This window comes from Lepus europaeus, chromosome 4 (assembly GCF_033115175.1).
Source record: "Lepus europaeus isolate LE1 chromosome 4, mLepTim1.pri, whole genome shotgun sequence".
Lineage (NCBI taxonomy): Eukaryota > Metazoa > Chordata > Mammalia > Lagomorpha > Leporidae > Lepus > Lepus europaeus.
This window is the reverse complement of record NC_084830.1, coordinates 123,176,530-123,463,904: the sequence shown is the minus strand read 5'-3', so window position 1 is coordinate 123,463,904 and position 287,375 is coordinate 123,176,530. Positions and strand designations below refer to the sequence as shown.

The following is a 287,375-nucleotide window of genomic DNA, read 5'->3' as shown; positions in this document are numbered from 1 at the left end:
AATGAAGGGGTATTGGAGGTTTTCTTAACAGCATCCTCAGACCCTAGACTCTCCGCCAAGGCTTTGCTGCCGTGATGCGGATGGGTCCACATGTTTCTTTTCTGTGATATTTGGCTGCAATAGAGGGCTTACTGTCATAAAAGTGTTATTTTTCTTGAGTGCCCCTTTCTGGATCCTTTTAGTTACAGAATTCAAATTTTTGTTGTGATATTTTTTTCTGGATTGCTAGCTTATCTGGCTCTAGTCTGGTACAGTAGAAGAGTAATTCAAAAAGTTCATGGGAAGTGGAATTAATATTTTGGTGAAAAAAAGTTTCACATCCTTGCACAGTTTTTTTGTAATACACATCTCCATGAACTTTTTGAAGACCTCTTCATGTCAGGCAGAAGAAAAGCCCATGGGATTTACCATCTTAGTTTCTGAGGGTTCCAGTTGGTCTGCCCTCTCTTTGCTTCTCAAAGTCTTCTGATGTTTGTTTCTTATATAATATCCATGATCTTTCAATTGTACTGAGAGGGAGGAATAGAGGAAAACATAGGAGCATAGGTATAACTAGTTCATTTTTAAGTAAGCACTGATCATCAAGGCAATAAATGGGATGTTTGCTTCCTTATTTTAGACCATCTATGTGCCTTAAATTTTCTAAAATAAACACCGTTTTGTAATGAGAAAATGTACTTTATTTTTAAATTATTTAAATTCAAGTTCATATATGCTGCATTATACTTTGGCTTTCACCCACTCTTTTCACCAGGTTAGTAGAGTCAGAAGGAAGTTACTTCAGCATATTCCATTATCACAATGCCATAGGTTATGTTCTAGAAGAAGATTTTGAGATCTGTTTTTGTGATCAGGAAGTGCCCTTAGGACCAGCACCTGTAGAAGAAAGGGGCTGGACGTAGGAAAACACAGATGGAAAGGTCAGTTCTGATGCAGCCACCTCCCCACCCCCACACAGCTCTGGAACAAGAACAGTCCCTTCAGTGTTGCTCTGTCTGAGGCAGACATGCCTGCCATCATTCTCTGTGCTGTTCAGTCCTTGCTGTGGCTCTGGAAAGAGTATCCTCTTGAGTGAGGGCGTCCCCTGCAGCTGAGTCAATTTTCTAACTCACTGTGAGCTGAAGACTGTGCACGGGTGGTGCCTGTGACAACTGAGGTCACAGGTCCTTCAGGTCCTTCCCTGAAGGCATGGCTGGGCGGTGCCTTACCATTTCCCCCCTACATCGACTATTCTAATGGGGAAGTGTCTTTCAGAGCATCCCTTCTGATCTCATTTCGTAGATCCTGTGGCAAAAGACAGGAAGTGACATATGATCACATGTTAAAATTTTCTTCCCAAATACTTCTCACAACAACCACAATGACCTTTACAAAGGGAAAATCTGATCAAGTCACCCCTCAGAGTGAAGTATTTCAGTGGCTTCTCGTTACACCAAGGATAGAAGTAAAAATCCCTAACAGAGACCTCAAACCTTACCTCCTTCTGCTTCTCCAGCATCCCCCTTAGCCATTGTCACCATGTCAGCCGTCGAGGTACCTTATTCCTTCCCACCACAGCACATGTCCTCCCCTTGAACAACCCCATTCCAACACGACAGTCTCATGAATGATCTTAGTTGCTGCTGGCAGAAGGTCCCTTCATCATTTTTGTTATATGTGTTTGCACAATTTTAAGTTTAGAACACTGATTAGTAGTCAGCCACCCATTTCCTCATTGCACCTATGACAGTAAAATCATTACTGTGATGAAAATGTTGCTGTTAAAAAATACTGGCCTCTATTCCATAGGATATTGACTCGATACCCAAATCAATATTTCCTGCTAGAAGAAGAGGATTGTCGCTTTGAAACATGTAGATATTTAAGTATACGTTTCTTAATGAAGTATCAAGATAAAAAAGGAAATGCAGAGAAAGTGCTTGGCACATCACACTGCAGTGGGCAAGCCCCCACCTCCACTTTCCTTCAGTGATGTGTGTAAATAATGAGTCTGCTCAGCTAACACACTGCAAGGTGGATAAGTTATGTTCACGGTAAAGAAGCCTTCCGGAGAGGAGATACATCAAACAAGAGTAGAAGGACATGTGAGAATGTCGCAATCCACAGGATTATGAGATTGGGCTATTTGTAACTAGAATAATCTAGCCTCTGGCACTGATGTAAATTTGGAACTTTGGGTCAAAGACCTTGAAAAGCAGCCTCTATTTCTCTGCACATCACCAGGAAGCTTCCCCAAAGCCTGCTTCCCATCTCTGAATACGTACCTGTCAGTCTTGGTCTCCTGCATCTATTTGCCTTTGTGTATAGAAAATCATAAGGTAGGATTTTCCAGACATCCGCTGAAGCAACTGAGAAGAGCTCATACTATGTAGATACTGTTCTTCCTGGTTCTTCCAAACCTCCGTACACATATTTGCTCTTCAGGAAGGTGCCCAAGTTTTTTTTTTTTTTTTTTTTTTTAAGATTTATTTATTTATTTGAAAGAGTTACACGGAGAGAGGAGGAGAGGCAGAGAGAAAGAGAGGTCTTTCATCTGCTGGTTCACTCCCCAATTGGATTTAATGACCAGAGCTGCACCAATCCAAAGCTAGGAGCCAGGAGCTTCCTCCAGGTCTTCCCATGCAGGTCCAGGGGCCCAAGAGTTTGAGCCATCTACCACTGCTTTCCCAGGCTATAGCAGAGAGCTGGATCAGTAGAGCAGCCAGGTCTCAAACCAGTGCCCATATGGGATACCGACACTGCAGGCGGCGGCTTTACCCACTATGCCACAGCACCAGCCTCTATATATGATTTTTTTTAAAGATTTTATTCATTTATTTGAAAGGCAGAGTTACAGAGAGGCAGAGGCGAGAGAGAGAGACAGACAGAGACAGAGGAAGAGGAAGAGAGAGAGGTCTTCTATCTGCTGGTTCGCTCTCCAGATGGCTGCAATAGCCAGAGCTGCGTGGATCAGAAGCCAGAAGCCAGGATCTTCTTCCAGGTCTCCCACACAGGTGCAGGAGCCCAACGAGTTGGGCCATCCTTTACTGCTTTCCAAGGCCGTAGCAGAGAGCTGGATCAGAAGTGGAGCAGCCAGGATTCGAACCTGTGCCCATATAGGATGCCAGCATTGCAAGCAGTAGTTTACCTGCTATACCACAGCACCAGCAACGGTGCCAGGAACCTAGCTTCTATCCTGGTAGGCACTTTTGTCACAGAGTAGAAACGAGCACTAAATTACAAGGCTATGCAGATGACCCCTACCACCAAGGCTCATATGAACACATGTGATTCCTTGAATAATTTTCTCAAATCCAACTTTTATTGCTGGTTGAGAAAAATTTAATGATTTTCCTAGACTTAAAGATTTATAAATGTTTTTGAACTTAAAAGAATGTGAAACAGGGGTTTAGCTTAGTGGTTAAGGCACCCTCATCCCAAATCAGTTTGTCTGAACCGGCTTCTCACCCCCAGCTCCTGGCCGTGGTTTTCTGCTAATGCAGACCATGGGAACAGAGATGGCTCAGGTAACTGTGTTCCTACCGCCGTGTGGGAGACCCAGGCTGTGTTCCTGGCTCCTAGTTTCTGACCTCTGGCTTCAGCCTGGGCCAACCCCAGCTGTTGTGGGCATCTGCTGAGTGAATCAATGGAAAAGAGCACTGTGTGTGTGTGTGTGCCTGTCAAATGAGTAAATAAATATAAGTCAATCTATTTTTTGTAACAGAGGTTTTCAAAATTTACAGTCTGATTTCCAACATGATTTTTTTATTTGGGAAATAATTTTCCATGTATACACATAATTTATGCAGTGAGTTAGTACACAACACCTGGGTTATCCTATTTTTTAACAACAGATCTAACCATTTTCCACACTCTGCATCTATGTCATTTAGAATGCATATTCTACACTTGTTGAAAAATTCCTTTCAGACATAGATATTTTGTCATAAATCTTTCTCATGCATATATAAGGAGGAAAATTCAAGTGAAACAAATAGGTGCAGGCATTTCCAAGGCAGTGACAGTGATGAACAGCGGCCACCTGGCTGACAGCAGTTTTAAACCATCCTGATTTCATAGATGTTAAAAATAGGGATACGATAATAAGTTCCCATGGATATATCCTCTTGCTTCAAAAATAGAACAATCCCCACTGTGTTGAAATTCCTTATGTGTGACTCCCACGCCACACCTCCCTCCATTTCCTGCATTGACAACCTCCAACCTGAATTTTTATTTTCATTCCCTTGTTTTTCTCTATGTCTACCCCCAAACATTGTTTGATCTTGTTTTTAAACTGTTCTACAAATGGAACATGGGATGTGTTTTTTCTGACTTGTTTTCACTATTCAGTAGGGTGCAAGAGCCACTGCACTGACACAAACAGCTGCTGTCCATGTTCTCTGTTGAGTACCAGGCACTGTGGGCCTGCACCACAATTGATCAGCTCTCTCGTCTGATGAACATTTAAGGTGTTTCCTGGGCTTTGCCATTGCAAATTGTTTCACTCTGAACATTCTCTCAGCTGCCTCCTGACAAGTATGTGTGGGAATTTCTCCAGGAAGGCAAAGTGTTCAGATTAGATAAGGAAGGGCTCAGCAAACTCTCCCAGTGAAGCCTGGTTAGACTTTGTGGGCCATGGGATCCCTACTGCAACTCTTCAGATCTGCTGTTTTCATGTGAAGGCACCCATGGACAATGTGTAAATGAATGGCTGTGACCACGTTCCCATAAAACTTTCACAAATCCGGGCAGTTGGCAAGATTTGATCCTCAGGATGTGTCCTGACCCAGATGCTGGACCTCCCTATTCTGGCTGGGGACCAATGCAGCTTTTCTCCTTCTTGCCCTGAGGGGATGGGAGGTCTGTCTTTGCTTAATCTACAGGCTAGACTAATGTTCACGTCCAGGGACCTTCAGAGAACAAAGGAGGATGGAGACAGGGACATGGTAGTGGTGGTGGCCATATGTCCCAGCCCACAGCCTGCGATCTTCAGACTCTTGGGGAACCAAGGGCAGGAAGAGGGTAGGGAAAGCAGAGCACTCACATTGGCTCTGCTGAACCTAGGTGTGGGGAGGGAAGTCTGGGATCTGGAGTCTGGGATCTCAGGGTGTAGCCTCCTTAACATCACAAAGGCCACTGTGAGGTCACAGCCAGGCTGCCAGACAGGAAAGTGCAAACAAAAGATAGCATTGCTTTTGGAGTTGTAGATTTCCTTTATTTAAACTGCTGTAAAGAAAGCTGGAATTGTCTCTCTAGGCTTATCCCCAAGCACTGGGTCTCCATTGCAGCTTCCTGCCCTGGCTTCTATTTAAATGGATTTGGCTTCAAAGATTATAGTCTCTGTCGTCTCGGATGTCATGGTACCAGTGATCCCTAGCTCCTGGCCGTCCTTGTCCTTCTCCACCTTGGCCTCTATGTTGTGCTTCTCCACTGTCTTAGCCATGATGTCTACTTCTCTGTCGTGCGACGTGTCTGCCATTTTTGAGCCAGGGATGGCTCTGAAGCTCCTCAAGAAAGAGCCGATTTTACTGCTCTTCTTACTTACAGAACTTGATGTGGTTGCAGATCGGCTCTTCCCCAGTTTGTGAGCCGTCCTGGACTCCCTCGTGGTGGGGCTGTGGCTGGCGCTTTTGTGAGAGCCGTGTCCTCTGCTCCTTACGTTGCCCTGCCCTTTTTTGTCATCTCTGGCGCGGCCAGATACAGACCGGTGTGAGGAAGACTTCCGGTTCTTGTCGCCTCCTGTCCTGTGGTGACCTTCACCTGTCCTGCGGTGACGGGAACTTTTCCGGCTGGTATTTCTGTTCTTTTTGTCTCTTTCCTTTCTTTCCTTGCGGACTTCAGCATGGGTCTTGGAAATCTTCTGGCTTCCGTCACGTTCACACATGTAGCCCTCGCTCTGCAAGGTTGATACGAGGGGGGGCAATGGTCCTTCCTTCTTTTCTGCTGTAGGCACGTTGGTCATCACAGTGCTTGCAAACACCACACTCAGACTGCTTTCTGGGGAGACACTGGAAGCCCCTGGGGAATTAACTGCTGAGGAGGTGGTGCTTGCGGCCCCTACAATGACCACATTCATGCCATCAGAGGTTATACTGGCAGCACCTGCCACGGCCTTGCTGGTTCCACCTTCTCCTGGATCACTGTTGGCTGTCCCTGCCAGGGCCGTGGTGACCTGACCTGAGCCTGTGGACTTGGTTGTTGCCAGGCTCACAGCACCTGCTGTAGGACACGCTGCTGCCCCTGCTACTGCTGCACCTGCTGTGCTGCCTGTTGCTGCCCCTGCAGCTGCCAGGCCACCAGCTGTTCCTGCTGCTCCTTCCGCAGCCCCTGAAGTGCTTGTGGTTGCAGACGCTGTAGCAACCTGGATGCCCTCTCCCCCAACATAAGCGGAAGAGGTGGCTGCAGATACCTCCCGAAGCTTGTGAATGCCACCATCCGGGCTCCCTGTTCCACGAAGCTCTGAAGCCTGTGCCAAGGGGAGGAGAAATGGGTGAGACACTAGAGAGGGACCCCGAGACCCGACGTATCTGCTCCTGTCGCATCCTGGAGCTGATTACCTCAAGGGCTTACAACGAGAAGAATCTTTGAAATCATCAAGTTAGATTACCCACTTGTTGTGAGATCCCTTCTACAGTACTGCTGTCAGGACAGTCGCTCAGTTTCCCTTGAGCAAGTCCAGGGTCAGAGAAAGCACTGCTGCAGCTCCCTGGTGTGCAGGTGCACAAACTCATGCAGACATCAGTGCATGGAAGTCACAGGCAGACAGTGATTCTGAGAAAGGCAGGACTTCCTAATTGCTAAATGCGTTCCATACCAAAAAGTTAGTCTGGGAGACATAGAGAGTAGAATAGTGGTGACCACAGGCTGGGGGAGGGGGCTGGAGAGAGGATGGTTAATGGGCACAGCTGTACAGTTGGATAACAGGAATAACTTTAATGTCCTGTAGTACAGTGGAATGGTTGACAACAATTAATTGTATGTAGAGAGGATTTTGAATGTTCCTAATACAAAGAAATGATAAGTGTCTGAGATGAAGGATGTGCCACTTGCATTGTATGCAAGTATGGAAACACTAGATCCCATAAATATGTACAATTACCAAGTGTCAATTAAGAGTTAACAAGCAGAGGTGGACTGTGGCATAGCAGACTCTGCTCTCCACTCCAGGTTACCAGCAACACACATCCTTGGAGGCAGCAGGTAATGAAATGGGTGAAATACTTGGATCCCTGCAACCCACATGGACACCTAAATTGATTATTGGGCTCTGGGCTTTGGCCTGGTCCTGCCCCCTGGCTGTTGCCAGCATCTGGGGAGTGAACCAATGATGAGACCTATGTGGGAAACCTGGACTGAGTTTCTGGCTCCTGGGTTTGACCCATGGCCTGGGGCAATTTGAGGAGTGAATCAGTACAGAGGAGTGCTCTCTCTATAGTTTCTCTCTCATTCTCGCTCCCTCTCTCATTACAAAAATAAAATACTTTTAAATGTTCATAATAAATAAGAGTATCTGGGTTAGGGTAGAAAGTGTTCAAGAAGATATTGGATGATCAGATGCTATTGAAGGAATTGTACGCCTGGCTATGAGAATGGAGTCATTGGTACCTAAGGTTTCTGAAATCCAGCCTAATGGGACATTTTGGAGAAGCAAGTCTACCTCCCAGGGTGGTTATTCCCCTAATGGTGAGACTTTTGGCCCCAGGCCCTTGGATCCAGCATGCATTTCCTAGGTGGGCCCAGAGAACAGCAGCGGCTTTGCAGCTGCCTTGTTCCAAAGCACTGTGTCCCACTCCCTGAGCCTCTACAGATGCTTACCACAAGGCTTTTGTCATCATCTATGGTGGTGGCATCCCCAGTTTGAAGTGTAGGGGTACTGCTGCAGCTCTCCGCTGGTGGCCTCAGCAGGTAGACAAGTTTCTCCCAGTAGCAGAAGAGGTCTTCTCGTGCATCCGAAGAGGGACAGAGTTGTAGATAGAAGGTCCGGCCTGTGGCCAGCTTCAGACGCAGCTGCTGCTTCTCACGATCGTGGATGGAGATCTTGACAAACTTCAAGGGAAGCAGCCTCGTTAGCTCTAGCGTCTTTGCAGGCTTGCGGCCCTTGTTCTTGGTGAACCGGCCCTGTTTGGCATGCTCCTCGCAGACTTTAGTTGGCCGTGCCAGCAGCATGACGTCAGGGAGTGGGAGGATGGGGCTGGTGGAAGCGATGCACACCGTCACCATGCGGACACGGTTGTGGACATCAATCACCTCTCCTTTCTTGCTGATCTGGATGAAGTCGCTCTCAAACATGGGTGCATACTTGAAGATGTCATACTCTCCTCCCTTGTACAGTTGCCGTTGCAGGTCTCCCATGGAGGTATTGAATACACCCATCGAGCGGTAGCTGTGAGCTGTGTAATAGGGTAACAAAGATTCACTGCTCATTGTTCTCTTCATTCTGGACAGCTCCGCCAGCCACAAATCGAGTCCCCAAGAGAGAGAGTGTGTGAAGGCAATTGCCCATCTCCCTGCAGGGCTTCTGCCCAAGTCTCCTTGCACCACCACATTTACCCTCTACTGTCCTTTGTGACCTGTCACCAACATACTCCCCTTTGTCCCAGCCTCCAAGCAGCTACCCCTCAGGGCAGGGTCACCAGCCTTCCCACAAACACACCACGAACAGCCTGACCCTGTCAGGATGTAGGTGTGGGTAGCCTGGATATACTTTTTAATTTTTTTATCCATTGTTTTAAGTCAAACTGTCAGAATACACAATTTATGAAGACATCCTGCTTTTGCAAATGTCTGGGTTGTAAATACCCAGCTTTGTTAGTGATATGGGTAGTCCAGCAAGGGCCATCTTCCTGCAAATGTATTTTTACATCTGCTGAATTCCTTCCTTGGAATAAAATCTTGGAAGTGAACTATGTTATCGCTAAGGGCAGGGATCGTCTTTGGTTTTTAGTCTCCCAGTCCCCAGTGTGCAGGTGACGGAGTGCTGGCTGCCACTCAGTAGCTGCTGAATGAATGCAAGAATTCTTCCACTCCTCAGAATCAGGCCCATTTGGAAGCAATTTGTAGGCTATGGAGGAATTCTCACTCCTTCCCTTGTTGGAAGGAAGTTAATCTTAAAGAACACAAGTGTACAGTGAGGACATTGAGGCGCAGGATTTTCTTGTTCGGTATGAGAGGGCAGAGCTGGATTCCAACCTCAGTCTTAAAACCCAGATCAGGGCTTCCTCTGTGCCCCAAGCTGCATGGCTCATGGTTACAGGCTCATTCTGTGTCAAACACAGAATCAGGATGGATAGCAATCTGCGTGGGCCCTTTCTGGGAACCACAGGAATTCACGGAGGTCTTGAATCACCATAGGATTTCCCACACTGTGATGCCTGCTGTTTCACTCTTGATGTCGACTTGATAAACCATTGACATTTGGTTTCTTTGAAAAGCTTTTCAGAAAAATTGTGGCCACGATGTTTTTCTGGAGATTTTCTTTCTTTCTTTTTTTTTTTTTTTTAAACTTTGCACAAGGTGATGAATCCAAATTCCCCCTCCTCCAGTTAGAAAACTACTTCTGAGATAAACATACATCCTCCAGGCTCAATGATCACTATATTGAGGTCTTGAAATAGTCATGCAGTGCTATTTTTTATGTCCACCTTGTCTACCACAGGCCCTTGCATATGGCAGCTTGTCAACCAATATGGTTTACTTACGTCCATTGAGATTCCTTCTCCCATGCATTTTTTCAACAAAAGTGCCTTGTTTGTGACCAGCAAGAAAATGGAAAAGCAAAGATAAAGTTCTTGTTTTCTAAAGAGCTAAAATATTTTTTTCTAAAGATGTTGAGTGATTTTTCCAAAAGATAAAGGACAGAGTGGCTCATGTTGTGATATATGGAGATAATCAGTAAAAGTCAACACTACTAGGTTTAAAGATAAGAAGTGGGTTCTCTCACTCTCTTTCTTTCTCTCTCTCCTCATATGCAAAGACTTCAAAATGCTTTGCACTAAAATAATCATTTCATTCCAGTTGTTCATAGTACCCTCATATAATACTCATCCATATGTTCCTCTCATAAGTCCATATCTGCTGAATAGGTAATAATGAGGCAAATCATAATCATATTATTGAGAACTTACTATGAGCCAAGCATGCTAGCCACTTTTACTTTCTTTAAAAATTTTAGTCTTCACAACACCCTTATAAAATCTAAGTACAGGAGTCAGTGTTATGGAATAGCAGATAAAGCCACTGCCTGCAATGTCAGCATCCCATGTGTGTGCAGATTCACATCCCAGCTGATCCACTTGCAATCCAGTTCCCTGATAATGGCCTGAGAAAATCAGGGGAGGTGATCTAAGTGCTTGAGCCCCTGCCACCTACATGGGAGACCTGGATGAAGCTCTTGGCTCCTGGCTCAGCCCTGGCTGTTGTAGCTACTTGGGGAGTGAACCAGTGGGTGGACCATCCCCCCTCTTTCTCTATCTCTCCCTCTCTCGGCAACTCTGACTTTCAAGTAAAAAAATAATTTTTTTAAACAATCTAAGTACAGCTACCATCCCTCTTTCTTAAAGGGAAATATCGAGGCTCAGAGAATTTAAGTGACTTCACTGAGGACATATAGTACCAAAAGCATGTTGAAGTCCAATAATGTGGCAGTGGTTAAGCTAAACTAGACTGGGTTACAACAATATAAAACAAATATACAAGGACCATTCAGCATAAATCCATCTATTCATTCAATGATACTAAGTAATTTATTTGTGACAGACTTTGTGCTAGGTGCTGGGAACAAAATAGGTGCAATGAACAAAATAAATGAATATCCTTGTCTCGCAGAACTTGTACACAGGCTGTAAGAAAGTGAAGTACCTGATATGCCAATGCTGGTTAGTGCTATGGAGAAAAATAAGTAGGCAAGCAGGAGGAGAGTGGGTGAAGGAGTGGGCAGAGGGAGTCAAGAAGGCGCCAGTGACCTTGGAGCAAAGATGTAAGGGAGCTCAGAGAGGAAGCCGTGCCAGACTCTGGAGAAGAGCCACGGCCAGAGGGGAGAGCAAGGGCCCAGAGCCTGCTGAGTTTGTGGAACTCCAAGGCAGTGACAAGAGCGGAGTGAGTGAGGGACAAGAGTGGTTGGAGATCAGGCTGAGAGGTATCTGGGGTGATGGCAAAGGGGCAGATCGCCTGAATGTGAGGTCTTCGGCTTTGCTCTGAATGGGTGATGATGTGACCCACTTAGATAAAGTCTCACTGGTGGCTACTATACTGAAAAGAGATTGTGGAAGTCCAGGGGAGATGGGAGTGGAGACTGAGTGGCTCCTGTAAGATGCACTGCTGGCTAAGGCATGTGTGGTAAAAGTGAAAGTAAGAAGGGACCAACCAGTAGACAGCGTCTGATGAAGGGCACTACTGTGAAGACTGCCCCTGACAGATTTGAAGAAAACAAGTTGCAAAATAGCATACATAGTTGGTCATATATTTTTTTATTTGACAGGTAGAGTTATTCAGTGAGAGAGAGAGAGACAGAGAGAAAGGTCTTCCTTCTGTTGGTTCACCCCCCAAATGGCTACTACGGCCGGTGCTGCGCTGATCCGAAGCCAGGAGCCAGGTGCTTTTCCTGGTCTCCCACTTGGGTGCAGGGGCCCAAACACTTGGGCCATCCTCCACTGCCTTCCCGGGCCACAGCAGAGAGCTGGACTGGAAGAGGGGCAAATGGGACTAGAACCCGGCTCCCATATGTAGGCGGAGGATTAGCCAAGTGAGCCACGGCGCCGGCCCCCTGTTCATATATTTTTAATTAATATTTAATATGTGTGTTCTTATGAGTGAGGTGGGAGGGACACACAAAACTGTTAGCAGGAACTACTTTGGAGCAACTCATTCTCAGAAGAATAAAACATTGGGCCAGCATCGGGGCCTAGCAGATGCAGCAGCAGCCAGCAACAGCAGAGTTAGACAGAGTGGGAGAAACAGAGAAAGGGAGAGAGATCTTTCATCCACCAGTTCACTCCCCAGATGACAGTAACAGCTGGGGCTGGGCCAGACTGAAGCCAGGAGCCTGGAATTCCATCCACATCTCCCATGTGGGTGCCAGGGCCCTCAGAACTTAGGCCATCTTCTGCCGCTTTCCTGGGACATTTAGCAGTGAGCCAGATCAGTAGAACAACCAGGACTTGAAACAGCGCTCATTTGGGATGCCAGCATTGCAGGTGGAGACTTAATCTGCTGTGCCACAATGCCAGTCCCAGCATGCCCTTTCATACCTCGAACATTTCACACAATCGCATATACTACCTACACAAAAAATTATACTTTAATTACAGATTTACAAAGATATTATACCAGTAAAATTATATCTTTAGAATATTCTTTGATTCAAACTTTCATGTAGAAAGGATGTAAATAACTCGTTTCATTCAAATTTAACTTCCTTGCACAAAATCTTGTAGATGATAAAGACACAAAATATCATTCCAAGTGCATTTTCTAATTTTTCCTTAACACCTTTAAAAATATATTCTCTCTTCTCAAAGCTGAAAATCTAACAGACGTCTCCTCAGTCGACATATTTTTACTGATTGCCTACTGTGTGTCTATCATTATGCCAAGAGAATTTAGGTTGTCAAAATATATTTTAAAAATTTGAAATGCTGATGCTCATACGAATATAGAATGAATGTATGTTAAAGAACTAACTAACCTGTAATAGGGGAACCTGTAGGGTGGTAAAGATGGCTCAAATAAGAGAATTAGAGGAAAAATACGTTGGCATTGGGGAAAGAATGATAAAATAACATTGTCATCTTATGGTACTGATTAACTGTCTCAAGTGCAATAAAATCATAATTTTGGGGGTTATCTTTTCTACTGGTTGGAAATCCTTTGCAACTCCTAGGAATGAAAATTTACAAGTTATCCTAGGACTTCACAGAGTTGAGACTTGAATTAGTGACAGATAGCCTTCTTAAAGCATTGACAATGGTCTAGAATTAAATTTTGAAGATTTTACGGCTCTGTGAATATATTAAAAACCACCAAACTGTACACTCTCAATAGATGAATTTTGTGGTATATGACTTACATCTCAATGAATCTATTGACAATAATAGATAGTGGCCAGCACTGTGGCGTAGTGAATTAAACCACTATGTGTGTCACTGGCATCTCATATGGGAGTGCCACTTGGAGTCCTGGATGCTCAGCTTCAGGTCCATCTTCCTGCTAATGTGCCTGGGAAGGCAACAGAAGATGATCCAGGTTCTTAAGCCCCTGCCCACCCATTTGGGAGAGCAGGATAGGGCTCCTGGTTCTTGGCTTTGACCTGGACCATACCTGGCTGTTGCAGCCATTTGAGGAGTGAACCAGTGGAGTGAAAATCTCTCTCTCTCTCTCTCTCTCTCTCTCTCTCTCTCCCTGTCTTTCTCTTTCCTCTCCTCTCCCCTCTCCCTTTCTCTTTCTCTCTCTTCCTGTCTACTACATCTCTCCCTCTCTCTCTGTTATTCTGCTTTACAAACAAATTTATGAGTCCTCTTCATTGCTTCTTTTTATTAAAATATAGGTAGTTGTATTTAAATCTTCACTTATTGATTCAATCCCATTGTTCCATTGTTTGCCAAGTTTTTTTTTTTTTTTAGATAATGAAATAATATTCAAGCCAGTATTATGGCACAGTGGGTTAAGCCCTCACCTGTTATGCCAACATCCCATGTGAGTACCCATTCAAGTTCTGGCTGCTCCACTTTCTATCCACCTTCTGCTAATGTGCCTGGGAAAGCAGCAGATGATGGCTAAGTGCTTGGGTCCGTGTCACAATGTGGGAGACCCTAATGGAATTCCATGCTCCTGGCTTTGGCCTGGCTCAACCTTGGCTTTTGCGGCCATTTGGAGAGTGAATCAGTGAATCGAAGATCTCTCTTTTTCTCTCTCTCCCTCTCTGTAATTCTGCCTTTCAAATAAATAAATCTTTTTCAAAAATCCTCGAGAGGCAAAGTTTAATATAATCTTAAAAGAACATGTTGCTTGCTTTACATAGGCACTTTTTTTTTTCTATTTGCAAGTTTAGGTCATTCTTCTTAGCAAAGAGTATGGTGGAGCATGTATAAGCCATGATCTTAACTTTTGAGCACTTAAAAACCAGTCGACAAAAGCACTGAACACAGAGAAGAAGGCAGAAAGACAAACAAATATATGTTGCACTAATAGTGTATGAGCTGAATGAATGATGAGCCTGTATCTGAAACCAGCAATAATTGTTTTCTAAAAAGAAAATCTGCCAAAACCACAATTGTAAAGTTATTTTCCCATTTAATTAATTTATTTTATCCTATTTGAAAAACAGAGAGAGCTCCCAAACACGGGTTCACTCCTTAAATGCCTGCAACATCCAGGGCTGGACCAGGCTAAAGCCAGGAGCCCAGAACTTAATCCAAGTCTCTCCCATGGGCATTAGGACTCAAGTACTCGAGCCATCACCTGCTGCCTCCCAGGGTGAATATTATCAGAAGCGGGATCAGGACTCATACCCGGGCACTCCAAAACGAGATGGGAGCATCCCATGCAGTTTCTTGACCACTAAGCTAAACACTACATTTGAAATGAGCCTATGGTTGAAGAGATGTGGAGTGAAAACACAAAGCAGTGTCTAAAAGGTACTGAGTATCCATACACATGCAAGATTACAAAAGGAAGAAGTTTGAACATTTACCGTGGAAAGAGGTTTCAAATCAATGACTGATTCCTCATCTACTATTTTGAAAAGCAAGGTGAGGAGCCAGCTAAACATAGCCTTTGCAATGAATGTGCACAGTCTGGGGTGCATTGTGAGCTAGGCAGGATGTGAGGGTGGGGAGATTTCCACACTGTACACAACACATACCTGCTGGGTAAATCCCTGGCCTAAAATACATTTCACAGACTTTTATGTTGATGCTGCTAAGCTGAGGTGGCGTGGGATGAGCTGTGGTTTGCCTTGGACACCTAGGACTTCTTGAAACCAGCCTGATTTCTGCTTCACATTCTGGCTGTCAGAGAAGACTACAGACACCTAGATCTTCCTGTATGCAAATCAATTTGCTTCTGCTCCAGGTTTAAAAGGAAAATGAGCTGGTACAAACAAAACAAGCCAGACAGGTGATCAAAATAAATTTCTCAACGTTGTGATCCAAGCACCATCTCCTCTCCTCCTCTCCCTTCCACCCTCCTCGGTATGGCTCTGCTCACCCTTATTTAACTCCACAGCAAACCAATTCTTTATGTATTTGTGTATTTTTTTTTTAACAGGCGGAGTGGACAGTGAGAGAGAGACAGACAGACAGAAAGGTTTTCCTTTGCCGTTGGTTCACCCTCCAATGGCCGCCGCGGCCGGTGCACTGCAGCCGGCACACCGCGCTGATCCCAAGGCAGGAGCCAGGTGCTTCTCCTGGTCTCCCATGCGGGTGCAGGGCCCAAGCACTTGGGCCATCCTCCACTGCACTCCCTGGCCACAGCAGAGAGCTGGGCTGGAAGAGGAGCAACTGGGACAGAATCCGGTGCCCCGATTGGGACTAGAACCCGGTGTGCTGGTGCCGCTAGGTGGAGGATTAGCCTATTGAGCCACGGCGCCGGCTTATTTGTGTATTTTAAATCAAAAGGCACAGAGAGACGCAGAGAGATCTGTCTAGTGGTTCACTCCCCAAATGGCTGCAACAGCTGGAGCTGAGCCAAGCTAAAGCCAGGACACTGAAGCCCAAAGCAGATCTCTCACATGGGTAGCAGGAACCCCAAGTACATGAGCCATCACCTGCTACCTCCCAGGGTGCACATGATCAGGAAGCTGCATCAGAAGCAGAGCTGGGACTCAAACTCAGGTTTTCAGTTATGGAATGCAAGCATCCCAAGCAAACCACATCTTAATGACTATGCAAAATGTCATGCAACCTTCCTAACCAAAATTTTGATCATTGTTGACTTAGGACTATTTCTTGGTCTCTGCTTCCTACTTGATGTCTCACTTCACTTTATGTATTTATTTGTTTATTTGATGTTACACTGAAAAACCTTGTGACCAAATACACAGAGAGATAAAAAGCACAGTTAACATTAAAGACAAAATAGAGTTCGGGAGCTATATAGAGCTAGTGGGAAGGAACTGTTTCAGGAGCTGATACAAAGTGATTGCAAGTAGGTATTAAATTTAACTCTGAAAAAGAAGTAGCAGAATGTAACAAATATTAACATTTTTTCCTTCTGAGGGTTGAGATTAGCAACGATATTTATTTTTGTTTGTCTCTACACCAAAAATATATCTTACTTTTGTTACCAGAAATATATGTGATGTGTATTTCAAAAACTTTAGCCCTGAGTTTCTCAGCCACCTCAGTTATCACTGTCTTCGAATACAGCCAATGATTTCTGACACAAGATACATTTTTATTTTGTTTTCTTTTTAAGGATTTATTTATTTTAACGGCAAATTTATGGAGAGAGATCAATCTTCTCCCCAAACGGCCGTTCTCTGAATGCCTACGTAACTGGACCTGGGCCAGGTTGAAGCCAGGAGCCAGAAACTGTCTGGGTCTCCCACATAGGTGTTAGGGGCACGAGGACTTGGACCATCTTCCACTACTTTCCCAGGTGTATTAGCAGGAAGTTGGATCAGAAGTGAGAAACAGTTGGGACTTGAATGGACACCCAGATGGGATGCCAGCATTGCACATGGTGACTTAACCTGCTATGCCACAATGCCGGCCCCTATTTTTATTTTAAGTCAAAGTAAAACATAATCCAACATCATTTTTTAAAGTATATAAATTAAAAACTGAAAGTTAACTCTCTCCAACCAGTTCTGTTTGCTGGAAGTTCAATTCTAAATTTCCTGAAACTACCCCTGAACATATACATTTTTTTTAAAGATTTATTTGTTTATTTAAAAGTCAGAGTTACACAGAGAGAGAAGAAGAGGGAGGGAGAGAGAGAGGTCTTCCATCCTCTGTTTAACTCCCCAAATGGCTGCAACACCTGGAGCTGTGTCACTCTCGAGCCAGGAGCAAGGAGCTTCCTCCGGGTCTTTCCACACAGGTGCAGGGCCCAAGGCCTTGGGCCATCCTCTACTGCTTTCCAAGGCCATAGCAGAGAGCTCAATCAGAAGTGGAGCAGCCGGGAATCGAACCGGCACCCATATGGGATGCCAGCACTGCAGGCGGCAGCTTTACCCACTATGCCACAGTCCTGGCCACTCAACATATACATTATTATAAACACAAAATGCTTGTAATATAAAAACAAAAATATACCATACATATCATCCTGCACCTTATCTCTATTAGCAATATATCTGATAGGTGTTTAGATTGATACACTGTTGATATACTTTATTCATGTCCATGATCTTGTAACATTACCTTGTCTCCATGTCTCATTGTTAAACATGTAGGTAGCTTCTATTACAAAAATCACTGCTGTGAACATTTTGTACATATGTCTGTTTATACTCATGATATGCTTCTTTTTAAGACTGATAGATCTGGAAAGAAAGAAGCTTTATGTTTTTCCAGCAGAATGAGATCACATAGTTATCACAATACCTTGGGTATTGCTTTTATTCAGATACTAATAAACCTGGTTAAGTTTAGGTAGGAGCTACAGGAAGGTAAGACGTTTCAGAGCCATGTCCTAGGAGGATAATTGAATGATCTCTTTGGCCTGGATACAAGACAACTCTTGCTGTCCCCTGCATTAGGGCAGAGGCTTGGAGGTTCAAGGGATCTGAAATAACAAAGTAATGAGGTAGGCTTTAGGTCTGTGTGAGATTCAATAACTGATGACCAGAGCACTGTCCTGCCCCCATGGTGGTAACCACCTCTCTCCGCTCTCAGTCCAGGTGGTTGGGTAGGGGTGATCTTACCACACCCTCAAATCCAGGAGTGGGTCCAGACCTAGAACAAGACACTATTGTATCGCCTTGGCTGTATTGATTGAGGTACATGTGAGTGCATGTCACTGACACCAGGACAACAATCCACAACTCTGGGCCTCCTGCTGAACTACACAGAAAGAGAATCAGCTGTCCTGGTGAAATGCCAGCCTTTCACTCCTGGAAGCCACTATGCTGCCCTAGATAAGACCCTGTTCAGTGTGAAGCCACACAGAACTAGGGAACTTCTGATATCATCGCGCTGAAGGACTAGACCCAACAGTATGAAGCCAGATTGGTTTTTGCTTTTCTATAGGATGTTAAGTGAGGTTTTCTCAACATCTTCATTTAAGGCTTCATGGCTTAGAAAAAATTGATTTGAAAGTCTCAAGTACTCCCATGGTCTAAAGTGGGGAACTGTATGCACAACTGACTTAATAATGGGCAAACTATGTTCTGCAAGAAATAGTGTTTGCCCACTCCAGTCTTTAAGAAGCAAGGACTGAAAAATCAAATCAAAAGATAGCATGCTTTTGGTGTGCCAAGCATTTCCTGTCATCCCCAACCCATGGTGGAAGGGGAGTGGTGCTTATATCGACCAGAAGACAAGTGACAGGGACTTCACTTGTCCTACTCAGTGAGCTTGGTATGAGCGTCAGAGAGTTGTGGAGATGTAAGGATTGATGCCTGAATCCCACTTGGAGAAATGTAATGGTGAAAGCCTGCTCATTTGGTTCCAGAGGGACAATGCAAGTGACACATTTGGCAATGGCAGAGCGAGGATAACCAAGTCTTCCAGTAGAGCCATGAGATGGATTAAGTCATGTGTGTTTGTTTCAGGGAAATTGCACACCAAGGCACAACCTAGAAAGTAAAGGGACCCCAACAGAGTTGAAGGTCAGTGTTGGAAGAGGGGGTGGACTGAGAGTCAGGCTCGTTGCACAATTAGAGTGGCATCTCACATTAGGGAAACAGCCATCAGAGATATCAACTGGGAAGTCTCTGAAAACAACAAAATACACAACAAAATTCCCAGGAAAAGAAAAGCAGCAATTGTGAGTGCACCACATCCCAAGGGTATCAAGCCCAGATTACTATTATAGCTTCATTGGCTGCTGGACCCTTTCCTTCCCTTCCTCTGTTTCCCCAGCCTGAGCCTAAGGGGTGGCTCAGAAAACTTGGTATCTTGTGGTGCGGAAGTAGAAGGAGTTAAGACATAGTGCGGAAACTAGCTTGCTTCCAATCCTGAAGCATATCAATGCTGACTTGGAGGAAAAGTATTAAACTGAATGAGTCTTTGGAGTTTTGATTATCACACTAAACTGGCCTGACTTCTCTTTTTCTTCCTTAACATTTTTTAAAGATTTATTTATTTATTTAAAAGAATGACAGAGCATGAGAGACAGAGAAAGAGACAGAGACAGTGAAAGATATTCCATCCATTGTTCACTCTCCAATGCCCACAATACCCAGGGCTGGGCAAGGCTGAAGCCAGGACCTGGAACTCCATCCAAGTCTCCCACATGGATGGCAGGGACACAAGGACTTGGACCATCATCTGCTGCTTCACAAGCCCATTAGCAGGAAGCTGGACTGGAAGCATGGAAGTAGAACTCAGTCCTAGGGACTCTGATATGGTATGCGGGCATAGCAAACAGCAGCTTAATCCACTGAGCCAAAACACCTGCTCCTCATCTTTTTATTACAAAAATTTTCAAACATGTGTCAACATAAGGAAAATGGAATAATGATCTGCCATATACCCAATACCCAACTTAAACAACTACCAAACGGTTCCTTACCTGTTTGTCCTCTTCCACTGAATTATACTGAAACAAACATCAGACATTTTGTTATCAATAATTCAGTGTGCTGATGTAGAGTATAAGACTATTTTAACATGACATTGGTGCCATTATCAAACCTTGAAAATGAACAATTTCCTAATGTCATCAGATATCCAGTGTTAAAATGTCCCCAATTGTCTCATATTGTCTTTGAACAATGGCTCTGAGTCAGGGTCCTCATATGCTTGATAACGTCTCTTTCATCTATATTGTCCCTAGAACTTACTTGTTGCAGATGCTGTTGGCCAGTTGTCCTGAGCACTCTGTGTGTTCTGAACTTAACCAATCATGTCTCCATGGTGTCATTTGCCAACATTCTGTTATCTCCTGTATTTCCTGCAAACCTGGATTTTGATCTAGAGGTTTACTTAGATCATGCTTGATACTCTTTTTCAGTTCAGCAAGACTTCTGTGTGGGTGGCTTTGTGTACTTCCTATTGCATCACTGCAGGGGACATATAATGTCGGATTATCTCTCTTTTTATGATGTTCAGATTGATCAGTGTGCTACTGTGCTGTTAGATTCGCATGACAATTGTGCATTTTCCTCTTGGCTTTCCACACAATGATTTTAACAGCCATTGATGATTGTTGGCCAGATCCATCACTTCATTAGGATTGAAAAATGATGATGTTCTATCACTCTTTCATGGATTAGCTTCTCTAAGAAGGACTTTTCCTCCATTACATATTTCATTAGTAAGCTCATAGAGAGAACCTCAGGAAAAGCAAGAAATATATTTTATTCTTTTCCTTTCCTTACAGTTCTTAGAAAGACAAGTTATTTTTGGGGGGATCTTTCAAAAGTGATCAATGGATTGGGAAACATTTTTTAAAATTTTCTTATGAATTTATTATTTTTAGAGGTGTGCAGTTCTCCAATTCATTGCAGTTATAATTTCTTTTGATGCCTAAATTGTTTTCTTTGGCCATGAGGGCTCCTGGAATGTGGATGCTGTTTACTGAACTTTTTGAACCAAAACAAACTAAATGACTGTTTATATTTTCCTTGAGCTGATTGAGCTGATTGGGCCTCCTAAGGTTATATTAGTAGACAAAGACTAATCCTAGTTACTGAGATATAAAGGCTCCAAGAGAAAGAGAATAAAATTATGTATGATTGGATTCTGTGAAGCTTTGACAGACGAAAAATGCCCTAGTAATGATGTTCTGCTTTCCCCGGTGAAGTCTGTGAAGCTTTTACCCTGAACCAGAAAGTATAAATCTACCCTTTCCAATGGGATTTTTAGTCTGGTTGGAGAAGATGGCACAACAGTAGTTAGAATTAGGCTTGTTATTGGTGATAGAAATCTCAAAACAACAAGGGCTTAGAAAACAGTTTATTCCCATTTATTTTTTAAAAAAGCTGACCCAGGGCCACCATGGAAAACCCATGGTCATCAGGCCCCCAGGCTCTTTCTTTCTTATTGTCTATTGTCTTCAGCATGCATAGAAGCTCTGGATCCAACAATCACATCAACATTCAAATCAACAGGAAGAGGAAAAATTAAATGAAAAGAAAATTGAGACTCCTATTAGGAACATTTCCTGAACTTGTGCTAATCGGTTCTGCTATATTCTGCTGGCCAGAAAGGAGTCACATGTCTATAGCTAGTTACAAATGAGGCTAAAAAATAGAGTCTTTATTCTTTCACTGACCAGATACCCAGATAACCTTTAGACAATCAGTTACCCCAGGAAAAAGGGGACAGTAAATATTTGAGAAAATATCAATCCATACCTCAAACCCAAATTCAGGAAAATAAAAACAACAACCAAAAACTACCTCCCCCCAAAACTGCCTCTTTTCTGCATTTTTTAAAAATAATAAATTCCAATGTAAGTAATTTGTAAGTGTTTTGTGCTTGTTGTCTCTTTTAACTCTCGTTTCCATTTAGTGATTATCCATTTAACAAATTTTCTGAAACCACCAGGCACTGTGATGTTTGCTAAGTCTACGAGTGTGCCCGTGAGCAAAGCCACACCTCATAGTCCTTGCCATCATGGAAGCGTCTGGACTACAGGAAGAGACAAACTCGAATCCAAAATCTCCCTCCCAAGTACACAATTAAGACTAACTTAGGGAGTATCAAGAAAAAGGTACACGATGCCATATGTATGTGATTGATAAATTAGACTTAGGAAAAACAGGTAGGCTTCCGTTAAGAAGTGACATGACCACTGAGACTTGTAGCACAGTTTAGAATTAACCTGAAGGGGCTGGTGCTGTGGTGTAGCACGTAAAGCCACCGGCCGAAGTGTTGGCATCTCATGTGGGCGCTGGTTGCATTCTCGGCTACTCCACTTCCGATCCAGCTCTGTGCCTGGGAAAGCAGTAGAAGATGGCCCAAGTCCTTGGGCCCCAGCATGCACTTGGGAGACCCAGAAGAAGCTTCTGGCTCCTGGCTTCGGATCTGCATAGCTCCAGCCATTGTGGCCATCTGGGGAGTGAACCAGCAGATGGAAGACCTCTCTCTCTCTCTCTCTCTCTCTCCCTCTCTTTCTCTCTGTGACTCTTTCAAGTAAATAAATATATCTTTTTTTTTTTTTTTAAAGAATTAACCTGGAGAAGAAGGCAATGGGAGTTGTTTTCTGGTAGAATGACTAACATGTGCAAGGTGGCATGGGGACTGTGCAAGGAGGCAGGGGTAGGGACTGGTATACAGAAATCTGGGGTAAAAGAAACAAGCAGGGTTCAAGAGGAGGCTGGCAATAAAAAAAAAAAAAAAAAAAAAAGACAAGAGCTCTGTGATGCCTTAACATAGGAGCACTGTTATTCCCTTTCACAGATGAAAAAACTCTAAGCCCCAGCACTACTGAGTAATTGGCCTGCAGTCTCACAGCTGGTTAAGTGGTGAAGCTGGAATTCAAATTGTAGTACATGGCATAGTGGCTCTGCCTGAAGAAGTTCATGTCCTAATCCCCAGGACCTGTGAAAATGCTAAATGAGCAGCAAAGGAAAGCTCAGGAAACAGATGAAATCCGTTGACATTAAAATAGAGATCTTATCCTTCACTGGGCAAGCCCAGTGCAATCGCAAGGGCCCTTAGCTATGGAAGAGGAAGACACAAGAGATTACGATGATACACGGTGAGCAGGACTGACCTGCGGCTTTGAAGAGGGAGGAAGAAGGCCAACACCCAAGCAATATGGGGCCGGAGAACAGAAGCTGGAAAGGCCCTGGAAACAGACTGCCCCCTCAAGAGCCTCCAGAAAGGACTACAGGCCCCGGACAGCTTCATTTTAGATCAGGGAGATACATTTTGGACCTCTGAACTGCAGACTTGTAAGATAATACATTTTTTGTTGCATTGAGCCCCTAAGTTTGTGGCAATTTGTTCCAGCAAGCACAGGAAACTAATAGACAAGCTGTGCCCTGTTGGTTTCAGAGTCTATGTTCTTACCTCTTGTGCTATGCACCTCCACTGTTGGATGGGATATGCCAGGAGCTATGAGATTAAATTCTGATCCTTAATAAAATTTTGAGTCTAAATTTTTTTAAATAGCATTTCCAAACCATACAGCAAAGAGTGTATTTTTTTTTTCACATGTGCCTCTTAGTCTTGTGAATTTCTAAAGGATGTGGTTATGGTCTTTGACATCAGAGGAGAAGCTCCACGAGGTTGGCTGAATGTTGATAGAAAGATAATGTTGGAGACATGCTGCTGGTGCGCAGCTCTCTGAAGATCAACCGCCTCCCCATCGCATTCTTTGCCTGAAGCCCTGTGCTCAGGTTGTGCTCCTCTGTGATGCTGAAGACACCTCCCTTTGTAACAACTGAATCATGAACAACTTCATTCTTCTGGAAGAACAGCTAATCAAGAAATCCCAACAAAAGAGGAGAACTTCTCCTTCAAACTTTAAAGTCCGCTTCTTTGTTTTAACCAAAACCAGTCTGGCCTACTTTGAGGATCGTCATGGGGTATGTGAGCACATTCTTTTATCTAATTTTTTTTCCAAATGGTATGTTATATTTGAACTGGGCAGATTGAAAAATATAAATGCTGAATAAAATAGAACACACAGAACAAGAAATTCTGATGATAAAGAAGTACAATGAAAGAAATCAGAGTAGAATATGAAATTACAGTGTATGAAATATACAATGAAAGAAATCAGAGAGGATTCAAGAGGTAAAGTGGTTATATTAGGCAATTTTACTTTTTCTTTTTTTAAAAGATTTATTTATTTATTTGAAAGGCAGAGTTACACAGAGAAGGTGAGGCAGAGAGAGAGAGAGAGTAAGAGGGAGAGGGAGAGGGAGAGAGAGAGAGAGAGAGGTCTTCCATCCACTGGTTCCCTCCCAGATGGTCACAATGGCCAGAGTTGAGTTGATTCGAAGCCAGGATCCAGGAGCTTCTTCTGGGTCTCCCATATGGGTGCAGGGGCCAAAGCACTTGGGTCATCTTCCATTGCTTTCCCAGGTCCGAGTAGAGAGCTAGATCAGAAGTGGAGCAGCTCAGAGTCGAAAAGGTGCCAATATGGGATGCTGGCATTGCTAACAGTGGTTTTACCCGCTATGCCTCAGTTCCAGCCCCAATTTTACTTTTAAAACCTATAAGTTTAACATTCATTAGAATTTTAGTCACCCTGGAAGACTAAGTTTAATTTTTAAGCTATAATAGTATTTTATATAGCAAATACCATGATTGGATAGAACTTGAACTTAATATGAAATATACTAAAATTTATGAGACATCATTAATATAATATTAGAATAAACCTAAGGGACATTTTAATGCAATTTCCTTATTTTTCTATGGAAGAAACGAGTACTTGCAATGGTTAAGTCATCAGTCCAGTGTAAATAGTTATATGAATTCAATTTTATTTCACTAAAAGGTCACTACTCACCTGAAATCTTGTAATAATATTCCCCAGGCATTTAATTGTCTAAAAGTTGGAAGATAGATGACAAAACTCTTCATCCTTGGGGAACTTTCCAGGAGCCTGGAGGGATCAAGCCCAATTGTTGTAGACCAGCAGTTTTTACCCAAGAGATGACAGCTGCTTAGCTAGGTCAGGCTTTTTATACAAATAATGATAATCTCACATTCTGAAACATCAGTAGTAACAAAAGCAAACAGAATAAACATAGCAATGTAGTCTGGTAGAAAAAGCCATGGATAAGGCGTCCTGACTTCTCATTAGAGAAGGCTCTGCTTCTCATTATATGAGTGAATCTGGGCAAACAGCTGTGGCAGGTTCGTTATAGAAGGTGAAAGAAGTAGAAATAATGATCTACAAGATCTATTGCCTTTTGAAATACCTTTTGTTCCTATGCAGTGACATTTGTTTAACCCTTCTTCGCCATTTTTCGAGGCATGTTTGATTTCTTAATGCATCACTGTAGTATTTATATGTCCTTAGAGAACTTGAGTAGGGCTTGGCACTTGTACTTTATGAAGCAGAAGTAGGTGCTTGTTAGTCACTGGGAGACAAAAGTGCTTGGATTCCTTGCTGGACTCCGATGAGCAGATGTAGACGTGAATCCAGAGTTTTCGCAGAGCCAGACTTTGAATGAAATGCAGTTCTGAAGGAGATCAGGCTGGTGCGGAGCCTGTGGATGCCTGGACTTCTTAAGTTGCGTGTGAAATAATACCGTGTCTTCTTGAGAAGTGAAAAGCATTGCTTATCTTCAGCAGACTCTCGCTGATAACAATTTGGCAGTCATTCAGAAGGCACATGGAATTACCTGTGCGCAGAGCCCCTTGGGCAGGTAGTGCAGAGTCAAGTTTGAACTCAGGAGATTTATCATGTAGAACTGATACATCATAGCATTGGTCAATTTTTTGTGTGTGAATAAAACATCTAAAATTCTTGTTCTGTGTTGAAAGAGCAGTCATTTCCCTTTAAATATTTTAAACTCACTCTAGGTCTCCCACATAGATGTCAGCTACCCGACTACTTGAGCCCGTGGCTACTAATCCCAGTGTTTGTATTGGCAGGAATATGGAGTCAGGAATCAGAGCCAGGGATTCCACCCAGGGTCTCTGATGTGGAATGCTAGCATCTTCATGTTAGGTTACATACTCATCTGTTGTTTCCTTTTAATGAGATGGAGGTCACTGTTAACCTAACAACAGTGAAATAGTAACAAACGTTTACTGAGCACTCAGTGTGCATCAGGCCCTGTGATAAGTGAGGATAATATTATTTAATCCTTTTAACCATCTTGTCAATTAGGAACTTTTATTACTCCAGTTGGTAAGGAAATTGAGGCAAAGAGAGTTTAAATAACTTGCCTAGGTCCCATGTGTTTGATTGGGTGCTTATTTTTATTAGCAATTGTTACTCGTGGGTGACTGGAGACTCTGTTGGATTATAAAGGGTGTGATATGTTATTCTTCTGAAGTCTACAGTGCAAAGAGTGGTCCTGGAAATCAGCTCCCCATGCCACATGGGTCTTGTGCAGTGAATTATATTATGAGCACTATCATTTTCACATACCCTTTAGAGAGCCCCACTATGTGTCCAGAAATGGCAAGCTTGGCCAGCTCCTCCTGAAGTTCCTCTGGAATCTTCCCAGACTCCCACAGTCACATTCCTAGTGGAAGCCACCAACCTCTCCTACCTGGGACTGCCATCACCTCCAACAGTCTCCAGCTCCTTGTTTACACCTGCTCTTGACACTCTGCTCTCCTCCACGCTGCAGCCAGCGAGAGCTTTTCACATGGAGACGGTGATCAAGGCCTAGGGCCTTCATCAGAACCTTCTAAGTCTCTTCAGTAGTTCTCTCCCTTGCCCTGAGGATGGACACCAGAACCTGCCACATGATCTCCTCTGTCTCAGCTCACACCCCTCTTTCTCCTGCCTCGCTAGGTTCCAACCATACCACACAAGGTTCAGCTTTGCAGCCTAGGGAAATCCTGTTATGTCCTGCAAGAGCAACATGGGCCCTTCCTTCAGAGCACATGCCAAACTTGTAATTAAACATTTGTTAATATGATTATTGTGTTAATGTCATCTCCCTTTATCCCACTTTTCATGAAACTCGAGCTTTATGACAGCAGGCACTCAGTTTGCTAAAGATGGCATCACCGGTGTCTACAACTACCTGGCACATAATATTCACTCATTCATTGTGGAAGGAATTAAAAGGAGACAGAAAGGAAGGAGGAAGGACATGAGTGTAATTCCAGTTGGAGATGTTAGAATTACACAAAAGAAGAAAAATCCACGCCCAAAGAGTAGAGACAGACAAAAACAGTGACAGAGGCCTTCAAAAGGAGATTCCTGAGTGTAGGAGTAAATAAACAAGACCCCTAGAGGTGGTAGTGCATGGCTTGTCCTTGAACATGGCTAGAGTTTTAAGAGCTGAGAGCAAGGGGCACATGCAGGAAACACAAACAGAGGCAGCTTCTCAGGCTCCAACTCTTTTCTGAAGAGTTAAACAATGCTGTTCTCTGTTTTTCTTCACCTTTCTTTCATCGTCATTCCAGCTAAATTCTCTGTAATGATCATCTTCATACTGCCTGAACATTTTTGCTTGAGATGTTCAGCAGTCCTGGGGTCTTCCCACTTCTTTCTATGTGATTCATTTGCCTTCTATCTAGGTGCCTTCTGACATCAAGGCACTTTTCAATTTTTATCTGTGCAACCCCTAGAATTAACTTTCAAAATTATAAATCAGATATTATGATTTCCCTTAATGTCCTTCATAGCTGTTCAGCATATGTAAATGTAAATGTCAGGCATTTGAGGAGTAAACCATGGATAGATGTGTATGTGTGTATGAGTTCCTCTCTCTCTCTCTCTCTCTCTCTCTCTCTCTTTCTCTATCTCTTTGCCTTTCAATTTAACTTAAAACTTTTCTTAATTTAAATAAATTCTTAACTTTGGCCTACAAGTCCCTTCACCCTGTGGTTCCTGCACAGCTTTCTGAATTCATTTCCCACCACGCTCCCTTTATGTGTTTCTACCACAAGTGCCACTTTCTGAACGCTGAATGCTCCAAGTTCAAGTTCCCCCATAGAATTTTTGTTCAGGACCAAGAATTAGGGTGAATCAAGTGAGACATACCTTAGAGGGGCACTTGTTCTTCAGGTCATCCAAGGGCAGGGTCTTTGCATTAACTGTTCCCGCTGTCTGGAACATCCCAGATGTTTGCAGTTGTGGTCCTTTCTCATCCCCCACAAATTTGGATATTTTTCTAGGACCCATTTGCATGGCTATAAAAATGCATAAACATACTATATTACTTCAGTATCTGCATTTATTTGTTAGGTTTACTGAGTTTCTTCCTTGTTTCCTTTCTGTCTATTAAAAAGGCATCTGTTAAAGGGACAAATCTCTGAGTGCAAAGGTCTTGACTGCTTGTTTATCACTGTATCAACATCCTCTAAGACAGTGCTGGATACATAGTAGGTGCTTAGTAAATATTTGAAACAATGAAGATCACCTAATTCAAACTGAATTCAGAAAAGCACCTGGAAACTAACATGTGGGCCTTGCCTAGCTGGGCAGTAAAATGCAATGATGCAAGGGAATGACTTGGCAATTCAGGTATCTGCATTTTCCATGTCTGTCTTAATGGAGTTTCACCATGAATTGATTTTTTTTTTTAAGATTTGTTTATTTGAGAGGCAGACTTATAGATGGAAAGAGGTCTTCCATCTGCTGGTTCACTCTCCAAATGGCCACAACGACTGGAACTGAACCTATCCAACGCCAGGAGCCTCTTCCGTGTCTCCCATGTGGGTGCAGGGGCCTAAGCACTGTGGCCATCTTGAACTGCAGGGAGCTGGATCAGAAGTGGAGAAGCCAGGATGCAAACCAGTTCCCATATGGGATGCCAGTGCCACAGAGGCCCAACCTACTCTTCCACAGTGCAGGCCCCCATGAATTGATACTTGCCTGTGTGGTATGATGCTGATGTTTTTATGGAGACCACCATTATATATGGAATTTTCATTTTGGAGGTGAATATTCTAATGTTTGTATTAGACTTCATTCCTACTGCTCAGAGACTGGTGCATCTATTCATCATTTTCTGCAGTAAACATGGGCCGCAGAGAAATGCCATAATGGTGAAAACTTAGTTTCTGAGTCAGTCTTGAAGACAGGTTACTCTGGAGAGCACTGGAGCTCAGTTTCTTGAACAATGAGGTCCATGGCAATCAAGACATTTTTATATCAAACTCAGAAATTGAGTCTTCAGAAAACTACTTTAAAGTTTATCCCAAATTTTCATGGGCTAAATGGTAAATCTTTGATGCCACTGCTGTGGCATAGTGGGTCAGCCACTGCCTGCAGCACCAGTATCCTAGCTGGCTGCAGGTTCAAGTCCCAGCTGTTTGGCTTCCAATCCGACTCCCTGCTAATGTAACTGGGAAGGCAGTGGAAGATGGCACCACATGGGAGATGTTGAAGAATCTCCTGGTTCCTGGCTTCAGGCTGGCTCAGACTCCTGGCTCAAATGCAGCCATTTGGGGAGTGGACCAGTGGTTGGAAGATCCCTGTCTCCTTTCTCTTTAACTCTACCTTTCAAACAAACAAATGAATATTTTTCTTAAAATGCTAACTCCTCACCCCCACCCACCCACTATCTTAACCAAACAGTCATAAATGCTTTTATTCATCAATGAGTTCTTAGGCCTACTGGGAAAAGTAGGCTTTGCAACATCTAATCTTCACCCACATTGGGTTTGCCTTCATAACTCTCAGGGATCTCACTAAGAGCAATCCAGAGGAGAAAATGGTTTCTCATATATAAAGAATTTCCCTCTGAGGTCAACTATCTACTTAGTTCCTTGATTTTCAGTAAAAACTTTCAGTATTCAATAGAATAAGAATTATTTTTAAAGATCATTGATTTTATTTGAAAGGCAGAGTTACAGAGAGGAAAAAACAGAAAGAGAGAGAGAGAAAGTCTTCCATCTACTGGTTCACTCCCCAAAATGCCACAAGAGCCAGAGCTGGGCCAATCCAAAGCAAGGAGCCAGGAGTTTCTTCTTGGTCTCCTAGATGGGTGCAAGGCCCCAAGGACTTGAGCCATCTTCTCCTGCATTCCCAGGCCATAGCAGAGAGCTGGATTGGAAGTACAGCAGTCAGGACTCAACTGTGCCCATATGGGAAGGTGGCGCTGCAGGTGGTGGCTTTACTTGCTACACCACAGCACCGGCCCCTGGAATAAGAATTTGATACAAGATCTTACGTTGCCATAAATTCCCATTAACCTAAAGTTACTTATAAGGAAACTTTCCGTAATTTTGCCTTAATTTTTAAAAAGTCATTGAAATTAAATGTTATAAAAATGCAAATAAGACCTTCCCCCTGCTAACTACATAAATTATTCTTTTAGCTAACATTTCAGTAAGGAGATGTTTCTATTTTGTTATGTTTAGACTTATTCATTCATTCACCAAGCGTTTCTTGAACACCTACCATGTGTCAGGCACTGCATGTGAGGAATAGACTGGTAAACAGCAGAGACAGGGTCTCACAAATGTACACTCTGGTGGAGGAGGCAGACAGCAGCAGGTTTCCAATTCCACAGAGCACAGTTAGGAGTGTGGAAGGTGCTACGGCAAGACTCAGCAGCACCTGTCGCTGACTTGGGAGAAAGAGGAGCCAGAGAAGGAATCTGTACAGAGCTTGAGGTTCGGGGAAGGGAAGAGCCAGGCCAGGGTAAAAGCAGGGCGAGCTGCCTGCATAGAAGGAGCTGCAAGTACAAGACCTGTGTAATCTGCTGTCTTCACAGCTAGAACAAATGCTTCTAAATTCAGGTGGGTGGCATCCTGCCCCAGCTTCAGCTCTTCTCATGGAGGTTGGAATAAAATGCCAACTCCTTACCGTGATCCACAAAGGCCTGCATAGCTTAAGAAAATGATGACTGTTGCTTCTCATCTTTCACTCGCTCTCCTAAACTATTAAGGTCATGTCTCTGTTCCTCACAGGTTCATCTTCAGACAGAGAAGCAAACCTTCAGAAATTTACACTATTTTTAAAAAGTGATGAAACAATTACACTCAAAATGTTCATCATAATTCTCCTGTCTAAAGGCTTCCATGTATTACCTCTGGGGGCATTGGTCTTTTTTACATGGATATAACTTTCACATAGTTATTATCATAATGCATAGCAATTTAGTGTTTTACTCTTTCTGTTTATTCTTCTGTGTATTTCCATATATCTACATGGCCTCCAAGGTAATCATTTTCTCATGCAAATGGTTTCTCAATGCTTGAGTCAGTTCATTACAAGATCACACTTTTACATACCTGGACAAACAGATCAACTTATGTACTACCTATGGCTCAGTATTCAGGTCGTTTCCAGATGTAAAGAAAACACTGAAAAAGTAATAGTATCTCTGATACAGGACTATTTGCTTTTTAAAATAAGCTTCTTGAGAAATAGAGCCCCAAGTAAGATGACTGGGTCATAGTATAAAAACATTTTGTGGCCTCAATCATTTGTTGCTACACCATTTTCCAAAGTGCATGAGGCCAGCAAAACTGTTTGTTACTAGAAAAATTGGAGATGATAAACTAAAAATGCTCATTGTTTTAATTCTCAAGTATGCTGGTTTTATAGGTTTTGAATGTTTTGAGAGGGAAAATATGTAATATTTTATGCCTGTTTGAGAGGTTGTGATTTGAAATTTTATAGATGAAGAAAAACCCACTAGCTACATAGTAGGACTTATAGAGTGCCAGAAAGCCTCCTAACTGATCATCTTTGGAGTTCTGAAAGGTTCATAGAAATGAGCTCATTGTTAGGCCATCAAGTGCATTAACAAGGAGGAAATGAAATACCAGAAGTCATTTTCAACTCTTCCATAGAGTACACAGAGCCCAAGGTGCTGGAAGTCTCAGATAGCCTCTAATTCTAGAAAAGTGGAATGAGATAAGGAAGCAGCAATAGGGTAGCTTAATAGTATGGAGACTTGGCACCTGAGTAACCTTGGCCAGTTCCTCATTCTGAGAGTTAGCTTTGTTGCTCATACAATCAAAGGATTGCACTAGGTTTGGGATTTTTCAAAGTTTTTAAAATGTGAAACTCTATTAACACAAAATTACACGTCCCATCCCATCCCTATACACCAGGTGTATAGGGATTTAAATTTAAATAGATGGAGTTGGGAGTGTTCTAGTTAAAGCAGGGGAGGGAAGCTACCCAGAACCCTCCTGTCCTTGTATTGCTTGGATTAGGGGCCCAGAAAGTGAGACTGAAGATACTACACCAAAACTCACCTTTTTCCACAACTCAGACTAAGACAGTTTCATGTGCAATGATGGAATTCAGTGTTCCCCAAGGTTAGGTGCTACTAATAGCACACAGATGGTAGGTGTCCATACAAATTTGGTTTTAGCATGTTTTAAATTTAATAGTTACATGCTTATTACGATTGTCTTAGAAATGAGTGTTTTTAAATTTACAGTGGTGACTTTAAGCTGCCTTTCAGAACAGTTTGTTCACAGGAGACAAAGTGAGTCAAGTCAGTGAACACTATTAGGGATATGATTCCTTTTGAGGAAGCTAGAGTGTGGTGGAAACTGCAAGGGTGAGTTGTGAAGAGAAGCCTGGAAGCACTGGGTCTGTGCGACAGCAACAACAGTCACAATTCCTCATCGTTTGTCTTTCAGTAGCTCAGGGTGTGAAATTTAGTACCAGCCCCGGCACATGTGGAGCTTCAGAGGTGCAGCCTCAGAGTCCGGAGCACCTGGAGATGGAAGCACAGGGGAGCAGGAAGACGGCAGTGAGGTCTTTTCAGGCCGCCACACTCTACCCACGTGGCTCTAACTCAAGGGCACAGCGGACACATGAACCTGCTGCCAAAAACCGATTCCAAATTTCTCTGAATTAAAACAAAAAAAAGTGTTCTAATTTTTTTAACATCTATCAAACATCTCAATGACATTAAATTAGTGTTGTTCACATTGCTTTTCAACCTGTTCCAAATTGCTCTAATTGGTTCATGAAATGAAATTAACTGGTGCAGGGATGAACCCTGCTCCCTTGCCTCAGTGCCAGCACACTGGACATCGCATCGATGCACTAATAGTCATTTTAGTTTGCCAATCTTTGCAAAATGCAGAAAAATTTTAAGAAGACCTGGATAATTCCACTTACATAATTTTTTAACAACTTGCAATATGTTGTGTAGTAATTAATCTCTCGTCCTTGTCTCCAGCCACATTGCTTTCCTGATTGAGAATATCCAATATAATCAATTTCTCATAAATTCTGCCAATGATACTTTATGCATATAATGTAACTGCAAATAAACATTATTTTTTCTTCCCTTTTATGTAGTGGCAGACAGTTGACAGAGTTCTTAACCTCTTTCTTTTCATTGGTTAACAATATTACAGGGAGATCAATCCATCCTGATACACCAGGCTTCTTCATTCATTATATCTGGTTGCATAATGTTTTATAGTATGTATAAAAATTTCTCTTACTGCTGTTAGTCTATTTTCAATGGTTTTGTTATTGCAAATGACAAAGAGTGAATAGCCCTCTACGTATATCACTCGTCATGAGTAAGTCTGCAACAGTGGTCCTGAACCAGAGCTGGCTTTTCCCTTCAAGACATATTTGATGCTATCGGGAAAAATTTTTGTTGTCACAGATGGGCAGGTGGGTGCCACTGGTATCTCGTGGGTAGAGCCCAGGGCTGGTGCTCAGTCTCCTGCAGAGCACAGAACATATCCACAATGAAAAATTATCCAGGCCCAAATTTCAATTGCGCTGAAGCTGAGAAATACCCACTTGTAGAACGCATGTGTAGAAGTGGAATTGCTGAGTCAAAGGATGTTTGCATGTTATTTTGTTGAAAATAACCAAATTATTCTCCATAGAAGTTGTAGCAACTAACTTTCTCCGGGGCCAGGTGTGAGTTGTCTATTTTCTCAAAACTTTTCTTAAGCCATTATCTTATGCTTAGATCTTTGCAAGTCTGACAGATTTTAAACGATGATATCTAAGTAGAACTTATTTTCATCACTGTTATTGTAGTGACTTTGAATATCTTTTCATGGTTTAAAAACATTTGTATTCATTTTGCCCATTTTTCTTAAAGTTAGTATCTTCCATAATAAGTTGTAGAATTTCTTTATTTGCTAAAACTTTTAAGCAGACTAGTTTCAACCTATGTTTACATTGTCAAGAGATTTGCATCTACCTGCCAATCATTCTGGAAATATTAATCCAAGTCATTTACATTAAGAAGGCTTGTCATTGAGCCCACAAATATCCCTTTTTGCTGCATACTTTGTCTTACTTGCTTTTCCTCAGTTAACAAGTATTTCATGATCATCTCTGTTTAAGGAGCTATTTCCAGAAGTGCAATGACTCTTAAGTACTTAAAAGGAAGACTGATAAATATATTTTTTCAAATTCATTAAACATTTCATATTTCCTATTCTGGCAAGAAGGAGAGCTTTAAAATTATAGACCAGAGATGTTGAGAGACACAATGTGTTTACAATGTAACAATTCTTCATTTTCTCATCAATCCTTTACTCTCAGCCCACTTTTTTAAGAAATTCTAAGCAATCATGTCTTTATCATCCTAGGATTAGGATATCTTCCTTTAAGTCAGTGAGGCTTGGGAATTATTCCTTAATTATTATTTCACTTAATAGACAAATATACCCGCATAAAAACACACAAATACTACATTAGAATGTCTTAGGAAAATGCAGTTACTCAAACAGAACATGACAGGAACAGTTATGAACTTGAATCTCATGGACACAGAAGAACAGGTGGCAGGTGCTGCCTGACTGCCAGTTCCTGCTAATGGGGTTCTGAGGTTCTGAGAGCAAAGAGGGACGTCGCTGTGTACACCCAGCATTTGAAGTGTACACCTTTACCTTCTTCCAGAAGCAGCTGCCATAGCTGCATACAGTGCAGTGCTGTTAACATTTTTAACTTCCTTAAAATCTTATTTTCATTTTTCTGCTTTTCATCTTTATTCACTGTAAAAAGCTTAAAATATTTTAGAAATACACAACTTTTACTGTGAAATTCTGCCACAGTGGCACCTATAATGGAACACAAGTATTAGTAACTTGAAATATTTTCATTTGTATATTATTTCTTTAAAAACCATTTATTTATTCATTTGAAAGACAGAGTTACACAGAGCGGGGGGGGGGGGGGGGAGGAGGGAGAGAGAGAGAGAGAGAAAGGGAGAGAGCTCATCCATCTGCTGGTTCACTCCCCAGTGGCCAGGTCTAGGCCAGGCCAAAGTCAGGAACCAGGAACTTCATCTGGGCTTCCCACATGGGTACAGAGGTCCAAATCCTTGGGCTATCTTCTGCTGCTTTCCCAGGTATATTAGCAGGGAGCTGGTTAGGACATGGAGCAGCCAGGACACAAACCAGTGCCTGTATGTCACAATGCCAACCCTCTCATATTATTTCTTTGAATTTTGAATTTGTTAACATATTTTTATTACCTTTTTTTCCAAAACTGAGATGACTTTTCATCTGTACCTTTAAACTTGCTTTGTTATAATTAATATATAATTTTTACCTTCATATAGGCCAGATTTATTCTTTGTTAATAATAAACAACTATGCATAAAATATGAATATGTATTTATATAAATAGCATAAAAGAGTAATCACAGGATGAATGACAGATAACTTATTTAGCCATTTGTCAATTTATGAATATTTTAAGTTTTTCTGTTTTTGTGCAATTAATGCTGCTATGAAGAACAGTTTTCACATGTATTTATACATTTTGAACAAATATTTCTACAGGAAGAATCCTATAGGGAAGCCTATCTATTTATTTGAGTTAATCTTTTGAGTATAATGGAAGAAATACATACTTGTACTAAAACATTCAAGCAATATCGAGGATATGAGGTAGAGAGAATAGCTCTGTTTCTACCTTCTACTCCCAGCCCCTAGGTTGACCCCTACAGGTTTCTGCTCTCAGTAATTCTTGTGATGGGGCAGTTGTTGGAGCATCAGTTAAGATGCTTCAGGGGATGCCCACATCCCATATTGGAGTCTCTGAGTTGAAATCTGTGCTCTTGTTTCCAATTTCAGCTTCTTGCTAATGTGCACCCTGGTGATGGCAAAAGTACTTGGGTCTGTGCTACCTACCTGGGAGAATGCATTGAGTTCAAGGCTCCTGGCTTTAGCCTGGCCCAGCCCTAGCTGTTGCTGGCCTTTGAGCAGTGAACCACAGATTGGGAGATTCTCTCTCTTACTCACTCTTTCTCTCTCTCCCGTCTCACATACACACACTTTTCCAATAAAAATAAACAATTTTTTTTCAGTTTCTTGTGAGAAAATACATCTACAGTTTTAGTAGTGGATCCTAAATTGCCCTCTGAAAACTGTATGCGCGTAAACTCTCCTTTCCTCTTATTTTCATTAGTGTCCTTCTGCTTCTTTTGATAACATTCCCACTTTTTTTCTTTTGAGTAGTTAGGGTGCTACTGTTGAAAAGACAGCAGACTTGCAGAGAAGCTGAAGTGTTTTCCCCCACAGTGCAGCCAGCCTCGTAGCAAACCCCAGTGTGAAAACACCAAGGGGAAGAAAGTCGGGTGGCTGTGGGTTAGCTATGAGTAAGAGGTCTTGTGAAAGAGGAAAAAAAGGCAGGTGTGTGATGGATGATAGTTTCCTGGCTTCAGTTGGTCCAAGGGGACTTGGTATCAGCTGCCATGACCCCAGACCCTCCCAGGGTCAAGACTTAGTGAGGGTTAGGTCCTTTTGAAGAGAGGCTGGAGAAGAGGAGGGAGGAGCAATAGCTGATTGCCAGTTGCATCAGTGTTTTAAAAGATACTACTTTTTCCATGGAGACAGCGATGACCACGTGTTTACTGACTGTCAAGCAACGTGCTGCGTGCCTTCCCATGGCTCAGTCACAGTAACCCTGTGTGGCAGCTGTCAGTGTCCCCATAGCTGCTGAAAACCGGAGAGAACTAAGATCTAAGAGAGCTAAGTTCACAGATCTGAAACAGCTGTCCCAGTGTTCCCTTTCAGACCCTGCCCTTCCTGAGCTCCAAATCCTGGCTTTTCTCCCTCTACCATTTGAGAACCCCTTTGTCATGATATCAAAAATTGAGTTATGAGAATGGAAAAGAATAGGGGGGTCATCTTGAGCAAGTTGGCAGAGGGGATGAAACCAGGCTCCAGGAAGACCCCTACACCAACTTCAGAAATGAAATTCTGCACTGTGCTGTGCTTGGGAGGAACAACCCCCAAATTAGTGACTTAAGCTGCATTTCTGTGACACCATTTTTTTAAAGCTCTTCTGTGTCACTGTGCAATTTCAGTTGGGTTCAATGGTGGAAGCGTTACTCTCTGAGCTGATGCCAGAATTTGTATTGTCAAAGCCCCCTCTTGGCTTAAGTTTCTATCTGGCCTAATCCGACCCCCTCTGAAACAAGGCAAGCTTTAACTGTCAGGTAAGTGTAATCTTAGGTGAATGAGGATTTGGGGAAGGCTTTGTCAGGAGTGAAGGGGGAAGCAGAAGGCTGAAGCCCGTGAGAGCAAATGCATTACACTTGGAAAGGCCAGGAAACAGGCTCCTTTTGTGGTTTTGCCCTGATCCTACAAATAATTGGTAAAATAAATGACTCTGACTGTGAAACTCAGCCATAAGGCCGGTTGAGTGCTAATGTTGGGCTGCCAAAGAGTGGTTCCTGATTACATCCTTTTGCAATAGAAAACCTTCAAAAGAAATATGGAAACATAAAGACAAAAGAATAAGATCTTATTTTATGGGCAGCCACTGGAGGAAAAGAAAGGAAGTAACATTTGAGTGACCAGTTTATCACTGTAATGATTTTAATTCATTGGTAAGTGTCTTAGTCCTTTCAAATCTCCTGAATGAACTTTAGTGACTATGATTTAGTTATTTTTTAAAAACTAAGTGGGTTGGGCATTTGACACAGTAGTAAAGACATCACTTGCGATGCCCACATCCCATATAGGAGTGCTTGGTTTGAGTCTCAGCTTCTTCTCTTCTAATCCGGCTTCTTGCTAATTGCATCATGGGAGGCGGCAGTGATAGGTCAAGTACTTGTGTCCCTGCCACCCATTTGGGAGACCTGGATGGAGCTCCTGGTTCCTGGCCTCAGCCTGGCACAGCCCCAGCTGTTGCAGGCATTTGGGGAGTGAACCCCTGGACAGAAGATCTCTCTCTGTCTCCCTGTGCCTCTCTGCCTTTAAAATAAAGTTATAATAATTAATTAACATTTTTAATTAAGAAAAACAAGACAACTAAGGGGGTAGGACACTTCCCTCGGGTTGGGTAGCTGGTAAGGAATGAGTTGGGGTTCAAACCGGAGACTCTGATCTTAAAGCTCTAATTCTCCCATTCTTCCTTGCCAGAGTTGTCAGCTGAAGTTCTGCTGTTTTCCAGAAAGGTAGAGATGTTCTCACTCCATAGGTATTTCTCATGGATGTATTTGTGGTGTTAGATTTTTTTTTTTGCTTATTTTTTAAGTTTAATTAATTTATTTAAAAGGCAAAACAACATAGAGGGAGGGAAGGAGAGAGAGAGATCTTCCTTCCACTGGTTCCTTGCCCAGATGCTGGCAACAGCAAGGGACAGGTTAGGCCTAATACAGGAGCCCAGAACTCAATCCAGGTCTCCCACATGGGCAGCAGGGGCACAGTAGCTGAAGTAGCAGCCCCTGCCTTCTCAGGCACATCAGCAGGAAGCTGAATTGGAAGCATGAATATCTGCACCTCAGACCAGGTGCTCCAGTATGAGCCACAAGCCAGGGGTTTAACCCACTGCGCCACAATGCCTGCCCCCTGCTGCGTTAATTCAGCAACAAAGGAGCCAAGGTTACCGAGATAGAGTTGTTATTCTGATGATCCCATGAGTGTACTCCCTCTTTGGAATCCAGCACAAGGGGTGCATGACCAGATGAGGTAGAAACAAGGCTCTGATGGGTCATGACTTGGAGAAATTGGCCACACAATTGATTTTTCAGCACTGGATCTGGGAAATGAGCATTTTTTCATGGAAAGTCAGAGAAACTGCAAAGCCATTAGGCATGAAGGTTAGGCACTGAGGCTCTGGAGTCACAAAATCAAGCTGGTGTGCTAGCCTTTCTGAGTCTTAATTTTATCATCTATGAAGTGGGGGAATAATACCTTGTAGAATCACAGTTAAATGAGGTGGAGATGGAGTGTTGAGTGCCTGATGTAGAGGAAGTGCTCAAAATGTTATCTGTTTTCCCCGACTCTCTATCTGAACCTCAAAATCCAAATTCTACTTCATACAAAATATTAACATCAAAAGGAAGCAGACATGAAAGCCTGTTGCCTTTGTGCAAATGTGTAGGCATCAGCACCTTGGATTGTGTTTGACACACACCATATGTCTGGGGTGAAACATTTTAATGTGAGGACTGTATCACTTCAAACATGGCCCAGAAGGGAGACAAGGTTAAGCACAGGCCTATGATTCTCACCCCAAGTGGTGCAGACAGAAAAACAACTAAAAATGAGGGCGGGTTTCACTTGTTCTCTTTTTCTGGGGGCTTTTGTGTGGTTTCCTTGGAAGATTTTACTCTGTCATTTTTCAGAAATAGCACAGTTGTTTGGAATGATTACAGGCAATCACCATTTCCCAGATCCTAAACTGTGATTAGTGCTTTGACCGGCTGCTCCCCAGTGACCACGTAGGGAGTGCACAGCTGGCCCAGCTGTTCACCACATTTCAGACCTTGTAACATCCAAAGAGAGGATCAGCCTCTGGCCATTTGAGAAACTGACTGTAAAAGATGGGTTATGATGGGGGGACCAAGGTCCTCTCTGGGAATGAGAATGAGGTTGATGGTGGAACAGGCAATCCATCCCAACCAAAGACCCAACATAAGAGCAGATTAACCCAACAGACAATTAAGCATAAATGTCTCTTAAAATCCAGACTTAGAACCAGTGGCTATTTAGAAGTCAAAAGAAATTATCGGAATTGAAAGTGGAAGTCTTTCTTGGATATTTTGTGGTCACTGAGCTCTTGAAATGTGAAGAGATGTGCTGTAAAATAGATGCTTTTAAAGACTTAGTACAAAAACAGAATATAACCCTTTAATTTTTTGTATTGATCATAATTTGAAAAAATAAATTTTCAGGCATGTTGGATTAAGTCAAATAGATCATTAAAATTAAATTCAGTTGCTATTATTTTCTCTTCTGAATATGTCTCCTAGAAAATTTCACACAGTGTTCCTATTGGACAGCACTGTTTGGAAGCTTCAGATGGACTTGTTCTCCCTGATTACAACTGCAGTTAATGTTTGCCTCCACTTTATGCCCTGAATAGAATGACCTCAGTTTGTTAGCACTTGATGCCCATCCAGCACTTTTCCACCCAGGAATTTTGCTCTGGCTGTTTGCTCTACCTGGAATGGTCACTCCCCCGACCCTTTTCACAAAGAGCAACTGCTTGTTCTCTGATCTCTTCTCAACTTCACTCTCAAAACAGACCTTCTCTGGCCAAAAATTGGTTGTGTCAACCTCTTCTGTTCTTTTATAGCACTTGTTTGGCTTGTCTGCCTTTCCAATTACAGGTGCCCCTTTGACTTATGCTGGGGTCCATCTGAATCAATGCATCATCAGCTGAAAATATCAGTAGTCTAAAATGTATTCATGCACCTAACCTACGAACATCATAGCTCAGCAACACAGTACCCTGTAGAGCATCAATTACTCCCCTTCATGATCCTCAGACTGACTGTGCGCTTCACGGCCTGCTGCCACCCATCATCACAATGAGTACTGTGCCATACAGGGCAATGAAAGGGAGATGTCAAACATCCAACATTGAAACACAATTTCTGCTGAAAGATTTCACATCACTCTAAAGTCAAAAACATCTTGTTAAACCATTGAAAGTTGGAGGCCATCTGCGTACTGTGAGCTCCATGATAGATTCTACCACGCTCATCACTTTGTTTACTGAGCTCAGAACAGGGCCTTAATCACAACAGGCCCTCAGTAAGTGTTGCCTGAAAGCCTAGACACATTAACCTTAAATCTGGTTATGAAGGTTTCTGCTGTGCTGCAGCTTGGCACCATTTATCGAGCTCTCCCTGAGCACTGCCATGAGTCAGCCACGGCACCAGGCATCAGATGGGACAGATGTCCTTGTTTCTACACTTGGAAGGTGCAGGACCTAGTTTCCATACACAAAATGTTGGTATACATCTTGTTTCATTTCACTATGTATGCTGCTAAGGAAGTAACCCAATGGAGGTCAAAACAAGGTAACCTCAAGGCTGACTCTCCCTGTTTATCAGTTACTGCTGATGGTTGTCAAAAAGGCACCTCCTCTGTTTTGAAAGATAAGTTACTTCTTCCAAAGAACTATGATTATGGACAGTGTGGGCATGTATTTCTAGCTGTGGAAGACTCTAAATGAGATGCTCGTTAGAGTCCAAAGGGTACATCTATTCACAGAGCTCTTTTTTTTTTTTTTTTTTTTTTGGTATGTTTCTGTGTTTTACTTGTTGAGCTTTTGTGTATGTGAAATTTCTAAGTATTTTTGATTGTTTATTTTTTAAAAAGATTTATTTTATTTATTTGAAAGACAGAATTCCTGAGAGAGGGAGAGACAGAGAGAGAGGTCTTCCATCCTCTGGTTCATTCCCCAAATGGCTAGAATGGCCGAAGCTGAGATGATCTGAAGCCAGGAGCCAGGAGCTTCTTCTGGGTCTCCTGTGCAGGTACAGGGGCCTAAGGACTTGAACCACCCTCTGCTGCTTTCTCAGGCACATTAGCAGGGACCTGGATTGGAAGTGAGCAGTCAGGATTCAAACCAGTGCCCAAATGTGATGCCATTGCTGCAGGCTGGGGCTTTAACCTGCTGTGCCACAGCACTGGCCCCTCACAGAGTTTTAAGGGAAGACAGACCTCCTAATTCATCATTATTTTGCAAAAAACAAATTCTAGACCAGTACATAGAGCAGACACACATATCTGTTTAATGCATATTATGAAAAACTATGCCTGAATTTTAAAAAGTTAAGCATGACAATAAAGTCCTCTTTAATTCAATTTTTCCATGAAGTTTTTGAATCCCCCTAATCTATATCCTGTAAACGTGTAGGAAAGACACAAATGACATTCCACTTGGTTAACCTTTGCTACCTCAGAGTTGTAGAGAAGGGTGGGATGATGCAACACTAAATATTTTCTCATATATCCATGTTGTTTTGTTACAGTAAACATGGATAAATCTGTACTTGCAAAAACCAATACAGTAGTTCTTAGAAAGAAAAAATTGTAAATATTTAATTGAGAGGTAGAAGTACAGAGATAGGTTGAGATGGGGGGATAGAGAGAGAGAGAGAGAGAGGGAGAAATAGGTCTTCCATCTTCTGGTTCACTTCCCAAAGGGCCCCAAAGGCCAGGATTGGGCCAGGCAGAAGCCAGGAGGCTGAAACTCCATTTGAGTCTCCCATATGGGTGCAGGGGCCCAAGGACTTGAGCTGTCTTCCACTGCCTTCCCAGGCGCATTAGCAAGGAACCAGATAGGAAGTGGGGCAACCAGGACCCAAACCAGTTCCCATATAGATGCCAGTGTTGCAGGCGGCAGCTTAACCTGCTGCACCACAGTGCCAGCCCCAAGAAAAATTTCTAAGAAGCACCACAAATCTTTCCTGTTTCTGTTGGGGTCTTCTTCTCACCTCTAGACCTTGTCCCTTTCTTTTTTGTGCCTGAGTTACTGAAGCACAAGTCAATCAAAAACCAGGAAGTAAAAATCAAACTTATTTCTAGAGAATTTGGTGATGACATGGTTCCATACCAGCCAAATATTCCTATCTCATGAGTTGCTCAAAATAATTAGGTCTTCCTTAACCTCTGTAACTATGAAGCTAACCTTTATTAAGGATGCCTATCATAAACCTGACAATTTGTTTAGACATTGCATTTTATGATCTAATAAACCCTAAAACTAGTATTATTATCCTCACTTAGCAGACGTAGAAACTGAGACTCAGGAATATTAGATAAATCATCCAAGGTCATAGACATAGTAAAAAGCAGAGTTTTTCCAACCTTGTTCTCATTGCACCAACCTTTTCTCTTTATAGAAGACAAGGTACAATGACAGATTTTCCAACTATTTTCATGATTCAATTAAATACTGATCTAAGGCCAATCTAATTCTAGGCAACTGTGAAAGGCTTCTGCCATCCAAAAGCATTTCCCTAAGTTGCCTTCCTTGGAGCTTACTAGAAAGCTCCAAGAAAATGTCCCAATGGTATGAGCTCACATTCCCTGGGATCTACTATCCTAGCACAGGGCCCCGTATGAGTGGGTAACATGTAGCAACATTGTAAATCACAAACACTGTCATGCTAGTCAGTTATCAGGGATAAAATGAGATACAGGCCAAGATTTGACAGCGGTAGTGGGAGAAGACAAAGAGCATTTGCAGAGCAGAGTCCAGAATGTCCTGCAGAGATGTCTATGTGAGACTGCACAGCTAAGGCACCTGGAGAAGCTGCCAGTAATGGCATCACCATCTAGGTCAGGTCTCAGCTCAGTTACTGTGCTAATTAATTAGGGCAGGGGTAGTATAGAGCAGATGAAACTGGCACATGTGTGACTCACTTCCTGACTTCAGTACCCATCCTGGGTGCAAGGGATAATGCAAACAGGGACGTTTGTCACAAGGGCAGTGGGCTGCAAGTTGTTGTCTATCAGCCGGTGGGCACCCATGCCCTGCCAAGAACATGGCTGAAAGGACAAACGCTCCCAGGAGTCCGCTCAGTGTCTTTCTCCAGCTGAGAGCCAGGCAGCAGCTTCGGCATGTTCGATTGGGAAGGCTGGAGTTGGTTACAAAGATAATGGGTCTTATCAACTAGTCCTGGAAACAATCTGGACAAAAATATAGACTTCTTTGCCTTGAATGAGACCTGCTTGTTTTCCCACAGAAAAAGCGCACGTTGAAGGGCTCTATCGAACTCTCCCGAATCAAATGTGTCGAGATTGTGAAGAGTGACATTAGCATCCCGTGCCACTATAAATACCCATTTCAGGTAAGTCCATCAGGCCTACGGAGAAGAAGTCTCCATTCTCTAGACCATGGTTCAGATTCTCAGTTTTTGTAACAGAAGGTAGGAAAGTGACAATTCTGACCCAGGCATAGAACCTAGACAACCCTATAAGGAAACCTCTCAGTTTGTAATCAATGGCATCCATTCATTCACTCAGCGAACACATACAGGAGGTAGTTGTCATTAAGGATAAGGCACAACATCTTGAAAGAGTTATTCTTCATTCTCCTTCTCTGTTGTCTCAAGAAGAGCCCTCATCCCCCCTGAGAGGGAGGGGAAAAGGTGTTTTCAAGGGCCCACGCCTAATGTACTTTAAGTGCACTTTACTCACGTCAGAGGGCAAAAGATCGCTTCCCTTAGCTATAAATTACTCAGGGGATCTAAGATTAAAAAGATTGATTTTGGGGCCAGAGTTGTGGCACAGCAAATTAAGATGCCACTTACAACACTGGCTTCCCATAACTTGGAGTTCCAGCTGCTCCACTTCCGATCCAACTTCCTGCTAACGTGCCTGGGAAGGCAGCAGATGATGACCCAACTACTTGGATCCCTGCCACCCATGTAGGAGAACAGGATGGAGTTTCTGGCTCCTGGCTTCAGCCTGGCCTAGCCCTGGGTGTTACAGCCATTTGAGGAGTGAACCAGTGAATGGGTGATCGATCTCTCTCTCTCTCTCTCTCTCTCATCTCTCTTGCAGTGCCTTTCAAATAACAAATAATAAATCTTTTTTTAAAGTTCTGATTTTACACCCAGAGAATTATACAGAGATAGATGCACTGTCCAATACAGTAGCCACAAGCCACAAGTGGGTGTTTAACTATAAGGTCATTAAAATTAAATGATATTAAAAATTCAGCTCCTTAGTCATACTGACCACATTTCACATATTCAGTAGCCACACATGGCTGGTGCTTACTGTATTTGAGAGCACAGATTACTGAATGCTTCCATCATTGCAGAAAGTTCTGGACAGAGCTGGGGGGTGGGGAGGTATCTGTAGAATCCTTATCTTCCACTCTTGGCATTTATGGCTCCAAAGGAATGGATGTTTCCTTGCACATTCCAGGGTCTCGTTCTTGTCTGCCAACCTGAGGGTGAATATTCCATTTTTAATGACATATGAAAAATAATTTTCTTTCAATTAGAAAAGGAATCCTTATGAGTCAGAATTTTAGGACTGAAAGTAAGAAGAATGACTTGTATTGCCTAGTTGTTCAACTTCTCAGTTACAAAAGAGTGCATGAAGAAAGTTGGTGAAATTCAAATAAGTCTGTAGTTGAGTTAATAGAATTGTACCCAAGTCGACTTCCTGATTTCGAAAACATGCTCTGCTTATGTAAGATGTTATCATCGGGAGGAGAGGTGGGTGAAAGATGTACAGGAACTCTGTCCTATTTTTGGAGCTTCTGTGAGTCGTAAACTGTTTCAAAATAAGAGGTGTTTTAACATCTCAATTACACGTTTGTTATCTAATAAGTCACACTTGCATTTGGCAGGAGAATTCTAATTAGTGAAAAATTCAGATAAGTGAATGAGCTGTCTCGTGAAGGGGAGAACTTTCTCCTGCTGCTTGAATGTACCGATTGCTCACAGGTGGCTGGACCGTCAGAGGAGCAGCCTACTCTGTGGAGGTTCCACCTGTGCTTGCGCAGCACCCAACATCTGGATAAAAGACACTGGTTTCCTAATCACCCAAGTATTTGCATATAGGGCAACAGACACTTGAGGCCCTGCCCTTTGCCCAGTAAGGCACATGGGCCTGCTGTCATTCATCTGTCTCTGGCACCCTGCTGACCTTGGACTCTGTGTGTGCCTCCAGGTTGTGCATGACAACTACCTCCTGTATGTGTTCGCTCCAGACCGTGAGAGCCGGCAGCGCTGGGTGCTGGCCCTTAAAGAAGGTAAATAAACTCCTGTGCCCTTGAGTCTCTAGGATCGTTGATTCTAGAGGCTTGTGTTCCACAACAGAATAGAGTGTGAGAGCAGCTTACGGCCCAGCATTTCTCCGTCTAAGTGTTGGTGTAAAGTCTCAAGTTTTCATGTAGGCCCAAGAAGCAACACCTGGTTATAGTTCAGATTGACCAAACCTGGCCTGCAACTTATTCTTCTATAGCTCTAAACTAAGACTGCTTTTTGTGTTGATAAATGGTTCATTTTTAAAGACTGCATTGTAATGTCTATACGATAGCCCTGATTTTGCCTCTTGGCCAGCAAAATCTAAAATATTACTGTCTGGCTTTTTAAGAAAAATTGTGGGAACTAGTACAGTGGGTTAAGCCACCTTCTGCAGGGAAAGCATTCCATATGGGGGCGGTTGGAGTCCTGGCTATTCCACTTCCCTGCTGATGGCCTGGGAAAAGCAACAGAAGGTGGCCCAAGTGCTTGGGCCCCTATACCCACATGGGAGACCCAGAATGATCTCCTGACTCCTGGCTTCAGCTTGGCTCTGCCCTGGTTGTTGTAGTCATTTGTGGAGTGAACCAGCAGATGGAAGATCGATCTTTCTTTCTCCCACCCTCCCTCCCTCCCTCTCTTGTAACTCTGAGTTTCAAATAAATAAATAAATCTTTTTTTAAGAATTGCCCACTTTGGTTCTAGTGGGAAGAAGTATGGGTCCTCAAGAGAGATGATCAGGCTTAAATTGTGGCTCTGCCACTTGCTGTGTGCATTTGGACAAGTTCCTTAACCGCCCCGTTTTCCTATCTTTTGAAAAAGGACAGGATGAGCTTATAGTGCCCATTCCCTGAGCTGATGTGAGTCAAGACTAGGGCGCTAGGCTGGCCCCTAGTCAGTGCACAGTAAATGTTAGGTGGCTCTAAAGGTGCTCAGATCATCAGTAAGTGTATTTTTAAACCTCACCTTCCCACAGAATCTGCCCTGTATTCGAGGTGGAGGGATGGGAAGCCAGGCTGCCCAAACAAAAATCCTAGCTCTTAGATTAGTGTGTGACCTCGGGCAAGTCCTTGACCTTTGTGTGTGTCCCTTTCCTCAGCTACAGATGTTCACCAGTTAACAGTCACGGGATTGTGAGAGCCTGATGAGTTAGGACATGCTGGGCACTTAGCACAACACCCATCCCAAAGCACTCTGTTAATGTTACCATGCTGGCTGATGAGCCTGCAGCCTCTAAGGGGTTAGGATAGCAGGCAAGCCGCCTTCAGGTCTCGAGTCATGATTCCTCTATCCGACAAATGAGGATAAAAATGTAATTCACATTTGCTTCCAAGGTTGTTGCAAGTCTCAAATGGGATGTGGACAAGAGCGAGTGGGGGTAAGTGGGGATATGCTCTCTAATGTAACTAGACAAAGTGTGTAATCACTGGACATGAAACAAACAGAGTAAAAAGTGATCAAAAGGACCCCAGCTGAGTCTGCTGGTTCTTCTCCCTCTGAAGGAGTTTGACACATAGGATTTGGATGCTAGAAGGGGCATTAGAGATGAACTGTCTCGTTCTGCAGTGTTTAGACTGTTTTTCAGTAGCACAACTCTTTCTCATACCCAAACCTTACAAATCCACCATGCTGCACATCTAGAAGGGATAAATACCAACTTGTTGTGGTCAAAGGTGGGAGAGGTAGAAGGGCAGGAAACTCTCTCTCTCTTGATTTTCCTGTTTTCCTTAATGGAGCCCACTGATTCGGTCTAACAATCTCATGGTATAGCAGGGGGAAATTGAGGCCCAGAGGAGGATTTGTTCAACCTAAGGACACATAACAACCTGAGGCAGGGCCAGACAAGAACCCAGATCTGCTGATGCCCAAATCTGACAAGAAAGTCACATGCCCAGGTAAAGGCCATTCTATTGACTGTTGGGAATAATGTGCATTCAACATACAGTAAGTAATACCTATCTCAGGAAGGAATCAAGTTGGTGGCAGTTGATAGACTAATCTGGAAATAACTCTTCTGTGGGTGCCCACCCCTTTCAGAAACAAGAAATAATAACAGCTTGGTGTCCAAGTATCACCCTAACTTCTGGATGGATGGGAGGTGGAGATGCTGTTCCCAGCTGGAGAAACTTGCGGTGGGCTGTGCCCAGTATGATCCAACCAAGAATGGTAAGAGCTGGAATTCCCTTCCTTCTCTGTGAAATGTCCATAGCAGAGCATCCCACCATCAGAGTGTGAGTGCAAAGTTCTACATCTTCAGACTTTGCAGAGAGGAATCATGGGCCCTTGCCACAAGTCTCCTGATACTTTTTCGTTTCAAGGCTGACTTCCAGACCGTTCCTGCTTACAAAAAGGGTGGTCCTAGGACAATAGCATCACCATCACCTGGGAGCTAGTTAGATAGGCAAATCCTCTGGCTCCTTCACAGACATATTGGACCAGATTATGTATTTTAGCAGGATGACCAGGAAATGTGTGCACACCGTACAGTGTAAGAAGCCCTGTCGTGTTAAGAAATTTGAATGGCGTGAACTACTTACCTCTTTTTTTTTTTTTTTTTTTTTTTTTTTTTTGACAGGCAGAGTGGACAGTGAGAGAGAGAGAGACAGAGAGAAAGGTCTTACTTTTTGCTGTTGGTTCACCCTCCAATGGTCGCAGCGGCCAGCGCGCTACAGCCAGTGCACCACGCTGATCCGAAGCCAGGAGCCAGGTGCTTCTCCTGGTCTCCCATGCGGGTGCAGGGCCCAAGTCCTTGGACCATCCTCCACTGCACTCCCGGGCCATAGCAGAGGGCTGGCCTGGAAGAGGGGCAACCGGGACAGAATCCAGCGTCCCGACCGGGAGTGGAACCCGGTGTGCCGGCGCCGCAGGCAGAGGATTAGCCTATTGAGCTGCGACACCAGCCTACTTACCTCTTAAGTTGTAGAGAGAGCCTTAAGAGGTTTATGCCTTTATTATTTATTTATTTGTGTATTACAGTGACACCCCATCACACATGTGTTTAATTACATATGGAAGGCTCTATACTTGGGAAGAAAGGAGAGGGAGAAAAGAAACCTTACTCTGTGGCTTTTCCCTGACTCCCATTTAAACTTGCCCTTGACCTCCACAGCTTCAGAGAAAAGGAAGTCATGGTCCAAATGCAAAGTAGAAACAACAAAAAGTTGTTTTGGCCTTAAACATCAAAGCTTATGTCCTGAGGATTAGACAGCTTGTTTTTACCTTTTTGTGAGGACTTAACCATGACCTCCAATAAAGTGAGACTCCTACACTTTCATATGTGTTATGCTGTTGTTCTTCTGGGTTCTCTGGTGATGGTTAAAAAAAAATGGCCTTGGGCAGTTCAGTGTGCTCAAGGCCACAGCAGGAGGTGCTCTGCACACCCAGTAATTGAACCAGGCTGATGGCCACTGTGCATTGCTTTTTATTTTCCTCTGCTCTCAATCTTTCTTACTATAGTAACTTTTCCACCTCTGTCAGTTTCTTTATTGTACTAAAACTGGATACCTCAGATTCACAATCCAGGGCGGATATAACACATGGCTGAGTTTTCTGTGGCTTCCTGAGTCACAGCCTCTCTTTATACCACTTTAAAAGCCACTACTTCTCACCCAGCACCTTGGGTAAGAAAGTCCTTCAAGGTTATCAGCCTGTTGTCCCAGAATAAGGCTCACCATTTCAGAAGACAGTGAGACGCCCCATTAGCCCTGCTGGCCTTATTCCTGAAGGCAAGTATTTAATGAAATGATGTGGAAAGCTTGGCCTGTGTGGATTCCACTACCTCAACAGGGCGGGGAGAGGCCTTTTCTGAAGCCAAAGTTCTCCTCTCCAAATGCCTGCTGGCATCTTGCTATGGCCAGAGCACCTTAACATCCTCATCTCTCAGATGGTATGGCAGGACTTAGGGGGCCTAAAATGAGATCCAAGCCCCTTCCAAGCCTGAATTCTGTGAATCTGTGTTTCCACTGCGCAGTTCTCTCCATGCTAGTCACCGTGCTTGTCACAGCTGTTCGGCAGCAGGGTGCCAAATCTTTCCCCCTTCTGCGTGGTGGATGTGTGACTGAGGCATGGGGAACATCTGAGTGACTCACAAGAACCATGCCAGGATTGGAGCTTCTCCCCTCAAGAACCCAGGACCTGACCACCCTCACTCACTTCCAGGGACGTTCTGTGTAGCCACTCTGCTGATGGTGGGATTTTGTTTCGGAAAACCACTGCTACCTCCCCCTCTGTCTCCTCCCCACTCTACTTTCTTTTGATTAGGCTCAACAACCCCGTGCACCATAGTTTGACACAGTTGAGAGAAGAGTTTACAAGAAACACAAGGTCATCTGCCTGGGGTTAAGGCTTTTTGGATTTTTGACAACACAGGGTCTCTGAGCAGTGAAAAAAAAAAATCTGTGGTGCGTCGCAACTCATCAGTTTCTTGCCTTAATCAGTTGCTGTATTTGTAAAATGGGAATAATGATGATATGTGGGACTGTTGGAAGATTCTTCGGGGACTGTAGAAAGCTCTTAGCATAACTGCTAGAAATTAATGAGTTCTTGGTAAATGGTAACTGTGTCTCCTAACCTGCCTGATTTGTGGAAGGAAGAATCTAATGCTGTACTGTATCTGGGAGTCAGCAGAGGGGTTGGGTAAAAATGGACCCCACTATACCCAACCCACAGCAACACCCATTTCTGCAACTGGAAGTGGCTGTGACCATGTAGCAACTTCATACAAAGGGAGAGGGAGCAAGGGAAGAGCAACGCCAGGAGAAGAAAAGACACAAGTCACAGAATTCCAGACCTGGAGGGACCCAAAGCCACGAGGCTTATATGGGTGCAATGGGGGTGAGCGGTGGGAAGGAGAGTACACCATTCTCTTGGCTCCAAGTTGAGTGCCAAACAGTAACCACATGGGCATCACATGTGTTTTCCCTCTTCTCTATTAATTTTACACCCAAGTCACTAGCCCAGCCTGCCCTGATCAAGGAGCAGCACAGGGCTGGGCTCCATTCTTAAAGTGCGGATCTCTTCTTTGGTGGGCTGCTCAACTTCATGTTAACCACAGACCGAGACAAGGCCCTCACCACCTACCTATGCATCCTGTTCCCTTCCAGTCCCTAATAATTAAAGGATCTTTGCATTGAGCTGCCTTCCATCCACACAAATTCCCCTACACACAAACAGGCCTCTGCCCATTGATTCCAGGCCTGGCCTTTGCAGTGCCCGGAAGGATAGTGAGAAATGAAAAGAGAAGATGAAGGGAAGAGGAGAGAAAAGGGAGAAAGAGCAGAGCAGATAAAGGGGGGAAAGGGAAAGAGACAGACGGGAGATAAAGACGGAGACAAAAAAGCCAAGCCAGGGCCTGGGGGTGGGGGAGCTGTGGGAGTGGCTAATTTGAAGGGAGGCAGCAAGAGTACATCTGCAGATCCCGTCATGCACTCAGGAAGGGGCTCCCGCGACCCCCCACCCTGCCACCCCCTCCTCAACCCCGCAGCAGCTTTAGGATGCCAGTTAGTCACGCCCTCCTGAATCATCAGTTCCCACTGCTGGTATAGCAGGTGCAGATGCATCCATGGAAGCCTCTGTGCCTACACAGAAGGGCCCAGGTCTAATCACCTCCATCAGACATTTCCTGGGAATACAGAGAGAGGGGACCCAGAATACTGACTGCCCGAGATCTCAGGTGTCTTCTAGAAGGGGGGATTGGGAATCAGCCCCTGAAAGAGAGCAGAGGTTCTCATGAGACTGGTCCCGGCTGCCCTGTGTCTCAGCGGCTCCTTGTAGCCTCTTTCTTCTTGGGCCCCTTTCCTCTGAAAGCCCCCACCCTCCGGTGGGGCCCTCTGGGTTTCCTACTCATCTTCTCTCTCTGTTTTTCCTGTTTCAGCTTCAAAGAAGCCTCTTCCTCCTACTCCTGAGGACAACAGGGTGAGTGAAAGCCGGAGCCTCAGGCACATGTGGGCCCATGGCACTGGCAGCCTGTTGGCAAGTTCGCACCTGCATTTTCCTGTCTGCTCAGATCTCCCACGCCCTGTCTGCATACAGCAGCCCACTGTGGTTCAGCTGAGCTTGACACATCAGCTGCCGTGGGCCTGAACGGTCTCGTGGTCTACCCACTTAGAGGACTCTCGTCTGAAAAAGCTGTGCTGCACTGTAACGTTCTTCCACTTGAGAGGCAGAGAGCTCCCATCCACTGTTTGGCTTCCTACATGCCCACAACAGCTGGGTTTGGAACAGGACTGGGCCGGGGCCAAGAGTCAAGAACTTAATCCAGGTCTCCCACCTGGGAGGCGGGGACCCTATACTTGAGATATCCCTGCTGCCTCCCAGGGTATGCATTAGCTGGAAGCTGGAGTCAGGAGCTGGAGCCTGACATTAAACTCCAGCCCGCCAATGTGAGACACAGGTGTCCTAACTCGTGTCTTAACTACTAAGCTGAATACCCATCCTTTACCACACTTTATTCATGCAACAAACACTGGTATCAAACTGTGTGTCCACCCACGGGACCACTTTGGAGTACAGTAACAGCTCACATGTATATCAAATTATACTTATTCTCTATCTTGACATTCAAACACTTCGGAAACACACACTTAGTAATACTATATGTATTTCAAAGTACTTCCATGTTTGTGCTTTCTATTTTAAGACGTACTCTCTGTTCTACCCACTTTACAAGGTTGTAGTTTCATTTTCATTTTGAAGCTAGGAAATTGAGTCCCAGGAGAGGTCTTGGGACTTTCCCAAGGCCATTCATCGACTTAGCAGGATGCAGGGTTTCTGACGCAGTGGACTTTGACTCACAAAGTGGATCTCAAATTATGGTCCATGGGCTAACAGCATCAGCATCACCTGGGAGCATGTTAGAAATGCAGGTTCTCAGGCCCTACCTAGACCTGCTGCATCCAAAATTCAGGGGCAGAGGCCCAGTGATACGCATTCTATTACGGTGCTAGGTGATTCTGGGGTGCACTCAGGTTTGAGAACCACTGGTCTGTAGTGTGCTGACTTAGGAGGCTTGGCTGTCATAGGACCTATGCCAGGGAAGCTCATTCTGTAAAGGAGATGAGAAAAGATAGAGATGAAGAAGAGCAGCCCTCCCCCATCACCATATGAAAGCCAATATCCACATTCAAGTACCTGCCTCTTATTCCAGAACCTACTGAATTGCTTCCTCAGGCTTCTTCCTCAAGAACGAGCTTTGCATTTCTCCCTGCAGCCAACATGGTGACATTTCCAAGCTGGCAGCCTCCCCATAAAGGAATCGCTACACCCGCCAAACCTCTGGCTGGTGTACTTTTATTCTTTTGGGGCCGGATTCTTAGATCTGTCACCAACGCACTCTTTTGCTACAAGAAAGCAATGAATGTACTTGAACTGTCTCGGAAGATGAACTCCCTCTGCTTTGCTTTCGTTGAACTTCCAGACATTATTTCCCCACCTTCCTTGAAGACATGGATCAGAAGCCCACGTGAGCCTCGTGCAGGCAGCTCGCCCTCCACCGCCATCTCATATAAAGTCAGCCTGCCCCGGCCTCACTTTCAGTGTCAGTGACAGTGAACGCCAGTGCACACAGCCAGCTGCTCTTTCCTTGAGCCTTAATCTGCAGGCTTTTCAGACTTCTTGGGGGAGCCCTGTGGATACTGCCTGGGCCATTCTGAGCACAGGAGCTCAGGAATCACTGTTCAGCTTCCATCACACATCTAAATGCATTGCGCACATCTCTTCCTTTGAACCATTTGGATTCATTCTCCTCTTCACCTGGGGAAATGCCACCCTGGCTGGACATGTAGGAAGCTATGTCTTCAGACTTGGTGCTCTCCGTGAAAAACATGGTGGCTACTTTTGTCAAGCTAGAGGAACACCGTGGTCAAAGTCACTGACACCCCCAGGCATCGCTAAACATGCTCATGGTTCATATTGAAGTCCAAATTCCAATTGCTCTTGGTCCCTCTGCACCCAGGAAGCTCAGTTCTTCCTTCCAGGGCCCTCCCAGCCGAGCCAGAGCATCTCCTCAGGGCTCACTCAGGAATGTCTGCCTATACACTCTGCCCCTAGCTCCCTATTAAGGCTCCCTGTCCCTGTGCCTGTGATCCAGGCTCTCTGTGAGTCCCCTCTCAGCCCAGTGGAGCTCTGCCCTGTGGGTCAGGAGAGCTGAGGCCTGCAGCAGAGTGGCCTGGAAACGGGGCCTTCCTCACCCCATGCCCTACCTTATCACCTTGGCCCCCGAGCTACTCTTAAGCCCTCAGACTCTCAGTTTCCCCAAATGCCATCTCCAGCCTGATGCTCCCAGCTTGGTCAGACCAGCACTAGGTTTTTATCATGAATGTCTGATAAACCTCATTTTGTTAACCTGGGAAAAAATTCACAGATTATACAACTTACATTAACAAATATATTTTAAAAGAATTAGTAAGTGCTCTAACTGCAATATTTAAAAAGGAAAAAAAGATAATTTATATGACATGATGTATTTTTTTTTAATTTTTAAAATGTTTATTTATTTTAAAGAGTCCAGAGAGAAAGACAGAGAGATCTTCTGTCTGCTGGTTCAGTCCCTGATTGCACAATGGCCATGGTTGGGCCAGGCTGAAACCAGGAGCCAGGAGCTTCATCTGGGTCTCCCATGTAGGTGCAGTGTCCAAAGGACTTGAGCCATCTTCCGTGCTTTCCCAGGCATATTAGCAGGGATCTGGATAGGCAGTGCAGCATCCAGGACTCAAACCTCCACCCTTATGAGAAGCCAGCATTACAAGCAGTGGCTTACCCCACTACACCCCAATACCAGTCCCCCATGATGTATGTTTTTATACAAAAGATGCTGGGTCATGTCTGCACTGCAAGGCATAGTGAAATGGTCCTCTGCTCACACCGATAGGTAGAATCCCATTGAATTTGGCAATTCAAATTGAGCAACTCAAGTTCAACTAATACATAAATATTGTGTCAATAACTGAAATACCACATTACCACCTGTAATGATCATCCCTATCTTTGTAAAGTTCTGAGCCAAATAGTTTTTAAGCTTACAGTGTGGACAATAGTTGTATTCCTGGGAACCCAGTGCTTTGTAAGGATAGAGGTAGGATCTAGGCTCAATAACCTACTTACTATAATTATAAGCAGCTTATTCCATGACTGTGATACAGGGGCAGGCATTTCAGCCTAGCAGTTAAGATACCCACATCTCCAGGTCAGAATGCCTGGGTTTAATACAATAATACACACCTCTGGCTCCTAACCCCAACTTCCTTTTGATGCACATCCTGGAAGGTAGCAATGTGGCTGAAGTAATTGGGTTCTTGCCACTCCCCTGTGGGACCTGCATTGCATTCCTGGCCTCTGGCTTCAATCTGGCCCAGTCCCAGCAGTTGTAGGCACTTGAAGAATGAACGAGTGAATGCCAATATGCACTCCCTTTCTCTCTCTCTTTCTGCTCTCAAATAAATAAAAAAATTTCAAAAGAGCTGTACAGGATGTGGAACACTGAAGAGCATTTTAGATTCTTAGCTGTTGTCCACTACATGCCTGGAGCACACCTCAAACTTTGCAGCATGCCAAACACTGCCATGGGAGTCCAGCATGCCCCTGTGGGAAGATGACACCATAACTTGAGAACCCTGCTTGGCTCCTCCTCTTCATGGGGACTGATCAGTGGGTTGGACCTATGCTAAGATGAATGCCACACCGCCATGCCATAGCTTTCCTTTATCTCCTGTGGTGTCCTAGAACACAATTGTTCCCTCCTTTAGCTTACAGGGCAAAAGCCTCAGGCCCATTGACTCTTATCTGGGGTACCCAAGACATCATCACCTCTCAAGACATCATCACCTCTCAAGCTCCGCAACTATCTTCACTTTAAATTCCGATCTGGGCCCAAATCAGTATGTCCAGCCTTTTTTTTTTTTTTTTTTTTTTTTTTTTAAGCTTCTAGTGTTCTTATGCCACCAAATGCTTCAGTGTCCTCATGTCTGGGGCCAAGTTAAGCTCAAGGACATGCTTTCCTTGCTTAAAACTGTCCCTCCTTTTTATGTCTTGCTTGCTTTTGTCACCTCTCTTCGCCAGCGGTCACTTCGGGAAGCTGAGGAGAACCTGGTCATCGCCCTGTATGACTACCAAACAGACGATCCTCAGGAACTCACGCTGCAGCGCAACGAGGAGTACTACCTGCTGGACAGTTCTGAGATTCACTGGTGGAGAGTTCAGGACAGGAACGGGTAAGGCGTCTTCGCGATGTCTGTCCCGCCGTCTGAGGTCCACTGGGCACAAAGATTTGCCACATCTTCTTCAGCCTGACTGCATCCTGAGTTAGAACAACAGGACAGAAGCAGTAGGAAGAGGGAGGAAGAGGAAGCAGTTGAGGGTCTCTCTTCTTCCCAGATGTGGCTGCAGGGAAGTCACTGGCGAGATTGGCTCCCTGAATCCCATCTCAAGTGTTCCCAGCACCAAGTGCATCTAAAACCCCCTGGGTTTTCCCACTGACATCTAGAGTTTATGAAATTGGCAGTTAGTCCTATGAAACACTGTTGTTCTTGACTGCTTTAAAAAGTTTGTTTGAAAGACAGAGTGATAGAGAAAGACTAAGAGAAACAGAGAGCTTCCCTTCACTGGTTCACCCCCAAATGCCCACAACAGCCAGGGCTGAGCCAGGCCAAAGCCGAGAGCCAGGAATTCCTTCTGGATCTGTCACAGTGGGCAGGAAGCCAACTATGTGGGTCATGATCTTCTGCCTCCCAGGCACATTAGCACAAAGCTGGATCAGAAGCAGGGAGCAGCCAGGATTGACCAGGCACTCTGACATGAAATCAGGTGTGTTGAGCTACAGCTTAACCTGTCATACCACCAGGCCCACCTCATTCTTAAGTGTTTAAGTGAGGATGAAGAGCAACCCATTATGAAGTGCTTATTTTTAGTGAAAAACAATTGTGTGGAGACAGTGCACATTGGAGGCTATATTAAGAAGCATCAGAAAAAAATGCTAACGTTATCTAATGCTTTAGTTATAACTGCAGTCTTTGAACTAGCCACTCAAATGATTCCTGCATAAAATAAGATTGCACAAGTGTTGACTGTCCACAACAAGATTTTTGACTGAAAAAAATGTTATGAGTCCTTCTCTATTATGTACTGACTTGAGAGTAAACAAAGCTGGTCATATCACCTTTTCTTTGCCTGCTATGGATGGTCCAAATCAGAAACAGGTTAAAGACTTCCAGGTCTACAAACAAAGAGACTGACTGACTCACAAATTCATCAGTTCCTGGACCACCCTTTGGTAGCACTTGGTACACCCGCATCCCATGTCAGAGTGCCTTGTCGAGTCCTGGCTGCTCTGCTTCTGATCCTGCTTCTTGCACACTTGCATGGGAGACTTGCATGGAGTTCCTTTTTCTTAGATTTGGTCTGGCCCCTTAGCCCTGGCTATTGCAGGTATTTGGGGAGTGAACCAGCAGAGGCAAGATCCCTCTCTTTCTCTCTTTCTGTCTATGTATGTTGTTCTGCCTTTGAAGCAGATCAAGATAAATAAACATTTTAAGTTGTAAAGTTAGGCTGCTGATTTGATATAGTTATTATTTAAAAATAAAAGATTTGTCAGTTGACCCAACTGACATTATTCAGCCTACTTAATGTACCAGGAAGTGTATTCTCTTAATTCTTACTGCCCCCAATGAGTTTATACCCCTTGTTCAGTGGCCCGTGGAAAGGCTCACCTGTGCATTTCAATGGGTGATGAAGAAACACCCCAGAGGCCAGGCAGCACTGTGGGGATTTCCCCAGTCTGCTCTGTTGTAGTGCGGCACAGTGGAAAGTACATCGGATGGGAAGACAGAGGACTTGGACTTTGCTACCAGCTAACGTCTCACAAGACTGTGGTCAAGTCACTCACTGCCTGTGCATCCATTTGCTTATCTGTGAGATGCACATGACATCAACTTTGCTATCTCACAGTGTTGAGACAATCAGTGAGAAGCTGGAGTTAAAGAACTTAATAAATTCCATATATTGATATCAAACCAATAAGATCATTTGTGTAGAAAACTCAGCTTTCAAAAGCTTTTCTGATCACTTCTCAGCCTTTTAGCTAAGATCAAGTGCAAAAGCTATTCTCTTCAAAAGAAAAATTATTATGTGATCTATTAACATAGTTATAAATACACAAGGTGGAAGGGAAAAAACAAGATCAAATTAAGATAATTCCAAGAGAAATAGCAGGGGAAATGGCCACTGAAAGAATAAACTGGCTGTCATCAGCAGTGAGTGTCTGGACCACTACATTGTGGGTGATGCTGAGTCTGGATGTCTCGTTCGCCAGAGAGTATGCCATGACTGATTAGCCATGTCTGCCATTGGCATTTTTTAAAGGTTATTTTTTTAAAAAGATTTATTTATATATTTGAGAGAGTGACAGACAGAGAGAGGGAGATAGAGAGAGAGGTCTTCCTTCCACTGGTTCACTCCCCAGATGGCCACAATGGCAGAAGCTGGTCCTATCCAAAGCCAGGTGCCAGGAGCCAGAAGCCTCCCCCAGGTAGCCCATGGAGGTGCAGGGGACCAAGCACTGGGCCATGTTCCATTGCTTTCCCAGGCCATTAGCTGAGAGCTGGATGAGAAGAGGATCAGCCAGGACACAAACCGGCACCTGTATATGGGATGCCAGCACTTCAGGTGGAGGCTTAGACCTGCTATGCCACAGCACCAGCCCTGCCACTGGCATTTTTATTCTTGCTTTCTTTCTCCTCAATATATTTCTATGGCATAGATTATACATTCCCCATTAAACATAATCACGAAATTGAAAATTGGCTTTATTTAGATCAATTAAAACACTTTCTGGTATAAGAATCAAGAAACAGTTGGGCATCCCATTTATAAATCAGCAAGTGTGGAAGGAATCTATGTATGATCTAGGGCAGCCCCCACATTCCCCTCACTTTGCTGTTACAGAGCTGGGGGTCCAGGGAGTGGAAGGGACTCTGCCCTCACCTTGTGGTTTCAAATGAGATAGTGAATGTGAAAACACTTTGAAAACCACATACTGTACAAAAATATAAAGAATTTTTATGTTTTTTTAAATTCTTTATCAAACTTTATAGGCATAATTATTCAGTCTTCTTCAAAAATGACTCCCCACCTCCAAATGCAGCCTAACCTTATCCTTTATTCTCATGTTGACACCATTGGTATTGGAAGAAGTCTAATTAGGGAGGCCCTAAATCAACAAGCTTGCTATAGGGGCAGAGGAGCGGGCCACCAGCCTCGTGATCCAGATGCCTACATCCCACACGGGACTGCCTTGGTCTGATTTCCTGCTTCTGTCTCTGACTCCAGCTTCCTTCCAATATAGCCCCTGGAGATGGCTCAGGTAACTGGATTCCTGCCACCCACGCAGAGCCCTGGATTGAGTTCCCAGCTCCCAGCCCAGTCCTGGGGGCTGTTGTGGGCATTTGAGGGAGAGAACCATTGGATGGGAGCTTGCTCTCCCTCCCTTCCTTCTTCTCAAATACATTTTAAAACTTTAAGTTTGTAGTGTCAGCTGATCCTATCTCTTAGAACCTGTGGTTGGAGATTCGTCTTTCATATCTTAATTATTTTGGTTTCCTGACTGTGGCATGATAGCACTGAAGTGGAAAAATGCTGATTATCACACACACAAAATATTTCCTTACAGAAAATAGAGGCTGAACATTATACTATTTTTTTTTCCAGTAGAGGAAATTTCACAATTAGGAAAATAGCAAGCAGAGCTTTTGAAGTAAAATGGCCACTCTTAATTCCTATGCTGCACATTTTAGTGATGACATCCACTGCCTTTCACACACAACATGTTGTTATTTTTACCAGTTTTTTAATTCTAAACTTTGAAAGATCTTATAACAAATGCCAAATAACATAAGGCTCTTTGAATGGCATTTAATGGATTAAACCTATAAACTGAAGATGTACAAGATAGTTCTATATTAATCTAAACACTAATTTCCTTTTAACAGGCATGAAGGATATGTACCAAGCAGTTATCTGGTGGAAAAATCTCCAAATAACCTGGAAACCTATGAGTAAGATATTTTATTTGTTTTTGAAGACTATCATCATAAGGAGTCCTCCCTAGATTAGGAGTAAATTAGGGGCTGACTACAAAAATACCAAGTGCTCCCTTTTCTTGACCCACTTTCTTTTCTCCCATACCATGGTCTCTAAACAGTAAGCATGCACTCAAAATAGAAACAGGCAAGTATCTGCAGTTGCCTGCTCTTTTAATAGAGCAGTGGTTCTCAGGTGCTTGAGAGATTGTGCCAACAAAGAAAAACTTCTACAGGGAGTTTCAGAAAAATTTGTCTTACTTGAAAAGGAAAAAAAAAACAACTCTATTGACATTGGATCAGACACAGATAGACTTAAAATATGGCTTAAGGCAATACTTCAAATAAATAGATAAATAAGTGTTAAATATCTATTTAGATTGTGCTAAACATTTCTTTCTAAGGTATCATTTAATGAATGCTTTTACATGGATATAATTTTAATGGAACTATTGAATGTTTAAGAAATTCTATTGTGTACATAAAATACTCGCCAGGTGCAGATATTTCCTGCTCAGGGGCTGAAAGCCCAGAAACAACCATGCTGCGTAGCAATGTGCACACAATGACCCAGATCGTGGTTCCCAAATAAAACTTTCCATTAAAAAAGAACCAGGACTTCTTAGAGAGATAGCTTGGAGATTCTGGGGTTGGGGCAGGGAAACAGCAAGATGAGCAGTTTGGAACAGTTATTGTACCAGAGAGTAAGAAAGCACTCAATTTTTTGCTTTAATGACCTGGACATGTCAAATGGGCACAGAATTCAACTTTAAAAGACTCCCTCTGACAAAATCGGGAGAATCTGAGTAGCAAGATAAAGAACGACAATGATGGATTATAATCCTTTGAATAAAATAAGAATCAATAATAGATTGTTAGCTGAATAAATAAATGAGAAAGTTGTTTCTTTCAATAGAATGCCACATATTGAATGTAGAAGGGATGATAAAGTATAAAAATCACCATTTGTAACTCAGAGTTGCAACTGATTCAGACAAAAATCATCGTTGAGGGTCATACCTAGGAGGTGGACATGGTCTCAGAGCATCTCCTTACAAGTGGTAGACATCATGTGAACCAAATGACCGACATTCATACTGACATGGAGCTGAGAGGTATCATGTCTCCTTATGCAGTGCACTAAGGACACGACATCATTCTACTATTCCTGCCCCCCAAACATGCACACCTTAAATTTAGCTATGAGGATATATTAAACAAATCTGAATTGAGAGCATTCCTTAAATAACTGTTGTATGTCCTTCAAAAATGTGAGTGTTATGAATGACACAGAAGACTGAAAAGATAGTATACATTAAAGGAGACTGTAGAGACATGGCAATTAAGTGCACTGGTATTCACAATTGAGTCTTGAATCGTGCAACATTTTTTTGTTACAGAACACGTTATTGAGACAGTTCATGAAATTTTGACATTAGTATTGTATCTATGTTAAATTTTGTGATTTTGGTAATGGTTCTGTGGTTGTAAAAGTGCAGGTTCTTTGTCCTAGTAAATAGACACTGAAGTACTTAGTACAAATTTGCTCAACTGGTTCAGAAAAAAAATGCCTATATGTCTACCCAGGGGGAATGGTGACGCAATTGTAGAGCAACAGCAATTGGTTCATCTGGTTAAAATATGTATGGGAGTTATTTTATATTATCACATTTTATAAGTTTTCAGTTATTAAAGTTAAAAAATGTTAAGTGTTCACCAAATGTAAGATACCAGGCTGAAGAATACAAGCTCACGTGAATCTATTGACTCATTGGGGTTCCAATTACTTAAAATATGGTCAAGTTATTTGTCATAAAATCTTACATTCAGCAGTAAAAAGCTATCATTTTCTGAAGAGTCTCTCAACCTAAGACTCATTTTGATCAAGTATGTGTGATCTCCCTTTCCTGAGTTAAAAGAAGCGTCATCAGTCCCAAGAAGATTTGAGCTGAAACATGTGAGAGATATTTAAATAAAATGTTTTTATAATCAATGCCTTTATATAAAAAATATGCTTTTATAGATTTTTTTAGATAACTCCTAGTCTGGTTAATTTTTGCTTTTAATCTGAACCTATTTCTTTATGATTGAGGGAACAAATCCAAATATCCAACAGAATATAAAGCAATAGGGAATGGTAGAACTTGCATCAAATAAAATATTCCCCTACCCAAAAGTGACTTAAGTCATTTTATAAAAATAAAATATTACACCATAACAACCAAATAGTCTGTGTACTCAATTTGCATTTTCCAGATTATGAAATCTCAGAGGATAAAATGACTCACAAGCAAACATGCGTGTATTTAGTATAGAGCTGGATACCCCATAGGTTGCCATTTTATCCTTGAACTTAATGTTGTCAAGTTTCTTGTGGGATCTCCTTAAGAACTCCAAAATGTACCATCTGGGAACATCATTGTGAGTTGGCAGATTGATTAGATTCAGGCTGCCTGCCCTGGTTTGGAGACAGGACCTTGGGCAGATCCCTTCCCTGTAAAACAAAAAGACAAAGAAGATGAAGAAAAGCACTCGATGCTGACATGCACTGAAGTCAGGTAAACCTCAGTCTTCAATGGTGACACCATTATACGCCATGCCCACACTTTTTGATTTTTATTTTTATTGACTTATCTGTATTTATTTGAAAGACACAGAGAGATCTTCCAACTAATGGTTCATTCTCCAAATACAGTTTGGACTGGACCAGGCCAAAGCTGGGAGCTGGCAACTCCATCCAGTTTTCCCATGTCGGTGCCAGGGACTCAAACACTTGAGCCATCACGTGCTGCCTCACAGGGTGTGCATTTTCAGATAGCAAGAATTGGGAGTAGAGCGAAAACTCAGACCCAAGCACTTTGACATGGGATAAGTGGGATCTTAACCACTGCACCAAATGCCTTTGCCTCTACCTTTTCAACACACAACTCTAATGTAGGACTAGTACATGACAAGAAGCATGGTTACCAACCCTCATTTAGCTAATCTCTAGGATGTAAAGTACTGTTGTGTCAAACAATGTTCAAAAAGCACAAATGATTCCCTTATTCATGACTACTATAAAATAGTCAAACAGACCGGTAAGTGGTATTCCTTCTTCACCTAGACCTTCTCCCCTATGAGATCTATTAATTTACTGAACTATTATTGTTCACTGATGATCCTCCTGACTCCTCTTACCAAGAAAGAACCCCTGGGGACCTACTCACTGCCAACACTATCAACAAGATGAAAAATGCTATTAACAACATAAAAAATGCCATCTCTGAAAATCACTCATTTTCTTTTTATCACTTTTTGGGTTTTCTTCATCAGTCACCAATATCGAAAAAATAATGCAGTCATTTTCAGAAGGACTGGAAGACAGTCTTAAAAAACTCTACAGTAGTATTAAAGGGATATTTGCCAAATTTCAAACTGGCATTAGTTTTTGTAGCACCCTAGTGCTTTTTTAACTTCTGAAATGGAGAGGAAGATAAATGTTTTTTCAACCTTAATTATGAAAAATTTCCAACATGAGTGCACAGAAGTAGAAAGAATAACATAATGAATCTCTGTACCCCAAATCTAGCTTCAGCAATAGTTTGCCAATTCTGTTTTATTTGCTTTTGAGTTTGAAGTTGCTGGGAGAAATAGACAATACTCATGTGCTTTTCTAGCATTATTTTTGATAACTAGATAATGAAATATTTTTACAGTGTCATAAACATATGACTTTTTCCTGCTTTCAGATGGTACAATAAGAGTATCAGCCGAGACAAAGCTGAAAAACTTCTTTTGGACACAGTAAGTCTCCTTAACCTGTCTTTTAACTTAAAATAGAATGAATTGTACTGTTTTTTCAGGCATGCTGTGGTTTCTGCCAGTGCAGTAGGTTGACATACTGTGGTAAGAATGTTTCCCATGGCTGGTGAAAATAGTCTGAGGATTTATAGGATCAGCAAACCACAGGATAAGAAAGCTGGTGATGGGATGGGAGATGGGATGTGGTGCTGACATGCAGCCATCACCACAGCTGTAATAGTCTTGACCTTGGAAAGCCATCAGGGCTGGTCTCCTCTGCAAACTTCTTTATGAAGAAATGGCTGTGAGTGACTCAGATTCTGCCAGATTGGGCTATGGGTCCAGAGGAAATACAAGGTATGTTCAGAAAGCTTTCAGGAACTGTATTATGAAAACATTTCATGGATCTCAAAAAATTTTACAGTAAATATACTTCTCTTGTCATTCCATTTTTCCATGAACTTTTTGAAACCTCATACAATGCTTGCTTTGACTTACTTTCCATCAACAATTCTTCTCTAAAGCCATGCATTGTGAGAACCAGGACTGATCTAGCCAGGGATGTCAGGATGAAGGGAAAGAAGGATGAGAAATCAGGAAGCATAGTACAGTGGAACAAGGACTGAGTTCTGGTGCCCATGCTGCTACCAACTCTGTGTGACCTTGGGGACATCTGTTCTTCCTTCTGGACCTCAGTTTCTCAATGAGTTTGGCACTGGACTAAATCAGAGATGATAACTGCTAGCACTCATCCTGCCACTCTCTGCCCCTGGGCCTTTGACCAGCACAATTGATCACAGTCCATGACATTCTGAGAGTCTAGTGGGAAACAAGACAAATGCTGAGACAAAAGTCAGAGGCTTACCTGAGGTGAATTAAGATAAACTCTAAGGGAGTTAGGGAAGCTAGCACAGGGAAGGAGAAATGGAACTGAGTCAACACTGGGCTCTGGTGTCTCCTTTGTTCTACATCAACTCAGACTTGGCTCATTTCCTGGGTACTGCTTAAAATGCAAACTCCCAGGTTCCACTCAAAATCAGAGTTCCAGAGTTTAGTTCTTGGAAATCTGTACTTCTTGAAACCAGAATGAAGATGCATTGAATCCAGCTGGACACTTGGTCCCTCCAGCCCAGGTTTATCTGATAAGGTAAAACTCAACTGATAGGAACCAATGGAGAGTCATGCAAGTTGACGTTGGAGGTAAACAAGCACTTTTTAAATCCCCACGGGTTACTGCAGTCTTTGAAGCCCTTGAAATAGCTCCCACTAATGACAAGCTAAAGACAGTTCCTATTTTACACAGCTCTTGTTCTCAAAAGTAGAATTTGATTTCTTTAACATTCAAGATTTTTATTATACATTTGAAAAACAGCTGTTCTTTTGAGGCCCTCAAGCTTGCTCATGCAGCTGAAATATTCCTACTTTCTGAAGTTTTTAACATTTCTATGAATTGCTCTTCTCCTCCTTAGGTATATGAGAGCAAACTTTCATAGGCCCTTGTTAGATTTGTCCCAGACTCTGCATAGCTAGAAATGAGTGTTGCTTTCTTCCTGTTCTTTGTTCTCCTTGGATGCTCTTTGGAACAACGATTGTACTATGTCACAGATGTAGCATTTTCTTGTATAACTTCTAAGACATTTATTAACTAAAGCACCTGGTGTGCAGCTTCATACATATTTCTTCAATGGACTATACATGCTTTTTTCTTGTTCCTGCAGAACCTAAGTATCCAAAACTCTATCTAACACAAAATAGTTGCCCAATCAGTATTTGCTGAAGGAATGAATGCATCACATGCTATATAAATTAGCAACTATGCTTCAAGGAGACTATGCGCTTCATTGGTGGAGCTTTCTAAAAATACAGACTGCTGGACTCCAGCCTACATATCAGATCCTCTGGGTAGCACTTAGGTTATGGAGACTTACTCAGGGTTAAGAGCCACCAAACGGGCTCCTAATATGTTCTATGAAATCACTGAGTGTCACCTTTTCAAGAAATTTCTCGTACCTTTCCTCTCCCTACCCACTCGTGGAATATGAGTTTTCTCACCTTTGAACCCTTATGGTGTAACATGATTACTTTTCCAGTAGCTCTGCTTTCATTCTGTCTTGGATCTATCTCATCACTTTCCCTCCTGTCTTAATGCATCTAGGAGGAGGGTGAATCCCTTGTGAACAGGTATGCTGCAACACACTCAGTGCACCTTGCAGCATCTTCCATTATGGGTGAGCTGAATTTCATACAGGAGTCTTAACTTAGGTGTTGGTATAGCACATTTCTATGATTCTAAGATGCCAATAAAAAGCAATATTGATAATAAGAAATTTATTTCATGAGAACAAAAAACCACCACCCCAGAATGAAAGATGACCAGAGACACTCTTAACATATAATGCAACATGACAAGGCTATGGATGGGCAGTCGATCTCTGTGTAATAATGTGCCCTGTGTGTCGAGATTATCTTTTGTAAGGTTGCCTTCAAGTTGTATGAACAAAAAGAAAGACAGATAAAAGGAAGCCAATGTGTCTCAGATGGAGATAGACATGGAATTAATATTTCCAGCAAATGGTGTTCCATAGCATGAAACTGTAATAGCTAACACTAACACTAATAGTTCTTGTTCTGGTATTATATTCATGGAACTGTTCTATGCCCTTTAATTTTCCTGATAACTTCAGAAAAGTGATTTTTGAGAAGAGAAAATTAAAGCCCATACATTTAACTAGAAAATTTCTGGAATTTACATAATTACTGACTGTTGGAGTTAGAATTTCCTTCAAAAGGCATCTGGCCCATCCCCTTGGTATTATAGAACGGTAATTTGGGATAAAATTCAGAAACAGAACAAAGAGAATCAGTGGAATAGTCTGGACTAAAGCAGAGATGCTTCTACATACACACACAGAGAGAGAGAAAGAGAGAGAGTTAATAAGGGAATATGCAAGTTACTGTCTATTCTCTCAACCTACCAGGTGGTACATTTATTTTTACTTTCTCAGCATAATTCTTTTCCTTTCGTTGCCTCTTTATTTTCCTGCATAAAGTAGTAAAAGGTAAAATGAGAGCTTGAGTCTGGGCCAAAGGAGCAGGGGCTCCCATCTGGCTGCATGGCGCAAGTCAGTGCCCTTCATCGTGGTGGAGTGAGTAATGAATGACCTTGAGATGCCAGGTGGTTGTGACAGCCCCTGAGCATCTTGCAGGAAGGAGGTGGTAAAGCACGAAAGTAGCTGGTAAAGCACGTGCTGGATGCCTCACTTTGCTCAGAACTCCTGGCTGCCCAGCCCCCAAAACCAAGTTAACTGCCGCTCACAGAACTCACCCACAGCAACCACAGGAGGAGAAGCATGCTTCAAAGGAGCTGAGCCCCTGCACGCGTCATTGCTGCCTGCAGCCTTACTTCTCCTTTCCCTAATGGCTGTGGATTACTGTGTCTTGTGAACAGCTTAGCCCTGCTCTCATTACCAGTTTTTCTTCAGGAAACAATGACTTCTTTGAAAGAATAACAATGCACACAAAAATATCAAGCCATTCTTAATTACACAGAAGACATGTTCACACTCCTGTCTTAACAGTTGATGAACTTCTGAACTTCTTGGCCTAGAATAAGTTACATATTCAGATAAAGTTTGCCTCTGTTGAAGGTTGGTTTCTTCCTGCCTTGGTTTAACCCATCTCAAGAACAAAGGTACATTATTTGGCAAAAGGGGAAGCATTTTAAAGACAGGTTATTCTCAGTGAAACATATGGATGAATACCACAAACATGATGTTGAGCAAAAACAAGTTCCACAGCAGTGAAAAAGTAGAAACTCAACACATAAATGTCTAAGCAAACCATGGAATTGTCCATACAATGAAATACCACTCAGCCATAAGAAGGAGTGAAGCACTGATATGTGCTACAAATTGCTGCAAGTCAGATGAACCTTGTAAACAACCTGCTAAGTGGAAGAAGCCACCACAAAAGACCACAACTTCCAAAACTCTTTGGAAAAACAGAATTTAAAGTGTTTTTAATGCAAAAATGCTGAAATTATATATATATGATGAGGTCTTTAAAACGTTTATGGAAATGCATAATATTTTTAAATTATGCATGCATCTCACAACTTCTTCACACTAAAATAAACTTACATTTTAACTATTTTCCATGAGCTTTTAGAATTACCCTTGTATATAAAATGTCTAGAACAGGCAAATCTACAGTGACAGCAGGCACATCAGTGTGGCATGGATGCAAATGGGTTCTGAGACATCTTTTTGGAGTGATAGAAATATTCTAAAACTAGATTATGATGATAGTTGCACAACTGTCTAAATTTTTAAAAATCACTGAATTATATACTTAAATTGGGAGAATTTCATGGTATATGAAATTGTGTATGCTCTATTTTTTTAAAGATTTATTTGTTTCTTTTAAAGAGTTACAGAGAGAGAGAGAGAGAGAGATTTCATCCGCTGGTTCACCCCCCAGATGGCCACAATGGCCAGGACTGGGCTGGGCTGGGCCAAAGCCAGCAGCCAGGAGCTTCTTCCAGGCCTCCACATATGTAGCAGGGACCCAAGAACTTGGGTCATCTTCTGCTGCTTTCCCAGGTACATTAGCAAGGAGCTGGATCAGAAGTGGAGCAGCTGGGACTCAAACCCGTGCCCAGATGGGATGCTGGCACTGCAGATGGTGGCTTTACTTGCTATGCCACATCACCAGCCCCCTAGAAGCTTTTTTTTTTTTTAAATAATGAACTTATCTGGGGTTTTTGATGTTCCATAAATCACTTCTACTTCAGAAACTGAATAAACTACTAACCTCAAAGAGGGGGAAATCTAATTTTTGGAAAAATCAAGTTATTTTTAATGATGATTTATAAGCAATAGTTATAGAGTCTTTAATATTTCATTGGATAAATAGTTTACATTCTCATCTGAGAGAAGAAAAACAAGAATGTGGTTAGACCGTCTGGTTTCACCACGCCCAAGAGTCTGCAGAGAGCGCTGTGGTGCAGAGCTGCCCCGGGAGGCTGACAGTGCACCCAGGATGACATCACTGTTTATGGAGATTTAGATCTTGTTCTCTTGGATCAAAAAAAATCCATGACATACACAATAAATTCAGTGTATGCAGAATCAGATTACTTACAGAGTTTCAGGTCATCAAACTGTCTTCATTTTCCTCCACTCAGCTCACTTTCAGGCACAGCGAGGGCTGGCCAAGCTCACAGCCTTGGGAAAGAGAGGTCATAGCTGAAAAAGAGAGATCCAGTCTTCTTCAAATTTCAATATTGTCTCCAACACTCTCAGCCAAGATAAGAGGAGCTCAGGGGTTTCAAAAGTCTGTTTAGTATTCAAATCCAAAGCTTACGTGGTAAACAGTAGGATTGGCAAGAATGCACAATGGTGGGTGGGGTGATTGTTCCCTACCCTCATCCCCCTGGAGCTTCAGGACCAGGTTACAAGCAGCAGGGTGTGACCCTGTGCAAGGACAAGATATCTGCCGGCACTAATCTGGGTGACAGAGACCACTGGTCAGGACTCTGATAAAGAGGAGAGCAAGTCTGATAAGTCAGTGAGTGCAGACCTAGAGGTGCATAAGAATATATGGCAACTTTTAAAACATCCTGGTTCCAGGTCCTCAGGCTGGAGAGTATCTGTGCACATACTGTGTTTTAGAAGTAGAGCTAGCGGCGCCACGGCTCAGTAGGCTAATCCTCCGCCTTGCGGCACCGGCACACTGGGTTCCACTCCCGGTCGGGGCACCGATCCTGTCCCGGTTGCCCCTCTTCCAGGCCAGCTCTCTGCTGTGGCCAGGGAGTGCAGTGGAGGATGGCCCAAGTTCTTGGGCCCTGCACCCCATGGGAGACCAGGATAAGCACCTGGCTCCTGCCATCGGAACAGCATGGTGCACCGGCCGCAGCACGCCTACAGCAGCGGCCATTGGAGGGTGAACCAACGGCAAAAGGAAGACCTTTCTCTCTGTCTCCCTCTACTGTCCACTCTGCCTGTCCAAAAAAAAAAAAAAAAAGTAGAGCTAGGGTTTTGTGCTTGGTGTTGTTTGCCTTCTTTTCTGTTTTAGAGTCTTTAGCTGATCATGTCAATCAACAAGGTTTGGAAAACTTAGGTTTATGAATTGAGGTTACAACAAAGTGTTACCAGACTCAAATGTCAGTAGGGCTGAGACTGGGACAATCATGTGCTAAATCATCTGTATAAGGTTCCTTCTAACCCAGAGATTCTGGAAGTCAGACAGTTAGCATGGCTGTCTGTGTGTGTGCACACACACGGATGACCCAGCTTTGGAGCTGGGAATGGAAAGGTGTGTGTCTAGATCTTAGGAGCTTTGCCCCATGTGCTACAAGTGCTTGCCCTCCACACAAGGCTGCTGTCTACTCTGCCTTTCAAGGATGCCCTCGCTACATCTAAATTAAGTAAATCATAATCATGGGCTTTACGAATGTTACCAGCACAGATTTACAATGGGGTGGGAAACCGTGCTAGATGTGAAATTCTTAAAATAGAGTTAGACTTTAAAATTCCCCCTGGAGATGAACAAACAGGTGTATCCATCTGCCTGTGCTGATCTCCTCAGTGCTGGAAAAATTGTCAGGGTGGTGAAAGGTGTTGAAGGTTCTTGAAGCACTCCCTTCTCCCTACCACCCTCATGAAACCAGGTGCTTAGTGTTCTTTCAGCCAAGTAAGCACTCTGAAAATGGCTCAAGAAATGCATTCCCATTTAGGAAGTGATGAAATTTCCAGGAAGTGATGAAAGTTCTGAGCCCTTGTGGAGAATGGAGAAGTGACTTCTAACACCCATTGAGTGGAGGCATTGTGGACTAGTAGAACGAGCATGGGCTTTGCTCACATGCCCAACTCTGTCATAGGAAAGACACTCAAATTCTCTGGAATCAGTGTCCACCTTTGTAAGGTGAGGGTAACAATATCTGGATTGTAATGCTGTGGAGACTTTAATAAAATACCTATAAAGAGTCTGGTGCATGAGAGCCTCTAAGAGGGTAGACTTTGTGTCAGTAATGGCTAGGATCAGTGCTTGAACAGTTCCTAGCATACAGAGGAACCCAAGAAATATCTGCTAACAGAGTAAGTGAATGGTGGCACATCAGTACTGGAAGTCAACTCTATGTCAAGCTGGCCTGTGGGGTTTCCTTCTTCCACAGGCAAGAAAGTGGAGCTGGGTGCATAACCTTGTGTTCCTGGGACCACTAACCTTCCATTCTCTCTAACTGTTCCAGGGCAAAGAAGGAGCCTTCATGGTCCGGGATTCCAGGACTCCAGGAACTTACACCGTGTCTGTTTTCACCAAGGCTGTTGTAAGGTATGGTGTTTGTTCAAGTTCAGCAAAGTGGGGAGACACACTTCTGAGGTGGGTGAGTGATGGGTTGCTCAAAGCAAAATAAGAAATATGTGAGGAGAGGGCACCATTTGGTGTAGAAGTTAAGCAGTTGCTTGCCCATGTTAGAGTGCCTGAGTATGAACCCAGCTCCATTCTCAATTTCAACATATTATTGATGCACATCCTGGGAAGCAACAGCTGATGACTCGAGTGCTTGGTTCCCTGCCATCCACATGGAAGACCTGGGTTGAGTGCCAACCTCCTGCCTTCAGCCTGATCCAATACCCTTTGCTGCAGGCATTTGGGGAGTGAATGTATAGATGGAAGATCTCCCCCTCTCTTGCTCTCACTCTCTTTCTCTCTGTTTTTCAAATACATAAACTTTTTAGAATAAAGAAATAAAAGATGGGATGGCATTGTGGCATAGCAAGTTAAGCTGCCACCTGTGTTGCCAGCATCCCATGTGGGCACTGGTCCAATCCAGCTTCTTGCCTGGGAAAGCAGCAGAAGATGGCCCAAGTGCTGGATCCTTTGCCACCCACATGGGAGACCTGGATGAAACTTGTGGCTCTTGGTTTCAGCTTGGCTCAACCCTGGCCATTGTAGCCATTTGGGGAGAGAGCCAGCAGCTGGAAGATCTCTTGCTCTCTCTTTCTCCCTCTCTGTAACTCTGCCTTTCAAATAAATTAATTAATATTTAATAAAGAAAAGAAATACAAGAGGTAAAGCCTCACAGGACATAATATGTTTTCCCTGCTCCCTCTGAGAAAACCAAGACCAAAGAGATCAAGGACAGAGCAGAAGAAACTTCATTTCTTAGTTAGAAAGTAACAGCTGTGGCTGGATGCCAAGTCCTCTACTGGATTGCAGAGCTCTAAAGAAGCGAAATACTTGGCCCTGTAGCTGACTCAATGAGGCAGCACATAAAGGAACAGAAAAGGTATCTCCAACTGGAAGTGAAAATTCCCAAAGTCTACTTCTGGTTCTGCCAATAACTAATTCCCTGTCATTTACTGAGTCCTTACCATGTGCCAGGAACTTTCCAGATCGTTTCCAATACAAAGAAGCCCTGAAGGCAGGTGTTGCAATGCTCATTTCATAAAGGAAAAATACAAGGATCAAAGAGCTGGAGGTGCCTCCCTACAGCAGGAGGCTGACATAGCGAAGCTCCATTCACGCTCCAGCCGTCCCACTGCAGGAGCCATGCAGCTCAGTCTCCGTCCCTGTGAAATGATCTCTAAGGGTCTATTAAAGTCACAAATGCTCTTCTGATTAGAAAATTACTAAGAACCGCACCATTTGGCAATCACCAAAACACCACAAGAATCAAGAGGAAAATACTTTTATAGTTATCTTCAGGGAATATTTGTTGCAAAACAAGGTGCCAGCTAGACTGAGAGCAAGGGCAGGGTTTGGACAGTGGCCAAGAGGAAGGCCACCACCTAGGGATGGAGACGAGCATGGTGGACATCACAGCTGGGCTGTGCCTGTGCTATGGCTAGGAAGCAGTGAGGAGAGTGACCCATAAGTTACGATGAAGAAGGAATGAGAAAAAAAGTCTGATCTGGATGTTCCTACCACCCTCTCACTCCAGCAATTCACTAGGAAGACCCCCAGGACTAACACTTACAGAGATTCATTACAGCAAAGGGACACGAAGCAACACCAGCAAAGGGAAAATCCAGTTCATAAGGTCAAGTTCAGAAGACACCCAGCAAAGGCTTCCAAGAGTCGTCCCCCAGGGCAGTCACACTGGACATGTGCACAGTTTCTCCAGCAATCAGTTGTGACAACGTGTGTGAAGTTTCATTTACAAGAGAGCTCATTAGAGAGACTCAGCACCCTGGGTTTTAATGGAGGCTGTTCACCCAAGTCCCCTCCTCCTAGCACATATCCAGATTTCAGACTCCCAGAAGGAAAGCAGGAGTTCAGCATTAACCATATTGTTTATGCAGATGGTTGAAACTCAGCCTGCCACACTTAGTCAAGGAACAGTGAGAGCTCTGCTGAAAACCACATTTCTTTTTTCTTTTCTTTTCTTTTTTTTTTTTTTTTTTTTGGACAGGCAGAGTGGATAGTGAGAGAGAGAGAGACAGGGAGAAAGGTCTTCCTTTTGCCGTTGGTTCACCCTCCAATGGCCGCTGCGGCTGGCGCATCTCGCTGATCCGAAGCCAGGAGCCAGGTGCTTCTCCTGGTCTCCCATGCGGGTGCAGGGCCCAAGCACTTGGGCCATCCTCCACTGCCTTCCCGGGCCATAGCAGAGAGCTGGACTGGAAGAGGGGCAACCAGGACAGAATCCGGCACCCCGACCGGGACTAGAACCCGGTGTGCCGGCGCCGCAAGGCGGAGGATTAGCCTGTTAAGCCACGGCGCCGGCCTCTGAAAACCACATTTCTAAACACCAGCCAAAGGCTAGCCATGCAAGCAGGTCTTCCTAAGGAAAGTAGTGAGCCTGTTATAGTAAGTCTTTGCCACACAGAGTCAAATACGTATGAAGGGGAGAGAGAAACTTTCTCAACAGATGTTGACAAATAAATCCCTAGAGAAGGGAAGGCAAACACATAGCACATAAAATAATCCGTGCTTTGTGGTCATGGAAGAAAAATCGCCAGTGGACCACAACACTGTGTCTTACTCCCCCCAGATGCAGCCTCAGAATCCTTCTTCACACGGTATTCTAGGCACCTACAGCCAAGTTGTAAGACTGATATACAAGTTGAAATATATCTGCCATCCTTGTGAGCGATTACAGAATAAAAAGTAAGAATCTAAAACCAGTAGCCATTTCTGTGTCTCAACTTTGCCTCTTTTAAATATTTATTTATTGAAGAAGCAGAGAGGGAGAGACATAGACAGAGAGAGAACTCCCATTGACTAGTTCACTCCCCCCACCCAAATGCCCATGATGACTGGGGTTGCACCAAGCCAAATCTGGCAGCTGGGAACTCAATCCAGGTCTCCCACATGGGTGATGGAATCAGCCACTTGAGCCATCACCTGGATGGGAATCAGCAGGAAGCTAGAATGGGGACTGAAACCCAGGTATTTTGCTATGAAATGTCAGAATCCTGACATCTTAACCACTGGGCCAAATGCCCACCCTATCAACATTGCTTCTTTTTTTTTTAATAGAAAGCTTTTATTTAATAAATATAAATTTTGTAAGTATAACTTTTGGATTATAGAGGTTCTTCCCCCCTACCTGCCCTCCCACCCCAAAACCATCCCACCTCCTCCTCCCTCTTCCATCCTATTCTTCACTGATTTCTAATTATCTTTATGTATGGAAGATCAACTCTATACTAAGAGAAGTTTTTAAAAGTTTGCACCCACACAGACATACAAAGTGTAAAGTACTGTTTGAAGACTAGTTTTACCATTAATTTTCATAGTACAACACATTAAGAACAGAGGTCCTACATGGGGAGCAAGTACACAGTTACTCCTGTTCAACATTGCTTCTTAACAAGCACTGCATTTATGTTTCCTTTGCTTAAAGTGAGAACAACCCCTGTATAAAGCATTATCACATCAAGGAAACTAACGACAACCCCAAGCGTTACTATGTGGCTGAAAAGTATGTGTTTGACTCCATCCCACTCCTCATCAACTACCATCAACACAATGGAGGAGGTAAGATCTAGGGGACAGAGCCGGAGGGGCACCTTCCCAGGAAACTGGGAGAAAAGTAACTGAATCCAGCCTAGTTTCTTCACATCAGACAAGGTGACCATAAATAGTAACCAAATATACAAATAGAAAACAGGGTCAAGAATTTGATTGCCTCACATATCTTCCATTATCAAACTTTGCTGTGGAAATCACGAAAGTTCACCATCACACCTGTGCCTATCAGCCTTCTCCAGGAGGGTGACATTAGTGATTGGGTTTTGGGGTTTGTATTCCAGAGTAAAAACGGCTCTTGCACTGGATTATATTTTGTTCCCAGTGATTTAATTGAAATGGTTTTCTGGCAAAGACCTAACCATTGTTTTTGTCTTTTTCATCAACCCAGGTCTGGTCACACGACTCCGATATCCAGTTTCTTCTTGGAGACAGAAAGCCCCAGTCACAGCAGGGTTGAGATATGGTGAGCAGTATAATCAGAAAGGTGATGCATCTGAGCAGAAACTCATGTCCTTAAAGGTCTTGATCGAATTTTGAATGGACTTGCCCCAGAGTTCAGATGATCATTGGAACAAGTATACTATATGTCAGGGGATGGTAACAGTAAGAACAATGCGTGTCAGAAAGATATAGATATAGATACTGACATGTCAAATTTAGCCAAACCAGTGTCCATTCTTGTTAATGAAGTTCATTCTTGTTAATTAGTTCATCAATGAAGGATTTGTTGAGCATTAACTTTGTACAGAGTATCTGCTAAATGCTACTAGAAAAATATTAGAAAACAGTGCCTCAGCGTTGTGGTTCCACCTGTCTTCTAGAATGTTTGTAACATCTTATTTGTGAGGTATGGGTCTATTGTAAGGGCTGAAAGCTGGCAGCACCTAAAATTCTGTACGTAGTAGAGTTAACATTGTTTTGAATGCATTTAGTCAGGCCATGTGGGCCCCTATTGAGTGTCATACCCCCTACTATGCTTTCTTGTTGTACCAAATTGCTTTGTCCCCCTGCTATTAGAAGGCATTGGAGTTTGCATTCCTTGGCCCAAGTTATATATTTCTTGAGGAAAAGGCTGGGTCTGGTATAAATTTCATTTTGTGCCTACTAGGTTGGTGGCCCTCAGATTTCATTGTGCATTGAAGTCCTCCAGAATGCTTAGGAAACACATTGGTCCTTGTACTCCCCTCCCCCAACACTTACCAAAACACAGCCCTTGATGGTGGGGTCCTAGAGTGTGTATTCTAAATAAATGCCCTAGGTGACGTTAGCATAGGTGCTCAGGGGCAATACTTTGAGACACACTGCCTTTGACTCTTCATCCAGAAGTATCTGGCACATAGTAGGTACTCATTTATGTTTGCTGTTGAGTCTACTTCTTTGAGACCAAGCATCGAGAAAGGATATTTCATCTTCATCCTCCTTCTAAAAATAAGGTTCTTCTAATAACCATAGAATCCTAATGAGTCCCTGTTGGATGAAATCTTGGAAATTACCTGGCCAACCAATTCATTTTGTTGATAAGAAAACTGAGGTCCAGATTGCTTTTATTTGTTTATTGAGCACTCACTGAGAGTCTGCCATGTGCCAGACACTGTGCTAGCTCGTGTTTCTGCATGAGCCCTCTTTGAATCCACTCACATCTTTCATCCTCCCTCCACCAAGGCCTTGCAGAGTGCTACGTACATAGTGGATGCTCATGATGCACACATGAATGAGTCGGTCATCGTGTCCTGTGAAATTTACTCAATGGGAAACTTGACAATACAAGATTATAATCAAGTGTAGAAGAAGTTGGAGCCTTGAAACAAGCCTACTTTCTTTCCTATTTTGATCAATGCCATTCTCGTCTTCCTTTCATGTAATCTGCCTACACATGGTTTTCATTATTTTAAGTGCATATCCTGTTTGGGAAGGGGTAATAATTTTATCTGTAACAGCTCTAAGTCTAGGACTTACACTCTTAGCATCTTTGAGTTATACAGGTACTCACAACAGGCATGACTTCTAGGTAAGGTTAGATAGTCCCCTGGTAGCCCTATACCTCATCAGTTGCCTTCTCTGAAAAAACTCTCTTGCTCTGTTCCAGGAAAGTGGGTGATTGACCCCTCAGAGCTCACTTTTGTGCAGGAGATTGGCAGTGGGCAGTTTGGGTTGGTACATCTCGGTTACTGGCTCAACAAGGACAAGGTGGCCATCAAAACCATTCAGGAAGGAGCTATGTCAGAAGAGGACTTCATAGAGGAGGCTGAAGTCATGATGTGAGTCCCCAGAACAAGGACATGCAGACACCCTGGGAAGGATGCTCTGTGCTGGATTGTTTAAATACCATTCTGATGCCATGCTGTGCCACCTTCCTGCCCAAATCCCAGCGGTGGCTCCCTATGGCATAGAAAGTAAAATGAAACTCCCCACCATGGTCCACAAAACCCACATGGTCTACCCTTGCTCACCTCCCAGTCTCATCACCTATCCAGCTCTCCTCTGGTCCGTGACATGCCAGCCACATCTGTCCTCACATCCACCAGCAGACCCCCTACCCTCCTCAGGTCTCAGCTCCAGTGACATGGTTTTGTTCAGGGGAGGGCGTGGATTTAGTTTTCAAAACCATGAGTTCAATGAAGGGATCATCAACTATTTCGGTGCCATAAAATGTTCAGCACTTTTGGGATACTGAATTCAGGCCATCTCACCTCTTCCTTTTTTTCTTCCAGGAAACTCTCTCACCCCAAACTGGTCCAGCTCTATGGAGTGTGCCTGGAGCAGGCACCCATCTGCCTGGTGTTCGAGTTCATGGAGCACGGCTGCCTGTCAGATTACCTGCGCACTCAGCGGGGGCTCTTTGCCGCGGAGACCCTGCTGGGCATGTGCCTGGACGTGTGCGAGGGCATGGCCTACCTGGAAGAGGCGTGCGTCATCCACAGAGACCTGGTACGGGTGTGCTGTGGGGAGCAGCTGCAGGTGCAGGATGAAGGGCACAGGCCGCTGCGACCAAGAGAAAGCCAGACTGGGGATGTATTAATGAGCAGCTGATCAAGGGCCACCTCCCTTGCTCTTTCAACTTCTCTCTACCTCTACCCACTTTGGGAGGGCCCAGCGGGAAAGAACTGAAACTGGCCTCCAATCCTGGCCCCACTGCTGGCTTTCCCTTTTTGTGTGTCATTCTTCCAAACTGGAACACACACACCCTCTTTCTTAGCTTCTATGTGCTTCAGTTTCCTCCTGGTAAGATGCGGGCAATGGACAACACAGCTTTTCTTACAGTGCTACCCAAGAGTCTGCCAGAATCTCATCCTGAAACTATCTGGAGACTCTCTGGGGGTTTTAACCTGCATCCCCCTGTGATTTGTAGGCACTTTAAAATTTGCAGCTCTAAGAGTTCTTTCAGTACAATATTACGTTGCACCATGAACAAACTCTTGGTTAGACAACACCATGGATCTGTCTTCTAATTAGCAACTAGCAGTGGAGATAAATTTACCTATGCTGACAAAGGATCTTACATTGGACTTTCTCACTAACTTGCGGGAGGCATGTGGGAAACCCATTACATTTGTGAAACCCCCCAAAGCTCTTGTATAATAGCATTAGGAAAAACACAGCAAGGTGATTGCAGAAGACTCCTTAACTGCTAATTACACACCCATGGTTTTCCTCCCCTTTTGTTTGCCTGTCCCTCTCTAGGCTGCCCGAAACTGTTTGGTGGGAGAAAACCAGGTCATCAAGGTGTCGGACTTCGGGATGACAAGGTAACGTGGGAGTGATGCCTGCTGAGTGGCAGGAGTGGGAGGCTGGTAGCGAGCACTGTGACCTCCCCCTCCCTCCCTTCCCAGGTTTGTCCTCGATGATCAGTACACGAGTTCCACAGGCACCAAGTTCCCAGTGAAGTGGGCCTCTCCAGAAGTCTTCTCCTTTAGTCGCTATAGCAGCAAGTCAGACGTGTGGTCCTTTGGTGAGTGTCACCCTGGTGCCACCCTGATGTGGCCTGGGACTCTGGGCCAAATGTTTTCTTCCTTCTTTCCTTCCCTCAACCCTTCCTTCCTTCCTTCCTTCCTTCCTTCTTTCCTTCCTTCCTTCTTTCCTTCCTTTTGTTTTAAGATTTATTTATTTATTTGAAAGGCAGAGTCACAAAGAGAGAAGGAGAGATAGAGAGAAAAATATCTTACAAACACTGGTTCACTCCCCAAATGGCTGCAATGGTCAGGGCTAGGCCAGGCCAAAGCCAGGAGCCAGAAACTCCATCCAGGTCTCCTGTGTGGTTGGCAGGGGTCCAAGCACTTGGGCCATCTTCCACTGCTATCCTAGGTGTACTAGCAGAGAACCGGATTGGAAATGGAGCAGCAGGGACTTGAACCAGTGCTCATATGGGATGCCTGCATTGCAGATGGCAGCTTTACCTGCTACGCCACAATGCCAGGCCCCCAGATATTTCCTTTGTCAATGGCATACAACTCTATTTGTCTGAACCCTGTGTTCTGAGGATATTCCACTGAGAGTCTGTGTAAGGACAACCCAGAAAAGTCTGAAGGAGCCCTTGTCACTGGATTTGAAATGGGGTGGGAGAGGGAGACAAAGATGAAAATGGGAATAGGAGTCTTATGGCAGCTACTGTGAGATCAGAAGCTGGGGGAGTCACGAGCTTAGAATATGAGCACCTGAAGGGCAGGGACCATGCGTCGGCGAGTGTTGTGTTCCACGTTTAGCCCTCAATAGGCATTTTACTCGCTCAACAGCAGTTCATTGAGCACCTGCTTTGTGCCAGAGGCCAGTCTAAGCACTGAGGATGCAGTGGTGCCTAGGACAAAAAAGACTCCAATGCTTCTGAAACTAAAGGTTAGGCGAGGTGAGGGGTGGGCAGCCAGTGTCGTGGTACAGGCAGGTTAAACTATTGCTCAAGATACCTGTATTCCTTATCAGAGTCCTGCCACGCACCCTGGGAGGTTGATGGTTCAGGTACTCAGATCCCTGCTACACATGTAGGAAACACAAATGGAGTTCCTGGCTCCTGGCTTCTGTCTGGCCCAGTCCCATCTGTTGTGGGAATAGCCAGCAGAAGGAAGATTCGTTCTTTCTCCCTCTTCCTTTCCCTCCCCTTCTTCCTCCCCTCCCCTACCCCTTCCCTCTTCCTTCCCCTTCTCCCTCCCCCCCGCTTTCCCTCTCTCCCTCTCAGTCAAATAACTAAATAAGCTTTAAAAGTTTTAAAGGGAAGCTGATTTTAGAACAAGCTGATCACTCTAAGCTAGCAGATATAAGGGAAAGTCAGGTAGGGAAATATTGGTCCTATGACTATAGTAGAATGGCAGCAGGGTGAGAGGGACCCGGATGGAGGAGGGGTCTGCTTTAGTGAGTGTGATCTGAGAAGCCTTTCCGAGGAGGGGCCTCCGGAGCAGAGACTTGAACCATGGGAGGAAGTGGTCAGTGCTCCAAGAGGCAAGGAGCAGCAAGGACGAGAGCTCGATGACGTCCGTAGCACACAGAGCACTGCCCTAGGTTGAAGTGGGGAAACAGAGTGGGAAGGCCGTGGGAAGGAATCACAGTTTCTAAAAAGCGCAGACAGCACGCATGAGTGAATGATGCTGGTGTGGCAGGAAATGCTGAGTGCTTATGCTGGATTCTTCACGTCGTGCTGCATTGTAGTGTGTGCACGCTGTCTGGTTGAACAACCGGGCATCTCTGATTTGGATGTCAAGAGGGGTTATACTCTAGACAGGAACTTTCTAACGATGGGTTTTGCCATTCTATGTGGAGAAAGGCTTTGGGGAGGATTTACTAGTGGTAGAAGCCAGAGGGGAGCTGGCTAATTAAGTATTTGGGGAATATTAAACATCTTCTTCAGGATGTAAAATCTTCTTCAGGATTTAGAATGTCCATTTCTAGGAGCCAAGTGGTTTCATTTGGAGTCCTTCTGGTCTGTTCCCTCAAGCGGTACACTGCTCCGCAGCTATCCAGCTGCCAGTCTGAAGCCAGGTGTGAGTTCTAGCATGCTCTTGGAAGAGGCTGCCTGAGAGCATTCTTGGGTGACTCGCCTCTCCCCAGTGTGTATAACTAGGACAGCGAGGGCTTACATGCAGCCATCCTCTACAGTGACAAAGCTGTTCTCACTGCACCAAGCTAGAACCCCAGGAAGAGATGTTTAGCGCAAAGGCCCACTTTGGCACACTCACCTTCTGACTTTGAATGGGGCTTATTCAGCCACAGGTGTCAGCCTGGGAATCGTCGGCTGTGGCTTACAGTCAGAGAGTTGAGCTGAAACCCATCCCTGCCCCGCAAGTGTTGTTTGAAGGGTGTCCAGAGATGAGGCTGGCAGATGGATACAGAGAAGAAAAGGTTCAGTGAGCGAAGTCTGATAAAACTGGAGCAGCAAACCTGAGAGCAGAGACCTGAGTGGGCTGAGTTTCCTGCCTGCCTCAGACCGCCAGCTTTGCGTTGGATGAGCTGTGCTATTTGTTTAAAATTGAGCAAGTCAAGGGGACTCTGACAGACGCTCAGTCTCCTCATCTACGCGTTAGATTTGTATTAAAGCAGCTCTTTTCCAACCGTGTTGGAGCAGCTGTGTCCGACATTCAGAAGAAACCTTCCTGGAAATCCGCATGTCTTGGAGTGCTAAATGGTCTTATGTACAGTCATGTTCTGAATTTTCTCCTCCTGAGGCATCTCTGAGCACCTGTAGAAATTCTGATCTGCTGCTTCTGGGCTCGGCCCAGCCATCTGTGATTTGAACAGGCTTCTGGGGTGATTTTTGCTCAGCCATTTGGGGACCACACCTCGGGAAGCTGCCCTAAGAGTCTCTGGAGCAGAGCTTGAAACCCACAAGGCTACATTTGTAAGCTTCCTTCCCGTTCTGACAGCTTATGAGTATGTTAGCACACGAGAAAGATAACAGCTGGGTGGGGCATTTCTACTGAGGGCAGAAACGGAAAAGGGATTCGATCAGTGGTGAAGAATGGAAAATTCAGGCAGGCCTTGTGGTGCTGCGGGATGAGCCACTGCTTGGGATACCCACATCCCAAATCAGAGGCCTGGATTGGAGTCCTACCTCCACTTCCCATCCACCTTCCTGCTAATGCACCTGGGAGGCGGCAAATAATGGCCTAAGCTTATGAGAGGTCTGGACTTCCTGACTCCTGGCTTAGGCCTGGCCTAGCCTCAGCTGTTGCAGGCATTTGGGGAGTGAGCCAGTGGGTGGAAGATTTATTCCCTCCTCTCTCTCTCTCTCTCTCTCTCTGTCTTTCAAATAAATAAATAGAACTTTTTTTTAAAAATGGAAAACTCAAATATGTGTTTTAGTCTACACAGTGCAGGTTGAGAATCCTTTATCTGAAATGCTTAGGGCCAGAAATATTTGTATTTTGAATATTTTCAGATTTGGGGATATTTGCATATACATAATGAGGTAGATTGCAGATGGGATGCAAATATAAACATGAATTTCATTTATGTTTTATGTATACCTTATGCATATAGCCTGAAGGTGCTTTTATGCATATTTTCCATAAGTTTGTGCATGAAACAAAGTTTCATGGTACAGAATTTTCCACTTCTGGTGTTATATCAGCATTCAAAAAGTTTTAGATTTTGAGGGCATTTTGGATTTTCTGTTTTCGTGTTAGATATTCTCAACCTGTATTTTTAAAACTGAATTTGAGTTCATATTTTTTAAACTCTCAATTTATGACAGTTTTTAAAAACTAGAAATTACAACAACAATCCTTTACCCTCATTTTCACATTCCATACTTTGGCTGGAGCCAAATTGCAACTAGAGACAGAACTTTTACCCACGGTGCTCACCAGACCCTATTGCTCAGACCTCACCCTCTCCATTGATTTTGAGGAGAGGTGGGGAACATCTGCCCACAAAATCATTCGGTCTGGCCCTTCCAAGGCAACTGCATGTGGGATCCAAAATCCAATAAATCTATAGCAGGTAATTTTTAAGTTGATAATTTTGTACAGCTCACAAATGATGTTATAAACATCCGGATGATCCTTGGCAACCAAAAGGCTCTCCACCCTTGCGTAGATATGGACATCTGAGTTCACATCCCCTGTAACCCTTAGCATTCCCACTAGAAATAACAAAGCGCAGAGTTTGAAAATTCCTTGCCATTAGAGTAATTTCAGTTCTTCAAAAATCAGATAGGCCCAGTAAACCTCATGTGGACTTAATGCTGTGTTGCTGAAGGTAGAGACTTGAAACCCAGTGCGAAGGAGCCTGGGATTGCTAGCGACAGGTTCCATTGCTCTTTGCGGTGTTTGTTATTGTCTTGCTGTGCTCACTATTGCTCACAGGTGTGCTGATGTGGGAAGTCTTCAGTGAAGGCAAAATCCCGTATGAAAACCGGAGCAACTCAGAGGTAGTAGAAGACATCAGTACTGGATTTCGGTTATACAAGCCCCGTCTGGCCTCCTCTAACATCTACCAGATTATGAATCATTGCTGGAAAGAGGTCAGTAGAGGAAATGCTTCCCCGTGCATTACAATGTACAGTTTCAGGGGTGGGCATTGAGTTTAGTGCTTAAAAGTTTGCATGGATTGTCTGAACCTTATTATCGGAGTGTCTGGTTTTGACTCCCAGCCTCCTGCTAATGCGTATCTGGGGAGATAGTAGGTGACAGGGTGATGGTTCAAGTAGCTGGGTCCTTGCCACCCATATAGGAGACTTGGGTTGAATTTCCAGATCCTAGCTTTGACCTGGATCAGTCCTGGATGTTGTGAGCATTCAGGGAATGAGCCAGCGGAGTGGAGCTCTCTGTTCCTTTCTCTTTCTATCAGTGTCCCTCTGCCTCTCAAATATAATAAATAAATAAGGTTTTTCAAAAGGAATATACAATTCTAGGGACTGCTTCCTTCCTAGAGAAAAGAATCCTATTAAAAGGAGGGGGCTTACAGAGAGGACTAAAAAAATGAGTGAGAACATGACTTTGAATGTCTATTAACTTGATCAACTTCCCATCTGTAGCAGAGCTGACAGTGAGCTTAAATATTATGTGATTGACTACATCATGTCACAAACCAGAAGCAAAATTGCAGAAAGGAAAATTGGGGTGAGGCCTATGGCAACTCACTCTCAATTTTCTGAGAACAGAAAAAAAATCTGTTACATCATAAAACCACAAAGGTGCATGAATTCTACACATTGAGGAACAGAACTACACTAGTGCTATGAAAACATTAAAATGGCTTAATTAAACCTCTTTTTAGTTGTTCAGTGATTCAGAATGAAGGGCCAGTTATTCTGTACCCTCGCAGACAGCTCAATGAGCTAACACATGGATGGCAGGCTAGGCCTTGAGCCACATCAGCATGAGTCTTAGATGTCCTTTGGTGAGTTAGAAAGCTGTAAATTTCAGCCAAAGTGGAAACATGGTGAAATGGAGAGTTCATAAAAATTCAAAGCATTTGAAGGACAGTGAAGTGGGATGCAAAAGATATTGGTATTCTGTGAGCATCGTTTTCCTTACTGATAAAGAAATTAAATAATGTTTAAAATTTAAGTTCATAGGAGTTTATAATTAGAGATGAAGAAACAAATAGAGACATAAACAAGGACACAAAACAAATATTGGTCACTTTGTGATTAAATTCTATGGTCATAAATTTATATCCTTGACATTCGTCTAACACTTATTTTTCTCTTCTAAAGATTTATATATATTTTTACTTAATAGATTCTTTAAAGATTTATTTATTTATTTGAAAGAGTTACAGTGACAGAGGGAGAGATAGAGAAGGATCTTCCATATACTTGATCACCCCCAGATGGCTGTAATGACCAGGGCTGGGCCAGGCTGAAGCTAGGAGCCAGGAGCTTCATCCAGGCCTCCCACAGGGTGGCAGGGACCCAAGCACTTAGGCCATCTTCTGCTGCTTTTTCCAGGCCATTAGTAAGTAGGGAGCTGGATTGGAAGTGGAGCAGCTGGGATTTGAACCGATGTCCATACTTGATTTTGGTTTCACAGGCAGCAACTTTACTCACTACTCCGCAATGCCATAACTTATTTTTCTTAAGTGTTAAACTTACAGAAAAATTGAGCAGAGTACAGAGAGTTCCCATGTATCTCCCCACATCCAAGTGGTTTCTATTGTTTATTAACATTTTGCATGATGTAGTACATTTGTCTTTTGCTACGTTACTGGTCACCGAAAGCCATACTTTGCATTAAGGCTCACCCTCTCTGCTGTGGAGTTCTACTGGTTTTGAAAGTGCATAAGGTTGGGTACGCACCATTATAGTAGCACACTCAATAATTTCACTGCCAGAAAGTCCCCTGTGCTTCACCTATTTGTCCTTTTTCCGTCCCCAAGCCACTGGCAACCACTGACCTTCTTACCGTCTTCTCTTTAGCTTTGCCTCGTCCAGAAAGTTGTGGAGTTGGAATCATATAGACTCAGCTTCCTGGATTGACCCCTTCCACTTAGTGATATGCATTTAATGTTCCTCCCTGTTTGTCACAGTCTCATAGCTCTTTTCTTTTTATCATTGAACAAAACTCTAGTATATGGACATATCACAGTTTATTGATTTATTTACCAGCTGAATGAAATCCTGGTTGCTTTCAGTTTTTAGCAGTTATGAATAAAGCTGCTAATAATATTCTGTGCAGATTTTCATATGGATATAAGTTTTCATCTCAATTGGGTAGATGTCGAAGGGATGAGATTGCTGGATCAAATGGTAAGACTGTGCATAGCTCTGTGAGAAGCTGCTGAGCAGTCTTCCAGACTAACTGTACCATTTTGCATTCCCACCAGCAGAGAGAGTTCCTGGTGCTCATATCCTCTTTAGCATTTGGTGTGTGTTGCAGTTCTATGGATGTATAGTGGTATTTCGTTGTTTCAGTTTACATTTCGTTAATAACAACTGATGCTAAGCATTTTTATATGCTTATTTCCAATCTCTTTATCTTCTGAGTGAACTGTCTTTTCAGGATCTTTTATCCATTTTGTTAAATTGAGGTGTTTGTTTTCTTTTTGCTTTTTTAAAAGAAGATTTATTTTATTTATTTGAAAGACAGAGTTACAGAGAGAGAGGAAAAGAGATATATAGAGAGATCTTCGTCTGCTGGTTCACTCTCCAAATGGCTGCAGTGGCCAGGGTTGGGCCAGACTGAAACCAGGAGCCAGTTCGTCTCCCATGTGGGTGGCAAGAGCTCAAGGATTTGGGCCATCTTCCATTGCTTTCCCAGAAGCATTAGCATGGAGCTGGATCAGAAGTGGAGCAGCCAGGTCTTGAACTGGTGCCCATATGGGTTGCCAGCGCTGTAGGCAGTGGCTTAACCCGCTACACCACAACACTGGTCTCATAGGCTGTTTCTCTACTTATTGTTGAGAGTTATTTGTATTGTAAGTCCTTTATCAGATATGATATTTTACAAATATTTTTCCTCAGTCTGTGGTTTATCTTTTTATTCTCTTAGTGTTATCTCCTGCCAAGTAGAAGTTCTTGCCTTCAACAAAGGTCAACATTATTTTTTCTTTCATGAATTATGCTTTTGGTGTTGTATTTGAGAGCCATTGCCAAGGCTGGTGTTGTGGTGCAGCAGGTTAAGCCACTGACAGCAAAGCTGGCATCCCATATGAGCACCAATTCAAGTCCTGGCTGCTCTGCTTCTGCTCCAGGTCCCTACTAATCATCCCTTGCTGCTGGGAAGGCAGCAGGTGATGCTCCAAGCTCTTTGGCCACTGCCACCCTCTTGAGAGACCAGCATGGTGTTCTGGGCTCCTGCCTCAGCCTGCCCCAGCCCTGGCACTTGCAGCCATTTGGGGAGTGACCCAGTGCATGGAAGATCTCTCTCTCCATCTCTGTGTGTGTGTGTATGTGTGTGTGCATGTCTGTCTGCTCTCCTTCTCTCTTGGTAACTCTGCCATTTAAATCAATAAATAAATCTTTAAAAAAAATTGCCAAATCTAAGGTCACCTAGATTTTCTTCTGTTATGGAAATTTTATAGTTTTGTGCTTCCATTTAGGTTTATGATTCACTTTCAGTTAATTTTTGTGAAGGATCTAAAATCCTAGTCATTCTTTTGTATAGTGATGTCCAATTATTCCAGCATGGTTTTCCAAAAACAGTACTCTATATCCCCTCCTCCTTTGTCTCTCCGAGTTCTGTTTCATCACTACATGTTGTCACGATTCCTGTAACTCTGGGAGACCCAAAGCCAGCTGATGTCAGTCTTCCAACCTCATTTTTTATTATTGCAATGGCTCTCTTCTCAGGCTCTTTGCTTGTCCATATAGACCTGAGAGTCAGTTTTTCAATGGCCACAAAATAATTCGATGAGATTTTGATTGGGACTGTGTTGAATCTATTGGTCCAGTTGGAAAGAACTTACATCTAAACACTCTTGAATCTTCCCATGTATGAACACGGAATAGCTATCTAATTCTTTAGATTGGTTTTTGACTTGTTACACTAGAATTTTATACATTTCCTCTGAAAGATCCTGCACATTTTTAAAGAGTTGTAGCTAAATATCTCATTTTTGCTGTTGTTTAGCACTTATATTTTGATGTTTTGTAATACATGATTTACTTAATTTTCAGAACAATTTAATTAGGTAGACATTATTTTTATCTCCTTTATACAGGTGACAAAACTAGTGTTCAAAGAGATTAAGTAATTCATTTAGCTAATGAGTGTTAAGATTTAGGGCATCTAATACCAGAATACCTACTGTTCACAACTAGGACACAGGTTTCCAATGCAATCGATATAGAAACATATTCAACAATCAGCAGAGTATACTGATACTGAATTCCAGTTTGCTTTAGGAGGTAGCTAAGTCACACAGATACAAGAAATTCACAGTGTTCTTTTTTTCCTCTCCTCTCCAGAGACCGGAAGACCGGCCACCATTCTCCATTCTGTTGGGTCAACTGGCTGAAATCGCAGAATCGGGACTTTAGCAGAGATGCAGGCCAGGCCAAGGCTGCAGATTCTGGATGGAGGGAGGAAGTCCTTCTATGGAGCATTACGAGCTGCCACGAGCCTGGACCTCCCTCAGAAGCAGTTCTGCCTGTGGTGCCTGTCCCTGAGCTGCCACAGTTACTGCACTGAGACAGAGACTGGCAGCCAGGCCACAGGCAAGAGGGTCCGTCACCGAGCCAGGAGCTGGGCCCGAGCAGCAGCCATGCCTCTGCCCTCCCTCTCGCCTCTTGTCTCATGTGGTGCATAAACCAATCTGACAGCTCTTGGGCAGTGTTTCCTGCACTTAGCAATAGGGAGAGAGAATGGGGGTAGAGGCCCTAGATTATTCTTTATATTATTATTTTAAGCATAGCTCTGATGTTTGAGGAACTTTTATTTGGTCCCACAACAGTACCCTGGGATGTGGGTCAAGGGGAACAAGGAGCATGAGTGTTTTCGTAGGAAAACTGTGAGCAAATCAGGGGCAGAAAGAGTGGGCTCTGTTGCTCTAATGCCGTCAGCCAGTTTCCTGCCACAGAGGAGCAGCTGCTTACACCAGAGGCCAGCTATTCCGAGAGGCAGCGTCGTGCGCTTTCACAGAATATACAGCCACCCCTCTCCTCGAAGGGAGAGCATGGTGCGCGCCATTGGACTGATAAGGGATGGACAGTTCAGACCCTGGGGTTGGAGTGCTGGGTATCTCATCTCTGGGCAGGTATGAGAAGGCATCTGCCAGTGGGGAGCCAACTGGTACCAACCAAAAGGCCTTCGCTGGTAACCTCTCCAGCGCTTTCCTTTTGTACCAGACCACACAAGGGCCTGTGCACCTCTTCTACCCGGAATGCTGAAGAAATGATTATTTCTAATACTGACTCCTGCTGAGGCCTTGGGCATCGTTTTTCCCGCCTCTGCGAATCACCTGCTCTCTACAATCCCCAGCCTGCACCAGTGGAGGATAGCATTGTGCTGGTCAGTGTGGCCTTGCAGAGTAATTGGTAGCTGTTTAAGCCCTAGGGTTTAGCAGTTTCAAGGTTGAGACTTCAAGGCTCCCGACATTCTAGAAGAGGAATAGGAGTCTCTTCTTGCTCAAAGCATCTGGGTAGAGTCGTGCTAAAGTGCTCCCAGGTTGTACAAGGGTGCCTCCTGTTGATTGAGGGCTTGAGTAGGTGAAGTGATTGGGTACGAAGCTGCAGTAACCTGCAGAATCTCAGCTCATCCTGAGTTCACACCAACCTCATGGGACAGAATAATTATTCCCATTTTACAGAAAACAAAACCAAGGCTTTAAAAAGCCAGGGCACCTGCCAACAGTGACAGAGCTAGGGAGCCTAGAGCCCAGATTCTAGCCCACATGTTTGACTCCAGTGCACAGTCTCTTTAGTCCTTTTCGACACTGCCTCCTATTGAGAAGGAAAGGGATTACATAAGAGATAAATAAAGCAGAGGGGAAAAGCAGGGTGCCCATAAGGAAGTCAGTCAATAGACCCACCAGCAAGAAACATTGCTCTATGTAGCCCGCTGTGGTTAGCAGTATGGTCCTCCAACTTGCAGTCTGGTCTCCTTTTTCCTCTTCTGTTCTTTGCCTTGCTCATAGCTAATGACTTTGGAGTTACTCAGTTAATTAACCCTTTAATTCCAACCCACTAGAGTCCTGTTGCAGGAAGCCATCTACAGATGAGTTTCAAAACAGCTTTAAAGTAGGTTCTCCTGCAGAGGTATAAAGGCTTCCTTTAATCATCATTCCAACCTTGAGCTGTAGTCTCCTTGGACACTTCGAGACGAGGGGTACTGCTTGATATGAGAGAGACTTAATTATACTACAGTGTTCAAATAAGCTCTTAGAGAAATTACCGGGTGATGTTGCAATCAGCTCTTCCTAAGTCACGTGATATTTTGACTGGCTTGAGATTCAAATGCCTAACTTTTAACTATAATTATTGTGAAACAGGGAGGCTCCAGATGAAATTTTGTCATTCAGAAGATAAACTTATTCAACATACCCCAAATCATCACTCATCGCTGTCTATGTCTTACCATTTTGTACATTCCCTTTTGGAACATTTAATTAGAGTTGACTTCTGGAACATTCAGCCTAGAAGCAAAACCTTGATTGATCTCTGTGGTCTGGTTTAGAAAATTCCCCTCTGTATATTTTTATCTTTTTAAAGCCCAGATTTACTGACTAACTAAACATGAGTGGGTCCTCCACCACCTCGTGTTCTGTCCCACAGATTGGGCTGTTGTTTGATTTCTTGTGCTCACATTTTGAAAATGGTGCCCTGTGTTCACAGCGAATTTTATAATACAAGGTTTGGGCTGCATTTTGTAGAGTTTGAATTTTGTATGTTGGAGACTATGTATTTATATTTGGGCCAGATGAATATTTATTTGTGTACAGTCACTGCTAACATTACCGATATCTCTTGCCCTTTGTAGAGCACACAAAATTAAAGTTGCATGTAAAATAAAGCTGTGTGGTTTTATACATTACAGTAGGTATGGCCTGGCTTCCATGATTATCTGAATGCTGAAGTCCCAATGGCTGCATAGTTTCATCTTCCACAGACAAGTAAAGGCATCATTCAACAAATAAATATCATATGCTTCCTATGTGTCATGCCTTGGGCAATGTACATATCCTTGTAGAAAAAAATAAAGAAGAAAAAGGAACAGCTTTCATTTTCAAGAAACTCCTGGTCTAGTTGAGAAGATAGACATGTAAACAATGAAAATTGTAACATAGTAGTTAGAGCAGCAACAGAAGTACAGTCAAAGAAGGGAACAGCCTAGAAAAGGTGTTGGGATCTATTAGGGGAAGGATGATATCAGGTAAAACTTCATAGAGTCTTGATTCTCAAAGTGTGGGCCCTGGGCCAGCAGCAACAGTAGCTCCAGCTAGTGGGAATCACAGATTCTTCGGCGTCATTCTCACCCACAGAGCAAGAATCTGCATTTTAACAAGATACACAGGTAACCATATGCACATTAAAGCTTGCAAAGCACTGTCATAGAGAATATTATGTCTTAGTCAGCTTTGAAGATGGCTTATAATTTGTTCTAGGCAACCAAGTGGGGGGAGGGGGGTGGAATAAGAGAAATACTTTCCAGATAGAATTTGTTTGGGGAAGCTATTACCAGCTCACTGTTACTAAAGCATAAATGTGTGTGTTTGTGTGTGTGTGTGTGTGTGTGTAGGCACAGCGTGCATACATACATGTTTTAGGCAAGGGTGAGGATGATAGAAGAGGTAAACAAGTAGAAACAGGCTGCATATCTAGGCAAGAACTATATTTTAAAAGCCAAGGAAGTTGGAGTTTTATTCTGTAGGTAGAAAAGATGTCACTGAGTAGGAGAGGTCAAATTTGCATTTAAAAATACATTCTGGCAGCAGCACTCCGAGTAGATTTGAGAAAGGCAAAGCTGGTGGAGGAAAAACCAATGTGGAGATGACTTTTCCCTTGTTCACAGTACCAGATTATTGTTCATACTCACTCACTGTCATCTGCTGTGTGGGTGATATGTGGAAATTGCAATTCAGAGTTGTTCAGTCTCTGCTGGACAGCAATAAATAGCTGTTCTCCCTCCTTTTAGAATTCCAGTGGAATAAAAGCTGGATTGTTAGAGTTTCGGTGTGTTGAGCACTCTGTACCTTTCAGTTCTGCAAATGCCCGTGTCCATCACAGCAGCCAGTACATGCACCAGGATCATTAGTCCCAGGGAAGAAAGCCGGTGGCTTCTACACTGCCCTCTCTAGGACTCAGTTCTGGGCTTGACTCCCACTGGCCAATCCACATAAGCAGCTTCTAGAGCAGGCTGGATGAGTAGACCTGCTTTTCGGAGGATTCGGTTACAGGCACCCCACCCCCCACCCCGGAATATCCCAACACACCAGCCCACCATTCTGGAGACCAAATATATCCTGTTCAGCAAGATGGGCAGTGGGTGCATGTCAGCACTGCAGAGGGAGCTGTGGGTTTCCTACTTAGAGGTTTCTAGAAGGTGGCCTGATCACAGAGGGCGTGTTTGCACAGTAAGCACATGTTTTATGTAGGAATATATTGTAATTTGAAGTAGCTTTGTGGGAGATGCTGGAAATTTACTGCACCCAAGGCATTTACTTCCCCCACCTCGAAAAAAGATAAATAAGATACCAGTTAGGGACCAAACTCATCATGCTCAGATTAGGATAATTTAAGGAGAGCTTATTTACCGTAGGACTATTTAAAATGTGTGGGTCAGGTTTAGGAGAACCTTTGGAAGAGCCAAAGAGTTGTGCTATGGTTAAAATGTGTGTGTCTCTCACAAATTCATGTTGAAACCCAATGCAGGAGTATTCAGAGGCAGGGCTTTGGGGAGGTCATTAGGTCACTAGGATTCCACCCTACTGAGTGGCATTAGTGCCTTGAGGAAGGGGGAGGAAAGGGCTGGGGGACTCTCTTAGTCCCTGTTTGCTCATCCAACTTCTTTTGGATGGAAGATGCAGTAACAAGGCCCCAGCTATGGAGCAGAGAGCCCCCCTCACAGGCGCAACACCTGCCAGCACCTTGATCTTGGGCACCTTAGCCTCCAGAATGATGAGACATAAATTCCTGTTGCTTATGAGTTGCTCAGCCTAAGTTTTGTTATAACAGCCTGAATAGACTTTGACAAGTGGTTACCACCCCAACAGGTCCAAAGGGATGAGAAAGGATGAGCAGGTGGAAGGAATCACCTGGGAATGTTGTCTGAGAGTAGAGGACCTTTAGTAACATCCAAGGGATGCCCAAGACAACATTACAGGAATGCAGCGAGGGAACTAAACACCCTGCCCCACCTTCCTTCCATCGCCCACCAACTGGAGGACTTGTTTGTGCAAACCATTCAGAAGCCACAAGACAAGGGAGACTACCAGGGTGCTGAGAGGTCAGTACCAGGGCCAGAGAGCAACAGGAGAAGACTGGAGTGAACCTGATGGCCTCAAAGAGAAAGTACCCTGTTAGATCCCAATCCTTTTGGCAAGAAACTCTCAGGCTTGTGAAAAGTCCAACGTGAACACAAATACATTTGATCCTTAGTAATTGCCAATTCTATACTTGCAGATATGCCTACTTGCTAAAATTTATTTATCACCCTAAAGTCAATACTTGAGGCTTTTTTTTTTACAGTCATTCACGATTATGCCCATGTGTCAAGCAATGAAAATGTTGTGTTACCCCCCCCCCCATGCACTTTCTGAAATCAAATCAACTGACGCCAAATCAAGCAAGGTCCTGCCTTCTTGTCTCAGAGCTCATGTCGTAAGTAATTTTTTAATGTTTTTAGTGCCACATTATTTTGTACTTTTTTGCTTCTTTTGTTGGTGATTTTGCTGTTTCAAAGGGCCACCAAATGAAGTCACATTTTGCTGTCCAACGTTCCTAAGCACAAAAAGTTTATGCTGTGTCTTCCAGAAGAAAAAAAAAAATGTTAGATAAGCATCTTGCAGGTGTGCCTTATAATGTAGTTGACCATGAGTTCAATGTTAATGAATCAATAATATATATTGGGGCCAGCGCTGTGGCCCAATAGGTTAATCCTCTGACTGCAGCACCGGCATCCCATATGGGCACCAGTTAGAGTCCCAGCTGCCCCACTTCCGATCAAGCTCTCTGCTGATGGCCTGAGAAAGCAGTAGAGGATGGCTCAAGTGTATGGGCCCTTGCACCAATGTGGGAGACCCAGAGAAGGCTCCTGGCTCCTGGCTTTGGATTGGCCCATTCCAGCCATTGTGGCCATTTGGGGAGTGAACCAGTGGATAGAAGATCTTTCTCTCTGTCTCGCCCTCTCACTGTCTGTAACTCTACCTGTTAAATAAATAAATAAAATATGTTTTTTAAAAAAACAATATATATTAACTAAGGCTTTTTTCCAACAGAAATTGCATAAAACAAGATTACTTACTGATCAGTGGACCAAAAGGTGACCAGAGGTTTGCAGGAACTGAACTCTGTGTTTCCCCCTGGGAGCAATGGTTCAGGATTTGCTAGTTCAGTGTGCCCAGCAACTTTAGAGAGCATGACAACTGAATACTAAGAAAGAATTGCAAATGCCTATTGGGGTTACCTGATGGAGCTATAATCACAGTACAGTGAGAGCACAGAGAGATGAGCAAAAACACATAAGCACCAGAGAAGGCTTCATAGTGGAAGTGAAGTGTGAACTGTGTGGAAAGGGTGAATGGGAGTTCTCAAGCAGTAGAGTCTAGGAGTGTATTTCAGCAAGGAAATCAGCATGCATAAAAACATGTCTGATTCCAACCTCTTCCCTGTACCATGAGGATACCTGAAAAAGGTTATAGAAAAAATGGAATTAAAAGATAAGTTGACTTTGGTGTAAAAACTTTTGATATCCATGCAGAGAATTTTCATGCTAGGCATTTTACCCAAGCTGGTTGAAGTTCCGTATGTATTTTTGTGTTAGGACCAGGAGTTTTGAGGTCCAAACAAGTGCTGGTCATAGTAATAGTCATAGGAGAGTCTGTTGAAGCAGCCAGCTAGATCCTGATTCCTCATCCTCTAGGTTGACCTCCCATGCCCACCTTTCCACACCCAACCAGAACTATTGAGAAAGTCATCACTTTTCACTTTCTCAAAGACTGGTTTTGAGTAGACGTGACAAGCAACACAAACATTAATTTACTTTTCTGCTTTGTCCTTCTCAAAGCAATTTCCCATCTATGCTTGCTCTCCACAGCAGTTCGTGGATTGCACTGGGGGTGGCGTTCTCGCTTGACAGAGAAGGCAAGGGATACACAGGGAGGCTAATAGCTGCCTGGAGTTGTAGAACAGCTAAACACAACTTAGAACCCAGGAGTTATTCCAAGTCCTGTATTCTTCTTGAAGGTCACACCAACTGAAGGCCATGTTTAATAATAATATTAGCTATCATTTTGAGCAGTTGTAATATACCAGACTCTGTTTAGTTTATTATTTCATTTAATCTTTGTGAGAACCGAAGGGATAGACAAAATTAATACCATCTCAACTTTACAAAGAGACTAAGGCTCAGTAAATAAGAGAAATCACTTGTAGTTCCACAATTACTAAGTGGCAGAAAGTGAGCTTGGAGTGAATCCTATCTGTCCCCAAGTTCGATACTTCCAACCAGTCTACAGGACTGATTTTGGGACCATTTATACCTCTCAGGGTATAGCAGCACCAGCCACTGTACCTCAATTACATTGTTGTTCGCCAAGTCCAGTTCAGAATACGCTCCAACATTCCTATTTTATGTTTTACCAGGAACTGTTGTAAATAGCATTTGTTTAAATAAAGATAAAATGTCCTTGGCTACCAAGTTCTCTGTAAAAGATACGACTTTCAGGGGAGTCAAGGTCTCTAGAAGTAGCGGAAAAGGAGCAAAATGAGAGAAACAATGTAGAGACTGGAAGGCATCCATGTCTAAGAGGCCCAGGAGAGAGCTGCAATGTTTCAGCACCAAAATACTCCAGCAGTTTCCATCCATAAAAAAACAGGAATGATTCTTAGAATTTTGTGAAGATGAAATGAACCTATCCATATAAAGTGCTTAGCATAGGGACTGGCCCCAAGTAAACATTCAATAAATGTCCATTTAAAATAGATGCTTGAAAATATTGCTTCAGATTAAAAGACAGAGCTAGGACAGCCTTCCCTGAAGGAACACCTGGGGTCTGAGTCCAGTAGCTTTGGGTAACCTTTCCCCTTAGTTTTTTGTCTATAAAATGAAGCAATTGTGAGCAAGTGGTCAGGTTTTATCTCCTGGCCAATGTAAACTATATAACTGACCATCAGGTGTCTCCTTTCCTCCTAACCACGTCAATGCTAAGAACCAAATGTGTGGGCCTACTGTAGCAACCTCATAGCACAAACAGTTGGCTTTTTTTTCTTTCCTTTTCACTTACTATTTTTTGGTCCAGTGCATATTTTTCTCTCCAACTCCTACTTGAATACTTTTCTTTCTTTTTTAAAAAATTCTTACATTTTAAATTTTTTATGTAATGTATCCTTTTTTTTTTATAAAGGAGATTTGTTTATTTGTTTGAAAGAGTTACAGAGGTGGGGGGAGAGACACAGAGACAGAGAGAGATCTTCCATGCACTGGTTCACTCCCCAGATGGCCACAATGGCCAATGCTGGCCAGACTAAAGCCAGGAGCCAAGATGGGTGTCCCACATGGGCCATCTTCTACCATTTTTCCCAGGCCATTAGCAGGGAGCTGGATTGGAAGTAGAACAGCAGGGAATTGAACCGTCTCCCACAAGGGATGATGGCATTGCAGGCAGCAGCTTTACCTGCTACACCGCAATGCCGGTCCTGTATAAAGTGTTCTTGTTACTTACATAAAACATGCTTTTGGAGAAGCTATCATACTAATCAACACACGTATTTAGTTTCTGGTGGGGGAAATGAGTTTCATGTAATTGTGATAAAAGCATGCATTTGGTGACAGCACCTTGGACAATTTATTTAATTGGCTTTAGCTTCTTCAGTTATGAAGTGACACAAATGCTTATATGTTCTCCAAAGGATAATTGTGAAAATCAAATGAGGTAAGGCATTTGGTAAATGTCAGCCACCTCCACCACCGCCGTCATCATCATCATTATTCATGTTTCTCGCAGAACTAGTTCTCATGCTCATTCCGGATACTCCACTGCAGATTTGTATGAAGCAGGGTTTGCTGATGGTTTTAGCATGTATGTATGTATGTATTTTAAAAGTTTTGTGTGTTTGAATAGCATAGTAAGAGAGACCAGGAGACAGAGATTGTCTAGCCACTGGTTTACTCCACAAATGGCCACAGCAGCTAGAGCTGAGCCAGGCCAAAGCCAAGAGCCAGCAAGCCTATCCAGGTATCCCATGTGGGTGGCAGGGATCCAAGTACTTGGGCTGTCATCACTGCCTTCCTAGGTACATTAGAAGGTAGCTGGATCAGAAGCTGAGTAGCCAGTACTTGAACTGGCACTTCAATATGATATCCATTATCATAAGCCATGGCTTAACTTCAAGCATGCTTGCCATTGTTGATGGTTTTTAAATGGAGACCTAAGTAGCCTAAGTAATTTGAAGCTTTTCTACAAACAAGGTAATATTGCCACACATGAAGCTATAATGTGTGGGCCATAGCTTTGCAGCTGGCAAAGAAATTCTCACTTTATAGCCACAATCCTGTCATTTCTAATGGTGCAACCTGGGTTTGTGTGTGCAGGAGATCTCAAGGCAGTAGTCAGACAGCTATAAATTTTTTTTGAAAGATTTATTTATTTATTTGCAAGTCAGAGTTACACAGAGAGAGGAGAAGCAGAGAGAGAGAGAGAGAGAGAGAGAGAGAGAGAGATTCCACTTGCTGGTTCACTCCCCAATTGGCTGATCCGAAGCCAAGAATCAGGAGCTTCCTCCAGGTCTCCCACATGGGTGCAGGGGCCCAAGGACTTGAGCCATCCTCTACTGCTTTCCCAGGCCATAGCAGAGAGCTGGATTGGAAGTGGAGCAGCTGTGTCGTCAACCAGTGCCCAAATGAGATGCCGGCACTGCAGGCGGCAGCTTTACTTGCTGCACCACAGCGTGCTACACCACAGCACCGGCCCCCAGCTACAAATTTCAATGGCAAAGTGCAAGGTTTTACCTTCAATTGTTTATTCAGCCCACTTTTCAAAAAGGTTTATTTTATTTTATCTGAAAGGTAGAATTACAGAGGGAGACAGGGAAAGAGAAATCTCCCATCCACTGGTTCACTCCCCAAATGGCCGCAAAGCCAGGATCCAGGAGCTTGGTTTCCACTTGGGTGTGGGGGTTCTAGGACTTGGGCCATCTTCCACTGCTTTCTCAGGTGCATTAAAAGGGAGCTGGATCAGAAGTGGAGCAGATGGAACAAGAACCAGTGCCCTTATGGGTTACTGGAGCAACGCCAGCACTTCAATCCACTTTTATTAAATTCCTGTTAGGTACCAGGCTTTGAGGAGACAATGAGAACAAGACAGGCATATATGCCTGCTCTCTTACATTTTATGGTCTACTGGGGGGATGCAGGCAAGCCTGTAGACAATTACAACAGAATAATCCGTGCGATGACAAAGGATGCCCAGGGAGCTGTGGAATGTGGACATCTAATCCCAACCCACCCCAGACACAGAGCGATCTTAGAGGAAGTGACAGCTACAGGGATACCAGAAGGATGAACAGAAGTTCCGCAGGTACACTAGAAGAAAGTGTGGAAGCGGGGAGGGCAAGGGAGAACAGTGTTCCAAGTGGGAAGCCAGGCTTGTGCAAAGGTCAAATGCAAGAGAGAACATAGCAAATTTGGGGAACTGAGAGGTTCCTTAAAGCTACAGCATAGCAAGCTGGTTGGCATCAAAGAGCCGGCAGAGGCAGATGCCAGGTCATGAAGACGCTTGCCGTGGGGAGCCACTGAGTTGCTTTACGGCCGACAGGGACATGCTCTTTAACACACGTGATCGCCCACATTTAGAAGGATGTGGGAATGTATCCAGCCGACTCCATTTTTTTGGATGGTGAAACAATGGGGTGAAATTACTTGCCTAAGACCATTCTTCTGTTAGTTGCAAAACTAGGACCAAAAGACAACCCTCTGAATTTCCAACACAGTGGCCTCAGAAGACCATAATGCTTCTTCCTTTTTAAACAAACAGAACTCAGAGACCCAGTGATTATTTTTGCCCAACATTTAACCAAATATGTAAGTAATGGTCTCTTTTTGTAAAGACAAAGAACAGGAAGAACTATGTCTTCCAGAAAACTGCAATATCCAAATCACATGCCCTTTAGAATAAAATTTGATTTATTGGGATTCTTTTTGTTATTTGTCATCACCAGCATTCAAGATCTCAAGATCACAGTGGAGGGGCCATTCCTGTGGAACAGTGGATTAAGCCACTGCTTGCCAATCCAGCATCCTGTCCCATATCAGAGTGCTGGTTGGAGTCCTGGCTACCAAATGTCCAATCCAGCTCTCTGCTAAGGCAGCAAAAAGTGACCCAAGGCCGGCACCGCGGCTCACTAGGCTAATCCTCCGCCTTGCGGCGCCAGCACCCCGGGTTCTAGTCCCGGTCGGGGTGCCGGATTCTGTCCCAGTTGCCCCTCTTCCAGGCCAGCTCTCTGCTGTGGCCAGGGAGTGCAGTGGAGGGTGGCCCAAGTGCTTGGCCCTGCACCCCATGGGAGACCAGGATAAGCACCTGGCTCCTGCCATCAGATCAGCACGGTGCGCCGGCCGCAGCGGCCATTGGAGGGTGAACCAAAGGCAAAAAGAAGACCTTTCTCTCTGTCTCTCTCTCTCACTGTCCACTCTGCCTGTCAAAAAAAATTAAAAAATAAAAAAAAAAGTGACCCAAGTACTTGGGTCATTGTCACCCATGTGAGAGGCCAGGATGGAGTTTTGGGTCCTGACTCCTGGCTATGGCCTGACCTAGACCTGGCTGTTGTGGCCATTTGGGGAGTGAACAAGCAGGTGGAAGATTCCTCTAACTCTTCTCTGATGCTCTCCCTTTCAAGTAAACAAATAATTCTTTTTTAAAAAAACACAGTGGAAAATGAAAAATTACACACACAGAAAAAGAAAACTGAGTTCCATTTTTGCAGGCATCCTCCAAAGACACTCCCACGCTTCCTCATATGACACCAGGGACAGAACGGTACCTGTATGTGCATGTGCATACATAACATATGTAAGTGATCCTTTCAGGAATAGCAATTTCAATTAGACTGAGTGTTGTAACATGCCACTATGCAGGATGGGGACTTCTGAGCATTTGGGAAATGAGGGGAGATCAGCGAGAACAGAGGCTTCAAAGTCCTTTCCTGAGAGATGAATAACACAGCTTCTCCCTAAACAGCTCTTAAGAGGAACAGCAGAGGGGCTGGTGTTGTGGTGTAGCGGGTAAAGCTGCCGCCTGTAATGCCAGTATCCCATTTGGGTGCTGGTTCATGTCCTGGCTGCTCCACTTCTGATCTAACTCCCTGCTAATGGCCTGGGGAAAGCAGCAGAAGATGGCCTAAGTGCTTGGGCCCCTGTATCCACAAGGGAGAACTGAATGAAATTCCTGGCTCCTGGCTTCCAATTGGCCCAGTCCTATCTGTCGGGGTCATATGGGGAGGGAACTAGCAGAAGAAAGACACCCCCACCCCTCTGCAGCTCTAACTTGCAAATAATTAAATACATCTTAAAAACAGCAGAACGGCAGAGAACCATATACATGGTGGGCCCTAGCAAGCATTTCAGAGAGGTTCCTTGTGACAGACTGTGTGCCTTCGGTTCCATCTGTATGCACTCCACAAGGTCCCAGACGAGGCACCCGACTTGTCCTTGGAGGGGTGCGGTGCAGCTCTCCTTGCTGAAAGTAGCCTGGGAGCAGAGTGGAGAGGCCTTGCTCAGGTGTCCGCCGGCTCGGATTTTTTGCAGCTTCCCTTCAGCCTGGTCTCAAGGCTCCACCACGCGGCATCCCAATGAGCACTATCTCTTTGCAGAGCCCCAAACAGCAGGTACAGAAGCCTTGAAGAGAGAGATGTCGGTCCTCCCAGTCCCCCCACTGGCTTCCTGGGAAGAGCTCCCTGTCACCCGTTCTGACCATGAGGCAACGCTTCCTGGGTGAAGTTGAGGCGAGCGCTTGCTAAAGCGACGGCAGCTCCACGGGACTGAGAAGCAAAGACGCCATACTCCAGCAAGGAGCGATACTAGGGAGCCGGGTCCAGCCAGTCCCCCGCCCATAGCCTCTATCACATCACCGGGCTCCCGTCCTCACTGAACTGCTCGCGGCTGGACCTGGACACGGGCCAGGGTGACTGATGCCCGGCGCTCCCGATAGACGATAAGCCCCACGAGGGCAGCAACCGTGTCTTTTACCAATGAGCACTTGAGAGACACGTGCGGGCAGTCCCTGGCGCAGCAGGTGCGCGTTCCTGGCGTTGGGGGCAATGCGAAGTCCTCCCTCCCATTTCCAACACCGGAGCAGGGCGATCCGCGGCCCCGGGGCGGGAGCCCTGGGCTCTGAGCGGCCCCCTGAGCCTGCCGTGCGGGCCAGAGCTGCGCTGGCCGCACAGTGGGCGCCTCAGGAGCCCCTAGCCGCAGCCATTTCCTGCTCTTTGTGTGACAGCGGCGGCGGCGGAGGGGCAGGGCCTCGCGGCGGGGGAGGAGCCGGGGCCTTCGAGGGGCGGGACCGAGGGCGGGCCGAGCGAGGCAGCCAGCGGAGCCGAGGCCGGCAGAGCATCCTGCGCCCCGGCGCGGGGCCCTGCGGTAGCCTCGGGCCCCTCCCCTGGACCTGCCACAGACCCAGGTAAGCGGCGCTCTCAGGCCTCGGAGCCGACGGGGGGCCGGGATGCTGCTGGGGACCGGGATGCAGCCGGGAGGATGCGCGAGCCGCTGGCGTCCCTTTCCCAGCCCGCGGGGGGCGCCCCACCTAGCGCGGCCTGGGAGCCCCCGCAGCTTCAGGCTCAGGGCCTGGGCGCCCCTTTCGCCTTCCGGCCCACTGTGGGCCTCATGGCGCTGACCCTCTGCCGAGAGGCGCTGGCACAACGCGGAGCTAGGGCGCGGCGGCGGCGGCGGTGGCGGCGGCCGCAGCAGCAGCAGCAGGTGCGCGGCCTGGGCCCGAGCCGCGGGCCCGGGAAGAGGCGGCGCTAATCCCAGAGATCGGAGACACCTGCCGCGGCCGCGAGCCGGGCTGCAGCCACGTCTCAGCGCCCAGGTACTGCAGAGCCCCGGCCGCCGCCTCTACCGCCGCGGCCACCATCACCTCCCCCAGGCCAGCGAGAGCAGCCTGGGCCCGCCTGGCATTCGCCTGGGGCACACAGAGCCTTGCGGTGAACGTGAGAGGGGTGGGGCGAGGGACGCAGCGGCGATGTTGGGGGTGGAGGGCGTTGGTGAGGGAGGAGGCGCATCGGACCTGCTTTGAAGCTTGGGGCCTGCTCTGGCATCACTCTCCCCCGGTGTCTGCGGGCTGGGAGGAGGTGGGGGAAGGGGCGAGTGGGCTGGCTCGTGGGAGAAAGGCTGGATTTTCTTATGCTCTGAGGAACCGGAAAGATGTGTCCCTGTCTGTTATGCTCACCGGTTCTCAGACCAGCTCTACTACCCCCGCAAAGATATAGCCACCTACATGTACAGGGAGATACAGTTCTCTATACAGAGGACCCCCAGCTGGCAAGGACACCGTGACTGCACGAGGTGCCCTGCCCGGCCCAGGGAATCTGATTTTGATCTATGCCAGCCTCCTTTCCACAGCACATGGAAACACTCAGGTGCTGATGAGACATCAGCCATCCTCCCAGCTAGGCCCAGAGCGGGGCAGGGATCTTCCCCCGGTGTAGATAGGAAGGGCAGATTAGGAGAATGCTGCTTTCTGTGCTCCAATTTTCCACCTCCTACCAGCATCCTCATCAAGGCAGTGTGTCTCACATGTCTCCTGGATGTGGGCCCTATTAGTACTGGTGCCAGCAACCCTGAGAGGTCAGAATCTAGGTCCATGTCCATGGGCAGGTTGTTGAAGGCCATGGAGTTTTTCTCCACCATCAGACCCTTCTCTGACTCCTACATCCATTCAGCACTGCCACACCCCATTCTCCAGTGTCAAACATGGTTTTCTGGAAGGGAGCCAGTGAGTGTTTATCTGAAAGAGCTGTGTACAAATGAATTCCCCATTCGATGCCAAGCAGATGCTTTGGAAGTCATTTGACCAGAAACAGAAGATGGGATGCATTTTAATAAGACACAAACTTCAAGTCAAAATATTTGATGGCTCAAATGGTGCAGTTCTGAACTGTGAGCTGGACATAGGGCTGGGGAGCTGGGAGCTCTTTGGAGGGAGAGTTCCTTGAAATGACAGCATTTTGCAGCTGTCAGCTCTGTGTTCAGCAAGGATAGCTTTGGTCCCTGAGGGTAGGAATACTGTAGGAGTGAGAACACGTGCGTGTGTGCGTGTGTGTGTGTGTAAATGGTCAGGGGTCATGGTCCCCAGAGAGATTTGTTGAGCACCCACTGCCCACCTGTGGGATGTGAAACTTTTGCATAGAGAGTTACTCATTGGCACCAGCTGCCATCTGCCAGGGCGGTTATTAGGCCAAAAGAAGAGTGTGTTATTGCTTACAAAGCCAGTGCCTCTAGCCACTTCTGTACTCTGAGCCTCTGGCTGGGGGCATTAGCTCTCTGCTCACTAAGCTTCTTTATTATATTTCCTGACCAGTTGTGACCGGTTCTGTAGGCACCCAAGGCTGTCTTGTTCATTCCCTGCTGGAAAATGGAAAAGGAAAAGCTTGCTTTAGGCACTAGGCCAAGAATGGGGTATACAATCCAGGAGGGTTTGGAGAGTGTTAGTTAAATCAGAGACAGGCCCCAAGCAAGATGTAGCCATGAGTGTGAAGTCTGGTGAAGGGCCCCAGGAGAACACTGCACGTCCCCTCTGATAAATCATGCCCCCTTGGGTGCGGAGTGGGCCTCCGCTGCTGCCATTGACTGGAAAGCCGAATTAGGTGATGCATAGACAAGAAGCTCATTAACATGGGGAGCAGCACTCCTGGAGAACAGTGCAGGACTCCAGTCCCCATGTTGGAGGCTCAGCCTACACACTCCGAGAGGCTTGTTCTGGCCACTGTGGGCCCCGGGGTCCCACCAGGAGCTTCACAAAATGGCCTTTTGTAGCCTCCATGTGGCCACCCTAACAATGAGTCTGTTTCTTTCCTGGCAAGTATTAATTATTCACTCACTGGTAGTTGACGAAGCCAGACATCAGTCACCCCACTGGAGCTTTTGTGAAAGGCCTTTGGCCTTGTCATTTTGAGCAGGGCCACGTCTAGGCCCCAAAGGACAGCCTGCATTGGCAGTGGAGGTAGCCAGAGGGGGTGGAGCGGGCCGTGCTGGGGAGGAGCCGCTCTGCCTCTGGATGCTCCTATTGAATGGGGACCGTTTGAACGAGGCAAGCATTCAGGTCTGTTTATATATTTCTTATATAATCATTAAGGGTTCGGTTCACATGCATAGCTCTTACCAACCCCTCCACTTCCAGAGCTTCCCTAAATGTTGCTGTTTCAAAGGGAGTTGGTCTCTGTCACCAATAAACCCAGCTTTAGGTTTACCTACCAAGGGCAGAGAAAGGGAAGGTGACAAGACGTGGTGGCAGTGAGGGCTTCGGGTAGGAGGTGCCCTTGAGTGGCATGCGGAGGTGGGGAGAACGTGAGTAAGCAGGCAGTGGGGAGAGGATCAGCTGAGCAGAAGCGCAGGGGGAGAGCTCACGTTTCAACACTCGGAGTTCAGAAAGCACGTCTTCCTCTGTTCGGCATTTTGCAACCAAACAAACATGTGCAGGGCATGCTTGGCTTCCCCAGGCACACAGAGCAACACCGTGGACTTAGGACACTGGATCTATCCCTGGCTTGCTCTGTGCCTTTAAACCAGCCGTGACCTCTCTGCCTTTGCAAACTGAGCAGTGGAAAGCAGTGTGTGCACCTTGTTACCTGCCTGCAGATCAGATAACGTCTGTAAATCCCAGTGTGAGAAGAAGAGGCTCCTATAATGCATGTGTGGCTCTCTTGGACGGGTGCCCTCCGTTCCCAAAGGAACAGTTTATTCATTATATATTATGTGTCAGTTTAAGCTGAATCTGTGCCTTGTGTGCACCATTGAAGCAATAGGAAACTGAAAGGCATCTTGTGACCCAGAGATTATGCCAAGGCCCCTTTCTTGCCTTGTCTGCACAAAGACAGTGCAGAATTCAGTCAGCGGGTGTGGGCGTCGTCCCAGGATGCAAAGAGGTTGGATATTGGCTTCCTAGCCATGGCTGTAAGGCTAAGGGATGTGTGTGATGTGACTTAGAGGCTGGCTATTTAAGTCACAGTACTTGGGTCCTGGTGACAGAGGAGAAAATGAATTGGATGCACATTCTTAGAAGAACTTGTTTTGTAAAGGCGAAGCTTGGGTTCAGGCAGCATGCCTTGCAGCCGCATACTGGCTGACCGGCATGCTGATAGACTTAAGGCACTTCATGAGCAGGGCGATGAGAGGGAAGTCATTAAAACCTTTTGGAAAGGGGCCAAGAAAGACCCCATGGTGACTTCTTCAGTAGCCCTATGGGTTTTGTGTTTGCACCATCCTTAGGTCATTGCAGAGCAGTGGTCCTCGGATTCTAACCTCTGGGTGTTTGGTATGTCCATATCGTAGGCTGTCTGTTGTCACTGCTGGGTGTTGAGGCCATCCTCAGAAAGCAAAGGTGGTGGATGGGTTAGGACTCTGCCAGAGACTTCAGAGTTTGTAGCAGCTGCCTCTGTGGGTGGAATCAGAAATCAACTGGGAATGAAAGAGACGATTGTCTAACCTCACAGAAGGCCCAGCTGAGATCAAAGAGAATCTGTAGGGTGGGCCTTCATGGAAGACAGTCGGTAACTCAGGGTTAAGTGAAGGGATACCTGAGAACTGTTTTCAACTTGTGCTTTTAAAATAGATGTTTTAGGACCAATTTTGGCAAGGTGTGAGGCAAGAGTTAAAAATGAGGGCTGAGCCCTCAACCTCTTAGGCTGTGATACCTCCATATGGAAAAGAGAGGAGACCTGCTTCTTACGGTTGAGGTGGGAACTGTGTGACAGAATTTTGTATAGAAGGCCCCTCAGATCCTTATGATAATAAAACTGATGTTGTTATAGTGCTTTAGAGGACCTGTGATTTTTTAGAGTTTTTTATTTTTTAACCAGAAGACGTGAATTTGGATCATTGGTTCATGCATTTACCAAACCAATCATGAAGTGTCAATTCAACAAGCAGTGCCTAGGAGGTACCCAGCTCTGTGCTAGGTGCTGTGGGCCAGGCCCAGGAAAGATAACTAGCTCTGGCATGGTTTATGATCTAAAGAATCAGCAAATATACAGCAGTGTGTAGTGCAGTAAAGAATTAGAAGTCTGGACTGCGAGTGGCACAGTGATCCAGAAAAGCAAAGGGAGTTGTGGGCTTTGGACAAAGCATTTTGAAAGAGGCTTATCTTGACTTGGACCTCTGTAAGTGAGTAGGACTTGAGAAGGGGAGAGGGCAGCTCACAAGGGGGTAAAGACCCAAAGCAAGGCTGTCTTGGGACAGGTTAGGGCACCCTGCACACCTTGGCACAGGGGTGCATGGTGCACGTTGGGGAAATGTGGTCTCTGGCGAAGCTGTTTGTCTGGAATGACCCCACTCTGGTCCGAGGCATTTGCTTTGGAGCTGGAAGGACACTGAGAGAGGCTCAAGCCCAGTGACTCTTAACTGTTGGCTTTTTTATCCCTGCCACACTTTTTTATTGCACGTGATGGACAGTCGTAGCATGCCTAATGCATCGCATCCATAGCCAGCCTCCCAGCTCTGCCGCAGCTCCCGACTCGAGAGAGGAGAAAAACATGCACGTAGTGGCAGGATGGGGATACTTGGTACCCTCCCCACACTGACAACAAAAGGGACCTCTTTACAACCCCAGCACTTCAGCTGTTACAGAAGCTACCCACAGCAGCCTGCACAGTGCAGCAGTCCACAACTGCTGCCAGGCCAGCCTCCATGTTTTATAGCCAGGGAGACCTGTGCTTTTTGATGAGTGACAACGTGATGTGTGTGTGCATAAGTCAGTCTTTAGGCCCAGCAGTTTCACAAGGGTGAAGCTGAGGTCTGCAGGCCCCTGTCCGCTGACCACCCTGAAGTCTGTTCCCGCGGCAGATAGAGCAGTTTCCCTTTCTGAGCTTCAGCAGGTGCCTCTGGGAGGCAGCGCCCCTCCCCAGCTGCAAGACACAAGAGTGTCCCTCATGCGGCATTTGTCACAGGCCCCACCCAATCAGCAAGCTGCCTTTAGAGGCAAGTCCTCCCCTCCCTGGAGGACTGGGGCCCATGCCCTGAGTTGCTGGTAGCTGCCTGGTTTGGTTATCAACGGAAAAGCCTCCCCAACCTTGACAACACAGGAAGCAGCTGAGTAAAATGGCAACTGAACCGACAAGTCCTTGAGCCTCACTGAGATCCTTTTTTCTGCCCCGCAGTAAGCAGCAGGGAAGGGAGGCCTTCCCTGGAGGCCACGCTGAGGCTGACGGGACTCCTCTGCTCTGACCTCAGATCCCCTGGGCAGAGAGGAGCTTCAGGTGACACAGCCTCTGTTCCCAGGAGAAAGGCAGCAAGGGACTTCCACGGCAAAGGCTGCCTCTCCAGCCGGAGCTGGTTCCCAGCCAGATGTCAGAACTACCAGCAAGGTGTCCTTGGGTTGTTGTTTCTTAAAGTCAGTGCTGAAATTCGGACCAAAGCAACACAGGCACGCACTTGAAAATAATCAGGCAGTATTGAAAGACTCGTAGTGAAAAACAAGCCCACAGTGCCCGCCTTCCTCCGGGAGCCGCTGCTTCTCGCTCGCCTTTTCTTCCCGTGGTGGCCTCCAGATCTCGCCGTGATACGCTTACACTGCTGGTTCTTGATTTATCTGTTCTGTGCAAGGTCTGTTTACTTCCTGCTGTGAGAGATGAACAGTTGTCCCTCCCTCCCCTGACTGCATCTCCCATTACAGCAATAGCTCTAGTCTACCCTGAATCGCGCTTGAAGCATCCACGTTGTTGAGCGTGTGAATGACCATTAGGGGAGGGCCAAGTGAGGGCCTTGGATTGTAGTTCCTTTTGTCCATGGGTTTATGTTTTGTTGCAAAATGAGAATTCCTTGCCCAAGTCCCTCCTCTGCCTTGGTTTTATCATCCATGCAAAGAGGTCACGTAGAAAGAGAGCTGCACTCCCTTCCTGCCCTTGCTCTAAACCAGGAAGCCTGTCTCCTTGCCCACCCCAGGGGAGTCATTCCCCCAAGGTGGGCAGCCCGGGAGGTGAGGTGCAGACAGGCGGAGGGGGCACACAGGCTAGTTTGGGCCTTGCTTCCTGGTGCAGTGCAGTGGTATGGAGGTGTCTACCGCTCTGTTCCCCCTGCTGTCCCCTGTTGATCTTTGCTCACCACAGCCTCTGCTAGCAGGAGCAGCATCGTAGTCCCCAAACTCCTGCTTCATCTCCAGCTTTCTTTGCATCTCTCCTGCTTCTGGTATACCCAGAGTTTCCCAAAAGTAGTCTGAAAAACGCTAACATGTTAGAGTAACAGCTTTCTTGAAGTCGAGTTGACATACTATATGATCCACCCATGCAAAACATACAGTGAGTGTAATATATTTAGAGGGTTGTACAACCATAATCACAGTCAATTTTAGAACTTAGGCAGCACCACCTATTTCCCCCTGACATGCACTCCCAGCTTAAGACAACCACTAAATAGTTGACATCTCTATGGATTTGCCTATTTTGAGAGTGGTGTGATAAACGTATTCCATAAATGGAATCACTCAATTTGTGACTGGCTTCTTTCACTTGCATAACATTTCTAAGATTGATCTGTGTTGTAGGAAGTATCAGTCCATTTCTTTTTATGGATGAATAATATTCCACTTTTGGATAGACCAATTACATTTATCCATTTATCAGCTGGTAGACGTTTGTCTATTACAAATGCTACGATGAACGTTTGTGTGCATATTTTGGAGCATACATATATTTTTGTTTCTTTTGGGGTTGTGACTAAGAATAGAGTTGTTGGGACAAATGATAACTCTGTTTAAAAATTTAAGGAACTAGCAATCTGTTTTCTAAGGTTGCCGTACCTTTTTACGTTCCTGCCAGCAATGTTGCTTCCAGTTTGTCTATACCCTTGCTCATACTTGTTATTTTCTATTCCTTTTTATTATGACCATCCTAGTGGGTATGAAGTGTGTCACTGTGATTTTGATTTGCGTTTTGCTCATGACTAAAGTTATTCATCTTTGCGTGTGCCTATTGATTAATTGTTTATCTCTTTTGGAGAAAAGTTCAGATCCTTTGTCCATTTTAAAAATTGGGTTTCCATTACTGAGTTTTAAGAATTCTTTCTATATTCTACATACTACTCTATATACTTAGCTGATAATGTGTTTGGAATTTTTTTCCATTCTGTGAATTGTCTTTTGCTTTACTGATAGTGTCCTTTGAAGTTAAAAATTTTTTAATTGTGATGATGCCTAGTTTATATTTTGTGACACATGTTTTTGATGTCATCACATAATCCAAGGTCACAAAGATTTACTCCTACATGGTATTATTTTAGATGTTACATTTAGGTCTTTGACCCACTTTTGGTTAATTTTTTGTATAGTATGATAGAGGAATCCAACATATTAAAACAAAGATTGAGACCAGTTCAATGACTGAGTTAATAAATTTTGCTTGAGGAACCGGTACTATGGCATGACTGGTTAAAGCTATGCCTCTGGTGCTGGTTCATGTCTCAGCTGCTCCACTTCTGATCCAGCTCCCTGCTAATGCACCTGGGAAAGCAGCAGGAGATGGCCCAGGGGCATGAGGCCCTGTACCCAAGTGGGAGACCCAGAAGAAGCTCCTGGCTTCGGCATGACCCAGCCCTGGTTTGAGCCATTTGGGGAGTGAACCAGTGGATGGACAATCTCTCTCTCTCTTACTCTGCCTTTCAAAAACTAAAATCATTTAAAAACAAACAAACAAACAAAAAACACTTCCTTGAGCAAGGAAAAGGTTCTAGAACCAGGCTGCTGCAATGCAGACTGAAGGCAGCTTTGAATGCCCCTGGGTAACACTGTGGTGAGCTGCTTTTATAACTAGAGAGACAGGAAATGAAACACAGGTTACCTGATTGGTGCAGTGTGGCATTTGCGTTATTTATGTATAATTTAGCAGCCCCCAGCCTGTGATTGGCCAAGGCTTGGTTGCCTAGCTACAAGAGTATATTAGGTTACAATGTGTTTGTAAACCAAGCTGGGTTGTTGTTCCCTACATATGGAGGCCACTTCGGGCAGTTTGTTTTTCAAGAATAGAGGCTGCTTTAGGCTAATTTATTCCAGTTAAATAAACTTAATTTCTTTTGCTTGTGGGTAGCCAGCGGTTTCAGTACCACTTGTTGACAAGTGCCCTTTCGGAGTCAGCGCTGTAGTCCAGTGGGTAAAGCCACTGCCTGCAGTGCCAACATCTCATTTGGGCACTGGTTCAAGTCCTGGCTGCACCACTTCCGATCCAGCTCTCTGCTATGGCCTGGGGGAAGCAGTAGAAGATGGTCCAAGTCCTTGGGCCCCGTACCTGTGTGGGAGACATGGAAGAAGCTCCCGGCTTTGGATCAGCACAGCTCCGGCCTTTGCAGCCAATTGGAGACTGAACCAGCAGATGGAAGACCTCTCTCTCTCTCCTCTCTCTGTGTAACTCTGACTTTCAAATAAATAAATAAATCTTAAAAAAAAAAAAAAGCCAAGTGTCCTTTCTCCATTGACTTGTCTTGGTAACCTCATCAAAAGTTAATTGATGGGGCTGGTGTTGTGGCATAGTGGATTAAGCCACTGCCTGCAGGGCCAGCTTACTGTATGGGCACTGGTTCAATCTCCAGCTGTTCTACTTCTAGTACAGCTCCCTGCTAAAGCCTGGGAAAAGCAGTAGAGGATGGCCAAAGTGCTTGGGCCCCTGTATCCATGTGGGAAACCCAGAAGCTCCTGGCTCCTGGTTTCAGCCTGGCCCAGCCCTGGCTATTGCAGCCATTTAGGAAGTGAACCAGTGGATGGAAGATCCCTCTCCCTCTCTGTCTCCCTCTCCCACTATAACTCTGTCTTTCAAATAAATAAATAAATCTTAAAAAAAAAATAAAGTCAATTGATGGGGATAGGTGTTTCACCGACTGGTTAAGGCACTCAGAATGTCTTAGGAGGGTATGTGGGTTTGAGCCAGTGCTGGCTCCCGCCTGCATCTTCCTGCTAATGCAGACCCTGGGAGGCAGCAGGGATGGCTCAGGTGATTTGGGTTCCCACTTAGGTGGGAGGCCTGGTGAGAGTTCCTGGCTTCTGGCCCATCTCTGACCATGTAGGCATTTGGGAAGTGAGCCAGCAGATGGGAGATCTCTTGATTTTGCTCTTGCTCTCTGTATCTCTGCCTGTCTGCCTCTCAAATTAATAAATTTCTTTGAAAAGGCAGTTGACTAGTGCCGTGGCTCACTTGGCTAATCCTCCGCCTACAGCGCTGGCACACCGGGTTCTAGTCCCGGTTGGGGCACCTGATTCCGTCCCGGTTGCTCCTCTTCCAGTCCTGCTCTCTACTGTGGCCCGGGAAGGCAGTGGAGGATGGCCCAAGTGCTTGGGCCCTGCACCCTCATGGGAGACCAGGAGAAGCACCTGGCTCCTGGCTTCAGGTTGGCACAGTGTGCCAGCCGTAGCAGCCATTTGGTGGGTGAACCAACGGAAGAAAGACTTTTCTCTCTGTCTCTCTCTCTCTCTCTCTCACTGAATAACTCTCTCTCTGTTTCTCTCTCAGTGTCTAACTCTGCCTGTCAAAAATAAATAAATAAATGAAAAATTTTAAAAAAAGCAGTTGACTATAAATTTGAGAGTTAACGTCTGCGTTCTCAATTCTCTTCCATTGATCTCTTATGTCTCTTTTTATGCCAATGCCACACTATTTTGATTACTATAGCTTTCTAGGAAGTTTTGAAATCAGGATGTGTGAGTCCTCCAATTTTTTTGTTCTTTCAAAGATTGTTTTTGCTATTCTGGGTTGCTCCCTCAAATTCCATGACTTTTAGGATTAGTTTGTAAAAAAAAAAAAAAATTAAGATTGATTTATTTTGAATGAGTTTCAGAGAGAAGGGGGAAAGAGAGAGATGGATCTTCCATCTGCTGGTTCACTTCCCAGGTGGCTGCAACAGCCAAGGCTGCACCAGGACAAAACTAGGGACCAGGGACTTCATTCAGGTCTCCCACATAGGTGGCAGAGCCCAGACACTTGGGCCATCCTCAGCTACTTTTCCCAGGTCATTAACAGGGAGCTGGATCAGAAGTAGAGCAGCCAGGACACAAACCAGTGCAAATATGGGATGCTAGCATCACAGGTGGCAGCAGCTTCAACTGTAGTTCCAAAATGTCAGTCCCCTTGTAAACTGCAAAGAAGTCAGCTTCAGCTGAGGTTTCAATAGAGGTTGTGTTGGATCTGTAGATGAGTATGAGCATCATGCCTTCTTAACAATATTACTATTCCCATCTACAAACACAGGATATCTTCTTGTTTATTTCAAACTTTAACCTTTTCAAGAATGTTTTATAGTTCTCAATTATGTTTTATACTAATTTTGTTTTTTTCCAAATAACCTGCAAACTACAAAACGTTGTTATATACTTATTTTGTTAAGTTTATTCCCACAGTATTGTAAATTTCAGATGCTATTGTAAGTAAAAATGTTTTCCTAACTTTATTTTCGGGTTCTGCACGCTGATACTGTATCCTGCAATCTTCCTGAACTTTTTATAGTTTTTTTTTAAAGATTATTTATTTAAAAGGCAGAATTAGGGAATGACACAGAGAGAGAGGTCTTCAATCCGCTGGTTCACTCCCAAAATGACCACAATGGCCAGAGCTGAGCTGATCCAAAGCCAGGAGCCGAGCCAGGAGCTGCTTCTGGGTCTCCCACACGGACACAAGTACCAAAGCACTTGAGCCATCTTCTACCACTTTCCCAGACCATAGCAGAGAGCAGAATCAGAAGTGGAGCAGCCAGGACTCGAAGCAGAGCCCATATGGGATACCAGCACTGCAGGCCAGGACTTTAACCTGCTGCGCCACAATGCTGGCCCCGAGACACTATTTTATTATTATTTTTAAATTTTATTTTATTTAATTTTATTTTATTTATGTTTATTGAGCACTCTTTATCTACAAAGACATTAACATGGATTAACTTATTTAGCTTTCAAATCCTATGAGGTATGAACCATTGTCATTCCTTAGATTAAAGAAGAAAAAAAATGGGTCTCAGAAAGGTTCTGTCCCCTATCCAAGGCCACACATCCAGGTATTGTCAGAGTCAGAATTCCTTTTTTTTTTTTTTTTTTTTTTTTGGACAGAGTGGTCAGTGAGAGAGAGAGACAGAGAGAAAGGTCTTCCTTTTGCCTTTGGTTCATCCTCCAATGGCCGCCACGGCCGGCGTGCTGTGACCAGCACCTCGTGCTGATCCGAAGGCAGGAGCCAGATGCTTCTCCTGGTCTCCCATGCAGGTGCAGGGCCCAAGCACTTGGGCCATCCTCCACTGCACTCCCGGGCCATAGCAGAGAGCTGGACTGGAAGAGGGGCAACTGGGACAGAATCCGGCGCCCCGACCGGGACTAGAACCCGGTGTGCCAGCACTGCAGGCGGAGGATTAGCCTATTGAGCCACGGCACCGGCAGAGAGTCAGAATTCTGACTCAAGCCATCCAGTTCTCCACCACGCCAGGAAACCTCTCGCGAACATGTCAGTGCTGAGCATAAGGTGATTTTAGAATACCTCGTCTTATTTTCATTGATTTTATTTTTTATAATTCTTTTCTGTTTATGGCAAGCAGTAGTGGTTTTATACTTGTGATTGTGGTATAAAACTTCCTTTTAAAATATATTTATAAAGTGGCAAAAAAGTTTATTTAGAAAAAAATATTTAATAATTGTACTGGTAGTTTCTGGACATGACTTCATATTCTATGTTGATTTAAATGGTTTGTGCTATTACTAGCTAAGGAGGAAGACTGGAAAGCTAGGAGTGACGACATGGTCACCTTCAGGTCATCTTATGTCCCCTGAGTTGTCAGGAGACTCAGGTGTGGTCTAACGTTCTTTCACTCTGCTTGTCTTCAATGCCTGATGTTCGTGGCCCTCTGCTAAGGTCTTTGCTTTTCAGTAATGGGTAAGAAGTAGTCTCATACCTTGAGTTACTAGTACATGGATGTTTCTACTCTAGGGAGGACATACTCTTTGATTTCATGAGCAAACTCTGATTGTTGGTGGCCGCCTGGACCTTAGTATCTCATGTGAAGGGTTCTGAGGCTGCCTCTGGACTCAGTGCAGAATGGAATAGAATCATTGTTACTTAGCAATGTCAGCCCAGGCAAGAGAAGTGAAAATGAAGGCTTTTATGTCCTCTCTGGGGTCTGAAAGTATAAGAAATAGAAGTGCACATACTTAAGTCCATGCTGAAGCCAGAAGTGTCAGAAGAGAGGTACACATGTCATAGAGGGAAGATGAGCGAGATTAGGACTTGGAATGTTGCAAAGAGAAACTTCATTTTGTAGATCTCTGCTTACAAAATATTGACGCTGATTACTTTAGGAGCTCAAACTTTCAACATTTCCATCACTTTGATGAAGTTCTTTCTAAAACATAAATGACTGTTTGGTATTTATATTTCTTTTCCTGGCCCTGCTTTTATAAAGTTAGTGTCTTGGTTCTCCGCTCGCGCCCGCTGGAGTCTGTTGGCATCGACTGACCAGAGTCCGCGAATTCGCCACTCCAAGTTCAACTCCAGCTTTCTGTGTTTTGAAAACACTAAAAATAATGTCTCTGCATCAGTTTTTACTAGAGCCAATCACCTGACATGCCTGGAACAGGGATCGTACCTGACTTGAATTGTGAGGTTCCACAATGACTATGCTGAACACCTTAAGGCATTAGCACACCGTTTTCCAAAATGTGCATTTTACAGTCTCACTACCAGTTCTTGGGTCCCTGCCCATCTGGGAGACCTGACTTGAGTTTCTGGCTCCTGACTTTGGCCCTGGCCCAGCCCTGGCTGCTTTAGGCATTTGAGATTGCCCTCAGTCCCAATAATCACAAAGCGCACATGTACAAAAAGAACGGGAGCTGATGGGTGAAAGCTCATGAACTCAAGGAGCCCAAGGGACACATCACAGGTGTCCACTGGGCTCCTACGAGCGACCACGTGGCCACCTGCGGGGCAGACGCAACGCCTATGTGTGGAGGTAGATGGGCCGTGTCTGGAAGCCGACCCTGGTGATCCTGAGGATTAACCGTGCGGCGACTTCTGTGCAGTGGTCGCCCCTAGAGAACAAATTTGCCTTGGGAAGTGGAGCGTGGCTCATTTCTGTTTGTTCCTTCGAGTCTGAGAATGACTCGTGGGTAAGCAAACACATTAAAAAGCCAATAAATATGCTCCAGTCCTCAGCCTGGATTGGCATCCAAACAGTGTTTTACTGGCAGCAGGATCTTGTGACTTCAAATGCAGAGTGTTTTCTGCCTACATTAAAGAAGTGGATGAAAAGCCAGCCAGGACACCCTGGGGCAGCAACATGCCTTTTGGCCAGCTGATGTCAGAGTTTGGTGGCAGTGGCACTAGTAGCTGGGTCCACGGGGTCAGCTTCTCTGCCAGTGGAAGCCACCTGGCCCGGGTCAGCCGGACAGCACCGTATCCATTGCCGATGCCTCAAAAAGCGTGCAGATCTCCACGCTGAAAACCGAGTTCCTGCCACTCCTCAGGGTGTCACTTGTCTCAGAGAACTGCATTGTGGCTGCCGGCCATGACTGCTGCCCGATGCTCTTCAGCTACGATGACCGCAGCTGCCCGACCGTTGTCTCCAAGCCGGCTGTTCCAAAACAGAGCATCGAGCGCAGTGTGTCTGCCCTGGAACGCTTCCGCAGCATGGACAAGAGGGCCTCGACCGAGGACCGCAGCACAGCCTGGAGACCCTGTGCCAGAACGGCATCACTCAAGTGTCTGTCTATGAAGGGGACACGCAGGACTGTCGCGGAGTTTGCACAGTTGGTATCGATGGAGCCATGACAATTTCGGATTTCAAGACCTTAGAGTCTTCCATCGAGGGCCTCCGGATAATGTGAAGCTGCGGGAGCCTCCGCCATCCGGCATGGCAGACTGCGGCTGCCTGCGGCTCTGCAGTTTGCAGGATGGTGGGGAAAGCCAGCCCCAAGAAAACACTGAGCACATGGCCCGCCCTGCAGATTGCGTGTAGATACCGCACGTTTGTTTGACTGTAATTGGTCAAAGTGTCAGTTTTAAAAAGCAGCAGTGAGGCTTTTTCTTTTTTTTTTTTTTTTTTTTTTTTGCTATTTCATTCCATTCTTGACCAAAACTTCTCTTTAAGTAGTTTATTATGGAAAATTGTCCACTAATTTAAAGGAAAGGGTGAGGGAAGGATGTAAATTGCCCACTAGAAAAGTAAATAAAAATCCTAAATGTGAAAAAAATAAGAAATAAAGTTAGTGTTTTGCACAAAGCAAAGTCTTTCTTGATGTCTTAAGCTCCCTGGTCATCTACTCATTGAACCAGAATTGATCAAGTTACAGATGCATGTTCACGGAAAAGTTGGGCTTGGATTAGACCCAGTGCCTACCCTCAAGGAGACGATAGGAGAGAAAATGTGGTTAGTCACGTAATAAAGTAGATGTTATGCAAAAAGAAATGTACTGGGTCACTGAGGTCCAAAGGAGAAAGTGGATCCAGAAGGGCTCTTGGAGGAATCAGAGAGGCTGCCTAATGAGACAATAATTTTGCTAGGTCTCTGAATTCTAGGATCGTTCAAGAGTTCTTCAGATACTTGTTGGGGCTCCATTGTGTGCCAGTGACAGGCCATTGTGCTATGTAGAGTTCTTGCTCTGACATTCAGTGGCCTAGACACCTACACCTGTGTGGTTTGTCTCTCTGACCACACATGATCCACTGTTAGGCTGCTACTTTCAGCATCCAGGCATCTCCAAACCTGTGACTTTATTTTACAGACTGGTATAGGCAGTACCCTAAAAGTGGTGTCAGGCGTCTGAGATGGAATTTGAAGCTCCAAGACCTGACCACTGAATAATGGATTTTTCCTGTGAGACTTTTCACTCCCAGCCCACTCAGAATGAGCTGCATGGTCCATTTTGGTACACTGCAGAATTGTTATAGATAAGCAGTTTGTCACTGCCTGGCTCTCCTACCTGTAAAGAAACTGGCTGTGACATATGAAGGGGACTCAGCTCCATGGGGCGCTGTGACCTGTGGAGCCATATCCTGTGAGCAGACTTGAGTTCCCACCACCCCAGCTTACACCCATGTTGGGACAGCAGACTCTGCTCCACGTTCCTGCTTTGGGTTTCCCCTTGCTTGGTCAAATGCCATCCCTTGAAATTTTTTTAATGGAGAGGGTCTAAGCCTTTTATTTATTCTTGTGTTTATGTATATTTACTTATATATATACATCTATTATATATGCATGTGTGTGTTGTGTGATTGTATATTTATGTGTACATATAAAACAGGGATTGGTATATATGCGTACATACACATGTGTAAATGTGTATGTAGAGTGATAGCATGTGTATAAAATATAAGGAGGCAGTCTTGGTGTAGCAATTAAGACTTCTCTTGGGATGCCTGCACTAGTGTCCCAGGACTTCAGGGTACCTGAATTTGAGTCCTAGCTGCCATCTTATTTCAGCCTCTTGTTGATGTGCACCCTGGGAAGCAGGAGATGGTTCAAGTAGTTGGGTCCCTACTACCCACATGGTAGGCCTGGATTGAATTTCAGGCTCCTGGCTTTGGTCTAGCCCACTTCCAGCTGTAGGCGACATTTGGGGAGAGAACCAGCAGATGGAAGCTCCCTGCCTCTCTCTCTGTCTCTGTTTCTCAGCTTTTAAAATAAAATCAATATTTATTTATAAAAATTATAAAATATAGCTTCTAGCTGGAGGATCATATAGATAAGGAAAACATTTTCTGGCCTGATACTGTTCATGAAACCCAAAGATGACAGCTCATCTTTCCAGCTTGACAGGCTCTTGTTCTTTGTGAAGAAGGAAAAGCAGCCAAACCAGGGGAAAAACGTGCTTGGCACCTTTGAAAAAGGCACAAGAGCAGGTGGTCTGGAAGAAAACGCATAGAGCTAGGAGGCAAGATATCCGTTTCTACCTTGCCTCTTCCACTAGCTGATCATGTGACCTGAATGAAAGCATTTACTTCTCAGTAATACAGTGTTCTCAGAAAAACTGCAAAATAACACCCGCTCTTTCCAGTTAATAGAATTGTGATAGAAGAAATTAGTGTGAAGGATCTACAGAATTGAGATATTAGTGGAATAATGCTTTCCTTTTTGTGTAATAGAGTTGTTGCAATGTGTAATTCATCTGCTCTTTTGAAAATGGACCATGCACCAGCTAATGTTAAACAGAATTATGGCCAGAGGTGGGCGGGGGGCATTATTTTGGACTTAGTTCCTGCACTAGGCCCCAACAGACCAGACCAAACGAAAATGGACTCACTTGGGACCAGCACTGTGGCTCAGTGGGTTAACATCCTGGCCTGAAGCGCTGGCATCCCATATGGGCGCTGGTTCGAGTCCCGGCTGCTCCGCTTCTGATCCAGCCTCCTGCTATGGCCTGGGAAAGCAGTGGAAGATGGCCCAAGTCCTTGAGCCCCTGTACCCACGTGGGAGACCCAGAGGAGGCTCCTGGCTTTGGATCGGCGCAGCTCCAGCTGTTGCAGCTATTTGGGGAGTGAATCAGCGGATGGAAGGCCTCCCTCTCCCTGTCTCTCTCTCTCTCTCTCTCTCTGCCTCTCCTTCTCTCTCTCTGTGTAACTCTGACTTTCAAATAAATAAATCTTTAAAAAAAAAAAAAAAGAAAATGGACTCACTCATGCCAGGTGTCACATAATTGAACTGAAAGTTTAAGAAAGGAAACACCCCAAAACTGACCATTTTTCCCAGAAAACACAAGATTCAAGTGCTTTGGGACACAAGGTTGTCCCCTCTGCTTTAACCCTTCCAAAAAAGAAACCTGAAGAACCCTGATGTTGACCTGTTCGATTTCCCTGTTCCCACTTTAAGAAACGCACCATTCAGCTATTGCCCAATAGGAGTTCTCGTTTTATTTTGTGGAATGCAGGCTGCTCTGATTCATGAATCACAAGTAAAAGTGAACTAAGTCTGTAGCTAAATTTGTTGTCATCTGGACTTGTATCATGAATGTTTCCTGAGTGCTTGCTGTATGCTGGCTGCCGTGTTAAGAATTCTGCATGCGGTAAACTTATATAATCCTCAGAATAAGTCACTGAGGACAGGCACTGCTGTCATTATCCCCCTTTTACAGACAAGACACTGAGGTTCAGAGAGCTTCAATACCGTGCTTATGGTTGTGTAGCTAGTAAATGCCAGGTGACAGATCTGAACCCAAAACCCTGGCTTCCCCACTGTGCTAGCCTAGAATTCCACTTTATTAAAATATCTTATGTTTTCATTCTCCTTCTGGAAAGTTAAAAAAGACAATGCAAATCTTTGGGTAACAGGGAGATTTTAAGTGTGGATGTCAGAACCTGCATTTGGGCCGGCACCGCGGCTCAATAGGCTAATCCTCCACCTGCAGCATTGGCTCCCCGGTGCACCGGCTGCAGTGGCCATTGGGGGGTGGACGAACAGAAAAGGAAGACCTTTCTCTCTGTCTCTCTCACTGTCCACTCTGCCTGTCAAAAAAAAAAAAAAAAAAAAAAGAGCCTGCATTTGTTAAACTAGTTTCCCTTAGCACCTACCCTGCATTTCTGGGACTCGGCCTCTCTGATTTGAGGTCCGGCAGTCAACTCAGACTTGGGAGAGTAGTCCCTAAAGTCCTTCTCAGAAGCAAATGACCTGTGAACCCGATGCTGTTATGTCTGTCTGGGAAAAGACGCCACTGACTTTGCGTTTGCTGCAAAGATGCTTGAATGCCCCCACATGGAGAAGATGCAGCTGCATTTGTAAATGATGCTCCCCTCAAAAACTGATCATCTAAAAATATTTTGCTGATCTCTCTTCCAAAATGACAAAATGGCCACGTGGCTATAGACTGAATGTGAAGAATTGTTTTCATTTGGAAAATTGCATAACCAGCTGAGCACTCAGGCCAGAAGAGAAGGGTTATTTTCCTGTACACCTCTGTTCAAATTTGCAGAACGTTTTTCCTGCTTGATTGATGTGGGTTTGGCAGTGACTGCCAACACTTGAGCTAAAAATGTCCGATTTCCTGCTCCCTTAGGCAATGAATGATCTACAGACACACAGGAATCCATCAGAGAAGCTATGTGTTCACAACGAGAAAAGAAAGGTTGCACTCCTGTCAACAAAGACCCTTTAATGTACTGTGGGATGCTCACTTACTCTTTTCAGGGGAGGTGTACAGGCACTGCTGTGTCAAAGGGGAAAATCTTAAGGGCTATTCTAGCAAGTGAGTATTTTGAGTTTGCAAAGGCTGCAAGACACCCAGATTGGAGGAGAAATGCAAAGAACTAGGTAGGAAGCAAGAAAGGACTTCAAATAACTTGGAACTTAAACCCTGGGTTCAAAATATGTAAATCTGATGGGGGTGGAGTTCAAACACATGTAAAACTAGATAGAAAAATATAATGAACCCCTATATGTGCATCCTGTAACAGCAACAGTTACAACACGTGGCTGATTTTGTATCAGTTACTCTCCCCTCATCTGGTATTCTGTGGAAAGAAACCCATTTAGTGTTCTTCATAATTTGATAGGTATTTCTATGGATCAAACTGGATATCATTATCATACCTAAAAAGGGACTCTGTTTCCTTCATAAGATTGAATATCTAGTCAATACTAATTTTCTAGTTTTCTCACAAGTGCTATAATTTTATTTCTATATTTTCAAAAACCTATTTTTATTTATTTGAAAGTCAGAGTTGGGGCCAGCTCTGTGGCACAGCAGGTAAGGTCACCGCCTGCACTGCCGGAATCCCATGTGGGTGCCAGTTTGAGACCCAGCTGCTCCACTTCTGATCCAGCTCTTTGCTATGGCCTGGGAAAATAGTACAAGATGGCGCAAGTTGTTGGGCCCCTGCACCCACATGGAAGACCCAGAAGAAGCTCCTGGCTCCTGGCTTCAGATTGGCACAACTCTGGCCATTGCAATCCTTTGGGGAGTGAACCAAAGGATGAAAGACCCCTCTCCCTCTCTCTGCCTCTATCTCTCTGTGACTCTGCCTTTCTAATTAATTAATTATTTAAAAAAGAAAGAGTTACAGAGATGGAGAGACAGAAAGAGAAATCTTCCATCCACTGGTTCACTCCCCAAATGACCCCAGCAGCCCGGGCTAGACCAGGCTGAGGCCAAGAGCCCAGAACTCCATCTGGATCCCCTATATGGGTGGCAGGGGCCAAGCACTTGGGCCATCCTCTGCTGCTTTTCTAGGTATATTTGCAAGGAGCTAGATCAGAAATGGAGCAGCTGGGACTGGAATTGCTGTTTATAGAGGATGCCAGTGTTGCTGACAGTGGCTGAACCTGCTGTGCCGCCGTGCCAGCCCCTATAATTTTATTTTTATGGTGGGTTGTTTCAGATAGAATCCAAATAAGGTTGACACACTGTGATCGTGTGTTAAATCTCCTACAACCTATACTCCCCCCCCCCTTTTTTTTTCCTCTCTGCAGGCTACTTACGGAGTTGTTTGGGAGAGTTTGTCGTACATGGTATTTGATTACTGTAAAGCATTACAATGTGTTCTTCTGCTCTTTTGTGTTTCCTGTGAATTGGTATAAAGCCTTGATGAGATTCAGGTGTTTGGTTTTGGGTCCAGCACTGTTGTAAGTGATGATGCAGTTTTTCATTAAGAAGCATGTAATAGGGACCAGCATTGTTGTTTAGGGGGTAAAGCCACCCCGGTGATACCAACATCCCATATAGGCACCGGTTCATGTCCCTCCCATTCTGCTTCTGATCCAACTTACTGCTTATAGTCTGGGAAAAGCAGTAGAAGATGACCCATGTGTTTAGACCCCTGTCACCCATGTAGTAGACCAAGATGAAGCTCTGAGCTCTAGCCTAGCCATTGCAGCCATCTGGAGAGTCAATCAGCAGGTGGAAGATTCTCTCTCCCTCTCTCCCTCTCTCCCTCTCTCCCTCTCTCCCCCTCTCCCCTTCTCCCCCTACCTGTCTCTACCTCTCCTTCTCTCTCTGTAACTCTGACTTTCAAATAAATAATTTTTAAAAACAACAATAAAGGAAGAACATAATGTCTCAGTGGCTTTTATTTAGTGCTGTTAACAACTATTGATAATCAGTACTTATATTCATTTGTTCATTTGGGATTGGAAAATGAGGATATTCTGATTGCTCTTTTTTCCCCCAGAAAAAAATAATTTCATGGAGATAAACATCCTTCTCTTCTGTAATCTGTTTATCTAGTGGTTTACTTTATTTAAGAAAAGCAGATTAAGTGTTTGCTTTTTTCCTTTTATATACTAATTTTCAACATAAAAGTTGGTTCCCAGGTAAACTCCCATAGTAAAGTAGTTATTAGGTTTTTATACAGTGGTTTTATGATCTCACGGAGTTGAACACATTTGCTGTAGTTTTAGTCCATGGCAGTTCTGCTAATTGGTGCTCATATTGTCCCATCTTTGGCCACTGAAATCTGCTTCAGGTTGACTCCTGAGTGCTTTTGACTTATGATTGCTGTTAGTACACATGATATACAATGCAGCAGTCTTAGCTAACTTCCTTGCTTTCTTATATAGCAAGATCTTCTAAGTCCTTCTTAAGCTTTTTCTGCCTCAGACCTGGACTCAGGAAACACTGATTCCCTTAGTAGAAAATGATACCTGAAGTCCATAATCTGGACCCTGCAGGTACCTATCGTTCAGAGGTTTGTCATTGTTTCTAGGTCTTTTCAGTGAGCAGAGATACACATATGTATAAAAATGCATATACATATAGATATATTTAAATTATAAGTTCCTACTGGCATCTCAAATTCATATTCATTCAGGGTTATAAATGTTCCTCAATTTACAATGGAGTTATATGACAAACCCATCATCGGTTGAAACTATCATAACTCAGAAATACATTTTAAATGCTTAACCTAGCGTAGCAACAAAATACATTGTAGAATGTCACTTATCCTCATAGTCATGGGACTGCCTAGGAACTTAAGCTCGCTGCTACTGTTCAGTGTCAGAAAAAGTATGAAACTGAGTATCACTAATTCAGGAAAAAATCACGATTTGAAGTATGCTTTCTACTGAATGTGTATCGCTTACACATCATTGTAACACTGCAAGATCACAAGTCAAACCATCCTAGGTAAGGGACTATTCAGTCTCTCCAGTCTTGCTTATGAATCTCCTCTCTCCCATATCAAGACTGCCAGTTCTCTTCAGTTGATCATTTGGCCATGGGGTTGAGGTGCCGTTAGGACACCCGCATCCTACGTCAGAGTGCCTGGGTTCAGCTCCAGATCCGGTGTCTGATTCCAGTGCCCTACTAAAGAAGACAATGCAGTAGTGATGGCTCCAGTAGTTGGGTTTCTGATATCCACACAGGAGACCTGGATTGAAGTTGGCTCAGTTCTCACTGTTGTTGTGCATTTGGGGTTTGCACCATTAGATACCCTCTCGCCCGTGCTCGCTCGCTCTCTCACTCTCTTGCTCCTTCCCTTCCTCTTTAATTAATTATTTTTTTAAAGGAAAGCTGATTCTAAACATCAAGGCTAAGAGAATTATAGCATTTCATAATTCTTTTACCCCACAATGCATCCAAACATTCTCTCCACAGTAGTCCACAAATGTTACTGAAAACAAGTTGAGATTGTTTTGACACTTCTTGTTCTTAGGGTGTGTCCTGCTGGGGATCCATAATCAAATAACTAAATTTTAAAATCACTTGGGGGGCTGGAGTCGTGGCTCACTTGGTTAATCCTTCACCTGCGGCACCAGCATCCCATATGGGCACCAGGTTCTGGTCCTGGTTGCTCTTCTTCCAGTCCAGCATCCACAGTGGAGGATGGAGGAAGGCCCAAGTCCTTGGGCTCCTGTACCCACATGGGAGACCAGGAGGAAGCACCTGACTCCTGGCTTTGGATTGACATAGCTCCGGCCGTAGAGGCCATTTGGAGGGTGAACCAACGGAAGGAAGACTTTTCTGTCTCTCTCTCACTGTCTGTCAAATTAAAAAAAAGAAAAAAGAAAAAAAATCACTTGGAATACTTCCAAGTGTTCTTAGATTAGTTTTTAATTTTTTATTGGGAGGGTTGCTTTTCAAATTTAAATGTATGATTCTGTAAGATCTTATCATGAGCTAAAAATGAAATCTATACAACTAAGTAGATTTAAAGATTTCTAGCCGGCGCCGTGGCTTAACAGGCTAATCCTCCACCTTGCGGTGCTGGCACACCAGGTTCTAGTCCCGGTTGGGGCGCCGGATTCTATCCCGGTTGCCCCTCTTCCAGGCCAGCTCTCTGCTATGGCCCGGGAAGGCAGTGGAGGATGGCCCAAGTGCTTGAGCCCTGCACCCCTTGGGAGACCAGGAGAAGCACCTGGCTCCTGGCTTCGGATCAGCACGATGCGCCAGCCGCGGCGGCCATTGGAGAGTGAACCAACGGCAAAGGAAGACCTTTCTCTCTGTTTCTCTCTCTCACTATCCACTCTGCCTGTCAAAAAAAAAAAAAAGATTTCTAACCTCCATTTTTGTCTCCTTGCCCTATCCCTGCCTTTCCCCCTTCCCCACAGGTAACTAATATTTCAAAGCGTGCGACTTGTCCTCCATTTTTTTTTTGGTAGAAGATATGTATATGTGTGTGTGTGTGTGTGTAAGCCCCTCCCCCCTTAGATAAATGAGAGGGTGCTCTCCGTACCATACCCTGGAGAGAACCCCTTAGTTGGATGTGGAGAGATTCCTGGCTTTGTGTTGCAGTTGCCTTGCACTTCCCTGGAGGGGGCGCTATCATTTGTCTAGGCAATCCTCCTTGAATGGATGTTTGCCGTCCCAGTCTTTGCTGTTATGGGTAGTTCCATGAATGGCCTTGTGCCTGTGTCTTTTTGTGTTTGTTGATGCATCTTTGAGATAGACTCCTAGATTACTGGTGAAAGGATAAAGTGGAAGTTTGCAAATTTCTTCCCACTGAGGTTGTAGCACTCTGCCTCCCCATTCTGTACAGCCTTGCCAACAGCATGTGTGGTGAAAGTTCTGGATTTTTGCAGTGAGAAATGGTATCCCCATGTAATTTTAATTTGCATTTTTCTTGCAGCAAGTGAAATAAGACACTTTTTAAAATGTGGTTTTCCTGCTCTTCTGGATGAAGTCTGGGCATTGTATTTACTAAACCGAATATGTGATTCTTTGGCAGGAGCAGAACCAAGAACCTATAATGCAGAGAGTTTGAAAACACCTAGTGCCAAGCTGGTTATGGGACGAACCTCCTGGTGGTTAAGCAGAGCCTCACAGTGTGTGTCTGAGAGCTTAGGAGGACGTATATTATAAAGATGACTACAGGGGGCCGGTTAGCTCAGTTGATTAGAGCGTGGTGCTGATAAAGATGACTGTGGAGTGTGGAGCTGCACAAGCCTGGGTTGCAGCCCCTGTCCCACCACGTGCCAGATCCTGATCCTAGTGAAAATACTTAAAAGCTGAACCTCTGCTCCCCTGTAAAAGAAGAGTGGTCAAAGTACTTAACCTTGATGAGGCTGATGCGAGGTTAAGTCTAGTGCTTGGTACAGTGCCTGAGACACAGTAAGGGCTAGAGAAATGTTAGCTGTTTCGTTACCATTTGAATTAGTGAAGAGAAGTATTGGGACTTTAGAACTTCTAGATCACACCCTGGAAAATCATTAACACTTCCTGCAACATGCACCTAATACTATCTTAAGAAGAAAGACCAGTTTTCGCGTGGACTGAGAACGGTTTGGCTGTGGACCTGAATACCATGCTTACAATTGAGGGGAGAGAAGAGGAAGGAGGCCTAGGTGTGGCGAGGGCCTGAAACCTCCTGGGAGGCCAGGCTTCCGCAGAGGGCAGGGAGGAAGTCACTGCTGAGGACGATGTGCCCCCAGTGGATGTGGCCTTGGTGTCCGGGAGCTCAGTGAAGCGTGCATCGTCTCGTCGTGAGCCACTCGGCAGCGGGCGAAGGCTCAGCCCCCGTCTGCCCTCCCAGATAATGGTTTATGGAGAACATGACCTCGGGTATGATCTGCGCCCCTGCCCCAGCGTCCCACATCAGCGGGCCCTTTTATCTGCCGTGTCTGATGCAGCGCTTCCTGACAAGACAATCGCACCGCTGCTCACAGGCACGGTTACAGCCCTGAAGCTTGTCTCGTCTCCCCTGCTGGTGGAGTGGGTGAGGAGAGGGCCCTGGACCAGCGTAGGGGCTGTTTTCCTTGTTACTGGAATGTGTTAAAGTGTTAGCTTTATTGGTATTTTTATAAAACTAAATTTTTAATTTGTTCACCTCTACTGTTTGTTTTATTCTGTTTTGTCCTGAATTTACCTCTGCTTTTTAACTCCCAGTCCCTCTGTTCTCATTTCTTTGGGTTAATTTTTGTTCTTTTTTTTTTTTTTTTTTTTTTTTTTTTTTAGATATTTGACTGTAACTTTAGGCTCATTGAGTTCTGCCTTTCTTAATTTCCACCAAACGTAGTGAAGATACTGATGAGTGCTCTCTTTCAGTTCTACGTATTTTATCATTTGTCCTTTAATTCTTTACCTGTGAATAACCTTGAAGTTTGTTTTTGTTTTATAAATTTTCAAGAACATAGATTTTCCTGCTGTAATTTGCATTATTGATTTCTGATCGCATCATATTATAATTGTGAATTTGCCTTCTCAGGTATCATTTATCAAAGAAATCAGTGGGAAGCTGTTTTATGATCTAAATTCCAGATATGTTCATTTAAAAAAAAAAAAAGTACATGTTTGGTAGGAACTGATTCTTTTTTTTAAAAAAGATTTATTCATTTATTTGAAAGGCAGAGTTATAGAGAGGCAGAGAGAGAGAGAGGTCTTTCATCCACTGGTTCACTCCCCAGATGGCTGCAAATGGCCAGAGCTGGGCCAATCCAATGCCAGGAGCCAGCAGCTTCTTCCAGGTCTCCCATGTGGGTGCAAGGGCCCAGGGACTTGCACCATCTTCTACTGATTTCCCAGGCCATAGCAGAGAGCTGGATTGGAAGTGGAGCAGCTGGGACTTGAACTGGTACCCATATGGGATGCCGGCACCGCAGATGGTGGCTTTACCCACTACGCCACAGTGCCAGCCCTGGAACTGAGTTCTTACAACAGCAATTAACTCAGAGTTGAGTAACTGTGCTGTTCACATCCTCTTTAGCTTCACTGGCTGCATAGTCCCCATCCAAGCAACTGTACTCCTCATGGGTCCAAGACACAAAGATAGCCACGTAGGGATGATTTGCTTGCTAGGACCCGGAGAACATACCCACACCAAGGAGGATAATGACTCTTCCCCCTTTGCAAATACAATTGATGCACAAGTATTGACTTCTTTTAGTTTCAGATCTGTTTATCTATAAGACTCATTCCAGTTTCCAGTTGGTTGTTGTCATGATTGTGGATATTTGTGCTGTGTAATAATTTAAGGGCAGATCTGGTAAATATCCTATGAAGAACAGAAGAATGGAGAGGATTGACCCTGACCCATGACTTAGTGTCCAGCATGAGTTGAGGACCTATGACCTGGTTCATGGCACTATATGGGTGTCACAGAACTTCTCGGAGCCATGCCTCTTCATCGATCTTATTTTTTATAGATTATTTATTTGAAAGGCAGAGTTACAGAGAGGTAGAGGCAGAGGCAGAGAGAGAGTGAGATCTTCCATCTGCTGGTTCACTCACCAGATGGCTGCAAAAGCCAGAGCTGTGCCGATCTGAAGCCAGAAGCTAGCAGCTTCTTCCAGGTCTCCCATGTGGGTGCAGGGGCCCAAGGACTTGGGCCATCTTCTTCTGCTTTCCGAGGCCACATCAGAGAGCTGGATCAGAAGCGGAGCAACTGGGACTTGAACCAGTGCCCATATGGGATGTTGGCACTGCAGACGGTGGCTTTACCCTCTATGCCACAGAGCTGGCCTTTCTCTTCATCGATCTTATGGAGAGAATGCCATCTTGCCTTTCAGTCTCGGAGGGTTGTGGTGAGGCTATGCCAGGATCATAAACAATTCTTTGTCAACTGTAAAGAGACCTTCAAATCAGAAAGGTGCAGGTTAAGGGCGCCTTGTGAAGATGTGACATGCCTGCTTGGTAACCCCTTCTATTCTCTGCAGGAGTCAGGACAGGGCAAAGTTCAGAGGAATGTGTGGAGGTCTCTGAGATTCTCCATTGTCTTCCTCTTCCTTCCCCTTAGTGTGGAATACAGAAGCTGCCACCATGACCACCCACGTCACCCTGGAAGATGCCCTGTCCAACGTGGACCTGCTGGAGGAGCTGCCCCTCCCCGACCAGCAGCCATGCATCGAGCCTCCGCCTTCTTCCATCATGTACCAGGTAATGACAATAGCAGAGCAACTCTGAGCTTCCTAGGTGGCTCGGCCCTGGAGGCCCAGAGAAGGGGAATTTTGCATCCAGGAGGTGAAACGTCGAGAGCTGATGGAGTCCCTGTGCACTCCTGGAGCTGAGAGAGAGATGAGCTAGTCATTGTACACCAGCATCCGTCCCCTGCCCCAGGGAGGGTTTATTGATCTGTTTTGACCCTGAATACCTTCCCAGAGGTTCTTGCTGCTGCACTAACTAAGGTTTTGGCAGCTCTGACCTCATGAATTAAATATCGCAATTTAGTACCCCCTGGAGCCTGCCTGGGTGAATGACTTTCCCTTCATGCATTGAGAAGAGCACTTGGCAGTCAGCAGTCAGCACAGTAGCTTGCTGTGGCTTGAGACCAGATCTTCTGATAGAGAAACTGCCCTCCAGTGCTCAACACCAGGATCCCGTCAGCGTGGGGGGAGGGGAGAATGTCCTCACCGCTGGAGTCAGCCTTGCAAGTAACCCCTGTCTGAGAGTGCCAGGCGAGTAGGCCCTGTTAGGCCTACTGCGATGTTTCAGCTGAACCTGAAATTTTGAAGGTTCTTGGGCTGCTAAGTACCCTTAAGTGTAAGTCCATCATATGGTACCAGTCTTAGTCTGTGGCTAAATGTGTTAAGCATGTGCTGGAAGGTTCAGTTCATAAGCTCAGCATATTAACATCTTCTAACTTGGATTCACTTTTTAATTACATCTTGCATGTTAATACAGAGAAGTAGAAATCAAAAGTACAAACTAGAAGTATACATAAAGGTGTTAGTGTGTTTTTACCAAAAGGGAATTAGGTATATTGATCTATATGTTGTCTTTTGAACTTAAAACTTACTATAGATTTGTAACTTAAAACGTATTATTTATGGCCATGATAGGTCTGCAGTGTTACAGCTTTGTATTTCGCCACCTCGTGGTTGTGAGATGGGAGTGAGATAAGGGGGGGACACAAAGTCAGTCTCTGCAAGGAGCTTGCAGGGGTTGTGGGCGGTTGGTTGCTCCCTGGCCACTTGGGCCTGTTTTCCAGCAACCAGTTACCCTTATCTTCCAATTCACAGGCTAACTTCGACACAAACTTTGAGGACAGGAATGCGTTCGTCACAGGCATTGCAAGGTACATTGAGCAGGCTACGGTCCACTCGAGCATGGTAAGTACCTGTGAGCCACGTGTGTGGAGCACTCCCTTCTGGGGTGGGAGGACTCCCGGGCCGCTGCTCCTACCAGGACTTAGGCCCGGCAGCCAGACTCCCCTCCTCATTCAGACCCATCCAGCTTGAACCCATCCTCCAGCCCAGCTCCACCTGCTCTGCGTGCCTTGGCGGCGGCGGGGGGGGGGGGGGGGAGGGGGGCTCACTAGTCTCCTTTGCAAGTCCTGCTCCTTGTGAGGACCCTGCCTAAGCCCACTACTCACTTCCCTGAGCATGTGGCTTTGGCAGTGAATATGTGATTAGATCCTAATAGATGGATGATTGGAGAGTGGATTTTGTCTCTTGAGCACAGCAACAGTTTCCTCAGAGAAGGGACCTTGGGAATGACAGTGATGGACTTGAGGAAGCTGGTGACCCAAATCTTGCACAAGTGGGGCGGATAATCCTCTTCCTGTCGCCCATCCGTGAGGAGTCATCCCCTTCGCTCTTGGGATTCTGTTGCCTTCACTCTCAGGCAGCACTGAAATTCGGAGAGCCCCGGCTGCTGTTTTCAAGGCTCGGCCTGTCACTCCCTGGACGGTTCTCACTGCGTCTGCGAGCTTTTCTTAACAAACATACTTGATTCATTCAGGGGGTCTCGTGTTGGGGGGCTGTGTAAATGCCAGGGCAGTCCACAAGGACACACAGACACCAGTCTGAACTCTCCGGGAGAGAGGCGGGCGATGGACAAGCTTGCCGGTGACTGAACAACTTTCCTGTGCAGATGTCGCATTTGGTCCTCATATAAACCCTGTGAGGTAGACCTTTCCAACAATACGCATTTCACGGATGGATCCAACCAGAGCCCAGCAAAGTTAATGCACCCAGGGTCCTGCCACTGACATGTGACCGAGCTAAACCCAGGTCTGTCTGACGACAAAAACTGCACTCTAGACCATTGTTTCAGACAAATCAAAATGTAAAAGGGTAGACGTCATGATCAAAATTCCTACTTTTTTAAGAGGCTTTGAAAAGACCAAAGTTTGATGAAGGAGGTGGCTTCTGAGTGGTGCCTTGTAAGAGAGAAGGGATACCTTACACATCCATCGCACTTCAAAATGAACAGAAGATATTCTCACATGAGCTCATCACAGCCTTATCACAGCCCTCTGACTTTCAAAGGGATCATTATACCCATTTTAGGAGTGAGAAAACTGAGGCCTTGAGAAACCAATATAAGCAAGTTGTTTATGATCCCAGGATTAGTAGCTCACAGGATTGGACCTGAAACCTAGGACTGTATCCTCACCCTGGTGTCCCTCCACTGTAGTCTGCTGTGTCACCCAGCTAGATCTGTCAGGTGGCACGGGGAGGGCACACCAGGTGAGACAGTCAGCATAGGCAAGGCATAGGGGCAGGAGTTTCCAGGGACTCCTGGATATGGAGAAAAGCTCTTTTTTGTGGCATTTCTGGAAAATCAGGTAAGGGTTAATACCTGGACGAATGTTTACTAGTTGCCTAGGGCTTCTGTAACAGAATACCACGGACTGAGCAGCTTAAAGCACAGAAACTTATTCCCTGACAATTCCTGAGACCAGAATTCCAAGGTGAAAGTCAGCAGATTGGGTTTTTCCCAAACCTCTCTCCATGAGTTTTAGATGGTTTCCTCACATGTTCTTTTTCTGTTGTTGTTTAAAAAAAAAAATATTTGAAAGAGTTACACAGAGAGAGAAGGAGAGGCAGATAGAGAAAGAGGTCTTCCACCCACTGGTTCACTCCCCAGTTGGCCACAGTGGCTGGAGCTGCGCTGATCTGAAGCCAGGAGCCAGGAGCTTCTTCCGGGTCTCCCATGTGGGTGCAGGGACCCAAGGATTTGGGCCATCTGCTGCTTTCCCAGGCCACAGCAGAGAGCTGGATCGGAAGTGGAGCAGCTGGGACTCGAACCCGTGCCCATATGGGATGCCAGCGGTGCAGGAGGTAGCTTTACCCACTGTGCTACAGTTCCAGCCCCCCTCACATGTTCTTTGGGAACCCAACTCTATGTCTCTATTCAATTTACTGCTCTTAATGAGGGTACCAGTTGATTTAGATTAGTGCCCACCAATGGCTGCGTTTGAACTGGATCGCATCTATTATTATTATTTTTAAATTTACAAATCAAATTATGAGGTAGTATTATGGTGAGTTCCCATATACCCCTACCCCATTTCCCCTATTAACATATCAGTATATTTGTCATAAATACTGAACCCCAGACAGCTTCCCTATTTTTTTAATCCAAACTCCTTTTATTCCTCCAACCCCACCCAGCCTTTCCTAATAAGCTTTCCATGTTCAAATTACGTTTTGTTGTGTTTTTTTTTTTAAGATTTTTATTTGTTTGTTTATTTGAGAGACAAGAGCCACAGAAAAAAGGAGAGATAGAAAGAAAGGTCTTCCATCTGCTGGTTCACTCCCCAAATGGCCACAGTGCCCAGAGCTGGGCTGATCCAGAGCCAGGAGCCAGGAGATTGTTTCTGATCTCCCACATGGATGCAGGGGCCCAAGCACTTAGACCATCTTCCACTGCTTTCCCAGGCCATAAGCAGAGAGCTGAAGTGGAAGAGGAGCAGCCAGGACACAAACAGGCACCCATATTAGATGCCACACCATAGGCAGAGGCTTAACCTACTATACCACAGCACCAGGCCCTAGATTAAGTTTTTAAAAAATCATATCAAGAAAGAAATCCCATTCACAATAGCCACCAAAAAACCAAATATTAGGAATAAATGTAACCAAACAAGAAAAACATCTCTACTATAAAAATTATAAAACATTGATGAAAGAAATCATCAAGGACACAAAAAAAGGCAAGATATCCCTTGCACATGGATGGGAGAAAATATTATTAAAATGTCTATACTATCTAGAGCAGTCCACAAATTCAATTTACGCTGTCAAAATGACAATGATATTCTTTGCAGAATTAGAAAAAAAATCCTAAGATTCATATGGAATCATGAAAGAGCCAGAATAACCAAAGCAATCCTGAACAAATATATCACCAGGTGGAGGCATCACAGTACTTGATTTCATAGCATACCACAAAGCTACAGCAATTAAAACAGCTTAGCTTGGTACTGGCATGAAAACTGGCACATACATCAATGAACAGAATAGAGAGCCCAGAAATGAAATCCAAGTACATATAGTCAAATGATGTTTGATAAAAGTGCCCAGACAATACATCGGAGAAAGGATAATCCCTTCAACGAGTGGTACTGGCAAAACTGAACGTCTATTTTAATCATGTCCCAAAAGGCCCCACCTCCAAACATAGGCCCCTATCCAATCCTGGAGCTAAAGCTCCCACATAGGAATTGGCAAGAGTGGGGAAGACCCACACTCAGCCTGTAACAGGGCTTTCCTTCCTTTCATAAAAAATAAAGAAGCAATGGAAAATTTTCATCTGTGGGCAAGGGGAACAGGATTCTACTTGAGGAATAAGTTTCATTTGTGAAATTGTGTAGGATGAGTTGTAAGGAGGAATTACTGAAGAAAATAAACTGGGGAAGATCGTTACTAGCATTGGCACTCCTTGGGCAGTGTTTGGCCCAGCGGCGATGACACTGTTTGCAATGCCGCAGCCTGTGTTGCAGTGCTTCGGTCCACGTCTTGGTCTGCTTCTGGTTTCAGCTTCCTGCTGATGCACATCCTGGGAGGCGATGCCTCAAGTAGTTGCATCCTCTTCCCCCATGTGGGATAGCAAGATTGCATTCTGAGCTCCTGGCCTCAGCCTGGCCCAGTCCTGGTTATTGTGGGCATTTGGGGACTGAATCAGAGGATGGCGTGCTCTCATGGGCAGGTGATGGCTGAGAGGGTATAGATAAGAAACACCCTCAGGGTAGCTCTTCCTAGCTTAGCAGTCAGCTGGAACTGTGCTGACCAAGGCTTTCCAGTGCCATAAGTCAGGGGCACCACTAAGGAAGTGGGAAGGACAGGCTGGTTTGAATTCATTTCCTATGGCTGCTGTCACAGATGATCACAAACAAGCTTATTGGCTTACAAAATCTTTTAAAAATTTTTTATTGATATAAAGAGAAGAGATTTCATGTATTTCATAAGTATAATTCTAAGAAAATAATTATACTTCCCTCCTTCCCCCTCTTGCTGCCTTAATCCCCCTCCTTTCTTCTTTTTCTTTAATTTTTTCTGAAACATAATTTCAGTCCACTCTATAGTCACAGGCATAATGCCACTTATAGATTCTTTAGGTCAGCAGTGCAAGATGGATTTCATTGGATTAAAATCAAGATACTGTCAGGGCTATACTCCGTCCTGGGGGATTCCCCCGGGAAAATCTGTTCCTTTGCTTTTTCCATCTTCCAGAGGTTCCCTGCATTCCTTAGCTTATGACCCCCAACCCCAGGCCAGCCATCAGTCACAGCCTCTGGCCTCGGCCTCTCTCTTTCACTTAAAGGGCCACTGTGCTTACCTGAGGCCCACCAAGGTTCTTAAGCCCATCTTCGCAGTCCCTCTTGCCATGTGAGGTCACATAGTCACCAGTTGTGGGGATGAGCATTCTGACAGCTTGGGGGTACCTTGTCTGCCCAAAAAGGGATGGTACTGATGTGTTCTAGACATGAGTCAAGGGTAGGGTGCACTGGGGCCAGCATTGAGGTGCAGGAGTTAAGCACCTTATGGGTGCTGGTTTCAGTCCCAGCTACTCTGCTTCTGATCTAGCTTTATGCTAATGTGCCTGGGAAAGCAGCAGATGGTGGCCCAAGTGTTTGGGTCTCTGCTTCCCATATAGGAGATCTATATGGAATCCCAGGCTCCTGGCTTTGGCCTGACCCAGCCCCCGCTGCTGTGGGCATTTGGCAAGTGAATAAGCAGGTGGAAGACCAATTTCTGTCTGTCTGTCTGTCTGTCTGTCTGTCTCTCTCTCTCTCTGCCACTCTGCCTTTCAGAGTAAATTAAATTAAATCTTAAGGGTAAAAGAACAAGGTTAATGTTGACATGCCTGGATGACACCAAAACCTTACATTGGTCAGCAGTCTCTACCTGTTACCTCGCTTTCAGGAGCTGCTTAGCAGCAGAAACATGATTTCACTCAATGCTCCTCTTCTGTCTTTGCTGCCCAAAGTTGAGCAAGGTGGCCTCTCGAAGGGCAGGGTGGCCAGAGAAAAGAGAAGGAGGACAAAGCGTTCAAACCATACTATCAACAAACTTTATGGAAGAATTGAGGGCCATTGCAGTGGGTGAGATGAGGGCTGCAGAAGTGCTAGGTGGTCGCCTGCCACTGTCAGATCTGAAATTTGAGCTGAACTCACACTGTAAGTCATTGACTTACAGAGTCTTAGAAATGTCGAGAACCTTAGGGATCCTTAATCCTGCAGTTGTCAGGCTGCTTGAGTATCTCCTGGAGATTTGTAAAAAAAAAAATACCAGTGCTGGACCCCACCCCCTGGGATGAACATTCAGTTTATCTGGGGCATGGCCTGGGCTTCACCCATTTCCAGAGTTCCCAGGTGACTGTGCCCAAGGATTGAGAACAGTGGTTTACACTAACTCTTTGCCTCCAAAGAATGAAATTGTGATGTTTGTAAGTTAACTGATAGCTCTGAATAGAGCCAGGACTGGAACTCAAGGCCCTGCCTGGTCATCTTTCCATCACAACATACTAAATATTACATTCTGATCAGTTATGTGACAGATCTGGCTGATGGTCAGCTAAATAGGACACAGGACCAAGTCCATCCCCTTCTATTTTTTTTTAAAAAGACTTATTTTATTTATTTGAAAGACAGAGTAAGAGAGAGAAGTAGAGACAGAGAGAGAGGTCTTCCATCTGCTGGTTCACTCCCCAGTTGGCAGCAATGGCCAGAGCTGCACCAATCCCAAAGCCAGGAGCTTCTTCCAGGTTTCCCACGTGGGTGCAGGGGCCCAAGGACTTGGACCATCTTCGACTGCTTTCCCAGGCCATGTGAGAGCTGAATTGGAAGAGGAGCAGCCGGGACTAGAACCGGCACCCATATAGGATGCCGGCGCTTCAGGCCAGGGCTTTAACACATTGCACCACAGCACTGGCACCAGCACCATCATCCCCTTCTTTAAAGAAAAAAATTTTTAATTATTTAAAAGGCAGAGAAAAAGAGAGATCTTCCATACACTGGTTCACTCCCTGAAATGGCAACAACAGCCACGGCTGTGCCAGGCCAAAACCAGGAACCTGGAACTCCATCCTAGATTCCCACATGAGTGGCAGGAGCTCAACTACTTGAACCATCATCTCCTGCTTCCCTGGATGCATTAGAAGGAATTGGACTGGAAGCTGAGTAGCTGGCACTTTAATTGACATGCACTTATGGGATGTGGGCATCGCAAGCGGTGGCTTAACCTGCTGTGCCACATGCCTGCCCCACATTCTTCTTGTTCATTATCTTGTTCCCAGGCCAGAACCTGGTACCCCTGAGTGTTCAAGAAGACTTGAGTGAGTTTGAATTACTCACACCTGCTGGAGAGCAGTTACTTTGGTGCTAAAATTTCCCTGTGTACTGTCACTTGCCTTTTTGACATGAACAGCAGGACACCATGGGCCTGATCTTGGTTCTCTCTGGTCTTCAGGATGCAAGTCAGTAGTTTTAAAAAGGTCTTTAAATGGAGAGAAGTATGGTCTGCGGATGACATTTGCTTTGAAATCAGAACTATAATAAGTAATAAACTCCAAATTAAATCCGATTGGATACTAATCAGAAATTATGAAATAGATTTGACATGTAGATTTAAAAATAAACCTTTAAGAGTAAATTGTCTATAGAAATGTTTAAAAAAAGAAGTAGTCTAATAATATTTCTGTTGTGTTTTTTGAGATACAATTTCCATAACATGAAACCATTCCAGGTATCCAATTCAATAGTTTTTAAGCATATCCACAATGTTATAAAACAATTATTGCCATCTAATTTCCCTTACCCAAGAGGTACCTCAGACCCGTTAGCAGTCACTCCCAGTTCCTCTCTGTCCCTATTCATTGGCAACCATTAATATGCTTTCTGTTTCTATGAATTTGTCTATTCTGAACTTTTCATCTACATGAATCCCCCCAGGCTGTGGCCTGTCACTTAGCTTGTTCTCAGGGTCCATCTGTGTTGTTGCAGGACTTCATTCTTCTTTAGATGAGTGAGATTGTATTATAGGGATAGACTGCACTTTTTTATCCATTCATTAGTTGATTGGCATGAGGGTTATTGCAGTTTTGGGTCCATTGTGAGTAATGTCACTGCAAACATTTTTGCTATGTGCAGATCTTGAATTCACGTAAGTTTCTGTGTGGACATATGACTTCAGTTCTTATGCATAGAGATCTAGGAGTGGAGGTGCTGGGTGAAATGGTAGCTCCACGGTTGACATTTTGTCGTGCTAGTGGAGTGTTTTCTGAACATGCTTTATAGATTGCCTAGTGTGTATACATGTGTTTCGGTGTGTCTCCTGTTCTCATGCCGCTCTAGGAGAGAGTGATCATCACCATCATCCTTTAACACATGAGCAGATGGAGAGCTTTAGGCTGTGTGTTTACTACAGCCTGAAGAGCTAATAAGTGATGAAACTTATATCTAGACTTAAGCTCAGATATTTGGACTCTGAGTTTCGGGCTCTTTCCACAGAACCAGTCACCCGGTGGGATGAGTCATCTCTGTCTTTTTCAGGTTCCTGTTCATGCTGTTGTTGGTTTTGCCATCTGCTCTGCTTATTATTTTTAAAAATTGACATTAATCATTTTCCTGCTTATGAAATCTAAGGAGTCTTCAAAAAGTTCATGGAAATACATAATATGAATAAATTGTGTTTGGCATCAAAATAAAGTGATCTTTTTGTTCTATTTTTTCATGAATATTTTTGAGATACCTTGCTAGTAACCCCGGCTCTTACAGAAGTGCAAACATTATAATACTGTACTGTTTTACAGTAGCAAAGGTTATGTATAATAGTACTAACATAGTTCTATACCATACATAAAAAGCAACAGACGATAACCCAGCTCCACAGAGAACTTGCTACAGATAGCTTGCTGCATATTCCACCAGCACTTTTTCAATACACAGTGATGTGTATTTATAATTGTTTGTTTGCTAACCTGTCTACTGAACATGCTGTCTTGCTACTTGCTTATTTTCTTTCTAACATTGTAGCTGGAACACTTTGCTGGGGTGACATAGAGATGTGACTGATACTTGCTAAGGTGGCCATCCATCTGTTTGAAAAGTGCAGCCCAGTTGTAGAATCTGTGAGTGTCGAATGAGGATGATTCAGTCTAGTTTTTCACAAAACCCTGTGCCTGTGAGTCATCTGGGGATCTTGCCAAAATGCAGGTTCTTATTCTGTAGGCCCAGGGAGGGGCCTGAGACTCTGCATTTCTAATAAATCTCACAAGTGATGCTGCGGTGAGGGTTTGGAGGCCGCTGAGAAGCCTTGGGACATGGGCATCATTTCTCCCTGCTGAGGGTGTTCTGCTGTTTCAGAATGAAATGCTGGAAGAAGGACACGAGTACGCCGTCATGCTGTACACCTGGCGCAGCTGTTCCCGGGCCATTCCCCAGGTGAGACTGCCCTTGCCAAGTGCCTCTCTCACCCTCCAGGAGTCTTTAGTACTGCTCCCAAAGAGATGAGCTTCTCCACGTGGCAGAGAGTGAAACAGGGCCTGCCACCCAGGGAAGAACACTCAAGTCAAAGCGTGCAAGTCGATCAGAGAATTTCCTACAAAACTGATGACAAGGACCCACCCACCCCGCCCAGGCACTTGGAAAATGTTATCACCGTGTTCCATCGCAAAGACAGAGTAGACTCACTGTGTGACACACAAACTATTGGTGTAAACTAAAGGTGTAAAGACAAGACAATCGTGCCTCCATACCCCCAACACCGGAATGAGCCTTCCACCATAGTATTGTCACGTCAACAGTGTATTGCATAGTCTTCTGGATCTTTACTCTGGCATGAGTGTTATTTTGTAAATTTTTATCATTTGCTAGTGTTTCATTTCTTATTTACATTGTCCTGCCACTTGCTTTTTTTCCTACTGGTTACTGACTATTTTGACACACAGAGATATTTTTATTACCTTTATTGTCATTATCATATCATTAATGGAACCCATTGTAACAAAATTAACAAACTACAAGTGCATAAAGTAAACAGAAAATACCCCTGTCTCTCCTCCTAATCCTAGCCCTCAGGGGTGACTACTATTGACAGCTTGGTTTGCATCCTTTTGGATTTTCTATGCCTGTATTATAGAAACATATACGCAGTGTTGGGTTTTGCTTAACAAAAACAAGACCTAATTATACTTACTGTTCTTTGAGTTTTTTCATTTGTCACCCTTATGGTGTCCACTTTTTCATATCAGTACACATAGATCTGATTCTTTCTAATTGTTCGTGATGTTGTTGAGTGATTGATATTTTACCCATTTAATCACTGGATTAATGGGTATTCAGTGGGTTTCTACCACTTTAAGAATTTCTGGGTTGCTACCACTTTAAGAATTTCTGGACGGCATCCTGAGGAGGTCCTTGTGCTCACCTTCACTCCTTCACACTCCTTGAGCTGTTGGCAGTGTTGGTGTTGAGAGAACATCACCGTGTGTTTCTAATGTGCACACTGGTTGCAGCCACGAGGCAAGCTAAATGGGTTTCTTGATGGGTACAACTTATATTGGCCAGCGTTGGTCTGGGATGGACACAGGATCTCTGCCAAGCATACCCAGAGCAATGGACAGAACATGCCCCAGTAGAGCAGAGATAGGACAAAGCTTTAAGAAGTGATACCTTAGTACATGTGTGTGTGTGCTCATGGTCAGAGAACAGAACCAAGACATGGAGGAAGGTTCTGTTCTTGGGGTCAGCTGGTTCCTTTTCTGCAGTCCGCCTTGGGTAGCACTTCTATCCCCTGCCAGAGAGGTCAGACAGGGGCTGCCCCAGCCTCCTCTCACAAGGATGACCATATCAGTTACCATCCAGGGAAAAGGCCTGTTTCTGTGACTCTGGGTATGAACCTTGACTGTCTATGCAAAGCGAAATGTGTGAGCACCACTTCTCTCCTCCCTAGGTGAAATGCAATGAGCAGCCCAACCGGGTGGAGATCTATGAGAAGACAGTGGAGGTGCTGGAGCCAGAGGTCACGAAGCTCATGAAGTTCATGTACTTTCAGGTGAGCAGGTGGGCTGACTCTGCACAGGAAACTCCCGATGCTGGGGTTTGTGGTTTTATACCATGTTATTTATTCTTTCAGCAAATGTTTTTTATTATATACTACATGCTCTGGGTTGAGCAAGGCAGGCAGATACCCTGACCCCATGTTTGTCAAATACAGCATGGAGAGCAGGTTTTGGGTGAAGGGAGAGAAGACCATAGACAGTACTCCATGATAAATGCTGCAAGTGTAGGAAATCTTGCAAGAGTTCTGGGCTGTGGAATGTCTGTGGGCAGGCGCTGCTTTAGGACAGGCCCTCAGGAGGTGCTGTGTGAGCTGGGATCTGCGCAGCGAGAGAGGCTGGAATGTGATGGTCAGGAGAAAAAGCAGTTCAGATGGAAAGCCAAGGCCAAGACTGAAAGAACATGATGTTTGTAAGAAAAAGAAGAAACCCGTGGAGGCCGTGATGCCATGAGAAGGGCACAGTGGTTAAAGGTGAGACCAGGGACAGGCTGTAGTGCAGTGCTTAAGACCCTGCTTCGGGTGCTGTATAGTCATGTGTCTGGTGTCGAGTCTCACCTCCACTTCCAGTTCCAGCTTCCTGCTAACATATACCCTGGGAGGCAGCAGAAATGACTCAAGCAGATGAGTCCTTGCCACGAACATGGGAGAGCTGGATTGAGTTTCTGTTTTAGACCTGGCACAGCAAAGGCTCTTGTGCTGATTTTCTGTCTGGTTGATCTGTCCATTGCAGAAAGTGGAGTATTGAAGTCCCCCATTACTAATCCCTTACTAATCCCTTTAGATCCTTTAACATTTCTTTTAAACAGCCAGGTGCCTTGTAATTAGGTGCATATACATTTGTAATAGAGATCTCTTCCTGCTGAATTGATCCCTTAATCATTATATAGTGCCTTTCTTTGTCTCTTTTAACAGTTTTTGTGTTAAAGTCTGTTTTTTTCTGATACTAAGATGGCTACAACAACCTTTTTTTTGGTTTCTGTTTGCATGGAATATCTTTTTCCATCCTTTCACTTTTAGTCTGTGTGCATCTTTGTTGATAAGATGTGTTTCTTGTAGGCAGCAAATAGATGAAATTTATTTTTTAATCCATTTAGCCAGTGTATGTCTTTTCACTGGAGAGTTGAGGCCATGTACGTTCAAGGTGACTATTGATAAGTAATGATTTTGCCCTGCCATTTTCCCATAAATATTCCTATTTTTTACTTTGGATATCTTTTGTAATTTTACTGGGAGATTTTCTTCCTTTACCTTTTTATGTAGTGATGTTCCTGTTTCTGTGTTTCTGTGTGCAGCACATCCTTAGCATCTTCTGTAGGGCTGGAAGGATGGTGACAAATTCTTTCAATTTCTGTTTGTCATGGATAGTCTGTATTTCACCTTCATTCATAAATGAGAGCTTTGCAGGGTATAGTATTCTGAGTTGTTCGTTCTTTTAAGACTTGGAATATATCTCGCCATTTTCTCCTAGCCTGTAGGGTTTGTGATGAGCAGTCCACTGTGAGTCTAATTGGAGGTGCCCTGAAAGTAATCTGGTGTTTATCTTGTGTACATTTTAGAATCTTTTCTTTATGTTTTACTGTGGAGAGTTTGATTACAATTTCTTGGTAAAGCTCTTTTCTGGTCATGTCTGTTAGGAGTTCTGTGTGCTTCCTGTACTTGGATGTCTCTTTCTTTCTCCAAATTAGGGAAATTTTCTGTTATTATTTCACTAAAAAGACCCTCTAATCCATTTATTAGTTCATTTATTTGTTTTTGATTGCTTCTAAGTAATCCTGTGATCAATTTTTTTAATTCCATTTCTGGCATTTCTTTAATCTCATCATCTTCACAATCTAGTATTGAATTATTGTATTCTTTTAGAGACGTCATGTTGTCTTCCTTATTCTTGTTTCTTGAATTGGTGCATTTGTTATTCAACATTTGTGGAGATGCTTGTTGGTTACTTCTTTTTCTGTTGTGGCAGTTTTTATCTTTGTACTATTCCTCTGTAGATTAGTGGAATGCCTGATTTCAGGGAATACCTAGAGGTGTGTGCTGGGTGTGGCTGGGCAGTCTGTTCAGCTCTCCAGGATGAAGAGGGTGTCTAAGGTTATACACCCAGGTTTGGTGTGGTAAATTTCCTCTTTTCTTTTCTTTCCATTTCTTTTCTTTTCTTTTTCTTTTTCTTTTTTTTTAAATCAGAGGGGATGTTTTCTCTTGCCTGTTGGTATACACTCAAGTGAGCTCCTGTCCTCAAAGGAGACTGGAGGGCACTGATTTTATTCATATAGGAAGCTATTAGAGGTTTTCAGTGATAGGGTGTGATCTGAGGTTTTGCCACATTGCTCTGGCTGCTGTGTAGAAAATGGATGAAGGGAAAAGCAGGAAGATCAGCTGGGACCTGGAAGGGTGATTGTTTAAAGAAGGAAGAGAAAAGACAACAAGGGCTTCCATCAGTGCCAGGTAAGGGAGTGAGCCAATTGAACAGAAATGACAGGAAGTGTAGCAAGGCAGGTAGACATGAGGGAAGCCAATGAGCAGTGCAGGTTGGATGCTAAGGCCAGTCTGCAGCTGGGATGGATGTCTTGTCCCACACTGTGTGCCCCTCCACGTGTCCTACTGTGAGCTGAGCTTCTCAGAAGACCCCAGGCACTGGGCAGTGTCCACCCTGTGCCCAGTACCATGCTGGAACCTGCAGGTGAGAGCTGGGACCATGTGGGTGATGATTCGCTGGGGAGCCACATACACAGCCCTAGGCAAGGAGCACTGCCTTCAGAGGCTGAGAAACCTGAGTTAGAGCCCGGCTGTGCCTCTTTGATCATGCGTCTGCGAGTTCTTTAACCTCTCTGCCACCTGCAGATTTCCTTCCTGGGAAGCAATGCTTCCTTTGCAGGCTTGCAGAGAAGATAAACGAGGTGTCTTTGTAAAGGGTCGAGGAGAGCCCTGGGGACAGGCAGATGTAACACGTTGCCATTGTTCTTGTTAGTTTCATAGAACTGCCTTATAGCAGCCTGGAATCTAGGAGGTAGGTTCCTGAGAGAAAGAAAAAGTATCCAAAAACCTACTTCGGGCTAAGCTGCCAGCCTCCAGGCAAGAGGCTTTTGTGGAAGAGGGTCTGGAGCCCTTTAGAAGTGTGCTATCCTGTTTGCAGCCTTTATCCACCTGTAGCTGTTTCTATTAATAAAGTGCAGCTGGAAAGTTAATTGCCCAGTGGTGCTGGGCACACCTCGGGCCTCAGGAGCCACACGTGATGAGTGGTTGTCCTGTTGGGCCACACAGGTGGGGAACATTTCCATCCGTGCAAAAAGTGACATTGGACTGAGACCTGGTGGCTTGTCCCGGCTTTGCAGGAGAGCAGGCACGAGCTGGCAGTGCAGCCCAGGCCCGTGGAAGCTGAGTGGAGCTCCCTCAGCTTTGAGCAGTCATCTCTCTTCCCGCCCTCCTCACCCCCCCTCCCTCCACTCCTCCTCTTCCTTTTCATCTCTCACCCACTCTGGATGCCTACGGTAGCCTGTTTTGCCGTTGCTCTACTGCTTTTCTGAGTGGGTAACAGCTTTATGAAGATACAAGTCACACATTGTGTAATTCACTTACGTAAAGCAGAGAACTCATAAGTTTTTAGTATATCCGCAGAGTTGTGCATCCATCACTAAGATGTCACTGTGGAGCACCCTCGCCTCCTCCCACCTCCAGCCCTAGGCAACCACAAATGTGTGTGTCCCTGTGGATTTGCCTCCTGTGGACATTTCACAGAAATGCAGTGGCATCGTGTGTTAGCTTGGGTGTCTGCCTTCTGTCAGTAGGCATAATATTTAAAGGTCATTCCCATTGAATGTGCCCAAACTTCACTCCTTTCTCTGACTGACTGCTATTTCTTGTACTCACGCACCACATTGTATTTATCCATTCATCAGTTGATGGGCATTCAAGTTGTTTCCACCTTGCACCACTATGATCAAAGCTTGGACATTCATGTACAAGTCTTGTGTAGACTGAGGTTTCATTCCCTTGGGGTATATCTGTAGGAACCCTAGGGTAATGCCACCTGTAACTTTGTAGCCTCCTAACTGTTCTCCCACTTCCAATCTTGCTTCATACCATCTATTCTCACTATGGTAGCAGCCACCATCACCCCTTTAAAATTGAACTGACTGTCCTGTCCTGCTTCAGGGCCTCCCCACCCCCGCTCCATGTTGAAGCCCAAACCTTTGAGCAGGTTCGCAAGAGCCAATGACCCTGGCACCTGCTGACCCTGTTTCCATCTCTTTCACTGCACTTACTCCACCTCAAGGAGGCTTCCCATGTCTAAAATATGTCTCAGGGCCTTTGCACTCACTATTCACACTTTCCTCAGTTAGCCTCGTGTCTTTCTCCTTCTCTTTCAGATTCCTCTCCTGAAAATCACTTCTTGGTGAATTTTTTCCCTGATCCTCCTCCCATCACTTCCCTCCCTTCTTTATTTTTCTCTGTTGCACCTGTTACATTGCCCTGTCTCACCAGAACATGAGCTCCTTGGGGCAGAGTTTGTTGTCGGGTAGTTTCTATTTTGTGCCCTGCTACAGTGGTGCCTGGTGCACAGTAGACACTCAGTGCTGATGAATGAACCTCTTTCTGTCTCTCAATGTCTCTCTTACCCTCGGTCTCTGTCTCCCTATCAGCTGGTGCTTGGCACTGTCCAAGGTGCTGGTCCTCCACACATGATTGAGATGATGTGTCTCAGGAGTGTGTGGAACAATTCACAGGTCTGGCTGGCGTGGGTGTAGGTCCCAGGCCCCCCACCAGAGATCAGCTCTGGGTGCTGGGCTCCTCCGAGAAGGACCACCTGACCCACTTACCCTTCTTGAAATGTCCAGGCTCTGGCGTGGGCCCCTGGGGAGCCTTGACCCTGGCCTCCACTGGGCTGCCCTGGCCTCGCTCACTGCCCCTCTGCCCCCAGCGCAAGGCCATCGAGCGGTTCTGCAGCGAGGTGAAGCGGCTGTGCCACGCGGAGCGCAGGAAGGACTTTGTGTCCGAGGCCTACCTCCTGACCCTGGGCAAGTTCATCAACATGTTCGCCGTTCTGGACGAGCTGAAGAACATGAAGTGCAGCGTCAAGAACGACCACTCTGCCTACAAGAGGTCAGCACCCCTGCCGTCCTCCCTGCCCCCGACCAGGCCCCTCTTCGTGCCAGGTGGAGGAGAAGGGCAGAGCCTTCTCAGGTCCATTCTCAGGTGCCTCCGTGGTGCACCTGCAGGGGCCTTGGGGTTGTGGAAGTGTGACTTGAGGAATAGAGTCGAAGCTGGTCTCTGAAGAACTTGATCTGTGCATAGCCGTGTGACTCTGAGGGAACCGATCCCTCAGTCCCCTCCTGCTGAGGCGGTGTCCTGTGCCCTGTGGGAGCAGTAAGAGAATCACAGGTGGTTATAGGAGTCCTTTTCCGCAAGAGGAGGAAGGCCATCTCCAGCTGCTTGAGGACAGGCAGGAAGGGAAGCGGCCAGGGGACCTGGAAAGCCCAGGTGCACCTGTGTCCAGGTACTCCGATGATGATGTTAGCCTGGGTTTCTCCATCTCTGTCAGTTTCAGGCAGCTCCTCCTGGGGTCGCCTCCAGCAGCTTCACTCTTCCCTCCGGCCACCGCAGCACCCCAGCTCCTGGGAAGGAAAGGGTGCTCCTCCTTCCCAGGGAGACTGCAGTGGGGCAAGCGTGGGTGCTGTGCTGAGCCTCCCTTGGTCACTATGGTAGAGGGCACGGGGTGGGTGCTCTGATTAGACAGTGCCCACCCTGGAGCCGGGCTCAGTGTCAGCTCACAGGAAGAAGGACTGAGAGTGGGAGAGGGGTCTGGGTGCCGCTACTCCAAAGCCGGGGAGGGCAGTGCAAGCAGCCGATGTGTGGGCTGTGTCGGTGAGGCCCGGGCAAGCTCCACAGTGTCTGGGAGCGTCTCTTGGGAAGCATTTCCTGTCACTGATATGGAAGGACCCTCTCCCTGAACCTTGTCCTCCTGGGACACCACGGTCCCTAGGAAAAGCAAGAGCATAGACAGACCGGTTCTCACGAGTTTGTCTTTCTGGGTCAACTGTGAGACCTGGGGTGCCTGGCAGACAGAGCCCTTCCCAAAACTGACCAAAAAAATGACCGCTTCCAAAGATTTCACAGGTAGCTCCTAGTATAATGCCTTCCCCCAGAGTCTCCTCAGTTGTGGCCAACGGCTTTTATCTAGGCTAGAGCTGTCATCGCCCTCTGCTGGCCAGTGAAGGGCATGAGCGAGGCACCTGCCTGCTCACAGTTGATGGGGACAGCAGGCTTGGCTGCACGTGCAGGTGGCTGTGGCCTCTGGATTCCTGTTGGGTCACACAGACATTTTCCAAGCATTGCTTTGCTTTAGAAACAGAACACAGACCAAACAGCAAGACCCCTGCCTGGGACTCTGGTTTGTAAGTTTCACGGAGGACCACTGCGAGGGATGCTCCTCTCACACCTAACTCCGCGCTCCTGCCTGGGCGAGGGGACGCTGGTTGCCCTTGAACTTTGAAGTTTGAGTTACAGAGGTTGTCAGTACCTTCTTGCCTTCAAGTTTCAGATGTAGGTATCACCAGGGTGTCGGCAAACCCCAAGGAGATGGCTCCAGAGGCACCTCCTTCTCCGTGAGAGTGGCCTGTGACACTCAGAGCTCGTTGCCCTAGGGGTCAGGTTGGCACGGCAGCCCATGCGGTGTGGTTCAGGCTGGTCGCGCGGGACGGTGCCTGCCGCCTCACTCTTCCTCCTGCATTTCAGGGCAGCCCAGTTCCTCAGGAAGATGGCAGACCCCCAGTCCATCCAGGAGTCGCAGAACCTCTCCATGTTCCTGGCCAACCACAACAGGATCACTCAGGTGAGGGCAGGCCCCTGGCTGGTTAGTCCTGCCAGCAACTCGGGGGTGCAAGCAGGGGCCTGGAGCCGGGGGTGCAGACAGCCCAGTCCCCCAGTCCATGTCCAGTGTCAGTGTCTGCCCCTCCCCACACAAGCCTGAGACCGATCTGCAGGCTGAACAGCCCTCTTCCCACTGCAGCCGGCCCTTTCTCCCGCCTCACTCTTGTCCTCTGGAAGCCCGGCCAGTGCTCTGGCCCCACCCCAGTGCAGAGGTTGCAGTCACGGGGTCTGCAGCCAGACTGACTGGTTTCTGATCCTGGATCCCCTCTGACCCACTGTGAGCTCTTGGGCAACGGCTGAGCCTCAGCCTCCTCCTTTGTAGACTGGGTCTGCTGTGTGCAGATCTGAAGAGGGTGCATCTCATAGGACTGTCATGGCCAGGGAGCTGGTGGGTGTAGAGCCGTCGGCACGTGGCCCCTGAGAAACGGCAGGGCCGCAGGAGGGCACAGCTGTTGTCACCGCACGCACTTTGCCGGGGCACCCCTCCTGTCCTGCCCAGCACACTGTGACCAGCAGTGATCTCTGTTGGCTCAGCCTAAGCAGGCACAGCAGGAAAGTCTGCAGGACCCAGAACAACACGGAGAGGGCCTATCTCACCCGGGGAAGTGTGGCCAGTGGTCAGAGTCCAGGTTTCCTTTCCCATTGCCTGGGGAAAGTGGCAGCACAGTGCTGTGGCACGCCACAGGGCCTGGGGCAGGGACCTGTGACCCTTCTCCCACAGGAGCTGTTTCTGTACTGCTGGGTCCTGCCCGCGCAGCTCCCTGCCATGGCTGGGTCTCTCTGGCCTTGTCTGCGGAGATGGTGGAGATGGGTCCACACCCGGTGGTCCAGGCTGATTCTACTACAGGGCACTTTCTGACCGTCAGAACTGCTGGGGAATAAAGTGGAGGGGGCCGAGGGGCTGAGTTCCCTGTCCGGGGAGGCGTGTGACAGCTCTGAGCAGCCACCATGGAGACCAGGGGGAGAGGACTCGGAGCTCCCCTCCCCCCGGGTGGTCAGTGCGGACCACCACCCAGCTGTGAGCCTTCTGCGTGGTGCGGGCAGCGCTGCCCGAGGAGGCTGGTGCTGCCTAACCGGAGGGCACCGCCGTGCAGTGTCTCCATCAGCAGCTGGAAGTGATCCCCGGCTATGAGGAGCTGCTGGCCGACATTGTCAACATCTGCGTGGATTACTACGAGAACAAGATGTACCTGACCCCCAGCGAGAAGCACATGCTCCTTAAGGTGAGTGGAGGCACACACCAGCGCATGCCCCGCCCCCCACACCTGCCCTCACACCGCCGTCTTGCTGGAAATCATTAATAAAAATTGTATTTCTTTTCCTTACTTAAACATGCACCCCCATCTTACTACACACAGTGCTTTCTAACCGTCTTCCTTTACTGTGCCACAAGCTATTGTGCCATTGAAGATACTCCTTCAGTGTGATTTTTCATGGCCCTCTTGTTCCAGTGCCCTCTTGTTGGATAATTGTTTACTAAACTGCAGCGAACACCCTTGTAGCACAGCCTTTGTTGATCAAGTTAAAGTTGGGAGAAGAGAGAGTCCCAACTCTAACAGAAGGCAGAATCTTCAAGCTTTTGCTTTGTTTTTCCAAAACAATCGCAATTCTTTGAGTAGTCTGCAAGTCTCATTCAAGAATTGTGACATCGTTTTTATTATTGTGGAAAATCTGCAATATACAGAAAAGCACAGGGAAAAATCTTTTTTTTTTACAATTTTAATATATGTCCTGATTTTTTGATGCTTATTTTCAAAATATATACTGAGAATAAGCAAGTATGAGTTCCATCCCCTGTGAAAAGTGTGTTTGGAATATCATGCAGGCATTAACACTGTCACATGAATGAGCCTCCATTTCTTTAGGTATCTTTGTGTTGTTAACTCTTTCCATTGCTCCTAACCTCTCTCTGACAGCTGCAACATCGGAATGAGCGATCTTCTCCAGAGTCTTTCCCTTTTTAAAATTTTTACTTGAAATTCAGAGACACAGGATTTTCCATCTGCTGGTCCATTCTCCAAATGCCTACAACGGCCTACAAAGGCTTGGCCAGGCCACACTCAGGAGCCTGTAACTCAGTCCTGGTCTCCTACAGGGCTGGCAGGGACACGGTTACCTGAGCCACTACCTGCTGCCTCCCAGGGTGTGCATTAGCAAGAAGCTGGTTTGGAAGCAGAAGAGCCAGGACTCGAGCCAGTCGCTCCGATACAGGGTAGGGGTGTGTCGAGCAGCAGACTAACTGCAGTGCCCAAGGCCCAGTCCTGCAGAGCCTTCAGACACTACAGACCCCGTGTGGACTTTGTCTCCCCGAGAACCTCCCCTGTGAAAGTCCCTGTCGAATCCCCTTTCTTCTGCCTCTCCTTGATGCCTCTCTGTTGTTCTCAGCATCCTAGCCCTGTGTTGGTATTCCATCCTTATGCTTCCATGGTACCTTGATTAAGTCTGCAGGACACTGGGGCTTCATGAGTCATTCTCTGGCTTCCTCCACACCATCAGAAACTGAGAAGTCACCCAAAGTTCAGTCACCTTTCACCCCCAGTGCTAGCCTGGATTGTTCTGTAGCTGCCCCTCAACTTGCTGCTTGGATACTGAATCCCAGTCCACCAGGAAGCCTCAGGTGTGCTGCCTGCAAGTTCTCATGCCCTCCTTTTTCTTTTGCATGGCTTACATCCTTCTGACCCAACCTCCCAGCCTTCTTCCCTCAATTCTCCCCTCTTCTATCAGACCTTCTCTGAGATTGAGTTTGTGAACCCATATGCCACCAGGGGGCGCTGTCCACCCTTAAACAGAAAAGACTTGTTCATCTTGCAGAACAAAATGCTCTCAGCCAGGTGAGGGAGAGAGGGTTGGGACGGGGACCTCAACAGCCTTCTAGTGCAGTCGCTGCGTGTCAGATGAGGAAATAGCGACACAGAGAGAAGGACCTTTCCCACGCCCCCATGGCTGCTCGGCTCCTTGACCCAAGGAGCATGACAAACCTGCTTCCAGCTGTTACATGGACTGGACTATCAGGAATGTGCAGCCACCTACAGGGCATTTTAAAGAAGAGATTCGTTTTTAAAAATACAGTCACCATTGCCTCCTGAGGAACTTTATCATTGTCGTCACGTTGGAGAAAGAGGTGGGCTGTTTTCACAAGTATTCCCTGTTGACCAGATAGTCGTCAAGAACCAGTGAGGTGCTACCCATCAGGAACTCAACAAAGCATGAGAAGTGTCTTTTCTCTCAGGACTGGACTTTCAAGTGCAGGACCATCACTCAGCCCAGCAGTTAAGATCCCGCATCCCCTGTCAGAGTACCTGGCTTCCCTACTGGCTTCCAGCTCCAGATAGCAGCTTCTGCTCATGCACACCCTTGGAGGCAGTGGTGAGCACTCCAGGAATTGCATCCCTGCTGGCGAGGTGGGGGACCCAGGTTGAGCTCCTGGCTCCAGGCTTCAGCCCAGCTCAGTGCTGGCCAGTGGGGGCATTAATGGGGAGTAAAGCAGCACATAGGAGGTCGCTGCCTTTCTCCCACCCCTCACCAAACAAATGAATGTGCAGGACTTGTGGACAGATCTCGGTCCCCAGCCCATCCAGATGTGGGCTCTGCACCATCGCTGTGTGGTCTTGGCAGCCTGTTCCACCTCTCTGTGGCTCTCACCCTCCCAGGTAGAAGAAGGTTATTGTATAGAACTTGACTCGTAAGATTGTGGTGAGAATTAAGATTTATTCCTGACAGTGATACTTGTGAAAGTACTGCACATAGGCTGTGGCCAGCGGTGGGGGCTGAAGAGGAGGAGGCTGCCTGAGCGTCCCTTGGCTGTGGTCTGTGTGTAGTTTAAGGTGTGTGGATTGTTGTACTAGAACATGTATCTCCATGTTGCAAGGGGGAATGGCACACATACGCACAGTCTCTCTCTCTCTCTCTCTCTCTTTCTCTTTCTCTTTCTCTTTCTCTCTCTTCTTTTGCAGCAGGTGTGACTGATGTCTGTGCTCTGCCCCTTCTCATTCCAGGTAATGGGCTTTGGCCTCTACCTGATGGATGGAAATGTCAGTAACATCTACAAACTGGACGCCAAGAAGAGAATCAACCTTAGCAAGATTGATAAGTTTTTTAAGGTCAGCAGCTGAAGCGGGGGCTGGGCAGGGGCCAGGGTTACCAGAGCCCAGATTGTTTTGGGTAAAGGAACAAAATTACCCCCAAGGACACTTTGGGATTTGTCGGTGGAAATGTAGCTCTGAAGACCCTGAGATGGGGAGGAGATGGGGGCCTCGAGCTGCCACTAGGACAGGAGTGAATGCTATTGGAGGCAACCCCAGGAGTCTGGAGTTGAGCTGGGCCCAGGCTGGGAGGCCCTGTGATGTTTTTTGCATGCTGCTTTTTCCCTTGGCTGAGATCCCGGTCATGGAAAGAAAGCAGCACGTGCAGAACACAGCACCTGCTGTAATTTTCACCATGAACACAGCCACCAGAAGTAGGAGCGTTAGAGACTGGATTTTAAATTGATTCACATTTTCAAGAGCAGCCTCTCTCCCTGCCCACCGGAGGCTACCTCTGATTGCCCCCACGTTGGGGCAGGACGCCTCATCAGCATCCCTTGAACTCTCAGTCCATTCCAGCGCCTTTGAGATTGGATCTTCTGGCCCTGAGTCTTTAAAAATAAAAGCTTCCAGTTAGATCAAGCCTCTGAGTTAGATCAAGCCTTTGAGGGGTCTGCAAGGGGATCTCCTACTTTGGAATTAAATTCTGTGTTCCCAGTTTATTCTAAGGTTGGGAACTGCGGACATGAAGCTGGGCCTGAGGGCGCAGACACAGGAAGCCCAGCTTTATGTTCAGATCGGAACCCCTTGAAGGTGTGGCACGGAGGGCACTGGGCTGCACCTGGGTCCGCCTGGCTCTTCAAGGCTAAGGGGAGCAGAGCCGCCTGAGGAGTCCTTTGGCTTGGCTACACTTGTTTTCTAGGATTGAAACTGCTTTTTCTCTGGAGCTGCCCCAAATAAAAACAGCTCATCTTGGGAGACCCTTGGAAAATCTGCCTCAAGTCAGCATGAATGAGGTGGGGGTGAGCAGCAGGAGCAGAAGCCCACCGTGGGCTCCCCTGGATTTCTGACTCACTCTGCTGCATCCTAACCGAGCGGCTTGGGGATAGTCACTGCCTCTCCCCTACATGTAGTTCTCCAGGCTAAGAAATAGGAGGGCTGAAGCTGTGTGCTCTGGAAGGTTCCCTAGATGATTGATCGGGGTTTTGTAGCTGAAGTAGAGCCTGCGTGGTTATAATCCTCGCTCCTGGACTACTTTTTTTTTTTAAGATTTATGTATTTATTTGAAAGGCAAAGTCACAGAGAGAGACAGACAGACAGATGGAAAGAGATCTTCCAGTACTGGTTCATTCCCCAAATGACTGCAATGGCAAAGAGTAGGACAGGACAAAGCCAGAAGCCAGAAATTGCACCTTGGGTCATCCTCCACAGCTTTCCCAGGCCATAGCAGAGAGCTGGATCAGAAGTGGAGCAGCCGGGATTCGACCCAGTACCCATATGGGATACTGGCATCATGAGTGGCGGCTTAATCCCACTGTGCCCTGACTTCTAGCTGGTCTTTGTGAAGAATCCCGTCAGCAGCTTACACTTGCGTTTCTCCATATGGACATGGGTGATGCTAGTGCTGACCTCACAGGGGATTCAGTGGCTTGGATGGCGTGTTTGAAGTGCACCTTCTGAGTGCATGAGAAGCAGCACTACACACCAGCCTCCTTCAGTGCACAGCCTTTGTAGGGTGCTGTCTGCCCCCTGCTGTTAGCTGTTGTGCTTTGCATTCTCTTCATGGTGTGGACTTTCTTAGAAGACCACATCCAGCCAGGGGCACTCAGATGCCTGCCCGAAGCCTAGAGTTCACAGCAGCCAGGATCCTCTGAGCTGGGACCCTGTGCCGGGTGGCTGCCCATTCATGCTTTCTGCAGGCTGGGTGACCTTGACCAAGTCACTTTGCCTGTCTGGGTTCAGGACCTGGGAACACAGAGTTGGTTGGAGACAGCAAAGGACCAACCACTAGCATGGGCTCCCTTTGGTCCCAGGGTCCCCCGGGGCCCGCCCCGCCTGCAGGGTCTCACGCGCTCTGTTTGCTTCCTTTGCAGCAGCTGCAGGTGGTGCCCCTTTTCGGCGACATGCAGATAGAGCTGGCCAGATACATTAAGACCAGTGCTCACTATGAAGAGAACAAGTCCAAGTGAGTGCCTGCCGTAATGTCTCTCGGCTCCCGCGAGGCCGCCCAGCCCGGGCAGGGGGCCGAGGGGCCGCTTCAGCCCTTCCCCCCTCCCCAGAGCCCTGGGCAGGTGCATCACTCAGGACACTGGTGCTGCTGCAGGGTGCAGCGGAGGCTGCTCTGAGCCCTTTTACATCCGCCCTTTGCTGCCAGGTTCAAAAGGGCTCAGAGCACAGCCCTGCCCCTTGTCCGGCTCGGCGGTGACACACGTGTCCCCTCAGTGGGGTGACAGGAGTCCTTCTTCCCGGAGCAGTGGGCAGGAGTGGCCGCCGCAGGGACTCTGTTCCCTGGGCAGTGAGTGTCACGTCCTGGCTATGGTTTGCTGGCTTCCAGCCGTGCAGCAGGTGGACGGCCAGCCCTAGGTCATCATGTAGAACCCGTCCTAGGTGATTTGTATGGAAGTTTGGGGTGTCAGTGGCTCCCTGGACTTGGGGGCCACCCAGCTTGACCCTGGTACTTCCTTTTAAGGCTAAGGAGCTTCCTTCTGTGAGTTCTGGCCAGCACTGAGTGAGCAGAGCCCACAGCCTCCGTAAGGGCCAGGTAGTGCTGTCTGAGAGCTGCCGGTGCAGCGCTGGTGAGCGGGCGCCACTGGGGCTCTGCGGGGTGGCCCTTCCCAGAGAAGCTCCTTCAGTCTCCAGTGAGCACTGACCGCAGCCTGGGAAGAGCCTTGAAAGAGAAGCACGGGGTCGAGACCTGCAAACTCTGCCTTCCGTGTCCTGAGACTACCCAAAGTTGCTTGGAAGTCGAGCTGGCGGGTGAGCAGGGCGGGTGTCAGGGGAGCAGTGGGGCCATGCCTGCCCAGGTGACTCAGAGTGTGCACACGAGCACGTCTGTGCCCTGCCCACTGTACAGCAGATTCTTCGGGGAGGAACAGTAGGGGTACCTCTTTCTCCTAAGAAGTAGAGGGAAAGTGTTCATGCATTCACTTCCTCTCCAGTTCCGGGTGGTTTTCCTAATGACATCTTTCAAAATGGTGTCGCAGGGAGAAGGGGGGACAGGAAGGAAAAGAGGGTGAGCACAGACGGAGAGGGGAGGTGGGGGAAGGAAGGCTGCACAGGGATCACAGCTTCCTGCCCTGGGAGGTGCCTGCACATTGCCTGGTCACCAGTAGACAAGAGCCGCATCCCACCCCGGCTGCCCCGGCCCTGGCCCCGCCACAGTGAGTTGGTGCTGGTAGCCGGCAGTCGGGCTCTGGAGCATGGCCCCTCGCTTTCCTTCACGGGGCTGCCAGCTGTTACAGTCCTCCCTAGACAGCCCATGATTCCCTCCCCAATGCAAAGAATGGGTAAGTACTGCAGAGCAGGCATTGTGAAAGGGTCGTCACTGGGTCTTAGCGGAGGCTGGCTCCCAGGTGGAGGAGGAGGAGGAGGAGGAGGAGGAGGAGGAGGAGGAGGAGGAAGGACTGTCCAGCATCGTGCTTGTGTTCAGATACCTGTTGGCTTCACCCAGAGGAGCTGGCCATGTAGGCTGAGCACCAGGAACACCTAGTGCGTGGAGGAGCCCGCCCTACTTGGCCCCAAGGCCAGGGCCCACTCCCACCCCGTGATTTTCTGTCCAGGTGGACGTGCACACAGAGCAGCATCAGCCCCCAGTACAACATCTGCGAGCAGATGGTTCAGATCCGGGATGACCACATCCGCTTCATCTCCGAGCTGGCTCGCTACAGCAACAGCGAGGTGAGCACACTCTGGCTGTGGGCTGGAGCCTGTGTGGGCCCTGGGCCAGGAGCGGGTGGGAGCTGCTAGGAGGACAAGGGCAAGAGCTAGGTGTTGGAGCAGGAATGAGGGAATACGCTTAGGGGGCAGGAGGGCAGAAGAGCCAAGAGCCACACAGCTGGGATTAATGCCTGCTCTGCCACTGCGCTTCACAAGTTATTTGACATCTCTGCACCTCAGTGTTCCCATCTGAGAAATGGGGGTCATAATAGTATCTCTCCTGATAAGTTTACTGAGAGGATTGAACATTCTGGTGCCTAGAACATGGACTGTGCCTGGCAGATGGTAAGGGCCCAGTAGTGGTTCATTGTACTTGTACTTGATCCAGACCTCCTCCACCCAGGTGGGTGAGAGAAACAGCATTCTGGACATTCCTGCTCCAAACACCATCTAAATATTTTCAAACTATGCCATAATAAATGATTATTATAAAAAATCATGGATACAATTAGGGACAAGAGGAGGGCCTAAATATTTCCTGTAATTCCAATAATTATATTTCATTGAATTTTCCTTTTGGATATGGACACATGATCAGAGCAAAGATTTTACAGATATCAATAAGCAAAAAAGGAAAATCAGCCACATAAAACCTACCATCTTAGAACCAGTTGTGATGAGTGTGTGGGTGTGTGTGGTCTTCTGGGTCTCTTTCCAGAGCTCCCCTTCTGATAAGTACATGTGCTGTTCTGGGTGCTGTTCACAGGTGCTGGGTTTGAATTCCCACCCTGAACGCGCCCGATCTCGTCTGAATTCCCTTATTATCTGGCTTCCATGGAAGACTCTGCTCCACTTCACATCAGCTCATGGGCTCCACCATGTGGCCAGCAGCCACAGTGATCTTGTTTTTCGAAACCCGATCTACCAAATGTCTTTGATGGCAGACCAGTGTGTATGCAATGGGGCCAGTCTGACACATGCAGATAGTGTAGTCATTAGACTAATGACCCATGGAGGCCAAGGTCAAGCTCAGACCTCCAGCTCTTAACCATTTGTGCAAATCACCAGGAATCCCCTTTCTTCAGGGCTCCCTCATTTCTCACAACGTCTTGGTATGGTCTCAGAGGAAGTCTGGTCAAAGATTTTTTTTAGTTAAATGCTTTATACCTATAGCTTTTGCATGTAGAAGTCTGGTCAAAGTGGTTTTAATTGAATGCTTCATACATACAGCTTTTTGCATGTAGAAACATGGTACAGCCCATCAGCCATACTTGGGGACTGTTTGAGGTTGTGAAATCACCAGTAACAAAGCACAAAAATGTGTGTACCCTAACTAGCCCACCAAAGGGAGACCCCTTGTTTAGAGTATGAGGCCGAAACAAGACAGCAGGATCATCGGTCTGACTGTGGCTCAGACACACATGAGCTGCAAGTCACTGAGACATGCCTGCGCGTATTGATTTGGGGAGTCAGAAATGGATTTTAGCAAGTAGTTGTGCTTTGTGTGTGTAGACCTGAGTACATACATGTCACATTCCCTTCTGGAGCACTACACAGAGAGGCTATGAAATCAGTTCAGTGGTTTGTGATGACCATCTTCAGAGAGAACCCCATGTATTAACATAGCTTCATGAAAAATCTCATTGCGTGCGGGCATTCTATGTAGGCTTGTGTCCTGACTCATTGAATAGCGTGCATTTCCATGCACTTCTACTGTGAATGCGGTCAGAAACGTTTGGAAGCCACTGCTCTGCCAGGGTGCTTTTGAGCAGAGCTCTGGGTCATGGCCCCAGATTGGAACTCTGCATGGTTTACCAGCCGTGTGGCCTGAGCACGGTGCTTATCTGAGCCCAGTTAATCTTCACGGGCCCATAGTAATAACCCTACAGTGTTCCCGGGGCAGTTGGTGAAATGTGTACCCGTGCCAGACATGTGACAGTTACTGTTCCCCAGGTGGTGACGGGCTCTGGGCTGGACAGCCAGAAGTCAGACGAGGAGTACCGGGAGCTCTTTGACCTGGCCCTGCGTGGCCTGCAGCTTCTGTCCAAGTGGAGTGCCCACGTCATGGAGGTGGTAGGTGTCCCGCCCGCAGAGGACCTCACGCCGACCCATGCTGCCTTTGGGTCTGTTGGGCTCTGCCCATCCCCTGCGCACATTCTTAGCAACTTCGTATAGATACAGTTTACACACCATCCAACTCAGCCACCTAATATGTAGGTTTATTGGTCTTCAGAACATCCACAGCGTCACATAACCAGAGTGACTCAGCAGTAAACCCTGTGTATCGTGACCACCCATCCCTGCAGCCCTGAGCAGTCTGCTTCCCAGCTCTCTGGCCGTCCCTCTTCTGGGTGTTTCTTACAGATGGAGTCATAGGATCTGTGGTCTTTTGTATTTGATTTCTTTTTTACCTCAGATTTTCTGACTCAGGAGCTAGCTTCTAACTTTTGTATGTGAGAGACAGAGAAGGGCCTTCTCCTTACTGGCTTACTTCCCAGGTGCCTACAATGACAAGGGAAGCTGAAGTCAGGAGCTGGAACTCGGTCCAGGGGTTCCGTGTCGGGGGCAGGGACCCAGCTACCTGAGCTGTCACCTGCTGCCTCCCAGAGTCTGAATTAGCGAGAGCCTGAGTCAGGGTGAGAGCCAAGTATTGCACCTAGGCACTCCTCTATGGGACCAAGCCTCTTAGCCAGTGTCTTAATCACTTGGCCAAACATCCTCCCCGTACCCAGATTCACCCATGTTGTAGCATGACTTGGTGCTTTGTTCCCCCTCGTGGCTAGATCACAGTCCATTGTGTGGGTCCATCCCCTCTCGTTGAGCCACTCATCAGTCGATGGTCATTTGGGTTGTTGCCATTCCCCCCAGTACTCCTGGAAGCTGGTGCATCCCACAGACAAGTTCTGCAACAAGGACTGTCCAGGCACGGCGGAGGAGTATGAGAGAGCCACACGTTACAATTATACCAGCGAGGAGAAGTTCGCCTTCGTGGAGGTAGGTGCTCCTTCCTTGTATCTCCTCCTTCACCCAAGACCACTGCTCACTGTGGCCCCAGGAGTGGTTCTGAGCAGGGTAACAGGATGGATTCTCCTGAACTACTGTCCCCTTCTCCCATGTAGACTCAATCTCTTTCAAGAGTTACTACTTAGAAATGACTAGGAACCCTGCTCCAAAGAATCCAAAGGAAAATCTCCATTCCACTAGAATAGTGGGCAAAACAAAAAAGCCAACAGAAGAAACAAACAAACAAACTGGTTAAAAAAGACATGGAAAGTGTTTTCAAAGTTCATCCATGCTATATGTAGCATTTATCAATACTCCTTTCCTTTATATTTGAATAATATTCCATTATAGTTATGTACTATATCAGTTTATGTGTTCATCAGCTGAATGTCTGGGTTGTTTTGTTTTTTTGGCTGTTAGGAGGAATGCTGATGTGAACATCCATATGCAAGTTTTTGTGTGGAGATGTTTTCATTTCCCTTGGGTATATACTTAGGCGTGAAATCCCTGGGTCTCCGAGCAGCTGTGGCGTCTTGCAGGGCTCTCAGTGTGTCTGAGGGTTATAACTTCTCCCCTTCCTCTTGTTGTTGTCTTCTAATTCTAGTCATCCTCTGGCCTGCCAATGTGATTCTGATGTTCCCATCGCTAACGATTACTGAGAGTGAGCATTTTTCACGTGTTGCTTGGCTGTCTGCATATTTTCTTTGAAGAAATGTATATGTAAATCATTTGTCCATTTTGGGAGGTCTTTTTATTGTTGAGTTGTGTGTTTTATGTGTTCTGGATGCAAGTCCATTATCAGATACATAATTTGCTAAAATGTCCTCCCATTCCATGGTTTCTCTTCTCATCTTCTAGACAGTGTTGTTTGAGGCACAATTTTGATTTTGATGAAGTTCAATTATTTTTGTTACTATGCTTTTAGTGGTATATCTGAGGAACTATTGCCTACACCAAGGTGACAGATACTTCCTCCTGTGCTTCCTTCTCAGAGTTTTGTGGTTATAGGTCTGCGATCCCTTTGGGGTTAGCTTGATAAATGGACAGAGGTAGAGGTCCAGTGTGATTCTTTTGCATGTGGATATCCAGTTGTACCTGCACCATTTGTTGGAGAGACTGTTCTTTCTCCATTGAATTGTCTTGATAACTCATGAAAATCAATGGACTAAAAGTTTGAGAGTTTATTTTAAAATTTTAAGTTGTCTTCCATTGAACAATATAGCTGTTCTGTGCTCATACAGAAGTTTTGATTATTGTAGTTTTGCAGTAGCTTTGAAATCAGAAAATATGTCTTCCAACTTTGTTCCCTTTTTTCCTCTGTAGAGTTCTATAGGTTCATCTCTATCCCTGTTTTTCTGAAACTCCACTCCAAAGCTCATTGAACAGGGTCTTTGACATTCATTGTTTTGGATGCTAAGTAAACCATTTCATTTCAGGAACACACATATTTTAGGACTGAGAAATTTCCTTGTATTTTAGTTTTTACAATTTCCTCGTCTCTCTTTTCTCTCTTCTCTTTCTGAACTTTTGTTCTCTTGGGTGTCAAGTGCTCAGGATTCAGTCTCTAATTTTCTTATCTTTTCTCTCATATTTTACCTTACTTATTTTTTGTCCACTTTATTGAATATTTTCTTAAACTCAAATTTCAGCCCTATTAGGGTTTTGAATTTTGGCCATAATATTTTTAATGTTCTAAAGCTCCATCCTGTTCTCTGTATATGGCCTTTGTGTTAATGCTTTTGTGTCATGAATGCGATACCTTCATGAGGATGATATAGTTTTTCTAATTAGTTTTATTAAAATGTAATTTGACTCAACAAACCACATCCATTTAAAGTGTATAACTGGAAGAATTAGCTTTGTAATAGAATAGTTTTGTGCACGTGAGAAGCTGCAAGCCCAAGCACAACCATCTTCCCTTCGAGATTTCTTGAGCAACTTTGCCTTTCATCCCTCCCTGAACCCTGGGCCCTGGCAATGAATTCTCTGTCATAGCCACTATACACTTGTTTGTGTGTTTCCAAAATTTATGTAAGCGGAATCGTTACAGTATGGATTTTGTGTGTTTGGCTTTTTGAAATTCACCTACTTGTTATGTGTATTAATAGTTTGTTTTTAATGCTGAATTTTGTTCCATTGCACATAGATATACTAAAATGTTTATCCATTCATTTGCTAGTGAATACTTGTCCATTCCCAGATGTTGGCCAATAAAAATTAAGTAGTCTTAAGTATTTGAGTATAAGTATTTATGTGGTTGCAAGTCTTTATGTGTCTCAAAATGGTCATACTGAATGTGTGCATTTAATTTTTTAAGCAGCTGTCACAGAGCTAGGCAGACTAGATGTGATGAATAGAGACTGGTCCAGGTTGAAGTTTCTACCAGCTGTGTGTGAAAGATCTATTTATTGCTCCATACCCTCACGGTACTTGGTATTTTCAGTCTTATTAATTTGAGTTGTTCTAATGGGAGCATCATTAAATCTCGAGGTTTTAATTTACATTTCCCTGAAGACATGATACTGAGCATCTTTTCAGGTAGTATTGGCCATTTTATACCTTCCTTTGTGAATTGTTATTTGTTTAAATCTTTTGCCTAGCTTTAAAAATTGCTTTTCTGGCTGGCGCCGCGGCTCAATAGGCTAATCCTCCGCCTTGCGGCGCCGGCACACCGGGTTCTAGTCCCGGTCGGGGCACCAATCCTGTCCCGGTTGCCCCTCTTCCAGGCCAGCTCTCTGCTGTGGCCAGGGAGTGCAGTGGAGGATGGCCCAAGTTCTTGGGCCCTGCACCCCATGGGAGACCAGGAGAAGCACCTGGCTCCTGCCATCGGAACAGCGTGGTGCGCCGGCCGCAGCGCGCCTACCGCGGCGGCCATTGGAGGGTGAACCAGCGGCAAAGGAAGACCTTTCTCTCTATCTCTCTCTCTCACTGTCCACTCTGCCTGTCAAAAAAAATTTTTAAAAAATTGCTTTTCTGGAGCCGATGTTGTGGCATAATGGGTTAGGCTGCCACCTACAGTGCTTCATCCCATATGGGCTTTGGTTTGAATCCTGGCTGTTCCACTTCTGATCCACCTCCCTGCTAATGCTCCTGGTGAGGCAGTGGAGGATGGCCCAAGTGGTTGGGTCCCTGTCTCCCATGTGGGAGACCCAGAAGAAGCTCCTGGCTCCTGGCTTCGGCCTGGCCCAGCCCAGGCTGTTGCGGCCATTTGGGGAATGAATCAGCAAATGGAAGAGCTATCTATCTATCTCTACCTCTCTGTCTCTCTAACTCTGCCTTTGAAATTTAAAAAACAGTGGATTTCTTATTACTGACTTATGAGAAGTCTTTCTTTCCATGGTTTGGATGCAAATCCTTCATCTTACATATTTTACAATATTTTTTCTAATCAGTGAGTTTTCTCTTTTTGTTAAGGATGCCTTTTGAAGAGCAACTGGTTTTCATTTTGGTAAAGTTTAATGTATCAGCTGCCAAGATTTTCCATCAGATCCCTCTGAGCTGTGCAGTCTGACGATTTTCTGAAACATCTCCATGGTTCATTCTGTTCTTTGCCCAGTGGCTGCTGGTGTCATCTCTAGCCCAGATTCTTAATGATCTAATGCTCTCAACGCCTCCGTCCCATTATTACTCTGAATTAAAGCATCTCACCAGCTTGGCCCTGATGAAACTCTCACGTCTGTACTCTGTTCTCACACTGCTTCCTCTACTTCAGGCATTGTTTTTCTTCCTTTGAGTTTTAGAAGGAGAGAGAGGCTTAGGGCCCAAGCCCATTCATTCGTTTGTGCAGTCTACTGACCCTCCATAACCCCAGGCCCTGCAGGGGACATGCAGAGCCTTGCTGGGCCTTGTCCCTGCTGTCCCTCCAGGCAGGTGCAAAGGGTCCATCCAACATGTCATTAGGAGGGTGACAGGTGCGGTGCCCATGTGGAAGCCAGTGTGGCAAATGCTTGACCTCTGACTCCTTAGCCCATCAAGAAAATAACACTTGAGGCTGTCAGGGTCAGAGGATCAGGTTGGTGGCTGGTAAAGCTGAACTAGAGAAGAGAGGGCTTCCACCCAAGGCTAAGCCAGCTTCTGTCCATCCCTGCTCTCATGAAGCTTGCCCACTGGGCAACAGGCAGAGCATGTGTACACCTCCCTGCCCCAGGATAGGGTGGGGGTGATGAGTGCAACAGAGGTGAGAACCAGAAGTGAGGGCACACACCTGCAGTCTGCCAGGTCTCCACAGAGAGAACTGAGGTTGGGCCAGGTTCTTGGCATCACAGAACCTGTCTCCCCTTCTCCCCAAGCAGGGATGTGGGGTCCAGCCAGGGGAGAGGCAAAGAGAAGAGCACAGGCTCTCCCCCTCCAAGACTGCTGCAGGAGAGGCTTCTGTTCCTGTACTCCAGCAGCACCTGGTCCCAGTGTTTCAAAAGCAAAGATGTGGAAGTCATTTAGGAAGTGTTATGGGGAAATAGGAGGCATCTGAAGGGTCATTCCTTATTTGAAAGACAGAGCAACAGAGGGAGAAAGAGACAGAGACAGGAGATCTTCCATCTGCTAGTTCACTTCCCAAATGCCACAACTGTCAAGGGTGGGCCAGGCTGAAGCCTGGGTCCAGGAACTCCATCTGAGTTTCCCATGTGGGTGACAGGGACCCAAGCACTTGGACCATCCTCTGATGCCCTTCCAGGTGCATTAACAGGAAAGTGGATTGGAAATGGAGCAGCCAGGACTCTAAGCAGCTCTCTGATATAGGATGCATATCACAAGTGACCACTTAACCTTCTGGACATAGCGTTGTCCCCAAAATGTTGTGTTTGACATCAGCTGTGGCTGCATGGTATGTGGACAGTAGCCAGAGTGCTCCTCAAAATGTGGTCCCTGGGCCTGCTGTCATTTGTCACCAGTCAGCAATAAATCAGGAGCTCATACCAGCATGGGTGTCAGTAGTGTCAGGACGTACATGTCCAGTTGAGCTGATGCCTTTGTTCTGTAGTGAGACTTTCTTGGTGAGAGCAGCAGGTTGCTGAGCTGCCTATGTTGTAGCTTGTTTCTCACCTCATGAAAGAGCGCTTTAAGTAACCCTGGCCTTGAGTTTCTGGGCCCCTCTGCAATGTGGTGAAGGCAGGGGATGGGCTGGGATGCAGATGCCCGGCAAGCCTGACCGTTGACCTGTGCCTGACCAGGTGATCGCCATGATCAAGGGGCTGCAGGTGCTCATGGGCAGGATGGAGAGCGTCTTCAACCAGGCCATCAGGAACACCATCTATGCAGCCCTGCAGGACTTTGCCCAGGTGACCCTGCGCGAGCCCCTGAGGCAGGCCGTGCGCAAGAAGAAGAACGTCCTCATCAGGTGGGTCTTCCCTGGCAAAAATGAGGGGGCCGGGGCTCAGCCACACAGGCAGTTCCTGTCTCAGCTTCCCGGTCAGCCTCCATGCACACATGGATCCTTCCAGCAAGTTCCAGCAGGCTGGACGTTCAGGGTGGACTGAGCCTCTGTCTCTGGGTTCGGAGCCCATACGTAGCCCCGTCCAGCTGGGTGAACTTGGTCAAGTTACTTCCCATAGCGAAAGTTCAGTTCTCCTTATCTGTGACCTGCTGCAGAGCCTGCTGGGATGATGAAGTGAGACAGTCCTTGTGTAGCCCAAAGCACATGGTCACACAGAGTGAATTAACGTACAACAAGAATAAGCTATTGTTAAGCTTCTAAAACACAAGGATTTAGTTGGGCTTGTGGGAGTCCCCAAAACCAAAAAGGGAAAAAATGACCATCATGCCTCACCCAGGTTCTGTCATACTGCATGGGCTCAGACATCCAGTGAGCACCAGACTCATGTGGAACAGTTCAGAAACAGCCCTTAAACCTGTTTGTCCACCGTCTCTGAGGCTGGGCCCCAGGAATGAGCGTATATCCTGACCTGGCCAGGATCCTGTAGCTTTCAGTGCCTCCTTAGAGTGGTGAGATCTAGCCTGAGCCGCCTCCTTGCTTCTCCAGCGTCCTGCAGGCAATTCGGAAGACCATCTGCGACTGGGAAGGTGGACGTGAGCCCCCCAATGACCCATGCTTGAGAGGGGAGAAGGACCCAAAGGGCGGGTTTGACATCAAGGTGCCCCGGCGAGCTGTGGGGCCATCCAGCACCCAGGTGAGTGGCACCAGACACAGACAGGCTTTGTTGCACAGAGGCCAACTTGGCCACGGGGGAGCAGAGGGCAGTGGGGCTGGGGGTCCTCGGTCAGGAGGGGCAGGGTCGAGCAGCTGCTCGGACCTTCTTCTGCCGTCTGTTTGATGTAGGAAGGATCACTGGCTTAAGATTCAAGAGACCTGGGTTCTAGTTCCAGCTGCCTGTGGGACCTCGGCATGTTGCACCATCTCACTGTGCTTCCGTTGTCTGACCTGGCCAGTAGGGCTGGTGCCACATCCACCGGCCTGCCTCCTCCTCCCCCTCTGAAGTACAGACTTCCAAGTGTGTGAGGAGTACATCCGGCCCCTCCCCCTGCAGTGACTTCCTGGCTGGAAATTCTGACCTGCTGTGTGATCTTGGGCAGCACCTTGGCCTCTCTGAGCTCTGATGAGCTTCTCTGGAAAACCAAAACTTTGGATGAGATCAAGTTACTGACATGATCTCATTCCCCGCATTGTTCCAGCACCCCTGCCCCAAAACCTCCGAGAATCAAAAGCCCTTCCTCCCTTAGGGAAAGTCTTGTAGTCAGAAAGACTCAGAGTTGCCTACAGCAGCTGTTGCACACAAGAGATTGCCTGTGGCCTGTCCAAAGCAGTTATTAAATTACAGGAAAAGAAGTAAGTACTCTGGGCATCGTAGTTAAATCCATGCAACCCGCATGAGAATACAGTTGCTGGTAGGCTGTTGAGGTATTGGAAAAAAGCAGATGGGTCCCATCGTAGCTCAAAGGGTCTTAGAAGCCCCAGACTGGGAACCCCCAAGCTTCACACGACCTTTAAGCCCCTCTCCGCTCTGAATCCTCCAATGTGGGTCATCCGAGGCCCTCCTGGGTATGTGTGTCTGTCTGGCAGGGGCGTGCGGGCTGCAACAGGGCAAGGTGGGTTTGCAGCCGAGTTGCCGTGGCTTCCCCTAGCGCGCAGTCCTCAGACAGCGTGTGCTCGTCTGGCCTGCGTGGCATGGAACAGCCCAGGGAGGCTTCTACCAACGCGGTCTGGGAAATGCAAGAGTTGGGAACCCTTCCAGCCCAGAGTGCCCTGGTGGGGCTCAGCAGGACCTAAAAAACTCAGTGAGCCAAGGGGTAGACAGGACCCAAGAGAGACGGGGAGGAAGAGGCTGCAGCTAGGACTGGCAGGCAGAGGGAAAGCCAGGGAGAGAGAGAAGCGAGGAAGGAGTGTCTGCCTAGACAGAAGGAGAGGGGAGGTCAGCAGCAGCCAGACCCCTGCAGGTGCCGCTGCATTGTGTTAGGTGGCGCATAGGTATTTCATAGCCGCCTACACAGCCAACGGCAGACGAGTCCCAGTCCCTTACCCTGTTGGGGAAACTGAGGCCCAGAGAGGGAAGTGACTTGTCCAAGTCACACGGTGCGTCCCACGTGGAGGGGGGACAAGAACCCAGGTCTCCTGACTCCCCCACAGGGCTCCGCTACAGCCGTGGGAGTAGCCCGGTAGACATGGGGAGTAGCTGCGGTGCGGGTTCTTCCAGGAAATAACGTGCACTGTTAGAGAAGTTGGGGAAAGAGTTCACCCTCTTAAGGATGCAACCAGTTTTTCAGGCAGTTAAGAGTCTGGCGGAAGCAGCAGCACGCAGCACACGGGGCTGGACAGCTCCGTTCTCTGGGGCCCCCGAGGCGGTCGCTAGGAGAGGGCCTCTCGGCTCTCCCGGAGGAGAAGGTGCCGCCAGCAGCAGGGGTGCGGGAAGGGAAGCCCGCGCAGGGACGGTGTCCCGCGTGTCTCTGGCTGCACTGGCCCCCGCAGGCCCGGGCATGTGGTGGGGAAGAGCCCAGAGAAGGCGAGGGAGCCCAGGTGAGCGTGGTTGTTGGGAGGCTGGAGCGGTTCGGCGGCGGCCCCTAGCAGTCGCGATGGCTTTCCCACCGTATACAATACCTCTTGCTTTTCTCTCTCTCTCTTTCTCTCTCTCCCTCCTCCCTGTCTCTCCTGCCCTCCCATCCCCTCTTCCTTCTCTCCTATCTGTGTCTTAGGCCTGCCAGTGGTCCCCGAGGGCTTTGTTTCACCCCACTGGTGGCACACAGGGCCGAAGAGGCTGCCGATCCCTGGTATAACACCGCCTGGCGGGGTTGGCTTGGGTACTGCTCTCCAGGAGGCAGCGGGAATGGACTAGCCTGGCTCCTCAAGGCCCCTTCCAGCCTCAGATTCAGAGACAGATGGTGTGGAAAGATCTAGATTAGCAGAGAGAACGAACACTCCCACCGCACTCACGCCCTTTGCGCTTAGGGCTCCCAGTAAGCAGGAATTAATTGTCCGGTAGCCTCCTTTGTAAGTACCAACCTGAGCCCACTTTGCACCCAGGGTTTCTTCAGGCTGCACCATTGCACGCTCGCCACCAGAGGGCGCCTTCCCTCCGTGATGGCTGCAAAATGCAGAGGATCAGAAATCTGAGCTGTGGGAGGGGAGGGGGGCTCTTTCGGATCTTAGCCCATTTCACACTTCTGCAGAAGGTTAGAGCTGCAAGGGCCTGGGGGGAGAGAACACCTGGTCCAACTCCTCACAGTATATAATACCACTGAGGTCCAGAGTGGGTGCTTTGTTGCCTAAGGTCACACAGCAAGTCAGTAGCAGAGCCTGGCCTTGAACCCAGGTCTTTTGACTCCCAGACCAGTGCCCCACCCACGATGCCACTGTGGCTGTCTGGGAAAGCCGAGAGTGACGTAGGATGAGGTTCTCCTCTGAAGCCTGTGCCCTTGGCTGAGCAGGGCCGGCAGGAACCTCTCCCTGGGCCTCTAACTACCACCGGTGGTGGCCAGATCCACCCACCCAGGAATGTCTCAGAGTTCTGGGCAGAGCTCCTTCCCGGGCTGGCCCGTCTCTCTCCTGAAGGTTTTCACAGTTGCAAATTCGCTTCTCTGCCTCAAATGGTGCCTTCTCAAGACATTGTTTTTAAGAGCAGAAAGAAAACAAATACAGCGCAAAGCAAGCTTGGCCCCAGGATGGCAGCTGACCCCTAACCTCGTCTCCCTTTGCTTTCAAGCTGTACATGGTGCGGACGATGCTTGAATCGCTCATCGCAGATAAAAGTGGCTCCAAGAAGACCCTGCGAAGCAGCCTGGACGGGCCCATCGTCCTGGCCATAGAGGACTTCCACAAACAGTCCTTCTTCTTCACGCATCTGCTCAACATCAGCGGTGAGCTGCAGAGCCCAGGGCAGAGCTGGGGGCTCCTGCCTCCCGCGTGGCTGAGCCCCTTGGGCCCGCAGTGGCACAGTCTGCCTGCAAGGGAGGATCCCCACTTCCTGGTGGACTGCGGGAGCTGGGGAGGAGGACCAGGCCCAGTCCACCTCTTCTGACTTGGTCAGCTCAGCAGCTGTCCAGGGCGCATTGTGGCGGATTTATCAGGACGTCCTTGGTGGAGCAGAGTCAGAAACGGGATTGCAAACATAGAAGCACACTGGCCTTTGGCTGCTAAGCCACAGCTGGGAGTTGAGCAGTGCCCAGTGCTCCCCACAGAAGAGCCTGGCAGGCTGCAGCCCAGCCCCTGTGCTCTACCCATCCTCTGCTAGTAGGGTGCCCATCCTATAGGACAGGTGGCAGACCAGTGTCCTAGGGATGTGCAGTTGTCCAGTGTCTCTTGGCATTGAAGAGACTGACTCACTTCAACAACCGGTCAGAACTTGTCCATCAGAGAGTTGCCTAGGAAGGGCCTTCAAGGCCTCTGAACCACACAGCCGGGGTCGAGGAGCCACAGTCCAGCTGGAAGTGGGTTCGTGGCGACTCCTCTTAAAGGTGTGTGTTGTACACTTAAATCGTGTTTTCACGATGGCTCTGTAGGGGGTGATGGACATCTGGGGGCATCTAAAGTCCTAAAACACCACCGCCACTTCCACCACACATCTCTAAAGCTTAAAGATGCAGCTTTCCAGGCAGATATCAGTCTTGTCTCAAGTGCAAGGGCGCAGGATGTGTGAGGTACCTGCTGCATACTTAGCAGAGTGAGGATAATAACAGGAAGAAAATCAAGAACTGGGGTATTGTGTGTGTGTGTGTGTGCTGCCTATAACCCAAGGCTCTCTCCCTACACTTCCAGAAGCTCTCCAGCAGTGTTGCGACCTCTCTCAGCTCTGGTTCCGAGAATTCTTCCTGGAGTTAACTATGGGCCGGCGAATCCAGTTCCCCATTGAGATGTCCATGCCTTGGATTCTAACAGACCATATCCTGGAAACCAAAGAACCTTCCATGATGGAGTAAGAGGCAGGGTTGGGCCTGTAAGGAGGTTCCTGGGGTGCAGGTGGAAGGTGGCTTCCCAGGGAGCTCATCCTTTCCAGAAGGAAGGTCTGAGCTGGCTGTAGCACAGGTGGGGTGTGCCACCAGGCGAGAACAGAGGCCAGGGGTTAGGACATACCAGGTCTGGCTGCAGAAAGATCCGGGAATCCTCCCAGCCCACCTGGCCATCCTGTGTTTCATCAGCCGCATATCAGCACTGCTTGGGAAATAACCCCTCTTTCGGGTCAGGCAGCTGCTGCCCTTCCCTGCCACCTGATTTGTCTTAGTGCCAGACTTCAGCTCAGGCCCTGGTTGTCTCAGCCACTGGGGCTTTGGATTTCTGGGCAGACTGTAAAGTAAGTCATTTCTAAGTGGTGGAGGCACTGGAAACTCTCCTCCCAGCCCTGAACTTGTGCCCTCTCTCTTCCGCCCTCTGTCTCCAAGTAAGTGGCCACCTGGCTGCCTTGCGAGACGCCCTCACCAAGCCGCTGGCTCTCCGTGTCCCCCTGCAGGTACGTCCTCTACCCTTTGGACCTGTACAACGACAGTGCCTACTATGCCCTGACGAAGTTTAAAAAGCAGTTCCTGTATGATGAGATCGAAGCCGAGGCAAGTGCCGAGTGGCTCCCGTTCCTGTAGTCCTGCCCCAAGATCTGCGCTTTCGCAGGGTTCAGCTGTGTGCCCCGAGTGGGAGGTCCATGGCGCGTCCCGGAGAGTCTGCCTGATCACTGGGTGGTCAGAAAGGACCCGTGTGTGACACGTGAGGGCCTGGGGCACGAGAATGAGGAGGCTTCAAGAATTCATGGAAAGTGGAATGAAAAGATTATTTTGGTGCAAAAATCTTTGAAATCCATCCATGTGAGGGTTCTACAAAAAGCTCATGAGAATTCATATTGTAAACAAGCTATGCCTGGATTTCAAAAAATTTTGCAACAAAAATTTATGTTTTAATTTCATTTTCCATACATTTTTGAGATATCCTTATACAAACTGAGACCGCCCCCCAACCTGTGGCCTGCTCCCTTTCTCTCCCCACCCCTAAACTATTTTGCATCATGATGGACTCTGTGCATCTGTGTCAGTAGCCACACTTTGCCAATCACAGGTTTATGCAGATGACGACCCCTGGGCTGCCTGTAGTGTCTGTCTATACACACACACACACCTTGGGGAAGAAGACAACTGTGTTAGTAGCTTTTTATTATGTAATGAGACACCTAACACAAGCTACTTGTGATGGAAAGAGTTTTTGTTTTTGTTTTTGTTTTTGTTTTGACAGGCAGAGTGGACAGTGAGAGAGAGAGACAGAGAGAAAGGTCTTCCTTTTGCCGTTGGTTCACCCTCCAATGGCTGCCGCGGTAGGCGCGCTGCGGCCGGCGCACTGCGCTGATCCGATGGCAGGAGCCAGGGGCTTATCCTGGTCTCCCATGGGGTGCAGGGCCCAAGCACTTGGGCCATCCTCCACTGCACTCCCTGGCCACAGCAGAGAGCTGGGCTGGAAGAGGGGCAACCGGGACAGGATCGGTGCCCCGACCGGGACTAGAACCCGGTGTGCCGGCGCCGCAAGGCGGAGGATTAGCCTAGTGAGCCGCGGTGCTGGCCGGAAAGAGTTTTTATTTCAGCTCCTGGGTTGGGAGGTTTGGGGTGGTCCCCTTGGTTTGGCATCTGGTCATGGTATTTTTGCTGGAAAAGTCCCAAGGTAAGGCAGAGTGTCTATGGCAAGGGTAAGAGCTTGTGTCCCGTGTTGCCTGTGCTCATAAAGCCACCATGATTCACTCGTGGGGCTCCCCCCTAACAATCTCACTGCTTCCCAAAGCCTCGCTCCTAGACACCATAATTGGATTAAATTCCTATTCTCTTAGTATCATTCACTTAAGACTTTGAGGACCAAGTCTTTTACATCTGGATCTTTGGGAGAGAACAAAGTAATACCCAAACCAGAGCACAAGGTAAAGACCACCTAGCCGTGCAGGGGCTTGAGCCATCTGTGCAAGGCTCTTCAGAGTAGGTTTTGGGAGAGTATGGGGTCATAGTAAACAGCCCTGTTGTGACCTGTAGGTTGTTTGCCTGGGCAGGGGTCCGCTGGGGACCTTGAAGTCCAGCAAGAGGCCTCAGTGACCTGAGCAGGAGGACCCAAGTAATTGGACCCTCATCCACTGCCTTCCCAGACACATCAGCAGGAATGCTGGATTGGAAGCGGAGCAGCTGAAACTCAAGCCAGCCCTTCTACAGGGGATGCAGCATTGCAAGTGGCAGCGTAGCCCACTGCACCACAGTGCCAACCCCCAAGGCTTTGATTTTCATTCTCTGTGTCAGTTGTGAGCTTATCTTCCCATCTAAGCATCACCTCTACCACTAATATGACGAGATACTGAAATGACAAGACTTCCTTCATTAAAAAATAATAAACTGAAGTTTGAAGAAAGGGGCTTTTAAATGTCTAATGACTGTTGACGTATAAATAATCATATTTGCACAGCCAGGTAAAATACAATGAAAAGGCAAAAGAGTCTATCAGAAGAGATGGATAGGTTTAGTTAACAGATGTAAGGTATTGCCAAATATGATGGAATGTATCTGTTGCATGCCCTGGGAAGAGTGCCTGGATGCTCAACAGCCTTTTTGAACTTGGCTGTCTCTCTGTTGACTAACTGAAGACCTTGAGTGCAAGGGACCAACATCCCAAACTTACTTGGCCGCAGAATCTTTTTTTTTTTCCTTCAAAATATCTTGCCCCGGGTCACACATTGGGCAGTCCTGCCAAGCTGCCCTCTTGTCAACTGCCTCAGTTTCTATGAAAAAGCTTAGTGGGCACCACTGACCTTTCCTGCTTCCTCTTCTCCAGGTGAACCTGTGCTTCGACCAGTTTGTCTACAAGCTGGCAGATCAGATCTTTGCTTACTACAAAGCAATGGCCGGCAGGTAGGAGAGCCCCAGGGCCGTGGGCACCAATCTTCCATAAGACTACTGTGTGGAGACATGATGGGCTTCCCTTTAAAAACCTCCCTGTTTCTTCACCACCCAAGAAAAACTTGACAATTTCATGGGCCTGGGGAGTGCCAGCCGATGGATGGGGATATGGGAATATATGACAGTTAAGACTGAGTTAGCATTTGGGGTGGGGAACTAGAAAGGCCACTTTGAGTAAAGAGCTTGTGGGAATTAAGTCAGACCAGGTCAAAGACAGGACAGGAAGTGGCCTAGAAGTTCCCATGGCAGAAATCCAGTACAATCCACATGTCTGCCTCACAGAGTTGACTCCTGGGAGTTAACTGTGTGAGAAAGCCATGTTCGCGGCCACTAGAGGGAGCAGATCATGCGTGTGCGGTGAGACTGGAGAGAGGCGGGGCCAGATCGTGCTGGCCTTGCGGGTGTCTTTCTTAGGAGCAGTGGAATAGCATGGAACAGTTTCAGAAGTACAGCTGTGACCTGATTCAGTTGTTATTTTTATTTAAGTTCACTCCTTTTTAAAAAAAAGGTTTGTTATTTATTTACTTTAGAGGCAGAGCTATAGCCAGAGAAAGGGAGAGACCAAAAGAAAGGTCTTCTGTCTGCTGATTCACTCCCCAAATGGCCACAACAGCCAGAACTGAGCTGATCCAAAGCCAGGAGCCAGGAGCTTCTTCTGGGTCTCCCATGCAGGTGCAGGAGCCCAAGCAGTTGGGCTGTGCTCCATGCTTTCCCAGGCCATAGCAGGGAGCTGGATCAGAAGATGAGCAGCCGGGACACAAAGCAACACCCATATGGGACAGCAGTGCTGTGGGCAGAGGCTTAGCCTATTGTGCCACAGTGCCAGCCCTGAAAGTTCACTCTTTTAAACATATAAACGTGTTGAACAGATTGGAGATGACCAAGAAATGATGCATGAAAACCAGACAGGAGGAGTTGTCTCTGGGTCAGAGATGTGTCAAGTTTTAGAGATTCATTGCTGTTGCCACAATATATAGATATAATGGACTGTTGTGAATGACTGGATTTCAAGAACTCATTATAGTATTGTCAAGAAACCCTCAAATTTTATGTATTTTTAATTCTTGTTGGAAATCCAAATATGCACAGCAGTAATTTTAAGGATAGGTCTTTACCTTAATTTTTTTGGTGTGGAAATGATTTGCTTCATTTTGCTTTCACCAGCTAGACTTGCTGAGAAATGTTTGAAATAGGAGTGAATGTGCAGGGCACACAAGATGTGCAACTATAAAGTGAGTGACTCTTAAATGATGGAAATAGAGAAAACACATATGATAGATTGTCTCTCATCTGAAATGCTCAGATGGTTCAGATTTTGCTTTTTTAAATTTTGGGATATTTGCATACACATAATGAAATTTGGGATCCAGATCTAAACACAAAATTCACTGTTTCTTATGCACCTTATATCCTGAAGGCAATTTTATCCTACATTTTTAGTGCATCTGCATTTTGACTGTGACCCATCAGAAGGCAGAGTGTGAAATTTTCCACTTCTTTTTTTTTTTTTTTTTTTGACAGGCAGAGTTAGAGAGACAGAGAGAAAGGTCTTCCTTCTGTTGGTTCACCCCCAAATGGTTGCCACTGCCGGCGCACTGCGCCGATCTGAAGCCAGGATCCAGGTGCTTCCTTCTGGTCTCCCATGCAGGTACGGAGCCCAAGGACCTGGGCCATCCTCTGCTGCACTCCCAGGCCACAGCAGAGAGCTGGACTGGAAGAGGAGCAACCGGGACAGAATCCGGTGCCCCAACCGGGACTAGAACCCGGGGTACTGGCGCTGCAGGCAGAGGATTAGCCTAGTGAGCCGCAGCACCGGCAAAAATTTTCCACTTCTGATGTCACATCAGCACTGAAACTCTTTGAGACTTCAAAGCTTTATGCATTTGAGGTTCTGAGATTAGGGATGCTCAGATGGTACTTACGATGTCAGGGGAAGCGTAGACACAGCAGCCTTTGACACAATAGCTGCCTAGGGGCCAGAGCTGTGGCATCGCGGGTAAGGCCGCCACCTGCAGTGCTGGCGTCCCAAGTGGGCACTGGTTCGAGTCCCCACTGCTCTGTTTCCGATCCAGCTCTCTGTTAATGTGCCTGGGAAGGCAGAGGAGGATGTCCAGGTCCTTGGGCCCCTGCCCAAATATGGGAGACCTGGAAGAAGCCCCAGAATCCTGGCTTCAGATCAGCCCAGCTCCTGCCATTGCAGCCATTTGGGGAATGAACCAGCAGATGGAGGACCTCTCTCTCTCTCTCTGCCTCTGCTTTTCTGTAACTCTGCCTTTCAGGTAAAGGAAGAAATCTTCAAAAAAAAAAAAATGGCTGCCTAATAGGTGTCAGTGGATCAGTGGATCCTGTAGACAGTAATTGTAACAGTGAACTAGGCTTCCAGTTTCTGTAACACAACCCTGGTTCCAGATAAACTGATCAGTTGTCCAACAAACTCAGGTTTACACAACTCTGAGTCCTCTGTGTATGTAGTTTATAAAATATCCCCATCTGAAATGTGAGTGTAATTGACACCCTCCTTGGTAAGGTCAGTGGTTTCCAGGAGGGTGAGAAGTTGGCACACTTGGGAGATTTGGAGAAGACACGAGACTGGAGTGACCTGGGTGGTCCTGACTCCGGGAAGTAAGATGCTCTCATCGAAGGAAGCACATATGGCGTGTGAAGCGTTTTAGTGCCCATAGTTAGAAAAGGAGAAACAAGTGTAATTAATTATATAATGATATACATTTACTTATATAATTATGTGAAATATGAAAATTTAGATAAATTATTTTATTTAACCTAACCTGGCCGAAATACCATAATATCAAGGAGGTATTCAACATAAAAATATTGAACAGGCATTTTTAAGTCTGTCTTTTAAGTATCCAGAAATCAAGAGTGCATTTTACGCACGTATCAGTCTGGCCCATCCTCATTTCCAGTGTTCCATCGGCATGTGTGCCTGATGCTGCGACCCTGGTCGGTGCCTATTGAGATAATGCCTTTCAAAGGCTTCTGATCGCATCCAGAGCAGATCTTGCCTCTTCCTATGTGCTACAGCGCCCAGCCCAGCGTGCTAGACTCATGCTTGCACCGTGCTTCCCAGCACGCCCTCCCCGTGGTCCACAGAGGCCAACTGCTTTTCCCATGCACACCAACCTTACTGCATCTGTCACAGTTTTCCCCCGACCTTTCCCCTGTTGCCACCGAGACCTCAGTCCTAGAAAACCTCTAGTGAGGGGCTTTCCCTGACCTCCTAACCCCACGCGAACCCACTCCGTTATTTCCAAAGCACTAATTATTCCGCAGTCTCTGCCGCAGGGTGCAAGATAAGTACGCCTCACCCCGGGCTTGGTTGTGAGATTAACAGTGACTGTGTGTATGCACCCACGCACGTGCCCGGTTGGCGCTCCTGTCGGAAGTCACTTTTCCTCTGCTCCCTGCGGTACCAGTCTCTCTTGGCTAGAATGCCGGCTCCATGAGAACGAGCACTCTGTGTCCCCGGTAGCTACCCTGTGTCCAGGGTACACTAAGCACCCACTCATTTGCCTTCATGGTGATTGAACAAAAGAGGAAAATGGCTTGACCACTGTGCTGCCCACCTCTAACTAAAAGTTGTTTCACACATGGAGCCTCCTTGGCTGGAAGGAAATTTGGTGGACTTTGCTCAAGAGCAGAAAACAGGTTTAAGACATGGAGACTTCCCTTTTGTGGTAGATCCTGTGTCCTGAAATAGATACCACTGGGCTGTCGAGAACTGTCCACCGCCATGTGCGCTGGGCTGACTTGACTTCCGTCCCTTGCAGCGTCCTGTTGGATAAACGATTCAGAGCGGAGTGTAAGAATTACGGAGTCATCATTCCGTACCCACCATCCAACCGCTACGAAACGCTGCTGAAACAGAGACATGTCCAGGTACCGGGAGAGAAAGCTACGGGGGAGGTGCAGTGGGCAGGCGGGAGGGGGAAGCGGAGGAGTTAGTGTGGGGTCAGGGACCAGGACAGGGGGCGTGTGGGGGTGGTAACGCAGCCTCAGGATCGTGCGAGCCGTGCAGAAGCTCCTTCCTCTGACTCAAGTTTGAGCCTCCTCACGCCCAGCCCCCCTCTGGCGAGTGGTGGCCGCCAGAGCCTTTGTCTTGCCATCGGCAGCAGCAGCAGCAGCCCACCTCTTGCTGTGGGGACCACCACCCACAGCGGGGTCAGTTTCTCCCCAAGCAGTACGGAGACGTAGGTGAAGGAGGGCTGCAGTGCCTTCAACTGAAGTGTGTCCCGTCAACCCCAGGGTGGAAAGTGTGGTTCTGTTTTGTGGAGCTACTTTCCATTCACATCTGACTCCAGACGTAGAATGTGAACGTGAGCCAGCCAGCCGGCGTTAATGGTGTCGGGCCTGCCTGCTGGAGCCCTGCACCTGCCACGCTGGCCACAGGCTAGCCTCCGTGCTGTGCTCTGTCTGTGTCACGTGGTCCGCGTCCTCACGAGGGGCGAGCCTGAGCCTGAGAAGATGCCTGGTGGAAAGGAAGGCCCTGGAGGCCCTGGGTGTGCCTTTTGCTCTGGGAAATGCAAGGGAAGTAGAGACTTGCACCTCTGCCACCTGCAGGGGCCCTGTGGGAGCGTACACAACAGCCTTGGCCTTCAGCCGTGATGCGGTCAGAATTAGCCACAGGTTACTAATACCCGGGCCCTCATGTGTGCCTGAGATGGCTGTCAGGGGCCCCAGTCAGTGGTGGAAAGTGTATCCTAAAAGGGAAGTAGAAAAAGAAATCATAGTTAAGACTAATCACTTGGCCCTTCGCAAAGTCCAGTGTGTACAGCAGGTATCAATAAATGTTTATTGTTATCTGCAAAGCACCTGCAGTGAGGCCCATGGGTGTCGCTGTGGCAGGTACCAGAGGCTGTTTTCCATCCTGTCATTACCTTTCATCCTCTTGCTCTTGAATTCACCCCCAGAGAAGCTCCAAGGAGGCCGTGGCTAGGGTAGCTGCTGCTCCGTGGTGACTGGGCTGAGCACAGGAGCGATGCGGGAGCAACCTCAGGGCTGGGTTTAGCGATTAGGGGGTGCCAGAGCCTCTCCTGAGCCTCTTCCCCCGGCCTGAGTTGGCCGTGATCTTCCTCAGTTTGTCCTATCTAAGCCCACAGGGCAGTTGGAAGAAGGAACCCTCATGTACCCTGTAGCCAGACCCATGATGACTGATGTTTTACCACATTAGGTTCCCTTTCCCTTTCTCCTGTGCACCTTTTTCTCACACATGCACAGTGGGACGGGGGAGGGTGTTAACATCTATCCTCTTTGCATAACCATTTGACAATAAGTTACAGTTAGCATGGCATGACCCCTGGGTGCCTTGGCCTGCGTCTCCTAAGAACAAGTTCGTTCTCTTATGAAAGCAACACAGAGTCATCGTCCTCAAGAGATCTGACAGCTCTGTTGACCAGGGCTGCTCCTGTGTCCCAATAATGGCCTTTCTCATTTTAATCCAGTTCCCTGCCAATGCATTCCATTCAGTGGTCAGGTACCTGCGAATCTTAGGTAAATTTCTGTCTCTGTTCCTTCTCAGCTGTTGGGTAGATCCATTGACTTGAATAGACTCATCACCCAGCGCATTTCTGCTGCTATGTATAAATCCTTGGACCAGGCCATCAGCCGCTTTGAGAGTGAGGACCTGACCTCCATCGTGGTAAGAGACTGGGGGCTGGTAGGGCTTCAGCTCTGGGCCTGCTCAGGCTGGAAACCTTGCGAGGATCGTTGTTGACAGTGAGAAGGAGTGAGTCCCTTCCCCGCCTGACTGCAGCAGGGAGAGACAGACCAGAACAGAGTGAGGATAACCTTGTGCTCCTGATTGCTGGGGGTGGGAGCAGAGGGCATTCTCCAGAGATGGGCAGCTCCTAGGCACGGCTGGTCTTGAGCATCCTGCCGAGCCCAGCAAGCAGGTGAGTGATAAGAAATTGGGGCAGGTTATGCAACAGGTCAGCTTCCTGCACATGTAGGGGCACAGGGCTCAGAAAGGCTCTGCAGTGGCTTGCACAGTCTGCTCTCACCATCCTGAAATTCTAAGTAGCTTTCTAATCTGGGACCCCACGTTTTCATCTTGTGCTGTACTCTGCAAATTGTGTAGCTGGTCCTCCTGATGCCCAGGCATGGAATAGGCCTGCTCCACTTCTGCTGGACTCTCAGACTGGGCAAATTCATAGAGATGGGAAGCAGAATGGTAGTTACCAGGGAAAGGGGAGTTTCATGGATAGAGAGTTTCCTCTGGGAATAGGAGTTTCTGTTGCAGAGATGGGTGCTGGTGATCCCTGCACAACACTGTGAATGTACATATTACCACAGAACCAATCACTTAAAAGTGGTGAAGTTTATGGTTTTATATATATCTTACCACTATTTAAAAATTACACGGAGAAACAAATCAATTAGTCTTAAACTGTCTTCTCTGATATTAATGCCTAATGGAAGAATAGTAACTTTACAATCAAGAACAGTCACACTATGTTAACCAAGAATCAAGATTGATGTTAGCAGTAATAAGATGCATGTATTTTTGTTGCCATCATGTATTTTTACCAAAATGTGTAATCTCTATCTATCTTGATCTATTTATGAGAAGATATCAGATAAACCCAAATTGAATGCCATTCTTTAAAAAAAAAAAAAATTTCAAAAGTGCCCAGGTCATTAAAGAGAAGAAAACAGTAAAACTGGTTAGGAGCTGTGGGTGAATAAGGAAACACCACTGAAGACAGTGTGGGTTCTAGGATCAGCTGAATACTAGAACAAAAGAATGGTTTTCATGGCAACAGCTGGGCAGTCTGCCACTTAGTTAACAGTACTGAACCAAGGTGAATTCCCTACTTTCAATAATGGTGCGATGGTTATGCAAGGTGTTGACATCAGGGACACTGGGACAAAGATATGTAGGACATGGTGTATTTAAAACATGTCTCTGAGTCTAAAACTATTCCCAAATACATAGTTTTTGGTTTGTTTTGCTTTCTAAAGGGGACAACATGGTAGAAATAGAATGACCGAGAACCAGGAGTCCAGACTCACAGAGACCTTGGTCCCCTGCCACTGCCACTCACTGAGCTGGGTGACTGGGCACCTTAGCTTGTCTTCCTCACTGCAAGACATAGCAAATAGTGGGAACCCTTCTCCTAGGGTTGTCAGGATAAAATGAGATACCACCTGGAAGATTCCCCACAGTTCCTCCTGCTTAGGAAGCTTTTGATAAGTAACAGCTTATGAGAGAGGGTAAAAGAGAGATGTGGACTGTGGTGCCCTGCACCCCAGTCAGCTTTAAGCAGCCTTTCTGGGGAGGCCTCAACCGAGTCACCCAGCTACAGCTCGAGCCTAGAATTCTAGAAACTGCAGAGCAGCGCTCTGCTAGGAAACCTTGCACCACCTCTATTTGGATAAATCATGCTTTTCTTTGTTTCTACAGAAACAAAGTGAGACTCTCCAAGTGGTGGGAGTTTTGTTTTCTTCCTTTTTGTTTGTCTCCATCTTCAAGCTTTCCAGTAATGAGCATCTCTTAGGGAAAAAATGATCTGTGCCTGTGTGTGTGTGTGTGTGTGTGTCTGCCTGCGTCTGCATGGCCACTTCCCGTTCCCTGAGAGGCACTGAATGTTCTTTAAGCTGAGAGCAAAGTCAGAGCACCCAGTGAGAGACCCTGTTAACCAGGAGAGGGCTGCCGCCTCCATGGGAGCCCCCACTTCCTGTGAAGCCCTGTGGGTGAGGGGAGACCCCAGGGGTGCTCTCCAGTGGATCAGGGTGTCCCTGCTCACCTGGCCAGAGAAGCTTCTGCCTCCTTCCAGAAGCAAACCCAGAAGTCTCCCCCCCCCCCCGACCCCAGCTTTCCTCCCCCTGAAGGCTCCGTTCTAGCTGGGAGGCAGCCTCATTAGCCGCAGGAGAGGTTGTAGTCATCTGGGAGCTGGTCACCCCCGTCTGCCACAGCTGAGCTTTAAACAGAGGCCGGGCAGGACCTGAGGCTGAACGTGAACCCCGGCAGACTGCAGGCTGTGTGACAAGGTGACAGAAGAGCACATCAGGTGGGCCGTGCTTCCTTCAGCTGGCTGCAGGCCCTGTGGGCACACTTGACACTGGGGGTGACCTCCAGGGCCAGAGTTGAAGAGCCCATAGTCCTCTCCTGCCCGAGCTTCCCAGCACGGGTTAACTGGCACTCCTGGGGCTCACTGTAGGTCTCTGACTCCCCGGGGAAGAAGCTCTGGCCACCACTTCGGAGAGGCGGCCCATGTGGTATTGGCTGGCCCCAAGAGACAGAAACAGAAAGTTGAATCTGAATTTCCGCGCTTGGTGACTGCGCAGTGTACAACACCTAAAAACCTGCCCTTAGGCTGTCCTTCTGGAGTTGAAAGCCAGATCCTGAGCTCCTTTTGAGACACTGGAGGAGCAGCCCTCTGAGCCCTGCTTCCAGCGCGGCGGCAGTTGGGTGGGGTACCTGAAGCAGCAGCTCCCCCTCTGTCCAGGCAGGGACTCCCCAGTCTGGCACAGAAGCCCACCCCCGAGACTCGCTCCCCACGCGAGTGCGTCTCCCAGCTCTGAAGCTGAGTTGCAGCAGAGCAGAGCTCTGAGACTATTAAGGCGTAGCCTGGTTCCCCGCTAGACCACCCTCTGGACTCCAGGCAGGCCCTGTGACTAGGCTGCCTCCTGTGGCCGTGAGCACCTGAGCTCCATGTCCCTTTGGCCACGCCACGTGGCCGAACCCTGGTGAGCTTCCCTTGCCGATGTTCTTCCAGCCTTTGCCTTTCCAAGGACTTTAGCATCTTTCCCCCAAAAAATTGTTTATTTGCAGGGGAGAGTGACTCAGAGAAGGAGAGAGCTCTTCCATCCCCTGGTTCACACCCTAAATGGCCATAATAGCCAAGGCTGGGCCAGGCTTAAGCCAGGAGCCCAGGATTCCATCTGGGTAGCCCACACAGGTGACAAAGGCGTAAGTACCTGGGCTGTCTTCTGCTTTCGCAGGCACAGTAGCAGGGCAGCTCTTGCATCTTTATTCCAGGAACTGTGTCATGGGGACCAAGAACACACGATTTACAACCGGAATTCCTGGATCGCAAGCCGAGTCCTGCTATGTACTCCCTGTGTGACCTTTAGCGAGTTACTTAACCTGAGCCTCAGTCTTCCCCTTTAGGAAACAACAATAGTCATACCTATCTCCAAAGACGGCTTAACCAAGGCAGTATCATGCCGTCTCTGCACGAGACGGTGTTTTACTTCCATTTGATAGCCATGACTGAGAAGCTGCAGGACAAGAGACCCAAGGGAGCCAAAACGGTCTCACTCTCCTTTTATTTCCCAGCAACTGCAGCGTGGTATGTAGGTGACGCGCTGTGATCACACGTTCTGCTGGAAGGTGGGAGACACGGGGGGATCTGCTGACTGCGGACTGTATGCCCGTGACTTCCAGCCATGCTTTGCCCACCCCTGTGTGAACAAGGGGCCTGTGGTTCAGAAGAGGACACGTACTCCCCTTGCCGCCTCTGAGCATTGCTGTAAAGGGTGCAGTATGGTGCGGTCAAGAACAAGCACTGGGAAACTGCCTCAGTTTATATATATATATATATATATATATATATATATATATATACACACACACACACACACACACATCTATATATATACATATATATACGTATATATACTGTATATATATATATATATATATACAGTAAGGATGGTGGTGACATGGACCTCTTAGGGTTTTCTTGAGCTTTAAATGGCGTAGCACATAGGAAACTGACAGGCTTTAGGCTGCATCATATGGAATTGCCAAAATTTGGCCATTTTGACCTTACCAAAGCAGTGGCTTCCCATGGCTCAGCCCAGTGGCAACCACTGAATAGGTGGTAGTTCATGTTAATGCTTTCTGCAGAGTGAAGATGTAGCCGCTAGCAATGCACGTCACAGATTTCTTTCACTTTTGATTTTTTTTATAAAGGTTTATGTATTTGAGAGGCAGAGTTACAGGTAGAGGGAGAGACAGAGAGGTCTTCCATCCACTGGTTCACTCCCCAAATGGCCACAGTGGCTGGAGCTGTGCCGATCCAAAGCCAGAAGCCAGAAGCCAGGAGCTTCTTCCAGGTCTCTCATGTGGGTGCAGGGGCTCAAGCACTTGGGCCATCTTCCACAGCTTTCCCAGGCCATAGAGAGCTGGATTGGAAAGGAGCAGGTGGGACTTGAGCTGGCGCCCATGTGGGATGCTGGCACCACAGATGGAGGCTTAAGCTACTACACCACAGAGCCAGCCCCTCTTTGACTTTTCTGGTGACACCAAGGGAGCAGCTTTTTCCTTACCAGTACAGGAACTTAAAACAAATGAACATACTTCCTACCTGAAGGGTACAGATGGGATTGCACACGACCAGCGGTCTCCTTTCAGGAGGTGGACATGCAGCCCCACCCACCCAGCCTCCACTTGCCCTGGCATAATCTGGCTGTTCCGTCTATTCTCAGAAGGGGACACTGTCTCATGGCCCTGGGGGGTGGTGTCTAGTGCCCATGTAGGAGGTCAGGTGGCTGGCTGAGAGGCTCTCACCTGCACGCAAGGACTCAGAAAGGTAAACGTGTATGCGTGTTTGTGTGCGAGGTTTGCATGTGGCCCTCAGCAGCTGTGGGCTCTCTCTCTGAGCAGGAGCTGGAATGGCTGCTGGAGATTAACCGGCTCACGCACCGACTGCTCTGTAAGCACATGACGCTGGACAGCTTCGATGCCATGTTCCGGGAGGCCAATCACAACGTGTCAGCCCCCTACGGGCGCATCACCCTGCACGTCTTCTGGGAGCTGAACTTTGACTTCCTCCCCAACTACTGCTACAATGGGTCCACAAACCGGTAAGGGAGTCCTGTGCAAAGAGGGCTTAGAGGGAGCCAAGGGAGCAGACGACTGCCTTCTCCACACCAGGCCCCAGAACACCTGTCAGTTTGTTCCTATGACAGGTGTCTCTCGGGCCCCTGCTGGATACAGGCTCTGTACTAGAGGCAGGGGGCTGTGATGGGAAGGAGGCCAGGCGTGATGGACCTATCACACTACCAGTGCACCATCACAGACAATGATGAGGAAATGAAGAAAAGCCCACAGGGCCACGAGAGAGGGGACAGCACAGCCTGCTCCAGTCCCAGAAGTTACGTGAACCCCATGGGAGGCTTCCTCCTCTAAGGCAGCAATACTGGAGTTGAGCCACAAAGGCTGAGTAGGAATAGGTAAGGCAAAGAGGTAGGAGCCAGATAGTCCACGCAAGATTTCTAAGGAACCGAGAGGTTAGTGAGGACAAAACCAGCAGTGAGGGCTGGTGCCGTGAAAGATGACATAGGTGCAGACATGCACTGCTCCACAGGCCGTGTTTGAATCATGCATCCGTGAACTCTGAGAAAGCAGAGTGGTGTGGTCAGCTTGTCCATTTGTAGGAGCTTCCAAATCTGAACACAAACGTGAAACAAACATGCATTTGCCTGCCACAGTGGGACTTGCCTCCGTCCAGGAGCGCATAGTCCTGGGCTGGGTACTGAGGTGGAGACAGGACCCAGTCCCCTTATTCCCATAGAGGTTTACAACCTGGTGGAAATGGTGAGAAAAAGGGCATGTCTGCTGGTCCTCTCAGTGTCCCCAGAGCTGGCTCAGGGCCGTGATTAACTAAATGTGTTGAATGAATGGACAGGGGCGGAAGGCATCCACATCGAGATCAGCTTCCAGCTTCGTGAGATGTAGGACTTTCAGTGCTCTTGACCAGGGGGTGTCAAACTATGGGCCACAGACCAATCTAGTTGCCAATTGTTTTTATACAACCCATGAGCTCAGAGTGAAATTGACCTTTTTCCATGGTTGGGGCGGGGGAGGGGATGGGGACAATCCAAAGACTACCACTATTTGTGGACAAGTGAAAATCATGAGAAATTCACCAGGTTTTGCTGGAGCTCAGCCTCGCTCATGCATTTGCTGTCAACTGTGGCTGTTTCTGTGCTACAGCAGTGGTGTTGAATACTGGCAGCAGAGAGCACCTGCGTGCAAAGCTGGAAATACCTGCTGCTGTGTAGGAGTTAGCTGAACCCTGCTCTTGAGGAACCAAATGGGAGGTGGAGAGGCAGAGGCCCTGGGTAGGCCGTTTTCAGACCCAGCTCTCGTTCCCTATGTTCACTTACTTGTCTCCTATCATTCTGAGGAGCCCTAAGCCCATGCATGGAAAGGAGCCGGTGTTAAATGGGAGGATGTCAGGGAGTTTAGCAGCGGTATGTGCAGCCAACTAAGACACGGTGCACTTGCACCAGGGTGAAGGTGGCCTTGGCCAAGAAGGGCTCCTGTGTCTCCTGTACCTGCAGTAATGCCGTTAGGACCCGGTTCACCCCTTCCTCATCTCTTCTCTTCTGCTAGTTTTGTCCGGACTGCCATTCCTTTCACCCAAGAACCACAACGAGACAAACCCGCCAACGTCCAGCCTTATTACCTCTATGGCTCCAAGGTGAGTAGTCCTGTCTGGTCCTGTCTTTAAGAGGGTGAGTGGGAAACACCAAATAGCAAAGTGTTCCTGGAATGAACAAAGCCAGATAGTGTGGAGGTGAAGAGACAGCAGTGAGATCCAGGCAGAAACAGCTGCGAGTATATTCATCTTTATTTGCTCACCACAAGCAGAGGTGGGATGGATACAGATGGGTGGGGCCGGATGCTGAGCCGGGGCTGTTGAACATGCGTCAACGTAGGCAGGAAGATGGGTCTGCGCGGCCTCTCACCTTGGGTTCCCAGCTACTCCTGTTTCTCAGTTGACTAGTTGCAGTGTCGTACTGTGATCCTTGGATTTTGTGTTCCGTGAACACAAGGGATTTGCAGGCAGGACAAAGTTGGAAACTAGAGCTTTAAAGGAAATCGCAGATGGCTGGAGCTAGAGCTGAGACAGGTCTGCTCGCGTCTCTTTGCTGCTCTTGTGCACACAGGCACATCCTAATGCTGACTACACCTTCCCAAACCCTCCCCTGTCCTAAACCTTCACTCCTTCCCATTTGTTAAACACCCACTGTAGGCCAAGTGCAGGGCTGGATTCCAAATGATGAAGCCACATCAGGGGCCAGACAGACATAAGCTCTGCCCTCCTGGATTTCCATTTCTACAGCCATGGTGGGAGCAGGGAAACAATGTGCAGTGTCTCACCAGAACCACAGGATGTGTAGGAGAGTTCTCTGTATGGGAGAAGAAAGAATGCCACTAAAGGGGTGAGATGTGTCAACAACCAAAAGCAAGGCCAGCATGTTTCTTTCTGGTGGAATAAAAATAGCCACTTTTGATTCCATTTACAAAGAAAAAATAAGCACAGATGGACCTAAAAGAGGAACTGACTCAGTGAGCACAACAGTGATAGAAAAAGTCCTGCTATGGATTGACAAGCGTAACTCACCAGTGTGTGTGCTACCACTCACATCCATAGGGGGCACGCGGAAGGCCTTCGGGGTGCTGTGGGGAGAATCAAACATCTCCAGAGCAGCCAGTCAGCTCTCGGTGATTCCTTCCAATCAAGGGAGGCTGACAGTGTGTATGTGGCACACACATAGCACCTCCCTTGTTAATTCTCTTTCAAGAGAAAGACTTAAGTGCTAATATGTTGTTAATACCTCCCCACCCATGGATAATCCCCCTTTTAATCACAGACAAGAGACCAGAAGATCTTAAGCTCAGAGTCATTGGCAGACAGTAGCAGCTAAGTCACATTTAGTACTATTTTGTTTTTGTTATATTAATGTTTAAATCTCTTCCTATCTGTTTATAGCAGGAAGGTGGTACTCATCTTCATGTATGTAATAATACTATAGTTTAAATGAAGTTTGAATTTTAAAAATTCAAAGAGCAGTGTTAATAGTAAGAGGTTGTTTATGGCTCAAAGAAAATACGGACGGGGTATGAGGTGGTGTGAGATTGCCTGGGATTTGGGAAATGCTCTAGAATAAGTTTTACACTTTCCCCAAAACAATGCCCTCAGTGGCAGAGAATGCTGAACATGAACTGCAGCCCTCTGAAACCCTAGCTCCAGGAGCCCACTTGCCACTCCAACACTTCCTCCAAGCTTGGGTTTTACCTAAGTCATGCAGGTTTCTATTTTCTACTCTAGGATACGTACATGTTTGTTCCAATGTTAAGATGATGTTTTCAGTTCCTAATTGGGCCCCCTGCACGGACACTGCTGCAGAAACACGTGTCCCAGCCTTGGCACATGGGGGCAGGATGAGTGTTCCCCAGTGTGGGAAGCTTTCCCATCAGCCTTCCTCCAGCCCAGGGGACCCATGAGGCACTGACATTTGAGGATAGAGATGGAGTCGTCTATGGACACAATTTTTACAAAAGCCCTACAGTGCACAGGGCTTTGGGCTGCAAGATGAGGGCCGTCCCTCCCAACTCTCACTCCCCGCAGCCAGGCGGTACTGCGTGTTGATCACCACCCTCCCCCCGTAAGTCTCCCCCATCCAAGGGGCCATCTTGATTGGCTGCAGCTTCCGGGTCCGCTCCAGCGCCAGAATTCTTGCGTGGCAGTTCCACCAGGGGGAGCCCCTGAAGGTCGTCTTCCCTCTGACCAAGAGCTGGTGCTTCCTCCGGCCATCTCACCAAACCATTGGCTTCCTCCATGTGGCCAGCTCTGTAAGACCATCGAGGCTCATGGCAACGGATGCACCAGAACTGGAGGCAGATGAAGGCCAAGACAGCCGTGAAGCAAGCCAGCAGAATGGACATCAGCACCCAGAGGGAAATCTGGGGGTCCACCAGCGAGCTTCCAGCAGCCAGCGGACTCTTCTCCAGGGTGTGGAACATGGTGCAGTAATGCCTGTAGGGGAAGGTGGCCTTCTTACAGCTGATGCACAGGAAGTACAGAGTGGAAGGGGCCAGGTGCTCCAGCACCACGGAGCTGATGGTTCGAGGCACCTTCTCCTCATGGTGGAAGCTGTAGCGAAGATAGCCAGAGAAGATGCTGTTCCAGTTGGGCCTGTACATGACATGGTAGTAGTCCTCCAGGCACGGCTCTGAGGACGACCAGGAGATGATGGCTCCCGTACAGGAAACGTTCCCGACCTCGATGTTCATCCTGATTCTGGAACCAGAATCGCAGTCAAGGGTCACTTCCCCATGGTTCTGTATCACAGTCATAGTTAGCACTTTTTGAGCACTTGAGACAGGCACTAACATGGCCCTCATTTTATAGACAAATACATGGAGACAAGAGGTGACTTGACTTAGCTAAGCATAGCAAGGAAGTGGCAGATAAATTCGCATTGCAGTTGTCTTATGCCACAGCTGGTGGCCCTCAGGCTTCATAAAATGTGCACCCACAGAACCCCAGCTCTGTCCACCTGGCTGAGATCCATTACATACAACACTACTCTCCCTTGGGGAGAACAAAGCACATGTACTATCCATAAGACCTCAGAGGCCCCACCTTAGTCAGCATAGGTCCGTGACCTCCCCTCACTCAATTGCTTCATCTGTAATCACCCTTGTTGCCCAGCTGCTTCTGCTCCAAATACTCTGAGCCCAGTTCTAGAACATTCTTGCCACTGCCTTTTTTTTTTTTTATCCTTCCCAATTCTTTTGTCCACGGAATAGAGATTTGCTTTGTCATTCGTTGGCAGTTGGTTTTGTTTTGTTTTTCTTTTTGACAGGCAGAGTTAGACAGTGAGAGAGAGAGAGAGAGAGATAGAAAGGTCTTCCTTCCATTGGTGCACCCCCAAATGGCTGCTACGGCTGGCGCTACACTGATCCGAAGCCAGGAGCCAGGTGCTTCCTCCTGGTCTCCCATGCAGGTGCAGGGCCCAAGCACTTGGGCCATCTTCCACTGCCTTCCTGGGCCACAGCAGAGAGCTGGACTGGAAGAGGAGCAGCCAGGACAGAACCGGTGCCCCAACTGGGACTAGATTAGCCTAGCGAGCCGCAGTGCTGGCCTGTTTTGTTTTCAAAGCCCTAGGAAATTAGTTCCATAGCTGCTCAGCTGCTAGTACTAGCACAACTACTATTACATGATAATCCTGATGCTGTGAATATTAGCAATGATGAGAACCACACAGTGAGTGAGTGGTTGCTGCGTCACAGGCCATGCTGGGTGCTTCCCGTACAGTAACACATTTCCTTTACTCTCCACACGTCCTTTCAGCCAGATCACCATTTTACAGATGAGCAAACTGAGGTTAAACACAAAGCTGTTGAACCACTGCATGTCCAGACACCAGGCTGCTGAGTGTAGTAACAGAATGTGGTGAAGTGCACACACTAAGCCCCAGCTGCTGGGTTTTTGTTTTTTTTGTTGTTGTTTTTTTTGTTTTTTCAGACCATTGTATGTGCCCCTTCCAGATTGCCAGCCCTCTCACTTGTAAGGGAGAGCCGGCTTCATGTTTTCTAGTTTGTCTTTAACTGTGAGAGGCACAGTTCCTCTCCACTGAACCTCCCCTGCTCAGAAACCCAGGGACAGCTCTGCCTCACCTGTGCATGTTCACAGACATGGAACACTGAAGCTTTCATTTTAGAAGGCGGTGGCATAGCAACAAATGGTCAATTCGATTTTTAACCCCAACTAGGTATTAAGCCACACAGATTCCTGTTACCACCTGCCTTTCTCTGCCCCCAGGTCCTCCCAGATCCCATTTGTGTGCCGGTGTTCCTGTGGCGGGGGTGGTGGGGAGCTGCAGAGAAGTGGACTGCGGCTTGTAGCTTTCTAGTCCGTGTTTCCCTTCTCTCGGGATGACCGTGAGTTAAAATGCTAGGAAAGGGAATGGCGCCTTCCCCTTTATTTCTTCCCGGAGCCTGGAGAAGGAGAGCTGGGAGCCAGCTGTGCCTGGCCCTCCCAGGGAAGGCCACTGCGTAGGAGACTGAGTGTTTACCTCCTGCCCTTCCCGCGCATCCCCGCAAACATCCTTCCGACCACAGTGAAAAGAGCTTATCCATCACTGACACTGCACGGGCAGCCACCTCTGTCAGCCCTCCAGCGGGTCTAATCAGCAGCCCGTTCCTGTGGCGCACCATCTCTCCGCTTCCCTCTGCCTCACAGCTGCTGCTGGCTGTCTTTGCGGACTGGATTCCCTACAGCAGACATTTTGAAGAGCTTCCTGCAAGGAGCTAGTAGCATCCTCAGCTTTTCAGACCAAGTGCATCTCCCTTACGTAGTTTCCTTCCTCTGTGCCTAAGCACCCTCCCCTGATTTTCAGCTAACCATTGATCATCAGCTGGCCCTTGCCTAGGCAGAACGTAGAAGGAGAAACAGCTCCATGTTCATTGCCAAGAAGAGCCTCTGTGTCTCTTACCTGCTGCTTGCAGTGTATCTGGTGGGAGCTCTGCCCTCCGAGGCCGGGTGGACCAAAGCAGAGGGAATGGTCCCTTCTCCCTCCTCCACTCTGGGCTCTCCTCGATGTCTCTCTCACCACTGAGTAATCCCACTGTCGCCCCCAACGCTCACGTTATTCATCTCTGCAGATCAGCATCATTCACCATGGCAACCAGCAGGCATCTGTACGCACGCACGGTGCTCTCCGTGACCAGTCCGGGAAGGCTTTGCCCAGTGACAAGAGCTCTCATTCCTTTGGCAGAAAAAAAAAAAAAAAAAAAAAAACAAAAAACTAACAACCCTGCACCCGCAGCCCCAATGTGATTCATTTTTCCTGTATTCCCACATTTTCACGCTAATTGACAAATTATTTTCTTGGCCCATCTGGACCCTTTTTGTGGACGATGGTTTCAAATGCAAATATGTTCTTCCCAAGTATCCATAACAACAGAACTGATCATCCTGATCCCCTGTCCCACCTCTCCTTTGTTCTTCCTTTATTCTTATTTGCTGTGGCCTTACCTGATTATATGGCACTAGCCATGACCCATTCATGGTCTGGAGCCCAGCTCCGTCACCTGTGAGGCTGGATCAGGAGGGCAGGTGGAAGGCATGAATACTATCCCTTGCCCCGTCCCGGCGCTGCATCAAGCTTGCCAAATCATTGTGCCACTTTGCTGGGGTGAATGGTGCCCTAAAACCCATGGCCACTCAGAACCTCAGAATGTAACCCTGTTGAGGATTGGAGCCTTTGTGTTTATGGTTAAAAGGATTGCAAGATGGAATCTTCCTGAATTCAGAGCGATCCTTAAACATAATGACTGGGACTTTGTAAGAGAAACGAGAGAGGTTTATGCACTGATAGACTCAAAGGGGAGAAGCCAGGGAAAACAGGCAGAGATGGAAGTGGTGCTGCCGTCAGCCGCAGAGCACCCAGGAGCCACCAGGTCTGCAAGAAGCAAGGAAGGGGTCCCCCTTGGATTCGGCTGGAGTGTGACCCTGCCAGCGCCTTGATTTCAGGCCGAGGTCTCCAGAGCAGCGAGGGACCCTGTTTCCGTCTTAGCCAGGTGCCAAGTTTGTGCGGCTTGGTCAGGCCTTCTTGCAGCCTCTCCCAGCTGGGCCTGGCAGCAGCCTGAGCTCTCTGCGCGAGCATCCTGAGAAGCTGCCCAGCAGGCGATCCGTCGCCGTCAACTCCAGTAACGGACCCCTGAACTGGACGATCCCTGTCGTCCCTTTCTAGAATCTGAGCTGCCTCCTTCCCCTTCCCCTTTCCATTTCCCACAAAGCTCGCTCTGCCCCGGAGATGCCCTCCTTCCCTTGTCCTGGGAAGGCCCCATCGCCCCGCTCAGCTGAGGAGACCACGGGGACTGTCTGAAACAGAGCACGCATCCGCTCAGATGCACTGCGTCCTGAATAAGTGTGCACAAAGCGTGGGCTTGAAAAGGCAGCTTTGGTCTGCTTGCTTCTCAGTCCTTGTGGTCCACCCGAATAGTGACCCAAGTGCCAGGAAGAGCTGCCTGGGGAGGCCTGACCCGTCCTCCGGCCATGGCCCTGGGAGGCGGGAAGTCTCAGCCATCTGTGACCCTGAGTCAGTTGCCTGGTGGCTCTCTGAGGCTTTCCTTCTTCCCCGGGGTCTGTCTGCAGTCTGCTGACCTGTGCACCACGCGCCTCTCGCCAAAGGCTGCTGGTGGCTGCCCATGGCACAGAAAGCATCCCCTCCGCAGAGAGGCCCATGCTGTAGTTTGCAGGTGCCCTCCAAAGCAGTTATCCTGAGGGAAATAAAAATACCAGGGCTCGGGAACCTGGAGAGGGGCAAGGGGACTTTAAGCCCTTTTCCATAGAAAATGAGAATATATTTTTAATGCTCCTACTTGGCATTTGCAGCTGTGAGGTTTTCTTTTGCAGAAGTAAGACACACAGGGAGTGTAAGGTCTGGAAGCCCACTAGTTTCACAGCCCCAGGAGAGGACGGCTTTCCTTGAGCTGCGAGGTGGCCCCATGCAGACCTCCGCAGCCGGGGCTTGTCCTGCTCCTCTGGGCTGTCACCATTTGTCAGCTGTGCCCAGAGAAGCCAGTGCAGCCCTTAGCAACAGGGACAAACTCGCTGAGGACCCCTGCCCCTGGGGATAGCACCCGAGCCAAATTTACTCCTGCTCTGTTGTCAGCAGCAACGCTTCCACTGTACGTGCAGGTGTTCCTCCATTGATTGGCATCAGTAGATCACTCCCAGGGGGAGAGACGTCAGCGGGGTCCCTGTACCCTTGCTGAAGGTGGCAGTGAAGGAATGGGGTGAGGATCTGGCTCACTTCTGAAGCTGGACTCCCAAGGGATGTTGACTCCCAGGGGATGTTAGCTCCCCAGGCCAGGTACACATCCTGACTGTGGCCTTGGACGAGTTCCCTCACTTTCCTGTGCCTGGGTCTGGTCCTCTGTGAAATGGGAACATAAGGAACACCTGCCTGTAGTGTTCCAGTAACAGTGCAATGAAGTGCCAGCTGAGGACTAGTCACTGTCATTATTGAGACAGGGCCAGTGGATCGGAAACATTTCCTGAGTTGGTTGTAGCTTTCTCCAGGTGCTATAATGAGCAAGGTCAGTACCCTGTGTTGTGCTTCCTTGCTCTTTTCTTAAATTGGCTTTATTGTGGTTTTTTAATGTAGATGTTCATGGTACATGAATTAAGCAATACAAACAAGTTAAAGATAGTAAAATTCAGATGATACAACCCAGAAGTAACCCCAGGAACATTTTGTGCATTTTACATGTGCTTTCTGATTTTACTCACTTGACAACATTTTGAGATAGCCCTTCTTGTTGTCATTGGAGAGGGAGAAACTGAAGCTCAGAGGGTTGATTGACATCACTGCTGTGGCGGGGCGATGCTTAGAGCCTGGGTCCGTTGGTCACCAGAGCCTGGGCTGTTGACCAGCCTCTCGTGTGCTCTGTGGTTCTGCCTGGGCTGTGCTCAAACTGGCTGCACCCACGCAGTAGCTCCCTGCCTGTGGCTGGCTGCTCTGGGGAGGCAAACATTAAGACAGAACAGGACAGTGGACGCTCGAATGATAATGGGCCAGGATCTGAAAGACCTCACAGAGAACATTCAGCCACCTGACTGCAGCCACAGAACAGGAAAACATCAGCTCCCGTGGAGCACTGGCTCGGCACGTATTTGCTGTGCTCTGGAGCCCAAGCATACTTGCCAATGAGCTCTGTCACTTAGGGAGGATGTGAAATACAGACACTTTAGTGATGGTACCATAGCTAATTTGTGAATCAAAACTTTAAAAACATATCCTCTAGATAAAGTAAAATCTGTAGAACATCATAAAACTCCTTTCCAGTGCCATGGAGTGTGACACAAATCGTTCATTAAATGATTCCACTCACTTCCCAGTGGTTTCTTTGGCGTTTAGAAATTGTTGCCTTGATCTTTGCTTTAGCACAGTTGTCACTGCCTGCAAGCTGCTCCTGTCTGAGCCATGATTTGACCTCAGGGAAATTCCTCCTGTGCTTGCCACGCCTTCCCCCACAGCCCTTACTACCCAAGATGCAGTGCTTTGTTGCAGCAAGTTGGGGACATCTCAGCAGGGCACCTGCCTGGATGCCAACACCTGCCACCTGGGCTGAGCAAGTGCATCTCCCTTGGCCCAGTGACAACACCAGCAGCAGCTCCACCTGCTTCACTGCCACCATCCACCCTGTGTCTCCACTCCCAGCCACCATAGTGCCACAGATTTGCCAGTCCAGAAAGCTTTTGTTCTTCTTCCAAGTGGTACTTAGGGCAGAATATCGTCTTGGATCTCGGCTGAGGCAGGTCACTTCACTTCCCTGGGGCTCCAGATCTCTCCTCTGCTAAATAGGGATCATTGTGCTGCCTTCCTGTGGTCCCCAGGGAGATCAGATCCTAACCTGGAACCTTTGGAAGAGTTGTTTGTGATATGGTTAAGCAAAGGCTCTTGAGATAGGAAGATGATTGGGGAGAGACCTAAGTGCCGTCCAGGTGTCCTCGTAGGAGAGAAGCAGAGAAAGTCATCCACTTAGGAGAGCGGGTGAGATTTGGAGATTGGAGCGGTGTAGCTGCAAGTTGGGGAATGCCGGCAGCCACTGGAGGCTGCAAGAGGCAAGGAGCAGATTGTCCCCTGGAGCCTTTGGAGAGACTTTAGCTCTGTGATAGTGATTTTAGCTTTATGGCTTCCAAATGTACGGGAGAATAAGTTCTGCTGGTTTTTTTTAAAGATTGATTGATTTATTCAAAAGTCAGAGTTACACAGAGAGGAGAGGCAGAGAGAGAGAGGTCTTCCATCCCCTGGTTCACTCCCCAGTTGGCTGCGCTGATCCGAAGCCAGGAGCTGCTTCCGGGACTCCCACATGGGTGTGCAGGGGCCCAAGGACTTGGGCCATCTTCTACTGCTTTCCCAGGCCACAGCAGAGAGCTGGATTGGAAGTGGAGCAGCCGGGTCTCAAACTGGCACCCATATGAGATGCTGGCACTTCTGGCCAGGGCATTAACCCACTGTACCACAGCAGCGCCCCCCCCCTCTCCAGTTCTGCTGTTTTAAGTCACCAAGTTTGTGACAGCAGCCACAGGGAACTACCTAGGCAGTTAGGAAGGAATTAGTATATGAAAACATTCAGAGAGAAATGTCGCAGACTACGATACCTATGCCAAAGGAAAGTGATGACAGTGGTTTCCTCCAACCTATTAGCATCTCTGAGTCCTCTCATGTGAATTACCGGAGGACTGGCTGCTGTTCTCCTGCCTTCTCCAGAGCACTAACTCGTGGCTCAAAAAGAAAGGAGCATCACTTCTTGAGATCACTAGAGGAAGTGTGAGCCGAGAAGGCCAAGAAGGTCCCCAGGGGTTGGAGACCCAGCCCTGTAGCTCACCCCGTGTCCAGAAGGGACAGACACCTCTGCAGTTTTCCCAAGCTGTGAGCATCTCGCTGTGACCTTCCCGCCAAGGACAGTGGCCCTATTGTTTTCATTCACCCTGCTCTTCATTTACCTGAAGTGTTTAGAGAGCTGGACCACAGCTCGCTCAGCCGAGTTAGAGAGCTGTGTTTGTGTTTGTGGGCTGGTGGAGTTCATTAGAGACATTGTAATAAAAACAGGAAACTAGAAATGGTTTTAATTCCTCTTGGGATCTCTGAAAACAGCACTTGTGATTCCAGAGAGCAGAGATGCAAATTGCTTACGAATTTGGTTTGCTGAAAACACGAGGCTATGTGTGGTGGCTGGCCACGCTTACCATCTGGTGAGAGAGAGGCCTGATAAGTAGAAGTCCACATACAGCAGTGAAAGACAGTTCAAATGGTCAACTTCACAGTATGTAATTTTGCCTCAATTTTTTAAAAAGTTCATCTCCAAATATTACAGTGCTTAGCATCTACCAGATCATGTTCTACCCTTAAAATATTATTTTGCATCCCTTCTCAGCCTTCTGACTAAGATCAAGTGTAAAACACTATTTTGCTTTCTTAAAAAAAGCAAAGATCAATGTCACAGTAATAATACAGCTTTGATTCCTGATTCAGGATTACTTATTTCTTGAGCTCTCAGGAAGTTATCTATTTGGTGTGGTGTGGACGTAAGCAAGTTTGATTTTAAATGTGCAACGGTAAACAGATTGGCCGAATAATTAGTTTCCTGCTCACTGCTGGTTGTCATCTGAGTCAGTGAGCAGAGTTGCTTCAGGGTGCGAGATTCGTGGCAAGTGTCCAGTGTCTCAAGTCATGTTGCCTTCCTGTTTTTCTCTGCCAAACCTCAGAAAATGCCCAGGCTCCCCTATTCCCACATTTTCTCAATAGGGCCCAGCCTCCTATTGAGCCAGCAGGTCAGACGGGTGCCCTGCGGGGGTGTGTGTGCATGTACTGCGCAGCATGCGTGTGTTTCCTCTTGCATGTGTGTGACGTACTGGGGACTTTGCGGGGCTGGGGGGGGGGGGCGCGTGTTTATTTAGAAGAAGAATTTGAATTCTGCTCAGTTTGTGCTAGTCCTTCCTACAAGAAACACAGCACAGACCAGCCACCAAGGCCTAAGCTTCCAGTCCAGACTGAAGGCCAGGACTGATGGCAAGTGGCAGCCAGAGGCCTCTCCAGCACACCAGATGGGTCTGTGCTGGGATTCTTAAAGCTCTTGTGTGGCAAAACGATTCCAAAATTATTCTCCTGTGCCTAGAACTAGGATGGCCTGCTGAACAGTTTTTGTATGTCTGAGTGTATGTTCACAAGTACCTGTGCTTGCAGGAAATTCTGGGGAGACTTGACTCTGGAAGCCCTTGGGTGGGGGGCAAGGTCAAGGGGAGTTCTAAGAAGGCCGAGCATGTAGGGAAAATGCCCAGAGCTCAAGTGTCCACAGGGGGCATTGGAGCTCCTCTGATCCATCCTGCGGTCCTGGGCAGCGGATTTTGTTAACAGCCTTACGTGGTGTTTCTCACCTCCACCTGGACGCTTGCGGTAGAGACTCTACCCAGCACACAGGCTGTCATTAGAAACTCCCATTTTTGTAATTTTTTATATTGAGCACAGTCTACAGTTTTGGGTGCATTCCATCAGCTGGCCCCTGCTCTGACCTCTGCCATGCCCCTGTCGGATACTGACTGACTGTGTTGTCTAAGATTTTTTTCCCTCACACTTAGCGATATTCATAGAATCACAGCCACTGGCAAAGCCGAGAGGGCAAACTTGACCAGGAAGCTGGATTTTTCCCAGCTTTTATTTACCACTGTATCAAACATGGTATATTCATGGCTGTTATCTCAGTGTACCCAGCACCGTGCCAGCTGCTTTATCCACGTTGTTCATTTAAACCTGCAACAATCCTGTTGCATCGGGTATTATCTTTACATCATAGAAACCAAGGCTCAGAGAGTTTAGGTAATTTGCCCAAGAGCATCTAACGTAGTACAGCTTATGGACTTGTTCCTGGATCTCGGTCCCTCCAAGGTTACCTATATGACAGCTCACTGCTACTCAAAAATGCCTTTCATGGGATTTTTGACAAGTGGACAAAGGAGAGTATGACGTGAGCTCTCCTGGGTTCAGAGAGGCCGAGTCCTTGGTGTGAGTGGGAACAAGAAAGCTGCTGGTCCAGTGCTTGAGCTGAGTCAAAGCACCCCAGGTCATCATCTGCTAATGTCTGTGCAGACTCCAGCTGCCACCTCTTTCAGGAGAAAGTACACAGCATGGCTCTGCTTTGACATCTCTGAAAATAATTCTGGGCAGAAAAGTAGGCTATGATGCAACCCAGTGGTTTTTTTTTTTTTTTTTCTTTTTTATTGAGGTCTAATTACCTGTGGTGAAATGTTCTGTGTCAGGCTAATTTCACAGAAGGACCATAGAGTGGATGACAGAAACAACAGACACACCCCGTTGCATGGTCTCATCCCATGTTTGGCTAAATCACAGTCAGCAGTTCCTACACGTACAGGCTTTGCTGACCGTCACTGTCAGTGAACACCATGTTTGAAGTCAGGTACACTTCTCTCCAGCGACCATTCCTGGCTCATATGTCTATAAACTACATAAAACTTGTCCCTCTCCATGGCTCAGGCATGGTTTACCCTGTTAGCTTCTCAGTGTTGGGTACAGAAGCCTGCTCTTTGTCATGCTGCAAGCCTCCTGGTAGGTGGGTGTGAGCTTACCCAGTGAACCATTTTCCAGCCTGGTGAATGAGTGGGTGTGCAGTTCTTAACGAACTTGTTAATAGCAGGATCTACTTTGTGTGTCCTTGTTATTAGAGGGTACTATAATCGTGAAGCTCGTGAAGTTTAGATTTGTGTATAGTAAAAAGAAGAAAACTCAAAAATTAGACTATAAATTTTATCTTGATGACTATAGAGGGATTCTAGAATCTCTCATTCCTCCAAAGCATCACCGTAGACCTATTGAAGTTGTATAAAATTTCTAATTAGCCAACTCACAGAGAATTTCAGCTAATAGAATATCAGAGGTGGTTTTCCCTCATTTTCATGTTCATGCACAAGATTTTTACAATTCCAGGTAGGAAAACTATACTCAGAACTAAGTTTTTGAAATGAAACTTTATCTGAAAACTGACTATGGTTTATGTAAGAATTCAACTTCCAAAGGTCACAGTTATGGGACAGGTTAAGATCATGGGTCTTGGAATTGGCCGTACCTGGTTCAGATCAGAGCTCAGTTGTCTACCAACTGTGTGACCCTGAGCAAGTGACTCACCACCCTGAGCCTCCGTTCCCTCATCTGTTTTCCAGCCCCTCAACATTGCCTACAGCCACATCTACAGCTCCTACAGGAACTTCGTGGGGCCCCCGCACTTCAAGACCATCTGCAGACTGCTGGGTTACCAGGGCATCGCCGTGGTCATGGAGGAGCTGCTGAAGATCGTCAAGAGCTTGGTGAGTAAAGGCTTGGGATGTGCCCGAGTGGGGTTGACTTGAGTAAGTTTGGCTTTTTTGGCCTGTGAAAGCACATCCCAGCTCTGCCTCTATAAATCACACAGGGAGTCCTTTCCTGTGTCCCTTGATTGTCCTTAACCATCGTTCTACATTGCTGTGTACCCCTTGACCTGTGGCTTTGTCGCCCTTTTCTGGACCCTGGCTTATTTTTGATGAGTGAACTCAGCAATCCTGATTTTGACCTTCAAGGCCTGTTGCTGACTCCTCATGCTCCCCACTTGTGCTGCATTGTCTAATTTGAGCATGGCAAATCCATGACACATGTGCTGCCATCTTCCACTCCCATACCCATGGCAGACATCTCTAATCAATCACCACACTCCTTCCCCTTGGGAGTTCTTGCTAAATCACTACCACCAGTACTGCAATACTTCAAGGGAGTTCTCTGTCCCTGTACCACCATGGTGTATCTGCCCAAAGCATGCTCATCTGACCCTTCATTTAATTCACTCCAATACTGCTGAAGCAAAGCCAGAACCTTTCAATAAGACTTTCCTGAAAATTCCAGATGACAAAAGAGAAATAAACAAGGTAGTGTCTAACCAGGGCAGGAGTAGCAAATGGAATTCATCCACAAACTCCAGTTCTTTGGCAGCAACTATATGGAGCCATGGATCATTAAGGATTGTGAAGCTAACTCCAGATTTAAAAGGGAAAACATGATAATTGATTAAAGGTGTCTGCCGTGGATGCAGGAGGAATGAATGTGCCATGCATTTTCCATGCTTAAATTACATAATGTCTCTCATTTCCCAGGGGTCTGGCCCTATTTCCTTTGAGCTCTTAGTCTGTATCTCATATGAGCATCCACAACCCCAGAAAGGACCCCATGCCTATAAATGTGCGCCTTTTGAAGCTTGTAAGTCTGAGAGAGTAGTGAGAGCTGCCCTTTCTGTCCTACAGAGGCCCGTTTTCCCTGGTAAAGATCACTGGGACTGTCCCCCACCTCCCCCTGCTCCCTCCTTGCAGGAGGCAGTGCTGTACTGGCAGGTTTCAGCAGAGCCTGCATACCCCTGCCCCTGCATCCTGGAGATGCTGGCTGTGTGCTGCAACAGTGTTTCGCTCGCTCATCACTACTCATCACTGTTCTTCCTTTGGCAGCTCCAAGGGACCATCCTCCAGTATGTGAAAACTCTGATAGAGGTGATGCCCAAGATATGCCGCTTGCCCCGGCACGAGTACGGCTCTCCAGGTGGGTGACAGTCCACATGCACCCGTGGAGGGGAGGGGAGCTCTGGCCACACAACCTGGAATATTTGCCTCTCTCACCAGGCAGTGAGCAAGGAGAACACTGGCTTTGCATCCCGCCCCTGGCTAGGTAACCTGGAACCCTTTTCAGTTCCTGTAAGCAAGACCATCTCCCATGCCTGCCTCCCAGGACTACAGCCCATGTGATGGACTGCACTGGAAGATGGACTTGCTGGAGTCTGCGTTAGCTCGTCTCAGAGAGCTTTCCTGCATTTGCTCAGTTAGACACAGCTGTCCCAGGCCACAGTGCCAAGTAAGCTAAGGTGACTGAGCAAAAAAACCAAGATGTCAGGTGCTGGCTCGGTGTGATAAGAAGAGGATGGGGCAGAAAGCTCTGTTATTCAATCCTAGCTGCCCACTCATGAGCTGTGTGACAATGGGCATGCCACTTACCCTCTCTGAGCCCCACGTGAAAACAGGCATAGTAGCATCTAGTTTGCGGATTGAATATGATACTGCAGGGCAGTTGTTTAGCAAGCATCTACTGCCTTAAATAGACACCAATTCAGATTTTTAGAAGGACTGAGGGAGGTCCACGGATGCTGTGGGTGCTGTGTGGTTTTGTTTGATCAAAGCCCTGAGCCAGCCTCCTGAGCTTTTTCCAGCACTGGCCCTTACATAGAGAGCTGCGTGGCTTGGTTCTCACCATCCCAGAGTCAGGTCTGGGGCTGCTGCTCCGTGAGCATGTCCCATAAACCCTACTGGGTGGGCAGTGTTCAGCTGTGCTGGAGCAGCCTCTTCCTCTCGCAGGGATCCTGGAGTTCTTCCACCACCAGCTGAAGGACATCATTGAGTATGCAGAGCTGAAAACAGACGTGTTCCAGAGCCTGAGGGAAGTGGGCAACGCCATCCTGTTCTGCCTCCTCATAGAACAGGCACTGGTGAGTCCTGAGCCCGGTGCCAGCAGGTGTCTCCACGCTGGATGTGCGCCTGCCCCTGCATTTCGGTGTTAAGGCCCTGATGCCTGGGAGTGTGCTCTTCCGTCCCTCCTTTCCCAGCCCTCTGGCCGTGGAGTCAGACGGCCTGGATTCCAGTCCTGCTCCGCACTCACTAGCTGTACTAGGCCTGAGTGCAATCATCCGTCTTTTCACACAGTGAACATCACCACTGATTGGCTACCACAGGTAGCGCATGGTGCTAGGAGGGGTTGTAGCGCCAGTCCCCACCTCATGTCCTGTGCAACTTGACACAGAACGGATGTGTTTGCCACGACGGCATGCGCTATGGGGGATGAGAGCAGAGCCTGAAGCAGCAGCTGCGTGGTCTTGACGGGGAAGGTGGGCTTCCTGGAGCAGGTGGCCTGGAGTAGCTGTTGCAGACTGAGGGAAAGGCCTGCCATGCCTCTTGTTGTGATGGGAGATTTTTTTTTTTTTTTTTATAGGCAGAATTAGTAAGAGAGAGACAGAGAGAAAGGTCTTCCTTCCATTGGTTCACCCCCCAAATGACTGCTATGGCCGGGCGGTAAGGGGGCTGCAGACTTTTTCACAGGCCCTGGGGAGCCGGGAGGGAAACCAGCTGGCCAGGGAGCAAGGCTGGCTGCAGGCCGGGGCTCAGCCTGGGGCATAGGTCTGAGGAGCAGAGAGAGAAAGGAGATGGACCGAAGGCAGAGAGATGGAAGTGACAACAGGGACCCGCACAGATTCTTCTCCTCCAGCCAGCTGGGGACCCTGGGCAGAGCCAGTGTGTCAGGTGCAGAACTGGAACCAGCCCTTGTCTGCCCGAGAGGCGCTGAAGCGGAGTGGGGGTTGCCCATCCTTTGTTAGGAGTCACTGGCTCTCTCTGTAGGGTGACAGGTTTCTAAGGCTACTTGGTGGGCCTGAGTTGCCATAGCAACACAACCTGTAGAAGTCACGTGGACTTCTACAGGAAACAAGGTCTCGGGTGTGGAGGTAGTGACAGCTGGAAGCCTCAGTGACACAGCTCCCCTTAGCGCCCCCTGCCTGCTGATTCATACCCCAGATGGCCACAACTGCCAGAGCTGCACCTCTAGGAGCCAGGAGCTTCTTCCAGGTCTCCCAAGTGGGCGCAGGGCCCAAGGACTTGGGCCATCTTCTGCTGCTTTCCCAGGCCATAGCAGAGAGCTGGATCGGAAGTGGAGCAGCCAGGACTCAAACTGGCACCCATATGGGATGCTGGCATGGCAGAGAGAGGTTTAACCTACTATACCATAACCCAGGCCACTTATTTTAAAATAGAAGCTATGCTAGCTTTAGAAAAACTAGGAACAAAAACTAGCAAAGGGGAAAGCAGGAATTCTTTTGTATGTTTTTCTTTCATACTCTGATAGATCTGCAGAGCTTTTATCATAGGTTCCGTGTTCGTGGACTCATGTGCTAGAAATACCTTCTCTTCCTGTGGTCTGAGTTTTTAAAGCAGATGAGTAATAGATCTTTATATCCACTGAAAAGACTGGTCATGGACAATGATATTATCTTTACTGACGTTATTTCTTAAAATTCAAGGTGCGATATTAGTATGGAAACCCATGTGCTTGTGGGGTATGTTTCTGGGTGTTTGTATGTGTGTAAGCTTATTTAAGGTACAAAATATACACAGATGCATAAACCCTCAGTATACAGCTTGATCAAGACACCCACGCATGTAACCCTACCCAGGGTCTAGATACTTTCAGTTGCTTTCTGCATGCCACCTTCAGGACCTCAACAGAAACCGTGATTGACTTCTGTGATCACAGATTAGCTTTGCTTGTTCCTGCACACCATATAGGTGAAATTTTCCTCTGTGGCTGTGTCATGGGACACCATGTTTGTGTTAGGGATGGTTCCTTTTCCATTGCTGTATCATATTCCTCATTATATGAACACACTAACTGAATCATCCATTTCTTATTTGTAGGCATTATTAATGTATTAGCTAACATATTACCAATATTACTATGGCTTATCTTTTGAAAAGCGAATGCTTTTAGGGTTTAGTGTTTATATTTCTTTTGCACTGTGCTTGCTGCTCTTGTGAATTGTTGAGAAAATCTAAAAGTTAAGGCTAACCAGAACTGCAAGTCTATTGTTTATCTTGAATTCAGGTTTGTGTGTAATGTATTTCTTCCCAAATTGTCTCAGTCCTGTTAACTTAAAAGACCATCTCTTTCTGCATCTGTAATGTTAGGGGTGTAGTCAGTTATTTATAAAGTGTCCATAAATGTTTTAAAAATTACTAATAGAATCTCCTTTAACATTTATTTATTTATTTGAAAGAGTTACACAGAGAGAGAAGGAGAGGCAGAGAGAGCAAGCGAGGCGGCGGCGGTGGGGGGGGGGGTCTCCATCTGCTGGTTCACTCCCCAAATGGCCACAACGGCCAGAGCTGCACTGATCCGAGTCAGGAGCCAAGAGCTTCTTCAGGTCTCCCATGCAGGTATAGGGGCCCAACGATTTGGGCCATCTTCTGCTGCTTTCTCAGGCCATAGCAGAGAGCTGGATCAAACGTGGAGCAGCCGGGACTCGAACTGGCACCCATACGGGATGCCGGCATTGCAGGTGGTGGCCTTACCTGCTACGCCACAGTACCGGCCCCTCTATTAGTAATTTTCCAGTGTTTCCTCCAATATATTCTACCCTAAGAAGCTGTAAGAGGGTCCTTAGGAAAATGGGATTCACCAGGTTTCTGTTCAAAATATGTTTGGTTTTCTAGCTATCAGTCCACTCTGTGTTAGGCCAGCATTCGCCACCAGGGGTCTCTGTCTGCACATGTGAGCCATGGAAGGCATACCTGGGAAGGAGACAGCTCTTCTGTCTGCCTTTTACTGTAGGGTCCCACGCCCCGGACTTCAGTGTTCTCTGTCTCTGTCCTAGTTATTTCTTCTCTCCTCCTCAAAGTACAGGAGGTGAGGAAGGTGGAGCTGAGCTCGGATTCCAATGTCATTCGATTCAGGAAAAGCCCTCAGAGGGGATTAAGGGAGGCTCCCAGCCTCGGCAGCGCTGACACTGGGATTGGAGGGGGTGGCCTCTGGCCGGGGGAGCAGAGCAGGCTTTCTGGACTGTACTCACTCAGGTTAGGGTTAGGATCAGGGGACTCGCTCATTGCCAGTAGCATCCTCGGTCATGAAAACTGATAATGTCTCCGATTGCCAGATCTTTCTTTGGAGGGGAAAATCATTCCCCAATGAGAATCACTGTCCAGTGCAACCCTGCATTTGTAGATGGGAAAACTGGCATCCTCAGGATTACAGCTCGGGCAGGAAGTAGGGTACGAAGCAGACCTGTTAGCCCGTGCAGGCACAGAGAGAACTCTGGTGGTTTATTTTGTTTTGTTTTAATAGTTCCAATCCCACGTCTCTGACCCTCTGCCCCCAGCTTCCACTTTCTAAGTCTCTTCTCTCATTTTGTTTTCATTATGAAACAACTGAAATAAATTCACTGACAGAAAACCCAGAGAAGCAAGCGCAGAGAAAAACAAAAACCACATTGTCACCCTAGGATCACCACTGTGTGCATTCCCAAGGATTTTCCTCCAGATATGCCTGGGTCCAGCACAGTAATGTGGATTTTCCTCATATGACGCTGCTTGTAATACTCGCCAAGTTAGAAGGTGGGATGGGGGCAGGGGAGAAGGGTCTTTCCCCTTTTTACTTCACATTCTAAATTATCATTTGGCTTTATTGCCATAAACATTTGTTAATTTTGTCCTTAAAAGGAAATCCTTGTGCAGGGAAGGTACCCAGCCCCAGGGCAAGGAAAGTAAAAGATCAAAAGGCCACTTTGGACAGCTCATCTCAGACCCTCATGCCATACCCTCCGCCCAGCCCTGCCCCTGCACTTGATGGAGTTATTTTGCTGTCACTCCAAGTACAGGCTCCTCTCGAAGCACATTCTGTCCACGTGCCTCTGGGCCTTTCTCTCTGAGTGTTTCTTCTGGCCCCAGCCACAGCTGAGCTCTGTGCTATGGGAGTTTCTTGACTTTCACAGATACCCTTCCTGTGCATGGCTTCACAGTGTTTCAGAATATTTGCATGTGGACAGACACGGCCTCGGCTGGCAGACACAGATGCTAGGGCAGCAACATATTGGGACCTGGCAGTAAGAGGTACGGTCAGTGGTTTCATGCACAGGCCAGGCAGTAGAGGGGTAAGGTGGTGCCAACCCAGAGAGTTGTATGCATCCCCTGCCTGGTGGTGCTGCTCCCTGTCTACCCCCTCAGTTGTCCCCATGGAGGAGTAGTCCTCCCGGGCTGGGCAAGTTGGTCTCTAGAAACCTAAGAAATTCAGCCCTACTCCTTCTGAGCATGTCACTTGGCCATGACAGCTATAGAGAGCTGATAAAGTAACCGTGTCAGTGCAGTATTTGCTCAGAATTGTAGGATGACAGTTTGTGGTTAAAAAAAATGGAGACCACCAGCCTAGCTATACAACAGTGGAGTGAGAGGGGGCATAAAACAAGACTGTGGGAACAGAGAAGTAGAGGTGGGAGCACAGATTTCTCTGGTAAGGTCACCATTGTCTCCCTAGCATCTAACACAGGGCTCAGAGACTGGCCTGAGTCAACAAGGGCAGAGACATTTCTGCTTGGGCCTAGTTGATTAATAGAAACACATCTGTTAGTCTTATTTTGAAGATTTCAGAAGACAATTTAGTCTCCTTCATCCAAAGCCAGCTCAGTCCTGGCTTATTTCATTGGCTTTTCCAGCAGCCTCCAAGAACACAGAGCCTGGGTTGTCTAATTCCCTGCTGATGACTGTGTTTGAGGAGGCCCTGGTGGGCCGAGCTTGCACAGCTGAAGCTGGGCCTGGGCCTGCTCTCCTGAGTAGTAGTGTACCATGGACGCCTGCAAAGAGTAGGGCAGCCCAGTGTGGTGAGCGAGCCCAACTGGGACTGCTCAGGAAAACCACTAGAAATCCAGCCCAAGGAAAACAAAATCTTCAGGAGTCCACCCAGATATTTTAAAACCTCTGCACTCGATTCTAAGGAACAGCCCGAGTCGAGACCCCTGATCTAGAACCAGTCGGCATTGACCACTGTGCGCTGATGCTTGGCTGTCACTACTGTTTCCATTATTTGCATCTTTTTGTTTAAATCAATTTACTTTTTAACTTAGGCTTATTTTAAAAGGAAACTACCACTTTTATTGAAAAAAAAAATCTCTTGCCATTATTAAAAATCAACCAGAATAGTAAGTGCAATTAAAAAAAAAAAAAAAAAGCAAAGTAATGTAATTCCAGCTACTGCCTGCCCAGGCCTCTGAACTTGGGTCTACTCCCTCTCTCTGTTCAAGAGTAGCAAATGTTAATTTGCGCTGATGCTAGATGGAAACTTTCTAATTAAGGTTTTCAGAAAAGCTGATAGGGAATGGAGAAGCAAGCTTTGTTACTGCGTAGCCCACTATAATTAAGCAGCATTTCCCCGACCCCAGGTTCCCACTTTGGGAAACACTGCTTGCCCTTAGGGAGAAGGGGAAGCCGTTCTCCTGGCCAGTGTCTTGACTGTAGATCTAAGCTGAACAGACATGGTTCTGGGCCAGAATTCTATTATTGACAATGCAGGGACATGGCAGAGGGGACACACAGTAATACATAGCATTATTCAAGTGAGGCCTAGACTGGTGGCAAGACCACAGGTACACCCCCGCAGAGTCAGTTAAGATTCAGTTACTGGGGGGAGGGGGGGCGTGCCATGGCTCCCTTGGTTAATCCTCCGCCTGCGGCCCCGGCATCCCATATGGATGCCGGGTTCTAGTCCCGGTTGCCCCTCTTCCAGTCCAGCTCTCTGCTGTGGCCCAGGAGAGCAGTGGAGGATGGCCCAAGTGCTTGGGCCCTGCACCCGCATGGGAGACCAGGAGGAAGCACCTGGCTCCTGGCTTTGGATAGGCACATCACCGGCCATAGTGGCCATTTGGGGAGTGAACCAACAGAAGGAAGACCTTTCTCTCTGTCTCACTCTTTCTCACTGTCTAACTATCTGTCAAATAAAAAATATATATATATATAAAAATAAAGATTCAGTTACTGGTTTTCTTAGCCAGGGCTACAAGGAGCTGCGAGGAGCTGGAGCTGACCTAGCTGATCGCAGGGATCTCCACTGCACCTGGAGTCCCAAGCGAGGCTGGAGCTGCAGTTCCTACCTTCCCAAGCCGAGCAAGGCTGTGGAAGACAGGGCAAGCTTCATTTCTTGCCTGCTCCACGGCCTCTTTTCCTTGGGGCCTAGCCTCAGGCTGCAGAAGACACTGTGCTCACAAGATGCGCTTCCATATAAGGGAATGTTTGGAACACTGGGCCCTGGGTGAGGCCCAGCCCCCGGCTTCCGCCCACCAGGAGACCTGAGTGGGGATCCTTGTTGGGCTTCTTGACCTGCAGCTCTTTTCTGTTTCTTGACAGAGACACAAATGTGGTATTTAGTGCTACTGATCATTTTCTTGCCTAAAAAACATCCAAACAAAGCTGCCTATGAGAATACTGTTGTGAGGTTGGTTTGATGATTTCCTTTAGGAAATCAAGTAAGAATTGTAGTTGTTCACCCAAAAACAGAACCCAAAGGTAGAGTCTGATGCCGTTCTACATAACTCGGACATCCTCAGGACCACTTTGAATCTCGGGAGCCTAGGATCCTCTAGTGAAGAGAAATAAGTCCACTGTTATTCTCACAGGTTAAGTGAGGTGGGAATGCTTGAGGGTTTTGCTGTTGATCGGAAATCCTTCCTGGTGCCTCAGTTTTAAACTAAATATAAAATGAAAGAAAAAATTTAAGACTGAAAGCCAAGCAATAATACTAATAATCCCTTAAGGAATTTTGACTTTGTTTCCTTACAATAAAATGCCTTCACATCCTGACTCTAAGAACCTTTTCACTTGTATTTGCTCTGTTGACAAAGAGAGCAGTCTTACAGTAGACCTTGGTTCTTATTGGTCAGGTAATGATTACATCTCTCAGGATCACAAGATAAGCACTAGCATAATACTTGGTATAGGCAAAAGTCACACAGTAGCAATTTGTTCTCCCTAACCCCTCCCAGGAGCGTCAACACGTGGCAATTCCCTAATGCTGGAACTATTAAAGTTTCTTTTTCTTTTTTTTTTTTTTTTTTTTTTTGTAGAGCAATTTGCATGTTATTCACACTTTTGAAAATTCATGGTTAGATCCTATTTTTTAGAATAAAAGAAACATTGACGTAACAGCTGAGGAAATCTTAGTCTGTTTTGCGTTTTATATGAAGAACTTTTCAGATGTAGATGGTCAGAGCAGTTAGGTTGCCTAGGAAGATGCCCTTGGGAGCAGTTGCATGCCTGGGTGTTTAGGGCTGAAGTGAGTCAGTGTCTTCAGCTTACTTTGAAATGATTCAGTAAAAATAGATGTTGTACAGCAAATATGACAATATGTTCATTGTAACTCTACATAGAATGTATAAGGATAGGCATTGTTCTTTCCAATATTATCTATTTAGAATTTTTCATCATACATAGTTGAAGAGGAGAAAACCTCATCACAGAGTCAAAAAGTCAAGAAAAAAAAGACGCCACTAAGCTAACAAGATCATGATGAATAAAGAAGAGCCATGCAAGTTTTTGCTTTTTCTAACTACTTGCACTATTTGCTAAAATGTATTCATAGTAACAGATGCCCAGAGCTACTTCTGACCCCTTTTTTTTTTGACAGGCAGAGTTAGACAGTGAGAGAGACAGAGAGAAAGGTCTTCCTTCCGTTGGTTCATCCCCGAAATGGCTGCTAAGGCCAGCGCACTGAGCCGATCCGAAGCCAGGAGCAGGTGCTTCTCCTGGTCTCCCATGGGGATGCAGGGCCCAAGCACTTGGGCCATCTTCCACTGCACTCCCAGGCCACAGCAGAGAGCTGGACTGGAAGAGGAGCAACTGGGACAGAATTCGGCGCTCTGACCGGGACTAGAACCTGGGGTGCTGGCCCCACAGGCGGAGGATTAGCCTAGTGAGCCACGGCGCTGGCCTGACAGCATTTTTAAAACTGACACAGGCAGCTGCTAGCACTGAGCGCAGTCATGACTCACACTGACCAGTTAGCCGACTTACCCCAGGACATATCAGCTTCGTCCCATAGAAAGACTGATGAAGCCGGGGACGCAGACCCCTTGCAGTTGGAAAGGGACCTATAAGTGGCCCTTGGAGAACATCACCATGGCCACAGTGGCAGGTCTTGCCCTCTCTTCCCGGAATCCTGCAGGAAAAAACAACAATGCCTTATTCCTCTAACTCAATTTTGAAATAACATTTCAATTTAGGACAAATAGCTCAAATTTAACTTCTTTGATGGTTACTGCTGAGGGTATAACTTACTAGATGATAAAGCGTTAGGGGACAATAGCCAGTTTCAGCTTGTAGCACCAAGAGGATCTTGGTACAATTATATATCACATCCTGTAACCCCGTTTATAATTGACAAGTGCATTCTCATTGTACTTGAAGTTCAAACTCCCAACTTTGACCTGCAAAGCCTAGAAGATTCAGCCATGCCTGCTCCACCCACCTCATTTCTTACGACCACTCACTCCTCAGCTGTACTGTTCAACCATGGGGCAAGCTTTGGAGGTCACGTTGTAGATAAAGGAACCAAGGAATGCTGCAGAACTGCATCAGGGCATGGCTGAACCTCGATGTCCTTGGCCCGTACCCAAATGCTTCTCGACATTTAGCACCTTGGTATTAGAATTTAAGGGGCACCATGAAGGACTCCCCTCTCCCACTATAACCCTCAAGCAGAAGGACTTCCTTCACTTTCTAGCACAAATTCTTCTGAAGACTCACCAAATGCAAAGGCTGCTGAGACAAACTGGGACAAAAGGAACGCTGTTTCTGTAGTGGGCATTCATTCAACAGGTGATTTGAGGAGGGGAATAGTCACTCAGGACAGGATTTGGGGAACTGCAAACAGCCTCCTTCCAAAAAAAAGAAAGGAAAAGAAAAGAACATGTAAATGGGAAGGTATTGATGTTATATGCTAAGTGACAGATTACAGAAGAGTAGATATATGATGTCTATTCTTATTTTATAGAATCTACTTAAATAGTATGTGCATAGAAACTGGCAGAATAAACCCTAAAAGTTTAACAGTGATGACTTCTAAGTGGTAAAACTATAAATTATTGTTATTCAACTTTTTTTTTTTTTTTGAAAGGCAGAGAGAGAGAGATCTTTTATCCCCAAATTCCCATAGCCACCAAGGCTGGGACAGGCCAAAGCCAGGAGCCAGGCACTGCATCCAGATCTCCCACAGGGGTGGCAGAGACTGAAGTATGGAAGCCATCATTTGCCGCCTCCCAGGATGTGCAGTAGCGGGAAACTGGATGGGGCGCAGAGTCAGGACTGGGTCCCAGGCGCTCCACTATGGGATGCAGGTGTCCAAAGCAGCAGCTTAACCAGCTGACCACAGAACCCACCCTGTTTTCAAAATTGAACATAAAGACTTAGCCAAGTCAAGAAAAGGGAGTAGCAGTTTAAAAACATGGATGCTGCTGTGGGCATTTGGCCTCACGAGGAACATGCCAATTAAGATGCCCATGTTCCACATCAGAGTCCTTGAGTTTGAGTCCCAGCTCTGGCTCCTGACTCCAGCTTCCTGCTGATGCAAATCCTGAGAGCCAGTGGTTATGTGTAATGCAGTTGGGTTTCTGCCACCCTCGCGAAAAAACCTGAATTGAGCTCCCAGTTTTGCCCTGGCCCGGGCCGGAGTGTGGCAGGCCTTGGAGTAGTGAAGCAAGAGATGGGAGCTCTCCCTTTATGTCTCTGCCTGTCAGTTAAAATCATATGTATCAAACTTTGATAAACACACACATGTTCTGGCTCTCTCATATAAAGTTTTTCAGAGGACAGCATTTTCCTGGAGGCTAACTTACATCGTTGGTGCCTTTCCAAAGGAAAACAACCCATGTCAAATCAGAGCAAAGAGAAAACTGTTGCTGTTGGCTCTTGGACTTCAAGGGTGGCCATTCTGTAGTTCGAGTGCCACTGCCCCGCTTCTAGCCCCAGGCAGTCACTGGTGATGGGACCTGAAAATCCTGTCTGAAGACAAGCCCTGCATCTTTGGGCGCGGGTACCTGGCACATACCTGGCCTTCTGCTACATCAGGAAGACTTGTCACCTCCTTCTTCTAGAACATTATCCTAATATATTAATTTTCAAAAACAAAGTACATCCTCGAGCCAGTGAGCATGATAAATGCCCCAGGCTCTGACATCTGCAGCCTGGGTGGGGCCCACTGGGAGGTAGTTCCCCGGTGCAGTGCCCTGGCTCCTTACAGTAACTGTGGGTGACACTTTTTGTCCTCCCTGCTGCAGATAACCTCCTCCTCCCCAAAACAAGCACAAACCCTAGCAGGATGGCTTCATTATCTCCCACTGAGAGTGCACTGCTCTGAGCAGTGTTACTGTTTACTTACACTCTGCCTGTATCCAAAGGAATGCCCAGTGCCTTCCAGTTAAAGAACTGGTATTCTTAAGACTAGAGACTACCAAATAGAATAAGGCAACAAGAGAATGGGGTTGGGGCCAATGCTGTAAAGTAGTAGGTTAAGCCTCTGATGCACCAGCATTCCATATGGGCACCAGTTCGAGACCCAGCCGCTCCACTTCCCATCCAGCTCTCTGCTGAAGGCCTGAGAAAGCAGTGGAAGATGGCCCAAGTGCTTGGGCCCCTGCACCCTTGTGGGAGACGTGGAAGAAGCTCCTGGCTACTGACTTTGGATCCACCTAGCTCCAGTCACTGAGATCATTTGAGGAGTGAACCAGTGGATGGAAGACCTCTTTCTCTCCCTCTCTCTGTGACTCCACCCCTCAAGTAAATACCTCTTAAAAAAAAAAAGACTAGGGTAGGCAATAGACGCATTCCATGAGGCAGGCTCCGCATGATTGCAAGTTGATTCCCAGTTTATCTACTGGACCAGGCCTGTCTGAACAGAGACACCCTGATTCAAATCTTGCCTCTGTTCTTGGTAGCTCTGGGAATGTTACTCTGTCCTCTGAGCCTTCGTCCCCACACCTGACAATGGCTGGGGCTGAAGCCGTACCCCACAGAGTTCTTACTGTTAAGGGAGATGACAATGTCAACTTGCCGGAGCCCAGCAAGCAGGTCCTCCATAACCGCGGGCCCCTTCCCTCCAGCCGGGAGCCCTTGAACCTCTCCTGCGAGGTCCCCAGGGACCAAGAGCCTGGCTCCCCACTGCCCACAACCCTGCAGCCCACGACTCCGTGAGTCCTCACCTCATCCTCATCCCTCTGGGAGCTCAGGACCCTGCCGCCCTTTGCCGCCCACCGCACAGCCATCATCTCCTCATTCCCCCTCCCTCACCCCCTGCTCCCTTATTCAGCTCCCACCTTGTCAGATGCCGTGCTCTGCCCACAACTTGGTGCTGTCTCTCCCTCCTCCTAGTCATGGAGCGTGTACGGAGTCCTACCTGTTGTCATCTTTCCCACAGTGTCCAGGCCCCTCTCTGGCCCTGTCCTGCCTGTCATCCTTATCACTGCCCATCAGATCACAGAGCAAGCACTCGATACACAGGCACCCCGAATCAAGAGGAAAGTAGTAGCAGCAAGTGCCTAAGGCCTTTGTCCCTCACTTGGCTTGAGAGGAGGCTCTTCGCTCCCATTCGGGTTTTGTGCCAGGATTTCCGTCTCCCCCTGACCTCGGCTGCTGCTTTGTGCCTTCTCTTGCCATAGACTCGGCAGAGTTGAAATATCTGGAAGGGTCTGGTCGCGCCGACAATATCCACACACGCCTAACACCCTCGTGTGTCCTTTCCCTTGGTACCCTGTCCATCCTCATCCTGACGGTTCAGATCTCGATGCAGCAGCAGCCCAGATCTCAAGTCCAGTTGCATTTCAGAGTTTTCATCTAGGCTATGCACAGAAATGGACCTGAGCTCATGACGTCCTCTGACTCCATGAACAGATGCTTGCACAGGTGGCACTGTCATCTTTCTTAGCCATGACTCCTGGCCCTGCTCGCTCTCTTTTTTAAAGATTTATTTCTTTGAAAGAGCAAATGAGAGAGAGAGAAAGAGAAAGAAAGAGAGAAAGAGAAGGGGGGGTGGATCTTCCATCTGCTGAATCACTCCCTAAATACCTCCTACGGCCTAAGCTGGGCCAGGCCAAAGCCAAGAGCTTCTCCCAAGTTTCCCATACAGGTGCAGGAACCCAAGCACTTGGGCCATCTTCTGCTGCTTTCCCAAGCTATTAGCAGGGAGCTGGATCGGAAGAGGAGCAGCTGAGACTTGAACCAGTGCCCACATGGGATGCTGGCACCACAGGAGGAGGCTTAACCTTCTACGCTACAGCGCTGGCCCCAACCCTGATCTCTCTTGCACAGACCAGTCCAACACCCCTTTTGCCTTACCACCACTTTTTCTGTCCCTTGTGGCCAGAAGCTCAAACTGCAGATCTGATCGTGCCATTTCCTAATTAAAATCATCCAGTTAGCATCCAGACTTTTAAGCGATGCTTACAAGATTCTTCCTACACTGCCTCCTGCTTCCACTGTTCCCTCATCTCCCACCTGTTTCCCCGAGCACTGAAAGCTTCAGTCTGTTCCACCCTCGGCCCCTGTGCCGCTACAGTGGCTTTCACTTGGGGCCCTCTGCAGGTCTGCCCCCAGCACTTAGCCCCCGGTTCAGGTCTATGCATTTCCTTCTCCAGGCCACCTTCCCTGCCATCGTCCCCCAAAATCCGGATTGGGTGCCCCTCTGGAATGTCCCCATAGCCCTCATGCATCCCCTCACACTTAGAAGAATTGCTCATTTGCTTGTTTTCTTCATCTCGGGGAGGACCGTGCCCCAGGACTGCCTCCCTACTGTTGTATCTCCAGCACCCTGCAGACAGACTCGGCCGTAGCAGATGCCTGCTATCTGTTCTTTGAATGAATGAATGACTTCGTTAGTCAATACGGAGGCTCTATCTTAGTCAGAATTAATGTGTACATGATGCAGTACCCCCTTGTTTAATCTCTAGCTCCCATTATACCCACACTCTCTGTCATTCTCATTGGCCTCTCATATCACATAAGATGCAGGTCCTACCGTGGGTGGGCCCTCCAGGATGACACCGCGTCAGTCAGTTTTTGCATGAGATGTGGGTCGTTGTGCTGGCTCTCCATCAGACACATGGACTTCAGAACCCTGGCCTGGGGCAAGAGTGGACAGCTCCATCAGCCGACAGTTTGGGGGGGGGGGGCGGAGGACTGAATGAGTAAGGGCTGTGATCAGTTTTTTGCCAACAAAAGGCACGGTGGGCTGGTGGGGTCTGGAAAACTCATGGAACTTGACTGTGGTTTTGTAGGACAGACAGGAGTGGGGGGAGAACTCTTGTTGGTGAGGATCCGGGAAGGAGGACTTATGGGTGTAAACTGAGCCCACGTATGGTACAGTACAGGCTTTGGGGTCACGTCAGCAGATCTATGACAGTTGTGTATCAAGAACTCATTTACTCACACTCAAGATAGAGGTGACTCTGGGAAATGAGGAGAGAGATGCCAGCAGTTTCCTGTTTCTTTGACTAGGAAGGGGATGTGACTCTTCTCATTCTTCAAAGTATGTATTATGTCACAGCCTTTTAATTGTAAAGAACGTTTAGCTGCTGTGACCAAACCTTACTCCCTCACCCCCAAAAAATCAACAAATGATAATCCTATGAGTCAGGCTAAAAATAGTTTCCCAAGTGGTCAGATTTGAAGTCATTTCCTCTGTTTCTATTTTTGATCGTTTTGCATTTTCTTCATACTGTTTATGTATGGCGGGGGGGAGTCTTTCAAGCTTCCTGTCTTGGTCCATTTTCTGTTGCTACAACTGAATACCTGGGACTGGGTAATTTATAAAGAAAATAAATACATTTCTTTTGGTTCTGGGAGCTGTGAAGTCCAAGTTAAGGGGTTGAATCTGGGAAAGACCCTCTCACTATCAGGGACGCTGCAAGGTCTGGAGGTGGCACAGGGAATCGCATGGCAAGAGCTCATCCCACAGACAAAGCCACACTACACTGCCTTTCTGAACAGCCCCACTCAGGAGTCATCCCTTCACCTGCTACTGTATCAGTAGACTGCTGTGAGCATGAGGGCTCTAAAGGTCCCACCTCCAGGTCACTAACATGACCTGAGGGATGATGCTGCAAGATGGGTTTTGGTGGGAACAGTCAACCTCAGCACTTACCAAGGCTTTGGCTGCATGAGCATCAGAGCGATGCAGTCCTAGGTCCCAGCATCATCTCTGTGGCCCTCATTAGGAAGCTTCACCTCACTGCGAGCCCTGGTGTCCTTGTCCCATGTGATGGGAACTCCACAGGGATGTTCTGAAGCACAAAGTAGACAGTGAGTACAGAGCACCAGGCACATAGTGAGTGCTTGGGGAATGCTCAGTCCCTGGAGAAGAAAGCAATTCTATTGTTCTAAACTGTCAGTTCCAAGGAAAGACCCTCAGACACCATTCAATCCAGCCTCTTCATTTTGTTACATTTCAACTCTTCTTGATTGCATATAGCAAATCAAATAATGCAAATGAGTTTAGGACGCTCTGCTGCACCCCAGTGCTCAAGGCAGCCTATCTTTGTCATTTCTGTTCCCAGCTCTTCTCATCTGTGAGAGGATCACATCTGCTTCACGATGAACAACTTGAGATGATCCCTACCAACCCCTCTTTGCAATGAGGAGATTTTAGTTCCTCTCTCTCACTCTCTCACTCTCTCTCACCCCTCTTGCTGTCAATATTTGAGTTACCTATTGCTTCTGTTGTTTCCCCCTGGTAATTGTAGATAATATACTTCTACCTCTACTGCTTCTTTGAGTAGCATGATTTAGTATGTAACCCCTTTCCATGAAGGCCAAAAAAACCAAGGAAATAACACTGTTGGTGCTTGCTTCCACCTCCTATCTTCTGTCAGCCATATTTTTGTATCATCACAGATTTTTTATTTTGTGTTTTTCTGATTTGTTGTCAAGTATACCCTTAAAAACCAGAGCAAATTGTATCTGCATTTAGCCTATGCAAATATTGTTCTTTGCCAGACCAAGTAGCATGCTGGGATTTCATTTCCTTCCCTCTGATTCCAGCCACAAGACTCCAAAATCTCTTTAAAGTTAAGAATTACAGCGTGTCCCTAATCCCAAGATTTTCAGATTAGAGATGTTCAAAGGATGAGGTCTGTAAAAATATTCAGATATGAAAAACAAATCTGAAACACCTGTGGTCCCAAGCATTTCATATAAGGGATTATCAACCTACAGTTTCTTTTTAACCAAATTAATTTTATAGAATAATGCATGTTCAGTGTAGAAAATCAAGTAAATACATACAACTAGAAAAATATGGGAAGGAACAGTCGTAAAGCAAATTTTTAAAAAAATCTAAAAATCCCACAACATGAAGAATTTGTTAAAACTACTCACATAAGTTTATGCAGAGTAATCAGCAGAAATAAAAATGCTTCCCTAACTAATAAAGAGAAACATCTGGCTCTTAAAGGAAAGATTATTTATAAATCCCTTTTCCCAATTACTTGCATACCACAACATTCAACATAGGTGTTGAACATGTATTGTGTAGCACACATTGTTCTCATTCATGGGAATAAAGTATGGTCAAAAGTAGACACTGTTCTTCACTTCATGGAGGTTAAATTCCAGTGGGGAGAGTCGACCTTCATTAAATAGTCTCATGCAGGAATGCCTGATAGAATTCATGTGCTAGAAAAGAGAGCCTGGCTTTTTGAAGTCCTCTTACAGAGGAAGCCACGTCGGCAGGGAGTTACTGAGATCTCAAAGCAGAGGGGGAGCTTCCCAAGCTAAGTCACAGGGAAGAAGTGATGGACTAGGGAGCCACCCAAAGGGAAAGTAAATATTCTTGGTGGCCACAAAATGGCTCATTTGGTAACTGCAAAGCTCTTGTGGCTGGAGCCGAGTCAGGGACGTGAATGTGGAGGGAACTCCTGCTGGGTGAGCTTCACAGCCAAGCGAAGGGCCCTGTCCAGCATTGAGTGTCTTGGTGGGTTCTGAGGCAGAGTGGGTGATCTAGTGTGCAGCCACTAAGATAAGGATTAGACAAGTGCGAGGGCAGCTGGCAGCCCAGTCTCCCACAATGGAAGCTTGTTAGCGTTCCTCACAGGGGCCTTTGTGTGCTCAGAACTGGACATCTTTATCAGTTGCATGATCTCAGTTAATGAATGCCAAACAGATACCTTTCCCAAAAGGTGTTGCACAGTGTGGAGTGACCTCATTATGCCAAGGGCTACATGGTTCATCCCCCAGGACCTTCCAGGCAAATGCTTCCCTGCCTCCCTTGGGGAAACATCCTCTCTTCCTCACCTTTGTCAGTTCCCAAGTAGAGGACATGTAGGGAGCCTGCCAGCAGAAAGCAGCCCATCCACCTCTGTTCTGGCATTTGCAGACTGCATTGGGGGCTTCCAGAGGGCAAGTGCAACACTGTTGTCTCCTCCAATCAGAAGTGGAAGCTCCTGGTGTACCATGAATACAGCCGCATTTTCTGTGTGCGCTAAGGTGGCTCCAATCCATTTACCTGCTTTAAAAAACGTAAAAAAGTTCATGCAGTGAGCCACCTTCTAGTAAGAAGACATTTCTAGGAGCAACTGAAAGCCTGTAAAAAGACAAAAGAAGTTGGCAATGGGCTCTGTGTACCAGTGCTCTACTTGGAGCGACTTCAGTAGCTCCTCGGTACACTTACAATAAAATCCAAACTCTGTACCATGCCTGCAAGGTCCCGCATGACCCATGCTGCATACCTTAAGAGCTTGATGCTATAGGTATTGTGATTCCATTCCTCACTATACTCCAAGCATAGCCCTGCCATAGGTCCTTTGTACTAGATGACGAGATGCCCTTACCCCCTATTTTTGTGGCTAGTTCCCTCTCTTCATTCCCTTCTCTGTTGAAGTATTACCCCCTCAAGATTTTTCTGAACTACCCTGAAGTAACCCCTTCCCCACTTCCATTCACTCTCTAGCCTATTAACTCTGGTTTGATAACTATCTGTTATTTTGTGGTTTACTTGTTTTTATTTGTCTATCAACTATCATATAAATTCCATGAGGGCAAAGTAGTCTAACTTGTTCAGCATCATATCTACAAAGTGTCCAATAGTACCTGGTGCCTAATAAGTACTTACTGAACTAACAAATGAGTACTTGTAATAACAGAATTCTCAGACTTGGAGGACTGCTAGGTAGACAAATTCATTTATTTGTCCAAAAAAACATTTATAGGGTAACAAATATGCACTCATTAAATAAGCAATTACTTATAACAGAAACTATTCTATGCTAGGCAGTGGTGATCTGAGACCGAAATACAGACACCTCCCTTACCCTTAGGAACTCACGTTGTTGTGGTCGTCAGTGGAGAGAAATGGGCAATCAAGAGAAGTAAGAATCAGCAGAACAAACAGACTAAAGGGTCCTGGGAAGTGACCAAGAAAGGAGACTCACATCTTAGGCTTGAATGAGTGAGATGACTGTGCTGTTTTGTGAGCAAGGACGTCCCGGTGACATAGGGAGAAGGCTTTAGAGGTGCTGAGCTGTGGCATGTCCGGGTGGGGCAGCCTCTTTCAGAGTGCCTGTTTGAGTATCAGCTGCTCTGCTGCTTATCCCACTTTCTGCAGATATGCCTGGGAAGACATAAAAGATGGCCTAAGTACATGGCCCCCTGCCATCCATGTGACAGACCAGGATGAATTTGTTTGGCTCCTGGCTTCAAGTTGGCCCAGCCCCAGCAGTTGCTGGCATTAAGGGAATGAACTAGAAAGTGGAAGACATTCACTGTCATTCATTCATTCATTCTCTCTTTCTGCCTTCCAAATAGTAATTTTTTTAATTGCAATATACATAAAAAGGATAATACAGGACCATCAAGTGTGTGTTGTTTTATCGATACCAGGAACACAAAGCTAGTTCATCATTCAAAAGTCAGTCAGTGCAACTCACCATATAAATATGAAGGAATAATCTGAATGATCGGAGTTTCAGGTTATGTGATAAGTCAAAGGATCTAAGCTTGGACACAGCAGTGAAGACCAGGCGTGTGATTCACAGGCGAGGAGAGAACAGCTCCGTTAAGAAAGCAGCAGTGTTTCCCCTCTGCCTGAGACACAGAACCACAAGCAGATCGGGAAGCCCTCCCAGTCTCTGGGATCCTCCTTTCAGGACGGACCCACAGTTTGTTTTCAAGGCACCTGGGGCCCTGAGCAGCCAGCCTCCTGCACTCCCAGGACATCATTGTCCTCCTGTGCATGGCACGGTAGTAAGAAGCCAAGGGCACTCACAATTCAGATTTTCTTAGATACTTAGAATCCCCAAGTGTGAGTTTTTGAATGGAGCCTGGATCTTACCTAATTCAAATACCCTCAATGGAAAGGAGAGAAAGCAAGCCCCAGCAGAGTGTGGCTTCTGCAGGTCCCTTCCCTCCCCTTTGCTCTGAAAGCCATGATCGTGAGCTGGTCCCAGGGCAACAAGACCGTTAGACTGTGTCTTCCATCTCGTCCTAACTAAACTTTCCCTTCCAACCACTGTAGTGATTGCTGTTAAGTTTAACACATCACCTTCAAAACCTACTGGCCTAGGTTCTAGTCCCTCCTCTCTTGCTAGTTGGTGTTTGATGTGGGGAACAACAGCCAGACAGGCCTGTGAAGAATCAAACTGGATTAATTCAGGGGAGGATTGGTCTAGCTGCCGCCTGTGAGCCTGCGGGCCTCATAGCCAACAAGATTCTTCTGTTTGATTCCTATTTTGTTCATTCCAATTCTTCAACAAATTTCTCCTAAAATTATACTAAGAATGCATTGAATTCTGGCCGGTGCCGTGGCTCAATAGGCTAATCCTCCACCTTGTGGCTCTGGCACAACGGGTTCTAGTCCCGGTAGGGGCGCCAGATTCTGTCCCGGTTGCCCCTTTTCCAGGCCAGCTCTCTGCTATGGCCCGGGAGTGCAGTGGAGGATGGCCCAAGTGCTTGGGCCCTGCACCCGCATGGGAGACCAGGAGAAGCACCTGGCTCCTGCCTTTGGATCAGCACAGTGCGCCGGCCATGGCATCCATTGGAGGGTGAACCAATGGCAAAAGGAAGACCTTTCTCTCTGTCTCTCTCACTGTCTAACTCTGCCTGTCAAAAAAAAAAAAAAAAAAGAATGCATTGGATTCTCATGCACCGGGAACTGTGTGATGAAGCTACAGATTCTCTCATTTTACCTTCACAGCAACCCATTAACAGTACTGTTCTCATCCTCATTTTGCAAAGAGAGAGACTAAGTAATTTGCCTAAGGTCAGATAGCTGATCAGTAGAAGAGTCAGGATTTGAACCCAGATCTGGTCAACACCCATGCTTAACTTTTATGCATGAAAATAAAATTCTTCCTGGTTTAAAATGAAATCAGGTTTTCTCTTTCTTGCCCTCCATCTCTGCAGTCCCAGGAGGAAGTCTGTGATCTGCTCCACGCTGCGCCATTCCAAAACATCTTGCCCAGGGTCTACATCAAAGGTAAGAAACCACTTGGGTTCAGCTCAGGATCCGACTTTAACTCATGCTTCCAAACGTATTTCCAATCAACTCAGATCTGCAGTCAACAAGGGAGAAGGCTTCAAGCTGTGACTGCAGACTGAGCCATCCAAGTCACAGAATTGGAAATGATACTTCAGGCACTTTCCTTGTTCTTTTCAGAATGGCACCTAGTCTGTTGTTCTCTGGCTCTGGTTTAAATTCCTCTGGTGATGGAGAACTCACTACCTCACAAGGTAGATGCTTCCATTGGTGGACAGAGACCATAGAACATGCTTCTGCTTAGTAAGACTTAATCCTGCCTTCCAGAAGCAGAGGACAGCTCTGTACCCTCCTTCCACGTGCTATATGGATCCACCTTTAGGTCCCACAAGAGTTTCTTCTTACTACCCAGTGTGCCCACATCTCACTGTCTGCTGTGCTGCTCCTTTGCAGAGGGGGAGCGCCTGGAGGTCCGCATGAAGCGCCTGGAGGCCAAGTACGCCCCGCTTCACCTGGTGCCCCTGATCGAGCGGCTGGGGACCCCTCAGGTACCGACCTGCTGTCCCCAACCCTGAGGACCAAGAGCAACTGGACAGGGAGAGGGCTTAGAACGACCCCTCTCCCCAGTGAGGGGGACAGGGTGCCCAGTACCACCAAGGCAGTGAGTGGGAATGGGGTTTTCTGCCCGTCCTGGCCTCCGTCTTCCACAGCTGGATCATGTGTCCTGCTGAGAAAGGAAGTGGGCAGCTCGTTCCAACAAGGAGCTGTTACAGCTGAGCCAGGTGTCAAGCATTCTGCTCTGGGTGGCATCTCTGCACATTAAGGCCCCACAGGCTCTGAGCCAGCTATCGCTCCTGTACACTGTGGCTAGACAAACTCTCGTAGGGATAGGAGATGCTGTGGGAATGGTGCTTGTTGAAGCAGAAGACTGGCAAGGCCCTGCAAGTCTGTCAGTAGAGCAGTGACTAAATAAATTGTGGTGCGATTGTATCAGGATGGAATACTCGCATATGCATCATTCATGTAACACATAGTTAGAAAGAGGAACACTTAGAGCTCACCGTATCGGTGTGGACAGATCTCCAGCACAGCATCAGGTGCATTTAAGCAGCAGTGCTACAGTTCCCATAGGATGATGGACGCTTTCTGCTTCTCTAAAAATACACACAACAGAAAAATGTGAGTCAAAGCCTTCCTGAAAATGCCTGGGACAATACACACCTTCTGCATCATGGGTACCTAAGAGACCGATTGGGTAGGAAGTCAGAGAGGACTATAGTGTTCTAACATTTTCAAAGGTGAATGAGCATACGTGTTGATTCTGTAATTAAGATTAACTTGTAAGACCCACGCCCCAGTGTTCTGAGCCCGGCCGAAGGACATACATGCTGAGCAAGGTAAGAGGTAGGCTCTCTGCTGGCACAGAGTGGCCCGTGTTTCAGCACAGCGCAGAGCCCCATCTTAGGAAGTCAGCCCAGCAGGCCACTGCCTGCCATCAGCCTCTTACTAACAACAGTGATTTACAGCTCGGTGGTCTTTGGGTTCTTTGACTCACAGCACAGAGACTGTAGATAATAAGGGGCACGCACATTTTCTTTTTTGGACTTTAGAGGCCGAACAGAGGAGATCCTCTCAAATGATTTCCTTTTAGGGAGAAATCCCAAGCCGGCGACACGTTCACGTGTCTGCCGGAGCACTGGTGTCATCCTGCAGGAATCCAGCCTCTTTTGCCCAGGGTCTGGCATGCGAGCATGTGTTTCCACTTAGAGGCCTGTGAATTCCACCATTTCCTTCTGATGGATAGCAATCCCAATCTGTCAAACGGTGAATGTTTAACAAACAAAAGCCTAGACGTTCTGGGAGGGAGGTAATGCCACTTTTAAGTCTCCCATCCTCCCAGGACTAGTCCAAAACCTAGCCATTGCGTAGACGAGAGGAACATCAATGAAGCACATCTGCGCTAGCTGGGGTTCAGGGCACTCACTCAACATGCAGCTCAGGGCACAGCACTCCTTACAGGCTTTTAGGTAGATGTTAGGGCAATGTTGCATTGTTTCCATTTGTTTCTGAGACAAACTGACGCGTCCTGTTTTCTTACCTAGCACTGTCCTGGAAAGAATATTCTAGGGATCAAAAGACAGGTGTCAGCGCTGTCCCAGCTGCACCTCCAATTCTTACATGAATAGTGCCAGTCCTCGATTTCACCTCTGTGAAATGGCACGATAGCTGCCTTACTACCTTCGTTGTGTTCCATCCTTTCTCGATTGTTAGGATGAACACACACAAGCATTCCCAGAAACCAAGGGCAGTAAAGAAGGAATGGTGAGACAGGAAGCTCCCGCACAGGGTACAGCCCTACATGTAAGCCGAGTACCCCGGGCAGAAATTATTCCAGCATGGCTTCCAAATCTCTTCTCTCTTCCCTTCTTAATTCAGTAAGGAATGAGAGCGAGAATAGAAAAACCATCCCGGTAAGCGGAGTAGAAAACAATTGAAAAAAAAATTATTAAACACACAGACCTGCCATATGTATCACCAACCTGCCATATGTATTCACGATAAACCATCTGTAAGATACTCTTTCAGATCAGGAAGATGATAGACCTAGCAGAAGAAATGCACAAAATCAAACTGACAACATGAAAAACATAATGCCAACAGAAAAGGTATTCAGCATTACTAGTAATCACAGACATGAAAATTTTTCAAATCAGGTACCACTGTTTCATCTCAGGTTTGCTCAGCACTTTTTTTTTTTTTTTGACAGGCAGAGTGGATAGTGAGAGAGACAGAGAGAAAGGTCTTCCTTTTTGCCATTGGTTCACCCTCCAATGGCCGCTGCAGCCGGCACATTGTGCTGATCCAAAGCCAGGAGCCAGGTGCTTCTCCTGGTCTCCCATGCGGGTGCAGGGCCCAAGGACTTGGGCCATCCTCCACTGCCTTCCCGGGCCATAGCAGAGAGCTGGCCTGGAAGAGGGGCAACTGGGATAGAATCCGGCGCCCCAACCGGGACTAGAACCCGGTGTGCCGGTGCCACAAGGCGGAGGATTAGCCTGTTAAGCCATGGCGCCGGCCTCAGCACTTGATGATAGTAAGAGTCGACTGTTGATCTGAGTCCAAGCAATAGGCATCATACGGGCAGACATAGACACAGGCCTGATGTTGCGTAGCCAAAGCCTTCACAAATATTTATATTCTTAGAAATGTCTATTGTTAAAGATTTATCCTAGCAAATTAATGAGAGATAGCTTCACAAAGTTTATGTAAAGGATGGCTGTTTTAGAATTGTGTATAATAGTGAAAATTGCCAACAGTTCCAAATAACCAGTACAAGCAGAGAGCTAAATAAATGATGGCCTTACAGCAGCTATCTTCCATAACCATTAAAAATCGTGTTACTCAATATTTAAGGAAATGAGCTTTGAATAAAATATAGATTATCTGATCCATATTTTCTTAAATATAGATGCACACACATATGTCCATGTACACAAACAACTCAAACATCAATATATTAAGAAAGTACATCTCACAGTAATGGGACTATGAGGGATTTTTATTTTCTTCCTTAAAACTTTAAGAAAAGTTTCCAAAACATTGCCCAGTGATCCTGTGTCCCTTTCATAGTTCACAGAACCAACTATAGGGCAACCACTGTTTCCAAGGAAAGAGCATCAAGGCTGTTGGCCTGGCTCACTCCAAGTGTGGCTGCAGCTTCACGAACTCAGTTGCCAATCCTTTCAGATCCACGTCCAGCATCGTCAGGCCCCGAGCACCGATGCAGGCTAACCGGACCACAGCAGTTCACTTACACACCAGTAACTCTGGCTTCAATGCCAAAGAGAGTATGTATAACTTCCAGAACAAACTGGAGTCCTCTGCATACTGAGCTCCCGTGTACCCGGCACGAGTGAACGAGTGAGCACTTGCAGGGGCCAACAGCACAGACAGAACAGAGTCAAGCACCAAGTCTCGCAGCTGCAGCAACCTGAGGGGTTCCCTCTCCTCTCAGCCCCTCTGCCTATGGAATTGGCTCAAGTCACCCAGAGTCGGGGTTCCCTCTCCTTCGTGTTTAAGGCACATGCTGGCAAGCTGTGCTTCTCCAATTCATTTTCTACATTTCTTCTGATGGACAGTTGTCATGGCAACTACACTCCTGGCTAACGCTCATTCCAGGCTCCAGCATCAGTGTTGCTGCTTTGGTGCCTCCAAGGATCATGCAGAAGCTGCTCTCTTTCTGGGCGAGGCCAGGCAGGCACTCCCAGCCCCCCTATAAAGTGGACCCTCTGGGAAACCCCAGCCCCTGCCCAAGAAGCTGCTCCTAGCAGTGCTGTCTCAGCAACCAGCCCTCCATAGCTGTGTTCCCAGATTCCTGAGAGCCGCCCTTGACCTTAGATCTTAATATTTATCTTACTTTGCAGATGATTTGTGGGATCTTTGCCCCAGATATCGGTATTCAAAATGCATACAGTAGTGTGTTTGGATTGCCTGTCCAGGCTGCTGATTGTAGATATGCAGTAGCCAGGAGCCAGATTAAGTTACTGATAGAGAAGGTTTGTAGTTGTCCAAGGAGGGCCTCTAACTAAAGGAAATAATTCTGGAAGATCAGTGAGGAATTTTCAAAGATTCACATAAGCTCACTGTAGCACATTCAGCTGTACTAACACACTTCATGAAAAACTGAGAACCCCACTCAAGTCTCCAAGCCCTCAGCTCCCAATCCAACACTGATCTTTCTGACCCGATCTCTACCTGTGCACACCCCTCATCACATAGTCTTATTCATCTCTGGGAGCATATGTTGAGGTTTTCAACGGAGTCATAGTATACATCCCTTTCAGCAACTTGCTCTATTTGCTTCACAGTTTACCTCATAGATTTCAACTCCCAGGAGTCAAATCCCTACTTTGCCACTCCCTGGCTAACTCTCTGAACCTGTTTGTTCATCTGTAGAATGGGTGTGATAATGAGACCTACACCCAATGGGGTGGAATGGAGTCAGGACTATCTGGGGCTTAGAACAGCACCTGGTATATTACACACTCTTAGCCAGTGTGAACTAGCAGTAGAAATAGTATCGCAGTACCAGTAGTACATGCTGATGGCACTATCACCTCTGTCATTTTGCTGGCTAACCTAGCATTGCAGCATGTGGGTGCATCATAATGTTTTAATAGTTAACAAGCTTCAGTTGGTACCTCTGGGTATTACTCATCACAGGTAAGACTTACCTGCAACTACACTCAGCTTAGCAAAGCTAGTCCCCGCTCTAGGCAAGGCTCAGGTGAACACATTCCTGGGACAGCCGGCTCAGTGTCGAGATCGCTGGCAAGAGGTGGCAGAAGGGGTCCGAGACGTAGATGGAAGGTTTCTGTACTTTTGTGTTCCTAGCAAATCGCCATCGCCCGAGAGGGGGACCTGCTGACCAAGGAGCGGCTGTGCTGCGGCCTGTCCATGTTCGAGGTCATCCTGACCCGCATCCGCAGCTACCTGCAGGACCCCATCTGGCGGGGTCCGCCGCCCACCAACGGCGTCATGCACGTGGACGAGTGTGTCGAGTTCCACCGGCTCTGGAGTGCCATGCAGTTCGTCTACTGCATCCCTGTGGGGACCAACGAGTTCACAGCGGAGTAAGTTCCCCAGGGAAGGGGGCCACCAGCCAGCCTGTGTATACACCCAAGGGTGGCTGGGATGCCACAGTCCCAGAAGGGTGGGCCAGGGTAGCGATGGGCACCAGCTGTTGATGGAGTTGCTACTCAGGTGCTGGGTCCTGGCCTCAGGGAGTTTACAGGACCAAGTGGGAAAAAAATGGAAAAGCTGTAAGGGACATAACACGGGGTTGCTTGACAGCCAGGGCAGGAAGAGTGACAGATGCCAGAGAAGAGACATGAACGAGTCACCAGACTTTAATTCACAGGCTGCAACTAAGCCCTTAACAGCGCGTGGGATTTGCATCTACAGAGGGAAGAAGCTGACATCCCAGGCAGGGCAACCACTGCTGGAGGCAGAAATGGAGCTTGGGCATGAGACTGCCCGGCAGGGCCTGGAGAGAGCTCTTGGGGCCTTGTGCTTCCAAGACCAGACGCTGGTTGTACAGCAATGCAGGGGCCCTATGTTAAAGAGCTAGGTTAAAGAGCTTCGCTGCCCGTCTCAATCCCCACGAGACTCTGCTCCTGCAAAGTGAGGAGCCTTCAGCTGTAACCCAGTCCCACCCTCTGCGAGGATGGAAGCAGAGCCCAGCACCTGCCAAGGACAGGTTGAGTGTGCCTTCTGTAAAGAGGGGCCAGAAGCGTTTCCAATCTCAGACAGGGGATGCTCAGCCTGCACAGTGTGAAGCTGACTGCAAGGCCTGCCCTGCAGGAGCCACGTGTCTGAAGGGAATGCATTTGAGGGCCCGAGAAGGCTCGCAGAGATAGTGGAACTGCAGCAGGGAGGGGAGACAGGCGGGCTGCCCTGAGGCTTGTTCGGAGCAGCCTAGGCCTGCACAGCCAGGGCGGGAGGGTGGGGGAGACATCTGTCCACTTGCTGCTTGAGGACAAGGGAGAAGCAGCAGGCTCTCCCCGCCACCATCCGAGTTGTCTCAAGAGCTGGCAGCCTGCAGCCTGAGCCTAGGTAAGCCTGGAGGCCTCCCAGTCTCCCCACACCCCATGCTCTCTCGCTTCACTCCAAGCCACCTGTGGTCAGCAGGTCTCCTGGTTTGAAATGGCCCCTCTCCTCCCAGTCATCCACAGATTCTCCTTTGACCCACCCTGAGATAACCAAGCACAACAATCTCAAGGGCAGAATCCATTTTTTTTTCTTGCAAATGCTTCTCTTTTTCAAAGCTGCCTTTTTTTTTTTTTTTTTTTTTTTGTATTTGTTTTCATGTTTTAATGTCACTGGGGGAAACAGCTCTCTGTGGTTCTAAGGGCTTATTCTATAACCACAGTCCCTAGAACAAATAAATCCACCCTCCCAACTTCCCTGTGCCCATTTTACAGATTAAGAGGCTTGGCCCAAAGAAATGCCTGCTCACAAGCTGTGCTCCTGGCTCAAGATGAGGCCCCCCCCCCCCCCCCCCGCCTGCCTACCTCTCACTCCAGCTGCTTCCTCTCCCCACTCCCAGGCAGTGTTTCGGGGATGGCTTGAACTGGGCTGGCTGCTCCATCATCGTCCTGCTGGGCCAGCAGCGTCGCTTCGACCTGTTTGACTTCTGTTACCACCTGCTCAAAGTCCAGAGGCAGGACGGGAAAGACGAAATTATTAAAAATGTGGTAAGCAGGCTCGTGCCTGGGAGCTGGGGTGGGGCCTGATAACCAGGCTTTCATCAGAAGAAAGGAAGCCAACGCCCTGCCCAGGTGGGTACGGAGACACCTGCGTGGAGGAGACCATGAGTCACTAGGACGAGTCAGGTCGCCTTCAAGGGCACGGCTGAGCTCAGACCTCCCATACACCCCCGGTGTCCCGGTCAGACTCTGCCAATGCCAGTTCCTCATGCACTCAAGTGTTAGCTGAGCACAAAGGTTGTCCCAAGCCCTGGGTTGGAGCAGGTGCTGGCCTGGGTAAGCAAGGTTGCTGTGGGAAGAGAACCCTCCAAGCCTGATAAAAGCAGCAGGGGGCGGGGGGAGTCAGACACCTCCCCATGATCCAGTGCTGGAGCAGAGTCAGGGGTGGCCAGTGCCCAGGAGCCAAGTAGAAAAAAGGCGTGGGGCTTGTAGGGATGTTCCAGGCAACAGGGCTGGACAAAGAGAGTGTCTCAGGGACCTGGATAGGAGCGGAGGGCAGGCCACCACACCCCGGACTTCATAAATTGGAGCAAATAGATATGACAGAAAATGCACCGCTCAACAATGTTAAGTCCATTCGGGTCGCTCAGGACTCATCACCACGCCTCCCCCGAATTTTCCCTCTCCCCAGCTGACAGTGCCTATTCAGGGGTAACTCCCCATGCCTCCCTTCCCTGCCCCTGGCAACCAGCATTCCTGTTTCTGGCTCTGAATCTGACTGCCCTGGGCAGCTCACAGGAGTGGATTCATACAGTATCTGTCCTTCTGGGACCGGCTTGTTTCCCTTAGCTTCCTGTCCTTGAGGCTCATTCACCCTGTAGTGAGTGTCGGATTGTCCTTCCTTTTTTTTTTTTTGACAGGCAGAGTGGATAGTGAGAGAGAGAGACAGAGAGAAAGGTCTTCCTTTTTGCCATTGGTTCACCCTCCAATGGCCGCTGCGGCCAGCATTTCGTGCTGATCTGAAGCCAGGAGCCAGGTGCTTCTCCTGGTCTCCCATGCGGGTGCAGGGCCCAAGGACTTGGGCCATCCTCCACTGCCTTCCCGGGCCATAGCAGAGAGCTGGCCTGGAAGAGGGGCAACTGGGATAGAATCCGGCACCCCCACCGGGACTAGAACCCGGTGTGCCGGCGCCGCAAGGCGGAGGATTAGCCTGTTAAGCCACGGCGCCGGCCAGTGTCTCCTTCCTTTTGAAGACTAAATAGACTACAACAGGGACACTTTGGGATAAACACGCACACATACCGTATTCAGTTTATCCCATAGTCTATCAATGGACGCTGTGTTGCATCACCTTTTGGACATTGTTAACAGCGCTCCTGTGAACACAGTATACAGATGTCCGAGTCCCTCCCTTCAGCTACTTCGTGTGTATACCCAGCCGTGGAGTTGCTACATCACATGGGAATTAATTTTTTTCTGAAACTGCCATACTGTTTTCCATGGTGGCTGTACCACTTTACGTTCCCACCAGCAGCACAAGGAAGGTCCCATTCTTCCACATTCTCATCACTGCTACTGCTTGTTTTTTTTTTTTTTGGACAGGCAGAGTGGACAGTGAGAGACAGAGACAGAGAGAAAGGTTTTCATTTTTGGTTGGTTCACCCCCCCAGTGGCCGCCGCGGTGACGCGCTGCGACTGGCACACCGTGCTGATCCGAAGGCAGGAGCCAGGTGTTTCTCCTGGTCTCCCATGCGGGTGCAGGGCCCAAGCACTTGGGCCATCCTCCACTGCACTCCCAGGCCACAGCAGAGAGCTGGACTGGAAGAGGAGCGACTGGGACAGAATCCGGCGCCCCGACCGGGACTAGAACCCAGTGTGCCAGCACCGCAGGCGGAGGATTAGCCTATTGAGCCGCGGCGCTGGCCTCGGCCTCTGCTTGTTATTTTTTTAATAGCTATCCTAAATGGGTATGAAGTGGTATCTCACTGTGGTTTTGAGTTACATCTTTCCATGTGCTTTGCATGTTTGTGTGTCTTAAAAGAGATGTCTATTCTGAGTTCTTTGTCCATTTTTAACTACATTATTTTGTTTAGTTTTTTAGTTCTTTGTACATTCTGAATATTAACCACTTATAACATACCTGATTTTCAAATACTGTGTTCTGTTCTATGGGATGCCTTCCCACCCCATGCTGTTGATAGAAGCCGTTGATGCACAAGCTTTCAATTTTGATGTAGTCCAGTTTCTTGTTGCCTGTGCTTTTGGTGTTATAACCAAGTATTCATAGCCAAATCCAGTGTCATGAGGATTTTACCCCATTTCCTTCTAAGAATGTTAGAGTTTTAACGCTTACACTTAGCTCATTAATCTCTTTCGAGATGATTTCTGTATATAGTATAAAATAAGTGTCCATCATCAATGCTTTGCATGTAGATAGCCAATTTTCCTAGCACCATTTACTGAGAAGACAGTTTGTTTCCTCTGAGTGGTTTTGGTATCCTTGTCAAAAGCAATTTGATTATATATGAAGATCTATTTGTGGACTCTATTCTGTTCCATTGATTACAGCTCTTGATACCAGTACCACACTGTTATGACTATGGTAGCTTTGTAGCATGCTTTAAAGTTCACACAAAGGCCTTAAACCTGATTTAGAAACTCTTTCCCTCGAAGCAAGAGATGCAAGTGATGCAATCCTAGAAGCATCAGGACCTTGATCCCCAACCTTGCTGAGTTCTGTTGCTTTTCCTTTGCGTCTCTGCCTCCTCCACCCACGCTCACTTGAACTTCCTTGTCCTTCTGCAGCCCCTTAAGAAGATGGCCGACCGCATCAGGAAGTACCAGATCTTGAACAATGAGGTCTTTGCCATCCTCAACAAGTACATGAAGTCTGTGGAGACAGACAGTTCCACTGTGGAGCATGTGCGCTGCTTCCAGCCACCCATCCACCAGTCCCTGGCCACCACCTGCTAGGCTGACGATCCTGCAAGCCCTCATCCCAACAGAGGAGAAGCAGGAGAGAAAGCCACGGCCAGCCTGCAGCAGAGTCCACCTGGACAGCGTGTGGGATAGACCTGGAAGTAAACACGAACCTCCCCAAACTCATCCCCACCACGCCCAGGGGCTGGGCTTGTGCATGCTCTCCCACAACATCTCCATGGCAGGTTTTCCATAGTGTAAATGAAAAACAAACACAAAGAGGCAGTGTGTGCTTTGCTCCTCTCTAACTGTGTTAGGAGCTCTTAGCGTCCCCTTTCTCTGTTCCATAGTCCCAGGGTGGCAACCGCCTACCCAGTGTCCTCAGGTCATCCTAGTCTCACGGCCACACCTCAGCTTCCTGGATTCTACATCTCCTCTGTCCATTCCCTCCAGTTTCCCCGGTGCCATCTCCTCCTTCTCTGGGTGTTAGGAATTCCCCTGCCGGGAGTTCGCTTGGACCAGAGGCTGAGAGCCAGGGAGACCCAGAGGTCCCTGGTATTGGTGTCATAGAAGATGGTATTGGCTCTGGCCTTTCATAGGCTCCCAACAGCTCCATCCTAACTCTCCCCTCAAAGCAGTCCTGGACACAAGGCAAAGATACTTCCCAGCTGTACTGCATGGAGTGCAACTGGGTGGGGAAGATGGTCTGGCCCACTGTGCGCAAGTGGCATTTATGCACACAGCCAGGAACTCCACATCTGCAGACACGACCATCAGCCGACAGCGAGGTGGTGCCTTTGCCCCTTCAGCAGATACCTGGCAATAGCCACGTGGGGCATGGACATGTCATTCTGGGCACGGCCCACAGTGTTCGCCAGTCACCAGATTTGGAAGCACTTCTGGAATAAAGGACATCTCCCACAGGAGACAAAGTATTAAAGGGTTAACCACAGAGGCCCAGAACATCTTGGGGGGGACAGGGAGGTAAGGAGTGAAAATTAGGAGTCACCTGAAGAATCCTGTTGTTTCAGTCAATTGGAACTTTCCTTGTCCCAACTGTGAAAGAGCCTTTGAATATTTCATCTTTCACTTTCAGCTTGCCGTCCCCTCCAGACTTCTGAAGTTAGATGTTTGGGATACGGATTCTTGATGGGGGGTATATTTATTTGCATTTTCCAGACTGAATCAAAATAATTCCTCTGCACAATCTCCCACAGGTATGGGGAAACCATTTGGGAAGACAGAGGCTTTGAGATAAAAATGTCTTTTTAGAGAGCACATCTTCACAGGGAGCCTGTAGGCCTGAGCTTTTCAGAACATAGAAAGTATGACAGTTGCTACTTTTGCTCCAGCCCAGAGAGGAAAAGAATAGGGAGAAAATGGAGAGAACAATAATGATCCTCTCCCTGTCCCTCTGGGGTATCTCCCAGAGCAGACAAATGGAATTTGTTACCCTTCATCACAGAGCCCATTTTTTAACCCCATGGGAAGAGCAAAGGAAGCACTGGGTGATGCTGTCTTGTTCTCCCTGAGCAAAAGGGGGCATCCGGTGTGGTCCGAGGGTCACCCACCCTGTCCTGAGATGAGGACATTTCTGTGATGATTCCCGAGTGTCACCCAACCCCAATTCTGAGTCCCTGGGAACAGGGCTAGGAAATTTGCATTTTCTACAAGCTAGCCAAGTTGAACACCAAAGTTTGAGAACCAGTGGAGAGAGGAATCATTCTGCTAACCGTGGGCTTTGAGCTACCTCCAGGCCATGAAACAAAGTTATCTGTAGGTTAGAGAAGGATCTCCAAGTGCAAAGTGGCAGCTCCTCCCTTTCCAGAGCTGCCACTTGCTATTTTGATTTCTTACCTTTTCCTCTTGAAAACCACAGATTTGTCCCAGAGGCCAAAGAGAGAGGTTACAGCCCAAGGCAGAACGATAGGGTAAAGCATGCCTTCCGAACCTGCATAGCATCTCTAGGCTCCGGAGCCTTCTGTCTCTTCCATCCTGTCTTGGAATGAGAGCTGGCTCTTTGCAGAGAGAGAACTGGTTTTTAAGTGCTAGAGTGCATCCTAAATGCTTAGCCATTGCTTTGTAGCACCACCCATTTGGTAAGATTGCCATCAGCAACCCACGCTTCCCACATTGCATTTCTAACTCTGAAGTTGACCCTCTGAACAGTCACATTATCCTGCAGAGCCCTGATCCCAGTAAACGCAAGTCTTCACATTCAGGAGGGAGGTTTCGTTTCCCTAGCAGCACTTATTTATCAATGCTGGGCAAGTTGAATTTTTTTTCCCCTCCCTAGCATTGTTACTGCCTCCTTTTTTTTTCTTTTGTGTGTGCGTGCGTGCGTGCGTGTTTGTGTGTATGTGTGTGTGTGTGTCTAAGACCCAGGAAAAAAAAGCTGAGGTTTTAAAGTTTTAAAAAAAATCCTGTTTCAGAAACTGTCAAATGTACCATATTTGTATTAAGAGTTGTTGGGGATTTTTGTACAATGAATTTACATTTATTTATGGTGACTTATATTTACGCTCGTGATCAGATAATGATGTTAAATTCTTAAATCATATTTGCTATGCAGCTGAAGATGATATTTTGATTTGTATTTTGGGGGTACCTGTGTTGAGTTGATAAACATTTCCATCTCCATTAAAACTGCTTCCAACCTAGTAAAACCAGCATCTTGGTCATTTTCCAGTCCTCATTACTGAGTGGAATGTCACATTAAAACCAGTGACTAGGAAAACAACTAGAATGAGAATCAAAGAGAATAAACTGATGGCTTATTTGGCTTTCTCAAGTGGGGAATTCTCTCTCCACAAATTGATCACAATGGGCAAGATGCAGGAAACAGTTCCCACTCTTGGGCATTCCACAGTCTGAGTGGAATACATACTCCACATCCAGAGTTTCGGGAGTCTAATGTTACAGGCACCATACTCAATCTTATCCATCCATTCCTTTTTATCAACCACAATGACTATGCACTGTATTCTGCATTTTACAGAACAGCCACTAAATATACATACTCTCAGTGACTTTGTGACAAAACTGGAATCTGAACCCAGTTCCAAAGCCTGGGCTTTTGCTATCATGTTATAATGAACTGACCAGACCCCTCAACTAGACTTGGGAATTGGTCACTGGACTGTTGGGGCTTGGGTAAGATTGGCCAGAGTCTGCTGTCAGGAGAGAGCCCAGCTTGGTGGCTGCAGGGTTTTCGGGCTGAAGGACAGAACTAATGCCTGGGATACTCTCACAATTGGCACTGCTGTGCTTTGATATGTACTCTCTCAACATCTTCAACCATTTCCAAAATTCGTCAGCATTAAGGTAACGTAACTGACCCAGTGACGTTTCAGTACTACTGGTCCTAAGAGATGTGCAGTGAAAATAAAGTTCCGGAGTCACATCAATTAGAGCATCACTTCACATTCTTTCCCTTGAAAATCTGCAGTGTTGGGGCAAGGGGCATGGCAAAGTGGGTTAATCCATCACTTTCAACTCTGGCATCTCACATGGGTGTTGGTTCAAGGCCTGGCTGTTCCCTTGTGATTTAGCTCCCTGCTAATGTACCTGGAAAAGCAGTGGAAGATGGCCCAAGTGCTTGGGCTCCTGCCACCCATTGGGAGATCCAGATGGAGTTCCAGGCTCCTGACTTTGGCCTGGCCCAGTCTCAGCTGCTGTAGCCATTTCAGGAATTAACCAGCGGATGGAATGTCTCTCTGTCTCTCTCCCTCTCCCTAACTCTGCCTTTCACATAAATAAAATAGATCTTTAAAAAAAATATGCAGTGCTCTGGGGAGTCCTGCAAACCTCTGAGCAGACACAATAATCAATGAGTTTGAAGACAACTGAAATTATTAAATTAAGGGGGAAAAAATGATGGGAGGATATCAGCAAAATGATAGAAAAGGATGTCCTAGGCTTCTCTAATCCCCGTAACAATTATATATGACTAAGCCACCTTGGGGAGAACCCCAAAACTGTGAGTAGACCTGACTCACCTGTGGGATCCACAAGAGGTGATTTAAGAAAAAATTGGGAAGGCTAAGAAAAAAGTTTCACTTCAACTCTGCTGCCCCTCCCCCTCTCCCAAGTAAGCACAGTACCACAGAGAGCTTTCCCTGGGGACCAGGGTTACTACAATGGGAAAAGAGAAGCAGAGACCAACATCCAGCCTCCCTCATACTCGGATGTACTTCCCAGGAAGTCCACTGTAATCTTCTCTCAAGAACACAGAGGAGGCAAGGCCAGTTAGACCACCTGATGTCAGGTGGAATCAAAGCAAGGAGGTAGCGCTCTGGATGGTAGATCCTCGCATATGCCAGGGGAGGCAGCCAATCAGTGGCACCAACTCAGCACAACCTCCCCACAAAGGCCAACTGGCTGCTCTGGAAGGGCAGAGTTCTGCCTAGCATGAATGCCTAGATAGCCCAACTCCAGACCCTGCCTCAAATCCTACTCTGGCACCCTGGCAAGGGAGCAAAATGACCACTGCAGAAAATTTTGGAAAACAGGTGTTCATTAGACCACGAGGGGGTGCAGCAGCATTCATTATGACCCCAATCCCCTGCCCCTGCTGCTCTCCAGAAAAGATGATGATCTCAGCAGTAAGTTTCAGCAAAGAGCACGGGATAGATCTGCCTTACACAGCGGGTTAAGCAATATTCAGTCCAACTTCGAAGCCCACCCTAACGTCAGACATAGGCAGGAAGGCAAACCTCAACCATGCATTTCTTCTGTGCATAGCCGATGGCTCCATCTATCGCATCAGTGACCCACCTCTTCCATACACCTGTGACCCTGTGGGACGGAATTCAAGTATGAGCACCACCTGTCCAGGGAACTTGGTCTGTGGATTAGCTCAATCTTGAGGCAGCTGCAATGCCCACCCCGCAGCTCAGCCTTATTGCAGACAATATCGACATTTTCAAATACTAAAGCCCACCCCGCTGCCCCACCCAAGCTCAGAGCAAAGGCAGCAGCCAGTCACCTAGGGAACCCGAAAGCAAGCTCAGCCTGCTCACGGTTATTACCAGCCGGCCCATTCAGAGTTAAAGGGCAAATACTGAATGTCTATACTGGACCAAGAATACCTGCAAAAGCTTGAAAAGAGAGCTGTCTCTTCAAATCTGCCATCATCCGCCCAAGGACACAAGGATCAAGTACTCAGGAAACTAAGTTCCAACAATAGACACTAATGGGATATCTATGAAGTGACAGGAAATTCAGAATAATCCTCTTAAGGAACAGTGAATTACAGGAACACACAGATTAAAATTTCAGTGAAATCAGGAAAACATCCATCAAAAAGTCTGAAAGGGGCAGGTGGTGTGGTGTGGGAGGTTAAACCTCCCCCTGTGGTGCCAGCATCCCATATGGGTACCAGTTCGAGTCCCAGCTGCTCCACTTCCCATCCAGCTCCTCGCTAATGGCCTATCAAAGCAATGAAAAATGGTCCAAGTCCTTGGGCTCCTGCACCTGCGTGGGAGACCCGGAAGAAGCTCCTGGCTCCTGGCTTCAGATCAGTGCAGCTCTGGCCATTGCCGCCAACTGGGGAGTGAACCAGCGGATGAAGACCTCTCTCTCTCTCTGCCTCTCCTTCTTTCTGTTTAACTCTGACTTTCAAATACATAAATCTTAAAACAACAACAAAAAAATTATCAGAGAAGCAAAAAAAAAAAAGGAATGAAGAAAATAAATGGGAATTTTGAGTTATCTTCATAAAAATGAATCAAAGAGAAGGAAAATAAAGTCTTTTTAAAAAGAAATAATGAAAACTCCCCTAACCTAGGAAGAAATCCCAACATACAGGTAACAGGAAGCATGAAGCTCGCCAATCAAATTCAAACCAAAGATAAGTTCACTAAGACATTACAATCAAAATCAAGGACAAAAAATTCTGAGAGCAATGGGAGATAAGAAACACATCACATACAATGGTGTCTCATTACACCTATGACCAGATTTCTCTCCTACATACAGGCCAGCAAGGTTCTATAAGAAAAGACTACTAACCAATACTATTTTGTCCTGCAAACATCTCTTTCCAAAATGAAAGAGAAATAAAAACTCCCAGGCAAACAAAAGTTACGGAGGGCTTACCACCACCAGACCTGCCTTTTAGGACTTGCTGAAGGAAGTTCTTTAACTTGAAACAAAAGGCTGTTAGTTAATAACATAAAAAGTGCAAACACACAAACTTCAGTGATCTAAGTAACAGTCATTCAGAATATTTGAGAACTACAATTGTGCTATGTAAAGCAACTTTATCCCTAGTATGTGTTATAAAATGACAAATTCTGACATGAAAAACAAAAGGGGGGGGGACAAAAATATACAGTTGTATGCAATAAAACTTAGCAACTTGAAATAGATTGTTATATTTTATAAACATCATTGTAACCACAAACCAAAAATCTACAGTTGATACTATAAAAAATTCAACACATACCACTTCAAAGAACCCTTAAAACCGCAAAAGACACAAGAGAGAAAGAAAAAGTATTGACAAAACAACCATACAACAGTAAAATTGCAGTGTTAAGTTCTTATGTATTAATAATTATTTTGAATGTAACTGGATTAAATTCTCCAATAAAAATGTACACACTGAATAAATGAATAAAAATAAGCCCTGGGGTAGATGTTTGCACAGCACTTACAATGTTTGGGATGCCCTCATCCTGTATTGTAATTCCACAGTTTAAGTCCCAGCTTCCCTTCCAATTTCAGCTTTTTGTTAACCCTGTGAGGCAGCAGGTGATGGTCACATGCTTGGATCTGTGCAACGCATATTGAGTTTGCAGATTCTACCTAGAGCCTGGCCCAACCTAGCTGTTGTGGGCATTTGGGACATGAACAAGTGGATGGCGGGTCTGTCTCTCTGATCTCCAAAAATATATTTTTTTTTTATTTTTGAAATACCTAACTACCTGAGACACAATTTTAAAGAATAGACATGGCCCAAAAGCACAGGGATGGAAAAAGGCATTTCACACAAATAGAAACCATAGAGAGCAGAAGTAGTACATTGCTATCATAAAAAATAAAATTTAAGTCAAAGGCTAAAAAAAGAGATGAATAAAGAAATTATGTAGGCCAGCACTGCGGCTCACTTGGCTAATCCTCCGCCTGCGGTGCCAGCACCCCAGGTTCTAGTTCCAGTTGGGGCGCCGGTTCTGTCCCGGTTGCTCCTCTTCCAGTTCAGCTCTCTGCTGTGGCCCGGGAGTGCAGTGGAGGATGGCCCAAGTCCTTGGGCCCTGCACCCACATGGGAGACCAGGAGGAAGCACCTGGTTCCTAGCTTTGGATCAGAGCAGCATGCCAGCCATATCGGCCATTTGGGGGGTGAACCAACGGAAAAGGAAGACCGATCTCTCTGTCTCTCTCTCTATCACTGTCTAACTCTGCCTGTCAAAAAAAAAAAAAAAAAAAAAAGAAAGAAAGAAAGAAAGAAAGAAAGAAATTGTGTACTGATAAAGGGATCAATTAACAGTATATAACAATTATATTCTTATATATAGTATATAACATGTATTCTAATATAGGAATACGTGAATATAAAAAGTATCAACAGATCTGAAAGGAGAAATAGATTGCAATACAATAGTTACTATGAAGTACAATATTTCTTTTTTTTAAAGATTTATTTATTTATTTGAAAGTCAGAGTTGCACAGAGAGAGGAGAGGCAGAGAGGTAGAGAGAGAGAGAGAGAGGTCTTCCATCCAATGGTTCACTCCCCAATGGGCCGCAATGGCCAGAGCTGCACTGATCCGAAGCCAGGAGCCAGGAGCTTCTTCTGGGTCCCCCATGTGGATGCAGGCACCCAAGGACTTGGGCCATCTTCACTGTCTTCCCAGGCCATAGCAGGGAGCTGGATCGGAAGAGGAGCAGCCAGGTCTTGAACCGGTGCCCATATGGAATACTGGCGCTTCAGGCCAGGGCCTTAACCCGCTGCGCCACAGCGCTGGCCCCAATACAGTATTTCAATACTTCAGTTTCAGCTTTCTGATAATGTTGACCCTGGGAGGCACCAAGTGATGGCTTAAGTAGTTGGGTCCCTGCCATCCACATCAGAGACTTGTGTCAAGTTCCTTACCCAACCTCAACCATTTCAGGCATTTGGGTCATGAACCAGTGGATGGGAATTGCTTCCTGTCTCAAAAATTTCTACATATATAAAAAAGTGTGTTTGTGTGTATATGCATACATATATATATAAAGATATTTGAAAGAAAACTTAAAAATATTTAGCTAAACTAAGAAAAAAAAAAGAAGTGAAACAAGAGAAAAGATCACAGCTAATGGAGCGGAAAAAACAAAGGGTAATGAGGCACAATTATGAATAGGCCCCCCCAAAATGGAGAGCCTAGAGTCATACAACCTCCCCAGTCTGAGTCATGAAACAGTAGACAATCTGATCAGACTGATTACCAGTCAGGACACTGAATCTGCAACACAAAGTCTTCCACTAAAAAAAAGCCCAGGGTTTTATGTTCTCACAGCTGAATTCTACTACACATTTCAAGAACTGATACTAACCTTCACAAACTGTTCCCAAAAACCAAAGAAGGAATACTTCCAAATTCTTTTTATAAGATGCTATGTTTTGAATGACCTCTCCAAATACCATGTTGAAGTTTAATGTCGTTGAGAGACGGGACCTTGAAGAGATGACTAGGTCGGAAGGGCAGGACGATGTGGGTTAATGCTTTACCACACAATAGGTTTGGTATGATAGGAGTGGGCTCCTGATAAATACATAGTCAGCCCAATTTTCACCTGTCTCATCCATGCCCATTCACCATGTAATTACACACAACAAAGGCCCTGGCCAGAGTCAGCACGGTGGTACGAGACTTCTCAGTATCAGAACTGTGAGAAATCAATTTATTTTCTTTATAAATGACCCAGTTAGTAGGATGCTGTCAGCAGAAGAACATCAGCTAAGACACTAGGCCAGCATTACCCTCATACTCAAGCCGGAAAAGAACATCACAAGAAAATAAAACTACAAGCCAATATTCTTGATTAACAAAGATGCAAAAATCCAACAAAATAGGAGCAAAAACCATCAACAGCACATTAAAAAGACCATGATCAAGTGCAACTTATCCCTGAGATGCAAGGATGGTTCAGTTCACGCACACACACACAAATAAAATGTCTTACATTACATTAAAAGAATGAAGAATCTGATAAACTGCAACATCCTTTCATGATAAAACTACTCAGCAAATTACATATAGAAGAAATCTGGGCTGGCATGTTGTATAGCGGGTTGAGCTGCCACCTGGGATGCGAGCATCCCATATGGGCGCTGGTTCATGTCCTGGCTATTCCACTTCCCATTCAACTGCCTGCTATGGCCTTGGGAAACAGCGGAGGATGGCCAAATTGCTTGGAACCCTACACCCACATGAGAGACCCAGAAGCATCTCCTGGCTCCCAGATTCTGCTGAGCCCAGTCCCAGCCATTGCGACCAACTGGGGAGTGAACCAGTGGATGGAAGACCTCTCCCTCTCCCTCTCCCTCTCCCTCTCTCCTTCCCTCTCTCTGTAACTCCACCTTTCAACTAAGTAAATGAATCTTTTAAAAATATATAGAAGAAATATCAGAACAACAAATACTGCATATGGCAAACCAACAGCTAACATTGGACTCAACAGTGAAAAATTCGAACTGTGTCCTGGAAGACTCAGAATAAGACAAAGACACTGACTCTTGCCACTTCTATTCCAGATAGTATTGGAAACTCTTATCAGAGCTATTAGACAAGAGAAGGAAGTAACAGTCATCCAAATAGTAAAGAAAGAAATAAAATAGTCTATTTGCTGAAGACATGATCCTATGCATAGAATATCCTCAAGATTTTACCAAAGAATTATTAAAATATCACAAAGTTGCAGGATTTAGAAAAATAAATACAACAATCAACAGCATGTTTATACATTAACATCATTCTGAAAAAGTAATCAACAGAGCCATTAATTTACAAAAGCTACAAAAAATAAACTGCTGAGAGAGTTTAACCACAGAAGAGAAAGATCTGTACATTGATGTCTATACAACACTCATGAGGGGTTGGCGTTGTGGTGTAGTGGGCTAAGCCTCTGCCTGTGGTGCCAGCATCCCATATTGGCGCCAGTCTGTGCCCCTGCTGCTCCTCTTCTAATCCAGCTCTCTGCTTATGGCCTGGGAAAGCAGTGGAAAATGGCCCAAGTGCTTGGGACCCTGCACCTGCAGGGGAGACCCAGAAGAAGCTCCTGACTTCAGATCAGCTCAGCTCCAGCCATAGTGGCTGGTTGGGGAGTGAACCAATGGATGGACAACCTCTGTCTCTCCCTCCATCTGTAACTCTGCCTCTCAAATAAGTAAATAAATAAAATCTCTAAAAAAAAAAACACTGATGAAAGACACTGAAAAAAACAAAGACACCCCATGTTCAAGAATATTGTTAAAATATCCAAATTACCCAATATAATATATAGATCCAATTAAATTTATGAAAATTTCAATTTCATTTTTCATGTAAATATTCAAGTCTACCCTGTAATTCATATGGAACCACAAGTAAGTCTGCATAGGCAAGGAAATCCTGAGCAAAAAGAACGAAGCTGGTGGCACCTCACTACTTGATTTCAAACTATAATACAAAGCAACATAAACTAAAACAGCATGGTACTGACATAAAATACACATCAACCAATGTAACAGAGTGAAGAAATGTACCCAGCTGCACACTGTCTATTAACTACTGAAAAAGGGATAGGAAAGACTCTTTACAAATGGTGTTGGGAAAACTGAAAACTCACATGCAGAAGAATGAAATTGGACACTTATCTCACATAATACAAAATCAACTATAAAGGTATTAAAGATTTAAACATCATCTTTATGAAACTGGGAAAGGGTTAGACAATACGTAACAAACACCACATGACACTGGTTGGGCAATCATTTTTTAGATTTGGCACCAGAAGTCCAGCAACAAGAGAAAAAGTGGACAATGACATTCCATAAAAATAAGTTTCTTTTTTTAAAAAATTTTTTTATTTAGTAAATATAAATTTCTAAAGTACAGTTCATGGATTACAATGGCTTCCCCCCCCCCATAATTTCCCTCCCACTTGCACCCCTCTCATCTCCCGCTCCCTCTCCCATTCCATTCACATCAAGATTCATTTTCAATTATCTCTATACACAGAAGATCGATTTAGTATATATTAAGTAAAAATTTCATCAGTCTGCACCCACACAGAAACACAAAGTGTAAAATACTGTTTCAGTACTAGTTATAGCATTACTTCACATTAGACAACAACATCAAAACAAACAACCCATTTAAGAGATGGGCCAAGGACCTCAATAGACATTTTTCAAAAGAGGAAATCCAAATGGCCAACAGACACATAAAAAAAAGTTCAGGATCACTAGCCATCAGGGAAATGCAAATCAAAACCACAATGAGGTTTCACCTCACCCCGGTTAGAATGGCTCACATTCAGGAATCCACCAACAATAGATGCTGGAGCAGATGTGGGGAAAAAGGGACACTAACCCACTGTTGGTGGGAATGCAAACTGGTTAAGCCACTATGGAAGTCAGTCTGGAGATTCCTCAGAAACCTGAACATAACCCTACCATACAACCCAGCCATCCCACTCCTTGGAATTTACCCAAAGGAAATTAAACTGGCAAACAAAAAAGCTGTCTGCACATTAATGTTTATTGCAGCTCAATTCACAATAGCTAAGACCTGGAACCAACCCAAATGCCCATCAACAGTAGACTGGATAAAGAAATTATGGGACATGTACTCTATAGAATACTATACAGCAGTAAGGAACAATGAAACCCAGTCATTTGCAACAAGATGGAGGAATCTGGAAAACATCATGCTGAGTGAATTAAGCCAGTCCCAAAGGGACAAATATCATATGTTCTCCCTGATCGGCGACAACTAACTGAGCACCAAAGGGGAAACCTGTTGAAGTGAAATGGATACTATGAGAAACAGTGACTTGATCAGCTCTTGTCCTGACTGTTGATGTACAATGTAATACTTTATCCATTTTAGTATTTTTTTTTGTTCTAGTACTATTGGTTGAACTCTGTAATTAACACACAATTATTCTTAGGTGTTTAAATTTTAACCGAAAAGTGATCCCTGTTAAATATAAGAGTGGGAATAAGAGAGGGAGGAGATGTACAATTTGGGACATGCTCAATCAGACTTGCCCCAAATGGTGGAGTTAGAAATGTGCCAGGGGATTCCAATATAATCCCATCAAGGTGGCATGTACCAATGCCATCTCACTAGTCCAAGTGATCAATTTCAGTTCACAATTGATCACGCTGATAGGTCTAAGAGTCAAAGGGATCATACAAACAAGACTAGTGTCTGCTAATACTAACTGATATAATCAAAAAGGGAGAGAACGATCCATCATGGGAAGCGGGATACACAGCAGACTCATAGAATGACAGATGTCCTAAATAGCACTCTGGCCTCAGAATCAGCCCTTAAGGCATTCAGATATGGCTGAAGAGCCCATGAGAGTATTTTAGGCATGGAAAGCCAAGACACTCTGGAAAAAAAAAAAAAGAAGAAGAAGACCTAAATGAAAGATCTCTGTGAGTGAGATCCCAGTGGAAAGAATGGGGCCATCAAAAATAAGTTTCTTCACAACTAAGGAAGTCACTTAACAAAAAGAATATATCACATAGATGAAAATATTTGTAAACTGTGTAAGTAAGGGGTTAATGATGTAAAGAACTCAAGCAAATTAACAGAAAGCAAGAACTCCAATTTAAAAAAAAAATGGGTGAGTGGGGGCAGCATTGTCGCACAGCAGATTAAACTGCCGCTTCCACTGTTGGCACTATGTTTCCAATCCCGCTTACTGCTAATGTGCCTGGGAAGGCAGAGGAAGACCACCCCTGTACTCAGCCCCTGTCACCCATGTGGGAGACCAGGAAGGCGTTCTGGGCCTCTGGCCTCAGCCAGACTTGGCTATTGTGGCCATTTGGAGAGTGATCCAGCACAAAAATCGATCTCTCTCTCTCTATCCCTTTCTGCCTTCCCTTCTCTCCCCACCTTCCCCTCCCTTCCTCACTCTTTCAAATAAATACATCTTGAAGAGAAAAAATGGGAAAGGGACCCAAATAGAGATTTCTCAAAGAACAACAAACAGATATGTAAAATAATGCTCAAAACCACCAAATGCAAGAGGAATGCAAATTAAAGCCATGATGAGACTAAGAATGGCATTATTAATAAAAGAGTCAGTACAATTTATAATAAGTGTAAACATTTATGAACCTAATAACAGACCATCTAAACATATCAAACAAAAACTGAATGCAAAAATAGATATTTGTATAGTAACTGTTGGAGACTTCAATACTTCACTCTCAACAATGAGTAGAACAACCAGGCAGAAGTTAGCAAACAGAGGAACTGAACAACACCACAACAAACCAACTAAATCTAAAAGACGTATACAGGACACTCTGATCAACAGCAGGATACACAAGCTTTTCAAGGGCACACACAAAACATTCTCCTAGCTACTTCATGTGTTAGGTTCCAGATTGTCTCAATAGATTTTAAAAGACAAACATCGGGGGCCGGCACTGTGGCGCAACAGGTTGAAGCCCCGGCCTGAAGTGCCACGTCCCATTTGGATGCCAGTTCAAGTCCCGGCTGCTCCTCTTCTGATCCAGCTTCCTGCTATGGCCTGGAAAAGCAGTAGAAGATGGCCCAAACCCTTGGGCCCCTGCACCCATATGGGAGACCAGGAAGAAGCTCCTGGCTCCTGGCTTCGGATTGGCGCAGCTCCAGCCATTGCGGCCATCTGGGGAGTGAACCAACGGAAGGAAGACCTCTCTCTCTGTGTCTCTACCTCTCTCTGTAACTCTTTCAAATAAATAAATCTTTAAAAAAAAGACAAGTATCATTCAATGCATCTTCAACTATATTAGGATAGAATTAGAAATCCATAGTAGGGGCTGGCGCTTTGGCACAGTAGGTTAATCCTCCGCCTGTGGCTCCAGCATCCCATATGGGCGCCGGTTCAAGTTCCAGCTGCTCCACTTCTGATCCAACTCTCTGCTGTGGCCTGGGAAAGCAGTAGAAGGTGACCCAAGTCCTTGGGACCCAGCACCTGCGTGGGAGACTCAGAGGGGGCTCCTGGCTCTTGGCTTTGGTTCGGAGCAGCTCTGGCCATTGCAGCCACGTGGGGAGTAAACCAGAGGATGGAAGACCCACCCCCACCCCCCACCCCCGCCTCTCCAACTCTCTGTGTAACTCTGCCTTTCAAGTAAATAAATAAATCTTTTTTTAAAAATCCATAGTAGAAGGAAAACCGAGAAGTTAAGAAGTTCCTAAGAACTGAAAACAACCAATGGCTCAAAGAAGAGATCAAGGGGAAATTACAGTCAACTTTGAGATGAAAGTGCACCTTGGAAAGCAGTGGAAGATAGCTCAAATACTTGGGCTCCTGCCACCCATGTGGGAGACATGAATGGAGTTCCAGGCTCCAGGCTTTGTCCTGGCCCAGCCCCAACCACTGTGGCCATTTGGGAAGTCAGTCAGCAGATGGAAGATTCTGCCTCCCTCTTTCTCTCCCCCACCCCCACCCCCCTTTCTGTGTCACTGTCTTTAAGATAAACAAATCTTTAAAAAATAGAAATGAATAACAGTGTAAGCACAACATACTAAAACTCATGGACTACAATGGTAGTGTAAATGGGGGGAAAGTCATAGCTACAAGTGTTAAAATTTAAATAAGAAACATGTCAAATCAGCAGCTTAACATTACAACCTCAGCAACTAGAAAAAGAACAAACTAAGCCCAAAGCTAGCAAAAGGAAGGAAATAATAAAGATAAGGGAAAAAATAAACAAAATATAGAAAAACAATAGACCTTTGCCTGGGCTTGGAGGGACACCCGGATGCACAGGAAATTAGGTTTTGGCACCCCAGGGAAGTCATACCACTAAGTACATGAGCTAAAGCAATGCCTTCTATCCCTGGGAAACTGCAAACTTGGCTGAGCCCACCAGTTCCATGTCCCAGGGGGCTGGATGATGTGGAATCCCACACCCCATGGAAATAGAATTGACTGATCTGATACAGCCAACCCTACAAGCCAAACTACTGTACTACTTTGTTTCACTGGAGTGGAAATTAGCCCCCTAGAGTCTGAGCTGCTGGGGCGTCCCACTGGCCAGGAAGTGATGTCATCACTCTGCTGCCTCTGCCCTTCCCCCAAACCAGCCCAAGGGATAGCTGAGTTCCACATCCAGAGTACTCGCTGCCACCACACCTGCTGTGTCCCATCATATCAGGGTCCAGAGTCATCACCATCCAGTCAGTGCTTCATCCCTCAAGGAAGTAGGTGTTACTGTGCCCTACTGGCTCTGGCTCTCGATTTGCAGCTGTATCCTGTTTCTCAGGCCCAAGCCTCCAGAGCTCCCTCACTTCCCTAGAGCTGGCCCAGGGCTGTGCCCAACCTGTTATGATCACAGCCACAATCAAGCCCAAACTGCAGACAGATATCTCAAAGTCAGAGGACCTGCTGTGTGGGCAATCAGCAGCTAACCCTGCCTCAGAGAGCAATCTTGCGCCCCAAGACCCAGAAGCCACAATAGGTTCATGAGATCCTGACACTAGAACCTGACACCATGGCTGCTCTATCCACCTGTACCCTGGAGCCTCACGTACTGCAGCTGCTCCTGTATCATGCCACACTCAGCATTAAGAGGGATACATTATGTTCAGACTCCTCATCATGGGGAAAAAGAGAACAGGAGAGCCTCAAAAGCTCTTGTTACTGAGTTCCCTATGATAACACTGTTGCTCCCACAATGTCTTCGCCTAAGCCACCGAGACATCCACACTTATCAGTGATGTGGATTACAGCTCAAAAAGCTTCATAACGTCTACTCCATTGGATCTACTTGGAATCAGAGTCACCACACCCTACCTAACCACCACACTAAGATCCACCTGCAGGTAGCAGTCTTTCCCTCAAAAACCCACTGTGTGAATTTTTGAAGAGGTGGTTGTTGTAACAGATGCTCAGTCATCAATGTAGGGACACAGAAACACTAAAAATGGAACATCTCACCATCAAAGGAATATAAAATCCTCCAGTAACCAGTCCCAAAGAGAATGAAACTTGTCAGGGCAGATTTTGATCACAGCAGGTAAAGCTGCCACCCGCAATGCTGGCATCCCATATGGGCACAGGTTCAAGTACTGGCTGGTCCACTTCCAATCCAGCTCCCTGCTAATGCACCTGAGAACGCAACAGTAGATGGCCCAAGTGCATGGGCCCTGTATTCATGCAGGAGACTCAAATGAAGCTCCTGGCTTCCGTGTTGCCCAGCCTGGGCCATTGCAGCCACTTGGGGAGTGAACCAACAGATCAAAGAATGCATGCTTGTTCTCTCTTTTTCTTTCTTTATTTATGTGTGCCTCCCTCTCTCTGTAATGCTGACTTTCTAATAAATAAATCTTTGAAAATAAAATGAAATTTATTGTTACCTGAAAAGAAACTTAAAATAATTCCTCAAGAATTTCAATGCAATACTAGAGAAAGGCAATTCAACAAAGTCAGGAAAATAATTTGTGATCTAAATGAGCAATTTTAAAAAGTATTGTCATTTAAAAAATCCCAGAAATCTTAGAGATGAAGAAGAAAATAAACAGGATAACCAATACAGCAGAAACCATCAACAAGAAACTAGATCAGGTAGAAGGAAGCACATCTAAACCTTGAGAAAGGTGTTCTCAAATTACACACTCAGAAGGGGGAAAAAACAGAATGCAAAGTAACATAGCCTGTGAGACTTATGAAACACCATAAAGCAAACACTCAATCACATAATTAGAGTTCCCCCAAAAAAAGAGAAAAAGACAGGGACAAAAGTTTATTTAAAAAAATAACTGCTAAAAATTCTCACAAGTGCTACAGACATCCAGATCTAATATCTCAAAGATCCTCCAACATATTCTGTCCAAAAAGATCTTGCACGAAGCACATTATAATGAAATAAATATCAAAGTCAAAGACAAGACTCCACAATGACCAAATAAAGGTACAAAGTTTTCGTCTCTTCACAGAAAAGAAAACTCCAACAGATCAATAGCTATATTTTGACCTATGTGCCAGAGAATTCCAGAGCTCAGCAAGAGTGATCCAAGAACCCTGTAGGCACACAAAGGCATGGAATGGCAATACAGAGATAGGAGCAAAGCATAATGACAGTAATGACCCTGACCGTAAGACAAGAAAACCCCCACTGCAGGAGAAGGGGTAAATGGGAGAGCCCCAGGGGCCGCTGTCTCCACAGATGCTTGATGGCTTGAAGCCAGCAAACCAAGGTACGGGAAAGTTCCACAGTTGTAATAGATTAGGAGCCCAGTAAAGGGACATACGTAGAATATGCACAGTAGCTTTGCTTCAAGGAATGAAGCTAAAATTTCTCTTGCTCCTGCCTCCCAACCCCAACTGCACAAGTTGTGGGAGTGTGGCACCATCCTGACATAGGAGATATATCAGAATTGTTACGCCCTAGGGAACAGACACCCCTGCGCATCCTCGTCCATGGGTCCCCACAGACATTCTACCACACTAGCAAACAATAAAAACAGCCTCATGAACCCAAAAAGATCCTGTCACCTAACTGTGATGTCTGCCCTGTAGCAGACACAGTGTCCAGCCCTACAGGGTACAGATAGTTCAGCACAGGATGAAGACCCTGTCCCCAGAACGCTAGACAGTCAGCCACTTGCTCCCTAAGACTTAGGACCCATCTCCCTCCTTTCCCCAGGGCAGGGCTCACCACTGCTAACACTTATGAACCATCTCCTATACTGAAGGTCAGACACATGCTCCCAAAACCCCAACCCCACAGGCATGGTCCATAAACCTGGACCCAAGCACCCCAAATTCTTCAACAACCCCTACTTCACCACTGGGATCCATACAGAGCCTCAGCCACACACTCACCACTGCTGCCATGGATTAAGTAGATGAAGCTATAGGGAGACTCCAGGTATGACATCCAACTGGAAATAAAGATAAGTAGCTTACCAAACTGAAACTTGAAAAAAATTATCCATGAAAAAGTCATTTACTAGGAAAGCCACTCAGACATAACATGGATAATGAACCCAATACATGCACAATTATCAACTTAGGGTCAAAAGAAGTATGAAAAAGCAAGGTTGCATCATGTCTCTGGTAGAATATAATAACTCATTAGCAACAAAGTTAAAAAAAAGATATTCAGGGAATTCTTAATAAAAATTCAAGAGAACAATTTTAAGGACACACTTTGAGTTACAGAGAAGACAATTTAACAAAATTAGGAAACTAATGCACAGCATGAATGAGCACTCCAACAGAGTTAAAGATTTTGAAAAAAAAAAAAAAAAAAGAAAGACAAACTAGGCATGGGTGTTGTGGTGCAGGGGTTAAGACACTGCTTGTAACACCACATCTCATAGTAGACTGCCACTTCAAGTCCTGGCTATTCCACTTCCAATCAACTAACACATCTTGGAGGCAGCAGGTGAGGGCTCAAGTACTTTAGATTCCCACTACCCACATGGGAGACCCTTATGGAGTTCCTGCCTCCAGATTGGCCCAGGCCTGGGTGTTGTGGGCATCTGGGGATTAAGCAGTGGATGAAAGTTATCTATTTCTCTCTTGTTCTCTCCCCTCCCCCACTTCCTCCTTCACTCCCCACTCACTTTTTCTGTCACTCTGCCTTACAAATAAATAAATATTTACAAAACTAAAAGAAAAGAAGAAGAACTAAATGGAACCTTGGACCTAAGAAATACAGTTGAAAGCCTCAATAACTCTTTCTTCTGCTTGATCTGGTCCATAACCAAAAATGAAGACAGGTGTCATAAAAATCCCAGTCAGAGGGCCAGCACAGTGGCATGGTGGGTAAAGCCACTGCCTGCAGTGCTGGCATCCCATATGGGTGTCAGGTCAAGTCCCGGCTGCTCCTCTTCCTATCCAACTCTCTGCTGTGGCCTGGTAAAGCAGTAGAAGATGGCCCAAGTCCTTAGGTCCTTGCACCCACGTGGGAGATCCATAAGAAACTCCTGGCTCCTGGCTTGGGATGGGTGCAATTCCAGCCATTGTGGCCATTTGGGGAGTAAACCAGCAGATGGAAGACCTCTGTCTCTTTCTGCCTCTGCCTTCCTGTAACTCTGCCTTTCAAATAAATAAATAAATCTTTTTTTTTTAAATCCCAGTCAGACCAAAAGAAAAAAGAATGAAAGCAACTTCTAAGACCTTTAGGACCATTAAGCAAACATTCAAATTTTACAAGTCCCTGAAGGCAAAGGTGGTGGAAATGCTTAGAAAAAGTATTCAATAAAACAGCAGCTGAAAATTTCTCTACTTGTGGGACAAATACAGACAAGCAGGTACAAAGAGACCCCAAATGCACAAAATTAGAAAAGATCCTCACAATGACATATTATATTCAAACTTTCAAAAGTACAAAGAAAATTATAAAAACTACAAGAGTAAAATGCCAAGTCACATTCAAGGGGTTTTATTCCTTAGACTATCAACATATTTGTCAACAGCAACCTTACAGGGCAGAAGAGAAGGGAATGACGTATCCCAAGTCTGGCAGGGGCAGGGAGACAGGGGGATTCCTGCCATCCAAGAACACCCAGCACCTATATTCCTTAGGAAATGAAAGAGAAAGTCTTTCCTTGACAAGCAAAATCTGAGCGAATTCATCACCACTGCAACAGCCTTACAGAGGATGCTTAATGGAGTCCTACATCTAGAAACAAAAGATAGAACGCTACAATGAAAGCCCGTGGAAGGATAAAACCCATTAGAGGAACAGGTACACAAAAGAGAGAAAACAATCAAACCTCATCAACACAGAAAATCTCCAAACCACAATGATGAACAAGCAAGAAAGGAATAAAGGATATTCAAAATAAACAATTTTCATAAATGACATGATTAAGTCTTGACTTAATAACAGCCTTTAATATAAACAGACCAAATCCTCAATTAAAATACAGAGACTAGATGAAAGGACAAAAACAAATAAACAAGCCCAGTAAGACCCAGTGCTGTCCACAAGAAACTCACTTCTCTAGGAAAGACACAGATTGAAATGCAAAGGTTAGGAAAGATATCTCAAGCAAATGAAAATCAAAAATCAAGCAAAATTCATTATACTTACATAGATTTTAAGACAAAAATGATAAGAAGGTCACTATTTAATCATCAAGAAAACTAATTCTACAAGAATATAAAACAAGTTTAAGTGTATACAAACAGAACGGAATTAAGAGGTAACTTTATTTTGGTGCAGACTTTTTTGAAATCCAGGCATCATTTTTTCACACTACGTCTTCCCATCAATTTTTAGACTCCCGCATGTGTACCCAATTCCAGAGCATCATACTGTTTTGAACCAAACGTTAGATCAACAGAAGACAGATCAACCAGACCTAAAATAATAAAGCACAATAAATCAATCAGTTAGACCATACTGTAGACCAAAAGCACCAAATATTTATTTAACATTTCACCCATCTATTACAGAACAGTTTATTAGCATATAGAACCTTCTCTTTGACAGACCATATTTTAGGTCATGAAACAAGTCAAACAAATTTGTAAAAAAAAGAGCAATCTTGGCCGGCGCCGTGGCTTAACAGGCTAATCCTCCGCCTTGCGGCACTGGCACACCGGGTTCTAGTCCCGGTTGGGGCGCCAGATTCTATCCCGGTTGCCCCTCTTCCAGGCCAGCTCTCTGCTATGGCCTGGGAAGGCAGTGGAGGATGGCCCAAGTGCTTGGGCCCTGCACCCGCATGGGAGACCAGGAGAAGCACCTGGCTCCTGGCTTCGGATCAGCGAGACGCGCCAGCCACAGCGGCCATTGGAGGGCGAACCAACAGCAAAAAGGAAGACCTTTCTCTCTGTCTCTCTCTCACTATCCACTCTGTCAAAAAAAAAAAAAAAAAAAAAAAAGAGCAATCTTAGCAGTTATCTTTTATGACTGCAATGGAATAAAACTATAAATCAGTAACAAAGGAATTTTTAGGAATTATACCAACATGTGAAGAATAAATTACATGCTTTAGAACAATGGGTAATCAAATGAGAAATTTAAACATTTTTTGAAGCAAATGAAAATGGAAACAGAAGAAAATTTAGGGATACAGTAAGAATAGTACTAAGGGCGAATTTTCTAGCAATAAATGCCTGCATTAAAAAGATTTCAAATAAGCCACCCAGTGAGTCATCTTAAGGACCTAGAAAGCATGCAAATCAAACTCAAAATCAGTAGGCAAAGAAAAAAATAACGAAGATCAAAGCAAAAATAAACCAGAGACTAAAAAAAAAATTACAAAAGATTAGTGAAACTAACACTTGGTTATTTGAGAAGATAAACAAAACTGACAAACCTCTAACTAGACCAACAAGAAAAAGACTCAAGTAATAGCAAAAGATATAAAGGAGATATTACAACTGATACCACAGAAATATAAAGCATCACTAGGGACTATTATGAACAAGTACACACAAATTAGAAAATCTAGGGAAAAAATGCACCAATACCTGGACAAAGGTAACTTACCCAAATTGAACCATAGAGATATAGAAGGCACAAAAAACTAATAACAGGTAATGAGACTGAATCAATAATAAAAAGTCTCACCAAAAAGAAAAAATCCTAAGACAAAATAGCTGTACTGCTACATTCTCCTGAATTTTTAAGGGAAAACACACACCAATTCTTCTCAAACTATTTTAAGAAAATAAAAGGAGGAAACTCTTCCAAATTTATTCTAGAAGACCAGCATTATCTTGATGCAAGAGCACACAAGGAGACAAAGCTAAAATTATAGGTCAATATCCCTGATGAAAGTCCCCAATAAAATACTAGCAAATAGAATCCAACAACACATACAAAAAATCACCATGATCAAGTAGGATTTAACCCAAGACGTGACGATGGATCAACATATACAAATCGATAAACAAGTACATTAAATCAACAGAATGAAAGATAAAACTCAGATGATAATACCAACAGATGCAGGAAAAGCATTCTATAAAAGTCAACATCCATTCATCAGAAAAACCTCAAAAAATTAGGTTTGGAATGATCATCCCTCAACATAATAAAGACTGCTTATGACAAACCTGATGCTAACATCAAACAAAATGGGGAAAATCTGAAAGCATTTCCTCTAAGGTCCAGAACCAGACAAGGACATTACTCTCATCTCTGTTTAATATAGTACTGAGAGGCTGGTGCTGTGGCCTAGTAGGCTAAGCATCTACCTGTGGTACGGAAATCCCATATGGGCTCCCATTGGTGTCCCCGCTGTTCTTCTTCTGATCCAGCTCTTTGCTTGTGGCCTGGGCAAGCAACAGAAGATGACCCAAGTGTTGCCCCCCTGCTGTCTCATGGGAGACCCAGAAGAAGCTCCTGACTTCGAATCTGCTCAGCTCTGGCTGTTGTGGCCATTTGGGCAATGAACTAGCAGATGGAAGACCTTTGTCTCTGTCTTTCCCTCTTTCTATCTATAACTCCACAAATAAATAAATAAAAATATATAGTACTGGGGGCCGGTGCTATAGCACAGTGGGTTAACACCCTGGCTTGAAGTGCTGGCATCCTATATGGGCACTGGTTCTAGACCTAGCTGTTCCACTTCCAATCCAGCTCTCTACTATAGCCTGGGAAAGTGGTGGAGGATAGCCCAAGGCCTTGGGCCCCTGCACCCATGTGGGAGACCTGGGAGACCTGGAAGAAGCTCCTGGCTCCTGGTTCCTGATCAGCACAGCTGCGACCGTTGTGGCCAATTGGGGAGTGAACCATCGGATGGAGGACATCTCCCTCTCTCTGCCTCTCCACTCTCTGTGTAACTCTGAATTTCAAGTAAATAAAGAAATCTTTTATATATATATAGTACTGAAAGTTTTAGCTGGAGCCATTAGACAAGACATAAAAGGCATACAAATAATAAAAGAAGTCACATTATCACTGTTTGCAGATAATATGACTCTCTATATAGAAAAACCTATTGACTCCAAAGTAACTATTAGAATTTAAAAAAAAAAAAAACAACTAAGTTGCAGGATATAAAAATCAACTATAAAAATTAGTATTTTTATATACAATTAACAAACTCACTGAGAAATAACTTATAAAAGCAATCTCATTTATAATATCTACCAATCAAGTAAATATCTTGAAATAAATTTAATCATGGATGTGAAAGGCCTCCACCACACAAATTATATTTTATCTTATTTTATTTTTTTTAATTTTTGACAGGCAGAGTGGACAGTGAGAGAGAGAGAGAGACAGAGAGAAAGGTCTTCCTTTTGCCGTTGGTTCACCCTCCAAAGGCCGCTGCGGCCGGCGTGCTGCAGCCGATGGCAGGAGCCAGGTGCTTCTCCTGGTCTCCCATGGGGTGCAGGGCCCAAGTACTTGGGCCATCCTCCACTGCACTCCCTGGCCACAGCAGAGAGCTGGCCTGGAAGAGGGACAACCGGGACAGAATCCAGCTCCCCGACCGGGACTAGAACCCGGTGTGCCGGTGCCGCTAGGCGGAGGATTAGCCTATTGAGCCGCGGCGCCGGCCTCACCATGCAAATTATAAAACACTAATGAAAGAAACTGGACAGGACACCAAAAAAAAAAAAAAAAAAAAAGGAAAGGTTCTCATGTTCATATTTTAGAAGATTAAAATATTCATACTAACCAAAGGAATTTACATATTCAATTCACTCTCCATCAAAGTATCAATGACATTTTTCACAGACCTAGAACAATCTGCAAGTTCCTACTGAAGTACAGAATCTTGAGCCAGATCATGTGATGTGGCCTAACTGGAACCAAAGCCAACTGCCTACCTAATGAACACCCTGACAACAAAATTCCAGGTACAGACATCGCCAATGGTGTTCATAGAGCAATGACAAAATAAAGATTACACAAAAAACTATAAACATCTCCCATCTTCGTGGACTAGAAGAATTAATATTAAGATGGCTAAACTACCCCAAAGTGATTTAAAGGGACAGTGCCATCTCAATCCATGGGAATGAAATAGAGAACCCAGAAATATATCCATGTTTCTATAGCCAGCTGATTGACAAAAGCGTGCATGCACACACACATAAAAATTCAAGGAAGGACAGCTTTTCCAATAAATTTGAAATTACACCCTTTTCCTCTAACTCTATACAAAAATCAGCTCAACAGACAACAGAGGAAGCAGGAAGCACATAAGACATTGGTATAGGTAATATTTTTTGCCTAAGATCTCAAAATCACAGGCAACAAGGTAAAAACTAGACAAATGGGATTATAACAAACTAAGCTCTGCTTAGCAAAGGAAACAATCAGAACAAAGAACCACCTATACAGTGACAGAAAATATTTGTAAATAATTCATCTAATAGAAGTCTAATATCCAGCATATAGAAAGTGCTGAAAGCAAAAGGTGAATAATCTAAATAACTTCTTGAAAGAAAAATTATAAATATCTTAGAAATCAATAAACACATGCTCAATATCATTGGCCATCAGGGCAATGCCAATCAAAGGTACAATGGGGTAACATCTCACCACATTGCAGTGGCTATTATCAAAAAGACAAAAAATAACAAATGCTGGTGGCTGGCACTGTGGCTCAACAGGCAAATCCTCCGCCTAGCGGCGCCGGCACCCTGGGTTCTAGTCCTGGTCGGGGCGCCGGATTCTGTCCCAGTTGCCCCTCTTCCAGACCAGCTCTCTGCTACGGCCTGGGAGTGCAGTGGAGGATGGCCCAAGTGCTTGGGCCCTGCACCCCATGGGAGACCAGGAGAAGCACCTGGCTCCTGCCATCGGAACAGCGCGGTGCGCCGGCCGCAGCGTGCTGGCCGCGGCGGCCATTGGAGGGTGAACCAACGGCAAAGGAAGACCTTTCTCTCTGTCTCTCTCTCACACTGTCCACTCTGCCTGTCAAAAATTAAAAAAATAAAAATAAAAATAATTTTAAAAAAAACAATGCTGGTGAGGATATGGACAAAGGGGGACCTACATACACTGTTGGTGGAAATTAAATCCATCCAGCTGGTACAGAGAACAGTACAGAGGTTCCTCAAATAACCGCAATTTACTACATGATCCATCTTTTCCACTTCTGGGCGTATTCATATACCCACCTGAAATGCAATCAGTACACAAAAGAGATACCTGTACTCCAATGTCACAGTGGCCCAGATCTGGAATGAACCATGACGTCCACCAATGGACAAATGGGTAAATCCAAAGTGGTCTGCTGGGGCTGGCACTGTGGTACAGTAGGCTAAACCACCACGCAACACCAGCATCCCATATCAGAGTTGCAGTTTGAGTCCAGGCTGCTCTACTTACAATCCAGCTTCCTACTAACCCACATGGGCAAGCAGTGGATGCTGACTCAAGTGCTTGAATCCCTGCCACCCACGTGGAAGACCAGAGTGAGGTTCCTGGTTCCTGGCTTTGACCTGACCTAGCCCTGGTTGCTGTCAGCGTTTGGGGGAGCAAACCAGTGGACTGGAATTCTCACTGTCCCTATACCCTACAAGTATGCAAGCAAATAAATAAATCTTTTATTTTAAAAACAGGAAATGTGAGGGAACCAGCACTGTGGTGTAGCGGGTAAAGCCGCCACCTGCAGGGCCGGCATCCCATATGGGTGCCAGTTCAAGTCCTGGCTGCTCCACTTCCAATCCAGCTCTCTGCTATGGCCTGGGAAAGCAGCAGAAGATGGCCCAAATCCTTAGGTCCCTGCACCTGCGTGGGAGACCTGGAAGAAGCTCCTGGATCCTGGTTTCAGATTGGCGCAGCTCCAGCCATTGTGGTCAATTGGGGAGTGAACCAGTGGATGGAAGACCTCTCTCTCTCTCTCTGCCTGTTCTTTCTCTGTGTAACTCTTTCAAATAAATAAATATTTAAAAAACAAAGGAGACCGGCGCCGTGGCTCAACAGGCTAATCCTCCACCTTGCGGCACCGGCACACCGGGTTCTAGTCCCGGTTGGGGCACCGATCCTGTCCCGGTTGCCCCTCTTCCAGGCCAGCTCTCTGCTGTGGCCAGGGAGTGCAGTGGAGGATGGCCCAAGTCCTTGGGCCCTGCACCCCATGGGAGACCAGGAGAAGCACCTGGCTCCTGCCATCGGATCAGCGCTGTGCGCTGGCCACAGCGCGCCTACCGCGGCGGCCATTGGAGGGTGAACCAATGGCAAAGGAAGACTTTTCTCTCTGTCTCTCTCTCTCACTGTCCACTCTGCCTGTCAAAAATTTAAAAAAAAAAAAACACAAAGGAAAACGTGGTATATATATATATACAATTTATACATAAATTGTATATATATAATATATACAATTTAATATTACTCACCCTTTTAAAAATAGTGAATTCTTGGCATTTGCAGCAAAATGATGGTGCTTAAGGACATTATGTTAAGTGAAATAAGCCATTCACAGAAAAACCAATACCACAGGGTCTCTCTCATTTGTGAAATCTAACAATAGTTGATCTTGATCTAAATGTAGAACAGTGATGAGGCTGAGAAAGGTGGGAGAGGAAGGGATGGAGGAAGGCTGAATAATCGGTACCAAAACACAGCTGAATAGAAGGAATAAGTTCTAGTGTTCCACAGAACAGTGGGGTGACTACAGTTCCCAATAACCTATTTGTTCTTTTATGAAGAACTACATGTTAAGAATTTGCAGGGTCCCAGCAAAGAAGAAATGATCAGAGGGGCCGGTGCTGTGGCACAGTAGGTTAATGTCCTGGCCTGAAGTGCTGGCGTCCCATATGGGTACCAGTTTGAGTCCCGGCTGCTCCACTTCCCATCCAGCTCTGCCGTGGCCTGGGAAAACAGTGGAAGATGGCCCAAGTCCTTGGGACTCTGCACCTGCGTGGGAGACCTGGAAGAAGCTCCTGGCTGGCTCCTGACTTCAGATTGGCACAGCTCCGGCTGTTGCGCCCAGTTGGGGAGTGAACCATCGGATGGAAGTCCTCTTTCTCTCTCTGCCTCTCCTCTCTCTGTGTAACTCTTTCAAATAAATAAATAAATATTTTTTTTAAAAAAGGTGATCAGAAACGGATACACTGATCACCCGATTTGATCAGTTCACACTGTATCAATGTGTTGAAACATCATCCTAACCACCTGTCCTGTGACTGATACCGTGCTAACTTTGTTCCTTAGTACCCATTAATGCTTAGCATTATTAACATTACAAAAATATTCAAAGGGATCCAAGTTTGTCTAACTTTAAAATGATTAAAAATATTTTTCAAAGTTTTAGAGAAATTGGTTTTCCTAAATGAAAACGCCTATGAGTTACACAATAAAAATGGCCCTCCAATGGAATATAAATAAAGCAGTTTAAATTTTCATGACTAAGTAAAGATTCACACGCAAATAATCTGAAATTTACTTGCTTACAAATATTTCTTTGTCACTTTAGGTTAAGAGATACTCACAAAAATTAGTGCCATATATTACTCTTGGGGAAGATTCATTGTAATATCCCAGAACTGAAAAATTTGGCAGAAAAATTCAGGAAATACTGTATGATCTAGGTATTGCTTTAGGGGACAGTTAAAATTCTCACATAAGGGAGGCTTGAATGATAAAGTGAAAATATTTTGTAATTTTTCTATGAAAATAATTACATGTGACCTTATTATAGTAGCTGAATGCTACATAAAAGGCATGGTTCATTTCTGAATCCAAGCATTGCTTTAAAAATCTTATTGACCAGACTGGTGTTATGGCACGGTGAGTAACCCACGGCCTGAGATACCAGCACCACATATGGACACCGGTTTATGTCCCAGATCTTCCTTTAAAAAAAACTTTTATTTATTTATTTGAGAGGCAGAGATAGAAGCAGATAGAGAGATGTCCTCCATCCACTGGTTCACTCCCCAAATGGCTGCAATTGTTGGAGCTGCAGTGGTTGGTCTAGGCCATGGCAGAGAGCTGGATCAGAAGAGGAGCTGCCAGGATTACGAACCAGCACCCATATGGGTTGCCGGCACTGCAGGCAGAAACTTAGCCCACTGTGCTACACTGCCCACCCCGAGATGCTCCACTTTTCAACCATCTTCCTGCTCATTGGCTGGGAGAAGCAGGGGAAGACAGCCCAAGTGCTTGGGCCTCAGCCACCCATGTGGGAGAACCAGATGAAGCTTCTGGCTTTGGCCTGGCTCAGTCCTGGATGTTATGGCCACTTGGGGAGTAAAAAAGCAGATGGAATATCTGACTTTCCAGCTAATAAAATAAATCTTAAAAAAAATAATAATCTTATTGACAATTCCAGGTGCTATTATTCCTTACCAGTGCAGTTTCCCAAATTGAGAATAAAAAGCCATGTAAGTGATACAGTGACACAATAAATTATGACAGAATGCAAATCACATAAAAATCTATTAGAATGAGATGCATGAACAATGTTTCATGCCTTTATTTTATCCATTTGGATATCACTGCCCCAACAGAACGTCTAGAAACATGCAACGATAACTAAATTTAGTTATCTTTGAACTTTCGCCAACCCTCAGATATATAAAATCTGCAACTTGTTCTGTGTATATTTGCCAAGTAAGAAAGACAACATGTCTTATAACAGTTTCTTTGCATACATAAAACTCTTAATTGTTGAGAGACATATGGTACCTTTGCCCCAGTTCTTGCAAAAGTTGGGGGTGGGGGCTGGCTCTGATCCTGCATTCAGTTCCTCTTTCCCATGGTGGGAAATGTTCGAAGACTTATTTGCTTCCCACCATAAAGGGGAGAGCAGTGTTCCCAGAGCCTGTCCCCACTTGGCCATATGGTTTGATTTACTCCGATCCTCTCTGCCGGAGCTGCCTTCTGGGCCCCTTCCCCGCCTGCTCCCAGATGCTTCGCTGTCTGGCTAGCTCAGAGCTGCCGCAGAACAGGCCAAAGGGAGGGATTCCCTGGGAAAATGTGTGGGTGAGATGCTATCAGGGCAGAACAACAAGAACAAAAATATAGCCCCAAAATTCCACCTTCATTAGCCTTGATACACAGGGATTTCTGCCTTCGGGAGTTTCAGGCAGACAGGAAAAAGGAAACCAGAGAGTCCCTGTTGGAGCATATCTAAAATGCTTTCTGGCGAGGAGCCAAGCTGGGAGTGAGCTGGAGGAGGTAGGGGCGGGGTGGTTCAGGAAGGCTGCCTTGGAGGGGGCTGGCTGTAGGCAGGACAGCCTGGGCTCAGTCCACTGACTGCCACCACTGGTATTCTCACTGCATTTTCTCCTCTGGTCCCTGCAGTGCTGATGACACTGTAGCCAGTTTTTACACGAGGTCCAAGGCTCAGAACACAACAGAGGCTAAGATGAAGTGACACCTTGACAGTACAGACTCCATTTTAAAGCACCCGAGAGTCTGTCTTGAAAAAGCACTCCCCACTTCGAGACTCTGGTCTGAAATATGGTCTCAGTATAATGCCTCCCACTTGGCAGAGCACAGAAACTCCCTAGCATGGTCGCTCAAGCATAAAAACAGACACCTGGATTAAGGATAAGACTGTAATTTGTCTATGCCCCACAGCTGATTTAGGTCAATACCTGGGTTAATGTCGACATTATAATTGGAATTTGTAATATTTTAGTTGTTGATGTCAAGATCATAGTATTAGTTTCAAATATGCCTTAGGTCAGCTTGACGCTAGTAACCATGTATTCCCTCTCCCATCCTTGTGGTCTTTGCCTTTATAAACCCTGTTGCTTTGTGCTTTGGGATTGAGAGTTCTTTGGCACATGAGCCGGTTCTCGACTGCCAACAATAAAGGACTCCAAAATTTATCAGTGTGTGGTGCTCCTCTGCCTGCACTCACTCAGGCACAGCAAAGTAACCATCTCCAGCCTCTTGTAGTTCTTCCTGGGGCCCCAGGCTCCTGTTTGCCCCTTGAATCTTCATACCTGCTCCTGCCTAAAATCTGTAGTGCTCCCCAGCCCAACCCCCCATCCTCCCAGACTAAGGCATTCCGTCATCCTTCATGCCACATTGTAAGGTCCCTTGCTCCTGTAAGCCTAGGCCCCAGCTGCTCTGCAAAACTTATCTCCAAGCCTTCTGCTTCTGGCCCTCTTGCCCTTCACTCTGGTCCATCCTTAATAGTGTGACCATTTGTGAATCTGGTCCACGAGTATAGGGATTACGTCTGTGTTGCTCACGGTCATGGCATCCATTGCACTATGGATAACACATCATATTCCATCAGGGGTAGGCTTTTTCTACAGTAGTTACTTCTCTATGTTCCACATCACACAGGCTGGTTTGAGTCCTGGCTCCTCTGTTTCCAAACCAGCTTCCTGCCATTAAGCACCCTGGGAGGTGGCAGGTGATGGCTCAAGTACTTGGGTCCCTGCCACCCTTGTGGGAAACCTGGATTGAGGTCTGAATTCCTGGCTTTGACCTGGCCCAGCCCAGCCCTGGATGCTGTAAGCCTTTAGGAGTGAACCAGAGGATCAAAGATTATTCTTTGTCTCTGCCTTTGAAGCAAAGTGAAAATAAATTTTAAATAAATGTTCCATCCTTGTCTAGTGAATGAATTCATTCCCTGTATCCTACATCCTCTTCCAAAAGAAAAGAGAAACACAAGTTATCTGGAAAGCTTTTCAACAAATTAATCTGCCTTAAACTGAAGGGTTATGGTCATCCCATATGTAGAGCTATAGCGAACTGGACTATCAAGGTAGAAGGGACAAGGACAAACAAAAGACAGAAACAGAGTTAGGGCTGAATTAGAGGTTTACTGCCACTAACTGCATCTCCTTGGGATCCCCACTGGTCAAGAATGCAAGCAGAGAAGCATAACTGGTTAAAAGCTGGGTTGCTGAAACCCCAGCTCTGAATGGGAACTAGCAAGTTCTCAGTCTCTGAGCATCAGTTTCCTTAGTTATAAACTAACAATAGTAACAGTGGTAACACCTACCTCTTGGATAGCTGCAAGGATGACATCAGGGCATGCACGAATCACCTTGGCACCCTGCCTGGCACATCAGCAATCAATAACTGGCACAGAGAATACGGTCCAGCTAGCTGGAGTCACTGATGTTTTCCTTTTTCAGCCAAACCTGGGTTTCCACTCAGGACTCCCCAAGGAGGACTCAAGTCTATCTTGCATGATCTCACTCACCCTCAGCCCCCATTCCATCTTAAGCTGGTTCCCAGCAGATTCAGGAATCACTGACTATGGCAGAAGCCAGGAGGTTAGGAGGGGCTGCTCCTGAAACCAGAGGGGAGAAGGCTGAGGGTTCCACTCCAACCCCTGCTTGGCAGGCTTTTTAAGCTGCCCAGAGCCACCCAGATTTAACTCCCAGGGCCTAAATCCTAGGGCAGGGGTTCCTGACCATGGATGACTTCCCCACCCCAAGAAATGGGAAGGGGAGCCCACAGGAGAGATTTATTGCCTGGGCTGATTGGTTAAGAAAACTGGACTCACCTGTAACGAGACATCTTCAAAACCTGCAACACAGGCATCCCATATGGGCACCAGTTCAAGTCCTGGCTGCTCCACTTTCGGTCCAGCTCCCTGATCATGTGCCTGGGAAACCAGGGGAAGATGGCCCAAGTCCTTAGGGCCTCTGCACCCATACCAAAGACCTGGAAGAAGCTCCTGGCTTCTGGCTTTAGCTTGGCCCAGCCCCAGCTGTTGTAGCCATTTGGGGAGTTAACCAGTGGGTGAAAGATTTCTCTGTGTCTGTAACTCTGCCTTTCAAAATGAATAAATCTTAAAAATAAATAAATAAAAATGAAAAAGATTTGCCATGTTTGGGAAGCAAGCACTCTCCAACTCTCCTGGTGAACTGAGAAAGGATACAGGTTTTTTTGTCGTTGTTGTTGTTTTTAAGATTTACTTGGGGCCAGCGCTGTGGTGCAGTGGGTTAAAGCCCTGGCATCCCATATGGGCTCCGGTTCTAGTCCCGGCTGCTCTTCTTCCAATCCAGCTCTCTGCTATGGCCTGGGATAGTGGTATAAGATGGTCCAAGTCCTTGGGCCCCTGCACCCATGTGGGAGATCCAGAAGAAGTTCCTGGCTTCAGGTCGGTGCAACTCCGGCTGTTGTGGCCATCTGGGGAATGAACCAGCAGATGGAAGACCTCTCTCTCTACCTCTTTCTGTAACTGTCTTTCAAATACATAAAAAAGATTTTATTTATGTATTTGAAAGAGAGAGAGAGAGAGAGAGAGAGAGGTCTTCCATCTGCTGGTTCACTCTCCAGATGGCCACAATGGCCGGAGCTGCATGATCCCAAGCCAGGAGCCAGGAGTCTCCTCCAGGTCTCCCACGCTGGTGCAGGGGCCCAAGGACTTAAGGCAATTACTGCTTTCCCAGGCCATAGCAGAGAGCTGGATCAGAAGTGGAGCAGCCGGGACTGGAACTGGCACCCATATGGGATGCCGGTACTGCAGGCAGCAGCTCTACCAGCTACGCCACAGCACAGCAACTACTAAACAAATTACTACAAATTCAGTTACTTAAAGGAACACACATTTATCTCATGCTTATAGACACCAAATGACAGAAGTTTCCTAACTTAATCAGTATGCTGAGAATCAAGGCATCTGCAAGGCTGATTCTTTCCAGAAGCTCCAGCAGACAATTCTACGCTGCTTCTTGGTTCTAGAGGCTTCTGGCCACATCCCTTCGGTCTCTGCTTCATCTCCAAATGGGCTTCTCCTTTCTGGCCCTCCTCCCTTCCTCTTTAAGGACTCTTGGGATTACACTGGGCTACCTGGCAAACCCAGGCTGCTCTCACGCCCCACCTCAAGGTCTTTGACTTACTCACATCCACCAAATACCTCTTAAAATGGAAGATAAAACACTCAGAGTTTCCAGGGATTAAGAAAGGAACCTTGGTGGGCATTGTGGTGCAGCAGGTTAAGCCACCTCCTGCGAGATGCCCACATCCCCGCATCCCGTATCGGAGTGCCTGGCTTGAATCCTGGCTGTTCTACACCTCCAATGCACCTTCCTGTGCATGTGCCTGCGAGGCAGCAGATCATGGCCCAAGTACTTGGGTTCCTGCCAGCCTCATGGGAGATCCATGGAGTTCCCAGCTCCTGGCTTCATTCTGGCCTAGCCTGGGTGTTGTAGTAGGCACTTAGGGGAGTGAACCAGCAGATTGAAGATACCCCCCCCCATATATATATATATATATCCCTCCCTCATTCAGTTACTCTGCATTTCAATAAATCATTAAAAAATATAAAAAGGAAGTGAACATGAGAGACCCAGACACTGATCTAACCCCTACCATAGACTCTTATGGAGGATTCAACATTATAAACAACAATCTCCTTTGACCCAATAATTCCACTTTGAACATTTATCTTATGGGCATAGCCATACAATGGAACAAATGTCTGAGTTATGTTCAGAGGTGTCTTTTACAGCAGAATTTATAATAAACCTGAAAAAAGTCCTTAATTACCAGTAGAAACTTAACTAGAAATACTCACACATTAGAATGTTCTGTGGGCTGGTGTTGGGGTGCAGCAGATTGAGCGATGCTTGCAATGGCAGCATCCGATATGAGAGTACCCGTTTGAGTCTCAGCTTCTCCACTTCTGATCCAGCTTCCTGCTAATACAGCTAAGAAGGAGAAGAATGACCCAGGTGCTTGGATCCCTGTCATCCATGTGGGAGATCGAGATGGAGTTCCTTCCTGGCTCCTGGCTTTGGCCTGGTGCAGCCTTGGCTGTTGCAGCCATTTGGGGGAGTGAACCAATGGATGAAAACTGTCTATCTCTGTCTCTCTCATTTTAAAAAATGATTTGTTTGAAAGAATTACAGAGATAAAAAGGGAGGGAGGGAGAGAGGTCTTCTACTTGCTGGGTCACTCCTCAAATGACCGGGGCTAGGCCAGGCCAAAGCTAGAATGCAGGAGCTTCTTCTGGGTCTCCCACATGGGTGCAGGGGCCCAAGGACTTGGGCCATCTCCCAATACTTTACCAAGCGCATTAGCAGTGAGCTGGATCAGAAGTGGGGCAGCCAGGACTTGAACTGGCATCTATATGGGATGCCTCTCTCTCTCTCTCTCTCTCTCTCTCTCTCTCTCTCTCATTTGTTCTGCTTTTTAAATGAATGAATGAATTTTTTTTAAATAATCCCCTAAAAAGGCAGTATTTTAAAATAATGAAGTATATTCATAGGCACTAATATCAAAGTTACATTCAAGGTGAAAAATGACTTGAAATACAATCTGTAAAAATCCTGTAATCTTCACTGTTAACATTGGTGCACTATTCTCTATGAAGTTCTACCTCAATAAAAATGAATATTCAGAAACAAAAGATTGACTCCTCTCCCCTTTAATCAGAAGCCAAGGGTGACTGCCTGAATCTCCCTCAAACTCAATGCACTGTGGTGTGTGCTTCTTCCTGGCCATTTTCATCTCTCCTCATCTCTTTCTCAGTCCAAAGGCAGGGAGAACGAGGCCTGGCATCTGTTGGCTCACTTCCAAAATACTCACAACACCAGGGCCAGGGCTGGGCCAGGCAAAGCCAGGAGATGGATACCCCATCTGGGGTGCTCCCACGTGGGAAGCAAGGGCATAAGCACTTGAGCCATCACCTGCTGCCTCTCGGGGTACAGCTAGAACCTGGATGGGAAGTGAAGCCAGGCCTGGAACCCAGCGACTCCTATGTAGGATAGGTGTCCCAAGCTGTGACTTTACCACTGCCCCCAAAAGCCCGTTTTTTTTTTTTTTTTAATCTGATTCTTAAAGGGATTGGGGCCCTTTAATTACCAGTAGTGTCCTCCCCACAAACGAGGACCACTCCCGATTTTCCGAGTTGACTAAAGGTCAGACCATTCCTTACAGACCTGGCTTTCGGGGAACACAGGATGCGAGACAGGCCTGTCACCCAGCAAACCACATTTTTCCGAGCAGGTAATTATCTCCTTTTATCTCCTTGCTCTCTTCAGCTCAACAGCCACCTCCAAAAAAGGCGTGGCTTTTATAGGCGTAGGGCCTCGGTCTGCAGCCAATCCCGAGGCTGCGACCGTGCCCAGGCCTGGGGGGGGGGGGGGGGGCGGAGCTCCCGCCCTCTTCTGCAGGCCCATGCCCCTTAGGGCTGTCCCCTCGCACTGCTGGTCTGGAGGTTCCCCATGGTAGGGGGTAGTTTAGCTTCCCCGCCTCACCCCAGTCCTAAAGAAACCTTAACCCACGCTCTGGATTCCTGTGGGGTCGGCTCATCCAGGCTCGCCGCAAACCAGAATTTCCAGCGCGACAGAGTTGGTATGAAGTTGAGAGCAGCCGAGCTGTGGAATCTGCCTAGGGGGGAAGGGCGAGACGCCTGGTGCTCAGCCTGTGTCCTCGCAGATGCAAAGGACCGGCTGGAGGCTGGAAGTGAGAGCCGCAGGTTTAAAGGGAGGGAATCCAGAAACTGGTTCCCCAACTCCATCTACTGAGTGTTTCTGGACCTACAGCAGCCTCTGTGCTCTGTTGTTGTGTTACTTTTTTAAAAGAGATCTGCCTGTGTCTGTCTGTCCTTAGAAGGCCACCAGGATTCAGTCATGAGGGCTCCAGCCTAATGACCTTACCCAATTCAGGTCACTTCCCAGAGGCCTCTCTTCTGAACACTAAGATTCCGCTTCCGCCCTCTGAATACCATTAGCATATGACTCTGGCTGTCAGGCTCCAGCAGTAGTTCGGGTGGGACAAAGTGTATGCCGACATAACACCGGGGGTATTTCCTGACACTCCCTTCATCGTCACTGCTCTTTGCCAAGGGGAAAGACTTCTCTCACTGGACATAAGCTCCCCTGGGCAGAGATTTGGGGGGCATGTTCACTATAACTCCAGACCTGAGAATAGGTTTGGAGTTAAATGCACTTTAACTGAATGAGTTTATACTTTTCCCTACCCAACTCGAGGTCAGACTTACCTCTTTCCCACCTCTTCAAGAGGCTGTAATTCCTCCATCCAGTAAGGTGTTCTTTACATCTTATTATAGTTTGACCTCATTTTGGTTTTGTTTTTTAATGCATAGATTTCTTTGCCACTAGAACATTCTGTCCTGTTTATTTCGTCAACACATAATGCAAAGACTTATCCTATCAATTTTATTTATGGTGTTTAATTTAAGAGGTTGGATGCCAGGCTCCACCCCAGACCTACTAAATCAGAATTTCTCAACAAGGAGCCCAGGGATCAGCACATTGTATCAGTTCCTCAGATGACTCAGGAGTGCACTGAGGTCTGCAGGGCAACCATGGAGCCCTTGTTTCTCATTATAGCCTCCATCATGTTCTTAGTTCTCCTTAATTGTTCACTGTGCTCCATGGAACTGAATGGAACTGAACTCAGCGATGGGACGAATTGAACATGGTGATTATGCAACTATGCTCATTTTGAAGTGCAGCCACCTTCACAGAGCAAACAGCAGGTGAAATTAGTTACCTGGATTTCTCAATAAGAAAGAAAACAGAATGCAAATTTTAAAACAAACAAAAAAATGTAAAGTATGAATGTTGGTCAATTACTTCGATGTAAATTTTGTTCAAACATAAAACTGCATAAAATATTTAAAAGGGGAAGGGGTGTGGGATCTGAAGCCAGGTGGCCCAGGTGTGAACCCCAGCTCCCCTGTCGAGTCGCTGCAGCCCCAGACAAGTTGCCTCCCCTCTCTGCGCTGGGACCCTTCTCTTTAATACTAAGGCCGTATTAGTGCAGCAGCCCCTCCTCCAGACTCTGCAGCATGGCTTCCAAGCTGGCCCCTACCTGTCCCTCTGACATTTTAAATCTTAAAATACAACCCACTTACCATAAAATGTATGCTTTTAAAGTGCACGATTCAGTGTTTTCTTAGTATATTCAGTTCCCATTTGCTGCCACACTCATTCTCCACTGCACCAGCTCCTGGAAACCATTAACCTACTTTTGGTCTGTACTAGTTTTCTTATTCTGGATCTTTCACATAAATGGAATCATACATGGTTTTTGGCTTCTTTCACTCAGCCTATTTTTTCAAGGTCATACATGTTGTGTGCATCAGCACTTCACTCCTTTTATGGATGAATGGTTTCCCACTGTGTAGATGCACCACACTTGGTTTACCCATTCATCAGCTGATGGACATTTAGGAGATGTTTCCCCTTTTTGACTTTTATGAATAGCGCTGCTATGAAATTTTATGCACTGATTTTTGTTTGCAGGTCAGTTTTCATTCTCTTGGGCAAATAGGCATTTTTCGAAATTAATTAGCTCATTTGACAGACACAGAGAGAGCACTTCCATCCACTGGCTCATTCCCCAAGTGCCCATGATGTCCAGGAAGCCAAGATCCAGAAACTGAATCCAGGTCTCCCACAGGGGCGGCAGGAACCCATTCATTTGAGTCATCACTGCTGCTGCCCAGGGTCTGCATTGGCAGGAAGCTGGAGTCCAGAGGTGGAGACTCCAAACCCAGGCATTCCAATGTGTCCCACCAGCATCTTAATCAGTGTCAACTTCTAGGACAAAAGCTCAACCCAGAATGATCGTACCTTGTACAGTCTTCCCCTTCCCATTGTAAGCAATCACATCCTTCCGTTTCTCAAACAAGCCAAGTTTGCTCCCACCTGAAGGCCATCACACCAGCTATTCCCTCTGCCTGGAAAGCTCTCTCCTGAGATTTTTGTACATAGTTCAACCCTTGTCAAACAGATCTCAGTTCCCATCAACCACCTCACTGAGGTCTTCCTTCCTAGACCAATTTATCACCCACTCTGTACCTTACCCTAATGTATTTGCTTTATATCTATTAATATAGTCCTTTTTTCTTTACTTATGTGTTGCATATCCACCCCTTCTGGAATGTAAGCTCCATGACCTTGGCTACTGTGACGTTAGCTGTCCCTGGTTGCTAAAACAGTGCCTGTCATGTAGCAAGCACTTATTAAACAATTAGTTATAATTACTTTGTACCTCACCCCAAGCTTAGCAAATAGCTTCCATTATTATCCCTGTGTTTCAAAGGAGGAAGCCGAGACTCAGCAGAGTTAAGTGCTTGGCCAAAATCACACAACTTCCAGAACCAAACACTGCCTCAAAAGCCAAAAACCAAAGTATAGTGCTACACGGCTTCCCCCAGCTTCTCCTACACTCGTCTAGTCTCACAAATTGGAAGTTGCAGCAAAGACTCCTCAGAGGTTAAACCAGAGAAGAGGCAGAAAGGTGGAATTGATGGGTTTAGCAGGCTGAGGCTTGGCCCCAGGGGGAGTTGTATATGAGCCCTTCCCCTGGGGGCTCTGGCTGGAGACTAGGCTGCGCCAGGCTGCCTCAGGCCGACCTCACCTCCAATTTCCTAAATACTGAAATGGATTGCATATATGTCAAAATCTACCAGGCACAGAGAAAACTAACTTCCTACTTCATGCCAGGCACTTTTTTTTTTTATTTGACAGGTAGAGTTATAGACAGTGAGAGAGAGAGACAGAGAGAAAGGTCTTCCTTTCGTTGGTTCACTCCTCAAATGGTCACTACAGCCGGAGCTACACCGATCTGAAGCCAGGATCCAGGTGCTTCCTCCTGGTCTCCCATGCGGGCACAGGGCCCAAGCACTTGGGCCATCCTCCACTGCCCTCCCGGACCACAGCAGAGAGCTGGACTGGAAGAAGAGCAACCAGGACTAGAACTGTTGCCCATATGGGATGCCGGGGCCACAGGCGGCAGATTAACCAAGTGAGCCAAGGTGCTGGCCCCCAAGCACTGTTTTAAAGGTATCCCATGTCAACTAACTGAATGCCCAGATCAACCGAATGAGGTTTGCACCATATTAGCCCCATACAGCTGATGAGCAAACTGAGGCCCTTGGTGGTTAAGCAAATTGCTCAAGGGCACTTGACTAGAGAATGGTACAGGCAAGATATAAACTCGGGCTACCCGACTCCACTTTCCCCACAACGTTATCCCCCACAAGAGTGATGGATTTGACCTCATTTACAGAAGAATCTAATTCTGAGCAGTTGTATGATCTTGGACAACCCATGTAAGCTGTCTGGCTCTTAATTGCCTTCTGTGTATGAATGGACCAGACTCAGCTTCTCTCCCAAGTGTGGCCCTGAATAGTAGGATGCTGATATGTACATGTGTGTTAGCGGGGAGGTGGCCAGTGTGGTCAGTGAGGGGGGGATTTCATGATCACTGGGTTTGGAACACTCTGCATTAAGCTAAACCAGGCAGAACTCTTAACAGCAGGACTTCCCAGTGTCTTTAAGATACTTAAACCCAGAGAGGGTTGAAGACGTGGCATTCCCCAGACTCTGTTGAACATAGAACAGTGCGCAGTGGTGTTCTGTGGAGCACAGACTGGAAACAGTGAAGAAGCTTGTTTGCAAGAACAGGTAATTTTGCCTGTGACTGGACACGACTCTTTCCCTATCCCTGCTGTCACCTCCTGGGAGGAGAGGAACTGTGGTCTCATCAGCTCTTTCAGCCCTTTAGGAAACCTTCCGGTGTATTTAGCATGGAGACAAGGATACAGCTCATTTGTTGAGCACCTACTGTGTGCCAGCTGGAGATTATGATGTAGAGTGTCACTCAGGATTCTCAAAACAGCTCTTGAAGTACGTTCTAAAGAAAGTGGCTTTATGTTATCGACCAAATGACTGGCTTTGGAGTCAAATAGACATGAGTTTGTGTCTTAGTCCTGCTTAGTCTTTGATAGCTGTAGCTATGTGAACTTGGGCAAGCCACTGAACTTCCCTTGGCCTGATTTGTAGAATGGATGATACAACACCTGCCTCATAAGGGTATTAGCAGGGTTTGATGGTGCAGTGAGAGGAAGCGCTTACACACAATCTGCACACAGCAAGTGTTCAGTGACAGGTAGCTTTACTGTCATCATCACTATGCCTGTTTACAGACAGTCCAGTCCCAGAACGGGCAAGGAACTTGCCTAAAGTCACACAGCAGCTGCCTGTGGCTGAGGTAAGCACATGCAGCCATAACCCTATCCCCTCCCTCCGAGAGCCTCGAAGGAAGCGGAGCCAGTTTTACTTGAGTTGTGACTACAACGCCTTCCCTACACCACCCTCGTATCACATGCCCTCAGTAGTGATGAGAATTTCCCCTCGGGGCTCAGCCCATACCACCCAGGCAGGAGTGTGCGGACCCATTGGCAGCACCCTGCCCGTGCCCCAGAGTGCTGGCAGATGGGCTTGCAGGACTGGGAAGACCTGGTGCCCACCAGAATCCCTTCATTAGCCTCTTTCAGCAGGGATGTCACTGGTCATTCTTCTGAACCCCAAATAGTTTCTATGTGTGCATCCACTAAGAGCAATGGCCAAGGCATGTGCTGTGCAATCCCAGGAGTGCTGACTATCAACCTGGAATCGCCCATGTCCTGGCCTGGATGGGGGCATCTCAGCTGCAGGGGAGGGGGCTCCAGGGAGACCACGCAGAGGCCAAGGGCAAGGGGCTGGGCTCTTGCCCTGCATTCAGGCAAGAAGCTGCTCCTAAGAGCTCTGTGTGTCACCCTTCCACTAACTTCCTGTTTGGACAAAAGGTCTGTTCTGTACCCACATCCCACCAGAAAGCAAAGAGAAGTTTCAAAAGCCAGTGATCTATCCTTCATGTTCACGGCACATACTGGGAAACAGAGACCCAGAAAGGAAGGGACGGCCGCAGGTCCCAGCGTGTGTGTGGCCGAATAGGAACTAGAACTCACAATCCCGGATGCTTCACAGTAGCCTCAAATGCCACAGTTGGCCACGGACCTAAGTTTTTCAAACAGAAAAGGAAACCTGAGCCAGTTGTTCATTTTTGAGTTACTTGCTCCCACTGTGTGTCAGTCCTCCTCCGGCCACACTCAGAACTCACCATGTCCCACCCTCCCTGTTCCCATGGACCCAGTGCTGCAGGTCCAAACAGGTCCAGGGAGCAAGCATCAGCACAGCCTCCCTCCAGCTCCTACTCTGAGGCTGCTGTGACTCAGAGAAGCGAAGAAAGCACAGTGGCAGGTGCTTCGAGAGCCTGTCCAAATCCTAGCTTGAGCAAGTCCCTTGACCTCACAGAGTCTCATCAGCTATCAACTTACAGTAACTTCACGGTACATGGTTCATGTACCATGACTGTTGCAAGGATTGGAGGCAATACACATAATGAGTCTACAACAAAGAAGTTGTGCAACAAGTTATGCTTTCTATCAGCATCATTTTAAATGTAGCTGGGTTTTGATAAGATCTAAAGTTCTTATATGTAATTCAAGAGCATTAGGCTCTCTGCACACCCACGCCAAGGCCAAGCAAAGCTGCACTTCCACATGCATGCTCTGGCGTGAGCTCTGCCCTCTGCAATAATTTGAAGCTCCTCCACCTGTGGGCAGTTGTAGTGATGGAATCATCCCGTAACTGTACAGTGATCAGGAGCCTGACTCTTGAAACCATCTCTGGGTTTCATCATGACTCCACCATCTAACTGTGGACAGGGTAGTTAACCCTCTTGAGCCTCAGCGTTCTCCTCTCTAAAATGGAAATAGTAGTAGTACCTAATTCACAGCATTGTTGTGAGAATTTCATGGGATAATGTGTGTGAACTCCTAGTGTACTGGCTCATCCTTAAAATGTGATCAAATTGTATCAGCTTCTCATGATCTGACCTCAAATCAACCCTTTCTGCCCCAAAAGAAAACACGAAGAGAGATAAAAGTGCTGGCTCTATCAGGCTTCAAAAGACTTTGAGTGAAGACCTGATTCTGCTGCAAATTAGGTGAGGCTGGCAATGACTTTGTCCTCTTTTGTGCCTCAGTTTCCCCACTCACAGACCACGCGAGTTTGGGTGAAGTGAGTGCTTCCAGCTCTGATTCTGCAGAGGGTCTGGCAGGAAGGCTCTGTGGGTGCTCCCTGCGACTCCTGGATGGCCCCCTCTTCCCAGCTACCCCACACAGAGGAGGGCCAGGAGAGGCCTCAGGAAGAAGGCTCTGGCCTCATCTCACCACGCCTTCATTAAAAGAACCACTGGAGGGACGCACAACAAAACCAGCTCGGATCTCTATCATCGTGTTTGTCCTTGGGAAAATCCCGCAGGCTCTTCATCTGCCAAACAGTACCCAGAGTAAAGCACTGTAGTGAGCACACGAGCTCATGTTTGCAAATTGCTTGGCATGCAGAGGAAGACTTCAGGAATACAGCATGAGTTTTGAAGTCGTTATGGATGCCAGTGGCATGTGGACCCCGTTACGGGCATGGTGCGCTTCCTAGAGCCAGACCAAGTGTGCCTGTGTCTACCCCAGACATTATTTTCTTGACAGTAAAGCTCTTCTGGAGGCCAGCAGCCATTCTGGGGACACATCTGGGAAACAAGGGGCCTGCCTGGCATGCAGGCTGTCAGATTCCCCGGAGTGCTCATCTGCCTGAGGAAGGCAATGCCATCTGTCCGTCCCCAGCCTGCTCTGAACACCGCTCTGCAGGGCTGGGAAGGACAGCAGACCTTATCTTGCCCAGGCCTCTAAGCCAGGGTAGGAAGTGGGGAGAAGTGACCTGGCCAACCCTCATGGAGTCATGCTAGATCTAGGAAGGGTAGTTAGCATGGAGCACGGCAATTTGCTTCTAGATTTTTCAGCATACAGGCTGAGGGTCCCCCCAGAATGCCAGTTTCCTCTCCTGGAAGATGGGGAGAATCACAGAAGCTGTTTCCCAAGTTCTTGCACAGATTAAATGAGCAAGCATGTGACACACAGCAAGCCCACTGTAAATGGCACTAATATCACTGTATTAAGTCCTCTGACCATTCCACATTGGAAATACCTCACACACCAGTTTTGGGGGGTCCTTTCAGCTACAGTGACACTTAGAACACTGCTCACTTTCTTTCTACGGCCCCCAGTTCCTTCCCCTGTGCAGCCTTGTTCCACGGAAACATAACATCAACCACAAGTGTAATTTTAAATAGGTCAGTAACTGCTTAATCAAAAATAAGGAAAATCTAATAATGTATTTTATCAAACAACATATCCTAAATATTACCGTTTCAACGTACAATCAATATTAAGACATCATTAATGATATGTTAACATTCTTTTTTCTTACTAAGTCTTAAAAATCTGGGTGGTTCCAACCTGGGGTGATGTTGGTAATTGGTTGTTGGCCGGCACCACGGCTCACTAGGCTAATCCTCTGCCTGCGGCGCTGGTACCCTGGGTTCTAGTCCCGGTTGGGGCGCCGGATTCTGTCCCGGTAGCTCCTCTTCCAGGCCAGCTCTCTGCTATGGCCCGGGAAGGCAGTGGAGGATGGCCCAAGTGCTCGGGCCCTGCACCCGCATGGGAGACCAGGAGGAAGCCCGATTGGTTGTCAAAACCAGGAGATAGGTAGGCTCCCGCCATCTGTAAGGCAGAAGCCAGGATGCTGCTAACATTCTGCAATACACAGGACACCCTTCACCACAGAACATTATCTGATCAGAAATATTCAGAGACTGTTTTTCTACTTATAGCAAGTCACCCTTCAAATTAGCCTTTTGTCAACGTCTCCATTGCCCTGGTGGCTACCTTGCTGGGCAGGGCAGTCTACTCTAAGACATTTAGATGCACTTACAAAAGTCAAGTTTCTAGAAACTCAGTTTTTGGTACATTTGTTTTCCTGGTCCTTACTAGAAAATTGGCCAAAAGAGCCAATTCTGTGTCCCTGGCTGGCCAGACCCTTCCGAAGCTGCCCACCACCCCAGGGAGACTGAGCCTGGAACAGACAGTGAACCCTGTTGTCCGTTCTGGGGAGACAATGCTGCAGGCCCTGCTACCTGCTTCACAGGGCCATTGTGGCTTGAGAAGAAAAAGCCTTTGTCAGGACAGCAGCAGAGAAGCCTGCGGTTCAATGGGCCCTTTGTGACCGCACTGGGGAGATGCTCCACTGCCAGCCCTGGGGAGGCCCAGCCCCCTCCTGGGACATACAGGAGCTGAGGCCCAGAGAAGGTGTGGAAGGCCCTGCAGTGGACCCCAGCTCCCTGCTCCACAGATCACAGCTCCTACCTAGGAAATGCACCCGGCTCTGCAAAGTCCCATCTCAAAGCATGGGATGAACTCACTATCGCCCTTAGCCTCAAGCCAGGGGACTCCTGCTCTGAACCCTGACATTTAGTACTTTACAATCCACAAACACACGCAAAATAAATGTATTAAAGAACACACAGATGTATCTTGCTTTCAGGCTCTGGGCTCACCTCTGGCAATAGCAGTTTGAAATTGTGATTTACCAAGGCCACTAAGAGAAGCCACACCTAAGGAAACTAAGCAAGGTGGATAGACGTTACTGTTTAGCTTGAATGTGGTAACCATTTCACGATGTATACACATAGCATTACACTGTACCTTAAACACAGACTGCTGTCATTTGTCAATTTTCCCCTAGCAAAACTGAAAAAAATCAAAGGTCCAGCCAGAGCCACACACTCTCCCATCTCTTGACCTGAGTCCTTGGGACAAGAGCAATCAAGTGTGAAAGCAGTGATGGTCTGAGGGCTGCGCCGGGGCCAGCAGCAGAGTGGACACTGTTTTGTAGCACAAGGAGTATCTGTGCTGCAGAAATGCTTAGGTACCAGAAAAGATCAACTCCATTCTCTCGCCACATCCTTTAGCATCAAGGCACCGATTTCTCCAAGATGAACTACCATTTCCCAAGAGCACCAGTTATTCAGTGTCTTGCTGCTCTGTGTCCCAGTGTACAGTGGCCTTGGTGTTCTTATCTCTGAATTCTGGCTTCCATCCCCTCCAAGGTTAGAGTGTTCCTAAAGACCCTTTGGACGTGAATGTGCTTGTTGGCCATGCCTGCGACAACCCTTTCTCTTCTACTCTCAGTCCTGTCCACTCCCTACATCCCCTTGGTGGGCCCCACACACTGAAAGGGGCAAGAAGGAGCTGCATTCTTCTCTCCTTGACAGAAAAGGAAATGGGTCCCTATGGGAAGCAAGTGATGTTTCAAGCCACCCAGCAAGTATGAAGAACCCTCGAGAGCTCATTCTTTGTGACCTAGGCGGAAGGCCACACATAGGACAGCGGAGGGCGGTGGCCAAGAGGACAGACACAGGGGTCCAGATTAGCCCTGTTTATGCCCAGCCCTTTGCTCCCAGCTATGGACACATGCTTCTCTACTCCTGTACAAGATTTAACACCAAGGAACGCTGCACTATTATAACTCCTCCATAAATGTGAAATTACAATCAAGCTTTTAAAAATAGTACTTTCCTTCATGTGCACCCTGGAGGTAAGAAGGGGACCTGCCTCAAAGGAGAATGGCTATGAAGGGCGTACGGCAGGGTCCAGCTGCACTGAGGACCCACAGATGACTACTTGTGCCAGACACCTCCTCCAGGAAGCAGGTGCCCAACGCAGGCTACTGCTCTCTCAGCCATGCCATGCCGCTACTGCCCAGAGCAGGCGTCCATCTCAGTCTCAAATGCCAGAGCCTGGGGCAGCCTGAACAGCAGGATTCTGACCTGGCTCTGCCTCTTCTCAGCTGGGATCCTGGGCAAGTTAACTGGATCACTCCCTGCCAGATTCCTTTCTGTAAATAATCAAACTACGAAGCTCCCGTCGGCAGGAGAAGTCAATAAGCTGGAATTCTTCAGCACTTAGGACTCTGCCTCGCCTGTGGCAAGCACCACGTCCACGCTTCCGTGGTCCGGGTGAGCATTTTTCCAACTCGGCTTTACTATTACCACAGTACAAATGTGCCTTCCGACACAACTGTGTGTGTGCCTAGCCACACGTACACAATGCAAACAATTTGAAAACCATCCATCTTCCGATAATTGATCTTATTTTGCTTCCTACATTACTATATAAGGTTATGCGCGGTGGGGAGGGTGGACATACGTTGAGCATTTATAGTACAATTACTATGTACCTGTTACCTGCCAGTTCCTGATGCAGATCAGATCTCCCATGTTGAATGAATAAAGTAGGGAAGGGAAGGAGGGTGGAAGAACAACCCAGGCTCCAGAGGGCCCTCCCTGGCAGAAATACCCCCTTCTACTCTCCTACCATTGCTACTTTCACCTTGGCAAAAAGGTTGTTCCCCTCTCCCTCCAGCCTGGGGACCATTAGCTCTGTCCCAGACGGAGGCGGCTGAGTGGCAGCCCAGCCGCCTCGGCAGGGCGGGGCTCAGGGACCCGCCCCCTCGCCTCTTGCCCCTGGCACAGGGCGGCGACTGGGCGCCCGCCCGCCCGGGAGCCCGGCTGAGTCCACACCCCGGGAGGGCATGCGCCCCTCTGCGGGCGGCCTCAGCGTCGAGCCCCCAGCTCCCTGAGCTCCCCAAGTCGCTGCGTGACTCCACCCTGGAGACCCTCCGCCTCTGGGGTGCGTCCTTCTCCTCCCCCCTGCGTGGGAACCCTGGCGGCTTCTAACGCGCGAGCCACGACAAGTCGCGGCCACCTGCTCCGGACTCGGGAAGCCCGGCAGGGGCTCCATGGAGCTGCGGGCCAGCAACTCCAGCTGCGAGAACGGTGCGTGCGCTGGGCGGGGGATACCAGAGGGGGGCACCCCGCCTGCCTTGCCCACCCTCTGCCACCAAGGGTCTAAGCTGGGGAGGGGTCTCTGCTGAAGTCGGAGCTGGGACTTCCTCTCTATCTTGGCCGCTGGGCTCACTGGGAGCTGGGAGGCAGGAATGGACCCCTGGGGCAGCATGGGGGAGGGGTGCTGCAGACTGGAACAGGTGGCCTGGGCGCTTTGGGGTCTTGAGCTTTTTAGTGTACAGTGACTTCAGACGGTTTTAATACTTGTCCAGATCTGGCTATTGAAAGGGCACAGAGGTACCCAAGAGTCTCATTGATCCCAAATCCCTCATTGCTCCCCATACCCCTTAGAAAAAGGAGGGATAGAAATGCAAAAAAAGGATCAAACACTCCCGGCTTCCTGTTAAGTTTTAGCATAAAGCAGGCAGGGGACCAGGTCCCTTACTGGTATTATTTCATTCAGTCCTTCAAACAGTTCTAGAAGGTAGGTGGGCAGTTACTTTACTGACCCATTCTGAAGGTGTGCAAAGCTAGGCTCGGAGAAGGCTAACGATGCGCTCGCATCAGAACACTGGGGCAGTGTGATACAAACCAGGGCTCTGTGACTCTAAGATATGTCCCTGTGCTACAATGGCTCACCCCCTTCCTTGGTGTGTCTACAGTTTTCTGTCTTGGAATTGCAGTCTGTTTCTCTTAACTTCTTCGCTTCTCCAGTGGGGCTTTCAAAGACAGACACTTGGGTGTTGGTGCCTTGGGTTTCTTGGCCAACAAGGCAGGCTGCTGGCAGCCTTGCTCTTGTTCTGTGGAGGGATAATCTGCAGTTCCAGCACGTTCGGGAAGAGAAGACAGGAATCACCTAGCCCAACACCTGTTTCTTCAGATGGACATCCCCATCAGAACTGGATTTCCTCAGACCATCAGCCTTCCTTGTGTCTTTTCACCATGATGGAGGAACCTGGCTCTGCGGAGGGTGCTGAGCCTGTGGGTGCCGTGACAGTGACAGCCAAGCCCACAGTGGGTCTTTCGGCTCCACCTGGCAGAAGTACACCTTCAGGGAGAAGGGGAAGGATGTGAGAACGGACTCGGCTCTCTTTGGTCCACTTCCTGCCAGGCTCATTTCCTGGACTCCCAGATTCAGCTCTTGGGCAAGGAGGCCCGAGCTTGCAAACGACGATGAGCAACATGGAACAAGTCTGACTAGGGACCCAGAGGGCTGCTTGATTCATCTTGCTGCAGTGGTGACACAGGTGTCACAAAGGGAGGTCTCCCTTCGCCAAGATACATGCACAGCCCTAGTGGCTTGCAGACTTAGCGCCACCGCCAGGTGCTCGTGTAACTCAACAAGTCCCTTCCTTCTCAGGGCCTCAGTCTCCCCAGCTGAAAGCAGAGGATTAGACTGGCTGTCCTCCAGCTCTGTGTGCCGTGGAAGAAAGATCAACACTCCCCTGTATCCGCTCCTTCCAGGGCCTCTCTGCATTGCTGATGTGCCAAAGCCAGAACTACCTGACCTTGGACTTTGGGTTCCTTGTAGACACTGGCTACAATTTCTCACTTGGTCTGAGAGGTGCCTGGTCCAGGCTTATATCCTTGGCACTGAAGCCCAGGCCTTTGTCAAACAGAGTTTCTTGGAAAAAGACTTCTGCCTCCAGAGGTCACAAATACCTCGACAGTCCAAGCCTTTAACAAACCTGACTGAAGGGAGCCCGATAAAGATTCTAGGGACTTGCAGGCAACAGGCTTTGGAAGGGGCAACCGCTGCAGAGCTTCGGCCAATTGTTGCCCAGTGGGTCATTACGCAGGTGAACAAAGCAGACCTTCTGTGTCAAGTGTAGCTCTGACTCTGAACTTTGCCTGGGAAATCTATTTTTAAATGTTGGTAATGGATTTGTATTTTCAGCCAATGATTAGGAAGCCAAACAAAGGCTCCCCCCATCTTTCTGCATGCTCTATTGGCATGGGATGGGTAGGTGGTTAAGAGCACGGGTTTTGGCATCAGGTCTGCCTGAATATAATTCTGGCTTCACTCCTCACTACTGATTGGCTTTAGGCAGCCTCATTTTCTCAGGTGAGAGCCTGGGATGGACCACTGAGCCGGTATCGGAGTGGTTGTTAGGAAGCCTCGTGGAAAACTCCAGAACTGAGGATCATGCGAGTAGTAGCACTGGGGGACTGTTGGATTTTCTTTGTACTGATTTATTGAACTTGAGCATCTCTGTTCTTTGGGCTGAGGGTCTGGCCTCTCTGCATATTTGTGCCAGAAGGTCAAGCAAGGGTGGGCTGGCTCTAGGGCCTGACAGCTGATTCAACTCTCCGAGACTGTAGAATTGGAGTCTGTATAGAGTGGCAGGGATGTCAGTCCCATTGTGCCTTGAAAGTGGCCCCAGCCAGTGACAATGAATACCAGAGGTCTCAGAAGCAATGCCCGAGAATGGTCAGTTCCCATAAGCTGGGAGGGGCTGGTGCGCTCCCCAGCCTCACTCTCTACGCTTCCATTGTAGCCAGAGATGCAGAACACTAAGGGAAGCGGCCTGGGAGAAGGATCATGAGCTCCTGGAGGTCCACATGCCAAGAGGCTCAGAGGGGATCCCTGAGGGCAGGGGCAGGAGGTTGGACTCAGTGAGGCCTCAGAGCCTAGGGGACACTGCCTGGTGTGCGGGGTGTCAGTCCAGCTTACAGGTCCTGCACTGCCATTCTGGTCACAGACGGTACCACGCTCTTATTGCTTCTGTTTCTGTTTCCACCAAATGAGGATTCAAGACAGTTTTTGGAGCTACGTGGTACAGCAGTTCAGTTGCCACTCAGGCTTCCCATGTCCCATATGCATATGCCTGGTTCAAGTTCTAGCTACTCCACTTTCAATCCAGCTTCCTGTTAGTGCTCCCTCTGGAAATCAGCAGAAGATGGCTTAAATACTGGGGTCCTTGGAGTCCATGTGGGAGATCTGGATTGAGTTCCTGGGTCCTGGCTTTGATCTGGCCGAGGTCCAGCTACTGTGGGCATTTGTAGAGTGACCCAGCAGATGGAAGATAACTCACTGCCTTTCAAGTAAAATAAAAATGTGAGAAGTAATCATGAAGATAGCACTTGAAAAAATGTGATGAATTCCGGAAAACAAGGCCCCTGGCCTGCGCTCAGTGAATGTTAACTGCTGTTTTAAGTTGGGGCCCAGGGCCCAGTGGCAGAAGCACGCAGTCTGCTCCCGGAACCAGTCCCGTATTTGTGAAGCCCGTGGTGCCATCCATGTGACTCCTTTCCTCTGCTCTTGCCACCCAGGCTCCTTCATCAACCTCTACTGCTCTTCCCATGAAGTCCTGTGCCAGATCGTCAGTGGCCTCAGCCCCCAGGTGCCCAGCAATGCCACCGGGAGCAGCTGGCAGGAGAGGTTCAGGCAGAACTACGGCTTTTACGTCGGCCTCGGCCTGGCCTTCCTGTCCAGCTTCCTGGTCGGCACCAGCGTCATTCTCAAGAAGAAAGGCCTCCAGCGACTCGTGGCCACGGGGGCCACTCGGGCAGGTAGGCTCTCGCGGACGTGGGGGGAGCGGGATGGGGCCCGGGGCAGCTGAGCCCTCGCCCAGCTTCCCTCCATTGGGGCCAGGACAGCAGTCAGAGGTGGGCATGCAAAAGGCTCATTGTTAACCCTGCTGGGAATCCCTCCTGTCTACAGCAGACCTTCCATTATAGCCTAGTCTCTCCTGAGAACTTCACAATCTGGCCGCTGGGGTGAAGCCAGGAGTCTCAGGGCCAGGAATCCAGTCCTCCAGGTCCAGTCCTGGTTTGGCTTCTCCCCAGCTCTGACATCCAAGGCAGGCCACAGTTTCCCTGCAGCGTGGAACCCACATACCTGGGCCTCACCAGCGTCAGCCATACACACACCCTCCTGACCATCCAGTTCAGCTCCCTGTGGGCTACTATGGAATTATTGAGTCTCTGTTCACAGGGACTCTGTTTGGAAAATAAGATGTGCATTTGTGATGCAATTCTTGGGAAGAGGAGTCATGTGTGGAAGAATCCATTCATGCAGTCATCATTTCTTGCCTGCCTCTGGTGTGCCGGGTATGAGGCTAACATAAAGGGTTCAGTGAAGTGAGAGAGACATGCAGTCTAGGGGCAGTTTTCACAAAGGAGGTCAGGTGTTGCCGTGGAGAAAATACACGGTGCTGTGGGATGTCTTGGAGATGCATGAAAAAACTTGTGAGGTTAGGGGAGGTTTTCTGTAGCAACTGACCCCTACACTGAGACCTGACTGATATGCAGACAGCAAAGTAAAGAGGGAAGATGGTGTTCCAGGTAGAAGGAACAGCATGTGCAAAGGCAAAGAGTTGAGAGAACAGAACCGGTGTAAGGAACTGAAAGCAGTTCGTGATGGTTAGATCATGGAATGGCAAAGAGAGGTAAGGGCCAGCACATGGACACTGGACTACTGGGTTGAGTGCAACTCTTAGGTAATTGAGAAGTTCTGGGTAGAGGAGTGCTGGTCCGGTTTATGATGTGAAAACATCCCTGGATGCTAGGTGGAGGACAGAATAGGGAACAAAATTCAGGGCAAGGGAAACAATTAAGTGAGCGAGAGCACAGAACTTTGGCCTGGAGACGAGGGATGGGTTCCAGGATGGCTTCGGAAGGAGGCTCTGCCTGCTGCAATGCCGACGGCTGCACGGGGAGGATAAAGAAGGAGTCAAGGGTGACTCAGATTTTGGACTTGAGCAATCGGGGACGTGATGGTGCTCTTTTCTGAGATAAAGAATGCAGAAGGATGAACAGGTTTATGGGAAGGTGCAGAGTGGTCAAGTTGGGACACGCTCTGCAAGGTTCTGTGCAACACTGTGCTCTGGAAGCAGACTTCTAGTTCCCATTCAGGCCCTTGAGTTCCTGGTGCCGAGATTGAGTAAGAAAGGAACCTTGCTTCCTCATGTCTCACACGGGGCGAGAAAAGCGCCGGATTCAAGGGCTACTGACGAGACATGGGACATGATCAGAAAACGCTTGGCAGACGGCAATTACTGGTATTGGTGTTACCATCATCTACGTGAGAGTGCACAGCAGGCACTGTGAAACACACACCCGGAGCCCAATTGCTCCACAACAGAGAGCCAGGAGGTGCAGAGAGGAAGCAGGGAGCAATGGTCGTGGTGCTTTATGATTTACTTCTGGACAAGAGTCCAGAAGACAATGGGCCTCCCAAATTGCCAGAGCATCCTCTGGGTGGAGAGATGGAGGGAAACAGAGCAAGCACTGTTGGTCATTCAAGAAGACAGCCTCCCTAGAATGAATCTTTTCCTTCAAACTGGTATTTCAGTTCTTCCAAGATTTCAGCCCTCAGAGTAAAATGCTGAGACCTCAACATCCATGGGAGATTCTGACCCCCTTGGAAACATGAGGAAAGCCAAAGATCCTCTCCTTAGGAAATGGGCACTCACAGAAAACCACACACAGTTTTTGAATTCTCACAGCACTATCTCAAAGCCATCCATCACCACCACTATCCTTGTAGCTAAGCATTGCTGTGTACCAAGCTCCAAACAAAGGTGTCATGCCTTCTGGCTTAATGAGCTTCTGATTTGGTGGAACAAGTAGCAGAAGATAAGCAGATCAACTCAAACTGGCATTAAGCTTCATGAAGGAGGGGAGCTGATAGTTATTAAGGAGAACCCCATGGGAAATGAGAGTTAAGAGGGAGAGGGAGAGTGAGAGTGTCTGAGGGCAAGAAATGCAAGCAGAGGCCTGCAGAGTGAGTGTGGATTTGGGCCATCAGTGGCTGGGAATAATCTGGACATGAGGAAGAGCCCTGTGTGTAGACCTGGAGGCAGACAGGAGCCCATGATTTCTGAAGAACTAAGAAGGCAAAGAGTGGCAGGAGATGCCTTGAGAGAGATGAACAGGCCCAAGCTATGCATGGCCTTGTTTATGATCCTGATCTTTATCATCAGAAAAATTGGAAGCCGGGGTCCTGCTCTGAACTCTGCAGTGGTGTAATAGTATTTTTGTTCTTAAGAGAACACTGGCTGCCGTGAGAGGAACCCATTACTGAAGGGGCAAAAGCAGAACCCGAGTAACCATGAAACAGGCGGCTGCCTCAGCCTGGCCCAGAAGGGATGGTGCCTTGGAGTAGGATGGTGGCAAGGGAGTGGTCACACAGATGCTTTTGGAGACAGAAGCAGCAGGATGTATGGAATATAGAAGGAGCGGAGAGAGAAGGGTCAAGAACAGCTGCCAGGAGTAGTTGGTGTTGCCATTATCTAGGCCAGGGCGCCCAGCAGGCACTGAGATACACATGTCTGGAGCCCAAGTGCTTAAGCAGCTGGGTACATGGAAGCGCCACGTGCCAAGTTTCATTTTGCGGGTAGGTTGGGAGCATTTCAAAGCACAAGTTTGGGCAGAGCAGTTAAAATGCTGCTTGGATGCCCATATTCCCTATCAGGGCACCTCAGTTTGACTCCCAGCTCTGCTTTTGATTCCAGCTTCCTGCTAATATTCACCTTAGATGGCAGCAGGTGCTGGCTCACATCGCCAGGACCCCCAGGTGGGAGACCTGAATAGAGTTCCCAACTCCTGACTTCAGCCTGTCCCAGCCCCAGCTGTTCACTAGGGAACAAACCAGTGTACAGAAGATCTTCCCTGCCTTTCTCTGCCTTTAAAAATAATTATATATATAATAAAATTGAAGGCTCCATTTAAGGCAGAAATTGAGATGCCTGTGAGAGAGACAAGAGATGACCTGTAGGGCAGTTGGCTCTGTGAGTAGGGATGGGCTCAGAAGGTAGTTCCAGATCGCCCCATAAATAGGTGGTTTTTACAACACTGCGAAGGGATGAACACACACAGAAGCTGGCCGAGAATCAATGGCCAATGAAAGGGCGATTTAGGAGAGGTGCCCTAGAAGGTATGGACAAGTGCTAACTTTGTGTGTTTTCCTTTCTGCAGTGGACGGAGGCTTTGGCTACCTGAAAGACGCAATGTGGTGGGCCGGATTTCTCACCAGTAAGTGGGTTCCTTGCTCTAGTAACAGTGGCCTATGGGCAATGGATGGAGAAGAAAGGAGCAGATGGGGGCATTTCTGCCTCTAACCTGGGAAGTATGAGGCTGAGACCCAGATCCCCCGGGGAAACCTTGACAAGCCTTGTGGGCAGAACATCCTACCCTCTTCTCAGGTCACCTTCTCCATCACTCATGAACCATCTGCAGCCAGGCGATTTATTCAGAGCCCCTATCAATCAAGTTTTCTCAGCTTCCTTTGAAACGTAGGGTGGTAATATCACTGCTTACTGGCGGTGGACACATGGACTTCTACATGGTAGAAGCTAGGACTCCTACATCAGCTTCTCCCCTCCACAGGCAGTTAATTTGTGAGTCTGCTTACAAGATAGCCGGCCTGCCACTTAAGTTTTGCCCGAATTTGCACATTCATACATTTCTCCCATAACTCTCTGGTTATCAAACTCTAATTCTCTTAGGTGGAAATCAACTTTCCAGTGATAATCCCCTAAGGCAGGTTGGGATCCCTGGCTTAGCCAACCAGAGCTATTACAGGCATCACCTGCTTTCCCAGGGTGACCCAGGTTACCCTGCAGCAACAGAGAGACAGAGAAGGTGCTTCCAGGAGTTTGCAAACTGGCAACTCAGATGGGGAACTTGAGCCCCTTGAGAATGTCTGACTTGACTTCACTGTCCATAGCTCCCCTAAGAGGGGGAGACCCAGAAAGTCCACCAATGTAACCATTTCTTTATAATTAACAATTTTCTAGAACTTCTCTAAAAGATGGAAAAAAAAAATTAGCAGTCCCTGAGACCCACTTAGCCATGCATGGACTAGAAGCCCAGCCATGTGAAGGCTAAGCAGACTTTGGCTCAAAAAAACAACTCATCTGACTTTGGACTCTGGGCCTCAGCGTTGCCATCTTTAAAATGGGAGGATTTGCTTGGGATAATCTGGGCCCAGAGTCTCCCAGTGGAGGTCCTGAAGAACAAGAAGGTAAGGAACACTGCTCTGCCATTCACAGTGGGTTGAAAATGAAGCCATCTCCAGCCAGCACCCTCCGGACTGGAAACACTGCATTGGAGGGCTCCAAGTGTCTTTTCTCCCTTCATTTCCTAGTGGCTGCTGGGGAAGTTGCCAACTTCGGGGCCTACGCATTTGCACCTGCAACAGTCGTCACGCCTCTGGGAGCACTCAGCGTCCTCATAAGGTTGTTGTCACCTCTCTAGCCATCACCGGCTCCTTCCTATCTTCCTGTTTCCAATGTGTTGAGATCTGCAGTTGCAGGGTGGGGGGTGGGGGGTGGGAAGCAATCTGGGACCTAGGTCAGTGCCAGGCCCCAGAAAGTGACGGGTATTTTTCAATGCTCTAGACCCTGCATTGTTTGCTACCACTAAGGCCGGTAATGGAGGCTGGCTGGGCCCAAACCAGCGGGAAGGGCTTCCACTGCCTCCAGGCTGCCTGTCTCCCATCAGTATTTCAGTGCATCAGTAGGAAAAACACACAAGTGAAAGGCATGAGCCCTAGATTAACACTATCTGGCTTCTAGTCTGTGCTCTACGACTTAGCAGTTACCTTACCCTGGGCAAGTGTAAGCCTCAGTTTCCACATCTTCAAAATGGGAATGATAATGCTATGTACCGGAGGCGTTGGTCTGAGGACTAAATGCAGTAAAGCTCAGGAAATGCTTAGTGCGGGACTGACAACAGAAAACAATCACAGCTCTCATCTCGAGGGCTTGCTGTGTTATAAATGCTCTCAGTGTATCTCTGGTATTAACTCATTTAATCCTCACAGCATCCCTACCTAAGGCCAGAGGTTAATCAAGTTGGCAAGCTACCCAGTGTGACCAGGGTTCAGCTATGCAGGCCAGGATTCCAACCCAGGCAGTCAAAATCCAGAGTCTGAATCCTTAGCCATAGTGCCATGTTGCCTCTCAAGTAAGCACTCAACACATGTTGGAGAATAATTGGTGCTAAATGCACGTGCGTCCTATGGTCCCCAGTCCTTCTGAACTGCAAACAGAGCACCACTTCTGCGAGGGTCTCGAAGCCCCTTTTGAAGGAGAGCATGCTGTTTGGCCCATTTTTGAAAGCCTGGTAACTCCCAGCTAACCACATACCTGTCATCTTCTCTGTTGTGTCTTACTCTCTTCAAGACAATTTTGCAACATTTCCACAGTCAGAAAACCAACGAAGCCATGACTCATATTGCACAACCAGCCGGCTAGGCCGACTTCACACCTCATGTGGCTGTGACCCCACCATGGCTTATCTGATGCTAGAATCCCCACTCCTTGGACCCTGGGAGTGGCATGGGATCCTCTGTGTCATCCCTGCCTGGGTGAATGCCACCAGATTCTCTTGTATGGGACACTGTGGGTGAAATATTCCTGGTAGCTTCAGAGGAGACAGAAGAGAGGGACGAAGCTTAGGCATCAATCCCACTCTCCTGACGGCTTGAGTCAGGACCTCTGAAGGCAGTTGGGTCCCAGGGTAGAAAAGATGTTCACCTTAAACTGCTACCGCCATTGTAAGGGAACAGAAGCATGAGCCATGACCATACGCAACCTGCTTGTCTTCACTTGCTTCCTTACCTCTGCTGGCTCACAGAGAGAATGGGAGGGCTGGGGAAATCATGTCATCAGGTAATAGCAAGAAACTCCTGGAGCTCTCTCCCCCAGAGGCGTGAAGCCTCAGGCAAGTCACAAGCATTCTATTCAGTGAGGCAGAGAGGAAAACCCAGGTGCCTCGTAATCAGACACTGCTTTAGTTCAGTCCTGGCTTCCCCACGTACCAGCTGTTGGACCTTGCTAAGTCATTTTCTAGGAGACCAGTTTTCTCATCTATGAAATGGCTATAGTATATTTTACTGTACCACGAATCATAGTAAAGTTCCTAGCACTGGACCTATGCCCATATTGCCACTGTGGTTTTTATATTGACATCTAGCAAAGCAAAAAGGAATAAATTTGGTCTGTACGATCCAAGCAATGGAAATGGGACAAGGAGTAGAAACTTTCAAGGGGTGTGTTTTCGGTGAATAGAGTAAACCTACAATGGAGCCATTTGGCTTGTGAAGGAGTGAGCTCCCTGAGAGGCAAGGAAGCCAAGGCCAGATACCATGTGTCGGCATTGCTAAGCAGATGTGTTCCTGTGTAGAAAGTTGAAGAGGAGCCCTCCGAAGGACTCTCCCTACCCCTCTGTTAGGGAAGGCTCGGTTTCTAAAATCAGAGAAACCTATCTGCATTTCTATTGCCCCAGCACACATACAACCCTCCCCGAAATCAGCGTCTACTTCAAATGTTTACAGAGGGCCTAGCAAAACTTCTAAATGGGAGCACAGAGTTCTCCTCTGTTCACTGTGGGTGCTTGCTCAGCCCCTATTTTTCTTTGGGACACTGGGAAAGCGTGGCTGCCCTCAAACCTTTCTCCCATTGTCACGTGTAGTGCCATCCTGTCCTCCTACTTCCTGGGTGAGAGCCTGAACCTGCTGGGGAAGCTGGGCTGCGTGATCTGCGTGGCAGGCAGCACAGTGATGGTGATACACGCCCCCGAGGAGGAGAAGGTCACCACCGTCATGCAGATGGCTTCCAAGATGAAAGACACGGGTAAGCACCACATTCCTAGGGGCCAGGCACCCCCTGAGGCATCAACTCTGGGGAAGGTCTGGTTGGGCTCTGACCATCTCAGGCGCTGCCCCCTGGAAGAAGAGGGCAAGCTAAACAAAAGGTTGGGATGGTGCTAGTTAGCAAGTGTTGCTTAAGGGCTTCCTGACCTGGTGTATGTGGAGACCATTTAATTAGTGTTTATTATGCGCTAGGCACTGTGCTAAATGCTTTTGCACATTATCTCATTGAACCTTCTAAACCATGCCTATGAGCACAGCCCTGCTGTTCATGGTCTTCTACACATTAGGAAATGCAGGTGCGGGAGATTTAACGGCTTGCCCAAATTATAGGTTGCAGCAGGGACTGGGACCCTTGTTTGTCAGACTCCACAGCAACTCCCCTGCCATGGGTTGGGGGCCTCCGATGCCCTCTGCCATCCTCCCCAGCTGAGACCCATGTCCTGCCCCCCCCCCCCCCCCGCCAGGCTTCATCGTGTTTGCCGTGCTCCTGCTGGTGTCCTGCCTCATTCTCATCTTCGTCGTCGCCCCACGTTACGGGCAAAGGAACATCCTCATCTACATCATCATCTGCTCTGTGATCGGGGCCTTCTCCGTGTCTGCCGTCAAGGGTCTGGGCATCACCATCAAGAACTTCTTCCAGGGCTTGCCTGTTGTGAGGCACCCACTGCCCTACATCCTGTCGCTCATCCTGGCACTCTCCCTAAGCACTCAGGTCAACTTCCTCAACAGGGCGCTGGATATTTTTAATACCTCCCTGGTGTTCCCCATCTACTACGTGTTCTTCACCACGGTGGTCGTCACCTCTTCCATCATCCTCTTCAAGGAGTGGAACAGCATGTCAGCTGTGGACATCATGGGAACCCTTGCTGGCTTTGTCACCATCATCTTGGGAGTGTTCATGCTTCATGCTTTCAAAGACCTGGCCATCAGCTGGGCCAACTTGCCCCACATGCACAAAAACCCAACACCACCTACTCCCAGCCCAGAGCCCACCGTCATTAGACTGGAAGACAAGAATGTCCTTGTGGACAATATAGAACTTTCCAGCACCCCGTCACCAGAAGAGAAGCCCAGAGTATTTATAATCCATTCATAAAGCTTTGAATACAGGAGCGACAGGACGAGCCCGACGGAACAGCTTCACCTTTCAGTTCCGAAAGCACTTGGTTGCTTATTTCCAGCACAACTGTTAGCAATGGGCTCTCTCTGCTTGCCATGTTCATTTATACCTCAGTGCCGTTTCCAGGAGGAACTTCCCTACCCAGAATGCAGTGGGGGCAGAACTTCCTGGAGACACAGCTTCAGTGACCAAATACCCCAGTTTACAATGGTGTCAGCAGGTCCCCGGACCTCCCTCCCCACCGATTCTCTCGGTGCCATCTCTGTGTTGTTGGGAAGATGGCAGAATTTGACCTGTTGAATGTAGCACAGTCTAAGCACTTCCTTGAGATACTGGTCATCAGGAAATCCTACTGACCAGTTCTCCCGAGACCAACTTCCCATTCCTTAGGCCAACAAGGAAACAGCTGGCTCTCAGAGGCCCAGACACTAATTTACTCCACCTCCCAGTTCAGAGCTTCCAGGGCCACAGCCAATGTAAAATGTGCTATTGCTTTTGCCACTTCTCCGGAGGCAGAAGCGAGACCTCAGCTGACCTTCCAACTGTGAAAGCCACCTGATGCCGCAGGGAAGAGGTCCCAGCAACCCGTTCCCGGAGCACTGCAGCCTCCAGACAGCACCTTGGGGGCCACTCCATCCCACAAGTCCCTCTCTGCGCGCATCCTGAGTCAGTCACTGAGATGTGCAGGCAGGAGTCTTTGAAACTAAAACAGAACACCAACAACCAAAGGTGCCTCCCAGCCAAGCTCTGCTGCCCCAACGCAGCCTTTCACTTTGCCTTACGCCGAAAAGGGAACAGCAGTTGCCCTGCTCATAAAAGTCGTCTGCCTATCGAGCTAGAAATGGGTGGAACGTGCTTTCCTTTTCCTCAGCGAGTTACGCAAAATAGGATTTGGGGGAGATGGGGAGAGCGTGCGGGACAAGGTCACACGCTGAGGGTCTGGCAGAAAGTCGTGGGCTTTCTGGAAAGCTGAGCTAACTTCCATGTTCACGCTGGTGCTCAACCAGGAACCCAGGTGCAAAGGGTTCTGGGCTAGTTTACAGGCTGCAGCCCTTCAGGCTTGGTCAATGTGAGTTCTGCGTCTCCACGATCAAGTGGAGGCACGGGGGTGGCCCAGGAGACATTCTGGCTACTGACCAGATTGCCTCCATGCCCCCAGCTCCATGGATGCCTTGCCCACACTGGGAAGCAGCATACCATGACTCCAGTGCCACCTGCCACAGGCACTGCCTTTGGTCCCCTCACAGTTAGCCAAAGGTAGCCACAAAACAAGAGCAGCTGCAGAGGTGTGTAATTGATATCCCTTCCTTTCTCATCTCCATTGCAGCTGCACGAGTACGGGAGTTGGTACAAGGGCCATCCGAAAGGGAAGTTAGGGAGCCAGGGTATGGGAGAGGGAAGACTTGATCCTCACTCCCAAGTCAGGGCAGAGTCTCCCCTGGGTATCTCCCTACCTGCACCCTGTGTTTACATCCCAGGCAGTGAGTACAGTCAGCCCAGGTCTAGCTCCAATGGTCTTGGAACTCCAGAGATTCCGCTGACCAACGCATTGGCTTCCTCTACCCTCAGCCTCGGAGTTCTGGTTTTAATGAATGTGGATTTCTGTCTGTAACTAAAATCAATGCAACAAGTTGGTTCTTGAGAACAGCAGTGGACCAAGGGCCCTGGAAGTACAAACTGCAGGGTCTAGAATAAATACTTGCTATTTGTGTCTTCACCTTCGAATCAGTTACCTTTTCATCACTGAATCTAAGACAAG

The 287,375-nt window shown here is 46.7% G+C and overlaps 5 protein-coding genes and 1 pseudogene across 7 annotated transcripts; 4 read left to right on the top strand and 2 right to left on the bottom strand.

Annotated features, from left to right (window-relative positions):
* Positions 1–5,290: 5,290 nt before the first annotated feature.
* On the bottom strand, positions 5,291–8,421 carry GARIN3 (golgi associated RAB2B interactor family member 3). The gene is made up of 2 exons (XM_062189693.1): positions 7,798–8,421; positions 5,291–6,448 (listed from the first exon to the last, which is right to left on the bottom strand). Exons 1-2 carry the CDS (start codon positions 8,416–8,418, stop codon positions 5,291–5,293), a joined length of 1,779 nt encoding a protein of 592 aa, XP_062045677.1. The 5' UTR covers positions 8,419–8,421.
* Positions 8,422–23,318: 14,897 nt separating this feature from the next.
* On the top strand, positions 23,319–89,782 carry ITK (IL2 inducible T cell kinase). Its single transcript, XM_062188772.1, has 17 exons — positions 23,319–23,623; positions 43,580–43,684; positions 45,522–45,603; positions 47,633–47,761; positions 51,468–51,508; positions 55,649–55,800; positions 59,572–59,637; positions 63,393–63,447; positions 70,694–70,776; positions 74,294–74,427; positions 74,810–74,884; positions 76,508–76,679; positions 77,133–77,349; positions 78,103–78,167; positions 78,252–78,370; positions 82,710–82,867; positions 87,257–89,782. Exons 1-17 carry the CDS (start codon positions 23,486–23,488, stop codon positions 87,326–87,328), a joined length of 1,863 nt encoding a protein of 620 aa, XP_062044756.1. The 5' UTR covers positions 23,319–23,485; the 3' UTR covers positions 87,329–89,782.
* A 10,747-nt stretch (positions 89,783–100,529) lies between these two features.
* CYFIP2 (cytoplasmic FMR1 interacting protein 2) lies at positions 100,530–230,025 on the top strand. Of its 2 annotated transcripts, none has more exons than XM_062188771.1 (31): positions 100,530–100,614; positions 127,250–127,389; positions 128,472–128,561; positions 137,045–137,122; positions 138,633–138,734; positions 143,656–143,837; positions 145,470–145,566; positions 146,699–146,827; positions 149,600–149,704; positions 151,720–151,811; positions 153,406–153,523; positions 155,456–155,575; positions 156,371–156,496; positions 161,674–161,840; positions 162,483–162,630; positions 165,655–165,808; positions 166,707–166,863; positions 167,395–167,491; positions 169,728–169,804; positions 173,641–173,749; positions 175,389–175,505; positions 180,483–180,682; positions 182,217–182,304; positions 195,364–195,507; positions 196,669–196,759; positions 197,566–197,696; positions 217,174–217,246; positions 217,700–217,794; positions 222,638–222,876; positions 224,352–224,499; positions 227,257–230,025. In XM_062188771.1, the coding sequence occupies exons 2-31, from the start codon at positions 127,273–127,275 to the stop codon at positions 227,422–227,424; spliced, it is 3,759 nt and encodes a 1,252-aa protein (XP_062044755.1). In that variant the 5' UTR covers positions 100,530–100,614; positions 127,250–127,272; the 3' UTR covers positions 227,425–230,025. The 2 variants fall into 2 exon arrangements, with proteins under 2 accessions (XP_062044755.1, XP_062044754.1); XM_062188770.1 differs by having other exon boundaries at positions 175,389–175,508.
* On the top strand, positions 113,720–114,978 carry LOC133758516 (actin-related protein 2/3 complex subunit 1A-like; annotated as a pseudogene).
* On the bottom strand, positions 184,227–184,904 carry FNDC9 (fibronectin type III domain containing 9). The gene has a single exon (XM_062189691.1). The coding sequence runs from the start codon at positions 184,902–184,904 to the stop codon at positions 184,227–184,229; it is 678 nt and encodes a 225-aa protein (XP_062045675.1).
* Positions 230,026–273,832: 43,807 nt separating the features above from the next.
* On the top strand, positions 273,833–285,592 carry NIPAL4 (NIPA like domain containing 4). Of its 2 annotated transcripts, XM_062189690.1 has the most exons (6): positions 273,833–273,884; positions 277,167–277,406; positions 280,815–280,871; positions 281,986–282,076; positions 284,316–284,476; positions 284,961–285,592. In XM_062189690.1, the coding sequence occupies exons 1-6, from the start codon at positions 273,848–273,850 to the stop codon at positions 285,590–285,592; spliced, it is 1,218 nt and encodes a 405-aa protein (XP_062045674.1). In that variant the 5' UTR covers positions 273,833–273,847. The 2 variants fall into 2 exon arrangements, with proteins under 2 accessions (XP_062045674.1, XP_062045673.1); XM_062189689.1 differs by lacking the exon at positions 280,815–280,871 and having other exon boundaries at positions 273,848–273,884.
* Positions 285,593–287,375: the final 1,783 nt, after the last annotated feature.

Bases quoted from the DNA above. Each gene is read 5' to 3' on its own strand.
- NIPAL4 (XM_062189690.1), top strand. From the start codon at position 273,848: ATGGAGCTGCGGGCCAGCAACTCCAGCTGCGAGAACG. The intron at 277,407-280,814 runs GTAGGCTCTCGC...TCCTTTCTGCAG, and splicing joins CACGGGGGCCACTCGGGCAG to TGGACGGAGGCTTTGGCTAC. The intron at 282,077-284,315 runs GTTGTTGTCACC...TGTCACGTGTAG, and splicing joins GCACTCAGCGTCCTCATAAG to TGCCATCCTGTCCTCCTACT.
- FNDC9 (XM_062189691.1), bottom strand. From the start codon at position 184,904: ATGAACATCGAGGTCGGGAACGTTTCCTGTACGGGAGCCATCATCTCC.
- ITK (XM_062188772.1), top strand. From the start codon at position 23,486: ATGAACAACTTCATTCTTCTGGAAGAACAGCTAATCAAGAAATCCCAA. The intron at 51,509-55,648 runs GTGAGTGAAAGC...TCTCTTCGCCAG, and splicing joins CTACTCCTGAGGACAACAGG to CGGTCACTTCGGGAAGCTGA. The intron at 77,350-78,102 runs GTACGGGTGTGC...GTCCCTCTCTAG, and splicing joins GCGTCATCCACAGAGACCTG to GCTGCCCGAAACTGTTTGGT.
- CYFIP2 (XM_062188770.1), top strand. From the start codon at position 127,273: ATGACCACCCACGTCACCCTGGAAGATGCCCTGTCCAACGTGGACCTG. The intron at 155,576-156,370 runs GTAGGTGTCCCG...CATTCCCCCCAG, and splicing joins GTGCCCACGTCATGGAGGTG to TACTCCTGGAAGCTGGTGCA. The intron at 224,500-227,256 runs GTAAGCAGGCTC...GTCCTTCTGCAG, and splicing joins ACGAAATTATTAAAAATGTG to CCCCTTAAGAAGATGGCCGA.
- GARIN3 (XM_062189693.1), bottom strand. From the start codon at position 8,418: ATGAAGAGAACAATGAGCAGTGAATCTTTGTTACCCTATTACACAGCT. The intron at 6,449-7,797 runs GTAAGCATCTGT...CCCTTGGCACAG, and splicing joins ATGATGACAAAAGCCTTGTG to GCTTCAGAGCTTCGTGGAAC.